Genomic DNA, 288,358 nt, shown 5'->3' on the forward strand with positions numbered 1-288,358 from the left:
GACCTTAAGAAGTTTATATATCCTAATAGGAGAGATGTATCTATCACTGAAATGACAAAGTAGTTTTCCTAAAATATAGGTTTGAATATATTCCCCCAGTGGCTCCCCTCCAAGATCAAATATAAAATCCTCAACTTGGCTTTTAAAATCTTGCATAAGCTTACCCCTTCCTACTTTTACAATCTTCTTCACACCTTATGAATGAATGGAATTGACCTTCTTGTTGTTTCACATAAGACACTTCATTTTCACTGACTGCCCCCATGTTCTTCCTTATTCTTGCTTTTCTGGCTTCCATGGCTTCATATAAGTCATAGCTAAAATTCTAAAATTTTATAAAATGTCTTTACAGGACCTCTTCATATTAATCTTTCTCTCTGAGATTGCCTCTAATTCATCCTGCATATATTTTGTTTTTACAAATAAGTTAATTTTTTCTTTTTTTCTCTTTTTTACATGTTGTCTCCCTCATTAGATTGTTACCTCCCTGAGGACAGAAACTATTTAACCTTGTTTTGTATCCCAGTGCTTATCATACTGCCTACCACAATGCTAACTGACTTGCCTTGAAAACTTGAGAGCTCTGAAATCAAGAATACCTCAGTTCAAATCCTGTTTCAAATATTTAGTAGCTATGTCACCCTGAGAAAATCATTTAAGTTCCATATGCCTCAGTTTTCTCATCTGTAAAAGGGACATAATAATAATAATACTATCTATTAGAATTGCTGAGAAGATTAAATTGGATTATTTTTATAAAATGTTATTTTTTGGCCTTCATTTTCAAAAGGACCAATGACATTATGAGGTGAAGTCTTGACTTATGAGTGATCAGGATTTAAGTGAGGTAGAGCTGCACAGTGATAGACCTCATTCTCTCGTCTAATCATCAAAGCCCAGTGGTAGGGCAGAAATCAAGATAACTGGCAATGGCCTATGGTGTAGCAGATGACCTTGACCTCTGTGATATCTGACCAAGCTCTAAGAAATCCACAGCACCTGCTTCAGCTTCTTTCATGGCTTTTGCAATAAATTGTTCTCATCTATGCATTCTAATCTATCCCACATGCTTGGGATAGGTATCTCCTAACTCATGAATGGGTTTGATGCCTATTGGTTATTCTTAACCTAGTTTAATCCCACCTGTCAAGATGGTTTACTGGGGTGGGGCTACTGCTCACATTACAGCTTCTTGAAGCCACAGGGATGAGGTGGATGAGAGGTACACATACCAAAGGTAAATAACCAGCCTTGAAAAGCAAGTTCCACACACCCAAAGTTCTAGTCTTTCTTAAACATCTCACACCCCGCTATGCTATGTAAGTGTTAGATATTATACATATATTTATATGAATAGCTATGTATATAAATATGTTTATTTGTTTAGAGAGAATAGCTATTTATATATATATACACATATATAGAATATACAGAGACATATCTATCAGCAAGACTGATATGTGCACATACATATAGAAACTCAAATATATACAAATGAATAATTATATCTATATCTTCATTTATTCCTGAATAACTACTTCCCTATAGAACCAATTTAATGACAAATATTTAAATATTTAGCAGATGTATTTTTTAAGTAAGAAAGTATAGCAGAGAGGAAGCTCTGGAGTTTGGACAAATTGGGTTCAAATACAATCTATGACACATTCTGATTGTGTGACCTTAAATACGACCTTTAACATCTCAATATCCAGTCACCTCTCTAAGACCAAGTGACGAAAGATTTGTTGATTCACATCAGCAGAGGGAGTTTCACTCACTAGCTCACTAGCTTTCTACCTACTAGATGAAATCATAGACCTAGACAACAGGGTAAGAGGTTTAGGGTTAGGTCATTTTTCATAGCTATTGTCAAAATGAATTGAGACCTTGCATCCATTTGTTACTGGTGTATTTGTATTACCCACATGTGGGAGAAGAGAATACAAGATGGTCTTGTAGTGTCACACTTCTTTTGGCCCAAGCCCCATCCCAAAAACTTAAAACATGTCTCCATTGGACCTCCCAGTAGTTTGGCATCAGTTTCTCTGCTTGTAAGTAGCTTGGCCTCATTACAGCAGAATGTTGTTAAAAGAATGGAAAAAAACAGGAAAGACAGGGGTGCTCAGTCCACAGGGTCCAATGAGAATTATTACTCTATGTCATAAAGGAGATGAGGGAGGAGGGAATTAATTACTTTTGCTCTGAATTGTACTGACAGGGTTTCAGCTGCTGTCTTGTGTATTCTCTCTGGAGTCATTTAAAGCTTTTTGCTGGGACTTCTAGATATGTTCAGGAGATTGCCTGTGAGGTTCCCTCCTCATCTTGGCTTTGCAAATAATGTGTCATATCAGGGATTTCCCTATTGGAAGTTTATCATCCCAATGTGTGATGGATAATTCGTCCAGTTCGGGTGACAAAGATTTCCCCAGGAATCAGTTCTTTGTGTCTCTTAAATAGTGACATAACCACTTACCTTCCACTTCATCAAGGACTTTGCTCAATAATCAGATGATCTAATCTTACCCCAAAGTCTGGTGTTCAAAGATCACAGTTCTATATTTGGAAGGGATCTCAGAGTCAGTATTGACCAATTTCTTCAGTTTGTATGAGGAACGTGAGACACTGAAAATGTGAGACTAGGAGGTGGCATTGTAGATAGACTCCTGTTAAGAAAACTCAGAGTTCGAATATTGCTTCTTACACTTAATATCTTTGTAAATCCTTAGCAAACCAATTAAGCTCCATTTGTAATAATTTTCTCATATGTAAAATGGGGGATAATAATAATACCTATCTGCCAAGGTTGTTGGAAAAAAAAATTTAGAAAACACTTGGAAACTGCTTTGCAAACCTTAAAGCACTAGATAAATGCTAGTTATCATCATCATCTATAATTCTATAGATAGGAATAACCAAATTCAAGGTTTGAACCTAAATCCTCTGCCTCTAGAATAAGTGCTTTTTTTTTTGCTCCAATAGCTTCTTTTTCTTTGGGATTCTACTTTTTTTTTCCCTTACTCAAGAGGATGAGATACTTCTTTTGACTAAATCACAGTGATGTAATTATTGGCTATCTGGAAGCAGACCTGTGTATGTTCTCTGACCATCTGGAGCCACTTAAGACCAGAAGCATTGTCAAAAATGGAGATGATGGCAACAGCGGAAAAGAGATTTAACACAATCCCCAAGCCCAGGAATTTTTTCTTTGCCCCTCTTTCCAGATGTGGTCTGTCTCTAACCTCTTTGGATTTCAGTTTCCTCATCTGTAAAATGAGGGGGTTGGGCTAGACTATCTCTAAAGCAGCTCCTAGTTCTAACATTCTGCAAGATTATAGAAATTTTAATAATGCCCAAATCCCTGATAATATTTTAAGTTTTACAAATAGCTTCCCCCCATTTCTCTAAGATTGAATCTATTATTTTATTGGTGTAGAGAATTCTCAATATAGAAACTTCCATTTATGATGCAGATCAGTACTTCTCTGCAATTTATAGACTTATATAATTGAGGGAGTGGGTGAATGTTTGAAAAGTTAAGTAAGGTGTCCAGGGTCATATAGTCATTAAATGTCAGAAGTAGAAATTAAACCCAGGTCTTCAGGACTCAAAACCTGGTCCTCATTTCACCATACAACACTGCTTCTCACCTCCATTTTTCAGATAAGGAAACTGAGGCTTAGAGGGGTTAAATAATTTGCCTGAACTCAAACACAGCTCTCTGAATTTCCCAACTCAACCTGCCTTCCTCCTCATCTTGCTAAAGAATTGAATGACTACATTCATTCAGTGGTTACCTATGACATCAGAAATGATATAGCATCATCTACCCAGACATTAATTGCAAAGCAAACAGTGTTTCTCGAGATGCAATCTTTTGTCTCTTAGTGAATACTTGAATTCATATTTATTTTCTGGCCACAATCCAAATCGTCAATAACCTAGTAAAGGAAATAAAAAAAAGCAAGAGAAGCTTGTAATGGCTCCGCAATAGGAAAGAAAATAAATAAAAACGCTGCCCCTTGACCCAATTTCACAATGGCTCTTTTGACTCGGGTTGCCTGTTGATTATTCTCTCCGCCCAGGAAGAGCGAGCCTTGCTCTCCCTGAAGGCATGACAGCGTGGTTAGGAATCCCACCAAACTCCTCTGGTGGCATCTAGATGTTTTTATTCATAGTCTAAAAGTCTCTGGCTTGTTTTAGAACAGTGCTATTGGCATGGGGCTCCCACTGCCTGGATCGGTCATTCTGAAGGAGGAAGAAAGAGATGCAACATTTTCATATTAAAATCTGCTTATCTCTAGCATAGCCAACAGGAGTTCACCCAGCAAATATACAGTTGGATGTTATTACATATCTATCCCACTGTAAAGCTGTTCTCTAAAGAATGGGCTCTTACATAAATGATCATAATGAAATGTTCTTTGCTACAAATAGTTTTATGGAGAGATTGATAAGAATGACACATTCCCGGGTCATGAGATATGTTAGCAAATGGATACCGAATTTGTTCTCATAGCATCGAAATTTTCAAATCCTCAACGTGGATTCTAATTATTTCTTTCTTCTCTATTTCTCCCTTAACTGCTCCCTGATATATCATTGGATGACTTAAGGAGATATTTTAGAACCCTCATCTTTAATTGTAAAAGACAGTTTTTGATAAAGCTTCAATTTTTTTTTAATATAGATCTCTTATAGAGGATACTCCGAGGACTCTCATAAGCTGACAATGAAAATTAAGATGCATCGAACTGAAAAGGTAGGCAAAATTATTTCAAGTGAAAATCAAAGGGAATGAGAAAATCAGTATTTAATTGATTAAAGGAAAATAAATAGGTCATTCTTGAAACTCTATTCTGAGAACATTGTTTTAAATGAGTTGTGTTTAAAAATTTTGTAGCAACATTATATGTAATTTTTTTGTGATAAAAAAATCATCAAGTGCCCATTATATCAGGTCCTATGCTAAGTGGTGGTGAAATGTACAACAAATTCTGGCACAATTATATGATAAAAATTATCAATATTTTTATAATTATAAATAATATTTCAAATTTTTAATTAGCATTTACATTTCTGAAGTTAATAAAGTTTAAAACTGCAGTAAACATTTTGGGACATCTGCATAAACAAAACCTTTGGAAGTAAGGCCTGGCACACACCCAAAATATTAATGCATGTCACAATGAAGGATTAAATTAGGGTTTGTGAAAAAGGAGAAGCAAGCAAAAAAGGAGGAAGAGGAAAAGAAAAAGAGGAGGAGAAATTTTATATTATTTAATATCCAGTGTTCAATATGTTAATTTAGTTATTTCAGTGACTTGAATCTTTGTGATCTCATTTGGAGTTTTCTTTGCAAAGATACTAGAATGGTTTATCGTTTCCTTCTCAAACTCATTTTGAAGATGAAAACACTGAGGGAAACAGGATTAAATGGCATGCCCAACTTCAAAGAGTCTGAAGACATTTGAACTCAGAAATATGCGTCTTCTGTCTCTAGGCCTAGCATTCTATTCATTAAGCCATCTGGCGGCCTCCTAATATTCAATGCCCATTTGTTAAGTTCCGACTGGGGCAATGTATGATGTTAGTTGCTAAAGACAAAAAGTACCATCCCTACATTTAAGAGCATTCTATTGCAGGGCTGTCCAACCTTACTTTTAAAAAGTTTTGATTGAAACAATAGACAATATAATTTTGCAGTAGGACGGCTTCCTTGACATTTAGTAAACTCACAGGTGGGTCACATAAAACCACACTATGTCCATGCAGGACACATTTCAGACAGCCCTGTTCTATTGGATGAATACATTCTATTGGAGAGGAAAAGAGGACTACTATTTGTCCTGTACATAAATAAATACAGTATGAGGTAAAAAAGTTCAGGGGCAATGGAGATTGAGGCAAAGCATTCTATATCAAGAACATTTGCTGTTGGAGGAAATCAAGGAAAGAATCTGGAATAGAAGAATGAAAAGATAAAAGACTGGCGTCAAGGAGACTGATTAATAACTAGACAGCAGTTAAAGCTGCAGTAGATAGTGTCTGGCCTAAAGTCAAGAAGACTCAGTTTCCTCATCTGTAAAATGTGTAAGAAGTGTGATAAGGGATTAGTTTTCATTTCTAATGAGAAACTGAGGAAAGGAGTTTATGGCTTACAGAGAAACAAGGAGGAAAAAGGAAAAGCTAAAAAGAGAATTGAAGGATAATCAGAGACCATGAAGTAAGGAATATAGGTTTAAAGACAAAAATAAACTGATTTACAACTAAGTATAGGGAATCTGAATTTACGGGATGTAAAGCAAGCTAATTAACATCTAACTGTACAAAATTTATACCTCTTTATAGAGAAGAAGTAGATAAACGTACAGCAGGAAAATAAGAAACCATAGAATTAGAATGTTGGGTGGATTAATGAATAAATGAAGACCAGTCTAGGTGTCAGATTCACATATCTGTATTATTAATTTTAAGATTACAAACCAAATTGTGGGGAAAGGAGATTTGATAAGGAATGAGCATTTACTGGGGAGAGAATTGGGCACTCCAGATAAGCCTTTGATTTCTGCAATACCAGACCAATTGGGGAATGGGGACTTGTGTTTCTAGACAAGGAATAAAAACTATGATTTTTTGTGCCCCGGGGGCCCCATTTCTTTTTGGGACACCTGATCTTAAGAATGCTTTCATAAAGGATGCTCTTTGATTCACTAATTACTATTCTGAGTTCTTGTAAGGTGCTTGTTTTGTACAGGAAGGAAATGACATATTACTCCATTATCTTTGCCAAGAAAATACCAAATGAGGTCACAAAGAGTAAGACATTACACATCAACAACAGAGCGTGAGCTAAGTTGAGTGGTGATGAAAACCTATACAAAGGTGGTAGAGGCATCACTAAATGTAGTATGGTAAAGTAGAAAATATGCTGGATCTAAACCAAAGACCTGGATACAAATCTCTGCTCTTCCCCTTAATAGTTGCATAACCTTGAACAAGTTCATTTAGCCACTGTGGACATTAGTATCCTCATCTGTGATATGAAATTTGATTAGATGGACTATAAAACCCTCTCAGAGATTTAGATCTCTGATCATATGAATTTCATTCTTAATTAGACTGGCCAAAGAATGAGACAGTTCAAAGCAGTATATAATTCCAAATTAGCAAAGAGATGAGTTAATTGGTACAATTCTCTCAGTTATGGGGGGGTGGGTGAAAAATGTAAATAGCATAAATATATCTAAAATTTGACCTTACAATTTCTTTCAGTCTGAATTTCCCAATTATATCTTCTTTAGTCTACATTTAATTTTTATTTCTTTATTGTACAGTGATAGTGAACAATACTCTAGATGACAAATTGGCATTAGAAGTTGAAATTATATACATAATTATTTAAATTCTATGTCATCCTTGTTTTCCTCTTCATTATCACATAACTTTCAACTGATTTATCTTCAAGATATTTCTAGCATTTAATTATTCTAATAATAATAACATAATATTTGTAATAATATCCAAGATAATTCTAATATTCATGTTTCATTGGATTCCATTCTGGATGAATTGGTGAAATACAGTACCAAAATGTTCCCCATTTTCAAGAATGATAGTATGTATATGAAAGAAATCATGGTCTTAGTCCCTATCATGTCTCCATTCTTTATAATTCTAGAACTTTTATTTTTTGTTACTTCCTTTGATAATTAATCTGATTCTACTTTACACTGTTGACTACTTTTAACTATATGTTATCAACTAGAATGTAGAATCTTGAATGGCAGGGATTATATTTTATGCTTATTTTTTCTAATTGATATTTTATTTTATTTTTCCAGTTACGTGTCATGAAAGTTTTTTCAATATTCATCCGCATACATATTTATGTTACATAATTTCCTTCCACTGTCCCTTCCCAACTCCCTCCCCTCGGCAGTGAACAGTCTAGTCCACATTGCATATGTATATTTATGTTTAACATATTTACATATTAGTCATTTCTGTAAGAGAAATTAAGATTAAGAAAAAAGAAAAAGAACTATGGGAAAGAAAGGAAAAGCAGATGAGAAATTTAAAAAAAAAAAGAAAACATAGTGTTTGTTCAGATTTTTTAGGATTTTCTTTTTGTTGTTTTGTTTCATTTTATTTCTTCATCTGGTCATGGATAGCAATTGTCCATAACAGATCTCCCAGGTTAGTCCCAGCTCTCTGAATTGTTGAAAGGAGCTGCATCCATCAACTCATAGTGTTATTGTTAATGTCTACAAAGTTCTCTCCCTAGAGAAATTTAGTATTCTATAACATTCATTTATGATAACTTGTTCAACTGTTCCCCAATCGATTCCCTCAATTTCAAATTCTTTGCCACTACAAAAAAAATTGCTATGAATATTTTGGAACATGTGAAACTTTTCCCATTTTTATGATTTATTCTGAATATAGACCTGATATTGGTATTGTTGAGTCAAAAGGTATGATTAGTTTTATTGCTCCTTGGACATAGATCCATATTGTTCTCCAAAATGGTTGGATTAGTTCACAACTCTGCCAACACAACTTCCACAACATTTGTTGTTTTCCTTTTTTGTCATATTAGCCAATCTGATAGATGTGAGGTGGTTCCTCATATTTATTTTAATTGGCATTTCTCTAATCAGTAAAGATTTGGAGCATTTATTTACATGATTATATATAGTCTTAATTTCTTCTTTGGAAAACTGCTTTTTGTTATACTTTGACCATACATCAATTGGGGAATGACATGAAATCATATAAATTTGATGCAATTTTCTATATCTATTCTAAGAATGAGACCTTTATCAGAACCCCTAGCTATGAAAATTCTTTCCCAGCTTTCTGTTTTCCTTCTAATCTTGGCAGTATTGGTTTCAGTAGTGTGAAAAAAGTGTTAATTTAATATAGTCAAAATCATCCATATTGCAATTTAAAATGCACTCTATTTCTTGTTGGATCATAAATTTCTCCCCTTTCCATAGATCTGATAGATAAAATATTGCTTGGTCTGTTAATTGGTCTATTGAATCTCCCCTTATATCTAAATCCTGTACCTATTTTGATCTTATTTTGGTATAGGGTGTGAGATGTGGGTCTATGTCTAGTTTTTGCCATACTAGTTTCCAGTTTTCCCAGCAATTCTTGTCAATTTTTGTTCTTATTGCAAAAGTTAATGTCTTTGGGTTTGTGAAACACTAGATTACTGTGGTCATTTCCTACTGTTTCCTTTAAATTTACCCTAATCCATTGATCTATTACTCTATTTCTTAACCAGAGCCAGGCAGTTTTGATGATTGTTTTTTGTAGTATAGTTTTAGATCTGGTAGAGATAGGCCACCTCACCTTCCTTTAGATTTTTTTTTAATCATTTCCCTTGATTGTCTTGACTTTTTGTTGCTCCAGATGAAATGTGTTACTATTTTTTCTAGCTCAGTAAAATAGTTTATTTTTGTCATATTCAGTTATTGATTGGTGTGGCACTGATTCAGTAATTTAATTAGGGTGGAATTGTCACTCATATTATTTAGACCTAACCATGAGCAACTGACATTTTTCCAATTGTTTAGATTTGACTTTATTTGCTTTATAATCGGGTTCATACAGTTTCTGGATTTGTCTTGGGCGGAAGAATCCCAAGTATTTTATTTAGTCTACAATTTCTTTAAATGAAACTTCTCTTTCTATCTCTTGCCCTATGGTTTTGTTACTCATAAATAGAAATGCAGATGATTTAGGTGAGTTTATCCTGTTACTTTATTGAGGATTTTCTTGGGTTCTCCAAGTGTACCATCATATGATCTTCAAAGAGTGAAAGTTTTGCTTCGTCATTGTCAATTTAAATTCTGTCATTTTCTTTTTCTTCTCTTATTGCTAAAGCTAACATTTCTGATACTATACTGGAAAGTAATGGTGATAATGGGCATCATTGTTTCACCCTTGATCTTATTAGAAATGTTCCTTGTTTATTTCCATTACAGATAATATTTGTTGATGGTTTCAGATGGATACTGCTTATTATTTTAAGGAATACTCCATTCATTTCTATACTCTCTAGTATTTTTAAAAGGAATAGATGTTGTATTTTGTCAAAGACTTTTTCAGCATCTGTTAAATAATCAAATGATTTCTGATGGATTTGTTATTGATATGTTCAATTATGTTGAGTGTTTTCTTGATATTGAACCACTCCTGCCTATCTGGTATAAATTCTACCTGATCATGGCATAGTATCCTGGTAATTGGTAAAATTTTACTTAAGATTTTTGCACCAATGTTTATTAGGGAGTTTGGTCTATAATTTTTTGTCTCTTTTGACTCTTTCTGGTTTAGGTATCAACACCATATTGGTGTCATAAAAGGAATCTGATAGAAATTTTTCTCCTATTTTTTAAAAAAGTTTATGTAGAATTAGAATTATTTGTTCCCTAAATATTTGATACAATTCACTTGTAAATCCATCTGGACCTGGAGACTTTTTATTGGGGAATTTATTGATGGCTTCTTCAATTTTTTTTTTCTGAAATGGGATAATTTAAGTATTTTATTTCTTTTTCTGTTAATCGGGGTAATTTGTATTTTTGCAAATATTCCTGCACTTCACTCATTTATCAAATTTATTGGCATACCATTGGGAAAGTATTTCTAAATCTCTTCAATTTTCTCCCCATTGATGGTGAATTCACCCTATTTCATTTCTGATACTGATAATTTGGTATTCTTTATTTTTTAAAATCAGATTAACCAAATGTCATCTATTTTATTGACTTTTTCATAAAACTAACTCTTGGTTTTTACTTTCCATTTTATTAATCTCTCCTTTAATTTTCATAATTTCTAATTTAGTATTTAATTAAGGATCTTTAATTTGTTCTTTGTCTAGGTTTTTCCAGTTGAATGCTCTAATTCATTGATCCCTTTCTCTATTTTATGCATATTAGCATTTAGAGATATAAAATTTCCCCTAAAAACTGCTTTGCTTTAACCACATCCCATAAATTTTGGTATGATGGCTCATTGTTATCAATTTTCTTGGATGAAATTAATGATTGTTTCTATTATTTGTTGTTTGATCCCCTCACTCTTTAAAATTAAATTATTTAGTTTCCAATCAATTTTTCATTGTAATTTTTATTGTATCATGAACCGAAAAGTATGCATTTATTATATAGGATCAATTTTGGAATAGGTGCCATGCACTACATAAAAAAAAAAGGTATATTCTTTTCTATCCTCATTCTGTTTTCTCCAGAGGTCTATCATATCTAAGATTTCTAAGATTTTATTCACCTTCCTAACTTTCTTCTTGTTAATTTTGGTGGTTAGAGTTAACTAGTCCTGAGACAGGGACTTGAGATCCTCCACTATTATAATTTCACAATCTATGCCTCCTTATAATTTATTCAGCTTCTCCTCTAAGAATTTGGGCATTATGCCACTAGGTTCATATAGGATTAATAATAATATAACTTCATTGCTTATGGTGACTTTTAAGAATATGCAGTTGTCTTTCTTTTCCCTTTCAATGTGATCAATTTTTGAGATCAAGATCACTACACCTGCTTTTTTTTTACTTCTGCTGAAGCATAATATATTTTGCTCTAATCTTTTACCTTTAAATAGTTTAGAGCATTTCATTACTTTATCGTTTTCCCTGAAGACTGATAGGATCAATTTCAGAATTTTACCTGGCAATTAGTTTATTTCTCTTCCTATAAACTCTTTGGTATTGAATATTTCTATCTTTAATCATCTTTGTCAATTTGAGATAAGTGAGCCAATACTTCAGAGATATTTTAATATGGATTTCTCTTGTCACTAATGATTAAAAGCACAAGGTCATTAACTATATAAAGTAATTATTTATGATTCTTTTAAGAATTGTTCACATCATTTTACCAGGTGATTACTGGGAAATGGTTCTTTTACATTTCCCTTCATTGCTTCTATATCCTGAACATTATACTTTTGTTATAGATACTTGATTTAAATAATTGTTATTGGTTGTTTTTTATTTTATTCCCAAGATCAAATATAAAGTCTTCTTGGCATTTTTATACATTGTCCCTTTTCTACCTTCCCAGTCTTCTTATACCTTACACCCTTCCCCCTACTCTGTGACACTGACCTATTTATTGTTACTTGAGTTGCATATCCACTGGTTGTCCCTTGTGCCTAGAATTCATTCTTCATTTCCAGGTATCTGCTTCTTATGCAAGAAATCTTTCTTGAGACTTTCAGCCAAGATTGTGGAGAGAAGCCAGGCACTGTTTTAAGCTCTCCTGGCTTTCCCTCCAAACTAACATGAACCAAGCCTCGTAACAGATTTTGTATCCACAGAACCCAGGGAAAAACCAAAGAGAACATCTGCCAACAAGGTCTGTCACAGGGGAGGGTGGTGAGGCAGGGTAGAGAATAGAGAGCCAGCTCAGGAGCAGTGGGATGAAGAAAGGGGACTAACCTGAGAACAGGGAAGCATTTGCTGTGTATATGGCTGGACGGGAGTGCTCCAGAGCAGTGACCCAGATATCCATCAGGTCAGCTCGCTGTTCTGGAAGATTGAGGTGCAAGCCCCATGTTTTCAGCTGTTTTCAGCCAAATCTCCATGTTTTCAGCTCTTCCCCTCCCAACCCCCATTCTTATGGGAGGGTGTGATTCTCTCCAAAAGAAGCACAAGAACAACCCCCTGGTGTTTACACCTCCTCCAGACCCCTGGGCTGCAGATTTCCCCAGCTGATAGTAGATTAAGTTAATTAGCTGTCTAGCCTGAGGACCCAGCCACTTTACTCCCCAAGCATAGAGAAAGGGCCACTAATTAAAATCACAGACAATCCAGAGAAAGAATTTGGCATTCCCTTCTGTCCAACCCATAAGCCCAGGGAGTAAGGCCTTTACAGATCTTAATAATACCAAAGGTCTGTGAACCAGCCCCAACCCCAATATAAGACCCTAAGAAAGGCCAGTGGAAAGCAGGATCATTGAATGTTACCTTGAATATAATATCACAGGGGAGTGTGGGAGCTCAGAGTGGAATATGAATAGGTCTCCAGCCCAGAAAGACTTCTTAAAAGAGATCAGAAAGGAATTTAAAAATCAAATGGAAAAAAAATGGGGATAAGAAGCACAGGAGAAAATTAACACTATGCAAAAGAAAATTAATATAATGAAACAAGAAAACAAATTATTTGAAAATACAATTGGGTAAAAAAGAAAATAATTCTCTCAAAAATGCAAATGGAAAAAGACAATAACTCCATCAAAAATAGAACTGACCATTTGGAAAAGGAAATGCAAAAGGTAAATGAAGAAAACTCTTCTCTAAAAAAAAGATTGAAATCTGAGAAACCAATGACTTTATGAGACAACAAGAATCTGTTCAACAAAATCAAAGAAATGAAAAATTAAAAAAAATGCAAAATACCTCACTGGCACAACAACAGACCTGGAAAATAGATTCAGGAGAGACAATAGAAGAATCATAGGACTTACTGAAAACCTTGAAGAGGAAAAAAAGTCTAGACTCCATACTTCAGGATATAGTGAAGAATTGTCCTGATATCCTGGAACCAAAGGGCAAAATAGTGATTGAAAGAATATATCAATCTACTCAAAGGGATTCAAAAATCAAAACCTCAAGGAATATTGTGGTCAAACTCCTGAAGGAACAAGAAGGTCAAACTCTGGAATTTGTTGGCGAAAACCCTACAAGGGACCACAAAGAAATAGTTCAAATACCAAGAATTGCACAAGAGCTGCCTGCATCAAAATTAAGGTATCAAAGAGCCTGGAATATGATGTTCTGGAGAGTAAGAGAGTTTGGAATGCAGTCAAGAATTCACTATCTGACAAAACTAAGCCTTTTCTTCCAGGAGGAAAAAGATAAACATTTACCAAAATAAGAAACTTTCAATTTTTCTTGCTGAAAAGACCAAAGTTTAACATAAAATTTGGTCTTCAAACAGGAGTCATAAGAGACATATGAAAAGGTAAAAAAGGAGAAAAGAAAAAAACAGTTATCCAATAAGATATAACTGGCTATATCCCCACCTGGGAGAAAGATTCTCATAACTCTTGAGAATATTAACTCTATAAGACGGAATATACTTAACCAGAAGTAATGAAAACTCATGACTTGTCCATGACTCTGATGGAATGACTTAAAAATAATATCTCCTTAAAAGGGGGGGGCAGTAAAAAGACAAGTAGAAAAATGAGAATGAATGGGGTAAATTCACATGAAAAGGTGCAAAGGACCTATTGCAATAGAAGGAAAGAAGGGAGAAAGTGAAAACCACCTGAATCTTACTCTCATCTGATTTGACTCAAAGAGGAATTACCACCCTGCCACCCTGCCACCCTGACACACACACACACACACACACACACACACAATCAATTGCGTTTAGAAATTTATCTTACCTTTCAAGTATTGAGAGGGGAAAGGGTGAAGGGAGAGAAAAAGAATGGATAGAAGGAAGGGAAAGAAGAAGGGGCAAAAAGAAAGGAGAAAAAGGGGAAAGGGTTTGGATGAAAGAGGGCAAACATACTGAAGCAGGTGGTATTCTGAAACAAAAGAATGGGGAATAGGGATAAAGGGGAAAAACATATATGGGGAGAAAACAGCATGGAGGGCAATAAAGAGTTAGCAATTAAAGTTTTGGAAGTAAATGGGATGAACTCTCCCATAAAATCTAAATGTAAAACATAATGAATTAAAAACCAGAATCCTACAATATGCTGTTTACAAGAAATGCATTTGAAGGAGAGAGATATACATACAGAATAAAGACAAAGCATTGGAAAAGAACATATTGTGCTTCAGCTAAAGTGAAAAAGGCAGGGGTAGCAATTTTTATCTCAGACAAAGCACCTGCAAAAATAGATCTCATTAAAAGAAATAAGGAAGAAAACTATTTCCTCCTGAAACGTACCAGAGACAATGAAGCAATCTTCATACCAAATATGTATGCAACAAGCAAAATAGCATCCAAATTCATAGAGGTGAAGCTGAATGGGATACAGGAAAACAAAGACAACAAAATTCTACTGGTGGGAGACCTCAACCTACCTCTCTCTCAGAATTAGATAAATCTAACCATAAAATAAAAGAAGGAAATTAAGGAGGTAAATACAATGTTCAAAAATTTAGACATGAAAGAACTTTGGAGAAAACTGAACAGGAATAGAAAGAAATGCACCATTTTTGCTGCAGTTCATGACACCTACAAAAAAATTACCCAAGTACTAGGGCATAAAAACCTTATAATCAAATGCAGAAAGGTAGAAATAGTGAATACTTCCTTTATCAGACCATAATGCAATAAAAATCACATGCAATAATGGGATACGAAGAGATCGACCTAAAACAAATTAGAAATTAAATAACCATATTTAAAAGAATGAGTGGATCAAACAACAAATTATAGAAAGAATTAATGATTTCATCATAAAATAATAACAATGATGAGTCAAAATACCAAAATTTGGGGGATACAGTCAAAGCAGTTATTAGGGTATAGATTATATCTCTAAATGCTTACAAGAATAAAATAGAGAAAGACAAAATCAATGAATTAAGTATGCATCTAAAAATTAGAGAATGAACAAATTTAAAAAGTCCAATTAAATACTAAATAAAAAATTCTAAAAATTAAAGGAAAAATTAATAAAATTGAAAGCAAGAAAACTATTGAACTAATAAATAAAACTATGAGTTGGTTTTATGAAAAAATCAAAAAATGATAAACCTTTATTCAATTTGATTTAAAAAAAGAAAACCAAATTACTAGTATGAAAAATGTGAACTCACTATGAATAAGGAGAAAATTAAAGTAAAAATTCAGGACTAGTTTGCCCAACTGAATGCTAATAAATTTGAAAATCTATGAGAAATGGATGAATATCTTAAAAAAATAGAAATTTACCAGGTTAAATGAAGAGCTAGTGCAAAAGGAAAATAATTCTCTCAAAAACACAATTGGGCAAATGGAAAACTCCTTCAAAAATAGAATTGACCAATTAGAAAAGAGGTTGCAAAAAGATAAACGAAGAAAATTCTTCTCTAAAGAAGAGATTGGAATCTATCCAAACTACTTCATGAGAAGACAAGAATCTGTTAAACAAAATAAAAAAAAATGAAAAAATAGAAGAAAATGTAAAATACCTGAACAGCAAAACAACTTAGCCCAGGAAAGAAAATTTAAGAATCATAGGATTTCTTGAAAACTTTGAGGAGAAAAAAAACCTGGGCTATAGGATATACTGAAGGAGAATTGCCCTGATATCATGTAACCAGAGGACAAAATAGTTATTGAAAGAATATATCAATCCCCCTCCAGAAAGGGATTGCAAAATGAAAACACCAAGAAATATTGTGGCCAAACTACAGAAAAATCAGATAAAGGAGAAAAACCTGCAGGCAGCCAGAAAGAAACAATTCAAATACCAAGGAGCCACAGTAAGGATTACACAGGACCTGGCTACTTCAACATTAAGGAATTGAAGAACCTGGAATATGATATTCTGAAGAGCAAGAGAGCTTGGAATGTAGCCAAGAATTCACTATCCAGCCTTCTCTTCCATGGCAAAAGGCATTTAACAAAATAGGGGAAAGAAATTGGAGGGGTGGGATATAAGGGAACAAATACACTGAAGAAAGTGGTATTCAGAAGCAAAATACTGGAAAATAGGGATAAGGTGAAAAAAGGAGAAAAATACAAATGGAGGGAAGATAGCATGGAGGGCAATAAACAGTTAGTAATTATAACTTTGAGTGTGAATGGGCTGAACTCTACCATTAAACTTAAGTGGATAGCAGAGTAGATTAAAAACCAGAATCCTAAAATATGCTACTTACAATAAACTCTTTTGAAGCAGAGTAAAGGTAAAGGTTTGGAGCAAAATATATTATGCTTCAGCTGAAGTGAAAAAAACAAAGCAGTTGCAAAAATAGATCTCATTAAAAGAGATAAGGACGGAAAGTATACCCTCCTTAAAGGTACCATAGACAATGAAGCAATTTCAATACTAAATATGTATTCACCAAGCAGTATGGCACCCAAATACTTAGAGGAGAAGCTGAATGAGTTACAGGAAGATACAGACAGCAAAACTCTACTGGTGGGAGAACTCAAACTCCCCCTCTCAGAATAAGGTAAATCTAACCATAAAATAAATGAGAAGGAAGTTAAGGAGGTAAATAGAAATTTTTCCTTTGGAGAAAATTGAATGGGGATTGAAAGGAATATACCATTTTTTCCTGCAGGACATGGTTCCTATCTACATACATACATACATACATACATACAACCATGTACTAGGGCATGAAAATCTCATAATCAAATGGAGAAAGGTAAATATAATGAATACTTCCTTTTCAAACCATAATGCAATAAAAATCATGTGTATTAATGGGTCATAGAGAGCTAGACCTAAAACTAATTGGAAATTAAATAACCTCATTTTAAAGAATGAGTGCATCAAACAACAAATTATAGATAGAATTAATGATTTCATCCCAGAGAATAATAATAACGAGTCAACATATGAAAATATATGGGTTGAAATCAAAGCAGTTAGTTATAAGGGGATATATTATATCTCCAAATACATGAATAAAATAGAGAAAGAGGAAATCAATGAATTAATCATATAACTAAAAAGTTAGAGAAAGAACAAATTTAAAACCCCCAATTAAGTACTAAATTAGAAATTCTAAAAATTAAAAGGGAAATTAATAAAATCAAAAGCAAGTAAATTATTGAATGAATAAATAAACCAAGAGTTGGTTTTATGAAAAAAAACTAAAAAATAGATAACCTTTTGGCTAATTTGATTTAAAAAAAAGAAAGAATAAAAGGAAATTACTAGTTTCAAAAATGAAAAAGTTTAACTCACCACCAAGGAGGAAATTAAAGGAATAATTTCTTACTATTTTGCCCAACTGTATGCCAATAAATTTAATAATCTAGGTGAAATGGATGAATATTTACAAAACTATAAATTGCCCATTTTAAATGAAGAGGAAATTAAATACCCAAATTTCCCTATCTCAGAAAAAATATTCACCAAGACATCAATGAACTCCCTAGGGAAAAAAATCTCGAGGGTGAGATGGATTACAAGTGAATTCTATCAAATATTTAAGGAACAATTGATTCCAATCCTATATAAACAATCTGGAAAAATAGGTGAAGACAGAACTCTACCTAATTCCTTCCATGACACCAATATGGTGCTAATACCTAGACCAGGAAGAGTCAAAATAGAGAAAGAAAATTATAGAACTATTTTCCTAATGAATATGGATGCAAAAATCTTAAATAAAATATTAATAAAGCAATGACAGCAAGTTATCACTAGGATAATACACTATGACCAAGGCTAATACACTATGCCAGGAATGAGGGTTGGTCCAACATTAGGAAAACTGTCAGCATAAATGACTATATCAATAACAAACCTAACAGAAATCATATGATTATCTCATTAGATGTTGAAAAAACCTTTGACAACATACAGAACTCATTCTTACTAAAAACCACTAGAGAGAGTAGAAATAAAAGGATTGTTCCTTAGAATGACAAACAGTATCCATCTAAAACCATGAACAAGCATTATATGCAACAAGCGTTAAAGGCTAGAGGTATTCCCAATAAGATTGGGGTGAAATAAGGATGTGTGTTTTCACCACTACTATTCAATATTGTATTTGAAATGTTAGCTTCTGCAATAAGAGAAGAAAAAGGAATTGAAGGAACTAGAATTGTGAAGTAAGAAACAAAAACTCTCATTCTTTGCAGATGACATGATGATATACCTACAGAATCATAAAAAAATCATCTAAAAAACTACTGAAAGCAAATAGCAACTCTAGGAAAGTTTCAGGATATAAACTCATAAATCCTCAGCATTTCTAAATATCACTAGCAAGATACAGCAGCAAAAGCTAGAAAGAGAAATCCCATTTAAAATAACTTCAGACAACATAAAATACCTAGCAGTCTACTTGCCAAAGCAGACTCAGAAACTCTATGAAAAAAACTATAAAAGACTTTTCACACAAATAAAATTAGATCTAAATAACTGGCAAATATCAACTGCTAATGGTTAGACCAAGGTAATATAATAAAAATGGCAATTCTACCTAAATTAACCTACTTATTTAGTGTCACGCCAATTGGCTACTTTAATGAGTTAGAAAGAATTGTAAGTAAATTCATATGGAAAAACAAAAATCGACAAGATCAAGATAGTTAATGAAAAAAATGCAAAGGAAGGCAGCTTAGCTTTACCAGATCTAAAAGTAAATTATAAAGCATCAGTCATCAAAACTGTCTGATATTGACTAAGAAATAGAGTGGTGGACCAGTGGAATAGACTAGGTGCAAAGAGACAGTAGGCAATGATTATGATAATCTGCTGTTTGATAAACCCAAAGATTCCAACTTCTGGGATAAGAACTCATTCTTTGATAAAATCTGGTGGGAAAATTGGAAATTAGTAGCAGAAATTTGGATTAGACAAGCATCTCATACGCCATACCAAGACAAGATTAAAATGGGTGCAGGATTTAGACATAAAAAGACAATATTATAAGCAAACTAGGAAAACAAGGAATAGTTTACCTGTCAGATCTATGGAAAGGGAAGCAATTTATGACCAAGGAAGATATGGAGAACTTCATTCAAAACAAACTGGATAAGCTTGATTACATTAAATTAAAAAGCCTATGTACTATACCATGGAAACAATGTAAAGACTAACAGACTGTCTTCCATGGTGGGGTGGAGGGAGAGAAACAAGATTGGGGGGCGGAAATTGTAAAATTCAAAATAAATAAAACCATTCTTTTATAAACAAAAAGAGAAGAAAAATCCTTTGCACAAACAAAACCACTCTAAGATCAAAAGACATGTAAATTGGGAAGCAAATTTTACACCTAAAGTTTCTGACAAAAGACTCATTTCTAAAAATATATGGGGGGGGGGGGCAGAGCCAAGATGGCAACAAGAGAGGAATTCTCCTAGGTGTTCTCTCATAAAAACTATAAACTAAGGACTCTAACTAAATTTTTGAGAGATAGAACCCACAGAGGGACCCAGTGAGGCAGTTCTCCTATTCGAGGTAACCTGGAAAAGAGCAGAAATGTTCTGCAGCCCGGGGTTGGGGTCAGGGTCAGAGGGGCAGCCCACCAGAGGGGTGGCCTGCCAGAGAGAAAGAACTTCAGTCTCCTGGAGGCAGCCCAGGGAGCTGGGAGCCAAGGCTCACAGCAGCAGTGTGTGTGTGTGTGTGTGTGTGTGTGTGTATGTGGGGGGGGGATTCCTGAGCTACGCCCCTGGGAGCACTGGGCACAAATTGGAGGAACAGCAGGGGGACCTCTGCCAGAGGGAGCACGTGAGCCTAGCCCTCAGGGCACACAGCAAGAAGAGAGCAGCAGCATGGCCAAGGCAGACCAGGAAACAGAAGCAGACAGAGCAGGTAAGCAGGAGCCCCCAGGGCATGAGCCCATTGAACCCAGGGAGGGGAGTGAAGAAATAGAGACTGCAGAGCTCTGCCCCTGGAACAGGACTCTGGGGCTCTGACCACATTCAAATCCTGATTGCAGTCTAGGCCCCCCCATAGAACAGCAGGGCCCCCCCACCTCAGCCCCATGGCAGAGGGGGGCACATATGGTCATTCACAGACTAGGAGGGAGGAGGGAGCCTCACACACTGAGATCCTTGTGGGAGTGTCCCCAAAGCTCAGGAAGCACCCCAAAACCAGGCTCAGGCTGGGAAAATGAGCAAGCAGAGAAAAAAGAGGAACACCATTGAGAAATATTTTGCATATGAGCCCAAGAAGGATCAAAATACTCAGTCTGGAGATGAGGAAGCACAAGCTCCTGCATCTAAAGGCTTCAAGAAAAACAGAAATTGAGCTCATGTTATGACAGAGCTCAAAAAAGACTTTGAAAATCAAATGAGGGAGTTAGAAGAAAAACTGGGGAAAGAAATGAGAGAGATGCAGGGAAAAACATGAAAATGAAGTCAGCAGCTTAGTCAAGGAAACCCAAAAAAATGCTGAAGAAAATAGCATGCTAAAAACCAGCTTAGGTCAAATGGATAAAATAGTTCAAAAAGTTATTGAGGAGAAGAATGCTTTAAAAAGCAAAATTGGCCAGAGGGAAAAAGAGATAAGAAAGCTCTCTGAGCTAAACAAATCCTTCAGACAAAGAATAGAACTCAGGGAGTTTGATGAATTCACGAGAAACCAGGACTCATTACTTCAAAACCAAAAAAATGAAAAAATTAGAACAAAATGTGAAACATCTCATTGAAAAAACAACTGATATGGAAAACAGACTTAGGAAAGATAATTTAAAAATTATTGGAATACCTGGAAGTCATGATCAGGAAAAGAGCCTTGACATCATTTTCAAACAATTACTAAAGGAAAATTGCCCTGATATCCTAGAAGCAGAGGGCAAAATAGAAATGGAGAGAATCCACCTATCCCCCTGAGAAAGAGATCCCAAAAAACCAACCCCTAAGAATATTATAGCCAAGTTCTAGAACTCCCAAATCAAAGAGAAAATATTACAAGCAGCCAGAAGGACACAATTCAAATATCATGGAGCTGCAGTCAGGATCACATAGGACTTAGCAGCAACTACATTAAACACTCGTAGGGCTTGGAATATAATATACTGGAAGGCAAAAGAGCTTAGAATGCGAATGAGAATCAACTACCCAACAAAACTGAATGTCCTCTTCCAAGGGAAAAAGATGGACTTTCAATGAACCAGGGGAATTTCAAATGTTCCTGTTGGAATAGCCAGAACTGAACAGAAGGTTTGATCTTCAGATACAGGACTCAGGTGAAGCATGAAGTTGGAGGAGAAGGGAAAATATGAGGGACTTAATGATAATGAACTGCATGTATTCTTGCATAGAAAAATGACACTGATAATACTCATATGAACCTTCTCAGTTAATAGAGCAGGTAGAGGGAGCATTTATAGTTGAAGCACAGGAGAAAGCTGAATTTGAAGATAAAATATGATGTAAAAATGAAGTCAATAGAAAAAAAAGGGAAATGTAATGGGAAAAAGAAAAGGGAGAGGGGAGTAGGTCAAGATATTTTATATAATAAGATTTTTCTTTATTACAATGAGCTATTGCAATGATATGGAAGGGGGGAAGGCAAAGGGAAATGAGGGAATCTTCATTCTCATCAGAGGGGGCTAGGAGAGGAAAGAGCATATATACTTAATGGGGTATAGGCATCTGGAGTAAGAAGGAGAGGTGGGGGACAGGGGGAAGGGGAGGGATGTGAGTGATGGAGGAGAGGATGGACCATGGGGGGAGAGTGGTCAGATATAACACGTTTTCTTTTTTACTTCTTGCAAGGGGCTGGGATTGGATGGCCTGTCTGGGACCATAGGGCCAGGTGGATGCTGGGCCTAAGGGGTGGTATGGGGGCTCGGGTCCTCATGGCCCCAGGGCCAGGGATCTGTCTGCTGCACCACTCAGCTACCCTACAGCAGAGTCAGAGTGAAAGGAGAGAGAAAATATAAAACATGGTAGTAGAGAAATACAAAAGGAGGGAGTTGTGATCAGCAATGACAACAGTGGAAAAATAGGGAAGTAACTTTTGCGATGGACTTATCATAAAGAATGTGATCCACCTGCAACAGAGTAGTTGGTGTCGGAACAAAGACTGAAGCACATTTTTCATCATTATTATTATTATTATTATTATTATTATTATTATTATTATTTGGGGGGGGGTGCAGAGCAAATGGGGCTGGGTGGTCTGCTTGGGGCCGCATAGCAGGGTGATTGTTGGGTGTCTTGAGGCCAGATTTGGACACAGGTGCTCCTGGCTCATGGGCCAATACTCTGTCCACCACCCAGCCACCCCTACTATTATCACTATTTTATTATATTTTGGGTCTTTTTTATTCTTTATTTGGTTTCTGCAGGGCAGTGGGGTTGGGATGGCATGCATGTCACACAGCTGGGTGATTGCTGGGTGTATGGGGCTGGATATGGGCTCGGGTGCTCCTGGCTCCAGGTCTGGTGCTCGGTCCATTGCACCGCCTGGCCATATCTACAATTATTACTATTTTTTTCTTTTTAATTTCAATTTTTTTCTCTCCCCTTTACTTTATCACTCAAGCGAGTCTATATTTTTTGGGGGGAGGGGGTATTTAGTTCACTCTTAAACAAGAATATCTTATTAATGTATAAAAAAATTATTTGTACAAAATGAGAATAAATAAATATTAAATATAAAAAAATTTTAAAAAATAAAAATATATGGAGAACTGAGTCAAAATTCTAGAAAAAAATCAAGCCATTCTCCAATTGACAAATGGTCAAAAAAATAAGCAAAGGCAATTTGCAGACAAGGAAATCAAAGCTATCTAGAGTTATATGATAAATTTCTCTAAAACATTACTGATTAGAAAAATGCCAATTAAAGCATCCCTGAAGTACCTGACACCTCTCAGATTGGCCAATATGACCATAAAGGACAATGGTCAATGTTGGAAGGGGTATGGGAAACCTGGGACACTAATACATTGTTGATAGAGTTCTGAAGTGACCCAAACTTTCAGGAGAGCAATTTGGAATTATGTCCAGAGGGCAATAAAAATGTGTATACCCGTTGATCCAGCTATACCACTACTGGGTCTATATCTTGAAGAGTATGAAAAATGGTAAAAACATCACTTTTACAAAAATATTCACAACAGCTCTGTTTGTAGAGGCAAAGAATTGGAAATCAAGAGGATGTCCATCAATTGGAGAATGGCTAAATAGATTGTGGTATATGTGTACGATCTAAATTTATTGTTCTATTAGAAATAAGAAAGGATGGAATTTTCAGAAAAGTTTGGAAAAACTTGGCATGAATTGATGCTGAGTGAACTGAGCACAACCATTAGAACACTGTACATCCAGCAACATGGAGGTGATGATCAAACTTAATATACTTGCTCACTCCATCAGTGCAATAATCAGGGACAATTGTAGGGTTTCTGTGATGGAGAATCCCATCTGGATCCAGAGGAAGAACTGTGGAGTTTAAACAAAAACCAAAGGTTATTATCTTCAAGTTTTTAAAAACTTGTCTTATGTACTATATAATTTTGCCATCTCTCATGTTTTATTTCTTCCTCAAGTGTATGTTTTTCTCTCAACATATTTATTTTTGATCAAAGCATATCATGAAAACAGTGTAAATATTGTTTGCTTTCTGTTGGCAGGAGTGGGGAGGGATGGGAGGGTGGGAGGGAATTGTAAAATTAAAAACCTTACAAAAGTGATTGGTGGAATCTATTATTGTATATAATTGGAAAACAAATAAAATATTTATATAATTGAAAATATAATAAAGAAAAAGGAATATTTTGCAGAAGTGATTAAAGAAGAAGCACATGTATGTACATATATATGTGCATATATGTATATATATACATGTTTTTACTTCATGACATCTAAATCTGTAATTTAGTTATGTAGGTACTCATGTTTTCAACCCTGCAACCTCTCCATATCACAGGAGATGACCTGTAAGTTTTGTGGACAGAGATATTCAGAAGAGAAAAACTTCATGGAGAGGCAACTAATCTTGCATCAATACCATTAAAGACACTTAAGATATAGAGATTGCTAGATGATAGCTAAATGGAAGATAGAGACAGTAAGAAAGACAGATGATTGTCTTCTAACCAAATGGACCTCCTTATTCCTCCTTTTCTATGACCAACACCTTAAAGTTTATAGTTCCAGGAATTCATAGTCACATAGTTAGGAAGAGGACAGAGACATTGGCAAACATTTATGCCAATTAACTACCTCATTTTGCAAATGAAGAAAATAAGGCTAGAAGAGGTGGAACAATTTCTCCAAGGCTATTTTGTGGAAGGCCTATATTAAAGAACAGTCTTCTAATTTTGAGACCAAAGTATTTTCCTCTACACCTGATTTCTTCTTTTCCTTATCCTCCTTTTCCTTTTCCAGATCTACTTTTTCCTTTTCTTCTCCTTTCCTCCTCCTCCTCCTCTTTATATTACTACATGGAAAAATTCAATGTTTCTCCATAATTCTCTTCTCCTTATTTGTCTTTTAATGTGATAACAGTAATGTCTTTCAAATCAATTCAATTTATCAGAATATAAAGAAAACATAGTTTCTACATATTTTTCAAAATGATAACAACTGATAACAAAAATAACAAAATGATCAACTAAGAAACAATAATTATGTGTGGGAAAGAATATTGAATTTGAAATCCCAAGACCTAAGTTTGAATCCTAGTTGGGCTACTTGCTACATGAGTGCTCTTGGTCAAGATCCCTTAATTCCTCTAGGGTTTGGTTTCCTCTACTTGTAAAATGAGAGATTTTAAAATGACCTCTAAAGTTCCTTTTAGCTCCAAATTGTCCTATAAACTAATTAGTGTGATTAAAGGTAAGTAAAGTCTTCTTCATAAAAATTGAAAAATTGAAACTCACTCAACCTCCCAGCAGTCTCTCCACTCTATTAAGACCTTTTCATCCATTCTCTCCCTCTCACATTCAAGTTGTGGATATGATCTATAAAAGACTGACAAATAAGGACTAAATATGAATCTACTACACCTGCCTTCATTTAGAAATCTAAGGTTCTCTTCCAAAAGTATTTCCTTGAAATGTTTTATTAATATACTTTACCAAAAGTCACTCCTATGTTGTTTCTTTTAAGCATGGATGATACCTTTCAATTCAAATTTCTTTTTAAATTAAAGTCCTTTACTAGTTGATTCATAGAGGAATAAAAGGATTTAACTTAAAATTTAGTTTCCACACAATGGTAACACTTTACTTTAAAAGTAATATTAATACATTTTTGAGGAAGAGAAGTAAATTTCTTTTAAGAACAACTTGATTTAGCAGAATGGTTGGTTGGTTGGTTCTTGTCCTTCATTATCAAACAAGACCAAAATGGTATCACTATGTTTGAGACAAATTACAGTATATCCAACTGGGGTCCAAGAGATCAATATGAGCTCAGAATGCTCTACCACAGGTCAGGCACAAATTGTCCGTGTGAAGACTTGGGGTATTTAATCTAAATTTATTCCTCTTACATTTTCCCTGAGCTGCTTCAATTCTGCCTTCCTCAGAGTGCAGCATGCCATGCTGGGTGGTACTGGGGCAGTGTTTCCCATGCCATATAATCAATTCCAAAGTTCTTGGGTGAGAACTTCACAGTTTTGCAATATTGCTTCTTTTGACTCCTTTGTGAGTGTTTTCCCTGTGTGAGTTCTCCATAAAATAGTCTGTGGCAAGCATACTTCTGGCATTCTAACAATATGTCCAGACCATTGCAGTGCATTCTTTGTAGTAATGTTGGAATGCTTGGCAGCTTAGATTGAGAAAGGATCTCAGTGTCTGATATCATCTCTTGCCGGTGATCTTCAGAATTTTCCTGAGACAATTTAAATGAATGCCATTTAGTTTCCAGGCATGGTGCTGGTAGACTGACCAGGTTTAACAGGCTTACAGCAGAGATGAGCAAAACAGCTCTGTGGACCTTAAGTTTGGTTGTTAATCAAATACCTCTTCTCCCCCACACTTACTTTCTGAGTCTCCCAAATACTGAACTAACTCTGGCAATGTGTGTGTCAACCTCATTGTCAATATGTACCTCCCTGGAAAGGGCACTGCCAAGGTAAGTGAACTTGCCCACAGTACTCAAAACTTCTCCATCTGCGGTAATGATTCCTCATATGGATGCTGTACTGCTGACTGATGGAGCATCTGTGTTTTCTTGGTGTTAATTGTTAGAACAAAATTAGTACAAGTAACAGAGAATAGATTCATACTTTGTTGCATCTCAACTTTAGAGGCTACATTGAGTGCACAATCATCTGCAAGCATTAGATCATGCACCAACACTGTCCACTTTGGTCTTGACTTGTAGTCTTTTCAAGTTGAAGAATTTGCCATCAGTGTGGTAGCTGATCGTGATCCCATGTTTATCCTCAGTGAAGATGTTGATAACATGACTGAAAACATCATGCTAAAAATTATGAGAGCAAGTACACTTTCTTGTTTCTTTCCATTGGTGACCAGGAAACATTGAGAGGATTGTCAACTGTCTAAAACCTGGGCAAACACACTGTCATGAAATTGATGTACAATACAGATGAATTTCTATGGGCAACCAATTTTTGACATAATATTCCATAAACCTTCATGACTGACAGTATCAAAAGCCTTGATCAGATCTACATATGTAGATCCTCTTCTCTGTTCCTGGCATTTTTCCTGGAGTTGCCAGGCAGCAAACTCCATATCAACTGTTCTTCAAACCTTTCAGAAGTCACATTGACTTACAGGGAAGTCTACTAGGTGAAGGATCAGCCTATTGAGAAATGCTCTGGCAAAAATCTTAATAGCAATGACTAAAAGAGAAATACCCCTGTGATTGTACCAGGACAGTCTATTCCTTTTACCTTTATAGAGATGGATGATGGAGGCATCCTTGAGTTCTTGGGAAATAACTTCTTCATGCCATATAGCCTAGAAAATTTCTATCAGCTTTTAGATGAGTAATGGACACCCCCCACATACACACACACACACACACACACACACCTTATAGATCTCAACTGGAATAGAATCAGCACCAGATGCTTTGCCACTTCACAGAACCTTAATGGCATTCAAATCTCTTCTTCAGTTGGAACTTCAGCTAGGGAGTGATTGATTTCAACTTGAAGTAAACAGTCAATGACTTCTGCATAGAGTGATGATGGGAGCGGCTAGGTGGCACAATGGATAAAGCACTGGCCCTAGAATCAGGAGTACCTGGGTTCAAATCTGGTCTCAGATACTTAAGAATTACCTAGCTGTGTGGCCTTGGGCAAGCCACTTAACCCCAGTTGCTTTGCAAAAACCTAAAAAAACAAGCAAACAAACAATATAGAGTGATGATGGTTTGTTAAGAACACTATGAAAATATTCAGTTTATTTCTCTAGGATCATGTCCCTAATGTTAATCAATGTGGAGTAGTAGAGATACACTATAGGTCTTTGACCCATAAATAGCCTTCAGGGCATTTCTATCTGCATAAAACTAAATTTCTTCTGTCTTCTTACTGAAGCAAGAGTCTTGAATCTCTCTAAGCTTCACTTATACTTTACTTTTGATGGAATTAAATGCTGCCTTCCTGTGGAGTTTTTTTTTTTTCATTTAGCAGCTTCTGTATTTCCTCATCATTTTCATCAAGCCAGTCTTGATGTTTGCAAGTGCTGTTTACCAGATCTCTGAAAGCTTCCCACTCTTTTTCTGCTCCACTGTTGTCAACTGTACGTTGGCTCAGTTTTCCCTCCAAGTTAGCAACAAACTGTTCCCACTCAGAGAGACCCACTAATCTCTTGACATTAATTCTTCTAGTAGTCATTTTGCCTTGAAGCCATTTTTGCAGTCACAAGTGAGAGTTAGGTGACTCAGATGGACATTAAAGTGGAAAGCAGCCCTAAAAAGGGCTTAGCAGCTCTCACATCAGAGGTATTAGTCTTCTTTGAACATACCCTATACCCCATTTAGTAGAAAACTGAACTTAACAGAATAATATGAAATTTAATGAATATTTTGAGGTTTTTTTTATTTTTAGGTTCAAAAAAGCAACTTTCCAAGAAGATAACAATCAGTAAGCATTTATTAAGCACTTACTATCTGTCAAGCAGTATGATAATCATCAAGGAACACAAAGTAAAGAAACAGTCCCAACTCTGAATATGCTCATAGTCAAATGGGAGAGACAACATGCAAATACACAGGATAGGGAATACACATTTATATAAACCTACTATGTGCTAGGAACTTTTGAAAAGATCAACTCCTTTGAGTCCTACAATATCTTATAAGTTAGGTTAACCTTGTCTCTACATTTAAAGAAACTGAGGTTAGAACTTTCCTAGGGTCAAACAGCTAGTAAGTGTCTAAGATTAGATTTAAAGTCAGGTCTTTCTGATTCCAGTCTTAGTACTCTACCCACTATATATGGCTTCTCTTTATAAATGTGTACAAACAAGATACATACATACAAATATGTGTGTGTGTGTGTGTATAAAATTTGTAAATAATCAACAAAGGAAAAGTACTACATTAAAAAGAATAGAAAAAGCTTTTTGTAGAAAGTGATGTCTTAGTTGATATTTGAAGGAAGTCAAGGAGGCCAGGAGATAGAAATGGCAAAGTAGAAAATTTTAGGCATGGGAACAGTCAGCAAAAATGCCTGAAGTTGAAAGATGGATTGTCTTGTGCTAGGAATAGATAGAAGGGCACTGTTACTGAATCACAGAAGACTTGGAGGTGCTCATCTGAGAAAAAAAATGATACTGTGGTTTCAGGTTTTGCAAACTTAATAGGAGTTAACAGTGAAATATGGTAGTCAAAAAAGCTAATATGTGTCTTAGTCTGCATTAAAAAAGACATAATGCTCAGTACTAAAGAACTGATCATTTCACTATACTCTATCTTAATTTACCCAAATGTTAGTATTGATATTCATTTATAGACACTATGATTTAAGGGTATTGTTCCATAGGAGCATTGACTAAAGGAACAGAGTGATATTTAGCCTACAGAAAGGAAGATGAAAAGAGTTGTAAGATAGGAAGAATAACCATTGCCAAACATTTAAAGGCATGTTATATTTAAGTTTGACATTAGTTATTCTGCTTGGTTTCCAGAAAACAGAACTGGAAGTAATGGTTTGAAATTAAAAAGACATTATATAAGATAAAAATGTCTTAACTATGGACTGGTTCTTGTTTTGTATGCCTGATAAATTCTGAAATATGCAATACATAGGAAACACACAAACATGAGCATGTATATTACACATATATGTATATAGGAGAAAAGTCATTCCCCATCATACAAGTCAAAGATATGAGTAAGATATTTTCTAAAGAAGAGAAGCAAACTATCTAGGATGCCCCAAATGATTAATTATAAGATAAATGTCTATCAAAACAACTCCAATGTTAAAGACTGAAAGAGTGGTTTATATTTTATCCTTAGAGGTAATGGGTAACCCACTGAAACTTTTTCAGTAGAAGAATAACTTGTTTACATTTATATTTTGGGAAGATAAATTTGGCATCTCTGTAGAAAATAGGGGAAGACTCGACACATAGAGACCAAATAACAAACCAGTAATACAATGGTTTAAACATGTAGTAAAGAGGTCTTGAATTAGTTTGGTGCCATGAGATTGAAGATAATGGACTGGAAATAAGACATATACTGAAGGTAGATCTGGCAGGACTTGGCAATTGATTGAATACAATAGATATGGTATAAGGAAAAGCCAAAGATGTTTCTGATACTATGAACCTGAGAAATTTACATTCTGGTTTTAAATTTATTCCATAATCTAGTTCCTTACCCACCTAATTTATGAATATCCACCTTTTTTACATAAGAACTAGAAGATTCTGTGACCAGTATATGACCCTATGCAATAGCAAGGACCAGGTGCTGTCAGTGAAGCATTCATCACTACCTGCCATGAATACCATACTAAACAAGGAGATGCTGAAGAGTAACCATCAAAAACTTGCTAGTTCTTGTAGAGCTATCTAGCATCTCATCTTAATTTTATCCATCTTTGTATGATATTATCTTCCTCTCTACAGAGAGGTTAGGGTTTAAAAATGGATAATTATATAAGTTCATAGCTCAATGTATAATCCTTCTGTCCCAGATCCTACCAGCCTTAGACTTAATCTCTTTTATTCTCAATTACTCAAACTCTATACATAGTTAAAATTCATACACAATCAAAAACATAGTAAAATGAAAATATTGATGTGAACCAGAATTAACTTTCATAGATCATAAAATTAGAGGTTAGAAAAATGGAGACCACAGAAATTAAAGGATTTTCCCAAGTTCACATAGCTAGTAAGTGGCAAAGCCAGAATGTAAACGGAAGTCAAAAATATAATGAGCCCTTCCACTAAGCAGCTGCAGGCTATAGTCTCAAACCCAGGTTCCAAAACCTCATTCTGTCCATTTCTCCAATCTTAAATAGAAAAGGAATAGGCATGGCAGCATGGCTAGGGCTTAAAACCCACTTGCTTCCTCACCACAAAAAAAAATATTCTGGGAAATGTACATGTTCTAAGAATTTCCTTTCTTCCATCTAGGAACACTCATATCAATATCTTGTCTATCGAAGTCAATGGGGTCCCAGAACCCTAATTCAACTCCTAATTTATTTCTACTCCTGACTGGTGCACCTAAACATGGCTTATATCCCAAAGGGCAACTCTTCTCCTTATTAAAGGAAAGCAACTGAAAAGTACATTTTGTTTATCATTTATGTTCCTCTTCTTCATTCACCTTCAAAAGTCACCTTATTCTTTTCTGAAGCATCATAGTCATCCCTCTCTGCTAACTGATGGCCAGGAGCCAGACAAGAGAAATTTAAATCAACTCTCCAGGCTCATTGGCAGGGCTATTATACCTCCTAATTCAAATATACCAGAGAGAAGAGTAGATTAAAAAAGCATCAGAGTGGCACTGAACTAGATGCTAGTAAAATTAGAGTACTCCACCTCTTCCTAACTAGTTATGACCTAGAATAAGAATATGCTGACCTTTTTCACATGCCATGAAATCCCTTTGGTAGCAAAGGGAAACTTATGCTTAGAATGTAAATGCATTACATTATATTGAAATATAGTTACCCAAATATTTTTTAAGTTCATTGACCCAAAATTAAGAATTCCTGACTTTGAGAAAGTAACTTAAATCCTGTGAACCTTGGCTTCCTGATCCATAAATTCATCTGAACTACTTACCTCATTTAGTTATGAGGAACAAATGAGATAAGGCATAGGATAGTTTTTTAAAAGTTTAAAGTATCAATTAACACAAGTTATTGTTAGACTAGGAGAGACCTATGTCTCTTTATAAAGAATAATCATAATACTTTTTCCATGATTTTCAGTGTTCTGTTTTTATGTCAGTTTCCTCATATTGGTTAAGACCTTTGAATTGACTCATTTCAGAGACCAGGTAAAGGGAGAAAATGATTTATTTTAATTATTTATTTGAAATATATCTTTCGTCAGTGTGATGTGATTAAAAAGGCACTGGATCAAAAATCCTGAGACCTCAGTCTCATCCCAACTCTACTTACCATCTAGACGTAGGTCTTGGAAGATATAAGAGAAGTCATCTACCCTCTATGGGTCTCAGTCATGTGCAAATGAGTAGATTAGGTTAAATGATCTTTTCTCTCTATTAGTTTGTTTATAATTTATCCCTGAGACCAAAAATAACATGATAACCTAATCTATTTTATGTCTTGGATCTCTTTTTCAGTCTGGTGAAACCTAATGACCCCTTCTCAGAATAATGTTTTTAAATTCATTAAATAAAATTTATAAGATTATAAAGGAAACCAATTATTTTTAAATAAAGATGCAATTTTTCCCACATAAGTTCATAAGTCACAGGTTAAGAACTTCTTCTATAGACCCCATATAATCTATGAAAGGGCTTCCAACTGTTTGCCCCTAACTCTAGGTGGAAAGGAAGCACATAAAAGTGAGACATAAGACTTTCTCAATATCAAAGTTTAGCTTAATACCAAAAGTAGAATGGGACTCCTGAAAATTTCAGCAGACAGATATCCCAGGTTTAAGTTACTTTGTGGTTTTTACATTCCCTAGTTTATGAATGTCTCCTAATGTATTTATTTTTAATGGTCAACTAGAAAACAGAATTAGTCCAAGGCAAAATGATTTAATGAAATAGTACATTAAGAAAAAATTAAAATATTTCCTCTATAAACCTGGAACACACTTCTAAAAATACATGCAGCATTAATGGGAAGAGTAGAAAGACATAAGGGACATATTTGAAAAATGTGCAAATTCAAAGAACATGGGTGATCATTGTACATATTTGGAGGGACAGCTCATAGCCCCATGTTATAATGTCACTACTTTCTTCTAGTGCTATACAGTTCCTAATCAGGTCTTTTTACTTTTCTTTGTTAAATGAGTTTATTCCCAACCCCACTCACTTTCAAAAGCCCCTATATTCTTCTCTGTGAACCTTGCAATCCTTGTACCCAATTTTGTCTATTAACCAGGCAAATGAAATTTTCACCAGTTCCTCAGGAGAACAGGCAAGGCATTGATGGGAAGTATAGAGATTATACTGGTTTTGCAATCTTTTCACTCAGGTAACTATGCTGAACATATAAACTCTCCCAGACACTGTTTGGCTATAATTTCTCCCTTTTCTAGCCTCTGACTTGACTGAAATCATTAGCTCTTCTTTCTTTTTTGGAATAATGGATGCCATAATGCTCTTTTAACTTAAAACCTATAGAAAGGGTTATTTTTCTTTTATTTTTGGAAAAGGCAGAAAAATCCTTTTCCAGGATTAGCAAAAAACTTCCTCATAGAGTCTTGGCTACTAAAGGCTCATTGTGAGTAATTTAGTGACTACATTTTTCATTTCTGAATGCTAAATTGTAATTCTGATAGTGATTATTTGCTCCAAAATTAGCAAATAACTCTGGAATTAGCGCTACCCAATTTTTCAAATGCTATGTCTCTTCTACTCTGATACTGTTTCAAAGAGGAAGGAAAAAGAAAGACAATGCCAATCAATGGAGAAGGGCATTTTTGCTATCTGATCACATTCCTGACCCCCTTTAATACACATAGTCAATCAAAATCTAAAAGAGACTTGATCTCCACATCATTTGCCCCAATTCATATTGACAGGACTCTTTCTATGTTTTGAATCCTGTTGGTCAGAGTAAAATTGTCTGCTTGTTTGTATTCTTACTACTAGCCTTTTTTCCCTGGATTTTACATCTTAAAACTCATCAAGTTTTGGGGAGGCTAGGTGGTGCAGTGGATAGAGCACCAGCCCTGGAGTCAGGAGTACCTGAGTTCAAATCTGGCCTCAGACAATAATTACCTAGCTGTGTGGCCTTGGGCAAGTCACTTAACCCCATTGCCTTGCAAAAAAAACCTAAAAAAAATAATTCATCAAGTTTTAAAATAACTTGGTAGGGAACCCAGTTAAAGTATCCCAAAAAACATCTATAGATAAAACTGAACAACTAGATATATGAAAAATGAGAAAAGATCTAACCATGTTTCTTTAACAAAGTATTTTCTCAGTGAGTAAGAATGGAGCTATTGGATTTGAAATCTAGCATGATAATTCTGATGCATGAAGAAGTAGAAATTGCATTATATTGACAAAAACTAGAAATATGACCAAAAAGAAAAGAATCAATATTGTCAGTTTCACTTTCTAACGTTTGGTTCTTACTCAATCCAATCCTTCTAACTCTCCTTCAGAAGAAAATATTCATAATATAGAAGCTAAAGATTTCTACATAATCCATACAGTCTTCTTCAATATCTTAATCATGAACCATATTTTCAACATATTTTTACCATTATACCTTTAGCCTGATTTCATCTGAAATCATTCCCTATACACTGTCTTAATTTGAAAGAACTTATCAAATACTTCATCAGTTGTTTTTATTTCTCCATCTTCTATAAAACTTGTTGAATAAATGATAATCATTTTTATGGTTGCCCCATTTAATTAGGTATATCATGATTTTCAGAAAATAAAATGACAAAGCAATTCATAATGAAATATTTTTTTCTTTCTTTGGAATTCACAAGAAATACATGATGAGAAGAAATACTATTATCTTTAAAGGCAGCATAGTGTAGTGGATGTGAAACTAACTATGCAGTCAGGAAGACCTAGGTTCTATTGTATTAGCTGTGTGACCTTGGGCAAGTCAGTTAACTTTTGTCTGCTTCAGTATCCCCAACTGTAAAATGGTGATGATAATAAATACTTCCTAGGCTTTTTGTAAGGATCAAATGAGATATTATTACACATTTCACTTAATACCTAGCACATGTTGTTCCTTAAATGTTAGATATTATTATTACTATTATTATTATTATTATTATTTACTAACTTTGTGATCTTGGCAAGTCTTTAAACTTTCTGTCCCTATGAAATGAGAATACTGGACTCAATAACCTCTAAAATACTTTTCAACTTTAAACTGATTATCTATGATCTATATGAAGTGAATGGTTTAGCCTTCCTCTCAACTAGCTATATTTTCTCTTTTAATTTATTAATCAATTAGGGTTTCAGTTTCCCAGTCCTCCCTCTATTCTTCAGGCAATTTCATTTTCAAGCAAGAAGTCTGAGGCAAGCTCAGGTGCCCATGATTTATGTAACTTATACTAGACAAAAGCCATTCTTCAAAGTTTTTGTTAATATTCACTCTGGAGAGTAGTACAATCTGGGTCCATACCTCTATACCCCTGGGAGGAAAGAAGCAGAACCATATCTAGGAATTGTTTTACCTGGAATCAAAAATCAGTCCTGAAATGCAGGAAAGTATAATGGGAAGTTGTATAAAGGACAATCTAACCATCTGTATAATTAAGCCAGGAAAAAGAAAAGTCCATCTTTAGCCCACAGGACTTGAAGAAGAAGGTAGTCTAGACAGACAGATGCCCACCACATATGTGGTGGGACCCTGTGGTAGTGACTTTGCCATATAGATGTGACCAGTAGAGACTCTCGATGGTGAGACATGTCACTGTAGAAAGGAAGCCCCAAGTTTCAGAGCAAATCAACTCCCTTGAATGTCAACAACCTGGGACAAAGCCCTTCTTTTCCTTTAATGGTTAAGGATATGGGGAAGAGATCCATGACAAACCATGGAACTTTAAATGCTTTCAGCTTTTATATCTATTCATACCATGCCCTGTCAGGTCACTCCCACATATGACATTTATTCCACTCTGAACTCAGTTTCTTTCACTCAGAACACATACCAAAGATATCTCCTAACTGCAAGACAAGTTTTTCCTTTGGAAACTAACAACGGGGCCTACCTAGAGATCCCCAAAATAACATCATATCACTGACTTCTTCCCCATTCCTTTAAAGAACCATCTTTATTGGAATTGTGATCACTTAGTTTTCTTTGGAGTCACAAGCATAATGGCATGACATTCTTAGAAGCGGCCAATCTTTTAGTGATATATATCTCTGTATTTTACGAGATTGGTCCTTCACAACAATCACTAATACTATTTTTCTATCACTAGTACCATTTTTTTTTCCTGTTTGGTGATCCCAGGATACTCTCTTCATAATGATTTAAAAATGCTTTAAGATTTTTTGGGAAAAAAAATGAAATGTTTTAACAGAGCTTAGATCAGGACAATCCCTGTTACTTTGGGGACTTTTCCTAAACAACCTAATAATGTAATACAGACTAAAGCCATTGTTCTGATTAAATTTTTTAATCACTTATCAAATTGAAAATAGAATATAAAAACTTAAATCTTTAGAATCTAAAGTTTTGGTCATTAAATAAAAAGAATTAGCTGTGTGGCCTTGGGCAAGCCACTTAACCCCATTGCCTTGCAAATAAATAAAAAAATAAAAAAAATTAATGTGATTCAGATAACCTCTAGTGGTTAACTGGGTAATGATAAACCATGTCCACCAGCCTTTAAAAAATGAGTTAGTCCATTATATGAACACTCAGCTCCTGAGAAAGGAGATTCACCTCTTTAAGTGAATTCTAAACTCACATTTTCCACTGGTGCCTCTTGCAGACTTCAATAAAAGGTGTCTTAGTAGTAGGAATACATGAACAAAAATGTGTGTTTATAGCCAGCCTGGTAGGGAAATACAAGAAAATTGTTTCCTGAATCCTGGCTTTCGGAGGAGAAGGGGGATTCTGAATTCTCTACATAGCATTAATTTGGAATCTAGCATTCCAGTAGATAAAGGGGATTTGGCAGCAACCCCTTGGGCAGTTCCAGGATCTGTGCTTACTGAATTTGAAAATTCCAAGCATTAGGGTTTTCTAGAGAGAAAACAATTCATTATACATTCTACTCCCTGGAGCACAAAGAAGACAATCCATGTGGTTCCTGCTTGCCTTCCTGGAACAATACCTGATGAAATCCTTTGGGGATAACTTCCCTCAGAATAGCCTCAGGAGAAGTAGAGACCAAGGTCTCAGATCCTGTAGTATCAGAGGCTTGAAATGCCTCTCTTGGCATATACTCCCTGGCCAGGAACACTGTGCTTTGGCATGTTTGACCACACATGCTTCTCCTCAATGTGCCTTTCCCACATATATTCTGACTTTGCATTGTCCCTCTACTGTGACTCTCCATAACCATGTTGCATATCCCCACTTTCTGGGGCTGGGCATACTTGTTTAAAGCTTCTGGAGAAGATTTTTTTTTGTTATTTTATAATATCATTTCACCAAGTGACTTTGCTTTGAACTAACTGCACCCTCTGATTGACCACTGAATATGCTGAAGACATGTGAATTATAATAACTGTGGGAGGGCAGAGGCACAGAGCATTGTGAACAAGGGATTCCTATTCCTTGAGGGAATATGATCTGTATATTAAGGGTGCCCTCTGGAGCACTACCTTGTCAAGGGAAAAAAAAATAGAGCAACAGGACATAAAAGTGTTGATTGATCCTATCTCTTTAGGCTATGAGTTCCTTAAAAGGAAGTGCTGTATAATCTCTAAATTTCTATGCTTTGCCTGATGTCCAGCCCTCTGAGTAATCTAAATTCTGGAACAATAAGGATCATGGGATAAATAATGAGCTCATAGAACTGACATTGCTTTAGACACATTAAGGATGGCACTGTTGTGTTTCCTGGGGAGCTTAAGTGTGTTATTCTGTTGAGCGCTTAACTGAGGGAGGATTGAGGGCCTTTCAAGAACTGCTCTAATTAATGTCATCCATATCTTCCTTCAGATGTAAATCTGAGGAATAAGGGAGAGAGTTAGTCAATTAAATCATCCACTGACCCCTCAACCAATGCAAATAAAAATGTGTCTAATTTGTTTTGTTTGGATGAAATCCACAGGGCTTTAATACATTCCCTTCAGTCTTGTCTAAAAAATAGTAAGCTCTCTCACCTTGCATATCAATTTAGTAGCTGGTTATATAAAGTTCTTCATTAATGCTGTTGATTATTCCTTGGGGCATCCCTGAGAGACAAGTCAGTAATTTCTGTCACTGGTTCACAGGCAAGAAAATTAGGATTTCATGACTTGGCCAAGGTTCCACCAGAAGACATTAATTAGAAGCAGAGGGCCTGGATCCCAAGGCAATCCAGGATATTTTAACAAATGGGTCTTACTCCATAGACAGCTTTGATAACTAAATCTTAAGGGGACAAGAGAGGGGAGTGGTGATTGATCTACAACAGGCTTCCTGGTGCCCTAGTCAACAAAGACTTTTCTGATTCCCTTTCCTTGAATTTACCCCCAAAGAACTTTTATCACTTGTAACTTGAGAATTGTATTTCTCTTACAAAAGTTAAAGTGTTGAATATAGTTGAAAAGACTGGATTTAGAGGATATGGGTCCTCCATTGAGAAGGACCAAGATGTCATCATTTTGTTTGAGCTAAACAGCCCAGATGAAAGGTTGGGGGTGTTTACTTTAAACTTAGGTGTCCTTTGATCTATTTTGATTCTGTCTTGCTCATAGAGCTTTGCCCTTTCTCTGATGAGAGCATCAGATGCTGGGCTGTCCTGAGCTAGTGTCTCCTTTACCTTGCAATCAATTATATAGTTAAGAGAGACCTTCAGAGTGTTCCAGAACCTAGAGAACTTAGAAACTCCTTAGTTAATTAATTCAGGAGTGACTTTAGGAAGAGAGGGTGGAAACCTACTTAGAAGAGTTGGACATAAAGAGATTAGGAAGAGATCTTATCTTAATCCATACTTCATTTAACAAGGATTTAAGTACCATAGTGGGGAGCTAAAGGGGGGGAGAGTGTGGCAAAGAGTATGTTTGGGGTGGGGGGGACGGTTACAAATGGTTTATGAAATAACAAGGCATCTACCTAGCTGTGTGGCCTTGGGCAAGTCACTTAACCCCATTACCTTGCAAAACAAAAACAAAACAAAACAAACAAGCATAAAAAGAAATAACAAGGCATCACATGATGATGAGGATTATAAGTCTATGGAGGATACTTGAAAAGGGGGTAAGGTATGAAGTGATTATAATTTGATGTGATTCCTGACTCTTGCAAAGAGTATTTTTCGAATGAGATAGAAGATGGGAGAGTATTTAGTGATTAAGAGGCAATACTGCTTATCAATCAATCAACCTGTGATTGTATCTTGATTGATAATACTTTGAGTTTATCACGCAATCAAGCAAACAATCAACCTTTGATTGATAGTACTTGACTGACAGAAGTTCTATTTATAAATAACACCAGATGAAGAGGCACAAAGATTCTTTATAGTAGAGGGAAAGAAGGGAGGGTACAAATAGAGAATAATTCCTATTCAATAGATCTGACCCAGAGAGGGAATAACATACATTCCCATTTGGGTTTAAAAATCTATCCTACGCTACAAAGAATGGGGGAGGGGAGGGAGGGAAAGAAAAGGGAAGAAGGGATTAATAAAAGGTAAGGCAAAGTCATAAGTGAAAATAAGCTGAAAGTTAAAATTTAAAGGAAAAATTAAAGGGGAAAGGGAATAAAAGTTTGGTGAGGAGGAATAAGAAGAAAGGGAAGAGAAAAGTATAAATGGGAAAAGATAGCATGGAAGGAAATATAGAATTAGTAATCTTAAAATGTAAATGTAAATGGGATGAACTCTCCCATAAAACAGAAGTAGATAGCAGAATGGATTAAAATCCAGAATCCTACAATATATTGTTTACAGGAAACATAATTGAAGCAGAGAAATACACACAGAGTAAAGGTAAAAGGCTACAGTATAATATATTATGCTTCAGTTAAAGTAAAAAAAAAATCAGGGGTAGTGATACTGATCTCAGACAAGGCAAAAACAAAAATAATTCTCATTAAAAGGGATAAGGAAGGAAACTATATCTTCTTAAAAGTCACCATAGGCAATAAATCTATATCAATGATAAACATGTATTAAAACACTAGGTGTTCTAGCATCCAGATTCCTAGAGGAAAAGTTGAATGAATTACAAGAAGACATAGACAGCAAAATTATAATAATGAGGGACCTCAGCCTCCCTCTCTCAGGACTAGATGAATCTAATCACAAAATAAACAAGAAGGAATTTATGAAGGTGAATAAAATCTTGGAAAATTTAGATATGAGAGACTTGTGGAGAAAAATGAATGGAGAAAAGAATATACTTTTTTCTCTGCAGTACATGGCAGCTATACCAAAATTGACCATGATCTAGGGCATAAAAAGCTCACAATCAAATGCAGAAAAGCAGAAATAATAAATGCTTACTTTTCAGATCATGATGCAATAAAAATTCCATGAAATAAATGGTCATGGAAAGATAAACCGAAAATTAATTGGAAACTAAATAAATTGATTTCAAAAAATGAGTAAATCAAAGAACAAATCATAGAGATAATCAATCATTTCATCTAAGAAAAAGATAAAAATGAGACAACCTACCAAAATTTATGCTAAGGCAGCTTTTAGGAGAAATTTTATGTCTCTAAATGCTCATATGATTAAAATAAAGAAAAAAGAGATCAATGAATTGGTCAAACAACTAAAAAAGCTAGGAAAAAAGTACAAATTAAAGATCCCCAATTAAATACCAAATTAGAAATTCTGAAAATCAAAGGAGAGATTAATAAAATTGAAAACAAGAAAATCATTGGCCTAATAAATAAAACTAAAAGTTGGTTTTATTTAAAAAAAACAATAAAATAGATAAACCTTTGGCTAATCTGATTTTAAGAAAAAGAAAGAATATAACCAAAGTATGGATATCAATAATGAAAAGGATGAATTAACCAGTAATGAGGAGGAAAATAAAGAGATGATTAGGAGCTATTTTCCTCAACTGTAAACCAAAACCTGAGTGAAATGGATGAATATTTACCAAAATAAGAAATGCTCAGATTAATGGAAGAGGAAATAAAACACTTTAATAGCAACATTTCAGGGGAAAAAAACTGAAGAAACCTTCAATGAACTTCCTAAGAAAAAGTCTCTGGGTCCAGATGGATTTACAAGTGAATTCTACCAAATAATTAAGGAACAATTAATTCCTATTCTACATAGACTATTTTTTAAAATCCCTTTTATGATATCTCCATGGTACTGATACCCAACCCAGGAAGAGCCAAAGCAGCCAAAGAAAATCATAGACCAATCTCCCTAATAAACCTTAATGCAAAGATGTTAATTAAAATTTTGGCAAATTGATTGTAGAAAGTTATTACTAGGATAATGTAACATGATAAGATAGGGCTTATATATAGGCAGGGATGTTTCAATATTAAGAAAACACTCAATACAATTGAACATATCAATAACAAAACCAACAGAAATCATATGTTCATCTCAATAATGCTGAAAAAACCTTTTACAAAATATAACATCCATTCCTATTAAAAACACTAGAAAGTAAATAATAAGTGGTATCTATCTAAAACCACCAACAAATATTACATATAATAGGGATAAACTAGGAGCATTTCCAATAAGATCAGTATTAGAAAATGTTAGCTTTAGCATTAAGAGGAGAAAAAGAAATGGAAGGAATCAATCATTTACTCTTTGCAGGTGATATGATGGTATACTTAAAGAACCTGAGAAAAATCATCTAAAAAGATACTTGAAACAACATATTTCAGTAAAGTAGCAGGATACAGAATAAAGCCACATAAATTATCAGTATTTCTATATATGAACAACAAAGCCCAAGGGCAAGAAGATAAAAAGAGAATGCCATTTAAAGTAACTGCAGACAACATTAAATATTTGGGACTCTACCTCCCAAAAGAAACCCAAAAACTGTATGAACACAGATATAAAACACATCTCAGACAAATAAAGTCAGCTCTAAAAAATTGAAAAATGTGAATTGCTTGTGGTTAGATTGAGCTAATATAATAAAAATGATAATTCTACCTAAATTAAATTACTTATTCAGTAGCCAATCAAACTATCAAATAACTTTTTTTACTGAGCTAGGAAAAAATAGTAACAAAATTCATCCAGAGCAACAAAAGGCCAAGAATATTAAGGAAAATAATAAAAAAAAATGTAAAGGAAGTTGGTCTAACTCTACCAGAACTAAGACTATTCTATAAAGCAGCACATATCAAAACTGCCTGGTATTGATTAAGAAATAGAGTAATGGATCAGTGCATTAGAATAGATTCAAAAAAAACAGTAGTAAATGACTACAGTAATCTACTGTTTGCCAAACCCAAAAATATTAGTTTCTGGGATAAGAACTAACTATTTGGCAAAAATTGTTGGGAAAATTGGAAAATAGTATGGCAAAAACTAGGCATTAACCCACATCTCACACCATATACCAAATCCCATCAAAATGGGAACAGGATTTGGACATAAAGAGAGATACCATAGACTAATTAACATACCAAGAAATACTTCTTCTGTCAGATCTATAGAAAAGAAAGAAATTTATGACTAAGCAAGAAATAGAGTACATTATAGATTTCCAAATGGATGATTTCGACTATATTAATTTAAAAGGTGTTGCACTAATCAAACCAATGCTGCCAAAATTAAAAGAAAAACACAAAGCTGGGATACAATTTTTATGGCTAGGAGTTCTGATAAAGGTCTCATTTCTAAAATATATGGAGAATTACATCAAATTTATAAGCTTACAAGTCATTTCCCAATCTATAAATGGTCAAAGAATATGAACAAGTCAGCTTTCAAATGAAGAAATTAAAGCTATATATAATCATATGAAAAAATGCTCCAAATCATTACTTGTTAGAGAAATGCAAATTAAAAGAACTATGAGGTATCACTTCACACCTATCAGATTGACTAAGATGACAAAAAGTGGAAAATGATCAATGTAGGAGAGATTGTGGGAGGATTGGTATATTAATGCACTGTTGGTGGAGATGTTAACTGATTCAACCATTCTGGAGAGAGCATTATGAAACTATGCCCAAACTTATCTTACCCTTTGACCCAGCGCTACCAATAAATACTAAGCCTATATCCAGAAGAATTCATTAAAAAAAAATGGGAAAACCCCCACATGTTCCAAAATATTCATAGCAGTTCTTTTTGTAGTGCAAAGAATTGAAAATTGAGGGGACTTCCATCAATTGGAGAATGATGAACAAGTTCTATGGGGTATTATTCTTCAATAAGAAACCATGAATGTTTGGACTCTAGAGAACCATGGGAATGAATTACAGGGAAACATTGTACACATTAACAATAACATTGCGAGTTGGGGCAGCTAGGTGGCGCAGTGGATAGAGCATTGGCCCTGAAGTCAGGAGTACCTGAGTTCAAGAAGGCCTCAGACACTTAATAATTACCAAGCTGTGTGGCCTTGGGCAAGCCACTTAACCCCATTACCTTGAGGGGGAAAAAAAAACAACTAAAAAAAATAAAGTAAAATAACATTGTGAGTTGATCAACCTTGAGGATGCAACTCCTCTCAGGGGTTCAGAGAGTTAGGACAGCCCTAGGGGACTTGCTATATAAAATGTTATCCCTACCCAGAGAAGACAAACAAAACAAAACAAAAAACCCTACAGAATCTGAATAAACACTTCATTCACTTTTTTAAAAATTTCTCTGTGTATTTCTTTCCTATCTCATGATTTTCTTTCTTTTCCTTTAATTCTAATTCCTAATACCAAAAATGACTGATCTGCAAATATGTTAAAAACAAATGTGTACCTCCCTGTTCACCACTGGGGGTGGGGGGGGAGGGTAAAAGAAAATTATGCAACTTAAAAATATGTATATGTATGTAGATGAATGTTGAAAAACTTTTATAGCATGTAATTGGAAAAATAAAATAACAATTATAAAATAACACCCCATATGCCCCATCACACAAAGAAACCCTTGAGGGTAAGAAGACTAGAACACAACCAGCCATTGGCCACAGGCATCTGAACTCTCTTGACCAAGCTTGGCCTGAAGATATCACAAGATGGAGGTAGCAAGACAAGAAGGCAGGAGCAGAGCAACATAAAAGGGCATTCAGAACTCCACTGTCACTATGGAGGGCTCTGGGCCAGGACCTGTGTATACCAATTAGGACTGAAACCATCACTCCCCACCTCAGCTGGTGAAAATACCAGTCAGAATGCAATAGCCTTTTAGTTGCTGCCTGTCTGAGAGAATGAAATAACTACCTTTTCTGTTTTGATCAAGTCTGTGATTCTGTTGCTGTAGGAAAATTCTCCCTACAATGAGATCAGCAACTTGTCTTAGACATTTCCCTAGGGCACCAACTTGCCTGGAATCACAAGGCTAGTAGGTCTCAGAGGCAAGACCTAAACCAATAACTCCCAAGGCAGCCTTTATCCACTGAAGAGCTCCTCAAAATAGGCACTAAGACAGAAAAAGCACTTTGGTATTTACCATATAGTCACTGTTGAAGATCTTTCTTAAGGGACTTTCATATAATAAACTCAAAATAGAAGAAAGGGGGAATTCTCTTCCCAGAAATTCATTGCTTTTAAAGCAAGAAGATAGGCTCAGTTCTAATCTCTTTCACTCTCTAGGATATAAAAAGACCAAAAAAATGTTCTTTTGAGTTCCATAAGACAAAATTATGAACTCACCAAGAAAATTAGCAGATACTGCTATCAGGATAGTTATATGCTGATAATGTTGATATTTTCCCAGTCAAGTAGAAATGTCACAGATTTCTAATATAAGAGGAAAAGGGACAGACTGGGATTTTGCTTTTCCTTTCCTGCCCTGCCTGTTCTGCTAAATAAGGCATTTAAATCATTTTTATTGACTGCTCTTATTTACAGAATCCACAGGTATGGAGACAATGTCTGGGGGTGAATGTGGAGTAGAGATTTCTTATTATACTGATTTCCATTAATATGTGTTACAGAACCATCTGGTCAAAGCAGCCCTTTCATTTTTCAGGTCTGAAATAACACACTCCCTAACCTGAATATAAAATACATCTGCTCCCTCCAGGTCTAAGCTATAGAGCACATCCTGTTCCTAAGAATAGGCCTACAGGCACACCTTCTCTAGTCCTCTTTAGATTTTTTAAAAATCTCTTTTCTATGAGAGCCTTCTAAAGAGTATCCATTCCAAAGTAAAGATAAGGCATCTCATTTTTGAAAAAACAAAACAAAAAGCACAACAAACAAAAACAAACAAAAATATAATTTAAGGCTATTTATTGTTGAACTTTATTTTTAAATATATGTATATATGCATACTTCCTATATATGCTTCCTACAATAATTATTATTATATTATTATTATCAATAGTAAAAGTCACAATTATTTTGCACTTTAAAATTAACTAAGTGCTCTAAATGCATTATATCATTTGATACTTATAACTCTATTGGCTATTATTATCATCACTATTCCATAAATAAGAAAACTTAGATTGAAAATTTTTAAGTGACATATACAAGGTCCCACAACTGGCAAGGTGGAATCAGAACTCATGTTTTATCTATTTCAAATCCAGAGCTCTAACAATTATACTATCTAGCAGGTAAAATCACTAGCCAGGAATCCACAATTTTCTGTACAAAGATTTACTCTATTACTATATAAAGGTCCAAAGTACTGATAAGAAAGAACCTTTACTTTGCCTCATATAAATGAAAAGAATACTGAGCAAAAAGCCCAAAGAATTAAGATAAAGTTTCACTTATGCTACATATTAACTGTATGACCTTAGACAAGTCTTTTTCTTCTCTGAACTTCAATATCCTCATCTCTTAAATGAGAAAAATGACTATTTAATTCACAAAATCTTAGTAAGTACAGAATTTTCCCTTGTTTCTATTCTGTGAAAAATAAACACAACCTCTCCTTCTCCAACTTCCAGAACAACTGAGAATTGATAAGGGAACTGTGAACCTCCTTCTGAACCATTATTTCTCAGATTGTGTTTCCAATAAATTTGCCCATTCATTTGTTCCTCCATATAAACTTCAAACCCTTGGGTTTCCATTTTCACAGTTGTATGCTGATGAGTTCAGGTAACACATTGCTTCTAAGACCCTCAGATTCTCAATTCTATTACTCTATTCTTTTCAATATTTAACAACCCTACCCAGAAACTAAGACCATGGAATATCTCTAATTATATAAACAACTGATTATTCTAATCTTAAACCAAGTCTAAACTGCAAACTCATATTCAATGCTGTGTGTGTATATGTAAATACTTCTACTTGTTTAATCAGCCTCAATCCCCCTTTCCCATTTAGTTTTAAATAATTTCCATTGTAAGATAATCAAAGTCATCTATCACATTCTCATAGTGTTTATGGAAAATGCATTCATTTATGCTTTATTTCCTGGGTTTGGTATACGTCACTGATTCGAACCTGCATTTTTCCCACACAAAACTAATTGACCATAGGAATTTTCAGTTTTTGCATTTTGTGCAGTAGGGTTCTTGAAGATCACTTAGAAATCTCTAGACAACTTTAAGGCATGAAAGGGTAGAGAGGCCATTTTGGGGACATTCTTTGGAAGGAATACTATTTCAAGATGCAGTTTCTTTATTTAGCCAGTTATATAATCTGCTTAACTCTCAGATTTTCTCATTGCAAAATGTGATTAAATAGCAATATTTCCACCACTGCCACAATTACCTATTTATTTAATAAAGTTATCTTAAGTGTAACAAAGATCTCATGAAGTCTCTCTTGAGAATTTTTATTGTGAAATTTCTAATTTTCCTGGGTGCAGTAGTGAGCACTGGTTTAAAATAAATTTTTAAGCAAACTTCCTTAAGAAGATCTATTAAGGGGCAGCTAGGTGGCACAGTGAATAAAGCACTGGCCCTGGACTCAGGAGTACCTGGGTTCAAATCCCATCTCAGACACTTGATAATTACCTAGCTGTGTGGTCTTGGGCAAGCCACCTAAATTCATTGCTTTAATAAATAAATAAAATTTAAAAGGAAGATGTATTAAAGTTTCTCAGCGCAAATTGGAGATCTGAGAATTCTCTTGGTTTGGTCACAGGGTTAGGAATATCTTGGCAGTTCTGTTCCAGGAGTTCTTCTCTTTTCTCTTTTTATGGCCCATAGATGATCTTTATACCTTTACTCACCACTTCTTCCTAAAGTCTTGTATTTTAATCTCCAGATTACCAGAAGTGTGCTGAGTAGGTCATTGTATCATTCTGTGACCAGACCTCCCCCTGGCAATGGGGTCTATGAATTTCTTCTGACAAAGAATCAGAATCTTCAGAAACTTAAGCATCATGGGAAATGGGATCTTTGGTCATTTTCCTCCTTGATCATACTCACTATAAAGGAAATAAAGTATATTAAAGTACTTTATAAGTTTAAATATATGCAAATGTGTTTTTGCATAATCCAAGTTTGCTTTGTTATTTTGTCTTCTTAGTATTTGAGTGAAGGCTAAGTCAGAGAGCTTGAATTTCAACTCAGGTCCTCCTGACTCCAGGACCCGTACTCTATACACTGTGCTACCACAGTGAACAGAGCACTGACCTTGGAGTCAGGAGGACCTGAGTTCAACTCCAGTCTCAGACACCTGACACTAAGCTGTGTGACCCTGGGCAAGTTAGTCACTTAACCCTTATTGCCTTGCATCTGGAGTCATCTCCAGTTGTCCTATTTCATATCTGGCCACTGGACCCAGATGGTTCTAGAGGAGAAAGTGAGATTGGTGATTTAGCACAGCCTCCCCTCACTCAAATCCAATTCATGGGCTTGTCATGGCATTACCTCCCTAATGTCATAGTCTTCTTTGAGAATCAAGAATAAATATCATTGTCAGAAACACAGAATACTAGTGAAAGGTTATAGATTTTATGTGCAGCAGTAAATGGTTAAAAGAATTAACTCAGAGTCAGGAAGATCTGGATTCAAATCCTTCTTAACATATTTAATAGTTCTGTAACTCTGGGAGAGCAAATTAACCTCTCTGAATCTCAGTTTTGACCTCGTATGTGGAATTGATAAGCATAGCACACATGTGTCTAAAATGCACTAGATGCTGTAGTTCATGCAGTGGAGATGAAGACAAAAATATAGTCCTTAACCTCAAGATGATGAGATTCTATCAGGAGACACAAATAGAAGTAAATACATAATATATACAACATAAATATAAAGTGATTTTATAAAGACATGACTAATGTTCTTTCAAAGGAGATTTAAAAAGAACAAGCTGGAAGAACCAAGACAAAAGACAGCAATATCAAGACTATCCAGGGAGCAGCCCAACCAAGGAGCTGGTCAATATCAGACTACTTGAGAGATTAAAGAAGTTTATCCATTCTTCTGTGTGAATCATATGTCAAGAAGTTCAGAAAACAAAAAAAAAGTAAGATATTGGGAATGATCTCTCCTTAAAGCCCACACTGCTATAGATAGCTAAAATCCATGGTTCTTTCTAAAATGCCATTTTAAAAAGAGAAAAAATTGCTTATTATTCCTGATAACCATTCCAAGATTCCACTAAGCAAGACCTACAAATACTTTATAACACCCTTTGCTTTTCCCTTGGGTTGACATATTCTTTTTCATATAAACTTTTACCTTTGTCTCAAGCCATTGTTCCTACTCTTTCTGGGCTTAAAAATCCAAATAAATCACACCTAATCTTTTCTTTTAAAAAAAAAAAAACCCAGCACAGCTGCAAGTTGTTACTGACTGTAGCAGGAGCAAGGGAGTATGTTTTTCTGGCAGCATTAAACTTCCCCACAAGTCATATCCAGATTCTGATATCCAGAAGCCTGTAAAGTACCCTGACAGTTGTAGAGCCATCCCATTCTTGTCATTTTCTCTAGGGTAAGATAAATTTCTATACTCTATTAAATGTGTATGTTATTTCCTCTCTGAGCCATTTCTGATGAGAATGAAGGCTCACTCATTCCCCCTTGCTTCCCCCCATTCCATTTAATTGAAAAAGCTTTTTCTTGAATCTTATGTGAAATATCTTAGCCCCTTCTTCCTCTCCTTTCTCTTCCTCCCAGTACTTCCCTTTATCACACATTGACTCCATCTTCTTACTCTATTATACCATTATATTCAGCTCTTTCCTGTGCCCTGTCTCTATATGATCCTTCAAACAGCTCTTGTAAATGAGAAAGTTCATATGAGTTATCAGTATCTTCTTCCCATGCAGGAATTCAAACAGTTCAACATCATTAAGTTAGTCCTTCTTGTCCACTCCCTCTATTGTTCACCAGAGTCCTTTACTTGAAGATCAAACTTTCTGTTAAGCTCTGGTTATTTCAATAGGAAAGTTTGAACGAACCCTGTTTCATTGACAATCCATCTTTTCCCCTGAAAGAGGATGTTCACTTTTGCTGGGTAGTTGATTCTCAGTTGTAAATCAAGATCTTCTGCCTTCTGGAATATCATATTCCAATGCCTATGAGCCCTTAATGTAGATGCTGCCAGATCCTATATAATCCTGACTATAGAGTCACAGTAGTTGAATTGTTTGTTTCTGGTAGCTTTTAGTATTTTCTCTTTGACTTGGGAGTTTTGGAATTTGGCTATAATATTCCAGGAAGTTTTTCTTTTGGGATCTCTTTTGGGAAGTGACTGGTAAATTCCCTCAATTTCTATTTTACTCTCTGCTTCTAGGATCTCAGGGCAATTTTGCTGTATTATTTCTTGAAAAATGATGTCTAAGTTCTTTTCCTGGTCATGACTTTCAGGTAGCCCAATAATTTTTAAATTATTTCTTCTCTATCTGTTTTTGAGGTTGGTTGTTTTTCCAAAGAGATATTTCACATTTTCTTTTACTTTTTGGCTTTTTTGGAAGAGTTTTATTTATTCCTGATTTCTCATAAAGTCATGAACTTCCTTTAGTTCCATTCTGCATTTGAAGGAGATATTTGCTTTGTTTTTTTTTTTTTGCAAGGCAGTGGAGTTAAGTGGCTTACCCAAGGCCACACAGCTAGGTAATTATTAAATGTCTGAGGCTGAATTTGAACTCAGGTACTCCTGACTCCAAGGCCAATGCTCTATCCACTGTGCCACCTAGCCACACCAGAAGCTATTTTTTTCAGAGAGCTTTTTTAATCTCCTTTTCCAGATTTCCAGTTCTGCTTTTTTAAGGTACTCTTCTCCTCATTTACCTTTTGTTTTGCTTTTTTTTCCATTTGGCCTAAACTGGTTTTTAATGTGTTATTTTCTTCAGTATATTTTTGTATTTCTTTGGCCAAGCTGCTGATTTGGTTTTCATTATTTATCTGCATTACTCTTGTTTCTCCCAATTTTTCCTCCACCTCCCTTAATTGCTTTTCAAAGTCTTTTTTGAGCTTATCCATAGCCTGATTCCATTTTCTATTTCTCTTAGACACTTTGGATACAGAAGTTTCAAATTTTTCATCTTCTGAATCTTCCATGGGACCACAGTAATTCTCTATGGTTAGACTCTTCTTTTTCTCGCGTTTTTTTTTTCATTTCCTCAGGTCTTATGCTCTCTTACCTGTGTTTTGATATGTAGATGACTACAGGTGCTCCTCTGCCCTGGAGTTGTGAGGAGGGTCCCTATTTGGCTATCTTAGTATGGAAGCCCAAACTGCAATGTGGATCTGAGTGTGGGCAAACAGCAGAGTCCTACCCCACGGAGAGCAGAGAGATTTCTGCAGTCTTGCCTGACCCCCTTTGCATCTATGGGCTGTGCTCTGGAGGTACAGGCTGGCTTCCCTCATTCCCACTGCAAATTATCCCCACAGGGCTGTTCTGAGGCCAGGGCTCCTCACACCACACTCATTCTGGTGTAGCAGAGTTTTCTTACCACCCCTTCAAGCTGCTCCATGTGATCCCTGGGCTATTGCTGGGCTGCACTGCAGCCCCAGCTTTTTTTCCAACCCCAGGTCCTGGTGAAACACACACCTTTCCCACAGAACTTTAAAGTTGTCTTAGACTGGGAAATTGTATCACTCAGTCTTTCTGTGGGTTCTGCCCTTCTAAATTTTGGCTAGAGTCATAATTTGATCGCTTTTGGAGCTTTATGGGAAGGGAATTTCTGGGAAACCCTGCCTTCAAGCTGCCTTCTTGGCTCTGCCCCCTTAGGTGATCATTTTTAAGATTGGTGGGTAGATCAATGTTCATTATAAAAAAGTTATTAGGTACTTTTTTATGAACTAATGTATGGGGAGGAGCTTTATATCTTGCTATAAGGACAAGGTTAAGTGAATATATATATATATATATATTTAAGCATAATTTTAAAATTAAGAAATAAAACCAAACATAAAAGAGATGGGGTCACATTCTACTGAGGGGAGAGTTATAAAACATGTCCATAGAACTGGAAATATGAAGTAATTTGAGAAGGGAAGGAATGACTACAACTGAGACATAGCATGGAAGGTTTTCAACTGGAAATGGAATCTGAGTCAAACTTTGAAGGATGATGAGGAATTTGAAAAGTTTAGATGATAAATGAGAGTATTTCAGGAATGGGGAAAATGCATGTTCAAAATGCCCAGAAGTAAAAAATGGAGGATTCTAGTTAGAGCTAATTTGGCTAAAATAGCAGTTTCTTAAAGGAAAATAATAAGAAATAATTTGGTAAAGGTAAATTTGTGTGAGATTGGTTAAAATACCAGGTTTATCTATATCTTTTAACCTGATATACCATTGCTAGGCTTTATCCAAGTAGGTGAAAGTTGAAAACTATAAGAAGATATTTTTAATAGTACTTTTGGTGGTAGCAAAGAATTGGAAATAAAATAGATTGCCCATCAGTTAAGGAATGATTAAACAAAAAATGGTACATGAATTAAATGGAATATTATTACATCATAAGAGATTATAAATATGAAGAATACAGAGAAGCGTGATGGGACTTTATGTTCTGATGATGCAAAGTAAAAATAATTAAGAGACTAATAGTATCACAATCATATAAATGAAACAAAAGAAAAAATTTGGCCTAAAAAAGGATAGGAAAATCCATCTCCTTCCCTTATTTGCAGAGATGAGTACTGAACACTACATATTAAATTTTAGTCTTAGTTTTACCAGACTTTTTTATATTTCTTTTAATGAATGACTCTCTTGATTAGGAAAGTAATGGGACATACTGATAAATTACATTTATATAAAAGCAGAATTTAACTGGTTTTTTTTTTAAATATCACCTGAGGAATTTGTACTTCAGTCTTCTACATCTTGAATCATTCTTGCAGTTGTTGAAATCTCTTACCCTGAACAAAATTTTACTAGCCTGATTTAAAACAATAGTTATGTTGATGCTGAGCAAGATGAGCAGAACCAGAAGAACATTGTACATGAGGTTGATCATCAAGCTTAATAGATTTGCTCATTTCATAAGTGCAACAATTAGGAACAATTTGGGGGCATTTGCGATGGAGAATACCATCTGTATCCAGAGAAAGAATCATGGAGTTCAAACAAAGACCAAAGACTATTACCTTTAATTTTTACAAATAATTATCATATTATATAATCTTATGTCTCTTATATTTTATTTTTTTCATAAGGACATGATTTCTCTCTCAACATATTCAATTTAGATCAATGTATAGCACGGAAACAATGTAAAGACTACCAGACTGCCTTCTGTGGGGGTGGGGAGGGAAGCAAGATTTTGGGGAAAATTGTAAAATTCAAAAAAATAAACTTTTAAAAAAATTAGTTATTATTAATGAAAATATTATTCCAATACCTCTTATAATCCTGGGTCTTTAAGAGATCTTCCGGATAGTCCCCATTCTTCCCACTTCTTGTCAGAGACAAAGATAGTATATATGTATTTTTGTAAAAGGTCCATTACCAAATGACTCAAATTTCATGTTTGTTTATACCAAGATTCCAATCATGAAAATAGTGGTAGATAATTTATATATACATATATATATATATATATATATATGTGTGTGTATATATATATATATATATATATATATATATATATTTACATATTACTTCTGTCACTTTAATATCTTGAGACCATAATATTATAATCACTTACTATCTTTGTCAGCAAACAGCCTCTTATGATGGACCTTTATTATATATAATCACTGGAGTGACCTTTTATCCTTTCCTTTCTGTTTCCAATTTGAGTAACTAGGAAAATTAAAATGTTTCTACCCAAGGTATGCATGATAATAGATGAGCTTAATAACTAGGTGGGACTGAAAAAGAAAGGAAGAGAAATGGTCCTATGACGATAGTGGTTGCAATTAGAAGAGGGGATGTTTGGAGCATTTTGCCTTCATCTTGCACTGGTAAAGTAAAATCACAAAGATAAACCTAAAAATTTGCTTTTATTTGATTGGAGAAGCTGATACATTAGGTGACTGTGCTTTGAACATATAAGGAAAGCAGGAAACTTAAAGGGAAAAGGAAGACAGAATGGAAGGACAGAAGGAAGTAAAGAGGCAAGGAAGAAAGGAAAGAAAGAAGCAAGGAAGAAAGGAAAGAAAGAAAGAAGGAAGGAAGGAAGGAAGGAAGGAAGGAAGGAAGGAAGGAAGGAAGGAAGGAAGGAAGGGAGGGAGGGAGGGAGGGAGGGAGGGAAGGGAAGGGAGAGGAGAAAAAGAAGAATGACATTTCATATCCTCATCTTTGAAGGACAAGAAGAAATATCCTGATATAACTTTCATGGGTAGGGGGCTTACTCTACCAGTTTGGGCATAAATAGCCTTGAGAATTTTTAAACATATATTAAAAACATTTCTAATATCATTAATAATGTTCTTGCAAGTAGAGAAATCATAGGATCATAGATTTAGAGCTAGAAGGGATTTTAGGAACTGTTTAATCCAGCTCCCTAGTTGAGATTATATGAGATTATATATGATTCAGAGAGGCTAGATGATTTGATCCAAGAATGAACCACTTCTTTGAAGAGTAAACAAGAAACTTACCTTCAGAACTGGTTTAGTTTTGCAAATTGCCAAGGTGGAAGGTATGTCCATATCTTCTTAGTTTTCTTAGGTGGATACCCTGAGCCAAGACAATGATGATGATGATGATAATGTATTTCCTTTTTCATCTGGTCAATTCTGCTTTTTTAAGGCATTCTTCACTTCGTTGCTCTATTTTTTTTTTGTATTTTTTTTTGCAAGTGTTAAGTAATGCCTATGGTCACACAGCTAAATAAGTATTAATTATCTGAGGCTGAATTTGAACTCAGTCCTCTTGACTCCAGGGAGGAGGACACACTTAAAAACTTTTAAGGGTTTTGCTGCTCTTGTCAGGGATAACACCCCCCCCCCCCGAAAGTTCTCAATTCCTCCAGGGTCTTATGAGAGGCTATGACTGCTCTCCTGGCCTATGTTCTGATCTGTGGATGACCACAAGCACTCCCCTCTGCCATGGAACTGGGAGGAGAGAACCTACTCAGCTGTAGGTAGTAAGCTCTGCTACTTTTCCTAAGACTGCAGACTGCAACCTGAATCTGAGTATAGTCAAAGCAACAGAGACCTGCCTTAGAGATAGCAAAGAGACTTCTGCAATCTCCCCCAACCCCCTTACCATCCTTGGACTGAGCATTCTGGAAGTAGTGGCCAAGCAGATCCCTGATAGGTGGCCCACAAAGCCTGTACTGAAGCCTACCGGGACTGGGCTCTACTCTCACTCCTGTGTGGCAGTTTTCCTTCTGACCTTCCCAATTGTCCTTGGCAATCCCTGGGCTGAGAGATCTGGAAAAAGTTACCACTTCCATAGACCCAAGCACTCCCAGGGGCCCATGCACCTTCTGGTTTGTTCCTGAATAGCTAGAGCCAGTTTGCCTCAGCATGACTGGGATTTCCAAGGCAACAGACCTTTCCCCTCACATCTTCCAAATTGTCTTGAGTTGGAAAATTGTTTCACTCAGTCTTTTTGTGGATTCTACCACTCTAGAATTTGGTTAGAAACATTATTGGTCTTTGGAGTAGTTTGGGGGAGAACTAAGAGGAGTCCCTATCTTTACAATGCCATCTTGGCTCTTAGCAAAACTTATAATAGTGGGGTATTTCAACCTCCCTCTCTAAGAATTAAATAAATTTAACCATAAAATAAACAAGAAGGATGCTAAGGAGGAAAAAAGATATGACAAACCAACAGAGAAAATTGAATAGTGATAGAAAGTAATATATTTCATTCTCTGTCATACTTGGCCCCTACACAAATATTGATGACATAGATATGCAAAGATATTTAATAGTAGGGGAAAAAGTCAGCATAATTGACCATATCATTAATAAAATTAACAGAAATCATATGATTATCCCAAGAGAAACTGAAAAAGCCTTTGGCAAATACAGCACCCATTCCTATTAAAAACACTAAAGAACTTAAGAATAAATTGAAGTTTCTTTAAAATGATAAACATAGATTTATATAGATTGTAAAACCATCAGCAAATATTATATGTAATGGGAATAAACCAGCAGCATTCCCAATAAGATCAGGGATGAAACAAGGATGCCCATTATTACCACTTATTCAAAATTGTATTAGAAATGTTAACTTTATCAATAAGAAAAGAAAAAGAAATCGAAGGAACTAGAATAGACAGTGAGGAACCAAAACTCAGTCTTTGCAGATGACATGCTTAGAGGATCCTAGAAAATCAATAAACAACTACTTGAAACAATTAACAACTGTAGCAAAGTAACAGGTTATAAAACAGATCCACATAAATCTTTTCCATTTCTATATATGAGCAACAAATTCCAATAGCAAGTGATAGAAAAAGAAATTCTAATTAAAGTAATGGTAGACAAAATAAAATACTTGGGAATCTGTTTCCCAAGTCAAAGAAATTATATTTACACAATTACAAAACACATTTTACACAAATAAAGTCAGATCTAAGCAAGTAGAAAAATGTCAATTGCTCATGGGTAGGCACACTGATATAAATGACAATTCTACCTAAATAAAATTACTTATTCAGTGCCTTACCAATTAGACTACCAAAAAACTATTTTAGAGAGCTAGAAAAAATAGCAGCAAAATTCATCTGGAAGAACAAAAGGTCAGGGGAATTAATGAAAAAATGCAAAAGAAGGTGGCCTAGCTCTACCAGATCTAAAACTATATTATATAGAAGTAGTCATCAAAACTGTTACTGGATAAGAAATAGAGTGAGAATCAGTGGAATAGCTTAGATACAAAATAAACAGTAGTAAATGACTACAGTAATCTACCGTTTGATAAAGTCAAAGACTTCTGCTTCTGGAATAAGAACTCACTATTTTTATTGATACAATTAAAGTTATCTATAGTCATATTAAAAATGCTCTAAATTATTAGTGATTAGAAAAATGCCAATTAAAACAATTTTGAGATATCATCTTACATCTATCAGATTGATTAAAATGAACACAAAGGAAAGTGATCAATGTTGGAGAGGATGTGGAAAAACTGAGACACTAAGGCACTGTTGATGGAGTTATGAGCTGATCCAAACATTCTGGAAAGCAATTTGGAACTATGCCCAAAAGGGCAATAAAACCATGTATACCTTTGATCTACCATTACCATTACTAGGTCGATATCCCAATGAGATTATAAAAATACCCATATGTTCAAAAATATTTATTGCAACTCATTTTGAATTGCAAAGAATTGGAAATTGAGGGGATGTCTATCAATTGGAACACCTTGAACAAGTTATGGTATATGAACGTTATGTTCTGCAAACAATTATAGGCAGGCAAACTTTAGAAAAACCTGGAAAGGCTTGAATGAACTGATGCTGAGTGAAGTGAGCAGAACCTGGACAACACTGTCCTTATTAAGTCAACATTGTGAGATTGATCAACTATGAAGGCCTTCATTCCTCTCCATGGTACAGTGATCAAAGGCAATACTGACAAAGAAAATGCTATCCATAGACAGAAAAAACCAAATGAACTATGGTTTCTGAATGCAGAACAAAGAACACTTTGCTCACTTTTTCAGACTTCTTTTATGCTATTCATTTCTCTCTCTCATGATCTTCTCCCCCTCCCCTTAGTGAAACTTGATTGTACATATATAACCTATATCAGAGTGTGGGAAGGGAGAGTGTTAGAAAAGTTTGGAACTCAAAAACTTGAATATTTAAAGTTACTTCTTTGCATGTAATTGGAAAAATAAATCAATATTTTTTTTAAAAAAGAAAACATCAGCTGTCATGTAGCTAGAGATTTGAGCTGTGCCATCTAGCCTCATCTATGTTAATATCACTCACATGTATATTCTGGTCACATAAGTTCCTGGTGTGTTCATTCATCTTCTCTGGTCACAAATACTCTCAAAATTCTCTAACCTATCCAACTATTGGTGTGGAATGATAACCTGTGAGAGAATTTATAAGCATATGTTCATAAGCACAATCTTTTTTTTATCACTTTATTTGTTAAGTTCATGGATTTTATTTCTTTTGTATTATAGTAATGCATCTTCTAGATGACTAGGAAAAAATAGATGCATTAGTAATTCCTTATGAATTATGAATATAAATGGATGCTGACTCACTAAACACTTCAATCCCAGGGTAACTAACTTTTCTGGAATTCCCACTGACAAAGAGGGATGCTCAAAGTGTTAGACACTGATAATTAAAATGAGTCATAATTTCATTAATTGACTTACTGAATATCACATGACAAATCATCAATTAAAATAACATTTTTAATTAATTCTAAATTGCTCTGCAGAAAATGTTAATTGAAAAAATTTCCAAGAGATAGAAAACTAAGCAAAATACAATTAAATTTCCTTACTGCCTGTTGTTCAGAAGAAATTAACTTTTCACACATTGCTGTAGAAGTTCCACTGAATGGTTAAGAAAGCATATTTGTATTTTTATCGATGTTTTGGCTAGTTTATTTTTTTCATTTTTTAGGAAAATTTAGTTTTAAGATGCATAATTAACTTATGCAATAAAGTTGTCTTTTGATGGCAATGAATGAATTGCAGATGTCTTGGAATAAGATCTCCTGTCCAAATTAGAGAGCATTTGCTAATATTATTTTTGTCCTTCAAAAATATTTTATATTGCAAAACATAATTCTTTATGTTGTATGAAATCTATCCCAATGGGAAATATAGGTGATTTACATAATTTTCAGCATCATTGAAACTGATACAGTTTTCCTTATATGTTCAACTTTAAACCATTAAAAAATTTAAAAATACAAACTGCCTTAGAAATTCATTAATGTTTTAGTGAGTTTGAAAAAGTAGTGCATTTTTAAAAGGATATATTTCTTATTGAATGTCTTGGTCTCATTTGGATAGCAAATAGAAAAGTATATTTCTTGAAGAAGTTTTCATTGCTGTATTGAATTTTCCTTGTCAAAAAGTCAGATTAACCTTTGAGAAATAATTTCTCTTTCAGACTCTAAGAAATATAGAGATATCAATGAATCATAGAATCACAGATCTAAAGCTTGGTGGATCCTTGGAGAATATCTATTTCAATCTTCTTATTTCCAAACAAGAAAACTGAGGCCCAAGGTGTTAGTGATTTTTCTAAGCTCACAGAGATAATGGCATCATTGCAATTCAGGTCATATATTATAAATTCAGTGCTATTTTCACTGTCCTATACGAGATTATTGTCAATATGCCACTGAGTATGATAGATACTAAATTATTTTACAGTTATGACTTTTTTGCATGAGTCAATTTAAGGAGACTGTATGTTGATACACATTTAAGTTTGGTGCTGCCATTTATGAAAATATTCATTACATCACATGTATTTTAACACAACACCAAGAAAATGTTTACCTCATTTAATGAGACCTTTTTTTACATTCAGGAATTGGTGTGTGATAAGTAAATTCTACATGACTATCTTGCAGGAACCTGGAGAAAATTGAAATTCATTCACCTGTTGAGCCAATGTGAATTTGAAATGCAGGAAGAAGCTGTTATCCTTATGCTGAAGAAAGGGTACTTAAAGGGGTAGGGAAAGGGTGACATTTCAGATAATTCTATAGGAAATGCAGAAGATGAGAATGGAGAAAGACTGGTAATGTTCCAAATGTATTAAAATGGTAGTACATAAATGAATGAACTTTCCTCACTAAAACATTTGGAAAGAAATTCACTTTAAAATAGTTTTCTTATTAAAAGAAACCTCTCCTCTCCTCTACTTTCCTCTCCACTTGACTCTCCCCTTTCCTTAATGTTTAGTTATTTTTTTTTCGTTTTTTTTTTTTGTAAGGCAATGGAGTTAAGTGGCTTGCCCAAGGCCACACAGCTAGGTAATTATTAAGTGTCTGAGGCCAGATTTGAACTCAGGTACTCCTGACTCTAGGGCCAGTGCTCTATCCACTGTGCCACCTAGCCACCCCTAGTTATTTTTCTTTAAACTTCATTGTTATTTCTCTATGCTCTCACCCCAAATACAGATAATCTGTAGAGAGGGATGGAAGGTTCAGACACTTCTCTTTCTTTAAACCATTATCTCTGAGGTCTTATGAGCTGATTTATGAAGCCAATGGCATTTCCTAGACACTTAGAAGAGTGCAAACCAAGAAAGATTGAGTAATTTTTTTGTCTTGTTTTGGGGTATGCATCTTATTAACTATCACATGACTGTCAATAATACTAAGTATCATGTTGAATCACAACCTATTAGAAACAATATTCTTCCATTTTATAGTGCAAATTGTCACAAAGATTAGTTGTCAGTCACCCCCTCTCACTCTTCTCCAGCCATGAAATGAGTGGAAAGAATACATTAAAATATCAGAAGTAATATGAAACTTTGTAGTGATGTTCAGCTTGTATGATTTTCTTATGGTGATAAGGTTGCTTTTAAAAGGTCTCAGACAAAGCTCATAAAGTAAGCTCAAGACAAATACTAGTTCCTTTGCTGCTAAAGAACATCTTATGATGTTTAAAAATAGAATTTTAAAGTAAAAGAGAAGATTAGAAATAAAGACTTGGCAAAAAAAGAAAAAGTCAACATGAAAGTCAGATCATTAAGTCCTATATTCAGTTATTACAGAGAAGAAAAAAGATCCCTATCTTGACATAGGTAAAAAAATTACCAAAACAATCCATTAGCTAGATGATAAAATAATCTTCCATTTTTTTGGTCCAGTTACCATGATGTAGGTAAAGACTCTATGAAATGAAAGACTGTATGACTCTATGAACTTCAGCTATGATTTTCTATATGCATATTTGCACTGTAGTCAAAGAATAGTGGTCACTCATGCCATCTGAACATCTTACCTTATCACTATTTCTACTTCTTTATGGTGGGGAAGGAGGATAAGTTGTAATTGTCATTTAACACGAGTCTGCTCTGCATTAGTAGCAAGGTAATAAAACAAGTTCTACAGGTTGTTTACATACAGGAACAGCTTAGGGGAAAGAATATGAGTTTCAGTTCAGATATGTTGTTACTAATTGCTTTCAAAATAGCAGTAGTTTATTATATTTAACATTTTTTTAACTTGCTTGTGAATATTCACACAACTGTCATTGATTAGAAAGATCAAAAAATTAATTAGCATAAATGGAAACTTGAATGGCTGGCAAGGAAATTTAGAACTGCTTTGAGCCCTAGGAATACCAAAGTGCAGCTATTTGATGCTTCAACTCCCCGTGTTCCCTAAACCTAGTAAACCTCTGTGGTATCTTGGGTGTGAACATGATAATCTGGTTATAGATAAATGTAGGTGTGTGTATGTGGTGAAAGGTATAGCTAATAGCAAGAAAAAAACAGGGAGTCTAGGTGAAGGGGGAAAGTATTTTAATCTTTGTATTTAAAGACTCTCCTATAGCACCAAGTTTCCTTAAAGACTTAGTTCAAGTATTATCTGGTGCATAAACCTTTTCCTGGGCCCACTCAGTTTCTATTCACTTAACTGCCCAAGGTTACCTAGAATGTATTTGACTGAATAAGTGCATATTCTTTCTCCTAATAGAACACAAGCTCCTGGGGGGAGGGAGAGGTAAGAATTATTTTGTTATTGCTTTTGTATTCCCATTGTCTTGGTATATCTTGAGTATATATTGAGAGAATTATCTTTCTTGGTGCAGATAGGTGGTGCAGTGGATAGAGCATCAGCCCTGGAGTCAGGGTGACCTGAGTTCAAATGTGACTTCAGACTCTTGACACTTATTAACTGTGTGATCTTGGGCAAGTCACCTATCCCTGATTGCCTTCCAGGGCCATCTCTAGTAATCTTGATTCTTATTTGACCACTAGACTCAGATGACAGGTGACAGCACAACACCCCCCTCACTTAAATCCAAGTCCATTGCTTGTCAAGGCTTCACCTCCCTGATGTCATGGTCTTCTCTGAGAACAAAGGATAATAACAAGCTCTCTGAATAAAATAATTCCTTCAAATGTAGAATGGAGCTAAGGGAAGTTAATGACTGTGAGAATTCAAAAAATAATAAAACAGAAACAAAAGAATGAAAACCCAGAAGAAAATGTGAACTATCTCATTGGAAAAACAACTGATCTGGAAAAAAAAAGACTAGAAGAGATAATTTAAAAATTATTGTACTACCCAAAAAGAGAGCCTAACATCATTTTTCAAGAAATTATCCAGGAGAACTACCCTGATATCCTAGAAACAGAGAGTAAAATAGAAATTGAAGGAATCCATCAAACACATCCTGAAAGAGATCCCAAAATGAAAACTTCCAGGATTATAGCCAAATTTCAGAACTCCCAAGTCAAGGAGAAAATATTACAGGCAGCCAGAATGATACAATTCAAATATTGTGGATCTACAGTCAGGGTAACAAAAGATTTAGTAATTTCTGCTTAAGGGCTCATAGGGCTTAAACTATGTTAATCCAGAAGGCAAAAGAGATTGGATTATAACCAAGAATCAACTACCCAGTAAAATTGAAAATACTCTTCCAGGGGAAAAGATGGACATTCATTGAAATAGGGGACTTTCGAACTTTCCTGATGAAATGTCCAGAGCTGAACAGAAAATTTGTTCTTCAAGTGCAGGACTCAGATGAAGCTTAGAGAGTGTGGATGGGAAGGGCAAATCATGAAGTACTTTAATAATGTTGAACTGCTTACATCCTTACATGGCAAGATGATACTGATAACTCATGAACTTTCTCATTTATTAGAGCAGTTAGAAGAGCATATATAGACAAGGCACAGGAAGGAGTTGAATTTGAAGGTAGAATATTAAAAAGATGAAGTTAAGGGGGAGAAAGGAATTCACTGGCAGAAAAGGAAAGGAATGGGGAAAGTTATTTCACATAAAAGAGGGAAGAAAAAGCTTTTTCAGCAAAGTGGAAGAGATGTAAGGTGAGGGGGAATGAATAAGCCTTACTCTCATTGGAATTGATTTAATTGGGTATAGAAGTCTAGAGAAAAAGAGGAGAGAGAAAAAGGGATGGGAAAGGGGGACAGGGAGAGGAAAAGGGGGATTTATAGGTGATAGAAGAAAAGGAAGATCATTTGAGAGGGACAGAATGAAAGATGAGAGAGAAATTGTGTGTTTGTGGGGGGGGGGGGATAGGATGAAGGAGTCAGATGCAACCCCCTTAAGAGGGACAGGGTGAAAAGAGAGAAGGGAATAGGACAGAGAGAAATACAGCTAGCAACAATAACTATGGGGAAAATATTAATTGACTTATAATAATAAAGAATACTATCCATTTCAAAAACAGAACTGAAGGTATCTGAAACATACTTTCTTTTTATTAATTTTTATCTTTCTTGAGATTTCTCTTTCTTTGTGGAGGGGAGATTATGTTTACTTTTACAACATGACTATTGTAGTAATATTTTTCAGGGTTACACATTTTAACCTACACCAAATAACTTGCTTTCCTCAATGAAGGGGAATGGGATGAGAGGAGGGGAAAGAATCTGGTACTCAAGGTTCTGGAAGTAAATGTTGAAACTTATGTAGAGCCTATATCAGATTGTTTTCTGTCCGGAGGTGGGGAGGGAAGGCGGGGAGAAAATGTAAAACCCAAAACCTTGCAAAAAGAGAGATTGGGGGGGACAGCTAGGTGGTGCAGTGGATAAAGCACTGGCCCTGGAGTCTGGAGTACCTGAGTTCAAATCCGACCTCAGACACTTAATAGTTATCTAGCTGTGTGGCTTTGGGCAAGCCACTTAACCCCATTTGCCTTTCAAAAATATAAAGAGAGAGAGAGAGAGAGAGAGAGAGAGAGAGAGAGAGAGAGAGAAATTGGTAAAAACTACTATTGCATGTAGTTGGAAAAACATAAATCACATGTATGTATATGTGTGTACATATATAATATATATACATATATATGCATACATATGCATGTATAAAATCTTGTCTATGCCTTCCTGTAACTGATTAAGCTTCTCCTCTAAGGATTTGGACCTTGGTGCATCTATGTTTAAAATTTTTTAATGTTGATATTATTTCATGGTCTATGGCTATTTTAGGAAAATATAGTTTCCTTCCATATCCCTTTTAATAAGATTTATTTTACTTTTGTTTTGTCTGAGATCAGAATTGCTACCTCTGCTTTTTATTAGCCTCAGTTGAAGTCTAATATATCCTACTACAGTCTTTTACCTTTAGTCTGTGTGAATCTATCTGTTTCAAATGTGTTTCTTGTAAACTTCACATTGTAGGATTCAGTTTTTAATTCACCCTGTTATTCATTTCCATTTCATAAAAGAATTCATTCCATTCACATTCAACATTATGATTACTAACTCTATTTCCCTCCATTTTATTTTCCCTGTTGGTATTTTTCTGCCTCCTTTCCTCTTATCTCTCCTCATCATTGTTTTGTTTCTGATTGGTACCTACCTCAATCTGCCCTCCTCTCCATTAGCCCCCTTCTCTTTTTTCTCCTTTTTCCCTTTTATTTTTCTTTACTTTTACTTTCCCCCTTTTTTTTCAGCCCCTCCTTCCTTCTTCTTTCCCATTTCCCCTCCTACATCTCTGTAGGATAGGATAAATATTTTAACCCAATGGGGAAAGTATATCATTCTCTCTTTGAGTCAAATCCTTTAAGAATAAAATTTACTCTCCCTTCTTTCCCACTTCTATAACAGGTCATCTGGGCCTCTTACTATGGTGTTATTGATCATCTAATGCCCCTGCCTTCTTCTCCCAGTAGAATCCTTTTTTATTTTAATTGTTTTATATCTGTCTTAAACTCACACCCTCTGTCAAAGTATACAGAAGTACGATTCTCAAATGTTAACGATATCATCACAACATGATTATTTCTTACCAACAACCTCTGTCCAAGTACAATCTTTCTAACTCTCCCAATAGAAAAACAACCTCATATACTAAAATATCATCACATTATATTTAACCTCTTTCTAAATACGCTCTTTTCAACTGTCTTAAGAGACATATAATTCTCAAGACTTACAAGTATTAAGTTCCCATATAGGACTATAGACAGTTCAGTCTTACTGAATTACATGTTTTTTCCTTTTTATGCATTTTTTGAGTCTTGTGTTTGAATCAAATTTTCTGTTCCGTTCTGTTGTTTTTATTCTGGAAGTTTGAAATTTCTCTATTTTGCTTAAAACCCATCTCTTTCCATTAAAGAATATGCTGAATTTTGTAAGGTAGTTGATTCTTGGTTGTATACTACTCCTTTACTCTCTGGAATATCATATACTAGGCTCACAGATCAGGACTCTGATAAGTACTGCCTAATTCTGACTATAGCTGCCTAGTGTTTAAATTGCTTCTTTGTGGTTTCTAGAAGTATTTTCTCCTTTAGCTGAGAATTATGAAATTTGGCTACAATATTTCTTGAAGTATTTATTTTGGAATTTCTTCCTGGGATTATGGATGGATTATTTCAAGGATTTCTTGTTTTAAGATTTTAGGGCAGGTTCTTTTTCAGAATGTGACTTTCAGGTAGAACAATAACTCATAAGCTATCTCTCCTGTATCTATTTTCCATATTGTTCATTTTCCCTAAGATGTATTTTACATTTTCCTCTATATTTTTAGTCTTTTGATTTTGTTTGATGGACTACTGGTGTTTCATAGTTTCCTTTGTCCAATTCTAATTTTTAGGGTTTTATTTTCTTAAGTTAGTTTTCATGTTACCTTTTCCATTTGGTCAATTTTACTTTTGAAGTAGTTTTCCTTTCCTAGCTGGTCAATTTTACTCTTAACTGCATTGATTTCTTTTTTTATAAGGTAACTTTTACTTTTAAAATATTGTTTTATTCAGTCAATTTTCATAATTTACTTCCATTACTCTTGTTTGTTTTGTCAGTTTTTCTCATCTTTGGTTTTGAAAATCCTTTCTGAGTTATTCCAAGAGTTCTTTTTGAATTTGAGATCAAATCATAATTCACTTTGACTCTTCACATGTAGGCATTTTGTCACTGCTTTCCTCTTCTGAAATTTCTTATCAGAAGGATAGTTTTCTATGATTAGAACTGTTTCTTTTTTGCTCATTTTGTTAGTTGGGTTCTACTCCTGAGACACAGAGGGTAGAGTACCAAGTTTTTTGTGCTTGGGATCAGGGTCTGTTTCCTGCCTTACTGTTCTACTGTATCATGGTTTATGGTCAGTTCCCTGTGTATTCAGGTAACCTAATATTGCACCAGTGTTCTGGACTTGAACTTTGCCTTCCAAGCTGGGATTAGGACCCTCACTGATGGTCTGCTGTACTCCTGTCTACTGTGTCAGGACCTGAGCTACACTGTAGCTAAGAGTCTCCTGCTGACTTAGTTTTCCCACCTATACTGGTCTACACATCCCTTTTACCCATGTAAGACAGACTTTTTCTGAAGTTCTTCAATGATATCTTGAGTTGAGAAATTAATGCATTCAGTTTTTTTTTTTGTGGGTTCTGTCATTTTAGAGTCTGTTTAGAGGCATCCTTTAAAGTTGTTTTGGGAAAAACTCTGGGAGCTTCCTAGCTTCACTTCACCATCTTGGTTTTTTCCCCAGGAAGAGTGATATCTTCTAGTAATGGATTTCCAATGTTTTATGCTTTTCTTTCCAGAGTTTCCTTTTTCTAGACTCCACTGAATACTATATATTGTTACATTACCCCACTGCCACCATCTCTGCTGATTTCATATTTGCTTCTAGGTTCTTCTTGTAGACATTAAACTATTTTTTGACACAAATTTTTAGACTTCATCTCATTAGAAATACTTAATGACCATCTTGGCTCTACTCTACCAAGGTTAAATGACTTGAAAAATCAACCTCTATAAAGGACTGGCTGAAAACTTTTATATTCCATAGATGTATCTATGAACTGCAGTGACAGGTTATGAACTAAAAAAGCAAGTTAATATATCCCGAGGTTAAAATTGTAACTATTCTTTTGATGATCTATATCTGATACTGATTTATGGTTTATTGTCCCAAACAATTCTCTTACTTAAGTTTTAAAATTCCTTGTAACTCCGATTTAGTCCCTTATGGTGATATGATGCCTTTTTCCAAACCCTTAAGAAACCCCAAAGGAGATTGGTGGGATGAGGCTGTGAAAATTTTCACTTCTAAAATTCTATCTGGATTGGCAGGCAAATAAATCTAAATAAAAAGTTAAATGAAAAACCAAAGTCTTTACCTTCTATCCTCTTGATTCACATTCTTGCCTTTCTTATGTGTCTCCACTAATGATCATGCCCTCTCCTTGTATCTCTCTCTTACCCCACCTCAAAAAATAACACTTGTGCTTTATTTTGACCAACACAAAACTTAATTGTATTCCTATATGTAAAAGAGGCATTATGTTCAGTACCTATATCATGGGAAACCTTTAAGGATTAGTGGATTAGGAAAAATACATTTTTTTTTAAAAATAAATTTTTATTGATAGTTCATATCTTTACATTGACTTGATTCTCCTTGCATCCATTTGGCTTCCCAGATAAACATATATATAAAATAAAGAATATGTTTAAAGAAAAAAGGCAGAGAAAAATTCAGAAAAATCAATTTATACACAAAACTTGACACAGCCTGCATGCCCACGGACCTTTTGCCATTGTTTATGTGGAGGGAAGTTATCTTCTCAAAACTCTTCACTGGGGCCAAATTCTTTATAGTCCTTTATAATTCTGTAACATTCCTTTTCATTTGGTAGTAGTTGTTTTTTCCATCTACTTTCTTGTAATCACTGTGAATATTATTTTCCTGACTCTTGCTATTTCATTCTGCATCAGTTTACATCTTTCCATACTTGCCTATATTCATCATGCTCATTATTTTTAATAGCTCAGTAACATTTCATTGTAAAGAAGTTCCCTTCCCCTTCCATTTCATATATAACATTTGGCAATGGAATTTGCTTTGTACTCTCTCATCACTCTCCCACTCTCCCTTTTGCTTAAAGTTCATGTAATCACCTATTTATTGATTTATAGGCCATGCTATCTGTACATTCATCATAGTAATTAAACTCTCATGTGATAAAATATATTTAGTCATAACCTGTCATTGGGTATCCATTTTGTTTCCTCTTCTTTGCTACTATAATTATTTAAATAAGGTAAATATGTGTGTATATTTATAGGCATGTAAACATTAAAAAATATACAAATATATCATAGGTAGCTTAGTGTAAAAAGGACTATTTTATTTCACTTCATTTTTCTCATATATGCATATCAGTGGAATTTCTAAAAAAAGGCAATGTATATTTAGCTGTTTTATTTGCATAATTCCAAACTGTCTTCTCAAACAGTTGTACTAATATATGGTTTCACTAGCAATGAATTGATGTTCCTATCTTTCTACAGCCTAGCCAACATTCTCCTTTTAAGAATTGTCCTTTGGTGCAATAGCAGGAAATGATTATAGTAATCTGTTGTTGGTTAAACACAAAGAGTCCAGTTATTGGGATAAAAACTCTCTCTTTGATAAATACTTTTGGGGAAATTGAAAGATGGTATGGAAGAAATAAGTTAGACCAACACCTCATACCCTTTATCAAGATAAGATCAAAATGGATAAAGTATTTAGACATTAAAAAAACAACATTATAAGCAAACTAGAAGATCAAGGAATAGTTTACCTCTCAAATCTATGGACAGGGAAGTAGTTTATGACCAAGGAAGAGATGTAGAACATCACTAAAAACAAACTAGATAATTTGGATTACATTAAATTAAAAAGCTTTTGCACAGATAAAACCACTGTAACCAAGATCAAAAGAAATGTATTAAATTGGGAAATAATTTTCACAACTAGTATTTCTGACAAAGCACTCATTTGTAAAATATATAGAGAACTGAGTCAAATTTATAAAAAAAAAACCAAGCCATTCCCCAATTGACAAATGGTCAAAGGATATGCAGAGGCAATTTACAAGATGGGGAAATCAAAGTGATCCATACTCATATGAAAAATTGCTCTAAATCATTACTTATTAGAGAAAAGCAAATTAAAGCATCTCTGAGGTATATCTCACATCTCTCGGACTGACCAATATGAACAGAAAGGACCATACTTATTGTTGGAAGGGTTGTGGGAAATCTGGGACACTAATGCCTTGTTGGTGGAGCTGGGAGCTCATCCAACCTTTCTGGAGAGCAATTTGGAATTACCACCAAAGGGCAACAAAAATGTGCATACTCTTTGATCTAGTAATATCACTACTTGGTCTATACCCTGAAGAGATTATGAAAAAGGGTAAAAATATCACTGGTACAAAAATAGTCATAGCAGCCCTATATGTGGTGGCAAAGAATTGGAGATCAAGCAAATGTCCTTCAATTGGGGGATGGCTTAACAAACTATGATATATGTATGTTATGGAACAGTATGTTCTATTAGAAATCAGGAGGGATGGGAATTCAGGGAAGCCTGGAGGGATTTCCATGAACCGATGCTGAGTGACGTGAGCAGAACCAAACAAACATTGTATACCCTAACAGCAACATGGGGGTGATGATCAACCTTGATGGACTTGCTCATTCCATCAGTGCAACAATCGGGGACAATTGTAGGGTATATGTGATGGAGAATACCAACTGTATCCAGAGAAAATTTGTGGAATTTGAACAAAGATCAAAGACTATTACCCTTTAATTTAGAAAAAAAATCCATTAATTTATTATATAATTTTGCTATCTCTTATACTTAATTTTTCTTCCTTAGGGATCTGAATTCTTTCTCATCATATTCAACTTAGGTCAATGTATACCACAGAAACAATGCAGACTAACAGACTTGCCTTCTGTGGGGGCTGCAGGGAGGGAAGCAAGATTTGGGGGGAAATTGTAAAATTCAAAATAAATAAAATCTTTCTTAAAAAAAGAAAAAAAATGAGCAGGAAAACAAATTGTCCTATGTATCCTTTGATTCCTTGTCTTTTGGGAAATGACTTTTGGGATTATATATTTTTCTTAATTGTCTGTATATTGGACAATAAACTTTAATCTGAAATATTTGTTCCTAAATTTTTTTTTAGTTGACCATTTCTATGCTTAGTTAAAATACTTTAATTTTGGATTTTACAGGCAAGATGGTGGAGAGAAGCCAGGCACCCTGCTGAGGTCTCCTGGTTTCCCCTCAGATATAATATGAAAGAAACTTCTTAACAGAAATTTGATTGACAAAACCCAGAAAAAGAAGCTAGGAGAATAACATCTTCAAAAAGCTCTGTCTCAGGGGACTGTGGGTGAGCCAGGGACAAAGAACAGAGAGCCAGCTCAGGGGCAATGGTAAGTGAAATCAGAGGACTGGCCTTAGCTGCATAGGCTTTGGCTATGGGAGCAGTAGTCTGTGGAGCCCCAGCAGGGTTGGAGGGCAAGTCACAACACAGAGAGTTTTCAGAGTGTGACTGGACATTGACTCACTCAGCTCAGGGCCAAGAGTTCCATACTTTCAGCACAGCCCTCTTCCCAGAACAAGCACAGTAACAGCCTTTTCAACTCCCCAGGCTCAGGTGTGGGCAGGCAGAGCTCCCTCAGAAGAATAGGGAGATTAACTACCTTGCCCCAGGACCCAGCTCACATTGTTCAAGGATAGCAGTATCCAGCTGTGCTCCCCACCCCTTCCAGGCCTAGGGAGAGGGGCTTAAATCAAGGTCACAGATCCTCCAGAGAAAGCCTCTACCACCACATACTGGCAGGCCCATTTGAAATTACTGAACCCAGTGAACAAAGCCTCCAGGGAAATAAAGAAAGGCCAGTGAAACGGGGGTGGGGGGGTGGGGGGTGGCATTGAGAACTACTTTGAAAAAGAAAGGTCCTAACCCAGAGAGAGATCCAGAACTTCTGAGGAGCACATGAATTGGTCTCCATCCCAGAAAGACTTTCTAGAAAAAGAATGGACTCTGTGGAAACTATGACTTCATGAGACAAGAATCTGTTTAACAAAACCAAAAAAAATTTAAAAATACCTCATCAGCAAAAGCACTGATCTTGAGAATAGATCCAGGAGAGACAACTTAAGAATCATTGGGCTTCTTGAAAATATTGAAGAGTAAAAAAAGCCCGGACTTAATATTACAGGATTTTGTGATAGAAAAATGCCCTGACATCATGGAACCAGAGGGCAAAATAGTTATTGAAAGGATACATTTATCCCCTCTGGAAAGGAATCCTAAAATGAAAAAACCAAGGAATGCTGTGGGACAATTTCAGAACTATCAGATAAAAGAGAAAATCCTCCATGCAGTCAGAAAGAAACTATTTATATGCCAAGGAGTCACAATAAGGATTACACAGGACCTGGCTGTATCAACATTAAGGGATCTAAGGGGTTGGAATGTGATATTCTGAAGAGCAAGGAAGCTTGGAATGTAGCCAAGAATTCATTATCAAGCAAAACTGAGCCTTATCTTTCAGGGAAAAGATGGACATTTAACAAAATAAGAGACTTCCAAATTTTCTTGATGAAAAGTCCAGAGCTAAATAGAAAATTTGAACATAAAGAGGAGACTCAAGAGACACATGATAAGGAAAAAAAAGGAGTAAAAACAACCTGCTTTCCAATAAGATGAAACTGTCTATATCCCCACCTGGGAGAAAGATTCTCATAATTCTTGAGAACTATAACTCTATTAGAAAGAATATACTTAGCCAGAAGTGATGGACACTCATGATTTATCCATGACTCTTATAGAATTATTTTAAAACAATATCTCCTTAAGAAGGGGAGACAGTAAAGAGACAGGAAGATGGAGAAGATTGAATGGGACAAATTGCATTACATAAAGAGGTACAGGTCAGCTAGGTTGCGCAGTGGATAAAGCACCAGCCCTGGAGTCAGGAGTAACTGAGTTCAAATGTGGACTCAAACACTTAATAATTACCTAGCTGTGTGGCCTTGGGCAAGCCACTTAACCCCATTTGCCTTGCAAAAATCTAAAAACAAACAAAAAAAAACATAAAGAGGTACAAAGGACCTATTGCAATAGAGAGGAAGAAAGGAAGAAATGAGAACCATCTGAATCTTACTGTCATCAGATTAGGTCTAAAGTTAACATACATACACTACATTAAGTTGAGAAACTTATCTTACCTTTCAAGTATTAAAAGTGGAAAAGCAGAGGGGGAGGAAAAGGATAACTAAGAGAAGAAAAAATGTGCAAAGGAAAAGGGGAAAGAAAGGGGAAGGGGGTTGGATACAAGGGGGTATACACACTGAAATTGTTGATATTCAGAAAAAAATACTGGGGAATATGGATAAAGTGAAAAAAGGGGGAATATAAACAGAGGGAAGATAACATGGAAGGCAATGAAGATTTAATAATTATAACTTTGAATGTGAATGGGATGAACTCTCCCATAAAACATAAGGGAATGGCAGAGTGGATTATGCTGCTTAAAAGAAACCCATTTGAAGCAGAGAGATACATACGGAGTAAAGGTAAAACGTTGGAGCAAAATATATTTGTTTCAGCTAAAGTGAAAAAAAAACAGGGGTAGCAATCCTTATCTCAGACAAAGCAGTTGCAAAAATAGATTTCATTAAGAGATAAGGAAGGAAACTATATCTTCCAAAAAGGAATTAATGGATTCTTCCTTAGAATGATAAGTGGCATCTATCTGAAACCATCAACAAACATTATATGCAATGGAGATAAGTTAGAGGCATTCCCAATAAAATCAGGGGTGAAATGAGGATGCCTGTTAGCACCACTACTATTCGATATTGTGTTAGAAATGATAGCTTCAACAATAAGAGAAGAAAAAGAAATTGAAGGAATTAGACTTGGGAAGGAAGAGACAAAACTCTAACTCTTTATAGATGACATGATGGTATACCTAGAGAATCCTTAAAAATCATCTAAAATGCTACTAGAAACAATTAGTTGAAGAACATAAAATAAACCTTGATAAAGGGAAACCCTATTCAAAGTAACTTCAGACAATATATAATACTTGGGAGTCTATCTGCCATATTCAGAAACTATGAAAACAACTACAAAACACTACTCTCACAGATTTAAAAAACTGGGCAAATATCAATTTCTCATGGATAGGCCAAGCCAATATGATAAAAATGACAATTATACCTAAATTAAACTATATATTTAGTGCCCTACCAATCAAAATTCTAAAAGAATCACTTTAATGAGTAAAAAACATTGTAAGAAAATTCATAGGGAGTATTAAAAAGCCAAGAATTTCCCAGGATTTAATGGAGAAAAATGTGCAAGAAGGTGTCTTAGCCATACCAGATCTAAAAATTATACTATAAAGCATCAGTCATGAAGACTGTCTGGTATTGGTTAAGAAACAGAGTGTTGGATCAGTGAGATAAACTAGGTACAAAAGAGATAGCAGGAAATTATTATAGTAAGCTTCTGTTTGATAAACCCCAAGAGTTCAGCTTCTTGGATAAAACACTTTGATAAAAACTGTTGGGAAAATTGGAAGTTAGTATGACAGAAACTTGGATTAGACTAACATCTCACACCCTATACTAAGATAAGGTCAAAATGAGTACAGGATTTAGACATAAAAGATAATATTATGAGAAAACTAGTAGATCAATGAATAATTTACCTGTCAGATCTATGGAAAGGGAAGCAGTTTGTGACCAAGGAAGAGGTGGCGAACATTACTAAAAACAAACTAGATAATTTGGATTACATTAAATTAAAAAGCTTTTGCACAGACAAAACCACTTTAACCAAGATGAAAAGAAATGTATTAAATTGGGAAACAATTTTCACTAGTATTTCTGACAAAGGACTTATTTCTAAAATATATAGAGAACTGAGTCAAATTTATAAAAAAAAAAAAAACAAGCCATTCTCCAATTGACAAATGGTCAAAGAATGTGTAGAGGCAATTTACAGATGAGGAAATCAAAGCAATCCATAATCATATGAAAAATTGATTCAAATCATTATTGATTAGAGAAATGCAAATTAAAGCATTTCTGATGTACCACCTCATACCTTTCAGACTGGCCAATATGACCAGAAAGGACAATGATCAATGTTGGGAGAGATATGGGAAATCTAGGACACTAATGTATGGCTAGTGGAGCTGTGAACTCATCCAACCTTTCTGGAGAGCAATTTGGAATTAGGCCCAAAGGGCAATAAAGATGTGTATATCATTTGATCCAGCAATACCACTACTGGGTCTATACCCTGGAGAGATCATGAAGAAGGGTAAAAACATCACTTGGACAAAAACATTCATAGCAGCCCTGTTTGTGGTGGCAAAGAATTAAAAATTGAGTGAATGTCCATCAATTGGGGAATGACTCAACAAATTGTGGTATATGTATGTTATGGAACACTATTGTTCTATTAGAAATGAGGAGGGATGGGAATTCAGTGAAGCCTGGAAGGATTTGCATAAACTGATGCTGAGTGAGATGAACAGAATTAGAAGAACATTTTACACCCTAACAGCAACATGGGGTTGATGATCAACCTTAATGGACTTATTTCATCTATGCAACAATTGGGGACAATTTTAAGATATCTGCAATGGAGAGTACCATCCACATTCAAAGGAAGAATTGTGGAGTTTAAACAAAGACCAAAGACTATTACTTTTAATTCAGAAAGAAAAAGGGTATCTTATTATGTAATTTTTCTATCTCTTATATTTTGTTTTTTCCTTAAGGATATGGTCTCTCTCTTAACACATTCAATATTGATCAATGTATAGCATGGAAATGATGTAAAGACTATCAGAATGACTTCTGTGGGGGGTGGTCCTTTACTATGAGGGAAGCAAGATTGGCAGAAAAATTGTAAAATTCAAAATACAATCATATTTTAATTTCATGTAATCAAAAGTATCTGTTGTGTCTTTCATAACTGTCTCTGTCCCTTGCATGGTTAAGAATTTATTTCTTGTTCACATCTGTGAAAGTTATATGAAGTGTTGCTTTTCCATTTTAAAGGTATAATTTCAATATTCAGATTAGTTATCTATTTTAAATTTATTGTGAAATATGATTTTAATCTACTACAGAGTTCCTAATTAATAATATAGAGTTCATCAATCATTTAGTTATTGAGTTTCAATTTTTTTCCTGATGCTTTCTTATTTAATCTATCTATCAAATCACTTCTGTTTTTTAACCAATACCAAATGGGCTTGAAAAATGCTGCTTTGTAATATAGCTTGTGTTCTGAAAATACTATTTCATCTTCATTCTCACTACTTTTTTTATTTCCCTTAATATTCTAGATCTTTTATTTCCTCCATATGAATTATATTATTATTTTAGCTATCTTTCTCTGGAAAGTATCCATTTTTGTTGTTTTATTGATATTACACTGAATCTTAAAATGAACTTTCATTGTGGTGTCTTTTTCATTATATTAACATGAGAACTCAATATGCTAATAGTTGCTTATACTGTTAACTATTTCTTTAAGGAATAATATGTAAGTGAAGCTATAAAATTATTTAGGGTGTTTGTCTTGATTAACTGACAAAAGAATGAGAATTTTAGAATATGAAATAAATCCCTGAAAATCAATAGTACTTCTATAAAATATAAAACAATTCCAAGAAACCCTTCTGTAATTATTTTGAATTTTCTCTTGGTTTTCTTGGATATTTTTATGTTTTATAGAAGTACTATTGATTTTCAGGGATTTATTTCACATCCTAAAATTCTCATTTCTTTGTTCATTCATTCTATATGCATTATTAAGCAATTATTATGTTATAAACTTTGGAAATACAAATACAAAGAAAATAACATGAGAATTGCTGTTCTCAAGGAACTTATATTCTTTTTTTTTAAGGTTTTTGCAAGGCAAATGGGGTTAAGTGGCTTTCGCAAGGCCACACAGGTAGGTAATTATTGTGTCTGAGACCAGATTTGAACCCAGGTACTCTTGACTCCAGAGCCAGTGCCTTATCCACTACACCATCTAGCCACCCCAGGAGCTTATATTCTAATGGAAGAAAACAATACATAAAAAGAAGCTCATGAAGTCATCAGCTTTCCTTAGCTCCATCCTACATTTGAAGGAATTATTTTCTACAGAATTATTTTCTTTTGCACTTCTTTTTCCATCAGGCCAGTTGTACCTTTTAAGGCATTCTTTTCCTCATTGGCCTTTTGATTTGCTTTTTCCATTTTACTCCTTCACCAAACCCTTAACTCAGTTTTCATGATTTTCCCACATCACTCTCATTTCTCTTTCCAATTTTTCCTCTACCTCCCTTACTTTATTTGCAAAATCTTTTTTTTGAGTTCTTCCATGGCTTGAGACCAATCCATATTTTTCTTAGAGGTTTTAGATGTAGATGCTTTGACTTGGTTATTTTCTTAATGTGTATTTTGACCCTCCATATGACCAAAACAATTGTCTGTGGTCAGATTTTTTTCTTCTGTTTGCTCATTTCCGCAGCCTATGATATGGTTTTAACTCTTTCTTAAGTTGGGGTTCTGATTTTTAGGGTGGATGCTCACTCCCTACTTTTGAGGGGTTTTGCAGCTGTTTTCAGGGATACCCCCCCCCCCAGGGACAAGCAAGTTCACAATTCCTCCAAGGTCTTATGACAGGCTATGACTGCTCTCCTGATCTGTACTCTAGTCTGTGGATGTCCAGAAACATTCTTTTTAGTCCTGGAACTGTGAGGAGAGTCCCTGTTTTACTACAGGCAGGAAGTTCTTTTGTGCTTCTGCTCCTTTTCCTGAGCCTGGGGCCCCAGACTGTGCCTGAATTTGAGTATGGGCAAAGTCACAGTGCCCTGCCTCAGGGATAGCAAAGAGAAAAAGAGAATCCCTTACTATCCTTGGACTAAGTGCTCTGGAAGCCACTGCCAGTTTGCTACCCAGATCTGATTCTCGTCCCCTGGGGCTGGGGCTTTCCTGAGGCCTGCACTGGACTGGGCTCTGCTCTCATTCTGTTGTAGCATAAGTTCCAATTTATTTTCAATTAGTTTTCACTAATATTTCAATATGACATTTTCTGCAGATCTTCCCAATTGTCCTTGGTTATCCTTGGGCTGAGAGGTCTGGAAACCACCATGATTTCCACAGATCCAACCCTGCCCCAGGGAACTAGGCACACTGAGGTTTGTTCCTGGATGATTGGAGGCAGTGCTTCATGTCCTTTCTAATGCCAGTGTGACAGACCCTTCCCACCAATCTTCCAAGTTGTATTGGACTGGAAAATTATTTCACTCACTCTTTTTGTGGGTTTAGCCACTCTAGAATTTGGTTAGAGTCATTATTTAAAGGTATTGATCCCACAGGAATCCCTGCCTTTACTCTGCCATCTTGACTCTGCCCCTAGATTATTCTTATAAAAAAAATTTTGTACAGGTGGAAAATAGACATATGAAGCTATAATTATTGATATCTTCTCCAAGACCTTCTTGTCTCTGTAAGGTGAAATTCAAAATTTTTCCTCTAGTCTTCAACCCTTCTATTTTCTAGATTTTTGAGAATAGATCCTATAATGCCTTCATAATTATATCACTGCCAGAACTGACATTCTTAAGCCAATCCACCTATTCTTCCCATTTTTCTTTTTTTTTCTTTTCAACTTCTTTATATAGCAGGCAAATTGGGGCTGCAATTTCAAGTGAAAATATGTATGCTTTACTGTTAGTAATGGAGACATGAGTTTATTATAGTAAACATTACAATTTTTTTCCATATTTCGACATCTGATTGTTTCCCTTCCAGTGTCATCCTTAAATGACCTAAGGGTGATTTTGCTTCATTGTAACTCTTGCCAAGCTTTCTGTAAAATTATTTTCTTCTGACATTTCTTACTATTTGATTAAGTTATACTATGCTTCTGCCATTCTTTTCTGTGAGATTTTACCAATGATTTATATTCTAAATTGGCATTGTTTTTGTCTACCATATCTTTTATTTGGGCAAGGGAAAAAAACTATTTTCTGACCAATGTGGTTTTAGGTCTCTTTTGTTTTAATCATAATAATAAATTTAGTTAAACTTAATTAAACTTATTAAAGAACTTGTGAAATTGTGTGAATGTCTATTCTTTTATCATTTTCTATCATTTGGAATCAAGGGCTTATTTAAAATAGGTCAGTCAATGGCATTCTAACAAAATGTTACTCTCATAGATTCACATAAGGAATCACTTATTTCCTAACTTGTAATAGATTTCACTTTTTGATATGTTACTTGTTATTTATAATATATGATGCCTTTACATCCCTTCTCACTGTAAGAAGCTATAAAATCAATGCACACAAGTTTTTATGATTTATTATTTCTAAATAATGTCTTCTAAGATGCCACCACTTTGATACTGACACCTATAAAAGCTAGTATCCATTTAATTTCGAGGATCTTAGCAAGTCTTTTTATAATTTTTCAAACCTATTCAAACCTATGCCATCATGTGTTGGAATAGAAGTTCCAATTTATTTTCAAATAGTTATCACTAATATTTCAATATAAAAAAAATCTAAGACCTCATGAAACAATGTTTCCAGTTGCATTGGATATGCATGAAAAAACCCAACTCATCAATTCCTTTATTTTCCTCTCCAAGGAAAGCCTATGAGTCATTCTTCCATTTAGCTAAAATTTCCTTTTCTCCCGCTGGTTCTATTCATAACAAGGATGTCAAAGTTGATATGATTCATCTTCTCCAGTAATATATGCACTCATTTCACATATTTTGCAAATATCTCATGTTTAGAGTACTAACAACTAAATTATTGTGCACAGACTGTGTAATTCTTAACACCCTCTGCTCCTTTCTTCCACTATCCTGTTACTATCACTGTCTCACAAGTCCATTTTTTTATTTTTCTTTGTTTCATAGATTGCCATGAATAAGAAGCCATGTGATAAGGTAATATATAATTAACTAACCTCTTGTCAGAAAGCTAATAAAGTCTATTTCTAAAGTGGTCCTAAAATCTTTCCAGAATTATGTCCTCCATAATGCCTGTTTAATAGTTAACAAACTTGCTTAAACATTTTTCTTCCTCATTTCTTCTTTTTTTTCACTGAGAACTGGTTTCCTTGAGTCACTGGCCACTCTTCCCAGAGCTAATTTCATTTCCACTCATATAAGGTCTCATGAAGCAATGAACAAGAAATAAACTGTGAATAATGAATGCGAAATACAACTCACTGGACATGGTAGACAAGTAAGAATACTTCTTGCTCCACATTATCACTTCCAGAATCTCCCAATACCAGCATCATTCAGTTTCTTCTACTCCTCTGAAGTTTCTATTTGTCAAATTAATTATGAAATCCAGTTCCTGGTAACTCTATCAATTCCTCCAGGGCACTCTGCTTCCTCAGCTGATTCACAGGCTTTCTTCATTTCCTACCTTCTGCCTTCATGTTAGGATACTTCTACAAACATACTAATGCTCTGTCAAATAACTTTGTTTTTAAATATTCAACCTCTTCACTTCCTTTTCATGCTTCTCTATTATACCTCAACTCAACACACAGATATTAATAACCTTAATCTTGTAATCACCTGCAAGTATTGCATTTCCTAGCTAATGAACTCTAAATCTTTATTTGATCATATGCTATTCTATCTTTATTTCTACCACAATCATGAATCATTGTTCCATTCCTTCTTATCTTTTCTAATTCTCTTTTACCAATCCCACCCTCTAATCTTCAGTCACTCTCTAACTTTATCTTCTTCCCTGATGCCTACAGACAGCTCAAAATATCTTCTCAATGTTGGAAAAAAGAAAAGAAAAAATCCTTCACTTTATCCTACTATCCTTGCTATCAAACTACCCTAAAGAACTTTTTATAGAAAATAATAATCTATATCTAGCTCTATAATCTAGCTTCTGACTCAGTTATTTGATGGACACTGTGCTACCAAAAGTTATCAATGATTTCTTAATTGCCAAATTCAATGGGTTTTTTTATTTCTCATCCTTCTTTAGTTTTCTTCATCCTTTTTTGTTGTTAATCATCTTCCTCTTCTACCTCTCAGTGTTTCTGATGCTTCTTTCCTCCTAGTTCTCATCCTACCTGTCATATCATACTTTTGCAGTCTCCTTTGCTGGTCTTCTTCCAGTTAATACTGGAAGTGTATTTGGTTCCCCAATACTACACCATGATATTTCTTTCTTCTCTTATCTGCTAATTCTGTGTTAATCTCATCATGTCTTCAATTATCATTTCCTTATAAATCATTTCCTTATAAACATATCATTTCCCAAATCTTTATATCAAGCCCCTAATCTCTCTTAGAAATTGCAGTTCCACATCAACATGTGCCTTTTAAACATCTCAAACTAGGTGTCACATGGGCATTTCAAATTCAAAATAGAGTCATTATCTTACCATCCAAGGCCTTTCTTCTTTCATATACCTACTACTGTCTTTTTTTTTAATTTAGCAAAGGCAGTGGGGTTAAGTGACTTGCCCAAGGTCACACACCTAGTGTCTGAGGAGGGATTTGAACTCAGGTCTTCTTGACTCCAGGGCTGGTGCTATATCCACTGCACCACTTAGCTGCACCTACCTACTACTGTCAAGAACACCATTCTCCTCCCAGTCACCCAGGATTACCACCTGAGTGCTATCCTTGAACTCATTACATATATAATCAGTAATGAAGTCTTGTCACAGCAATCTTCACATTTCTTGTATGTGTCTTCTTTTCTCCATTTACACAAGTCAGTCACCATGGGATTGACTCTTAACAGCTTTCAGGAACAACTATAGTAATTAATTGCCTTTTGATTGGTTTCCCTACGCAAAATCTCTTACCACTTCACTCCATCTTCCAATCAGGTGCAAAAGTTTGGAATTGATCTTATCTCTACCCCTACTTGATAACCTCTAGTGCCTTTCCATTGTCACCAAGGTCAAATATAAAATACTTTAGTTGTTTTGGCTTTTTTAAAGCCTATTACATCTTGTACCCTTTCTATCGTGCTACTTGAATTCTAATCACTTAATCTATGATCTAATGATTTTGACCTTCTTTTTGTTCCTCTCACAGGAAATTCCATCTTCCATCTTACTATGTGCCTTTTCACCCATGCCTAGAATGTTCAATCTCCTTAACTTTCGTTTTCCTTTATTTTCTTCAAGACTCCATTCAAATCTCACCTTCTGCAAGAGACTTTTACTGGTCCTTTAATTTTTCTTCCACCTTCAACCCTCTGCCCTCCTGCTAGTATTTTCCCTCTGAGTTTACTCCTACTTATCTGGTATATACTATGCGTATCTCTGAAACAGAGTTTTTTTGGTGAATTGTCCCTCCCATTAGAATGTAGGCTCCTTGGGCCAAGGACCCTAAGGACTCCTGATCTTACAATACCAGGCCACTGAAATCACATGGTATAGTGAGTGCACAATGCACCCTCACTTTAATCATTCTCATGTGCAATTCATGACATCACTTTCCTGATGTTTTCTTCGAAATGGAAAGCTACTAGCTTTCATTGTATACCTAGCATAGTACCTGTAACTGTCCTGTGTGTAACAATTATTTAATAAATGCTTGTTCAAATGATGATTGCATATGTATAACTACATCTAATGGTGGGGGGGTGAAGGAGAGAGAGAGAGGGAAACCTAGGATTTGGAACTCAAAATTTTAAAAAAAGCAAATATTTAAAAATTGTTTTAACATGTAATTGAGGGGCAGCTAGGTGGCGTAGTGGATAAAGCACCGGCCTTGGAGTCAGGAGTACCTGGGTTCAAATCTGGTCTCAGACACTTAATAATTACCTAGCTGTGTGGCCTTGGGCAAGCCACTTAACCCCATCTGCCTTGCAAAACAAAAAAAAACACAAAAAAACCCCTTAAAAAAACATGTAATTGAGGGGAAATAAAATATATTAAATCAAAAATGTATATATTGAATTTTGAAATTGTAGTAATGAAATAGACTTGTTCATAAAATAAATAAATAAATGATTGCTCATTTGTTTTTTATTAATTTTTACTTTTATTCTTGCAAAAAGTTCTCTTCAAAATTTTAATTCCTTTTTTTTTGCTATTTTATTTTTACTTTTTTCCAACTACATGTTATGAAACCTATTGAACATTCATATTCACCTGCATATTCATGTTGCACTTTTCTATCATCCTCCCTTTCCATGACTCCCTCTCAGTGGTGAACAGTATATAATAAGAATTGCACATGTTCAATGTGCTCAAATATTAGTCATTTTATGTATGAGGAAATAGGACCAAGAGAAAAGAAAGGAAACCATGGGATAGGAAGGGAAAACATAAGAGAAAGTTTTTGAAAAGTGAAAATAGTATCCATTCAGTTTCTGTGTTTTTGTTGTTGTTTTCTTCTGATTATGGATGGTGTTGTCCAAAACAGATTTCTCAGGGTTATTCTAGAACTCTGAGCAGCTGAAAGGAACTTAATCCATCATAGTTGATCAACTCACAATGTTGTTGGTGGGTACAATATTCTTTTGGTACTTCTCCCTTCACTCAGCATCAGTTTGTATAATTCTTTCCATTATTCTCTAAAGTCCAACATTCACATTTTCTTATAGAACATTGGAACTCTTTAGCCTTCATATACCATAATTTGCTCAACCATTCCCCAATTGAAAGGCATCCCCTCAATTTCCAAATCTTAAACACCACAAAAAGAGTTACTAAAAATATTTTTGAACTTGTGGGACTTTTCCTATTTTTTATTTCTTTTGGATATAGGCTTAGTATTAGTATTGTTGTCTCAAAGGATATGATCAGTTTAACTGTTCTTTGGGCATAATTCCATATTGCTCTCCAGAATGGTTGGATTAGTTCACAATTCCACCAACTATGCATTGATGTCCCAATCTTCACACAACTTCTCCAACATTGATCATTTTCCCTTTTAGTCATCTTAGCAAATCTGATAGGTATGAGGTAGTACTTTATAATTCTTTTAATTTGCATTCCTCTAATCAATGATTTGGAACTTTTTTAATATGGTTGTATATAGCTTTAATTTCTTCATTTGAAAACTGCCTGTTCATATTCTTTGATCATTTTTCAATTGGGGAATTGTAACCTTAAAAATTAGACACAATTCACTATATATTTTAGAAATGAGACCTTTATCAGAACCCCTAGTTGTGAAAATTGTTTCTCAGGTTTTCTGTTTTCTTTCTAATTTGACTGAACTGGTTTATTAGTGCAAAATTTTTTTTTAATTTAATATAGTCAAAATCATCCATTTAACAATTTAAAATGTACTCTATTTCATGTTTGGTCATAAATTTCTCTCCTTTCCATAGATATGACAGATGGAATATTTTTTCAATCGGTTAATTGGTCTATCACCCTTTCTGTCTAAATCCTGTGCCCATTTTGATCTTATTTTGGTATAGGATGTAAGATGTGGGTCTTTGCCTAGAGCTTATGCCATACTATTTTCCAGTTTTCCCAGCATTTTTAGTTGAATAGTGAGTTCTTATCCCAGAAGCTAATGTTTCTCAGTCATAACATTTTTATATTCATCTACTACTGTAAATTTTATAACTATTCTAATCCACTGGTCCACTATTCTATTTCTTTTTCTTTTCCTTTTTTTTTTGGCTTTTGCAAGGCAATGGGGTTAAATGACTTGCCCAAGGTCACACAGCTAAGTCATCATTAAGCATTTGAGGATGAATTTGCTCCTCCAGACTCCAGGGTCAGTGCTGTATTTAGTGTGCCACCTAGCTACCCCCCATTATTCTATTTCTTAACTAGTTGTAGGCAATTTAAATAACTATTATTTTATAGCATAGTTTTTTAGATCTGGTGCAGTTGATCATCTTCATTTGCATTTTTCATCAATTCCTTTGATATTTTTGAAATTTTGTGGCTCCAGATGACTTTTGGTATTATTTTTTCTAGCTCTGTTAAATAGTTTGGTAGTTTGATTGGTAAGGAACTGAATAAATAATTTAATTTGGGTAGAATTGATATTTTTATTATATATTAGCTCGGCCCACGCATGAGTAATTGACCTTTTTTCTGATTGTTTATATGTGACTTTATTTGTATGAAAAGTATTTTATAATTGTGTTCATATAGTTTCTGAGTTTCTCTTGGAAGGTAGATTCCCAGGTATTTTATATTCTCTAGTTACTTTAAATGGAATTTCCCTTTCTATCTCTTGCCATTGAACTTTGTTGATCAAATATAGAAAGGCTGATGATGTATATTATTTTAAATCCTGCTATTTGTTGAAGTTAATTGTTTCAAGTAGTTTTTTTAGTTGATTTTCTAGGGCTCTCTAAGTAAACTATCATAGCATCTACAAAAAGTGAGAGTTTTTCTTCCTCACTGTCTAATTCCATCAATTTCTTTCTCTTCTCTTATTGCTAAAGCTAACATTTCTTTTTTTTTTTTTAGGTTTTTGCAAGGCAAATGGGGTTAAATGGCTTGCCCAAGACCACACAACTAGGTAATTATTAAGTGTCTGAGACCAGATTTGAACCCAGGTACTCCTGACTCCAGGGCCAGTGCTTTATCCACTGCACCACCTAGCCACCCCTATAAAGCTAACATTTCTAATACCCTTTTGAATAGTAGTGATGATAATAGGTATCCTTGTTTCACCCCTGATTTTATTGTCAAGGCTCCTAGTTTATTCCCATTACATATAATGTTTGATGATGATTTTATATAAATACAGCTTAGTATTATTATTTTAAGGAAAATTCCATTTATTCCAAATTCTCTAGTGTTCTTAGGAGGAATGGATGTCAAAGGCTTTTTCATTATTTAATGTGCTAATCATATGATTTTGTTGGTTTTATTATTAATATGGTCATTACTGTTAATTGTTTTCCTATTATTGAATTATTCCTAGCTACCTGACATAGGTATTATCCTTGAAATAACTTGTTATAATCTCTGATAAAATTTTACTTAAGATTTTTGTATCAATGCTCATTAGAAAGATTGATCTATAATTTTCTTTGCCTGTTTTGACTCTTCCTGGTTTAGGTATCTGTACCATATTGCTTTCCAAAAAGGAATTTTGCAGAAATCCTTGTTCTAATTTTTTTACATAGAATTGGAATTAATTGTCCCATAAATGTTTCATAGAATTTACTTGTAAATCTATCTGGACCTGGAGATATTTTCTTAGGGCGTATATTGCTGGTTTCTTCAATTTCTATTAGTTAAATAGGATTATTTAAGCATTTTATTTCCTTTTCTGTTAAGCTAAATAGTTCATATGCTTGTAAATATTCATCCATTTCCCTCAGACTGACAAATTTGTTGGCAAACTGTTTCCATTTCCAAAATAATTTGGAATCAGCTCATTAATTTCCTCTAATATTTGTTATTCTTTCTTTTTTGTTAATAAGATTAACCAAAGATTTATCTATTTTATTTTTTCTGAAATCAATTGTTAGTTTTATTTACTAGATCAATGATTTTCTTATTTTGATTTTATTAATTTGTATTAATCCCTTGATTTCCAGAATTTTTAATTTGATATTTAATTGGGGATCTTTAATTTATTTTTTTCTAGCTTTTTTAGTTGGTTGGCCAATTCATTGATCTCCTTTATCTTTATTTTAATCATATGAGCATTTAAAGTTATAAAATTTCTCCTAAAAGCTACTTTGGCTGTATCCCATAAATTTTGTTATGTCTCAATGTTGTCATTTTCTTGGATGAAATAGTTGATTATTTCTATGATTTGTTGTTTTATCCACTCATTCTTTAAAATAGATTTAGTTTCTTCTTCTCTGTCTCTACTATAGTCCTACAAGTCAAAGTATTGGATACATTCTCATCTTCTGTACCTTTAGCACTTCAACCATGCCAATATAACCCTTGTTCACTAAAGTAGGGATTAATGCAAGATAATTCCTAATCTATTTTTGTCCAACCCTTCTAAGTATGTTCCCACCCCCTTTCCCTATTGTACTACAGCCTTCCTTAACTAAAGTATCTAGTAATATAAGGTCATTTCATGATTTAATTATGCATAAAGTCTCTAAGTATTCTCCCTCCCTCTTTCCATAGGAAATACCATCACCATAATCAAAATTGATTCATGTCTCATTTATACCCATATTCTCTAAAATGATCCCTTTAACTTTCCTAAGAGAAACATAATTTTCAAGAATTATAAGTGTTATCTTCTCTTGAAGGAATGTAAATGGTTTATTGTACTTGACTAATGTTTTTCCCCCCTTTCCATTTACCTTTTTATGCATCTTTTAAGTCTTGTATTTGAAGACTGAATTTTCTGTTCCATTCTCGTTCTTTTATCAGGCAATTGTGGAAGTTCTCTATTTCATTGAAAATACATCTTTTCCCCTGACAGAATATGCTGAATTTTGCAGAGTAGTACATTCTTGATTGTAATCCAAGATCCTTTGCCCTCCAAAATAGTATATTCCAAGTTACCAATCCTTTAATTTTGAAGCTGATAAATCCTGTGTAATTTGGATTGTGCTTCCTTTGTATTTAAATTGATCCTTTTTTTCTGGCTGTTAGAATAAAGAAACATCAACGCTAAATGTTACCATTAAGTTGAGAATTCTGGAATTTGATTAGTCCTTGGATTTTTTATTCTGGAGTCTCTGGAGGTGTTCTATATATTCTTTCAAGGACTATTTTGTCTTCTTGATCTAATATATTAGAACAATTTTCCATGATAATTTCCTAAAAGATAATTTCCAGTATCTTTTTTTTGATCTAGGTTTTCTAGTAGGCCAATACTTCATAAATTATCTCTTCAGGATCTATTTTCCAGGTTATTTGTTTTTCCTAAACAGTACTTTATGTTTTCTTCAATATTTGATGGATGCTTGGTATCTCGTAGATTTATTACTATTTATCCAATTCTAATTATTAGGGTTTTATTATCTTCAGTTAACTTTTGTTTCCTTTTCCAGTTGGTTACTTTTAAATGAATTGTTTTCCTTTTCCATTTGGTAAATTCTAGATTTTGATGAATTTCTTTCCTTTTCCAATTGGTCAATTTAACTTTTAGATGAGTTGCATTCCATTTCTAGTAGCTCAGTTTTATTTTTTAATGAGTTACATCCTTTTACTAGTTGGTTATTTTTACTTTTAAATGAGATGATTTCTTTGATCAATTTTTTTCTTTATTTTCCTGCAAGGATTTCATTTCTTTTTTTCCATTTTTTTTCTTTCTCTTTTGTTTGTTTGTTTTTTTTTTTTAGGTTTTTGCAAGGCAAATGGGGTTAAGTGGCTTGCCCGAGGCCACACAGCTAGGTAATTATTAAGTGTCTTGAGACCCAATTTGAACTCAGGTACTCACTCCAGCCCCTCTTTTGTTTGATTTTTAAAACCCTTTTTAACCTCTTCCTTTGGATTTGAGTCCAAGTCAAAAATTCCTTTGAGACTTCCCATGTAGGTAATTTGTCACTGCTATCTTCTGAGATAGCATTTTAATCATCTCTATCTGAATAGTAAGTGCTCTTCCCCCACCCCACACCCCACCCTGCTTAGTTGCCCCAGTGTTTTCTGGGCTCAGATTGTGTCAGAGGTAAGGTCACTCCCAGCCTCCCTGCTGGTCTACTGTCTGAGTTGGGACCTGGATTACTCTCTAACTGCTGGGACCTGAGCTGCACTGTGACTTGAAGCCTCCTATTGACTTTCCCATTCTCCTGCCTAACTGTATTCTATTTCCTTTTTTCCCCTAAAGAGACAGACATTCACTGAAAATACTCTATAATGTCCATTGTTGAGAATTTGTTCTGCAATTTTTTTTAATTGGGAGGAGTGTGTGGAGGCTTCATTTAACATTGTGCAAGGTAAAGCTCTGGGAGAATGTTAGCTTCACATCATCATGATGGTTCCTCCCTAGAGGTCAAGGCTCATTTGTTGATTGATTGGTAAAACCTACCAGAGCTTGTAAACATTGACCCAGTCTTTTAGAATCCACGGTCATAGTCCTGCCATGATGAAGCATCAGAATAGGACCCACCAACTGATTGCATCTTAGATCTATTAATTAATGATTGCAATAAAACTTCAAATTCTCCATGCACTAAGGAAATGAGTTACTATGACAGTCAAGTTTCCCAGATCCTTCAGGATCAGTCCTTTAAGTGCCAGAATGTGAATATTTTAGCTTGTTGGAAGTCTTTGTAAAACATAATATTTTCCCCATCTTCTAAAACCAAGCATGCTATTTATAATTTGAACTTTTTCTTAATGATTCAGGACAATCATTATCAATATCAATTACTGTGATACATAGTAGGAGTAGATTAGATGGTATGGAGCACTGGGTTAAATAAATATTGACCCAAATGTTACATAGATGTGCTCTTTTTAAAAGTGTCAATTTGCTTTTGGCCTTCTACTTCTCTTTTTAAATGTGGCATGAAGCTTGAATCAGCAGAGATTCCTTGGAATGTACACGCACACACACAAACACAGACACACACACACAGACACACACACACACACACACAAATACATCATAGAAACATCTATACCTTTAAGCAATATTAATACCCAAGTGACAACTTTCCTACCACCCAGATTGCAGAGCTTTTCCACATTCTTTTTATAGCCTGCCCTTCTCTACTTTGTGCTGCTGGCCACCTTCCTTTATTGTTTCTTATACAGCACCACTGTCACCAATACTATGCCATTATTCTCTTTTTTTCAACTTAGCACTTTTTATCTTATTGTCGCTATTTCTTGTATCTAATTGGAGTGACTAATTTTCTAATAAAAATTAATTTTATTAATAGTTCTAAATAACCACATATAACAAATGTCACTTTCTTTTCCACAAGGGGAACTGGCAAATCACAGTGCCATAATCATAATTTTCAAGTCTTTGGCTCATTTCAGATTTTTGTAGTTTTTACTACCTGTTCCTGATGATGGATATCTCTTCACTAGCATTGAGTTTGCCATGTTTAGAGTTCTTGTAGTGGTAGTAAAAGGATTTTATTTGTTTGTTCTTTGTAAATTCAAAGTCAAGCAACCTTACCCATCATCTAGTCTAGCCTCTTCATTTTATTGGCTAGAGAATTAAGGTGAGGGAAGATAAGGTGAAGTATTTTGTCCAAGATCACACAGAAAGTAAAAGAAAAAAAACAACAGGGAAAATATGAACCCAAATCTTTATTTAGGCAGTTAGTAGACCATCTGTTAAAGACTCACATTCTTTCTTGTAGAAAAGATGGAGAATTGTGAGCTAAATGATTATACAATTAGGTAGATTTTCTGGCCCAAAGTGTTTGGAATCAATTGAGAAAATGTAAATTTTGTGATTGGCTTCTTTTTTTTTTCTGTCATGTATCCCTCTGGCAGTCTAGCAGTGCCTATGAACCCTTTTTCAAAAAAAAAATATTCAGAATAACACAAAATACATAGAATTGCAAAGGGAACCAAAAATTACTTTAATGAGCTATTAGAAATTCTAACTAAATTCATATGGAGAAACAAAAGGTCAAGAATATCAAGGGATTAAATGAAAAAAAGTGCAAAAGAAGGAGGCTTAGTCTTACCAAATCTAAAATTATATTACACTATAAAGAATCATCCATCAACACTATCTGGTACTGGCTAAGAAATAGAGTGGTGGATCAGTGGAAAAGACTGGCTGCAAAAGAGACAGCAGGAAATGATTATAGTAATCTGCTTTTTGATAAACCCAAAGAGCCCAGTTTCTGGGATACGAACTCACTTTTCAATAAAATTTGCTGGGAAAATTGGAAGTTAGCATGGCAGAAACTTGGACTGGAACAACATCTCACACCCTATACCATAAGATCCAAATGGGTGCAGGATTTAGATAAAAAAGACAATATTATATCCAAACTCGAACAAAGAATAGTTCACCTGTCAGAGGAGAACACCATAAAAAACTAATTGGACAATTTTGACAACATTACATTAAAAAACTTTTACACCAAAAAATTCCACTATAACCAAGATCAAAAGAAATGTAGTAAATTGGGAAACCATTTTTACAACTAGTCTTTCTGAAAAAGACTCATTTCTTCTTTTTAATTTTTAAAATTTGCTTAAATTTTATTTATCCATTTGTATATGCATATTATCCATTAAATTTTATTTATCCATTTGTATATGCATATTACCAAACTACAAAGTTTCCCTCCACCCTCCCTTCCCACCCTCCTCCCCTCAGTTGGGAACAGTCAGCTTAGCAATTTACATACATATTTTGTTAAACATATTTACAAATTAGTCATTTTTGGCATAGGGAAATAGAATTAAGGGAAAGAGAAACATGAGAGATAATTTTTATAAAGTGTTCATCAGATTTGGTAGGGGTGGTTTTTTTTCTGTATTTTGTTTTGTTTTGTTTCCTTCTGGTTGGGGATAATATAGTTCATAATCTGTCAAATATGGTTGTCCTAGCAGTCTGAATTGCCAAGAGGGGTTGTTTCCATCAAACTTGTTCATTTCATAATGTTGATGTATAAACAGTTCTCTTTGCTCTACTCCCTTCATTCAGCATCAGTCATTCCATGCTTCTCCATTTATTGTTTCTTATAGAACAATAATATTCCATAGTATTCATGAACCATAACTTGTTTAGTCAGTTAGTTGATGGGCATCCCCTCAATTTCCAATTCTTTGCTGTTATGAATATTTTGAAACATGTAGAATTTTTTCCATTTTTGGAATCGGAATTGCTGGGTCAAACAGTTTTATTGCTCTTTGGGCATAGTTCCATATTGCTCTCCAGAAAGGTTGGATCCATTCACAACTCCACCAACAATACATCAATGTCCCAATCTTCCCACAAACTCTCCAACATTGATTATCTTCCCTTTTTCTCATCTGAGCTAATCTAATAGGTGTGAGATGATACCCCATTGTTTTTTTAATTTGCATCTCTCTAATTTTTTCATATGATTATATATAGCTTTAATTTCTTCATTTTAATACTGTCTGTTCATATCCTTTGATCATTTAACAATTGCAGAAAGACTTGTGACCTTATAAATTTGATGCAATTCTCTATATATTTTAGAAATAAAACCATTATCAGAGCTCCTGGTTGTGATGATTATTTTCCAGCTTACCTCTAATTTGGGCAGCATTGATTTTATTAGTGCAAAGACTTTTTTAATTTAATATAATCAAAATCATTATTTTGCATTTTATAATATGCTCTAATTCTACTTTGCTTATAAATTTATCCATTGTTCAAAGATCAGATAAAGAGAATAGTTTTGGGTCTATTAATTTATCTATGGTATTGCTTTTTAATGTCTAAATCCTTGACCTTATTTTTGTATAGGGTGTGAGATGTGAATCTATGCCCAGGTTGTGCCATATTATTTTCCAGTTTTCCCAACAATTTTTTTCAGATGGTGAGTTCTTATTCCAGAAGCTGATGTCTTTAGGTTTGTCAAATAGTAGATTGCTGTGGCAGTTTACTGCATTTTCTTTTGTAGCTATCCTAATCCACTGATCCATTACTCTATTTTTTAACCAGTACCAGGCAGTTTTAATAATGGCTGCTTTATAGTATAGTTTTAGATCTAGTAGAGCTAGGTTACCTTCCTTTACATTTGTTTTTCATCAGTTCCCTTGCTATTCTATCCTTTTGTTACTCCAGATGAATTCTGTTACCATTTTTTTTCTAGCTTAGTAAAGTATTTATTTAGTACTTTGATTGGTGTGGCACTGAATAAGTAATTTAATTTGGGTAGAATTGCCATTTTTATTATATTAGCTCTACATAACCATGAGCATTTGTCATTTTTCCAATTATTTAGAACTGATCTTATTTAGGTGAGGAAAGCTTTGTAATTGCATTCATACAATTCTGAGTTTGTCTTGGGAGGTAGCTTCCCAAGTATTTAATGTTATCTATAGTTATTTTAAACAGAAATTCTCCTTCTTGGGCTTTGTTGATCATATATAGAAATGCTGATGATTTATGTGGATTTATTTTATATTCTGCTACTTTTCTGAATTTGTTAATTGTTTCAAGGAGTTTTTTAGAAGATTTTCTTGGGTTCTCTAGGTATACCATCATATCATCTGCAAAGAATGAAAGTTTTGTTTCCTCATTACCTATTCTGATTTCTTCAATGTCTTTTTCTACTCTTATTGCTAATGCTAGCATTTCTAATACTATATTGAATAGTAATGGTCATAATGGGCATCCTTGTTTCACCCCTGAATTTATTGGAAGTGCTCCAAATTTATTCCCATTACATATATTTGTTGATGGTTTAGATAGATACTGCTTGTTATTTCAAGGAAAATTCCATTTATTCCTATACCCTCTAGTGTTTTAATAGGAATGGATGTTATGTTTTATCAAAGATTTTTTCAGCATCTATTGAGACAATAGCTTTCTGTTGCTTTTACTGTTGGTATATTTAATTCTATTGAGTGTTTTCCTAATGTTGAACCACCTCTGTCTGCCTGGTATAAATCCAACCTGATCATGATGTATTATCCTGATAATAACATGCTGTAGTCTCATTGCTAAAATTTTATTTAAGATTTTTGCATTAATATTCAATTAGGGAGATTGATCTATAATTTTCTTTGTCTGTTTTGGTTCTTCCCGGTTTAGGTATCAGCACCATGTTGGTGTCATAAAAGGAGTTTGGTAGGACTCTTTCCTGTCTTATTTTTTAAAATGGTTTATGTAGAATAGGAATTAATTGTTCCTTAAATGTTTGGTAGAATTCACTTGTAAATCCATCTGGACTTGGAGACTTATTCTTAAGGAGTTTATTGATGGTTTCTTCAATTTCTTTTTCTGAAATGGGGTTATTTAAGTATTTTATTTCCTCTTCTGTTAATCTGGGCAGTTTGTATTTTTGTAAATATTCATCCATACAGTTTGGCAAAGTAGCTCCAAATTATCTCTTTAATTTCCTCCTCATTGGTGGTTAGTTCAACCTTTTCATTTTTGATACTTGTTATGTGGTTATCTTCTCTCATTTTTTTTAAATCAGATTAAGCAGAGATTTGTCTGTTTTATTGACTTTTTCATAAAATCAACTCTTAGATTTATTTAGGAGATCAATGGCTTTTTTCTTTCTATTTTATTAATGTCTTCCTTGATTTTCAGAATTTCTAATTTGGTATTTAATTGGGGATGTTTAATTTGTTCTTTTTCTAGCTTTTTTAGTTGCATACCCAATTCATTGATCTCCTCTTTCTCTATTTTATTCACATAGGCAGTGAGAAATATAGCTTCCCCTCAAAATTGCCTTGACTGAATCCCATAAATTTTGGGATGATGTCTCATTACTGTCATTTTCTTTTATATAATTATTGATTATTTCTATTATCTGCTGTTTGATCCACTCATTATTTAAAAATCAAGTTATTTAATTTCCAAATAGCTCTTGGTTTATCTTTCCCTGACCCTTCATTACATTTAATTTTTATTGCATCATGATCTGAGAAGTATATATTTATTATTTTTGCCTTTCTGCATTTGTACATGGTCAATTTTGATGAAGGTGCCATGTACTGCCAAGAAAAAGGCATTTTTTTTCTGTCCCCATTAAGTTTTCTCCAGAGGTCTATCATACATAAGTTTTCTAAGATTTCATTCACCTTCTTAACTTCCTTCTTTTGTATTTTATTGTTAGATTTATCTAGTTCTGAAAGAGGGAGGTTGGGGTCTCCCATTATTAAAGTTTTGCTCTCTATTTCTCCTTGTAATTCACTCAGCTTTTCCTCTAAGATTCTGGAAGCTATCCCACTATGTGTATACATGTTTAGTAATAATATAGCTGTCATTTCCAATGGTGTCTTTTAAGAAGATGGATTTTTGCTTTTACTTTGATATTAGAGTTGCTACACAAGATTTTTTTTTTACTTCAGCAGAGGCATAATATAGCTTGTTCCAACCTTTTACCTTTATCCTATGTGTATCTTTCTGTTTCAAATGTGTTTCTTGTAAATATTTTATAGGATTTTGGTTTTTAATAGATTCTGCTATCCATTTCCATTTTATGAGAAAATTCATTCCATTCACTTTTACAGTTAAGATTACTAATTCTATATTTCCCTCTATGCTATCTTTCTTCATTTATATTTATCTCTTTCCTTTTCTCTTATTCCTCCTCACCAAAATTTTATTTTTCCCCTTTGATTTATCTTTTAAAATTTTTAATTTCAGTTTATTTTCACTTATATCAGTCCCTTCTTCCCTTATCTTCCCCTTTCCTAGTCCCCCCCTTCCTATAGATTAAGTTTCACTTTTAAACTCAAATGGGAATGTATCTTATTTGCTAAATCTATTGAATAGAATTTACACAGCATTTACATTCCCCCTTCTTTCGCTCAAAAATTATAAATCTTTGTGCTTCTTCCCTTGGTACTCTAATATCATTAGTCAGATATCAGTCACAGTTCTTGATAAGATCCTATTGTTATCAAGATATCATCACAGATTGTTTGATAAGCAGCACTGACTCAAATTGTATCAAATTATAATTATAATCATTTTTACCTTACCCCCTTTTTCAAGTATCTTTCAAGTACACACAATCCTCTTCACTAGCCAAAGTAACCTCTAAAGTCATATGATTTCTTGAACTATTTGTGCCCCATCCCTTTCCTATTTTCTTCTCCACTTTACCTCCCTACCTCCCACTCAAGGTTCTTAATACCTTGTTAAGTGAACCAAGGCCTTTTGTCTCTCCCACTTTATCTCCCCACCCCACCCAAGTGAAGCATCCTGATCTAATTAATTGAAAGTATCTTGAAGATTTCTAAGTCCTGAGAGGCTCTGGACATCTCACTGAGAACTTAAAAATGATTTTAAGTAATAGAGACACTGTCTCAGGTCCTTGCAGCTCATTAGACAAGGTGCTTAGTACTCTTATATCTCCTGTTTTAGGGACCAACATTTGTTTAAAAGTTTTGTTTTGTCACTCCCCTTTTCCATTTACCTTTTTTATGTAACTCTTCAGTGTATTTGGCAATTGAATTCTCTCTTCAGTTCTGGTCTTTGTGTCAGGAAATTCTGGGAGTCCTGTATTTCATTGAACAACCATCTTTACCCCTAACAATCAAAATGCTGAATTTTGCAGTGTAGTACATTCTGGGTTGTAATCTCAGGTCTTTCTCCAAAATGTTATTCCACTTGTTCTGACCCTTCAGTGTTGAGGCTGATAGGTCCTGTGTTAGTCTGATTGTGTTCCCTTTGTATTTGAATTGGTTTTGTTTGTTTGTTTTTTTTTGCTGCTTGCAATTTTCTTTTATTTGAGGGTTCTGGAATTTGGCTATTTACAGTCCTTGGAGTTTTTATCCTGGGGTCTCCTTCTGGAGGGTTTCTATGGATTCTTTCAATTGTCATACTGTAATCTTGTTCTAGTAGATTGGGGCAGTTTTCCCTTATAATTTCCTGCATGATGTTTTCCAGGTTCTTCTGTTGATCTAGGCTTTCTAGTAGTCCAAAGATTTGTAGATTGTTTCTTCTGGGTCTATTTTCCAGGTTATTTGTTTTCCCTAGAAGGTACTTTATATTTTCTTCAATTTTTTTCAGCCTTTTTATTTTGTTTAATGGAATCTTGTGGTCTTATAGATTCATTGGTTTCTAACTGTTCAATTTTTAGGATTTTATTTTCTTCAATTACCTTTTGTGTTTCCTATTTAAAGGTGTTGAATTCTCTGGTCAACCTTTCATGATTTTCTGGCATGACTTTTATTTTTTTCCATTTTTCTTCTTCCTTTCTTCCTTGGTTTTAAATTGTTTTTAAGCTCTTCAATGAGCTTTTGTATTTGAGTCCAATTTACAGATTGTTTTGATACTTCTCCTGTGAGTGATGTTTCACAGGTTTCTTCTTCAGACATGGCATTGCTACTATATTTATCTGTAATTTTTTTATACTGAGCACTCTTTTAGCTTTTTTGCTCATCTTTGTTGTTATAATTTTGCTCCTGAGATATATGGAGAACAGATCCAAGCTTTTATTTTGCTGGGACTGGCGTCTGATCCTTGGCTTATTATTGACCAAGGTGTTGCCTATACAGTCCAGGCCTTGCCTTTGCAGAGTTTTTCTTTCCCTCCCCTCCTTTATGTCGAGGTTCTGAATTAACAGAGGATTGTTCCTAACCAAGCCCTGTCTTTTACTCCAGGTTCAGATTTTGTTTGGAGTTGGGATTCTCCCTGCTGTCTTGCTATCCAGCTGCCCAGACCTCTGTTATTATTAAGCTGTCAGGACCTGGATTGTACTGTGGCTAAAAGCCTCTTGCTGGTTTTCCCTGCTTCCCCTCCTGGACTTTTCTTCCCCTTTTCCCCCAAAGAGACAAACCTTCAGTGAATATCCTCCAAAATGTCTGCAGTTGAAAACTTCTTTGAATCTTCTTTGTTTCTTGGTGAGATCTGTAGTGTGAATGTCAGAGTAAAGGCTTCATGTATCTTTGGTAGGGAAAGACTCTGCACGCAGGTTAGCTTCATGCCACCATCTTGGTTCCTAAAGGACTCATTTCTAAAATATAGAGAGAATTGAGTCAAATTTATAAAAAAAAAACCTAGCCATTCCCCAATTGACAAATGGTCAAAAGAAATGCAAAGGCTATCTTCAGATGAGGAAATCAAAACTATCTATAGTCACATGAAAAATTGCTCTAGATAATTATTAGAGAAATGTAAATTAAATTATCACTAAGGTATCACCTCAAACCTTTCAGATTGGCTAATATGACCAGAAAGGACAATAATAAATGTTGGAAGGGATGTGGGGAAATCTGGGACACTAATGCATTGCTGGTGGAGCTGGGAACTCATCCAACCTTTCCGGAGAGCTAGTTTGGAATTATGCCCAAAGGGCAATAAAAATGTGCATACCCTTTGATCCAGCAACACCACTACTGGGTCTATACCCTGAAGAGATCATGAAAAAGGGTAAAAACATCACTTGTACAAAAAATATTCATAGCAGTTCTATTTGTAGTGGCAAAGAATTGGAAATTGATGGGATGTCCATCAATTAGGGGAATGACTGAACAAACAAATCGTGGTATATTTATCTTATGGAACACTATTGTTCTACTGGAAACCAAGAGTGATGGGATTTTAGAGAAACCTGGAAAGACTTACATGAACTGATGCTAAGCAAGATGAGCAGAACCAGAAGAACAATGTACCCTAACAGCAACATGGGGGTGATGAGCAACCTTAATGATTTATTCATTCCATCAGTGCAATAATCAGAGACAATTTTAAGGTATCTGTGATGGAGAATACCATCTATAAAGAGAGAAAAAACTGTGGAGTTTAAACAAAGACCAAAGGTTATCAGCTTAAATTAAAAAAAAAAGTTGCCTTATGTACTATATAATTTTTCTATCTCTAATATTTTATTTCTTCCTCAAGGAAATTTTTTTTCTCTCAACACATTCAATTTTAATCAATGGAAATAATGTAAAGATTATTAGATTGCCTTCTGGAGGGGAGTGAGGGTGGAGGGAAAATTGCAAAATTCAAAACTTTACAAAAATTATAAGTAGAAACTATTATTGTATATAATTGGAAAACAAATAAAATATTAATAAAAAAATAACATCAGACTTGTTTTGAACTCAAGTATTCCTGATTCCAGGTACAATTGCTCTATTCACTATAGTATTTTGCCATCTGGTAGAGATAAAAAAAAATAATAAAAATAAATAATTATAATAAGATATGAAGTCTTCCAGGGAGAAAAAATGACTTGGAACCCCTTAGGAGGTTCTAAATTTCTTTTCTCTAGGAGTCTTCCATTTAATTTAACATTAAGTGTCTTAATATATAAGATATTGATCTAAGTTCCTTTTTTAAAAAGAGATTACTGGTAACTTTATTCATTAATTCATTTGTTAGTTGGTTGATTTATCTGTGGTAGCAAAGTAATCTTTAATTTTATCTTGGTCAGCTCAATGAGCTGACCCTCACCAAATCAAAATTTTCTTTTCTTTTTTAAAAAATTATTATTTTTAACTTTTTAAAAAATCTCAAGTGCAAATTTTCTTATTTTTAACTCTTTTCAAATTTTGAGTCCAAAATTCTCTTCTATGAAAACCATTTCTATATTATTGATATCATGTAACAAAAAACTATACTTCAATGTCTACTCAGAGTTCTTCAGTTCTTTCTCTGAAGACATGTAGCATTTTTTTATCATGTGTTCCTTGGACTTTTCTTGGATCATTGTATTGATCAGAATATTGCTCTTGATTCTAGAGCTAATAGGATAAAATATGAAAGAGACCCTTACTGGAACAAGATGAATGCCAAAAACTATCTTCACAAGTAATTGAAAAAATAGAATAAAATAATGTTAAAATAAAATTTGTAAATAGATATATAGTTGGTTGGTTGAGCTTTTGTCCTTTGTTCTTGAAGAGGATCAAAAAGACATCATTATATTAGAGTCAAGATAAAGTGTGTCCAACTGTGATTGATAAAACCAATTTGAATACAAAGATTCTACCACAGGTTGAGCACAAATAGTCCATTTGAATATTTGGAGTGGAGATGTCTATAGATTTGTGCATCTCACCTTTCTTTTAAGCTACTGGAAAGTCCTTTTCTAGTATCTCCCATGTCACAGAAAATTCTTCAGAAATACCTTCAGAGTATCCTTGACAGTCTTTCTTTGGGAAGCCATCCTGCTCCTAGGGAGTTTGATCCCCCCCAAAAAATTCTCTTGCCTTTCCTTATTGCTTATCTCTTCATGAGGGGCAATTAGGTGGCATAGTGGATAGACTGCTGGCCTTGAGTCAGGAAGACCTGAGTTCAAATTCGGTCTCAGACACTTTGATATTTACTTATCTGTGTGACCTCAGGCAAGTCACCTTCCTCCCATTCAGGGCCATCTCCAGTTGTCCTGGTTTATATCATGCAACTGGAATCAGATGGTTCTGGAGGAGAAAGTAAGACTGATGACTTAGCACAGAACACCCTCAAGTAAATCAATTCATGGGCTTATTATGGCATCACTTTCCTGACATCAGGGTCTTCTTCAAGAATGAAGGATAAATAACATCTCCTCATGGCACCTGCTATTGCTGCTGTTGCTAATACCCTATTCTTTCTCTGCTAATTATAGCTATACATAAATTTTCTTTGTCTTGAAATTAAAAAAAATAATAAAAGTGTATCCTTGTATCATTTTTTCTGCTCTCCATGTAAGCACTTACCTTGTGTATTTCTCTGTAAAATAATCTTTTAGGTAAACATACATTTGGCATTTGAACAATGTGGCCAGCCCATAGGAATTGTGCTCTGGTGCAGAAGTGTTTGAAAGGTTGGCAGTTCAGCTTGATAAAGTACCTCAGCGGCCTAGTACCTAATCTTACCAGGTAATCTTCAGAATCTTCCTAAGGTAATTTAATAGGAAGCAATGTAGTTTCTTGTCATGGTTGGTAGGCTATCCAGGTTTCATATATGTATATATATATATATATATATGTATATATATATATATACATATATATATATATATATAAAATCAGTGAAGTCAGCCCAACAGTTCTGTGGACCTTCAGTTTGCTAGGCAATCTAATATCTCATCTGTCCCTCACTTTACTTTGGACATCATCTATGTGGACATCCCTAGAAAGTATACCAGCAAGGTAGATGAATTTATCCATAGCACTCAGAATTTCTCCATATACTATAAGCTATGGTTCAAAAACCTGTGTTTTCTTGATATTAATTATTAGGCTAAAATTAGCACATGCCGCAGAAAATTTGTACATTCTTTGTTGTATTTCAGTTTCAGAGGTGGCATTAATGGAATGCACAATCGTCTACAAACACTAACTAACTAACTCTCTAGCTAACTCTCCCTCCACTTTAGTTTTGCTTTGCAGACTTTTCAAATTAAATATCATAGTAGAAAACATTGCAACACCACCCTTCTTCACTCCTTTGGTGAAGGGGAAAGACCAAAACATCCTCCATTGTCCTAGCGCCCCTCATGAAATTGACATATGATACTGATGAATTTCTCCAGGTACTCAAATTTTGACATAATTTTCCAGATACATAAAATAGAATTTGAAAATGGAGAGAGCACCAAAAACCAGAGGGTCATGAAAGGCCTAGGAATTGGCACTTGGGTTGGGCTTTGAATGAGCCTGAGAATTTAAAAGTTAGAACTAACTACCTTCCAGGAATTCAAGATCAAATCACAGAGGTAGGAGATAGACTCAGTTTGGTTGAAACAGAATACAGAAACAGGAGAAGAATGAGATGTTTGGAAAAGGAAGGGTGGACTGAGAAGGACATTAAATGAAAGAAAAGTTCAAGGGAAGAAGGAACAACCACTTTCCAGGTATGTTATGGAGATTCTCCATCAGGTGCTAGATGGATTACAAAGTCCCTAAAGTCTCAGCCAGCTCTGTGCTTCTGTGGTTCTATTATTCTATCAAACTGGATTAGAACAAAGGCATTTGGGCTTAGTTTTCTTCCTTTTCCTGATTGCTGATTCTGACTGATGATGATCTTGGCTCCATGCAGCTTTCATCTCATCTCATTTACAGTCAATTAGAAGGTCCTGTTTTATACCCCTGAATCATATTTATGGCTCACTTACTCCTTTAAGATAAAGATGACCTCATATGCCAACATGGGCCTAAAGAAATGGAAATTTCTAAAGTCACCTGATTGCACTTTTATAATACAAAGTCTTTAAGAATATACACTTACTAACAAAGGATGAACAAATAGTCTCCCAAAGGCTTTAGGAGAGAATATTTCTGTTTAAAATCGCACACCTGCACTGCCAATTCACCTGAGTAAAATTCAATTGGTTCCTGCTCTAGAAATCTGATATAGTTTTAACTTTAGATCTCACTCTCTTCCATGTATCTTTAAAAGTTCTATTAATCCTGTTCTTTTTTTTTTTGTTTGTTTGTTTGGTAGTACTAAACAATTCTGAATGATCCAGCTTCTTGTCTTCACATATACTATTTTCCTTAGTCTTCCTATTTCTTTCTTTGCTTTTTCACAGGCTTTGTACCTTACCCACCTGCTTTCTTTCCACATATAAGAATATATTCTCTTCCTTATCCTAAGGAGACAGCTCAACTCACATATTTCAGTTTTCACCTGATTCTACTCTATATCCCTGGAAACTCATTATTGGGATAATCTCATCCTCCTGTATGATCTCATCTCCTCTAGTGCCTACACAGCATCCCTGCCTCCTCTGATGAGATCCCTTAATTCTAAGCCTCCACTTAAGAGGAGAACTCAACTCAGACATCTGCTCATTTATTCTTGGGCTTCACTACCTTGGGTTAATTGACTTCATCATGGTACCAAGGTTAATTTCTCCTACTCCAAAGCCACTTCTTTTCAGCTTCTTTTTTTGAGGTGTCTTTCTTCTTTAGATTGTAAGCATCTTAGGGCAAGAATTGCCTTTTATCATAACTGTAAGTGCAGAGCTTTGCACAATGCCTGGCACATAGTAAGTACTTAGTTAATAATTATTGATTATTGATTATTGACCTATCCTATTCTCACTTTAATCTGCAAGTCTCTTAAGTCTTCACTACTCATTTTCTGATGTGATCCCAAAGTATACCTACATTTTTAGAGATTAAGGAATGCTTTTCTCTCTAGTTAAAAGCTAGAAAATAGTTCACTGAGTAAGGTGAGCAGTCTCTTCCTCTGGGGAACTAAAATTCCAAGGTTACAAAAGTAATACATGCATTCCTTTACCCAGAAACAATTGAATTTAGCAATAATTACCAAAAATAAATAGGTAAAATTTTGAGCTCCTAGATTTCAGAGTAGAATAATGAAAGAATACTAGTCTTAGTATCAGGAAGACCTGTGTTAGAATCTTGCCTCAGGGATATGCTAGACTTTAAGAAAGTCATGGAAACTCTGTTTTATCCTCTTTAAAATGTTAATAATAATAATTACTAACCTCACAGGGATGTTGGGAGGATCATGCATGTTTCAAAGTGCCTCATAAGTTTTTGTTATTCCACATATTGTTAATTAGACTTAATTTCTGAGCTGATTTAGTTGTTACTCATCTCACTCAACTGAATTTAACTTTTTCTAGTTTTTTTTAATCTAGGAAAGTTGATATGGGAGCATGTTTCTTTCTGTTTGCCTGACATGCCAACCTTGATGGTTATGACTTTCTAAGTTGATTTTTTTGGTCATATAATAATCCAAAGAATGAGGTATTATGGCAAGTTTATGAAAAATTAATCATGTGAAGCAACCCTTAATTCATTAAAGCAATGAGTAGCAAAGTGAGACCTGTTCCAATATATTCCCCAATAAAACTGTGAAAAAATAAAAGAGAAAAAGAAGAAAGGAGGAGAAAGGGAGGGGAGAAGAAGGAAGGAAGGAAAATAGAGAAAGGAGGGAAGAAAAGGAGGCAAATATTTACAAAGCTAGCAGGAAAAAAAAAAAGAATAGTCTTTAGATCTCAGGCCTGGATGTTTTAAAGTGGAGAAAAACAACTAAAATTTCCTCAACCTGATCCCCTAAAATAACTGAACTCTTTGATTGTTTGAATAAAATGTTAAAGAGGGAAGGGAAGAGAGGGAGGGAAGGAAGGAAGGAATGAAGGTAGAGAATGAGGAAGGGAGGGAGGGAGGAAAGGAGAAAGGGAGAAATGAAGACTACTTTAATTTGACCTTTGACTATTAGAGCACCCGGAATACTTAGGAAGGCTATTGTTGATCTAATGGAAATTCAGTGTTCTTAGGGCAACTTCACTTTGATAACCTAATGAAGAGTTAATAATATCTAATAAGTTTAATTGGATACATGTCAAAATGACTCACATTAGCACAAACTAATAAATTCCTCTTATTTTTAACCTATTCATGCATAACATCTGGCACACCCCATTACTTTTAAAAGAACTCTGCTTTTTTGAAAATATTCACAAGACTAGCAGGAAAAAAAAAAAGATTAAAAACCTTTCTCAAGTCTATAGGCCCAGATAATTTTAAAGTGAAAAAGTACCTAAAATTTCCCCCTATGTCACCCCCTAAAACAATTGTGCTCTTTGGTTGTTTAAATAAATGGATTCTTGAAAATAAATATGGAGGGAGGGTGTGATCATACAAGTGAAATGTAGGCACATTGTCATACTAGGCCTCTTTCCATGTATAAGCAAACCTCAAATTGTGAATAGATTGTGTTTTAGAAGTTGGTATGTTTGGAATTCAGAACACATTTTCCCAAAGTAACAGTGTTTTATGGGTTGTTCTACTTCATGGACCAAAGCACAAAAGCCCATTTGACTGATAATGTGTTTAGAATTATAGTAATAATCTCAAAGTACCTAACCAGGAAACTGCATCCAGAGATCCAAATGGAGAAATCAATCCTATACCTAAGAGTTGGAAGGAACCTCAGAGGTCATCTTTCTGGTTCACGTCTCTCAGTTTACACATGAGCAAATTGAATTCCAGGGACCTGAGTGATAGAAGGCAAAGTTGAATTTGATTCTAGATCTTTTCACTCTGGAAACTCTGAGATGTCAACATTTCTTCCCCTTACATTTTATCCCTAACAAACAATGAATTTATGGTTGTTGTTATTCAGTCAAGTCTAACACTTTGTGACCCCATTTGGGTTTTTCTTGGCATAGACACTGGAATGACTTGCCATTTCTTTTTCCAGCTCATTTTACAGGTGAGAAAATTGACGCAGAATTAAGTAACTTGTCTAGGTGTAACACAGCTGTTAGTGTCTTAGTCTTCCTGATTTCAGGCCCAACACTCTATCCAATGTGCCCCATAACTGCTCAATATGGAGACAAACTCAGCTTCAAGTAGGTATCTCAATGTTCTGGGGCAGGTGGTTGGAGCAATAAGGTGAAGATTTAGGACAGGTCTCTGATGTGAGGAATAATAAGAAAACCAGAAGAGTTTTCTGCCTTCAAGCTCCCAAGGATCACTTCTTGGTTTCAGACAGACAATTAACCATGTGGATGCAAAATATAGAAGTAAAGCTGTCCTCAAAAAGCTTACATACTATTGGGGCAGCTAGGTGGCACAGTGGATAAAGCACCAGCCCTGGAGTCAGGAGTACCTGGGTTCAAATCTGGTCTCAGACAATAATTACCTAGCCATGTGGCCTTGGGCAAACCACTTAACCCCATTGCCTTGCAAAAAAAAAAACCTTAAAAAAAAGCTTACATACTATTAAAGCAGAAAACAAAGGTTTAAGACAGAGAGAGAATGGGTAGGAGGTAGTTACAAAGGGGAAGACATTAACAACTGGGAGAGCCTGAAAGACCACTTGCAAAAAGTGAGCTTTGAGGTTCTTGAAGGAAACCTGGAATTTAAGAGATAGAAATGAGGAGGAAAGAGCCCTCCAGGAATGAGGGTCAGTCAGTTAAAAGATTCAGAGATAGGAAATAAAATTCCATGGGTAAATACCCAAGTAGGCCAAAGTCTTAAAGAAGGCCAAAGTCTAAGAAGACTGGAGATGCTGGAATAGCTCAATTTGTGAAGACCTTGAAGCAATGAACAACAGAATTTTACATGTGATGCTGATGGTAATGGAAGTCTCTAGAATTTGCTGAATAGGGAGATAAAATGTATACACTTAAACTTAAAGAAAATTAAAAAGGATTGCAATGGAAAGAGACTTGAAACTGATTTTAAAAAAAAGTATCACAGTGTTTTCCCTGAGAGATGATGAGAGCTTGAACTATTGAGATGGCCATATGAGAGAAAAGGAATCTTAGAGAAGAGATGGTGTGAAGGTAAACATCAGATTTGACAAAGAATTGGCCATTCAGGAAAAGAATGAGTAGGATCCACTAGTGTTTATCCTGGGTAACTGAGTGGATGATGGCTGCCCCCTGATAGAATATGTCATTTGTAAAAAGGGAGGACTTGGGAAGTCAAGGAAAAGTTTCCTTTTGGATATGTTGAATCCAAGATGCTTTTGTGACATAATAGTTGAAATTTATGAAGTAATCTGAATCTCCAATAGACATAGCTATTTAATCCATAGAAGTTGATGACCTAACCAAATTTAAAAAAAAAATAGAGATGAAAGTCTAAGGAATAATGCTGTAGGATACCCAAAGGTAGTGAGTATAACAAAGTTTAAGATCTGGCCCCTGTTGGTGCTGTCATTGCTCGTTCATAGCTAATTTTGTAATCCCATGGACTATAGGACTTTCTTGGCAAAGATGTGGTTTGTCATTTCCTTTTCTAGTGTGTTCCCAATTTATAGATGAGGAACTGAGACAAGTAGATATTAAATTACTTGTCCAGGGTCAGAAAGCTAGAGGCTGAGACTCTATTTGAAGTCAGATCTTCCTGACCTTGGGTCCAGTAATCTACCCACTATATCACTTAACAGCCTTAGATTATACCTTCTCCAATTTTACTTACACTGTTGGTAGGATATTCTTAATTACATCTTAAGCCGGAGGTCTTTGAACCAGAATTAACTCAAGCAAGTTTTAGCCATGTTCAGAAGGAAAGAAAAATAATACTTGTCACTCCAACCAGAGAATGGAGAATAAAGAATAAAGAGTCACATGTGGAATGGAGGTACACCTCCGGAAAAATGTCCATGGGCCTAGCATGAGGCATAAAAGGACAAGAGATTTTCTTCCTCTTCTGACCATTGGCAATACCACCACTTCTGCCACATTGCCAGGGAAAGTGAGGAAATGTTCAATAACTTTGTGAGAAAGGGTGCAGGGAGATCAAGATACTGAGGAAAGAAAAATACCAAGAAATCAATCAAATGAGCATTTTAAATACCTACCATATGCTTTGTGATGGAGTTAGAAAGACAGAAATTGCAAAGGCCCTTAACTTCTAGAGGAGAGGATTAAGAGATGGTGGTCTTGCGGCTCCTGAGCCCCAGCCAGGACATTCCCTTGGGGTAGCTCTTTGCATTTAAAAGAGATGGATGCCATGAGATGGTTCAGTAGGAAGCTGTCTATTCAACTCGGAGAAAGTCCAGTGGTGAGTGTAGAAGGGATGCTCACTCAGGCTGGACACTAAAAAGGGGCCTGGCCCAAGCCAGAGTTGCAATGCAGCCAAAGTTTGATCTCAGAACTCGCCCTCCTATTTCTCAGCTCCTCCCTCCAGTGTTTCTCATGATGTCACCTGAGGGTCCAGGGCGGGGAGGGGCCGAGCCCCCAGACGGCAGCGGGAGATCCTTCCTTACACGGAATGAATGCTGGATAGTCTCTGAAAATCGAGGAAACCCCAAGAAAGCCAGACGAGCTTTGGGCATGGTTTCCCGGCACCACCAGACAGAAAAGGCGGCCCCGGAAATATGGACTGAAGGTGCAGAACGAGCTGCAGAGACAAGACTGAGTTCTCTGAGGCCGGCCTCCAGGACGATGGGCAGGGGGTGAAGCGGCGAGACTAGCCCCTCAAGTCTGGCCCAGCCCTTCTTGAACACAAGCCAGAGTGTTGGAACAGAATGGAGGGCTTTGGGGCAATCCCATTCCTAACCAAGAAACTGCCCTTGGGCAAGGAGATCCGCTATGAGGAGACCAGCCAAAAGCCGGACTTTACAGTTTGAAACCTTGATTGAAAAGAGGAAGAAAGAAGGGGGGGAACCATTGGAGAAGCCAGGAGCCGAGGGTCGGGAGAGCCAAGGAAGGCCGAAGGAATCCCCTTAGGATGTGGGCTTGACTTTGCTAGTTTCCCGTCTTATTCCCACTTCTTCCCGGCCAAGACGCTGTCCCAAAAGTGGGGTGGGAATGTGTGTGTGTGTGGGGGGGGTGCATAGGGGAAGTTTGCCAACAGGAGGCCAAATCTCCCTGCGGAGGCCAGAAGAGATAAGGGGATGTCACCTTCAGAAAACCCCCGCCTGGATGGGGGGGCTTCTGGCCAGTCTCTTCATCCCTGACCTCCCCCTCACCCCAACTCCAGTTACTTCTCGCCTCTCTGGATAATCAGGAAGAAGCGAGATCTCCAGCAAGCCCGGGCCCCGGCGGAGGCACGGAGGTCCCGGGGGTGCTCCCCCCACGGCCCCACCTCGCTTCTTCCTCCTCTCCCCCTTCTTCCTGGGGGAGAAGGAGGGGGCAGCTCGCAGTTGTGTGATTCACGCTTGTGAGGGGCGGGGGGAAGGGGCGGAGGGAAGGGCCCGAAAGTGCCAATAAATAGGGCTTGGCCACCGAGCGCAGGCAGCTCCCGCCAGCTCCGGGCTGCGGGGGTCGCCAGGTGGCGGGGTGGGGGCAACCCTGATTTGGCCGTCTCCCCACTCTGGCCAGGGCAGCCCCGGGCTGGGGCCGCCGGCTCTCGGGAGAGACCCACGGGGCAGCTGGAGCAGGGGGTGGAGGGAAGGAGAGAGAAAAGTCAGAAGTAGACCCCCCGCGCCCCGCGCCCCCGGCGAGGAGAAGCAGCGAACAGCGCAGCCCCGGCGCAGCCCAGCCGCGGTCCTCTCGGAACTCCTGAGCGTCCCTTATCCGCTGACGGGACTTGCTGGCACTATGGGCAGAGGGGCCGAAGCGGGGGCAGCTAATGCTCTAGGCTCTGCACTCTTGGGGAGGCGGCACGGGGCTGGGGATACTGCCTGACCCCCGGTGAAGGATCTGGACCCTGGCGCCCAAAAAGAAATGTTCCAGCTTGTTTCTAACTTGCACGACTCTCTCCTGTCCCCCCTTTTGAGGGAGGGGTGTGAGATTTGGGGGGCAGGTGCTGTTCTCACTTTGGGGGCGGTTGTTGGCAGGAAAAGAAGCAGTGGGGGAGAGAGAACAGCCTGCTCCCCCGTTGCCCCCCATTTTCAGTCCGCCCATGTATCACTTGAGGAAGGAGTTGCTGTCAGCCCGAACAAGCCCCAGCTCTCCATGGGGGTCCAGCCGGTGACCCGCTGATCTCCAGGCTGCATGTGTTGGCTCGGGGTGGCGCGGAGGGCACCACGTGCGCTCGGCTGTCTCGGCTCAGGACGGGGTGCATGGCCCCCAGGGGCTTCACGGGGCCTCAGCCTCTCCAGTCGCAGCCACCACCGCCACCGGCCTCCGGGATCGGGCAAGGGAAAATGTTAGCCATGGGGGCGTTGACAGGTTTCTCGGTGCTCAGCCTCCTCACCTATGGCTACCTGTCCTGGGGCCAGGGCCTGGAGGAGGAAGAGGAAGGGCCAGCATCCAGAGCCCCCCAGGCCAGAGAGGGGCCAGAATCCGCCACCTCTCAGCCGCATATCGTGTTCATTCTAGCCGATGACCAGGGATTCCGAGATGTGGGGTACCATGGATCAGAAATCAAGACCCCCACTCTGGACAGGCTCGCCGCCCAAGGAGTTAAACTGGAAAACTACTACGTCCAGCCTATTTGCACACCGTCCAGAAGTCAATTTATCACTGGAAAGTAAGTTGTACTGTTTTTGTTTCTTTTTTACACTCCAGCCAGCTTAAATATGAGATACTGAGACCTCCAAAAGGAGCAATGAAACCAGGCAAATGATGGAAACAATGATTTGTAAAGAAACACTGTCATTTTGGGTAACTAAAGGGACCCCTTGATTGCTTTGGAAGTGTACTCACCTGATTCCATTCGGGTTTTTTTAATCCTATGCCCTAAATAAAGGTCTTCACAATATAAATGAAGTTACCATTCTATCATTCTTAGCTACAAGCCAGAGAATGCTAGAAGGTACAATTTAAGCATTCAAAATTCTGCCTTAATTGCTGACCTTGCCCAAGCTTTGCTTTTATTGTCATTTAGAAGTAGCTTGAAGAGCACTGAATTTTTTCTGGAGTGAAACCTAAATCAGAGGAGAAAGGGTCCAAGAGGAAAAGTGCTACAAACGCATGATTAACTCTGAGTGTGTCTGCTAGAATGGAAGCTACATTGTGGAAAAGTCTTACATGTAGGACCAACTGTAAAAATTCCTGTAGATGCAGTAAATGGTACATATTTCAGAAAAGTCAAACTTTGTTCTCAGGTTTTCAGCTGTTCCTCGACTGTCTGGCATTTGTGTGACCTATCCCAAAGTATTAGGCATTAGCTTGTTTGGGTGCTAAAATTAAGCCTTAAAAATGTTGATGTCATTCTCCTAAATAGTAAAGACTGCTTTTCAAGTACTTTCTAAATCACTGCTCATTTAGCCATGTAAATGTTAGAGGATTGTTAGAGGACCTCTTTAGAATTCTGTTACCCCATGCTGCAGGATAAATGCAACAGTCACAAAAATTTTGGATGCCACAGTTTGGGTAGTGAAACAAAACTAAACTGAAAGGAAGCACAGAATTAAGCACAGAATTAAGTACCTAATCTATTTTGAGAATTGCAGAATAAAATCCTCTTTTGGTTTGAGTCTATTTGCTTTGTGATTTCAGTTGCAGTGAACCTTTGATTCATAGTGAAATTGTTTTTGGATTTGGATCCTATGAGAGTAGCCAGTATCCACTGGAAAAATAAAGCCTATTTTGCAGGAATCTATGTCCTGCACTCTTTCTGCTTACAACATGATTTCCACTGCTTAGGAAACTGTCAGAAACTTACCTCTGCCAGAAAAAAAGAAAATAACATGAAAATGATGCTCATCCTTATTCTAGAGAGAGGGAGGGAGGGAGGGGGAGAGAGAGAGAGAGAGAGAGAGAGAGAGAGAGGTGTGAAAGTTTTACTTGCACTTTGTGGTCATTTTAAAAGTTAACATCATGTGAAAGGAGGATAAATGCAATAGTTACAAAAAATTTGCAGAGAGTTGGCTGGAAAACAAAAAGTTCATCTACTCTTCTAGCTGTAAAATTTGGTAGATCAGCTCCTAATCTATTCCCTCTCACTAACCTTTCTTTTTTAGTTTTTGAAATGAGTGGAACATGAACTATACTTGAATAGTGATTGTGATTTCTTTGGATAATTGAAGGAATTCAAATCTATCTAGATGTCAGTAGTCCTTAGTATTGAACTGTGAAATGGTATTTTTTAAAGGGCTTATATGTTAAAAGTTCTTGAGGGGGGTAGAGGAAAGAATGCTGGATTTGGAGTCAAGTAAAATGTTTATGAAATGAGAAAGTTAGATTGGCTGACTTCCAAGGTCCCTATCCAACCCTAATCAATGAGCTGAAGCAAGAAAAGGAAATGAGGGGTGGCTAGGTGGGAGAAATGAGGGGCGGCTAGGTGGCGCAGTGGATAAAGCACCGGCCCTGGAGTCAGGAGTAGCTGAGTTCAAATCCAGCATCAGACACTTAATAATTACCTAGCTGTGTGGCCTTGGGCAGGCCACTTAACCCCACTGCCTTGCAAAAAAAAAAAAGGAAATGAAACAAAATACATCTATATGGGATTATATATAAACATATATGCACACACATGTAAATAAATGCAGACACATAAATACATATACAATGTAAATTAATGATCTAAATTAGAAAAGGAAAATGTGTAAATAAACATATGTACAAATATAAATCAATTGTCAATAAGAAAATGTATATATAAAGTTTGGATATATATATTTACAAATTTTATTTCATATTTAAAATTCAGATATGAAATTTTAAAGAAATCCTTTACTTAAGTCCATCAGACCTCAAGCTCCTGAAGAGCACACACTATTTTTTGCCTTTCTTTATATTTCTAAATATGCTATGTCTGGCACATAGTAGGTACAAGTTGACTGATTGATCACTTATATCATAGATCAAAAGAAAAGATCAATTCAGAGCTGGTAAAAAATCTCTATATTGAAAACAAGGTAACTGAAGACTAGGGAGGATTGACTTTCCAGAGTTTACATAGCCAGAAATTAAGAATATTCAATTATAAGAAAAATTAAACTGAAATAATTATCAAATCATTCTTATGGAATTAAGTTTTGGTTATACCACCATCAAAGAATGGTTATATAAATATATTATCCAGTTGAAAATTTCAGTTCTATGAAATGTAGCCACATACTGGTATTGAGAATGGAATGCCCCAAACTGATCATCCTCAGCTGAGTTTTACTTTCCTGGAGTCTTTGACAAATAGTTGAAGGCATTTTTTTTTTCACTTGCAGTTTATTTTTTAAATGCAATTTGCTGGAAGTGGGTAAAAGTTTCCTTTGCATAGGGAATAAAGAAAGGAAGTGGTTTTGGGAACCTAGTTCTGGACAGCATATTACTAAAGGGAATTCAGACAAATATTGTCATTTGCCCTTTCCATAAGAATGAGTGGCAGGGTGGTTTTATGCTTCCTGACTCCTATAAAAGGAAGTTGAAGGGCAAGCCTAACGGTTAAATCTGAATTATGCTTATGATTAGTTAGGAAGGTAAAGGAACAGAAGATCCAAATGCCTTTGAGTCCTATAAAGAAACAGTATATGTAAATTATTCAAGTTTCAGCTCAGCCTGCTCCTATATTTAATTTAGGCTTATCAAAAGCTTCTTTGTTACAGGATGGTCTTACAGTTTCACCATCCAGTACATAGCAAAGCCTTTCTGAACACTACCAGGCTTTAAAAAATAGAAGCTGCTCTTTTCTATTGCAAAAAATCTGTAACTGATTCCAGATCCCTATAACAATTCAGAACTTTTCTGCTTGCTAGTAAGACCTTGGGAGTGAGTCAGTTAGTCTGTCAGCGACTATTCATTGTGAGCAGAACACTGTACTTCAGGGAAAGGGAATAGTGAGAAAATAAAGGATAAGGTACTTGTCCTTCAGGCCCTGTTATTCTATTTGTGAGATAAAGAGTGTAATAAGAAAGTAGTAGTTACATTGAATGGGACTTTCCTTCCTGGTATTTCCTTATGGGTTTTATTATGACTGGGATATTAAGAAAGCAATAGTTTCTGAATTGTGCTCTCACCATGATCTTTATCTGCAATATCTTAATAAAGAAGTGACGAAATCACATTAAAAAAAATCTAGGGTGGGTAGGTGGCGTAGTGGATAAAACACCGGCCTTGGAGCCAGGAGTACCTGGGTTCAAATCCGGTCTCAGACACTTAATAATTACCTAGCAGTGTGGCCTTGGGCAAGCCATTTAACCCCGTTTGTCTTGAAAAACCTAAAAAAAAATCTAACCCTCCCTTCTATTTTAAGGAATGAAAGTAATAAATGGGAAAGATTTATGTTAAATAATCTTTAATCCCTTGTCTTTCATAGATAATGAAAATCTGTTGTATTTGAAAATTTGTTGAATTATCAAGTAGGAGAATTAAAGACTTGAATTTTCAACCCTGATAGTAACCTAAAAATATACATTTTATTGAAGTTTTTTTATCTTTTCAACATATTTCCTTCCAATATGAAAAGTTTCTTATGACACAGGGGAAGAACGGAGAAAACAAGTGACTATAATGTGCCAGACAGGCATTGTGCTAAGCATTTTATAAATATTATCTCATTACATAAATTGATAGGAAGAAAAACAATTAAGCAAAACTATCACATATCTGATGTTTCCAATATTTTCCCCTGACAGTAACCCCTCTCTCTGACAGGTACAAAGAGGTATGCTTCCTTGATATTCAATTTCCCTTTAGTGATCTTTTCACTTACATCATTGAGGTCACTGTTATTAATTTTTTTGTTCTTCATCTTTTTAATTGAAAAATATGACATGATATTTCTAAGTCATTTTTTTCTGTTAAGTTCAGAGAAGATGACAGTTGATTTATTCAACTCCCAGGCAATTCACAGACTTTTAAGTTCCAGAGGATCTGCTGATCTTCAATGGAGGGCATTTCCACACCCAGAACTCCTAGGATCAAAGAAATCACAATCTAGACACTACCGCACACAAAAACAAACAAAAAACCATGTTAAAGATACTCCAAGTAATAAGGATCTGGAATTGTTCAAGTTACTTGGCTTCTTCTAGAAGAATCTTTTTAGATTAATTTTATTTGGAGACAAAAAATAATGTAATTCATTTTATCTCTGAAATGAAAAATCAAGGGACTAAAAGAAAATAACAATTCCAACAAATAAAAAAATAAAATTCAGTTAATTAAAAACAATAGCTTAAAATATCAGACAATCATGAAATAATTTTAAAAATTAGATTATCAAATTTTATTTTTATCAGTATTACTGAAAGGCAGAGGGAAAGAACTAAATTCTATACCATTCATGTAAATATATAGACCTGGTTAAAAGAAAAATTGACTATCATATAATATTCTATAAGATATCTTCCCACTTCACTGTGCTTCCTATTATATTTCAGTATCCAAATCTAAAAGTCTAAAATGATATTCTTAGTGTAACAGATGACCAAAAAAATAATACTTAAACAAGCTAACCTATTTCATAAACTTAGACCATAAAAATTAAGTAAAACAAACTATGTGTATGTGGGTCCCTTAGCCTAATTTCTTTAAAAAGCTAGGCTGGCTAGAAGTTTGAAAGTCTCAATGTATCTGGGAGAGAATGGCCTTTTAGTTAACTTCAAAGATTTGCAGACAGCTCAAAAGGAACAATTAGATCATCAATTATGCATAGGAAACTACTGTCTATTCCTAATTGATCAGGGATGTTGCCACATCCTTTGAATTATGATCAAATAAGTCATTGGCAGACAATTAGGATCAAAGTCATTGGTTTGAAATAAATCTTCTTGAAAAAGTGACCCTTTGAAGTGAATCCCCATTCAGGCAATTCTGTCCAGTTTCCTGAATAGGTATTCTGGAAGGTGGGTGTTTATCCAGGTGCTAGGGGATAAGAAGGTTCCTTGTTTCTTACAAACAATATGTCCCAAAAGATCAAAGCTGAGGAAGGTAAGCTCTAAGAGCTCAGGTTGAAAGATTATTTTCAGTTAAAATTGTGTTCATACTTTGCATTTGATAAGGTCTGGTGAATTATTGGATCCAATTTTGATTTATTCTTGCATTTCAAACTAATTTAATTTTATATAGTTTTAGTTTCTAGGCATGTTTTGATATAATTCTTGTTGAAGTACATATTATTCATATTATAAAAATTCCCATAAACTTTACTTCCAAAATCATTTTTTAAAATTCCTTCCAGCCTTCCTCCTCTGTGTATATAAATATTTTTCTTGTTCTCTCCTAACAATAAATTTCTAGTTAGCAGTAAACTCAGTATAATTTTAAGATTAATATATTTTATCAATCAAGACATGTCCAATGATTGTGTATGTTTCAAATAGGGATGAGGGAAGAAAAGAAGAATATGTTCAATTTTCCCAACTTTGGAGAATGATTTGTGTTCATAGTTTTAAAATTTTGCCAAAACCCTGTCAAATTATAACAGAATGGAAGCAGGCACAAGAAATAAGGGCAAGAGGTGTAGGTAAGAGCAGTGGGACCAAAGTACAATGGAGTTAAATATCATGACAAAATTATTAGAACTAAATGTATATACATCTGAGTACATAATATATATTCTTATACTGTGTTGTCTAAAGCTATCTCTGTATAATCATGGCAGGATCAGACTCACTGGAAGTCAAAAAGATTAATTCACTGAGACTTCATGAAGAAAGAAGCATGAGCCACAGACAGTTGAATCACGCCCATTGAATTTGAGACCTTCTCTCTATTTTGATGATCTCATCTATTTTCTGATCCATGCAGAAGTCTTTAGAATCTCTCCTTCTAGCCCAGGTTTCTTCAAAACTTTCTTTTGCACATACCATTTGTTTATTATCTGTCACATCAACACCTACAAAAACAGAACTCATTAACTTCTCTAATAAATGTGTACCACCTCTAAATTTCTCTAGGCACCCAGGTTTGTGTTTTTAAGGTCACAACATCCCTCATAGTAACTGCTTTTTGCCATGGCATCATCACCTCAGGGGTCAAATTTTGCCTTATCTCTCATGGAACTAAACTGCTTTCTCTGTTTTTTCCTCAAACACCATTTAATTTTATCAAACCATGTAAGCTTAGAGGAGCTCCCCTCCCTGTTTTTCCCATTAGACTATGAGATCCTTGAGAGCAGGGATTGTTTTTGCTTTTCTTTGTATTTCAAAGCATAATACAATGCCTGCCACATGTTGTGGTTCAGTCATTTGTCATTTGTGTCCAACTCTGTGACCCCATTTTGAGTTTTATTGGTGGAAATACTGGAATGGTTTGCCATTTCCTTCTCCAGCTCATTTTACAGAAAAGAAAATTGAGGCAAACAGGGTTAAATGACTTGCTCACTGTTTAAGAATCTGAGGCTGGGTTCGAACTCAAGGAGATGAGTTTTCCTGGCTTCAGACCAAGCCCTTTTGGTGCCATCTAGTAATCCTGCCTGGCACTACATGTCTGGCACTGCACAGCCTGGTATACAGTGATTAATACAGGCTTCTTGACTCTATTTGGAAGGGGAATTTCAAAGCTTCACAAATATAATTCAAAAACTTCACAAAAGCAATTTAGCCTTCAATATTCAACATAGTGCCTTAGCACATAGGGAATACTTGAGCTCTAATGAATTTTGTTTCCTCTGCTTTTCTTTTTTTCCTTCATTCCTTTCTCTTTTCCTTTCCTTGTTTCCTTTCTTCCTCCCTCTCTCTCTCTCTTCCTCTTCCTCTCTCTTTTTCTCTTCTCTCTTTCTTACTTTCCTTTGTCTCTTTCCCTCCTTCCAACTAAGTCTTACCTGGATTATTGTAATGACTTCTTAAATGGTCTCCCAGGTTCAGTTTTCAATCCTTTCTGGCCCATTATCCTCATAGTTATCAACATAACTTCCTGAGGAACCAGGAAAATCATGCTATTCCTGTACTCAAAAATTTTCAATGACTCCCTATTGCCTCCAGGTTAAAGTATAAAATATCCAGTCTGGCACTCATACTCTTGCACCTACCCGCCTTTCCAGATTTATTACAGAGTACTTCATTACACATAGGTTGTGTTCCCATCTAAGATTTAAAATCAGTATTCCATCCACAGACCGAGCATATTCATTGGCATATTCACTGCTTGGAATGCTCTCCCTTCTTCACAGGTCCTACTAAAATCGGTATCTCCATTTTGATGGAGGACTCAACTAAAGCTCTTCAGTGTTTTCTCTCTCCTCAAATTTTCTTAGCTGGGTAAAAATGGATTCTCTCAGTAGTAAGTAAGGTCCTTGAGAATTTGTTGATCAACAAACACTTATTTAAGCACCTATGATGTGTCAGACTTTGTGGGAAGTGTTAGGGATACAAAGAAAGGCAAAAGTCAGTCCCTGTTTTCAAGAAGCTCACCCTGTTTAAAGGAGAAGATAACATGCAAATAATTATGTACAAAAAAGGTACAAACAGGATACCTTAGTAGTAATTGGCAGAGGGAAGGCACCAGATGTAAAGAGGAACTAATAGACTTCCTCCAGGAGGTGGAATTTAATTGGGTTTTGATGGAAGTCAGAGATTTCAGGAGAAAGGGAAGAAAGTCAGCATTCTAAGTATTGGGTGCAACCAATGAAAATTCTCAGAGCAAAGAGATGAGTATCTGGTCTGTAGAAACAGGAAATGGACCAGAGTCAGTGGAAGATGTAAGACTAAAAAAGATGAAGTTGTAGGAAAGTCATGAAGGACTTAAAAATGGCAAGAATTTAAATTGGATCCTAGAGGTATTAGACATTGAAGACTATTGATGAAAGGTGATTTGGTCAAACCAGTTCTCTAGAAAGATCACTTTAACAGTTGGAAGGTAGTTTAGACTAGAGTAAGGAAAAATTTGAGGCAAGGATTCATCAACAGATTACTGCAGTAGACCAAGTGTGAGGTGATAAGGGCATGCACCAGGGTGGTGATAATGTCAGAGAAGATAAGGAGAGATATTCAAGAGATTTTATGAAGGTGGAATTGACAGGACTTGGAAGAAAATTAGATATGGGGTAGTAGTAATGAAATAGAGTGAGAAATCAATTATGACACCTAGATTGACTTGTAGCCTGCATAACTTGGAAAATAGTGCTTCCCTCAACTAAAAATGAGAAGTTAGGAAGAACAGCAGGTTAATTCTTTTTTATATTATATCATTAGTAAAATAACAATAAATTTTGTTTAATATTTTAATATTTCCAAAGTTGTATACTAATCTTTTTTCTTCATCCAGCAAAGTATAGCTGCTATTATTATCCCTATTTTACAGAGAAGGGATCTCAGGCTGCCAAAAGTTAAATTATCATCAAACTAATTAGCAACTAAGACAGAATTCCATCTCGATCTTCCAGATTCCAAGTCTAGCCACTCTATTCTAGCCCAGTCGAGGTTGAAAAAGAATTTTAAAGCGTATACCCAATTCTATAGTAGCTTAGATAGATCTAACCAGAATTTTACCTCATTTTTCTATCCAAAAGGAGATATTATAATCAATTCTGTCTTTATAACAGCTTTTAATTGTGCTCCCTTCTCTTCTCTGAGGTTGCCACCACTCTGGTGCAAGCCCTTATCATTTCCCATTTTGACTATTTTATAGCCTACTGATGGGTCTGCCTACTTCAAGCCTTTTCACTATAGATTATTCTTCATTCACCTGTCAAAGTGATCTTCCTAGAGTATGTGCCTGAACATATCACCCTTTCTTCATTAGACTCCAGTGCAGGATCAAATATATAATTTAAATTCCCTTTTTTATGATGAGCATCTTCCATTTTGTGAAAAATCTTATGAGAATCAAAGGAATAATGAATGAAGCTCTATGTTTTTAGGAATGCTTTGAATGAAGACATTAATTCCATTATATGTTATGAGCTACTATCCCATTCATTATCTGAAATAACTCCTATTTAGATATGCACATATAAATATGAGTCAGTCTCCAATTATTGATCATATTGTTTTTTACATTTTTCATTTGAAGAATAAATTGATTAATTTATTAATGAAGGTACTTGTAATCCTAAAGGGATAGGAATGGGAGTAATTTCCCTCATTAATATTCTCAAATGGTTCAAGGCACAGGAATCCCATTAATTTGGCTCATATTGAAATTTTAAGAGAGTTGGCTAAAAATTACACAATTATAGAACTTTTAAAATTTATGAACCTAGAAGGGATCTTGAAGATAATCTGCCTGATGCACTTTTTATAAGTAAGAATATAAGTATAAATTAACACAATGAAGTGAAAAACTACTGGTGAAGGGGAAAACAATAAATCACTTCTCTTTTCCTCTCAAGCAGATCTTCACCTTATGCTACCTTTTATACCTTATTAATCAGAGTATATCAAATGCCTTTATTATAAAGTGAGTTTCAAGCTCCATTAGAAAAGGCATAATTTCATTGAAATTATTCAATTTGGGGGTGGCTAGGTGGCGCAGTGGATAAAGCAACGGCCCTGGAGTCAGGAGTACCTGTGTTCAAATCCAGTCTCAGACACTTAATAATTACCTAGCTGTGTGGCCTTGGGCAAGCCACTTAATCCCATTTGCCTTGCAAAAACCTAAAAAAAATTATTCAATTCAAACAGGTGAAGTCTAAGAATCAAAGAATCTTAATGTTGCAAAAATCATCAAAAGACATATGCTCTAATCCCTTGACCAAATTATCATGACTTTGGCAAGTCCTTACCCACCTTTCACTTGAGCATTGCCCCTAAGAAATAACCAAATAATTCTAATTTGATTTTGGATATCTTTAATGATGAGAAAGAACTTTATGTGAAATCTATCCACCACCTCATGACTTTTAATTATGGTTACATTTGTCACCACAGAATATGTTTTCAGAAGTCAGCCCTTCAAATACTTGGAAGACAACTATCTCAAAAACCTCCCTAAGACTTTTCATCCCCAGGTCAAATGTTCTAAATTCTTTCAGTCAATCAAGTCTACTCATTGTCATGTCTACCTATCTAGTCACCTCCAATTATCTACTCTGTACCCTTTTAAAAGTGGAGCTCAAGACTAAAGGCACTATTTTTGGTGTGATCTGACCAGTCCATATTTCCTTGGTTCTATCCACTTTTTGTTGCTGTGATTGTTGTTGAGTCATTTCAGTTGATATCCAACCCCTCTTTGATCCCATTTGGAGTTTCCTTGGCAAAGATACTGGAGTGATTGGCCATTTTCTTCTCCAGCTCATTTTATAGGTGAGGAAACTGAGGCAAATGATATTAAATATCTTGCCAAAAGTCATACAACTAGTAAATATCTGAGATCAGATGTGAATTTAGAAAGATAAGTCTTTTTAACTTCAGATCTAGTGTTCCTATCCACTGTACCATGGCAGTTAGATGGTGCAGTGGATAGAGCACTGGTCTTGGAGTTTGGAGGACAGGAGTTCAAATCCAGCCTCAGATTTTACTGGCTGATGTCCTTGGACAAGTCACTTAGCCCTGTTTGCCTCACATCTAATGCCATCTTCAGTTGTCCTGATTCATATCTGACCACTGGACCTAGATGACTCTTGGAGGAAAAAAATGAGTCTGGTAACTTATCACATCACTCCCTCACCCAAATCTAATTCACATGCTTGTCATGCCATCACCTCCCTGATGTCATGGTCTTCTTCAAGAATGAAGGACAAACATTATTATTTTATCCACTGTACCAACCCCACTGCCATTAGGCTTCCACTAATGCAGTGGCTGAATAATTCTACTTTCTCTCTTTGATGTTTAACCTTATTTCATCTATTCTAAGCAATAAGTTTCATCTATTCCTTTGCTTCTTCTTCTTGCTCTGAGCATATCTCCAAAACATTTTAACATTTTTTTTCTGAGCCCTTAAGTCATTCTGTTAGCCTTCCTAGTTGGGTAAAGAAATCTCTTTGCATATCCACCAGCATTTTCTGATAATTTCTCATTTGTTCAGCACAAACTATTTGTAATTGTATTGTAGGAATATATTTTATCAATAATGACAAGAATTTCAAATTCATCAACCAATGCAAAATTTCTATAGGAAAGATCATTGTTTTCTTTGAGCTTCTTGAAATTGCTTTCTACATCTCAGATACAAATCATTCTTACCATTTCCCTTTTTGACTATTACAAGCTCTGTTTGTACTCAGAAAGGTCTTTAGACATTTTCTTCCAAATTTCCAAATTTCAATCAGTACTTCCTCTTTAGTCAGAATCTGTAACAAAATAATGGAGCGACTAGTTGCCATATATTCATAAAGAAATGTAATATAAATTAAATATAAACCAATAAGTTCAAGAATTTGTTAGATGCTTTGTTTTTATGACAGTGATATTTCTAGCAGATGTATGGATGATTCAAGTGACTCATCAATATTACATGTAAAGGTGTTCTCCCTTCTGATTCTGAGTAACCCTAATTTATAGAAACTGAGCCTAGATGAATAGGCAATTTCTCCCTTTCTTTCCTTTTTTTCATTTAAATGCCTCTCAATCAAATGACTCTGAGTCTGTCTCTTCATCTATAAAATTGGTATGCTAGATGGTTTCTCTTTTTCTTTACTGGTAACTAATCTGATTTTTGGTGCTGACTTTTAGGGTTTTTTCTCTTCTTGATTCTCTGTTATATATTCCACTCATCTTTCATCTTCCAAAATCTTTTATCTAAAAGTCTTTAATATTTTTTAAAAAATGCTTTAGAGTAGACAGCAAGAGCTTGGGGGAGGGGGAAGAAGGAGGAAGGAAAAAAGAAAAAAAAAATTAAAAATTAAGCTTATTTATTGTGACTATCTAATACAAAAAAGGAAGTTTTTATGATTTCTAGCAAATATACTTTGTTTATATTTTGTTGTCAGTATAACTATTTTAAAGACTTGATTTTCATAATAACTAAAATATTTTTCAAATGTATACCGCATTTTGGGATTTTTTATTTACTTTTATTTGGTTTAATTCAATGGTATGAAATTTCTTCAATTAAGTATAGTGAAGGCCTATTGGTGACTATGACATTGTTTTCCTTGACCCCAGGCAGGCTGTTACTGAGCACTTTCTAGAGAAAGATAGTGATGCCTACTAAGAGGCCTAGTTTGGTGGCCCATCTGTAGGGTTTATTGGAGTGTTAGGCATCCAGATAAAAGCAGAAAGTCAAATGAGATCAGTTACCACATTCAGTGCAGAGCAGAAAGAAAAGAGACCTGTCCAAGGCCTGGAAATAGAGGATGACAGTAAAGTATAGAGCTTCAAAGACTAAAATAAGGTCAAAAAGAACTCTAGGGTATCTAAAATGAGCTTGTATATATAATTATGATTGATATAGGAACATCTTTTTAACACTTTGGGGGACTAACCTCATTTTCTTCAATTGTCTGTATGAGTTTCAGGTGGGATATATACCTGCCTTTGCTGACATTTCCCAAATGGGAAAGAAGTAGGACTTAAAGGATAGTAATATACATTTATATATATATATATATATATATATATATATATATATATATATACATATATATATATATACACATACACATACATTATCTATATCAGGATGGCTCTGTGTGTATGTATGTATATATATATATATATATGCATATCCATAGAAATACTCACATATATATATATATAATATGATTTTATTATATATGTCTATATTATATAGACACATATAATATGGAGAAAAATTTTTGGTAATGTAGTTCTTGTTTTATGCAATAGTTACGTATTAGTAAAAGAGAATTTAAAATTAATTTGTTCCAAATAAATATCTTTACTAATATTTGAACTCATATAATTTTAATTATATCCTTGGAATTAGAAATGTGGCAGATTAAACTATTAAAGCAAATTAACATTCACAGAAAAGGGGGTTAAGATAATCTTCCTTTTTCTAGTTTTAAGATAAATAATAACAACACTGTGCTAAATGTTTTATAAATATTATCTCATCTGTTCTTCATAACAACCATGAGACTATTATTATCCCAATTTAAAATAAAAAAAAATTGAAGTAGGTAGAGATTAAGTGACTTATCTAAAGTCTCACACCTATTAACTATCTAAGGCTGAATTTGAATTCAGGTCTTCCTGGGTCCAGACCCAACACTCTATCCACTGAGGTGCCTAGCTACCTTTCATGAAACCATCTTTTCTCTCTTGTTTGAGATTAACTGGCATTAAATTTTTAATTCTTGGGACTTAGCTGTTATTCCAATAGATCTGCATTCTTGTGATGAAATGTTAGGCTACTTGTTTTCACAGTCATTTACACTATCATTATCCAAAGCCTTGATTATTTCTTCTTAGGGGCCTGACTTCCCTGATACTTTCCATATGCATCCTTAGCAACAAGGCATCAACAGCATACTCCCAGGCCTGTTTCCTTGGGTCTGGACTAGTATATGCATTTGCTGCTTTCTCCATTAAATTGTAAGGTCTTTGTGTGTAGAGATCACTTCATTCTTTATTCCTATATCCCCAGATCCTTTAATAAATGCTTTTTTTTTAATTGAACTTAATGAAGGTTGTCATATCAAAGGAGGTTTGATTTTTCAGGATACCAATTCATATTGAATATAAAGCATTATAACACTTAACTTTGAGATTCTTAGTTCTGGATGACAATATCTAGGCATTTGAATCCTGTTCTTTCCTATGCTTTATCTATCTGATAAATGACAAGAATATTACTTTATGCCTCTATGTAACTGAATTCCATTCTTTATTCTACAACCAAGTAGCTATGAAACTCTGACAAATAATGTAATCTTTCTAGGCCTCAGTTTCCTTACCTGTAAAATGAGAATTGAATTAGATTAGCAATAAATTCCCTTTCACTTTATAATTTATGATCTATGTTTAGCTTTTCTTCTTAAGCCCCCTTATTTTTACCTAAGGATATTTATCTTGCTGTTTTTCATGTGAACTATACCCTCACACCATAACAAAATGCAGCTATTATTCTCTGCTCTAATCCTGACTTTTTTCAGAAGTCTTTGGTCATCAAACTCACAAATTCCTGTTTTGTAGTTTCTGTTCTTTGAGAAACTTAGATGTCACCAATTGTTCACTTGGTTCCTTTTATTAAAACTGTTTTCCTTCTACCTAGGGCAGCTAGGTGGCACAGTGAATTGAACACTGGGCCTGCAATCAGGAAGACCTGAGTTCAGATCAGTCTCAGCCATTTACTAGCTGTGTTGATTCTGAACAAGTTACTATAATCCTGTTTTCCTCAGTTCCTCCTCTATAAAATGAACTAGAGAAGAAAATTACAAATCACCTCAGTGTCTCTGCCAAGAAAACCCCAATTGGAGTCACTAAGCATCTCAGACACTACTGAAAAACATCTAAGCAAAAATATTTCCTTCTCTAAATCAGAACATACACATTTACAAAGAGGGACATCTTGTCTAGAGGACACCGCAAAAGATATGCAAGGTAGGCAATGTCGTATAAAGAGAAAATGGTGTTTTTGGAACAAAATGAGACCTGAAAACAGTATTCCAAATTTTGTTAAAGACACAATACAAAGAAACTGTCAACTCCTCAATCTGAACACTATGACACTTCTCCTAATGTGGAAAGCAATATATCTCAACAAATCACTGAAAAAGTAACCAAGTCAGTCAGAGATATACCTATAATATTCAGCAGTCACACCCTAGATTTTTGTTAGAATAGCCTGTTACCAAGAACAATAGAATAAAAAGTGACAGGTAAATCACAGCCTCTCAGAGGTAGGAATGGAAATCTGGTTTACTTTATTCCTTTCCACATATTCTAAATTCCAGAGAATGGGACTTTCTTACTGCTTTCAAACACAATACTCCCAACTCCCAATTCTGGATAATTTTACTGATGGTTGCCCATGTCTGAAATGTTCTCCTTCCTCACTTCTTACTTCCTAACTTCTCCAGTATCCTTCAAGATTCAACTCAAACACAATCTTCCACTTTCCCAATCCTACATTTCCTCTTCCACTTTCTGAAGTTATTTTCTATCTGTACATCTTTAAATAAAGTTTGAATGACTTGTCAGCATTATTATATGGGAAAGTCTCAGTCAGAAGTGGGTTCAACTAGGTGTCCACAAAGATCTCATTCCAACTCAAACAATTCATGTTTATAAATATATTTCATTACTGTGGCTTTAAAGTTTTTATTTTATACTTTATTGATATTACACGCAAGTTTATTCTCATTTTTGTCATTTTTTCACAAATCCAATCACTTTATTATATGGAAGACATATTATTAAACAAACCACCAACCAATTGAAAGAAGAATACAAGAAAGTCTTGGAGCATGGGGAAAATGTATTCCCTTTCTGAATCTCTTTCCCTCTCCCATCTCTCTCCCCTTTCCCTCTCCCTGTCCCTTCTCTCCCTCTCCTCCTTCTCCCTGTAAATGTCCCTTTCCCACTCCCCTGCCCCACTCCTAGAAGAACACGGAATTTTACCCATTTTGGTAAAATGGGTAGCCTGGGTTTTATTTGATATATATTGAACTTTATTATGGTGAAGATTTAAACACACTATTCCTCATTCTAGAAATATGTTTCAGTCTTAACATGGAGGATTTAGTTTTGGAGTTGGATGAATAATAATATTGATAATAATAGCACCAACTGCTAATTGTGTAAATTGCAACTATGCCAGCAATCATCTTAGTCCCAAAGGCATTTGAAAGGATGTTTTTATCTTTGGCTCCATAAAACATGAATTAATTAAACATTGATTACCATTACTCTAGATATAGTTAGATCAGTCTACTGAATTTTACATGTTATGAAAATTATGTTCAACTGGACATCTGGTTATTAGCAAGGAGCCCCCAACTATGATTTGAGGAAATTAGATAAATTAAGATGGATTTAGAAGGCATTATTTGTACCTAAGATGTATTTAGAAACTTTTTCCCCCTAGGGGTTTTTGAAAAATAATATTATTTCATAACTTTCATGTTATGTACAGTACATTTTTGGTGAATATCTTAATGAATAAATATCTCATTCACATTACTAAATCATACTACCTAAATGTAAAGTCGATAGTTAGAAATTGATTTTTTTTGCTTTCTACAAGTGAGTAAACTGAGGCATGGAATTTAGTAGATTTCCTCACACCTATGAACAGAGAAACCTTACATCCAGAGCCAGGTGTTCTTTTTATGACAGACATCATATAGCACCAAGCAAAGATTGCAGATGATTCGAGATAAATTCTAATCACTCTCTTGCTTGTTTGGTTTGGCCTTACCTCAAATTAGAGGGCATGGGGTAGCTAGGTGATATAGTGGATAGAGCCCTGATCCTGGAGGCAGGAGGACCTGAGTTCAAATCGAGATTCAGACACTCAATAATTGCATAGCTATGTGACCTTGGGCAAGTCACTTAACCACATTGCTTTAAATGAATAAAAGTAAACAAAAGAAAAGGTAGGCTAATCGTAAGAATAATAGCTAGCCTTAATGTAGCATTTTAAGATATTCAAAATACTTTTAAGTATGTTTTTTCATTTGATCTCTTGACAACCCTGAATGGTTACAAATGAGAAAACTGAAGCTAAGAGGTAAGTGACTTGTGAAGTATCATGTTATCATCAGCATTTGAACTCAGATCTTCTTGACTCTAAATCTAGCACTCTATGCACCTACCTTTAAACTAGATGACCTCAAAATTCATTCCCATGTGCTATTTCACTTCAGTTCATAGTTAATGCTACACTTTTGTAGAATAGCCAGGTGTTTCAATGGATAGAGTGCTGGACTTGTAATTAAGAAGACATCTTCCAGAGTTTAACACGTGGCCTCAGAAACTTACTAGTTGTGTGACCATGAACAAGAAACTTAGTGTGGTTTGCCTCAGTTTTCTGATCTGTAAAATGAGCTGGAGGAGGAAATGGCCAATCACTCCAATGTCTCTGCCAAGAAAACCCGAAATGGGATCAGGTAGAATCACAACCATAAAGCTACACTATTAGCTTAACAAAGAAAAAAATGAAATGGAAAAGAGAATTTTCTAGGTTAACTCAGTCTTGTTCAAAATAGCAAATCATAAAATAAAACCAATAAGATACTTTCTAAAAATTTCCCCAACCCCAAATCAGGGGTTCTGAGGGGAGAACAGATGTTTGGTTAAAGCCTTTGGCATCCTAGCCTCAAAAGCCTCCAAACAAGAAATTGATCTGCTGGATTTGGCTCTGCCAGCACTACTGGTGTTCCATTCAAAAGAGGAGCTTGGCAAAGGAAATTTAGGGAACTACTCAGACAATTGGCCATTCAGAAGAATTAGTTTCCATCACAGATGCTATACCTGTGCCATCCTCCTGCTTTCATAAGATTTCCATAAAGCTACAATCATGAACATAAGAAAAGACAACAGTAGGTCAATACCAATTTCCTATAAATTTAAGGTTCTTTTTTGTATTTATATTAAAAACAAACATTATCCTCATATCTTCATGATACTTCATTTTAATTTAACCCTTGAACAACTTGTAAGAAATATTTCATCTAAGGTTTCATATTGGAAACATTTTAAGTACATGTCCTGGATCAAATCACTTAACCTTCATTTGCCTCAGTTTCCTTATCTATAAAATGGAGATGATAATAATGAAACCCTGTTTCCCAGGGTTATCATGAGGAACAAATGAGTACATAAAGCACATTTTAGTACATAAAATGTTTCCAGACTTGAGAGTATTTTTTTTAATTTTCTGAAAAAACATACTGTACTTCAACTCTCCATTACTTTATTATCTCTTTTCTCTGACTGGTCCTGAAATCACTCCAAATCCAAAACAATTGCCAGAAAGTTGTCCTGGGATATTTTAAAGACTAGGAGAGAGGGAGTCATAAGAAATTATAAAGTATAGCATTTTTAATATTCTTCCTCTTGCCTCCATAATTACACATTCTTTGACACAGGTTTCTCATCAGTCAAATGCATAATTAATATGCACTTCTTTGATTACATATTCTTTAACAGACTAACATTCAAGCATCATCACCACCTTGCTGTTCCCTAAACTGGTAATCTCATCTCCCATCTCCTTAGTTTTACAGATTTTTCCATGCACCTTGAATGCTCTTTCTCTTCATCTTTATCCCACAGTTTCCCTTGTTTGTCTTGATCTCTCTACGCCTCCCATTTACTAATGCTTCCATCCTGGTCTAGATTTCATATTTACATGCTTATGTACTTTCTCCACAATATAATGTAAGCTCCTTGAGGACAGCATCTGTTGTGTTTTTTCCCCCTTCTGTCTTCCAGACCTGGCACATGGCAAGCAATTCAAAAATTAATAATTAATTGAATTAAGAATAGTTAGATAGATAAATATAGAGCAAAATATAGATCTAATGAGAATGTGGAGAAGCATTTCAATTTCTCTAGACTATATTCTAAATATGACAACAAATTCTTGCAGATTTCTAGTGAGGAAAATGTTCTTTCAATAATAAAATTATGAAATTCTTAGAACCAAAAGAGACCTTAGATATAACTTAGCACAGTCATCTGACTCCCTAAGACAGTTAAATGGTATGCCTAAATTCACTAATATCCCAGGGATCAGAGGGATGGATGGAATTTTAGAGAACATATAGTTCAATCCCTCAATTTAAAGATGGATAAACTGAGTGAGACTAAGTGATTTGTTCACACAGCTAGCCAATAAGGGAACAAGGTCCTTAGACTCCAGCTATTATGCTCGTGCAACTGTAGCAACTCTCTATGAAACAATAAGAGGAAACAACTACCATTGACCAGCTTTTCCGATTTCCCTTTAAACTTCAAATGTTTCCATGGCCTCTTTGCTGATCTTCAGATTAGAGAATACCACTGCTTGTCTGTATCTTACTGTAATTAGAAGAAAAATCTTGACTCTTCAGTTGATTAATTTAGTTATAAGTAACCAGCTTGGACACAGGGTGAAGTATCAAGGAATGATTCCAGGAGCAGGTGGAAGATGAGTTAAAATTTGGAGGAAGCTAAGGATTCTGAGAGGTCCAGAAAGATGTCCTATGTAATTGTTTTTTGTAAAAATTGTTTCTTAATTTATATTTCTTTTGATCTTGATTACAGTGGTTTTGTCTGTGCAAAAGCTTTTTAATTTAATATATTCAAAATTATCCAGTTTATTTTTTTAATTTTAGAAAGGTTTTTATTTATTTTGAGTTTTAGAATTTTTCTCCCAATCTTGCTTCCTTCCCCCCAGCCCCTCCAGAAGGCAATCTCTTAGTCTTTACATCATTCCCATAGTATGCATTGATCTAAGTTGAATGTGATGAGAGAGAAATCATATCCTTAAAGAAGAAACATATAGTATGTGATACAGCAGGATTTCATAGAACAGCTAAAAGTAACAGTCCATCCAGTTTGACTGGAACATGACAACATGAAGGGGAGAACTGTGAAATTAATTGAATATATGGGAACCAGATTTTGAAGGCCTGAAGTGCCAGGCTAATTTTTATTTTATTTTTATTCTATCTTAGAGAAACAATATGGAATCTTGATTTGTTTTTAAGAAGGAGAATTACTTGATTAGAGTTTTCTCATCATAGAGGATGGCGGGTCCTGGATTATCCTGGGAAGAGATGATGAGGACTAGATGGTGGTTGTTAGAGTGGCAAGAAGGGGAAAGTTGTAAGAGACATTCAGGCTGAAACAATAAAACTGGATAATGATAAAAATTATTTCCATGACAATGAAAATCCCAGTGACCTGGAAAATGAAATTTCTCAAGAGAAAGAAGTATTTCTGAGTTCTCATTTTGTCATAACTGCTCCTTTTCCACTCAGTAATGAACAATTACTCTTTTTCCCTCTATCTTATTACCTATTCAATAGAACAGAAGTTCTGAAGAGCAAAGACAGTGCTTAGCATTTTGTCATAACAAATACACAATAAATGCTTGTTTGTTATTATTTACAAAAAAAGAGGGGCAACATAAATGACCTGGAAGCCAGAAAGCCCTGAGTTTAATTTCCACCTTAAGTCATTTAATCTTTCCATGCTCTAAGTAGCTCTCAAAAATACATCTCTACATTGGTAGAGTTCCCTAATTTGAGCATAAGAAATAGCTCCTATGCTTACAAAAAAAAATGACCAGTTTGAACAACTCTTCAGTTCCTTGATTCATCAAAATATTTTCAGTTAAAATGAATTGAAATTTGAGAAGATCAATTTGGTATCAATTTATTTAGGGTTTTTACCTCCTATTTTGTGACTTCTGCATTCCCACTTCTATCCCTCAGAAATCTAGCAAAGTGGGGTTATTGATTTTGTGATTCCTTTCAAAATGATTTGCCAGAGATTCAAGACTGAGAACGAAACCGAGGCTGGATTTCTCATGCAATTTCAAAGCTTACTCATTGATATTCAGAGAATCTTTCACAATCCTTGACCCAGGTAACCCAAGTAGAATCAATTGTCTACTGTTCCCAATTATGGATATTGTGTTATTTGTTCACTTTACTTTGTTCATTGTTAGAAAAATATAAAGACTATCTCAATCATATTACTAAGAAAACCCATCTCTGAAAAATGAATGAATTTAAAAAGCTTGTATTAAATACATGTAATATACACAATACAGAACTAAGACATTAATGATACTATGGGGGAAAAAAAGACAGTTCCTACTTTCAAATATTTTACTTTTTGATTTAGGAGAAACAAAATAAATAGGGGGATTCAGCTTTAGGGAACATAAAATGCCTTAGAGACCATAAGTGTACAATATGATGGCAAGATGACAAGTCCTGGAGATCCATAGTATACATCAACAAATGAGATGGTAATGCCCTGGTTCCTGGAATGTATAGCACAGGCATTATGTTAAGTCACAATAACCACAATGAACTTTGTTATCCCTACATGAAATGCAGGGTGGAAAAGAAATCAACTCAGAAATATTTACTCACAGTTCAGAACATCTAGGCTTGACCAATCATGGAAGGGTTTAATGTAGAAGTGGAGCATGAAGGTTTTTGGAGCTAAGTAATTCTCAAAGGAATGGATAATGGGAAAAGGGACCCTTCTGGAGGAGGAAGGTTAATTTGGAATGAGATAGAACTGATGTCTAGCTGACTCTACCTGGGAAACTTGATCATCCAAATACTTTCTGATTTCTTCCCCAAATGCAATCTTTCCTAAAAGAGCAGCATATCTCAGCAGAAGAGTCTAAATATTTTCCTGTGTTTTCTGTACTTGACATAGATGAGATTGTTTGAGCACTGGGGGTGGGGGTGGGGAGAAAGGGAAAGAGGAAGAGGAGTTATATGCCTGAATGGCAATGGGCATGATGGAAATTGCAATGAAATTAAATGGACTGTTAGGCAAATTATTAAATTAGGGAAAAGAAAAGGAAAGGAAAAGTGAAAAAAAGAAGTACTGAAGCAGTAACATGAAGACAGGCAATAATATAATGTTGATTGAATCGTGAATTTATCTAATTATTCTAAAAAGCAATTTAAAATTATGCTTTAAAAAGGGACTAAAATGTCTTTTACTGTTTGACTAAAAGATCTCAACACCAGTCATCTATCCCAAGGATATCAGAGACAGAATAGATGGGTCCCATATAGGCCCAAGTATTCATAATAACACTTTTTGGGCAACAAACAACTGAAAACAAAGTAGATGCCTTTCCCTTGGGGATTGCCAAAATGATTATGGAATATGGAAGTAATAGAGTATTACTCTGCTAATGGAACTAATGAATAAAAGTTCAGAGATATGAGAAGAGAGATTTGAGTTGATATAGACTTCATTAAGCAGAAGCACACACAATGATCATACCAAATTTGGTCCCAAAGAATAGTAGAGTAAATGCATCTTCCTTTCTTCATTAGAGAGATGGGGGATTGTGACTGTGAAATAATACATTTACCAGCAGACATTAGTTTGCTAAACTGTTTACTCTTTCTAAATCTCTTTTATTTGTTACAAGAGAGGCTTTGCTTGGAGGGGAAAATACATAAATGTCTAAAAGAATGTGATATAACAAACAAATGTCATAAAAGTATAATTATTAATAATGCCTGACCAGTCATGGCATAAAGATTAAGTTCCAAAAATTAAAATACTATAATTGTATGACTTTGGAGTTACTGTGATCCTAGGCCAGGAATACTTTCATCAAAATGGCAAAGAAAGCCTAGGAGAGTCACCCTGACTTCACATCCTTTCACTGAACTGGAGCTATTCAAGTCCTATGTGTATCTATATTTTTACCAGAAAGAGGCTGATAACATTCCAAGCTGAACAGGCATTGGCATGTCTTTTTTTCTGAAGAGAAACAAATCTCTAAATCAGTTGATACAAAATACCTGAATTTTAATGATGATTATTTGTTATTGGACTTTTTTGAAGGAGACTAATCTCATCATGAAGTGGTGTCTTGACTTGTGCATAAATTAGGCTTAAGTGAAGAATTGTACAAAGACCTCAGCCTGAGGATCTCTTCTAGAGTCAGTGAAGCATGGTGACAAAAGAAAAGTCAAGACAATGGTGACAAAAGAAAAGTCAAGACAACTGGCATTGTTAGATAAACATACATGTGTATTTTTCTGTGTGGGGTTTGTATGAATATGTATATGTGTCAATCAGTCAACAAATATTTATTAAACAAGATCAAGAATGAAATGATTTCTACTAACAAGGACTATCTATCAGAGTAGACAAAGCAGCAAGTACATGTATATGTGTATATACATATATACATATACATATATATATATATATATAGCTCTATATCATAAAGTGAGGCAGCTAGGTAGTGCAGTGGCTTGAGCACTGGGCTCAAGAAGACTCATCTTCATGAATTCATAATCTGACCTCAGATATTTACTAGCTATGTGAACTTAGATGACTCACTTAACCCTGTTCGCCTCAGTTTCCTCATCTGTAAAATGAGCTTGGAGATGGAAAAGCAAACTATTCCAGTATCTCAACCAAGGAAAACCCCAAAGAGGGTCATGAGGTGTTAGATGCAACTGGAAAACAACTGAATAACAAAAGTATAAAATGAATGACTATAAATACAATGTGTCTTAAAAGTATTACATAGTTTTAAGCTATTAGAACACCTTGGATATACAAAATGAGTATTTTGTAGATTTATATTTACATTGCAGTTACTTAGGAGCAATCAGAAAAGGCTTTAAACAGATGATATATTTTATAGGGAAGAGAGAGACTATTAGGCAGAGATAAATACAGTGTCTTTCAGCCTTGTGTTGTAGCCAGCACAGAAGGACAAATTTGGGAGATGGAGTGCCCTGGTAGATATGGAGGAATAGAGAAAAAGTCAGTTTGATTCATTCCCAGAGAGTGTGAGTATTTATAGGGAAGTAAAGTCCAATAAGACTGGAAAGATTAAAAGATAAATGTAGCAGCTATCCTAGACATAATAGGAAGTCACTGGGTTGATCAATTCGATGTGGTCATATCTGTATAAAAGGAAATTGGTTTTTTTTTTGTTTGTATTTTTCCCCCTAATATGTATCATGGACCTGGAAAGGTAAGAGACTTAAGGTAAGGGGAACAGTGATCTAGGCAAGAGTTGATTAAGCCTAAACTTAAATAATAGCCATATGAGTGGAGAGAAAGAGCCAAATGTAAAAAGATATAAAGTACAAATGGCAAATTTTTGCATATAATTGGATAAATGGGGTGAGGGAGAATGAGTACCAAATAATGCCAAAGTTACAAACCTGGAGACTGGAGGTTTAGTGACAGAAAGAGGGGTATTTGGAAGAGGGGAGGTTGGAGGTCAGGCAAGATAATGAGTTTTACTTGTCCATGTTAAGTTTTAAATATCTGAGTCATCCAGTTTGAAATACCTTGGTAGGAAGAAAACTGAAGAAAAGGAGAGCTACTGGGGTGAGCCTGCTATCCCCATATTTTATAAAGTGGCATCAGTCACTCTACAAAAAAACCCTCTGTTAGAGGTATTGTTCTTCCTCCAAAGAGCATGTTACTGAAGAAATCTCCCTTAGAAAGCTAGTATTCTACTTTTAAAATTAGAAATTTTCCAATTCTTGGGAAATCTAGTCAATGAGCTGAACTCAAACAAAGCAAAAGTAAAGCAGAAGGCAGCCAGGAGTTGGAGGTCCAGGCAGGCCCCTTGAGTCTAAATTTGGTCAAGAACAATCCTTTCAACAAATGCTTATTCTGCAAATTGCCAGTTTTCTTCTCCTGGAATGGTAAGGGCAAGAGCAGAAGAAATCCTCTAAAAGAAAGGGACAGCTTCCTCTGGTAATCTGTGAGTGGCTCTTTTAGCTAGAGTTCATCCCCCTTACTTTCTTTTACCCAAGAAAAAATATAGGAGGCAGCCCAAGTTACTGAGGAATAAATCAGAGAAGTTCTTTTTGTCTTCTTACTAAAGAAGAAAGTCACACATACTGTGTGCCAGTCACATTACTTAAGCATTTGAAACATGAAAATTGTTCTTTTAGACCAAAGATATCTCAACCAAACCCTTTTTTTTAAACCTAGGCTTTTTTCTGGTTTTTTTTAAATAATCTAATCACATGATTGTGGGGGATGGTTTCAGGGAAATTTATTAGGGATTCAGGTTATCAGTTTAAAAAAATCTTTCCATTTCTTTTGACTTAATTAGAAGATAGGAGAAGATTTATAGTTTTCAAGTGATAACCTACACCATCTTTATTAGGGATATTTAAGGGAATTCCTATTCAAGTACAAGTTAAACTAGATAACCTCTGAGCTTCTTTATAATGCTTATTTTGTGATGCTGATAGTTTATGGAAGCCCTTGGAAAATGAATTTTTCTGAATTCTTCCCCATGTTGTTAATACCCCATCAACAGTGTCTTGGAGAAGGAAAGTCCTGGACCCAAGTCCTCTCCTGGCACATACTAGCTACCTGACACTTTCTCAGCAATTCAAGACAATAAGCTCCCACTCAGTAGAAGGGCTTGTCACTTCTATAATTCCCACCATCAATGAAATCAGTTCCCAAGAAAACAAGTTCAATGTATTTTACACTAAAGTAGATCTCTGATGGTTTCAGTAAAACCAGTATATTTCTCTGTTAACAATAATAACTGCAAATTGGACAATTGCTTTTATTTTAAGAAACTAACCAATTTTTAAAGCCTTCCATATTATAGTCATCTTCATGTTTCCCTAAAAATGGAACTCACTAAAAAAGTTTATGAGAAAGCTTGTGGAGATCAGAACCTCATTGGTCTCTGCTATTGGGTTCAGTGTCAAAATGCTAACAGCTGCAGAAACATTAAGGAAAGCTTCTTTGAGATCCAGGTTTTTTGAATGTGTCCACCTTAGTTACCACTCTTAGTACTGAATATGTGGCTCAGCATCTGTGGACTAGAACATACTCAGCAGAATCCCTTTTTCCCAGGCTTTTAAAAGATCAAACATTACCCCACTTTGGCCAATTACCTACTAATTCAAATTAAGTTTTATACAAAGGTTATTGATTCTTTTAGAATATTCCTATATTCAAACATTTACTATTAACCTAATTAATCTTCCTTTCCTCAGGCTTCCTTTACCTTCTTAGGAAACTGATCAGGTTAACTATTCTTGGCCATCATTGCCAATTCTTGAAGGTTTAATATCTCTGTCCTGTCTCCTATTTTCTATACACAAGTATCATTTCTCCTAGTCACTCTCCACAGAAAGCACATTGAGTTTCTAAGTCCCATGACTCAGTGTCTGACTTAGAAGACCTTGCCAGCTAACAGCTGTTTGCCTCTAGTAGGCAGAAGGATTGATTTGATGGACCTGAAGCTCAGTTTAACTGAGTAATTTTCCACTTCTGTCTGAACATTTGGGATCTTGTTAAAATGGAGATAAATTTAGAGGATTACAAGTCTGTTTTCTTTTCTCACCTTTTCAGCAAACCTTTATTAAGGTCCTGGTTTGTGTAAGACACTGTACTGGTTGGAAATGATTTCTTAAAACCTATTTTCTCCCTTCAAGGAATTTATAGAGATCTAGAATGGTAGTGTGGTATCATGGATAGAGACAGCCTCTGTGGCAGGTGAAGACAAAATGGTATGGAGGAAAGAATGCTCACTATAGTATTAGGACCTAAGTGGAAGTAATAGTGAATAGTACTGTGAATATTACTTGGGCTTAGAGGCAGGAAGATCTGAATTCAAATATGGGTTTCAAACCCTTATTAACTTGTGACCTTGGACAAATCACTTAACCTCTGCCATCATTACTTTCCTTGACTATAAAATGGAAATGATAATAGCATCTAACTCAAGGTTGTTGTGAGGATCAAATAAAATATTTTTAAAACAAGTGTTTATCACAATGTCTCTTAGATAGCACTATTATTGCAGTTTGGTTAGAAAGACATGTATTCTAATATTACCTCAGACATCAATTAGTTGCATGACCCTGAGTAAGTAGCTTAGATTCCTTTCAGGGCCCCAGTTTCTTCATCTGCAAAAATGAGTGGATTGTTGGACTAAAATTTGTTACTATTGCTGTTCAGACATCTCAGCCCTATTCAATTCTTCGCCCTCCCATTTGGGTTTTCTTGGCAAAAATGATTTTCCATTCCCTTCTCCAGCTCATTTTACAGATGAGGAAACTTAAGTCAAACTAACTTAAGTGACTTGTCTAGGGTCACATAGCTGGTAAGTGTTTGAGGCTAGAAGAACTCAGACAAGTTCCTAACTCCAGTACTCTATGCACCATGGTGACAGCTGGCTGCCCCTAGACAACTTGGACTAGATAATTTTATTTAAAGCATGAACTCAAGCCCTGCTTCTGGCACATTCTGACTAAATGACCTGGGACAAGTCACTTAGTCACTGTGTCCAGAGATCATAGATTATAGAACAAATGTTGATCTAAACTGATTAGAGGGAGTTTCCTAGAGCAAAGGTCTACCTTCCCCACAAATGCAGTGTATATATATATATATATTGAGGTAATAGTAAGTATTAATATAGCACCTACTATTATGTGCCAGGCATCTAGATAAGATTCATATAAATTTTAAAATAGAAATTACATAAAATTATAAATTCATATAAATGAGATTCAACACTTGTCTATTATGGGCAGGGGATTAGGCCATGGGAAAAGGAACACATAGATGAAAATCTGAGCATTATAAGCGCATGAGAATAAATAAGAAGACATCAAATGAACAAGAAATCATTTCCAACTTGGGGTATCAGAAAAGGTAGAATTTAAACTGAACCTTGAATGGCAAGATTGTGGACATTCCAAGCGTAAGGCAAAGATTGAACAAAGGTAGGATATCTTCAGTCTTTCTCAGTTTGGCTGGAATGCAGAATTCATGAAGGAGCCTGGGGTGAGATTAGAAGTCAGGTCCATCCTTAATGGGTTTCCTCTATTCCACAGTGACAGACATCCAAAAAGAAAGCATTAGCTAATCAATATTTAATAAAAAAATAAATGTCAAAGATTTTCTGAAAAATTTCTTTTCATATAGAAGTTTATATATCATTGCTTTTTCTCGCCTGTTTTCCTGGAAATGATTGTGGTGACTTAAAAGCAGATGAAACTAAGCTAATATACATGAGAACATCATAATACTATGTACAGGATAATTCATATTATACACTGCTTAGGAATTTTTGTGTCATACTTTCTCCCCCTCACAGTTTCTGCATGTTGAGCCATTCATGATGTCACCTTAATACTTTATATGATCCCCAAATAAGAATTAATCCTTGGCATTACCACTAGGATATTGAAAATCATTCATCAACTTTGTGGGGGGGGGAACTCTGGCACTCAGCTGAGCCATTGGACTTTATGCTTGAACATCATTCTCCTGAAACAAAGTATTGCTTAATGACATGCAACTAATTAAATGAAGAAATGTCTACTTTAGTGCTTAGAATAAAATCCCAGCAAAAAACATTCCATTTTTTTTGCCCTTGCTTTATCATTGATTTTTTTTAGTAAATTCATTACTAATTCTGTGCTTCAAGATTGTCATTAACTTTTGTGACTTTTTAATAGCTCATAATTGGTAAACTCTCCATTTTCTGTACATTGTTTACATCCTTTGTAAATTTCATATATATATATATATATATATATATATATATATTTATTATGAATTTAAGCCAAGACCATTCCTTCTTTTTTTGATCAGCTTATTTCAGAAGCATTGGAAAGAAACGTTCTACTTCTCTAGTCTTGCTCCTTCATGCAAGGAGAATGCTGGTACATGGTAAATGGAGAAGGCCCCAGATATGGAGTCCAGGAGTTCAAATCTTGATTCAGATATTTCCTAGATGTTTCACTATTACACAAATCATGATCTCTCTCAGACTGTTTCCTTATGTATAAAATGGGGATAATATAGTACATTCTTCCCAGGGTTGTTGAAAATAACTTAAAATTATATATATAAATATTAGTTATTATCATTATTTCTGGCAAGGAAACTTGGGTAAGAGACTTTCATAAAAGTTACTAAGTGATGAGTCCAGAGCTAAAACTTAAATCTTCTGACTTTTATACTATTCTGCCTACCCAGGTAGTGTTATGTTTTTGAAAAGTAAATTAAACTTAAAATTAACTAAAGGTAAGACATAAATAGGAAGGGAACTCTCCTCGAAGAAAGAAGTCACATAAATACTATCTATTTAATTACTAATGATTGTGCATTATATTTTCCTCAGGTTTGTTTCTATCTCCATTCCTATAAATAATAGAGTTCACTGTATTTTGTAGAATAGTCTAAAAGTAATGCCAAGTGAAATAAAAGCATTATTACAAAGAAACATTTCAAGTTGATTTCAAATTATCTTATTTTGTAAAAATAATATAGAAAACAGTCATTGATCATAAATGAATACTAAATGATAGCATAGTGAATGCTGAGCAATGAGTTTTAATAATAACAATAGTTAACATTTATAGAGTGTGTCTCCTAGGCATTGTTTACACATATTATCTTGTTTGATCCTCTCAACATTCCTGGGAAGTGGGTCCTGTTATTATCTACATTTTGCAAATAAAGAACAGAGGCAGGCAGAGGTTCAATGACTCAGGGTTGCCTAGGTAACTCTTTCTGTCTCCAGTTTCAGCACTGTCCACTGCACCACACGGCTGCCCCTCTTCCATTTTACAAAATGAGAAAAGGTAAACTATGCAAAAGGGAGGCCCTGTGGGCCCTGGGCCTGCATGCCAGGAAGATCTAGGTGCAGGCCCAGCTTGTGATGCGCATTGGCTACTTTATCTTGATGAGTCTCAGGGATCTCAGACAAGGTCCTAAAATTTAAAAAGTATATATTTGTGTGAGTAGAAGCTCCTCATGCAAAACAAACAAACAAGCCCTCTTACACAGATGAAATCTGGAGGGTGAGGAGGGAATCATTAAAAAGATAAAATGGGATTTCTAGGAGTCAAAATGGTGGAAGAAGCAGGATGTTGCCATAACTCTCCCATGTTCACCTCCAACAACCCTATAATAGGACCACAAAATAAATCCTGGAACAGCAAAATAATCAAAAAGACAGGGTGAATTAATACTTGAGTCCAAGAAACTCAGAAAGATCTGTCTCACTCGAGTAAAGAGAGAGACACGGTCCAGGTTAGTAAGCACCCCAGCAAATCAGCAGCAAGCCCCCTCCCCAAACCAGCAGTAGAACTTGAGCCCCAGTGCAGAAAAGCAGGGAAATGCCAACCCCAGGACCTTCCACATGCCACAGCCTAGCTGGGCGAGTGGACACCTCTAGTGCCAAGAACCATCACATGTTTCAGTATGGCTCAGGGCAGACAGGTAACCACCACCAGCCAGACTGCAGCCCTGGGGAAATACAAAAACACTCCACTGGCCTCAGCACAAGCCATTCACCTGCACTAGGACCCTGGCTCAGGTAAGCTGCCAGACCCCAGACCTTTAAGTCACTTGCCCCATGGACCTTAGAGCAACATCAGTGAAATATTAGTTAACAAGCAGGGCCTGCTGCCCTGACACAAGAAGCCTGAAAGACTACCCCTTCCACCATGGGAGCAGAGATCAAATTTAAAAAAAAAAAAAAAAGATGAGCAAAATACAAATAAACAAACAAATGCTGTTTTTCTTTTATTCATAATTTCACCTCTACACTTTTTTAGATCAGCTTAGTATCTTTGTTTTCCCTTTTTGAAAGTTTCATATGTAGCCTTTTTATTTCTGATTATACTTCTTTTGTTTCTCCTCATTGATCCCCACCTCACTCTTTATCCCCAAACCTCCCTTTAGAAAGAATAATAATTTTATTTGTTTTTGCAAGGCAATAGGGTTAAGTTACTTGCTCAAGGTCACACAGCTGGGTAATTATTAAGTGTCAGAGGCAATATTTGAACTCAGGTCCTCCTGACTCCAGGACTGGTACTCTATTCACCGTGCCACCTAGCTAACCCAAAAGAATAATACTTTAGTAAAACTAACTAATATGGAAATCTTATTAGATGGTATATACAACATTCCACATGCATTCAAGCAAATTTCTGCTGAAACTGGGAAACTATTTTTGCTGGTGCCTCAGAGGATGAGTTGTCCCATGTTTGTAAGAAGGTTCACCTCTTCACTCGTACATTGCATCACATCCCTGCTCACCTTGTCCAGCACATTGCTTCATTCATTTCCCATTCTTTCTCATCTTCATTCTCTGTCTCTACTGACTCCTTCTCTCTCCCTCAAGTAACTCCTGTCTTTAAAATGAAGAGAAAACAAACAAATGAGCAAACAAAAACCTCCTGTCCTCCCTTGGATTGTTAAATTTCCAAAAATTGAATCTGCCTTCATCTCCACCCTCTAACTTCTCACCAGTCTACAACTGATAAATAGCAGTGTGTAGTGATTAGGCAGTTAGATTGTGAATTCTTTGAAAACAATGACCCCCTTTTTCCTCTTCTTATATCCCCAGGTCTTTCCCCTGTAGGGTAAGACATATAATAGGTGTTTAATAAGTAATTGACTGACTGACAGAGACAGAAAGACCAAATTCAAATGCTGCCTCAGATGCTTGCTAGTCTGACTGGGGTCCAAAGGGTTAAAGGTTGAAGTTGACTGAAGTTTCTAGTTCTCTACTCATGAGAAACAATGACTTCATTGGCAACTCATGCTGTGTCCAGAGTCCAGAAGATGGAATTCAAATGTAGCCTCAGACATGTTCTAACTGTATAATCCTGGACAAGTCACTTAACCCTATTTGTCTCAGTTTCTTTGTCTGTAAAATAAACTGGAGAAGGAAAATGCAAATCACTCCAATATCTTTGCCAAGAAAACCCCTAGTGGGGTCACTCAGACACACCTGAAAATTGACTACACATTGTGATCTGACCTCCACATCCAGAACTCCAGCAATGGGGATTTTGAGACAGCTCTAATCATTAAGAATTTTTCTTTCATTTTATTGAACTAAATTCCCTGTAACTTCCATCTATAGTTTTTGATGCCAAACAAAATAAATCATAATGTAACAATCAGAAAGTCAAAGAGAGGCAATGTTTCTTTTGTCCTGGTTAAATATACCAATTTTATGCAACTGATCTATTTTATGTATAGTATATACATGATATGTCTTATGGACTTCTCACCATTCTGTTGTTCTCTGATCAGAATCTCATTTGTCAATGTTCCTAATATATAGCCTCCCCAAACTCAAAATGAAACTCTAGATGATGTAAAGCAGAGATCCAAAGGACCTGAGAAACAAAACAGGAAAAAAAAATATGGAAGAAGGACATATCCTGAGCTATCAGGTTTAAGGTCATTTGTTTTTGGAATAGTGTGATTTCATGATTGTTGAAAGATCCCAGTAAGGCATTTCCTCATCAGGTACATCATCATGTACATTCTCTTCAACTTACACTCTCAGAAAGTTGTTTACAACAGTAATGTCCAACTCCATGGAAATGGAGGCACTAAACCATACAGAAGAATTCCTGCAGGCCACATATTGTCTTAGAAAAATCACATATTAATATCGATTTTGTATTATATTTGCATTAATTTTGTTAATTATTTCCTACAACATTTTAATCTGGTTTAGACTATTTGGGAGTACTGCAGGCTGTGTCTTTGACTCCTTTGGTCCTTAGCACCAAAAGTGTTTCCTGAGACACAAAAACCAATATGGGTCATAGACTGGCTCTGAATCCAAATTTATTCTCAAGCTCTATATCTACTTCTCCTTTAGGGTCTCTTTTTTCCCATCAAATTCCATTATACTTAGGTATTTTGATTAGCAATTAAACTTCTCTTCTTTATAAAACTTCATTTATAAAATGAAAGGATTGGAGTACAGAATTGGTCTAGATAGTTCTTAGGTCACAAAACCACCAGAGAATCAAATAATAGAGAGAATAAGAATTATACTTAAGGGAACTGCCAAATTAAGTGGGAAAAGGGCAGAAAGAGAAGGGAATAAGCATTTATATTTTATTCATGTTTTATTCATTTATTTATTATTTATGCTTATTCTCTTCCCTTCCTCCCCTCTTCCCACTTTCCCCACTACCATGTGTTAGATATTGAACTAAGCACTTCAGGAGTATCATCTCCTGCAGTAGGTACAATTATTGCCCACATTTTACAGTTAAAGAAGCTAAGTCATATAAAGGTTGTAACTTGTCCCAGGGTCAAAAAATTAATAAGTAGCTGACACTGGATTTGAATTCAGTTTTTTCTGACTACAAGCTTAATGTTGTATCCAATACATTTCCCAGATCCCTCGTTGGAGGGTTCATCCACACCCAGGTTTTGGTAAACCTTTGTATATTTAAAGATGTGCCAAGGAACCATGAAGAAAGAAAATGAAGATGCTATCTTATTACTGTCCTCCACGGATTAGAAATAGACTAACCTCTGTCCCTCAAAAATGACTAACTATACTTTCTCATTCACTACAGCAATAATCATCAAAATTGGAGCTGGGGGGGTTCATGGGGGCAGATGGGAAAGGGCATGACTCGATCCCAAGGAGGCCACAGTTTTCCACAAGTAATATGTAATCAATAAATTGAAAGGTAAGAAGATGAGTCATATACTGCTTTCCCCAAGCAGACATTCATGAGGCTTGTCTCAACCAATACTTTCTTTCTCCATTATCTCCACTGCTACAAAAACTGCTAAAGCAATATCTAGCCCTCACTTTCAGGAGTGTTTAACATCCAGATTTATTTTTAGGAATATAGTTTTAAGCTTTTTAAGTTTAATATGTATTATAAACATTTTCTCCACCCCTTTTTTAAAGTTTAGACTAAAAAATAATAAATATAATCCACATTTGTGTTTTTTGATGATTTCTGAGGGGTAAATAATCACTGTGGAATTTTAACAGTTGGTTATATAAATATTATACAAATATTTTCAGTCAGCCCCAGCATGGTCTTCTGTACTAAGCACCCGGAGCTGTAGTTGGACATGCAACATTGGGAAAATACTTTATATCCTAGTGTGCCCACTAGGAAAAGCAATTACTGAGATAGATTATACAATCAAAGAATTTAATGACGATTGCACTTAAGAATCAGTAAGAATTTAAGAAATTGTCAGACAGCAGCAAGTGCCCAGTATGCAATATGAATTTGCTGTGGGATGGTTTGCCTGGTTCTGTATTATAAGGGTATCACTGAAATGGAGTGCAAAGTGAACAGTGATACATGACTAAGAATCTGCTTAAGGTTCTGGGATGCCTCCCCGTGGTGGTCCAAACTCTAAAACTTGACCTTTAAAGCCTTCCATCGTTGACCTCACCTCATCTATTCAACTTAAAATCCAAGGTTCTGGAAAGCATACTATCTTCTGTAATAAGGTCACTCTCCTTATTTTCCTCTACTTCTTTTTTCTTCTGCTAACTCATATTCTTTTGCCTTTGCCCATTTGGCTCTTCCCGTGGCCTTCCCTATCTTCAAAAATTCTAAAGCCAAACTAGTTTCACTTTTATTCACAAAGTCCTTCTTGATTAAATTTGTTGAATAATGGTGAAAGTATTCTTCACTATTTACCATCTAGAGTAGAGGATCCTATCTTTTCTGAAAGCTTCCACAACAAAATCTAGAAAATTGACCATTCCAAATTCTCTAATTACTAAGTGCCAATCTAGCTAAGGATAAAACACTAGCTCCAAGTTCATAAAATGTGAGAACAAGGAGCAAATTTCTGAATCAGAGATCTCTGTGTATATGTCCATAATGAAGTCTAAATCAGAACTTTTTTCTTTGTGAGTTGAGTTGTTCTCATGTAATTCAAATACACCTATAAAACAAAAAGAAACAATGAGCATTTTTAAGATTATAATAATAATAATAATAATAATAATAATTTACTGTTGTTTAGTATTTAAGTTGCGTCCATTTTTTTTTGAGAATCCATTTGAGGTTTCTTTTGGTGGAGATATCAGTGTAGTTTGTCAATTCCTTCTCCAACTCATTTTATAGATGAGGAAATTGAGGCAAATAGGGTTAAATGGTTTGCCCAGGGTTGTAAGTGACTGAGGCTGGATTTGAACTCATGTTCCTAACTTCAGGCTCTATCTACTGTGCCACCTAACTGCCTTCATATAAGTTGATAAAAACAGTTAATGTATTCAATTGAGTGTTCTTCCATATCTATATTCTGTCTTTATAGATCAAGAGATGAAAGGAACCTCAGAGGCAATCTAGTACAATTCGCTCACTTTCCAATGAGGCCCAAGGAACTCAAATAACTTACTCACAGTAAGTGAGTACTGCTGCACTTTGAGCCAGAAAAGACATGGGTGATGATAGGGAAATCACAAAAAACACAAGTAACTCACACAAACTAACAAATTAATTTATGAAAAAACATTATTCTGCACTCACTAATGCAACTCTAGGAATATGTAACCAAAATTAGATAATCCCTTCTTTCTAGGAACTCACATTCCTGACTCCATAAATTATAGTGATTTATCATCTATATAGCACAAATCATTTATTATTGATACCCCACTGCTATTAGTTAAAACATTAGCTTATTTATTTATATCTCTCATTAGATTACACTTCTTCAAAGACCACAATTGTGCCTATTATATTTGCAAGTCCCTGAGCAATGAGGGTGATGCCCCATACATAGTGACAGCCCCATAAACATTGTTGACTTAACATCTCTAGTTAACCATCCTCATACAATCTCTCAGTCAAAGTTGCATCTGTAGAGCTTTGTTTCAACTTTTTATTCGTGGAATGTTTGGAAGGAGAGACTAAGGAAATGGTGGCTCCAGCAGTGGCAACAGCTGGAAGGCATCTCTAATTAGATTCCTGGCTGACTTGGGCTGAATTTATAACTTTCCATGTGTTGGCTGGGAAATGATTCCCAAAACAGTGTGCAGATTTAAAAAGATTTGTCGCTTAAATGTGTCACTCAATGGAAGTTTTCTTAAGCCCCCTTGTAAGAAAACAGAGGAAGCACCATATTCTGATGAAGAAGATGCTATCCCAAAAGATTATTTTCAAGGCTAGATCAGTTTAACAGGCTTCACTGTTTCCTTACTCATACATGTTTTATCACTGCTTTTGCATCATCACATTAAAAGGTATCCTTAAATATTATAGATGAAATTCCATCTGATTGTTAGGTTGTTTTTTTTAAAGAATTTGGAAACTTTTTGCAAGTAATATTTTAGATTTCTTCAAACAAACAAAAAAGAGCTAAACTGAGTGTTTTTCAATCCAAAAAACAAATCAGTGGAGGTCAACTATGACAACAGATGTTGTGAATTTATGATTTGGGTTTTCTGTTTATAGGGAAGGTTTCAGTATTGTTGGTTTTGTTTCTTCATTTTCTGACTTGGAAAGACTGATTTAAAACTCTCCTAACAGAATTAAAGACATAATTCTTTACCAAAAAAAGTCTTTAAAAGTCCAATGTCACATTTCATACAAATAACCACCATTTTGAATGTAATTAATCTTTGATAAAACTGGTGAAAAAGATAACACCAGAATTTACCATTGTAATTGGTTTCTGATTAGAAGTTTCAGGTGAACTCTTTTGAACATAACATCTTTCTAAATATTTATAAGTAAACAAGAGTTTTGAAAGGGATGAGACAGAGTTGATTAAAGCATTAAAAAAATATTTGTAGAAAATTGTTAGGACAAACCACCTACTGAACTACCTCTGCTGGTTGGATGCTATTGATTTGCTGTGCTGCATAACCTTATTCTGAATGCAGGAATTTTACAGAAACAAGCCCCAGAAATTGTTATGGAATGCATTAAAATCTTCATTTTGTAAGATGGAGATGGGGGTGGGGTAGGTTTTCCAGCTGGGGTCCTGATGTTCATTTCTAAGTAGAACACCCTACCCCAGCCCCCAGCCAGTGCCTTAGTATGGTTACAAGTTAGACTTGTGGCCATCAAAAATCAGATATCCTTTGCATGCAATAATACAAAATAGGACTTATTAATACAAATTATTTTGTGCATTATTTAATGTCCCTTATAAAAATATAAAGAACCATTTCATGGATAAAAGTTGCTTTGCAATAGATGGGCTTCTGAAAGGTTCTGTATTTCATTAATTTTCATTAGATCAACAAAGGCACCTAATATTTTCATTCTTAATTTTCTCCATCCTCTATCTCATTTTAGTAATACATAATCTGCAATCAAATGCTTAAATGTGCTAGGGAAATGTGTGTATGTATGTACATGTGAGTTTGTGGATATGTATGTATGTATCCTGTGATATAGGAATAGGAAATAGGAAAAATACTTGTTCATAAAAATAAATTCAATACTTATTTGTTTTAATTCTAATTTCTGAATGTATGTATGTGTGTGTGTGTGTGTGTATTTAATTATATATTTTATTTGATGAAATACGGAAGCTCCAATCTATATTGCATTTCTTCAGAACACTCATTTAGCATCTATAATTATCTTGTGTATCATCTTGGTGTTGGGGGCAAGAGTTGATCTTATATTTTGAGAATCTCGATTTAAATCTCCTTTTCACTATTATCCATTAGATAGTAAACTTCTTAAGATCAAGGAACATTTTTTGCCTTTTTTTTGAACCCCCATTATAATAGTGCTTAGTCCATTTGTTGTTCAGTTGTGTCCAACTCTTCATGACCCCATTTGTTCAGGTTGGTTCTTAAATATTGGTTGATGGACTATGGGATGCTCTTGACTTTTAGTTTCTATATCTAACACAAGAGAACTATGGACTAAATGGAGTTTCCCTTTAAATTTTAAAACAATGCTCCCTCTTTTTATTTTATAAGGAAGGAAGATAAGTTAATTCTCTCTAACTTGATACCATATATAAATCACTTTCTCTCTTACTAATAGAAAATTCCTAAAAACACTGTCTTGACAGTTTCTCCACTCTTTTATTTCTTGTCCTAGGCACTACCTAGCTAGTGCTAGTCCAGAAATGGGGTCAAATTGATACTTGTATAACCAAACCATATTTCCACTTAATCACAGATCAACTAAATGCTAGTAATTTGACATTTAAAGACAAGGAAGAAAAAGAATATCATCAGACTGTAACCATAAACAACAACCATTTTGTTATGGTTTTAATGGTAATAGGATATTTTAAAATGAATTTTTCATTTCAAAGAAATTTGGCTTAATGATCCAGCTATCCTATGGAAAGATACACTCATCATATTTCTGAATCTTCTGTAAAATAATTGAAACTTTTTGCTATCAGTAAAATAGTTTCTTTCCTTTCTGAATCAAGCCCCATCATTTCACTAATTAATCTGGAATAATCTTTTCATCTGCTGTGTTTCATGCTTGTATAACATTTGTAGAATCAAAGAATCTTATTTACTCTCTCAAAAAATCTAACATATGTTGTCATTCTAGGACAAAGCAGAAGTAATATTAATTTCCTTTTTGTGAAAGTGTATCTAAGGTTTGTCTATGCAACATTTTAAAGAAGGCATGGAAGAAATATGTGAGTCTTTTGTTGTCTAACCCCAAACTGAGCCTGGGAGTGATTACAGAACAACCTGACACCAATCACTTTGAACAAAAGCAATGATTCCCAATGAGGTTCAATGGTATAGCAGAAAAACCCTTGCCTCTGAAATTTCTGAGTTCAATTCCCACTTCTCAGAGCACTTTACAGTTAGCAAAGAACGAAGGGACTGTTAAGGAACAAGAAGGAAGGGGAAGTTGAAGGAGTATTTTATATAAATGTGCTCAGTACTTTTTGAAAATTTTATCTCATTTGATGATCTCAACAATTCTGAAAGAAGGTGCACTTATTATCTCCATTTTTCAGTAGATATCCTAGGAGAGATCTGAATTTAGATCTTCCTGACTTCAAACTCAGTACCATATATATTTACCATATATATTTGTACCACCATGTTGCCAGACTGGTACTTCACTGGGAAGCAGGTTTTGGGGAAGGATCAGCAGCCTTTTGAGAATGAATAACAGAACAATATGGGAAGGAAAGTGATATAATGCATAGAGTAATGAAGTAATTAAGACCTAAGTTCAGATTTGACCTTTAGCTGTGTGACCTCAGACATGTCACTTAACCCTGCTTGCATCAATCCCTCATCTTTAAAAGGAACTGAGGAGGATAATGGTAAACCACTCCAGTATCTTTGCCAAGAAAACTCCAAATGGGATCATGAAGAATTGGACATGGCTGAACAAGAACAACAAACAGAAAAATGAATTCCCTCATTTGATTTGATTTTATTATGTGGTGATGTTGTTTCAGTTAAGTTCTACTTTTCATGACCCCCCATTGGGGGAAGAGGTATACATCTATCTATCATCTATCTATCTATCTATCTATCTATCTATCTATCTATCTATCTATCTATCTGCATGTGTTTGTGAAGTAACTCCCAAGTCCTTAGGGTTTACTTTTTGATCCTATAATCATTTTCTTGACTTTACCTAAAATAATTGGACCAGAAAAATAGTATGTATACACATTCATTGTGAAATAGATACTAAAGTAATCTTTGCATACAAATTATATTATGGGGAGTTATTTTTCCTCAATAAATTTTTTGTATATATTTTCCCATTTTCATGATTCTCTTGAATTACTTTAATTTCCTTTCCCAATTTTTCTTCTACTTCTCTCATTTGGGTTTTTTTTCATCCTTTTTAAGTTCTTCCAGGAATTATTTTTGACCCTGAGGCCAAATTACATTTTTCTTGGAGACTTCACATGAAACCCTTTGACTCTATTGTCCTCTTCTAAGCTTATGTCTCTGTCCTCCCTATCACCATAGTAACTTTAGTTATAGTCAAACTGTCACTATCTCTCTTTTTGTTTTTTGTTCATTTTTCTGCTTTTGTGTGGTTTGATGCTATGTGAGTGTTGGACTCTGGTCATTCACTGGCCCAAGCTTTTTGTGCTAGGACTCTGGGTCTTATTGCTGGCTTCAGGACCTAGTCATTTACTTTCTCTGGAGGGTGGGCTTTCCTTCTGGTTTATACTGGGGCATGAACCCTTCCTGTTGATGTCCCTTGGGTGTGGGAATTAGCTGTTGGTCTGCTTTAGGGGTGAGGTCCTGCTTTGGAAACAAGGTCTTTTTGTTGGTAGGCCCCAGGGGCAGGGTCTTGCTGAGGGTTGACTCTGAGGCTTCTTCACCACTGGTCAGCAATGGGGGCAAGGCCTTGCTCTCAGCTTGTGCTGGGGATGGGGTTGCTGGGGTAGGGCTGCTCCCTTGCTGCTGGTTTGCAGGAGGGCAGCCTCACTGATGGATAGCCCCAGGCTTGTAGCCTTGCTGAAGGCCAGTAAGGCTGGCTGCTACCACTGCTGCTAGTTTTCCACAAATATGAATAAAAGAACTTTAGTACGAACTTTCAGGGACCAATGTGGATTTTGGGGATGGGACAGTCTTTGTTTTACCCCATAGGAAATGCAAAAATCACAGTCACAGGAGTACCCTGAAGAAAAGCACATGAAGCACCCAAATGACTCAATGACTTCCCTCAGACAGGAACTGAATTTAGGGTTGTCATTTTGCCATTTTAGTTTTAACACGGTCTTCTTCAAATTCCAGTACTACTCTATGGTTTAGGCTGTCACAAAATATCAATTTAGGGTCTTTACTAACTAGACAACTCCTCTTCCAGCTGGCATAAAGGCAGCTAGCTGGCTTCATGGTCTGAGCACAGGAGCACTGGACCTATATTAAAGAAGATCCCAATTCAAATGTGGCCTCACACTCTTGCTAGCCATATGACTTTGGGAATATCACTTAACCTCTATCTGCCTGAGATTTGTAAAACATTTAAATCAGTGTCTGACACCTAGTAAATATTTAATAAAGACAGGGAAGCTAGGTGGTACAATGGATGGAGAGCACTGGCATTGAATTCAGGAGGACAGGAGTTTGAATCTGGCCTCAGACACTTGACTCTAACTGTGGACCCTGGGCAAGTCACTCAACCCCTATTGCCTTGCATCCAGAGCCACCTCTGGTCATCCTGATTCATATCTGGCCACTGGACCCAGATGGCTGTGGAGGAGAAAGTGAAGCTGGTGACTTAACCCCATCAAATCCAATTCATGTATTTGTCATGGCATCACCTCCCTGATGTCATGGTCTTTGAAAATGAAGGACCATAAGCACATTTCCTTTCTTCTAGTAAATTTGTTTTGTCCAGGTGATTCGCTGGATTTGCTTTCTATGGAGTACTCTAGTTCTCTAGGTAGTACTCTAGTTCTCCAAGCATCATGCTGTTTCAAGAATTCCCTTATCTATCTAGAAGGTCCAGTTCTTCAGCTTGGGAATTAATTAATTTGCATTTACCAAGAAGGTGTTTCCCAAGAACTCTCCACTCTTAGGGCACCTTCAAAAATTTATGCAAGATTTTAGTCATGTGTTTCTCTCAAGTCATTATCTGATTTTGGGGGACAGAAAAAAAGAGAAGAAAAAAACTATTCATGGGTACAGGTTTCTTCTTGGGTCTGAGTGCCAACTCATGTCTATTTCTACCATGTGCTACTTCTAAAGGAAGAAAGTACATATGGGTCCAGGTTTGCCCCTGTCTCCCTTACCTTCCACCCAGCAAGCCCACTACTCTGTCTTCAAAAGGCTGACTACAGAGATCAAACCCTAAACCCTTAAAAGTCTTTTTTTTTTTTTTTTTTGCAAAGCAGAAAGCCAGAAAAAGCATAGCTCTCTCTCTAGTCTCTGAGAGGCTATATTCTACTATATAGAATTCAAACAAAGTTATCAGCGGGTAAGTAGTTTGAGATGTGTATTCAGCAGGTAAAAATAAATGTTCAATGAAATTTGGGCAAAGTCAAAAACCCTTCGGTGGGCCTAAGACAAGACTTGAGTAAGATGTAAGCATTCTTTGCAACTTTCTGGCTTCTGTGGAACATTTCTAAGATCAGTCAAACATCTTCATTAAGCTTTGGTTAGACAATTTCTAGTCATATAAAGCTAGGTTGAAGCAATATTATTAAATAATAAACTAATTCCCCTTCAAAGTTTAAGAGGGAAAGAGAGAATAAAGAGCAGAATTGATTTCATAGTTTGCTTTTATATACCATAAGGAGAAAAATCACTTTGCTCCAAAAATCTGTCCCCTCTGAGTCTCAAATAACCCAATGGTCCTGATTTTCCTATATCTTATCAAGTTTCTGAGGTCTTGGGCACACTTCTTAGGGAGGCGCTGATTAGCTGCCTCCATAATAGTCACATCTTATCACATCGAGTAGTAAATTTATCCAGTTGAGTAATTTCCCCCCATATACACTCCTTCCCCTTCCTTTCCAGATGGTTGCTATGATTAGATTAAATTAGTTTAGGTTAGATTCAATTAAATTAGTTTAGGTTAGATTTGATTAAATTAGATTAGATTACATAAAGTATTTATTTAAGACTTATTTTGTTCCAGGAATTGTGCTTTGTGCTGAAAATTCAAATATAAGTAAAAAAGAGAGATTGCTCCTAACCTCAAGGGGTTTACATTCTATCAGGGAAGAACTGAATAGGGAGGGAGAAGACTTCAGGGACAGAGAGTCAGGAGTGGAGATAGTTAGAAGTCAGTATGGTTGGCTGAGGGCACATCCTCAAATGATGGAGGAATGATAAAAATGTGTGTACATACACAATACGTATACATACACCAATAAATGGCTTCAAAATATTCCTTATCTCCTATCAACCTATAGAAAATGAGTCTGGATATTTCTTTATATTCCATGAGTACATTATTTTTGTTCTTCTGGAATGGATTCAGAGTTTGTAGACATATTGAGTCATCTTAAGGATTGTTTTCCTAAAGAAATGGAATGAGAATAAGATCCAAGGATGAGAGACAACATAGGAGTAGGAAGTAAATGGAAAGTCATCACTGTCCTGGGAATAATAATAGAAAACCATTTCTTTGAGAATACAGGCAGTTATAATTTAGCAACCAGGACATATTTATTCAGTTTTCCAGATACCTTTTTAGAAGCAACTAAACTTTTGAAGGAAATGAATACATTCTCTGAAGATATATATATAATAAAGCACCATTGATGATGCTGGAACATCAGTGTTTGTAAGGTCTGCTGAAAGTTGTCTTCATGGGTGATAAGAATATTACAATGATGATTACTGGATATAGACACGGAACTTTCAAAGTTCATTCCTAAGACCAATCTTTCATCAAAAAGAGAAGGATTTTTCAGACTCCTGCAATAGATTTTTTTCAGGTGTTTTCCCTGGATCAATACTGCAAACAATTGGTTATTTTTAAAGGACAAAATCTCAACTTTTTTGAAACAGCTTCTGTATATACAATCTTTGTCGTTCTCTGTTTTCAATGAAGTAAACTTTTGGTCCCATAAATGAAAATATATATATATTGAAAATAACTGTTAACAGTTAGGTATTGCAGTGGATAGATAGATAGAGCCCTGACCCTGGAGTCAGGAGGACCTGAGTTCAAATCCAGCCTCAGAGTTAAGAAGTACCTAACTGTGTGACCTTGGGCAAGTAATTTAACCCCATTGCCTTGCAGGGAAAAAAACCTGTTATTTTGAAATGTTCAATTAATTATGAATTTAAACATCAACTAACGTGAAGATTTATATCACCTATAAAAGGAAAAGAAAAAGAGGATTCTACATGAAACCATGAACTCATATATATATATATATATATATATATATATATATGTATATATGTTTCACTTTTTAAATATATAAATGAAATTTAATTTAATTTGTCAATAGTTGTTACAGAATTGCCTTATTTTTGTTCCCTTCTGAACTATTTTGCTTCTTAATGCATATTTCTAAAGTTTCATTGATGTTCTATTAGGGGAATGGGGATACCTCTATCACTACTACTTAGACTACAAGTTGGCACAGTAAATGAAATGATGAATAGTCCTAACCTCATACATTTATTAGCTGTGTGGCCCTGGGAAAGTCACTTAACTTTAGTTTCCTCATCTGTAAAATGAGCTGGAGAAGGAAATGGTAAACCACTCCAAGAGCATTGCAAAAGGGATCATGGAGAGTTGGACATGAATGAACAACAATCATCACTACCCACCCACTCACAGAAGTTTCACCTTATAACAAATGAATGTAATCAAGCAAAACAATTCACCATATTGTATGTAATGTATGTTTTATTCTCATTTAGGGTTTTGTTTTTGTTTTTTTGCAAACAAATGGGGTTAAGTGGCTTGCCCTAGGCCACGCAGATAGGTAATTATTAAGTATCTGAGATTGGATTTGAGCCCAGGTACTCCTGACTCCAGGGCTGATGCTTTATCCACTGAGCCACCTAGCCACCACCATTCTCATTATTTTTAAAGTCCCTTTTTATCTCTTCAAGAAATATCTATCCAGTTGGTCAGTCATCAACATTAATCAAATGACTAATATATTAAGAAAATAAATATGATGCATATATGTACATCTACAGGTATAATTTTATATGTGTAAATACACCTAAATATATTCATTCATACATATTTATGTATGTATGTGTAATGTTCCCCAGAATTGAAGAAGCAGTAGTAAGTAGTAAGAATATAATAATATTTATTATTAAATTTTCTAGAGATATTTATACTCTAGGAAATGAATTAAGATGAAGCAGAAAATGTTATAAATGAAAAGAGTAGAAACTTCTATTAGATTTTGCCATATTGTTTAATTTTTTGTTATTGTTACAGAATATGTCCATAATTCTTTATCTATATTTTGTCAACAGACCCTTCCAACTCAAGCTTGATCTGGGATCCCCTGTTCCTATTTAATAACAGGTATTTAAGGCTTCAGAGAACTTTATAAATATTAACTAAATTTATTATCACAGTACCCTTGGGAGATAGGTGCTGTTATTATTCTCATATTTTAACTGACAAAACAAACTAAGGCAGCCAAAGGTTAAGAGACTTGTCCAAAGTCATAAAGCTAGCATTTGAAGATGTATTAGAACTCAGATCTTATTGATTTCAGATCCAATGCTCAATCTACTGTTTCACTTAGTTGTCTACCTTTATAAAGGCAGGGTTTCCTGGACTGAAGGCATTTTTCTTTCTTTAAAGTATATGTACAGATAAATTCTTTGTAATGAACACAAACTAATTCTTAATAATGAAGATTATAATTTCTATGTCACATTTTTCCTTGAACTTTCCTTGATCTTTATTCTGACATCACTTTTATTTTTCTAGTACAATTTAGTCATTTTTATGTTTTTAATTTTTGCTAATTAATATTTTAGTCCTCTACTCAACTGGAACATCCTCATAAAGATCTTCACTTCATTTCTTGCCACTTTACTTGTGACACTTGTCATTTACACTGATTCAAACCCTCCCCCCAAATCCCCAACACAACCTATTAAGCCAGATGGCATAAAGTCTATGCCTGAAAGCTATTTTCCAATATTTTAGAAACAGTCATAGTGGAAAAAGAATCAGACAAATTCAGGTTGGCCCTGAGGATCAGTAGATTCAAGCAGCAGATATTTAGATTTAGGCCTGATGTAAGGAAAAATCTTGTAACAGTTAAAAGCTGTCCTTAAGGGAAATGAACTACCTCGAAAGGAGGTACATTCACCTTAACCAGCAAGTGAACTCCTTGGAAGGGACACTAGAGAGGATTGCTCCTCACAAACATAAGGGGTATGAGCTATCAGGTCCCTTCCAACTCAAAGATACTACAAAAACATGTATTAGTTTAGCATATCTAACAAATCTTTAACTATTTTGATTCCTCTTCATTTATTTTCCCTTTCTGGCTTAAAAAATAGATATATACATACGTGTGTGTGTGTGTGTGTGTGTGTGTGTATGTATTGTGTGTATTGTTGTTCAGTCATTTTTTCAGTCATGTCTGACTATCTGTGACCTCATTTGGGGTTTTCTTGGCAAAGATCCTGGAGGGGTTTAGTATTTCCTTCTCTAGCTCTTTTTTACACATGAGGAAACTGAGAAAAACAGAGATAAGTGGAAAAGTCACTAAGTGTGTGAGACCAGATACAAACTCATCCAGGTCTTATCCATTGGACTACCTAGCTGCCCTACATACAATTGAGATATCTAGTAGATAATATTCATATTTGTACTTGCTTCCTTCTTTCCTGCCTCTTCCTTTCTACCTTCCTCTTCCTCTTTTATTAATTATTTTAAAATCATTTAGGTAGAAAGGGGTCCTTGGGTTTCAACAGACTTTTAAAGAAGTCCATAAAGCACACATACAAATGTTCTACATAACCATTGCCCTAGCAAACTAATACATCAATCTTTGACCCGACTTCCTAATATCTGTATTACTCATTCTTACCAATTGCCTAACATTAATCATTTTTTACAGCCCATAGATACCATTTTTTAAAGTTGTTTCCTCAACTTAGAAATCTTTATATTAAACAGTGGTTACAGAAAAAAAAAGAGAACTTAGAGATATTTTAACATAAACCTAATGATTTGGTATGAAATATTTTGACATTTTTATTTTTGCAACCAGAGTCAGCTAAATAAATGATTTTCTTGCCTTAAAAAAGTTTCATTTTTGTTGCACAATGTTTCTCAGCAAAAATGATTCCATGTCCCATTCCTCTGCTTCTGCTGAAATGTTTTCTTATTACCAAACCACACCAACTGCCAGTTTTGAAAACTAGCCTGGCTGGCGCTTCCTACATCTGCTGTGTTAGGCACAGAAGGCAAGCTTTCCACTCACCAGCTGGCAATAAAGCCAAGCTTTGAGCTGGGGAGAACAGGGAGATGGGGGCTGGAGGGAGTATGTATCAAGTGGGAAGAAGGTAGACTAGAAATTTCCTTTCTTCCCAGGTGATGGATTTCCTTTGCAAGAGCTCTGGACAGCTGAAATCACATCAAAGGAAGGAAAAGCAAAGAACTACTCTTTCAGAGGCAAGTTTTATTTTTCCTTCCAGCAGCCTGGTACAACTAGTCCTATGTAATCACTTTTTCAATGAATTTTATTCAAATTTCTTTCCATTTCCTGAGAGCCCACATAATTCTCATCTATCTCCTGTGTGTTTCTGTGGTACCAGAAACTTGGTATCTAAGGTCTCTGAGAAAAATCCTAGACTAAAAGAAAGCACAAGTAAACCAGGACTATAGGAAGGCATAGTGAGAAATCTCTCCTTGATTCCATAAGGACCTTTTAAAGTTGAGGAAATTTAGAGACTGGCTCAAGCAATGACACTAACCTACTCCAATGAGACCTAAAGAGGATCCAAAGCCTCTAAAACTGATTTTGAGTACCCGGTAGATTTAAAGAGTTATAAGTTAAGGGCTTAAAAATTATCCTTGATGAGGTCACCAAAGCAGCAGACCACTCTACCATACTAAATGAGTTGAGTGTGGCTGGGGGAAAAATAGTGAAATCATTTTCCATAATGGCTCTAAGGTCATTTTATTTAAAATGGAGGGAATAGGCTATTACATTAATAGAGTTTAGTCAGTAGAGAAGAATTTCCAGACAATGAGTACTAATAGACTAATCCTGTGGTGTCAAACTCAAATTCTTATTTTATTGCATTTTTATTTATTTTGTTAAATATTGCCCAATTGCATTTTAATCTGGTTCAGGCCATACTTGAGAGTGTTGTGGATATTTGACTAATTGGATATTTGACATCACTGTTATAATCCCTTGGTCTGACCTGGAGAAAACATAGAATCTTTTTCTAAGAAATATCAATCTGATCATCAAGCAAAAAGTACCTAAAATGTTATGAATAAGAAGAGTACAAGATTTACAGTCAAAGACCTGGGTTCAAATTTGAAACTTGTTACTCAATCTACAACATGTAACTGTTGAACTAGACCACTGGTTTTCAAAGTGTGGTATGGAGACCTCTGAGGGTTCTTGAGATCAAAACTACTAATACATTTTGAATTCTAATATCATATCACTTGAACCTTGTGCACTTGAACCTTTTGCCAAGACAAAGAGTTAGTGAAATCATCTCCATAATGGTTTCTAGGTTATTTTATTAAAATTGGAGAGAATGGACTAAGGTAAATACCAAAGATAAAAGATAAAAAATTAATAGATCACAATAGTAGAGATCTGTAATACATCAGAAATTATGAAAAGTTATAAATTAGGTCTGTATTCATTATTTAGTTGATAGAATGGGACAGCTAGGTGGCACAGTGGATAGAGCACCCGCCCTGGAGTCAGGAGTACCTGAGGTCAAATGGGCCTCAGACACTTAATTTACCTGCCTGTGTGGCCTTGGGCAAGCCACATAACCCCATTGCCTTGCAAAAAAAAAAAGGTGATTGAAAAGTTAAAAATGCAAATTAAACTTAAAAGTGTGCCATTCATCTGACTGTTAAATATTTACCATCACACTCTTTGATAAATAAAATGAAAGGTCCTCAACAATTTTTAATAGAGTAAAGGGGTCTTGAGACTAAAAAGTTGAGATTTGCTATCCTTGAAGTTTCCTCTAACTCTAAGACCACAAGCTTCCTTATGATAGTGTGGAGTCCCCATGTCAAAACGTCAACAATCATCTTAGTGGCTTCTATGCACTAGACACTGCTTCAGCTGCTAAGGATACAGAGATCGGAAAGAAACAACTCCTACCCTCAAGAATCTTATATTCTAACGAGGCAGAGAACAGTTGCCTATATAGTTTTAAATAGAACATATGCAGAATAGAAACAAAGAAAGTATGGTAAATAAAGCCCCAGAAATTCCAATGACTAGGAAAAACCTGATGTAGATGTGACAGTTGAACTGAATCTTGTTAAAAAACAGGTATTGCAAGGGGAGGGGGGAGGTGAAGAGAGTCAGTATTCCAAACCTGCCAAAATACAAAGGTGAGAAACTGAATGTTGTGTGAAAATGAGGTCACTTAAGAAGAAAGAATATGTCATTTTTTAGAATGAAAACTCAGTTTGAGAGTATTCTAAAGACTAGTCCATTTTTGTTTTCAAATTAGGATTCTTGAAAACTTTGTTTTGTGTACATGGTGCCCTGATATTGGCTGTCATCACCTTATGTTTCGAATGCTGCAGGAGCCTGCTGGTGGGTCTGCCTACAAGTCTCTCCCTGTTCTGATTCATCTCCCATTCAGTCACTAAATAACTTCCCTACAGCACAAGTCTGACCAGTCATACCCCTGACTCCAGAGGCTCACTGTCTTCAGGATTGAATCTAGAATCTTGTGTGACTTTGAAAACCCTTCCCACTGACCTGACCCCTTCTACCCTTCTGGACTTCCTATACCTTATTCCCCCCACACATCTCTGATCCAGTGACATCTTTCCACCTACTCAGCTACTGACATACTGATTTCCTTTATCCCAACTAAAATTCTATATTCTATAGGAAACCTCCCCCAAGCCCTTTTAATTTCTTTTTTTTTTGTATTAAAGATTTTATTTGAGTTTTTCCCCAATCTTACTTCCCTCTCCCCACCCCACACCCCACAGAAAGCAATCTGTCAGTCTTTACTTTGTTTCCATGTTGTACATTGATCCAAATTGAGTGAGATGAGAGAGAAATCATATCCTTAAGGAAGGAACAAAAAGTTTACGAGATAACAAGATCAGACGATAAGATATCTGTTTTTTTCCTTAAATTAAAGGGAATAGTCCTTGAACTTTGTTCAAACTCCACAGCTCTTTATCTGGATACAGATGGTATTCTCCATTGCAGACAGCCCCACATTGTCCCTGATTATTGCACTGATGGGACGAGCAAATCCATCAAGGTTGAACATCACCCCCATGTTGCTGTTAGGGTGTACAGTGTTTTTCTGGGTTCTTCTCAGCTCACTCAGCATCAGTTCATGCAAATCCCTCCAGGCTTCCCTGAATTTCTGTCCCTTCTGGTTTCTAATAGAACAATAGTGTTCTATGACATACATATACCAGTTTGCTAAGTCATCCCCCAATTGAAGGACATTTACTTGATTTCCAATTCTTGGCCACCACAAACAGGGCTGCTATGAATATTTTTGTACAAGTGATGTTTTTACCCTTTTTCATCATCTCTTCAGGGTATAGACCCAGTAGTGGTATTGCTGGATCAAAGGGTATGCTCATTTTTGTTGCCCTTTGGGAGTAGTTCCAAATTTCTCTACAGAAAGGTTGGATGAGTTCATAGCTCCACCAACAGTGTAATAGTGTCCCAGATTTCCCACAACCCTTCCAATAATGATCATTATCCTTTCTGGTAATATTGGCCAGTCTGAGAGGTGTGAGGTAGTACCTCAGAGAAGCTCTGATTTGCATCTCTCTAATGATTAATGATTTAGAGCAATTTTTCATTGATCTCCTCATCTGTAAATTGCCTTTGCAATATCCTTTGACCATTTGTCAATTGGGAAATGGAATGGCCTTTTTTTTAATTATGACACAGTTCTCTGTATAGTTTAGAAATGAGTCCTTTGTCAGAATCATTAGTTGTAAAGATTGTTTCCCTATTTAATACATTTCTTTTGATCTTGGTTACAGTGGTTTTATCTGTGCAAAAGCTTTTTAATTTAATGTAATCGAAGTCATCTAGTTTGTTTTTGGTGATGTTCTCCATCTCTTCCTTAGTCATAAACTGCTCCCCTTTCCATAGATTTGACAGGTAAACTAGGCCTTGATCTTCTAATTTGCTTATAGTGTTTTTTTTTTATGTCTAAATCCTGTAACCATTTGGATCTTATCTTGGTAGCAGGTGTGAGGTGTTGGTCTAATCTAAGTTTCTTCCATACTAATTTCCAATTTTCCCAGCAGTTTTTTATCAAAGAGAGAGCTTTTAGCCCAATAGCTGGACTCTTTGGGTTTATCAAACAGCAGATTACTATAATCATTTCCTGCTATTGCACCTAGTCTATTCCACTGGTCCACCACTTTATTTCTTAGCCAATAACAAACAGTTTTGATGACTGATTAATATAATTTTAGATCAGGTAGGGCTAAGCCCCACCTCTTTTGAACTTTTTTCCATTAAATCCATGAAAATTCTTGACGTTTTATTTCTCCATATGAATTTACTTACAACTTTTTCTAACTCATTTAAGTAAATTTTTTGGAATTTTGATTGGTAGGGCACTAAACAGGTAGTTTAGTTTTGATTGAATTGTCACTTTTATTATATTAGCTCTACCTATCCATGAGCAGTTGATATTTGCCCAGTTATTTAAATCTGATTTAATTTGTATGAGAAGTGTTTTATAATTGTTTTCAAAAAGTTTCTGAGTCTGCCTTGGCAGGTAGACTTCCAGGTATTTTATATTGTCTGAGGTTACTTTGAATGGAATTTCTCTTTCTAGCTCTTCCTACTGTATCTTGCTAGACATATATAGAAAAATTGAGGATTTTCATCTGACAGGGTTCTGGGAATACTACAGGACTCCTTTAAGAAATGCCATCATCACTCTAAAAAAAATGCCATCATCGCATCTGAACCATTCCTTCTGACCAGCAGGTTAGAAGGAATGATTGAGGACCAGAGGAATATGAGACTCCAACTTCTATAAGATCTCACAAGTTTTCTGAAATGATTTCACACTTAACTCTCCCTGTCAGGAGCTTAAACCTCTGTTAAAGTCCCTGCTTTGGGAGAGACAGTCTCTAGTTACCCTTGTTCCAGGTGGCGTTGCTGGGAATATGCAGAACAGATAACAAGGGTTTCATATCCTTTGAAAGCAAGGGAAAATCTCATCCTAGAAGTGAATTTGATAGACCTTTCCAACAGGACATGACACAACCCTTAAATATCTATTCAGACTCCATGCTGTAATACAACTATGGGGCCTCCCAATTTGTCCTTTGGGAATTTAGTGTTTTAATGATGTCACTCATTTTATTTGGAGAAATCTGTGAAAGATATTTTAGGGAATTCAACTCTTGCAAGCAAAAAACTTCAACAATAAATTAGGAAATAGCCCAGATCACTAATCTGCTTGTAGCTATTGTCATAGCATTGATGATTTTATTTTGTTTTTTTAACAAATCAAACTGTTCCTATATTATAGGCAATAACAGTTCACATAACCTCATAGCTCCATGGGAGTACTCAAAACTGTGTCAGCTGTAAAAATGTTTCCAGGAAAAAGAAAGCATGTTTTAAAGCACTATTCAGTTGTAAATTTCTTAGGGATTTCAGTGCACCATTTGGAAATACAGACAGCCTATGTAGTTGTGATGAAGAGGAAAATCCAAACTTCACAGTAATATGGGTTTGTGCAGCCATGAGAAACTTAGATGTGTATTACACCAGAATGCATTGAGGCAAATGTATAATTGAACCATACAAAACAACTTCATTTATTTCCAAAGTAAAAAATAAATTTATATTCATATCAAAATTATTATAATATATCACAAATATTCTACATATACTATATATAACATATATTAGATTATTAAATATATAGAAAAGGTATATACATTATTATAATTATATTTTGATAGATAATATACTGTATATTATATATAATGATTATTTCTTCCAAAGAAATAATAAAAGATAAACATATATTTGGCATTAATTTAGGCTTATACTCATCTCTAGGTAAATTTTTTCCCCTAGAGTACAAGGAGGATTCAAGTAGAGCCAATTTGAACCACAGAGTCAATTATTAAGTTTCTAGTGTGAACATTTACATCTTAGAAATCAAATGTTCCAAATCAGGACTTGATTTATTGTTTTGTTGATTGTCCAGATTTAAGAAAGTGATGGAGAAAATGTTAACACTGTTAAAGTGTGCCATGAATACATTATGCACCCCACCTTCACCCAACATTTACTAGAACATTCCACAACTTTGAAATCTCCAAAAAATTTTGTTATTATTTTGTATAGTTCTATTAACTATTCTCTTAGCACTTTGGGTGATCTAGCACCAATTTCATAAATTAATTTATCTCATGTTGCCATTTTGATTATACTGATGTTTTTCCAATGCAGCACAGAGCATCCAATTCAAATCCTATTTCCTGTCACTTTCTACCCTTAGAAATGGATGAATTATTTATTTAATTAGTGTTCATAATTAGTATATATAATGCTGGTTAAATATTTTGTCCAAGGCTCTTCATTTCATTTCATACACATGAGTATGGGCATGTAAATGTATATGTATATAAAATGTGTCATATTTACTCATAAAAATTTGTCTTCTTATTTTAACTGGAGTTAGAAAAATATATAAACTTCTGGATACTGATCCACAGCCCTTATCAAATGGGCTTAATCTTTGAGATTTTTAAATCTATATTTGTATCAGCATTGATTCACCCAAGTAACCCTCGAGATATATGAATTAATTAGACTTCAGGGAACTTACCATCTCTCTCTACCACTTTTGATTTTATACTTTCCTCCAAAGGGAACTTGTTCTCAAGTTTTATTTGAGAGGTTTCACAGAGGTGTCAGGAGAAAGTATCAGTATTTGCTTATCTATTTGCTTGATTGACTCTGACAAATTTTAGAATTCATTATGAAATTGTCACTAAGACAATTGTTTTGAATAGTTACATGTTTCTTTTCTTTTTCAGTTTTGGGGAATATGGTGAGAAGGAAGAAAATAAATACTTGCTAATTGAAAAAATATTAAAAAAAATTAAAAATAAATGGTTTTTTTTCAGACTCAAGCCACATTTTAGCTACACAATTCACTAATGAGTTTTCCCTGATTTGACTATCTCACCTAACTATATCGCCTATTTCTCAATTTCATCCCATAAAAAATGAGTATCACAAAATCTCCTACCATTACTCGCTGGAAAATCTAGAAAATTATCTTCAGAGTACTTTGAGAATTTTAAACAAAATAGATTTTTATAATTGGAAATTGTTTATTTTGACTTAGAAGATAAATTTCTCAGTGTTAGAAATTGTAAGAAGTGATTCCATGTAGTTTCAAAATTTGTTACTATATTATTTCTTAGTACATTTGCAGGATTAAATCTTTTTCTAAGTCAAATATGAAGGAAAAATATGTTGAACATTTTAGTCATTCTGAGAAATGCTACTTATTGGCAATGTTAGGTGATGTGATACTGTCCATTTCCAAATCTTTGTACAATGCCTCAAAAACAATTATAGATCTTCTTGTTTACATTTTCCTCCAGTGATAGATGGGTCCATTAGTTGTTTAAACTTCCATAATCATCTTGATAGCTAAGTTTTTTTGTTTTTTAAAAAGATGGAGTCTATTTTCTTCACAATTTTATGACTTTACATTTTTGGTCAAAGTCCTAAACTTCCAGAAACACTTCTGGGCAGACTATTACCAATTTGAATTATAAGACTAAAAAGGACACCCATTCCCAAGTCATGCCCGGCATTAAAAGCAACATAATCTGTCAGTTTGTCTCATCTACTAAAGTCATTGTTCATGCTAAAGCATTAGATAACTCTTAAATAATGTGTATACTTAATGAAGCAAAACTAATAAAGATAAGGTTATTTAACCAAGAATTACCTTTATAGGTCAGAATATCCTCTTACATCAATTCATAAAGAAATCAATTAATTTCTGAAAACAAAAAAGAATGTTTACTCCCTGACCACCACCTGTAACCAATTCCTTCATTTGTTTGGTATTATCACAATCAAATAGTAGTTCAAATTGCATTTCCTATTGACTTTGTTTGTAGCATCCTGAGTTCAAATTCAGCCTCAGTCATTCACTAGATATGAGATACTGGGCAAGTCACTTTACCTATTCCTTCCTTGATTTCTTCATCTGAGTATAAATTCTGTCTCAGACACTGAAAGTTCTGTTATAGGTTACTTAATCTCCAGCTGTCTGAGTTTCCTCAACTATAAAATGAGTATGACATACCTCCCAGGGTAGCCATGAGGATCAAATAAGATATATGTGAAGCATTTTGCCATCCTTAAAGGATTATATAAATACTAGATAGTAGTAGTTGCTGTACCAGTAGTGATAGTAGTTGTAGTAGTAGTAGTAGTAGTAGTAGTAGTAGTAGTAGTAGTAGTAGTAGTAAGTAGTTGAAGATGAAAAAGTAAATCATATTTTTTCCCCATTCTACATGGAAATGTCTAGACTAGGGAACCAAGAAAATTAATGCTTAATTTCTTTCTAGAGTCTATGATGTTATATAAATAGATTTAACTTTATTCTCTTCAATAAATATTCTAACTTGCCTGAATTACAGTTCATAAGAAATTATCCTTCTACTCTTCACTCCCTCTTCCCCATTCTCATGGTTTTACCATTTATAGAATGCCAGACAAAGTTTATGAGATAAAATCACACTGCCTTATTGGATGTAATTGAGTTTCTTCTTTAACCTAGAGAGAAAACATGAGACATTCATCCATCTTGGTAAACAAGGAACCCTTTTCTTAACCATCTCAGACTTGGAACTAATAAAACCAGGTTAAAGAAGGAATTTATATGATCTAACAAAATTGGAAAGCTAGCCCTAAAAGTCAGTCTGCTCTTTTTCTCTCTTGATATGTTGAAAACGATTCATTTGACCAGCTATCTTTTTTTTTCATTGCCTCTGGGAAGCTATCACAGAAAAGGGAGGAATGAGAGGTTTACACTTTTAGGACAAGTTATTGAGATGATTATATAGACAAAAGGAGAAAGATTGAACCTAGAGCCTGTACACAAGACACAAGAGAAATGTGTCTTTGGTCTAAAATCCCTTAGACAAGATACATGATATTTACTAGGGACAAAGTTTTTTACTTCCTTTTAAAAAGCACATTATGTTCAATTATAAAATGTTTAAACCTCATAAATTTGTAATCAAATTAATTCTTTTCCACTTCTGATAGCATATAAAATACATAAAATATTATAAGGTTAGTGTTTTTTGGTCCTAACTTTCTCTTCCTAGACTGAATAAAGACAAGATTCACACTTGCCATTTATTTGAATTTCCTGAGTTTTTTTCTAATTCCTTGGGAAAGAATGGGCACAAATTTGGGAGACAGGGACAGTTGATCTTTGGCAGACCTACCTTCCTTTTGTATGTTCCTTTCAGAAAAGCAGGTCTAGAAGTAGGTGCTAAGCAGTTGCCTAGGGGTGTATAGGCCTCGAAGGCAGCTTGCCAAGAGACGCTATGGAACACAAATATTACTTTTTTATGAATGAACATTTTTAATGCTAGAAAGGTCAGCTTTCCAGGCAATTTGGATGTTTATTTTGTAACCAGTCAAGCTGCATATGTTAGAGCGAAATCTCTGGGGACCAATAACACACAGGGAACATAAGTTTCAAGGAGAAGGGGGTAAGGTGGACAAGTAATTTTCCAACTTTGCTAGACCACACAAATGACTTGTCTGAGCTCAGACCTTTCTTCCTTTACAGTAGCCACCCTGCAACTTCCTCTTAGTGTTTTTAGGTTGTTCTCTTCTTGAGGTGACCTTTACAACCAATTCAAACTTAGCAATAAGCTAGATGCTTAATAAATATTTGTGGAATTTAACTCATTTGCAAGCAAGGAAGGAGAAATTGAACTCAATTGTTAGGAAGAAATTGACATCAAAGAAATCATGGATCCATTGTCTGTAGTAAAGTGAACTACAGAAAAAACCAAAGCTTAATACAAATGGTAAAATGTGGGGAACACAGAACTTTCTCATTCATGGTCTTTTGAATCAGACTGCATACAATTGTTCTCTTCTTGCACCTTAAATCACAATATTTAAATTCTTTTTCGATGGAACTTTACATTAGTGAGTGATGATTTACATACACACACATATACACTCATGTATACATCTACTCATATACATACACATATGAAATTTTTATTTAGGCAAACAATGATATTGAGGAAATAATTACATGCAGTTATTTATACATATATACATGTATGTGTGTTGTTATTCTAGCACATTTTTAACCAGATTTGAACTCATGAAAATGAGTCTTCCTGCCTGAATTCCTGACCTCAGCTATTTAGTAACTGTATGATCCTGGGCAAGGTTAAAACCCTGTTTGTGTCAGTTTCTTCTTCTTTAAAATGAACTAGAGAAGAAAATAAGAAACCAGAATCTTTGCCAAGAATACCCCAAACAGGGATCGCACAACTAAACAATGACATGACTAAATGGCAGAGATAGATAGATAGATAGATAGAGATGAATATATATAAATATAAATACATACACACACAAGTACATATGATTAGTGATGATTTACTGCTGGTTTTAGAGATGTGGAAACTTATTATAAATCTGATTCTGATTCAAACCAGAACTCTTATAGGATTTTAAATAGAATATCTTATCCAATAGTTACAATTTTTCAAGTTTTTTTTTAGTACATAAGTTTGAGAAAGAGTAAATGCTCAATTTTGAAAAATATAGATTATCTTTTGGAATCAGAATATGTTTTGGGGCCTTAGAGGCTATCTAGTACAACCTCCTTATTTTGCAGATGAGAAACTGAGGTTCTGGAAGGTTGTGACTTGCCCAGACTTAATAAGTTACACATTAGGGATTTGAGTCCCAGCTTTTCCTAGCTCGACTCTATTACGTCAAGAAGATATTTACATTGGAAAACTTTTTATTTAAAAGAAAAAAATTCATAAAAATTAACTTCTAAATGCTTTACATGTCATGAAAAGGGCAGAATTTTTCCATTTTTGCAAAACAGAAGAGGCCCAATGATTAGCCACAAAACAAATTTCTTGAGAAATCTCCACATTTTGCATATCTCCTATGATGTTTCAAGAAGAATTAATTTTATCATGCCCATCACAGCTTATGTCTTTCTTTGATCACTTCTGCCATATTGCTAGTCTTCTCTAAGACCTCTCAACACTGCCATATTCATACTCTCAATATGGTGGGGTAGTCATATTAGACCATTTAGCACTACCAAATATTGGACTCTGAAGCTTCCTTTTTGTCATTTCATTCTAGTGTTCCCAACATGAAGTCAAAGATCATGTCTTCTATTTTGTTGTTGTTGTTGTTCCAGGCTAACCCCACATTCACATGTACACACACAGAACAATGAATTCAATCCTTAGTAGAAAGTTGCACAATAAAAGTTGACTCTGCAAGTCTGAAAGGGTGTGTTGTGTCAGTAGGACTACAGTTAATTATAATATGCTCCTGATTATCTGTGGTTTCCTTATTTATGTCATATTAGTAACATTACACCTTATTAGGAGAGAATATTATTACCTACCCTTGGTTTACTCCAAGAACATTCTAGCTTATGCTGACAACATCTGCTTAATTATTGACGAGGGAGAAGGGGGATATCATTTCTCAATTTGCTGCTTGCTTATTGACCTACATTTCTGCAAGAAAATGTTAGAAAATTCAAAATTTGGAAGTTCCTTCTTTGGGGGACATTTTGAGAGCCCAGGTTGATCTGTCCTGGATTGGAGAACAGGGATTAGAGCAGGGGGTCATGATGAGGAAACCAGGCTGCTTCCTTAGTAACTCCTGAATCAATTTTTCACAAGCTGATTTCATTATTTTGGGTAAAGTGACTTTCCAGACAACCCCATTTCAAAGTGTAGTACAAAAACAAAGCCTAAAGCCAAATACATATCATTTGTTATTTTGGACTACTCATAATTTTATGTTCTTTTATTTGTAGGGGTAAGAGTTGATTGTTTAAGGTGCAAATAATGAAACAATATTGTTGACTGTAATTATCTGTCAAAATAGCTATTGTGAGAATGGTGACTATGGAGTGGACCAGAAGATATAAGAAATAAGAATCATGTTTTAAACCTCTAGCATTTTATTACTTCAGGCTGCCAATAAGTTATATGAATTTGATGCAAAGGAACACCATTGCTATACAGTAAAAGCATAAGACAATTACTTATTTTGTAAATGATTTTCCTGAATAACTAAATAATATTCCAATCATTAAACAAGGGTCCAAAAGAGGGATTCTTAACCTTTTCTTGTGTCATTGACTCTTTTGAAGCTTATTAAAGCACATCTCAGAACAGTAATTTTAAATGCATAAAATGCATGCATAGTACAAATAAACCCAAATAGGATCCATTAAGTTGAGAAATTCTGTATCGCAATAGGGATAAACCAAATTAGCTGTACACCCTTGTCTAGCATCAACATAGTGAACCCCAAAGATCAGAGGGCTATGAAGCTATCTAAGGAAGAGCAAACCAGGCCATGTTGGAAAAACTAAAGAACTTAAAACAACTGTGTAGATATAATTGTTAGTGAACACTACAATTCAAGTCTCAGGTAGAGTGACCAGTTTGCCACAGTAAAATAGGAAGATTTTCCAAAAATAAAAAGGTAAGAGCTAACTATAGTGAAATACGTACACATAAAGTTACATAACTTCTGTCAGGCTCATTTCCTCATATTTAAAATAGGAATAATAATAGCACTTACTTCCTAAGGAGTTATAAGTATATGATGAGATAATCTTTGTTAAAGCCCTATGTAAAGAGTAGTAGCTATTATTATTCTATGACTATGTTCTACACTCTGTAGCTTGTGTTTTTGATATCTCACTTATTCCCTTGTTTTCTGTAAATTCTAAGACATTCTGAGCATGACTACATTTATTTCTGCATAATTATAACATCAACAGCACTTTTTGGTTAAATCCATTCTCTGACTTATAAACCAGAGTTATTTGAAGAATGTCTTCTTTCCACATAGAGACAATAATGTGCAATAAGCATACAGTATCAACAACCATCCTGCAATTTCTAATTATTTCAGTTTCTCATTCATGACTTTCTCCTTCTTTTCTAGAATGAGAGCTGAAAGGAACCTGAAAGGTCATCTTTTTAGGAATGAGTTAACTGAATGCCAGAGTGATTAATTGATTTACCTGATGTTGCCACACCAACAGTAAGGAACAGAGATGAGATTTGAACTCAGATTCCATAACTTTATGTTTAGTGCCAAGTTCAGGAAACTTTGTACTTCTCAGTATTGCTTATGACCAGAGATATATTTCAGGATGTAATTCTAAATTTTAAATATTTCAATTTTGTTACCACTTACAATGATACTGATATTAGCTTAAATTGATATCAATCAACAATCAATAAATGTTCATTGGGGCGGCTAGGTGGCACAATGGATAGAGCACCAGCCCTGGGGTCAGGAGTATCTGAGTTCAAATCCAGGCCTCAGACACTTAATAATGGCCTAGCTGTGTGGCCTTGGGCAAGCCACCTAACACCCATCACCTTGCAAAAACTAACTAACTAAATAGATAAATATATAAATGTTTATTAAATGCCTTCTATATGATAAAGCACTGAGGAGATCAAGAAGGGCCCTTGAGGGACTCCACACTACCATTTTATGCTTGTGTGTGTGTGTGTCTGTGTGTGTGTGTGCATGCGCGCACGTTATCCTTTTTATATAATGAACCCATGAGATGGCAGCATAAGGCATGATGGTCCACCTTCAGCTCTGGGTGCTGAAGCCAGCTCCTACTAGATTTTTAAGATCCAAATGTTAAATTTTTAGCATGAGCACATATATCTTATAAATCAACAAGCACTGTAAATCAGGACGTGATTTATTTTGCTATCTAGATTTAAGAAAGTGATGGAGAAAATGTGTAGATTAACCTTAAAAGATATGTCATGAATATATACATAGGAGATGTGCAAGTCTAGTTCAAGATCACTATAATAAAACGAGTTAGGTGATTTTTTAAATTTCCCAATCCAATAAGAAGTTATGTTTATATAATGCTATGATCTATTACAGGCAAAATAGCCTTATATCTAAAAAAAAACCAATGTGCACACCTTAATTAAAAAGTACTTTCTTGCTAAAAATGCTAACCATCATTTGAGCCTCTGGCAAGTTGTAATCTTTTTGGTAGTGGAGAGTCTCGCTTCATTGTTTTTGGCTGCTGACTGATCAGGGTGGTAGTTGCTAAAGATTGGGGAGGCTGGGGCAATTTGATAAAATAAGACAATGATAAGGTTTGTCTCATCAATTGACTCTTCCTTTCACTTGAACGGTTGTTATTAATTGACTTAGTATATTGTTGTTTCTCGGGGAAGAGAGAGGCCCAAGGAGAAAACAGGAGACAGAGATAGGAAACAGCATATGAGTGGAAGAGTCAGAACATGCACAGCATTTATCAATTAAGTTCATCTTATATAGACATCTTATGTGGCACCTTAAAACAATTACAATAGTAGCACCAAATATCACTGATCACAGATCACCTTAATAAATATAAAGATAATGAAAAAAGTTTAAAATATAGGAATTAACAAAATGCAATACATATGAGCACATGCTGTTGAAAAATGACATCAATGTACTTGCTTGACACAGGATTACCACAAATCTTCAATTTGTGAAAAATTCAATATCTGTGAAGTGCAATAAAGTGAAATACAGTAAAATGAGGTATGCCTGTAGCAATCTCGTTGTTAACGTTTACTAGCAAATGATTAAATCTAAATCACAGGCCCAACATCATACAAATCGGATATGTCAGAGATAGGAATGGTATGATCCTAAATTTAGTACAACTTCTACTTCATTTGACTTTTTGACAACAAATGATGTCATTTTCTCTCTCTGTTGTCTCTATTTGGAGATAGATATGAAGTATCAGATTCCTTCCTTTGCTCCTGTCAGGGTGATAAGATCACAGCTGCAAGGGACCCTTATTTTAGATATTAAGAAACTTAGGTCCATAAAGCTGCTCCAAAGTCACACAACTAGTGAGTGTCTAGGGTAGCTTTGGAGCCCAGGTCTTACTGAGTCCAAGTCCAACATTCTATTCACTACACCATACTTCCTCACTTTACTTTCATCTTGCAAATGATTTGTAAACACTTTTCAGCATCCTTCCATCTGTGGTTGCCTCTCTTTTAACATACTGGAAGGTCTTTTTTTTATTTTCAAATATTTTTAAAAGTATTGGATTAAGACAACTTTTAAGGAGAAGTGTATATTAAAGCAGATTTTTTTAAAATAATCATTGGGATAGTAGGAGCACTAGGAAAAGAGATGGTGGGTTGCAGGCTAAGGAAATAAGGTGTTCAATTTCCTTTTTGGCTGCTTTTAATTTCACTGGACTCCAAGGCAGCTGACTAGATTGCCTCCATAGATTCTCATACCCTCCCCCATTTGGCTGCTTCTGTTTTTCTTCTCTTTCTTCATGACATCTACTTTTGTTTCTCTCATGAAAGACCTTTAAGAATTTCTTCCCATCAAGTAGGCATTTCTTTCCTGAATGTAGGCAGCTTCATTGGAAGAAACTAGCTCAGTATCACATACATACAGCTCTCCTTTTCAACAGAATTGCCAGAAGCAACCTGGACCAATTTGCTTAACGTAGTGTAATTGCCATGGAGGAAGGAGGTAGGTGGAAAAGCAAATAAAGACTATTAAATGTGCCAAAAGACCAAATGAAAGGTGCCAGCTGAATTAGAGACCTGCCCAAATTCAGGGACTGAGAAAAGGAGGAAGATTACCCTGGGGCTCCATTATAATGTCTTCAGAGTCCCATTGCTCAAAAGGTTCTATTGCCTCTGTCCTCCATTCTAGGCAGCTCCGTGGAGGTCTTCTCCCTCAGCATGACCCTTTTTATTTATATCTTTACTACTTTTGTTTGTTGTTTCTCCTCCCTATTGGATGGTGCTGGTTCTCATTTATTAAATGATCTTCTAGCCTGGTTCAGAATTACAAGAAGAGAAAATTCACCGATTTGGAAGGCTGAAAGCATGAAGGACACTACTACTACCAAGTACATTTTGGGATGTGATTAAAGGGTCTCCAAGCTGACTCTAACAGATCTGATACATGGAAACAATCTTCTCATTTTATCAATTGCTAATCTGTTACAAATATAAATAAGCATGATACTCCGTATTCTCAAAGTGTTTAGGTTTTACATGCCCTACAGAATATAAGCTTTTTGAAGAATTTCTTTTTTTTTTTTTATTTTTGTCTTTCTATATCCCAATGCCTGTCACAATTGTTTGGGCATAGTAGGTGCTAATAAAATTATAGCAGGTGATTAATAAAATTAACTAGATTGAATGCCCATGTTTCCTTCTGCTGCATACCTTCCTTAGAAGCAGCTGGGCCAGGTTACACAAATTGGACTGGGCTGCTTCTCACAATTCTTCCAAAGGGAGTTGTAGAGGACAGCCACTTTCTCCCAGCATCTGAACCTACGTTGGAAGCAGATATGTCTTCCCTAAGGAAGGAGGTTCTTGTAGGTGCTACTATGTCAGGAAGTGAAGACTCAGGTTAGATAGTGAATGAAGTTTAAAAAAAAAAGATTAAGAAGAAAATTAGTTTGATAATTTATTTTCCATCTCTTCTTGGATTTGAGACATAGAGCAGGTAGATTTAGCTAGCAAGCAAATTTTTAAGTCAATACTTATTTACATTTATCTTTTTAATGACTTGAATTTTCATTGTGGTAAATGAACTAGAAACCTCTAATTCTGATCAATTAAAAATCAAGTTTTTCGATGGAGTCCTGGACCTACCTCAATTCTCATCTATAAAGTGGGAATAACAGCACCTTCCTCCCAGGATTGTTATGTAAGGATTGAAATGAGATAATTGTAAAGTGTTTAACACAACGAATGACACATAGGAGGCACAATATAAATGTTACACATTTTATTATTAAATGAACAAGAACATCAGCTGTGAATTTGGGGTTGGTTAGTACATCTGTCTGGAAGCTTTGCTTATAAGCTCTAGTTGGTAGTCAAGGCAGAGGCATGTCGTAGATGTTTGAAGTCTGCTTTGGATAACCTCCTGCTTCTGGTACTTGTGTCCTTTTCGCCCCCTTCCTCCCAGGACTCCAAGGACTCAGTAGTTTCTAGTGTTTGTTATCCTGCTGCCTAGGTCTTTCTTCTTAGGCAGTAAATAACTAGTCCCCCTCCCTCTTCAGCCCTAGTTAAGTCCTCCAGTCTGCTTCTGAGACCATCCCATGAGGTTCTCAGCCTGTGACCATTTGGATATTGATTGAAAATGTCATACAACTCACTTGTCAAAAGACCATAATTTCAAAAAGCTCTGAAATCAACAGTGACAACTTCTAAGCTCAAGAACTCACTCTGTATTTGCTGTGGAAAATCACACGGTCTTCTTTCCTCCTCCACGTATTCAAGCAGTCAGACTCTCAGGAGTGCCATCACCACATAAAGAGAAATATACATGGTTTTAGTGAAGAAATTATATTTTGAAAATTAGAGCAGAATGCTAATGTCTTTTTCTCATACTAAATTCTTATGTCTCTCCACTTGGAGTTTCATCATAACTTTGGTATGTATTTGCTAGATCAAGGATGCTGTTTTTTTCTCCTGATTTCTTTGTTATAGGACATACAGAAATAGGATATGGGAGTCACATGAATTAACAAATACAGAAAGAAAAATATTTGAATTGGTGAACAAATAAAATTCACATTTCCATTATGTTTGAGGGGGAGAAATATAGAACATAAAGAAAAAGAACATCTAATTGCTCTCTAGTGGAGTCTTGGAGATTTATTCCTTCTACAGAAATCATATCCCCATCTTGTCCACTGAGAAATATATATTTTTGAATGCTGTCTTCACTTGCCACTTTTTCTTTGGTCCTTATTTTATTTCTTTTTGTATAGGAAACCCATTGCATTTTACTATGCTCTAAGAAAGACTAATTTCAGAAGCTGTTTTCTTCAAAGGTTAAATTCTACACTGGATTACAAGATCCTAAATTTAAAACTTGAAGGACCTTGGAGATCATCAAGGCATAGAATTTATAAGATAATAGACAAGGATGTTCCAGAGTCACATTGAACCAGCTTGCAAGAATCAGTTATTAAATTTTCACTGTAGCATTTGTGCTCAAAATACTACATACAAATACTACATATCAGGGTTTGATTTATTGTATTGCTGATTGTATATATTTAAGAAAGTGATAGAGAAAATATTAATACTATAGATTAAATTCTAAAATATGTGCTGTGTGCATTTCTTGCTTTCTGATGAATTGATTATTAAATATCTAATAGTACTTTCCTGATCACAGTAATCATATATAAAGCTAAAAAGGATTGTTTATATGGCCATCACTCAAAGGAATCAGAATATAGATCATAGATCTAGAGTTTTAAGGGTCCTCAGTGACCATCCAGACAAAATCTCTCATTGTTCAGATAAGGAAACTAATGCCTAGAGAGACTTGACCAGGGTCACATAGCTAAGAAATTTTAGGATTGAAATCCAAACTTGTCATAAAGATTACAGTCCTTCCTTTCCCCCTCCCCCACCTATACCACCCTGTCTGTCTAATAATAAATTTTTATTTTATAGTCGGTCATAAAGATCACAAATTTGTACCCTCAGGGACCATCTCTTGCAACCTTTTCATTTTACAGATGTGGAACTAAGACTGAAGAAAGTTAAACGACTTTCCCAAAGTCCCATATTCTGTTCCACCTTGCCTTGAATACTCTGCTCTTCACCTTTCTCAGTCCTCTTTCATCTAAGTGCTTTTCCACTAAATTTTTCCATTAACTTATTTGTTGCTTGTCCATATTTATTTGCTTATTGTCACCCTGAGACAAGATTATGAGCCCCTTGAGAGCATGGACTACATTGTTGCTGTTGGTTCTTTTATATTCCTTTCTAGTATCCACATCCTAGTATCTGGCATTCCTAACTCATCATTACCTCCCATCTTTACCATCATCTTACACTGTTCCTTGAACAAGACATTCCATTTCTCAATTCTATGCCCGGAATACTCTCCCTCCTTCTTCACTCTGAACACTGATCTCTCCTGTCTTCCTTTAAGAACCAGTTAAAATCCCAGCTTTTTCAAGAAGCTTTCCCCAATCCCTCTTTATTCTGGTGCCTTTGGTTCTCCAAAGTTTTTCCTGTCTCATTTTTTTCATACATAATATACATGAAATAAATAACATGATATAATATTATGGTAATGTAGAATATTTTTATTATGTACATGCTTAACAAATGTTTTTCTTGCTTTGTACATATTTGTTTTCAGGTTATCTCCTCAATTATATTTATAAACTCCTTGAGGACAGGGACTTTATTTTGCCTTTTTGTATCCCCAGTACTTAGCACATTGTCTGACATATATTAGACACTTTTAAGTTCATTGACTGATGGATGGCTTTAGCCCTCATTTTTAGAAATGTTGAAATTTCTCAAATTCATGGAATGTTTCACATTCACTTACTTTGACTTGACTGTTTTATCAGTTTCATCAGTATAATGAAGCTGTCCATATTGGTCCTACAATCTATCAGCCTCCTTCAGGACCTGCTATTTTTGTATTTTTGTATTTTTGTTTTCTGCAAAGAGATAAAATTCATGAATTTCTCTATGTGCATGTCAAAGATGATATTTTCATAGAGTCATTTTTAGTTATTTTATATCTGAAGAAGTGACTATGATCTTCCACATAATTGAGGAAATAATGATGTTTGATCTTAAACATAATTATGACCCTTCTGGCAAAAAAAGTCATCTTCACCCTTGTCACTTTGCTCCAGGACAGCAAATTTAGACATTGAAAAGAGAGATTTGTTTTGTCTTTGTCTGGCAGAAGGGGGAAGAATTTTTAAGACTACAAATTGCCTTTTGGGCTCCAAGTTTACAATTCAATAAATATTTGAATCCCAAAGTGTTTTTGTATTTTTCTGTTTCTACCAAAACTTAAAGGGATGATTTATAAAGAGTGACTGGTCTTAAGGCCACAATAAACCATTTGTAGCATGGTTTTCATGATGTTTTCTAAAAAATAGTTCATTCTTCAGATGCAGTGATGTGTGTGTGTGGAATATGGAAAAGTCTCATTGACCTGAGTCTCTTTCTAATTATTTGTCAGCTATATAATAGTATTTCATTAAATAATTTTTCCTAAGCTCTCTTATTTATGATGTTCTTCTCAGAATGATTATCACTGCAAAAGAGATCAGTCTGAAGCAATCAATCAACATTTCACTAGAAGGAATAGATACAATTGAATAGAGGACTGGGGTCTGAAGTCAGGAAGATCAGAGTTCAAATCCAGCTGTGTAACCATGGACAAGTCACTGTTTGCCTTACTTTCATCATCTGTAAAATGTTGATAATAAGAACATCTACCTCCAGATTCATATGAATAAAATGAGGTAATGATTGTAAAGCACCTAGCACAGTGTTTTTCATCTAGTAAGAGCTATTGCAAATATATTTTAAATACAAATAATTGTAAAAAGTTATTCTAATTTTACTTTAAAATAAAATTTTCATCCTTCTATCTATTTTCTTTATCTCATTGCTTTAAAAAATACACCAAATCAGTTCTGGGCTTTCTTAAGTAGATACCATGGGCTAGAAGGCTAGCCACTTGCCTTTATGGAATTTAGATTCCAAGAAAAGTTATATCAGTATCTACTCCAAAAGAGTATGAATTAAGGAATTTTAGGATTAGAAGAGGAAGCTTAAGAAGTTAACTAATTCAATCACTCAACCAGTTAGGAGTCTTTTTTCCCCCCAGTGACTAATGGGGAAAGAGTTGGTTTAAAGGAAAAAAAGGACTGGAATTCTAATTCTAATAGAATCCTAATTGAGTCTATTTCTAATCTTCTATTACTTACTAGTCGTGTGAGCATGAGAAAATGCTATCATTTCTCTGGTTCTCATTTCCTCATTTCTTCATTTGTAAAATAAGGGAGTTAATAGATCAGGCCATCTTAGCTTTTTCTCTTTTTGGTGCAGAACCCTGCTCAGAAAGTTTTTAAATATATGAAATATATTTAATATATATATATTTCATATATATAAATATATGAAATAAAATATATAGAATCACAAAAGAAATACTATTGTTTCAATCATTACAAAAACTAATTAAATTGAAATATTTGTTTGTGGAAAATTGACAGACTAAACTGATAAGTAAATAATAAATTCACAGAGTTATTTGTTGCCCCTTTACTTTCTTCCTCTCTACAAACCTGATGTATATCTAAGCAAAGCATACTTCTCCCTCTTCTTTACTCTCTTCAATCTTGGTCCAATCCTGGTATCCTTTTCAGAGCAATTAAAATATAAGTATTTATTTTTATTTTTCCTAGTTAACAGGCAAAGGTGGTTTTCAACATTCATCCTATCCCAAAATTTTTCCCCTACCCCCATGGCAGAGAGAAATCTGATATAGGTTGTACATATACAATCATGTTTAACATATTTACATATTAGTCATATTGTGAAAGAAGAATTAGAACTAAAGGGGGAAAAGCCATGAGACAAAAAGAAAAAAAATAAAAGTTTTTAAAAATGAATATAGTATGTATGGGTTTGCATTAAGGTTCCACAGTTTTTCCTCTGGATATGGATGGTATTTTCTTTAACAGGTCTCTCAGGACTCCTCTTGATCACTGAACTGCTTGTGAGGAGCCTTGTCTATCATATTTGATCATTTCAATGCTGTTAATATGTGTAACATTTTCCTGATTTTGCTCACTTAACTCAGCATCAATTCATGCAAATCTTTCCAGACTTTTCTCTTACTCTTACTCTTACTCTTACTCTCTTACTCCATTACATTCATATATTACAACTTGTTTAGCCATTCCTAATTGATGGACATTCCCTCAATTCCATTCTTTGCCACTAGAAAAAGATCAGCTATGAATATTTTTGTACATGTCGGGGTAAAGACTTAGTAGTGGTATTGCTGAATCAAAGGGTATACATAGTTTTATTGCCCTTTGGCAATAGTTCCAAGTTGCTTCCAGAATGATTGGATCAGTTCAAACTCTACCAACAGTACATTAGTGTCCCAATTTCCTAGGACATTCTTTCCAACACTGTCATTTTAGTCAATCTGATAGGTGTGAGGTGAATTGTTCTAATTTTACATTTCTCTTCTTAATATTACCTTGGAGAATTTTCTAGGACTATAAATAGCTTTAATTTCTTCATCTGAAACCTGCCTATCCATATTCTTTGACAATTTATCAGTTGGAGAAAGACATATATTCTTGTAGGTTTGATTCAGTTTTCTGAATGGTTTAGAAATGAATTCTTTGTCAAAACACTAGTTGTGAAAATTCTTTCCCAGATTTCAGCATTATTTCTAATCTTGGTTTCATTGGTTTTATTTATGAAAAAAATTAACTTCAAGTAGTAGAAATTTTCCACTTTGCAATTTATAATGTTTTCGATCTCTTGTTTTGTCATAAACTCCTCCCCTCTCCATAGATCTGACAGAGAACTATTCCCTCTCCTAAATATGTTAGGTATCACTATTTCTAAATCCTGTATCTATTTCAAACTTATAGGGTGTGAGATGTTGGTCTATGCCTAGTTTTCACCATACTATTTTCTAGTTTTTCCAGAAGTTTTTATCAAATAGTGAGTTCTTATCCCAGAAGCTGGAGTCTTTGGGTTTATCAAACAGTAGATTAACATAATTATTTACTACTGTTTCTTTTGTGCTTATCTATTCCACTGATCTATTTCTCTGTTTCTTAGCCAGAACAAGAAAGTTTTGATGACTACCACTTTATAATACAGTTTTAGATCTGGTATGGCTAACTACCTTCCTTTGCACTTTTTCATTAATTCTCTTGATATTCTTGATCTTTCAATCTTCCAAATTGTTGCTATTTTTTCTAGTCCTGTAAAATAATTTTTTGGGACTTTTATTGATAAGACACTAAATAATTTAATTTAAGTAGAATTGTCACTTTTCTTATATTAACTTGGCCTACCCATGAGTAATTTATATTTTTCCAATTGTTCAGGTATAACTTTATTCAAAATGCAAGCATTTTTAAAGGTTTTTAGATTATTTGTAAATTCTTCTGCTCCACTCTCTATTTCTACTTCCACCAACTTAATATGACCTTCATAACCTCCCTTCTGAATTGTTGAAATAGACACTTAAAAGTTTCCCCTAATTTCTTTGGAGTTCTTTTATACTTTTGCCAGAATAATCTTTCTTTCAGAAATTAGGTCATTGAAGCCTTTTGCTCAAAATTTTTCAGTGAATCCTTATTGATTGTATTAAAAAATTCAAATTCCTTAGTTTAGAATTTGAAGTTCTCCATAATCTGAATCATAACTTTGAAATCTGTTCTCTTTATTGCTACCCACTATGTATTCCAGTGAAAGTTCTTCAGTGTTTTAAGGATCTTTCTATATCCATGTCTCAGTTCATACTTCTAATATGGAGAATGTCATCCCACTTATTCTATTAAATTCCTACACATTCTTTAAAATCCCATTCAAAATATTAAATTCCCCCTATGAATCTATCCCTTATCTTCCTGACCTTTCTCTTCAAACCTCAAATTATACTTTTTATAACTCTATATAAAAGCAGTACTTCCAGATTTCTATTTTTATCTCCTTACAAGGTTTTATATTGCCCATGAAGGCAATGATGGTGGCTTATACAGAATTTGTATATCCCCCCATGAAGAATAAACTTAATATTTATTTAAGAGTTATCCAATAATTAGGAGTTTTTCAAAAAAACTACTTTAAGTTAACTGATCATATTGATCATTGATCTATAATGACCTCCTGATCAAAAAATAATCTAGGGAATTAGTCAGTTCAAAAGACAGTGTAATTGAATCCATTCAGTTCAAACTAACCCAATCAATTACATCTTCACAAAATTAAATAAAATAAACTGAGTCCAGTCAATTCAAGGGAAAACGAAAGCAATCATCATCAATCCAGCTTGTTTTCTGGATTAGGATGAATAAATTCCTTTCAGTTCCCATCATATTCCCAGTTTATAAATTCTAGGATTACTCTGAGCATTACTTAAGACACACTGGAAGACTAGGGTAGAACTGGCAACCTTTTGCATTCCTACAGGTGTACTCAAATTGTTTGTTTTCTCTGTATTATAAAAAGGGGGAGTGATTTCCCACATAAGTACTTTTATTGGTTGTATGTCAATTGTGCATTGTATTGTATACTGAGAAATGGACATTTATCTCTAGAGATTTAGCAATTATCAACTTAATTTGAGTAACATAGAGAAGTAAGGTTGAAAAAATCCAGTTCCACAAAATCCTCTTTCAGCCTGCATTGTCAAGATAAACTACTTATACTTGTCAAATAAATTTGTCAAAGCTTGTATCCCCTCTTAAATGACTCATACTGTGAAGCATTTAAAATTCAAAAGTCCCCTGTATTTCTCAATATTACTTATCAGATGGAACAGGAAATATCAGAGTAGACACCAAAAGCTCAGGTGGGATTCCCAATTTTAGGTTTTCTGATTTTTATAATGTGACATTTTTTTTGCCCCGCTTCAAAACAAATCTCATCAATATTTCATGTAGTTTTCAATTATCAGAAAATTAAAGATATGTATATTATATTATAAAGCATTTGTGATTCTTGCATAAAATGGATTCTGTAACTACAATCTTGATTCATTTATATAGTTTAAAAAAGGAAAACTTTTCAAATTTTCCATTGCCAGCATATCATATTATATGTCAATTGGCTATTTATTTCACTATTCCTTCAAACTTGTATATTTGAAAAATAGTAATTTCTTTTCCCTATTTTGAGCAAAAAATATTAAAGGAGAGGGAGTATTATAGGAGAGAGAGTGTATAATGATGGTGTGGTACCTCAGAAAGTGTACCTATAATGCATTAATAGGTCATGTCAATAACAGATCTACCACTGAATTGTAGTTTAGAGAGAAATTTATATTCTGTTTCAATACTGAATCAATAGAGTAGGTTCTTTTTTCATTGTTCTTCTTGAAATAAAAATGTAAAGTATCAGGAGCTGAGATTATTGATTTCTATAAATCTCACTTCAATTTTTACTTTTAGGGTTAATATCCCTTTCTAACTCAGATACAGTCCTGTCTCATTCCAGAAGTTCTGAAAAGAAAGCATTTCTCTACTTTTGAATGAGTAGCTTAGCAACTTTTTGTGACTACTTTGGAAGCTGGCTTTCATATTATTCTTTAAAAATTTTCTATCTGCAATGTGCATAGTCTTGACATGAGAAAATTGAGCATGAAGGTGAATATATAACTACTGCAAGAACTTCCCACAGATAATTCAAGATGAAAAAAAGTCATAGTTTTCTAGACAGCTGCAAATAATAAAAACCAAGGAATTTCTTTTTCCCCCTAGAAAACTAAATTATGCTTGCACCTAATACCTAGCACAATGTTCTTACAGCCAATGGCACTTAAGTATATAAAATAAATTTTCATTTTCTGGTCCTGACACCATGACCAAACAAAAGCACCTCAACAAAGGGACATAGATTTAGCTTCGAACAAAGCAGAACCACAATTACTGAATTCTGTGTATGCATGTGCACGTGTCCATGTGTGTGCACATATGCACATGAGCATTTGTATTTGGAGTATCAGATAGCCCATGAAGATTTCTGTTATTAAAGCCATATGCTAAGCTCTATAAGTGATAGCCAAGAGAGGTAATAATAAAACACAAAGAATCAATCATTCATAAAATGAGCTTTTGGTATTTTTAAAATGAGATTCATATGCTAGAGTAATACATGACAAGGGAATAAAGGGATTGCTTTGTGTGCTGATTGCCATATTCTAGAAACATACACTCAAAAAACATGAAAAAATACTTGAACCAATCTGCAGAATGAGAGTCATGCTGTTTACTACCCAGAAAACATGATTCATGCTTCCATCTCACATCAGAAAGGCCTCTGGCATTTTAGAATTTTCTCATGAGATGCAAAGTTTCTATTGTCACTGTCAACATGTCCCTCTTCCCTTTATGTTAGAGAGGGTATTTGTTAAGGAACATAACTGGAGAAATATTCACAGGAAGAGGTGCAATAGAAAAAAATATGAGTCAATCTGATATAGATTTTCCCCTTTCCTCTTACTTGTTGTGAGATGATAGGTTTAAAGCTAAAAGTGATAATAGCCTTAGAATGGAACCCAAAGTCAATTTTTTCCAACCTTCTCCTTTTATAGATGAAAAAATTAAGACCTGTAAAGGTTGTCATTCCCCCAAGATCACATAGGTAGTAAGCGACAAAACTGGAATTTGAATCTAATATTTTTGACTCAGAATCAACTCCTTTCCAAGTGTAACAAGTGATCTCCTCTAGGCAAAGCTTTTCACTTTGCAAATAGAGGAACAGAGATGATATCCCCATGGGTCTCCCTTTCTTACCTGTATCATTTTTAGCCAGAAATCCTATTTTCACTTCATAATTTGAACAGTATGGGAGTACCTTCCACCAATACAAGATTACAAACTCTCTAAACCTCAGTAGATTGTCCTTATGACCTCCTAGCAACATTCTGGTGGGTCTCCCTTATCTTATCCAGACTGTTTCTTGGACAAAAGAACACATTTTCTGGCATGGGGACTTGGTTTAAAGTCTTTCTTACTTGGTAGGACCTGTAGGTCCTATTTCAATAGCACAGCTTTTGAGAAATAAGAATTAACTTTCAATATTAAATAATAATTTGGGTGATAGAATTAGAAAACCATTAATTTATTTATTCACTTAACAAATATGTAGTGAATACCTCTTGTATTTATAGAATCATTTTAAGCCCTGGGAGAGATTGAAAGTTAAGTCCACACATGTACTTTACAATCCATTAAGGAGAAATTGGGAGAGTGAATATAGGGTTTAGATATGTTATTTAATTAATGGAGAGATAGCTCAAAGATGAAGAAAATCCCTTTCTCAATGGAGTCATCTTCTTTGTAATTTATACTCTTAGATACTTTGAGCATAGGAATAAAATGACATGATTAATATATTAAAGTAATAAATTAAAGTAATATATTCCATAAGGGTCATGAGGATCTGGTTAGAGGCAAGAGACCATAGAGGCCTGAAGATATGCTAGGAGGCTATAATGATAGTCAAAGCAATTATGTAAGGTATTTTGTCAGGGAAGTCATAGGAGAAAAAGACACAGGAGAAGTTGTAAAGGTGGAAATCACAGATCTTAGAAGAAGAGATGAGAGAAAGGGTCATGGAGAGTATCAACTATTTTTTTGAGTTAATAGACATACTGCAGAGAAAATTTTAAAAAAAAGATACAGTAAGAAGAGTTGAGCAGGGAAGAAATGAGCTCTATTTTGAACTTTTTGAGTTTGAAATGCTGGTGGAAGTATACTAAAGGCAGTTAAAGAGTAAATGTTTCGTTCAGAATAGAAGTCCAGGGTGGAGATGGAGACTCCATTGAATAGAGGTGATGCTCAACATTATGAGAGTGAATGAAAATGTCAAAGAAGAGGAGGAAGTTGAGATAGAATGAAAAAGGGCCAAGGACAGGTCCTTAGAGACATTTTCCCCTCCCCCACTTTCAACAATCAGAAAAAGGCTAAGGACAGATGAATTCTTAGATAATTTTTATGAAATCAAAGTAGGAGAAAAACTCCTGTAGCCAACCAAGTCAAAGGCAACAGAAAAGTCAAGGAAGATGAGAAAAGCCATTAGTGAGTTGGAAATTCATAGATAAATAATCTTCTGTAAATTAATTGCTGTAGAGGAGGGGTGGGGAACCTTGTTTCTGCCAATGGACATTTGACTATTTAGAACAATTCGTTATTTTTAGTCAAACATTCAATTAATTTACCCTTAAAAAATTTCTAGATCATTTGAATTTTGAGTCTCATCTGTTGTTTTCTTGGCAACATCAGACTAATATGGACTGCTGTAGAGTGATGGACCGGAAGTCCACTTTTGAAAAAAAATATTCTAAATGAAAAGGAGATGAGAAGAGTTTGGATGATCAAGAAAAAATATTTTTTAGTATTGTGGTTGTATGAACATATTCATAGGCAGATAGGAAGAAAATTAGGAAACTAATTGATACAGTGGACAGAATACTGCATGTGGAGTCAGGAAAACCTGAATTCAATTCTGGCCTCAGTCACTTATCAGTTAATGTGATCTCCTTTAAGGAACTTTTTTTTAATGGGAGAGAGAACACATAAAATCACATCGAAATCAGGGAACCATGAAAGGCAAGGTGATTGGTGAAGAAGTAGAAATGAAGTCCAGAGAAGGAGTAGAGTAAGGAGTGAAGTACCTTCCTGAAGGAGTAGAGTAAGGCATGGGTATCTTCCTGAAAAAGTCCTCTGAGCAAGAGTGTAAATACCTTAGGGTAGAGGCTTCTCCAAGGTGAGTAGTAAATGGGCATGGCATTAGAAATAAAGCCTTTTGAGGTCAGAAATATGGATTGATTTCTCCTTCATCGGATAGTGAAATTACAGAAGATAAAAGGGTAAGCAATAAAAACAATTTGATAATAATGTCTTAAAATATAATGGAAGGCTTTCTCTTTGCTTCCCCAAAACAGTGCAAAGAATTTCTATTTGTTGGAATTCAATCTCCATTGGGGCTAAGAATTAGCCACATCTCTGGCTAAATCATCAAATAGGCAATAGAGTGAAAGCATAATGGATAGAGTACTTGACTTGGAAGTCAAGAAAATCTGAATTTGAGCTGTGTGACCCTAAGCAATTTCTTGAAATTTTCTGGATCTATTTTCTCATATGTAAAATGATTTACTTGGACTGCTTGGTCACTTCAAGATCTAATTTTATGCTGTGGTGCTCCTTTTACTTTTCTGAGTCTTATAAAGAATCAGTCCTGACTATTGAAGAATTATACTCTGAAGAAGAACATGTTAAGGTAGATCTGTTACTCATGAGAGAGTGTATGCCCTGAGGGCAGGTACAATTGCATATATTACCCTCTTTCTACTGTCCTCTTTTCTCATTCTCTCTTTTTAAAAATTGTAAAATTCAAATAAAATCTTTAAAAAAAAAGAAAAAGAAAAACCCTCCCACAAGAAAGCAGGATACTTGACTAGCATACTGGCATGGCCATCCTAGAAGCATCGGAACCATACTGAACATCATTTCTCTGCCATGACTGAGTAACTAACAGATAGTCTAGGAGTGTTTTGTCTTTTTCTTTCCTATTCTAAACTCAAAACATCATATCATCCTGGGTTAGGCTGGTCTACAACACCAGCAATATTTAAACTTTGGAAATTCAACTTTTAGCCTATATCTTTGTGCTAATCCAGTCATTGAAACTTCTTTTTAGAAGCAAACAAACAAGGAAAAAAGCATAAAACTGAGACTGACCCATAAAAGCAATGTTGTTAAAATTGACTCTGGCCACAAAAGACTTAAGGAAAGTTATATTATTTAAGTTGGCAGAATTTTATGTATCTCTAAAGACAAATTCATTTCTTGACTTGCTTTGGCTCAGGATAAATTCCAGGAAAATTCTTCACTAGGCACCATTTGAAAATGACAAAATGAAAGGACAATATCAGCCAATTAATAGGAATTTTGGTCGAATTTAAAGCCTTGAAACTAAAAAACAGAGAAGATGTTGACATCAAGAATACATAGTATGAGTGTGCTCTTCTTGGCTGTACTGGTCTTTCTATATACATTAGAGGATTGAAGAAAACTAATGAGATGATCAAAAGATTGGTTTTCTATAGTATAATTATGTTTTTGATTGCAACAACTGTCAACATGGCATCTATTAAGATGTAGTATAATAGAGGAACAACCACACCAAACAAACAAATAAACAAGCAGACCCTTGAAGTATATATATGACTGAAATAAAAAATACCTTGAGTAAAACTGACAGTCCAACACAAATGTAATTTGTCTATACTATTCAAGGAGTGAAAAATGAGCTAATAAAATTTGGGCAAGTGAGAAATGTTGAAAGATATATCAAATTACCAACAAGCTCTGTGAGAAATTTGTTAATATGTGAAGAGAGAAGTGGACTTCACTGATAATCAGAAAGCCTGTTTTTTCTTTAAATTTACTATATAAATTATGACATTCAGAAGAAACACTTGATTACAATGCAGTATTTTATTAAAATTCTCTTCATTTATCTTCAAAACCCAAATTTCTTAGCAAATATTATGGTGGATGATATTTTTTTTTATACTTCAAGTAAGGCTTATAAAGATTTACTCTATTAAAAAATCTCTTACCCTAACCAAATGCTGGAAGAAGGAACAATAACAAAATGGATGGAATGTTTCTCCAGAAAGGGAGCAGAAATTTATTTGGACAAGGATATTTCTCTTATACTTCAAGTGTAAGTGTACATGTGTGAATGTTTGAAAGTGAATTTGTGACAGTGAGAGATTGTTTTGGATGAAAATGAGAGTGCCTTGGTGGATTAAGGCTAGGAAACTGAATTCAGTTGAAGCATTCAGGGTCTTTGTTATGTGGCAAAAACCAGAAAGTATCCTTTCCTGTCTTTTTTACTTACAGAGGATGGATGCTCTAACCTCAGCTTGAATTTACTTCGGTCATTTAAATTTGGCCCATGTGGCTCATATGTTTTTAGTCTCTAAATGTGACTATGTCAAATTTTAACTAAAACTTAAGATCCAAGAAGAATAAAAAATTCCATTTCTACTTATTTGCCTCCTTTATCCAGGGTCAATTTTGACAAAATCTAAATCATCAATTGATTATGACATGTATAAAATGATGTGTTTACTCCATAAACTGGAAACTGAACCCCTAGTATTAGTATAGTCTGGGTAACAAATCTAAATGCCCTTGCTTGTTGGAGACTTGGATTTATATATTTCTTTGAAAGGACATGGCAAATCTTAAACCATTTTGTAAATTTGAGCTATTTCTGGTAAATTTCAAAAGAAACAGGAGGCCCACAGTTTTGGGGTGGAGTGAGAATGGCCAGGGAAAGGAACTTACTTTACAAGTTCAGATGCAATGTGCTTGGGGGTTAGGGAGGTACCTCTCTTATCTTTATGTTTCTATTTCTTTATCTTTATACTGTATTAAGTGGTTACCCTTTTTAGTCTGAAAAATGATTAAAGTTATTAGAATATAAAAATCTATTCTGCATTTCTTGCAGAGAATATTGGTTTGAGTTTTAGTGGAGCAGATTGTAATAATTACTTTATTTTACATACTTGGAATGAAGCATCTTGAAGTCAATATGACAACAATATGGCAAAACACTCAAATTAGTTGTATCCCTACTTTTTATGAAAACACTCTGGTTTCTTTAAACTATAGAGCCTATATTGTAAAGAATAAAATCAACCCTCTTGACCACTCATTCTCCATTAGCATTCTAGTTATTCACTGGAAGTAAATAAGTTTCTCATCCCAACTTCCTCAAATTATGTGTCATACTGGTGCCATTTTCTCATTTAAAATAAATCTGAATCATATGCATCATGCTGAATTCCAATTCATACCATCTTCAAAAATGTGTAATAATAGAATAAAAGTAAGAAAATGGGGACAGCCAGGTGGCACAGTGGAAAAAGTACCAATGCTGGAGTCAGGAGGACCTGAGTTCAAATCCAACTTCAAACAATTATCTAACTAGGTGAACTCAGACAAGTAACTTAACCCCATTATCTTGCAAAACCAAACAAAAAAGTGAGAAAATGAATTATTCTCTTGCAAAGAAAAGTAATTCAAAGAATATGGATCAATTTCTTTCTGATTCATTAGCTCATTTTCAAGACTGACAACATAGTTGAGTTTCTAATATTGTTGTAATGAATTATTTAAGTTGGCAGAATTTTATCTATCTCTAAAGACAAATTCATTTCTTGACTTGCTTAAAGAATCATTTTAAGCCCTGGGAGAGATTGAAAGTTAAGTCCACACATGTACTTTACAAACCATTAAGGAGAAATTGGAGGAGTGAATATAGGGATTAGATATGTTATTTAATTAATGGAGAGATAGCTCAAAGATGAAGAAAATATTTGGGAGATATTTAGGAGAATTTTTAACCCTGGTTCTGGAGAATCATTTTAATCATATGCAAAATTAGGATGGAAACAATCCCTTGGGTTTAAAAAATCCAGAAAGGTAAATTTCAATCTGTGATAAGATCTGAGATCTTATCAATGTGGTTCTCCCGTCAAAGATAGTGATTTCAAACCTACCCATGCCTTCTCACAAATATCTCTTCTTTTCCCTGCTTACTCATAAATGCTCTCCAAGTAACCCACTTGAAACGCAGGAGATATTTCTCTAGGTTTCTTGACAATATGTACATATCTACTGGACATGCAAACTATCTATCCATTACATTCCTCACTCTTGCTATTTTTCAGACCTACTTCCTTTATTAGATGTACATATTCATCTGTGATAAAATCCCTTCTGCAAGACTCTGCCTTGGTAATATGTTATAACTTACTCACATAACCACATGGTCTTTCATTTCTTTTGGGATAACTCCAGATGATATGCACTATCACAGAGATAGATTCAATATAGTTATGCAGCATCACCAAAATAATTATTAACCCAGAAGATAGGACATTGTTTTAATAAATTTAAGGTCATTAAAAGCATTAAATAATACAGTCTGCTTTCCTTCTCATGTTTAATTCTGAGCAAAGATCAGTGTCCATTATAAATTTCCTATCAAAGACTGGTTGATAAACCAGCTTTATAGGTTTTCCATATAACTGTATAATATTTAGAAAATGGACATTTCTCTGCTTTATTGTTTTTTTTTTGAGAATAGTTAAACAAGATTGTCAAGTAATTTTTCTTATTTGCAAACTCCTCAATTGTCCTGGGGGTAAGGAGAGAGGAGAAGACTGGACAGTTAGATGGTGCAGCAGATAAAGTACCAGGCCTGGAGGCAGGAAGACTTGAGTTTGAAATCAAGAGTCAGACATTTACCTGGACTAATCACTTAGGTTCCTCATCTGTAAAAGAAGTTGGAGAAGAAAATGGAAAATCACTCCAATATCTTTTCCAAGAAAATGCCAAATGAGATCACAGAATCGGACACAACTGCTATGACTGAACAACAACAATGTTCTTGGGCTTGATCTAATTGGAACATCAAATGTAAACAATAGCATATTGAGGATCTTATTATCTACAGACAATGCATCTTCCATTTGTATGCTATTTCATAGATTATAATGGTGGCAAATTCTTTTGGCAAGTATATATCTTACTGTTTTATGTCTTGATACATTATTATATGTTTAATACATTATTAGCAATAATGAGATTCATAAAACATTATCTCTATTGCTCTACCTTTCAAGGAATTTTATGTGATTTGGGAATACTCATGGGAACTATCTAAGCCATGAACTATCTAAGGTATCTAACTATGAATGGCCTGTGTATTAGGGGAGAGTTTAGCAAGGAGATCAAATATTTGCTGAGACAGTTTCTACTGAATTCATTGTAACATTTGACATCATTTTAATTTCCCTAATTAATGCTAATAGACCTTACTAATGTATATTTATTAATCAATTTGTCATTTTTTGTTATCAACATTATATTTAAATATATCAGATTGTGTTGCTTCAATGCATGTGGTACTTGGCAACTTTGACTTCTAGTTTGGTTTCAGTTTTTGTTTTTGCTCTAAAAAGATCTTAAACAGCTGAATCAGAAAGGATTCTCAAATTGGTATTATCATTCCCCAAGTGAATATAATCAATTTCATTCTTTTCAAAGTTGCTTTGTACCTATCTGGTACAATATTTTATGCTCTTTTCTTGGGACACAATAGTTATGCGGTGTGTGTGTGTGTGTGTGTGTGTGTGTGTGTGTGTGTGTGTGTGTGTACAAATCCTCTGTGTAATCTGCAAGTCTTTTTGCTGAATTTTGTTTCATACTCCTTAACCTTATTTTTCATATATGTACTGATTTAATTTGGAGGGTATATGATATTGCTAGGAGAATTTCTCTATCTCCTATCTCCCACAACACAAGTTGAAGTATAAGATGCAATTCATTTCTCTTAATTTTCTTTTCATTTTCAGTTCTCTATTCCCTTTCCCTCTATCCCTTCTCCAATCCATTGAAAAGGCAAGAAATAAAATATTCACTTTACATATTATTTTGTTGTTCAGTCATGTCTGATTCTTCATGACCCCATTTGAGTTATCTTGGCAAAAATATTGAAGTAATTTGCCATTTCTTCCTACAATTCATTTTATAGATGAGGAAATTGAAGCAAATAGGCTTGTGACTTGCCCAGTATTATACAATTAGTAAGTTTCTGAGGCCAGATTTGAACTCATAAATATGAATCTTCTGAGTTTAGGTCCATTATTCTAACCACTGTACCATCTAGCTGCCCCATTATACATTTTCAGTCTTGCAAAATATAATTGCATATTAGTCATGTTCCAAAAAAACTCAAGAAAATAAAGGAAACATACTTCAATCTGCACTGAATCCATCAGTTTTCTATTATAGATAGACTAGAGAGATAGATGAATAGATAGATAGGTGGACTTTATATGGGCTATATATAACCTATATAATGTTATAGACTATATATAGGTGGACTATGCATATATACATATATGTGTGTATTATACAATATTTTATATGATGAGTCCTTTGGAGTTGCAGTGGATCATTTTATAGATCAGAGTCTTTCATAGTTGATTTTCCTTATAATATTACTTTTCTCTTTGGATCATTCTCCTAGTTCTCTTAACTTCACTTTGAAGATGTAATTATTTTGGTAGTGATTTTTTTGTAAATGTTTATCAATGAACAGTGCTGGCCAAGTTTCATGAAATGATGTTGTTCTGTATTACCTTGGAAGCAGCATAAAGCTAACTCAGTCATTTCTTTTACTTACTTCTCCAAGGACAACCAAAGATCCAGCCTTTCATTTTGTTGAAGCTTCTATAAATCTTCAAGTTGTATTTCTATCATGAATGTCAAAAGCAATAAGAATAAGATTTCCAATAGTACATTTATTTATTGATTGATGGACAGGAACTTCAGATTTAGGATACCAATTTCTAAGTTAATATTTATAGCTCATCCAAAAACAAGTGATTCTTATAAACCCCTTTAGTGCCATTTTTCTAATACCACTAAAATAACTGAATGGTGCTTCACTTTTTATGAGGCCGAGGGACATTATAGACATTATATATTTTTCTTTGTTTTATTAGTTGATCATGAATTTCTTAGCAAATGACCAGTCAGCCACTCATAATAATAAAACACTCTATACTTCTATATAGTTTACCCCTTAGCAGCCTATAGAATCTGTTACTTCACCCACATTCAGAGTTTTTCCATAGTGGTAAAATTTGCCAATACCTTAGACATGGTCTTTGAAAATAATACTACTAATTAACATTTAGTTTACTTTGGCCTACTTTATATATGTTATCTCACTGGATCTTCCCTACAATACTATGAAGTAAATGGTATTACTATTATTATTATTATTATTATTATTATTATTCCCATTTACAAATGAGGAAACTGTGGGAAACAAAGATTAGTGACTTGCATCATGCAAAGAGTATGTGTAAGGTGAGATCTGAATTCAGGTCTTCCTCATACCAAGTTAAATGCTTCAATACCCAATTTCAGATCCATACTCTAAGGAGACATTTTGTAGTTTAGTCATTTTTCAGTTAGGTCTGACTCTTTGTGAACCCATTTTGGGTTTTCTTGGAAAAGATACTGACTTGGCATGTTCTTTTTCCACTCATTTTTACTGATGAGGAAACTAAAGCAAACAGGTAAAGGGAATTGCCCAGTTACATTAATGACACATTAAAATTGTACGTAATAAAAGAATGAAAAATTATTAATGATTTCTAATATGCAAAATATTGTTTTTGAAAAATGAGAAATGACAAGCAAACAAACATCAAAATTGATTCAAACTACATTTGCTTTTATGTGTGGGTCTATTTCCTCATCTGTAAACTCAGAATAATAAGAACACTTACCGCATAGGGTTGTTTTAAGGATTACAATCAAAATAAGGTTTGGAAACTTTAAAATACTATGTAAATATGTTTACTATTATTTTCAATGAATTAATATTTAAAATACATGGAATTATATAAATCTTTAGAAACTACTATCAATACACAGTAGCTAATAATCAGGATAATCAATATAATCAGAAAATTGTAAATTTATCAGTTCTTCCATTTAAATGGGAGTTGTATAACAAAAACCTCAGTTACCAATACCCATGTTTATCACAAATATCAATTTTTATTAAAAAGAAGCACATGCTCCATGCAAAATTGATAGTCTTACATTTTAAAATCCTTAGACACAAATTTTGCTGTGATGATAAGGATATAAAATAGGTATCAAGAATTTTTTTTACAAATTCTAAATGTGCATGTCATCTTTTAAGATTTATTTCCTGTTTTGAATTGAATATCTCTCTCAGAAAAACATTATGAACTTAAATTATTTAAGTCATTGAACATTCCACAGATCATAGCAGTTAGAAGCTTCCTTTTCCATTCGGCTGAAGATGACAACTAATTTCTAAACTCCATCAATTCTTTTTTTTATTTAAAGTTCAATGGAACTGTAGCAAGCAAATAAAATCTCTAAAATTTTATCACATAAAAAAACCATTCATATGCCAAGGTTTAGTGCAAGTGGGAAAGAAAAATATTAAGTTTCTATGAAGTATTTAAGTCATTTTTGAAGTCACAAAACCACTCTGGGCTTATTTTTTAAGTCAGTTACTTCATTTTTAAATATACTTTTGTTTGTTTGTTTTTTAGCACTCATCTCAGCCATAGCTTAGGACAACTGTTTCCTCAATTATCCAGTTGTGATCAAGATGAGTTTCCAAGTATGCCAAAAAAGTGGCAAGGGATCCTGAAGTCTTAGGCAGAACGAGCCAGTCCTCTTTGGTTCTTAAGGTCTTTCAAATCTCCATTGCAGAGAAAGGAAATGAAACAGCATGTATTCTTTTGGCTGCCAGCAACCCCAAGGCCAACAAGAAACATATCACATTTAGGAAACATGATGGTCCCCTTGAAACTACTAGTCACCAGCCTTTGCAATTCACACCTATTCTTAATACAGTAAAGTCATATGCTTATATAGTAAGAGTTCAATTTGTAATTTATTGACTATATTATATTACATTACCTTTCAAAGTTGACTTGTTTCCATATCCTCTCATTCTTCTCCATTACCATTCCTTTCTCTCTGACATTTCTTCTCACATGCTACTTAAACCACCTATAGTGTTTTTATAGAGATGCCCTTAAATTACATTCATAATAAGACAAAATCATTGTCTAAAATAAAACAAACCACAAACATATCTTTCACCCTTAAATTACATTCATAATAAGACAAAATCATTGTCTAAAATAAAACAAACCACAAACATATCTTTCACCCTTCTTTGTATCCTAATATACAATTATTTCAAATTATTCACTTTCATTGTCTTAAGATTATGTTTGAATATTGATATTGGTGACGTGAATTGAGATTGGACCTAAGAGTTCATTAGTATTGGGAACTCTAAGGCAAGACAATTCCTACTTTAATCATGCAAATTGGAACCTTCTCTAAAAATTTTCATTCTGAAAAAATTGCCCAGTGCACTGAGAGGTTAAATGACTTGCTCTTGTATACAGGGCCAGAATGTTTATGAGATGGGACCTGAAGCCTTGTCTTTCTGGTTTTAAAGGAAGCTTAAGATCCATTACACCATCTGGACTTTCTCTTTAAACAGAAAGGGCTTATTACTGACATTCTTAGGCTAAAGTAGATAGAAATAAAGCAGTACTTTTCTTGAAAAAAAGATCATTTGATGTTATGTAGCAATCTAGGCTGATCAATTATGGAGAATAGTTATTTTAACTTGCCTAGATGTGGACATATTGTGTCCAATAGACCTGATTAGGAGTTAAATACATGGTGAAAGCCATAGAGAACTTAGAGCAATGATTGCTTTGAAATCTCTTTTTTTGTTTAAGATTTTTATGCCACCTCCTTCTAAAAAGACAAAATTAAATGCAATATAAAGCAGGGGAATTAAAATTTAAAAACAGGAATAAAAGACATTTCAAATTCTCAGAAATTGAGTTCATTGTAAGAATTCCAGTATTGCCATATGAATTATAATTTTTCTTCATTTTTCAGACAAATTTTATTTCACTAAAAATGAAAAAAAATGTTCAAAGAGAAGAAAAACAAACCAAGTTAGTCTTTTTAATCTGACCACATTAAAAATGTGTTCTCTATTTTTTTTTAAAAAGTACTTCCACAACTGGCACAGGTATTAATATATCAATTAACATTTACTAAGCATCTACTTTATACCAGACCATGCAGTGAGGACTAGGGGTACAAAGATAAAGAATGACACCATTTCCGTCCTCCTTGGAACTTGCATCTCTTTGGAGGGGGCAGGATATGAAACACTTAGAGAAGCAGACATTGTAAGGCCCCTTCAAATGGAGGAAGCTTGAACTGAGTTCTGCAGAAAGCCAGGCTAGAATCAAAGAGGACAAAGACCCTAAAGGGCAATAGAAGATGACATTGTTCCCTTGGATGAGTTGAGACACAAGTAAGTTCCTAACACAGAAAATAATGATTGCAACCCAGACACTTTGTCAGAAACATTGGCCTAAGATCTGACAACAAAAATGATCAGATATGAAGATTTCTCTTCCAGAAAGTATGAAGGAAAGGGGGAAATCTGTAGTTGAATGACAGAGACTTTAAAAAGCATACAATGCCTATGTGTATGTTCAGAACAGGAGCTGCTCTCTATTCAAGAAAGGAAGATGAAAAGCCTAAAGGACTACTACTACTACTACTACTACTACTACTACTACTACTACTACTACTACTACTACTCCTCTCCAATGTTCTTAGGAAGTCTTGAAAGAATCAAAGCACTTTAAGGAAAGTAGGGGGGGAAGAAGATACATTAAAAATATTGATTCTAACCTATATTTGAAGTTAAAGGATAAAAAACTAGAAAGGGGGAAAAATGAGGTCGTGGACCATTTGTGGCTAAGTAAGAGATATAATGCTCTTGTCAAACTGGCAGAATCCAGTCCTTTAAGGAGGAAGCAGTTTCTTGGGCTCTAAGAAATGAGGACATGGCTCCACAGTTGTGAAAGTTCCTCAGTGAGGATCAGACAAAGGAGATCAATGGAAGCATTGATTAGTGTCTCCCTGCTGAGAAATGCAGAGAGATCCATTTTTTCAAGCAATCAACAAATATTCATTAATGCTTTACTTATGTCAGTTTTGTGCTTGTGGGGATACAGAACTGTAAGTGAATATTCCCTGGGGAGCTAACAAATACATATAAAAATACGTACATAACATCATAGTTATTGTTTGGTTGATTAGTCATTTCATCTGAGGTTTTCTTGGCAAAGATACTTGGAGTAGTTTGCCATCTTCTCCAACTCATTTTACAGATGAGGAAACTCGGGGTTAAGTGACTTTCCCAAGGGTCATCTGAGGTGGATATAAACTCAAGACTCCAGGGTTGCACTCTATCCACTGTGCCACCTAGCTATGCTATCATAATACCTACAGAACAAACAAATGAGAAAAGAGTGCAAACAAAAGTGAAGAATGAGTGTGTCCTAGCTGAAAAGGAAAGGTGAAGAAGCATACATCCCTGTTTGACTGGCCCATAGACCTTTGGGTTTTAATCCGGAGGTGTCAGAAGAGTTACCACAGGAATAACTGGCTTGTCAAAAGCTTATTGCTGTGAAATGAAGACCATTGAGAGATAGTTTAGTTTTACCACACTATCAAAAGTTTGTCATCGTAAAATTACTGTACTGATGATTAGAACCTCTAGAGACTAATTAGCTTTACCCTACCGTCAAGTTTGTTACCACAAAATTAGACCTTTGAGAGTAATTGGTTCTCTTCAAAATTTCGCTCAGGATAGCTGAGATGCTCTCTCCCAGTCTGCCATGAAGTTTTATCTGGTTGATCTCAACCTATTCTCAAACTTTAAATGACTAGGAAGCCTGGCTGGCTAACTTGGAGCCAGGGTGGATTGGGAGCATCTTGTGAGTCACTTCTGGTGAGCAGAACTGGTGCTACCAGGTGAACCCAATACCAGGCTAAAGCACCAATTGACTCAGAAAAGGTGTTGCTTGATACAAAGACAGCAGAATGGAAGTCAGAATCTGCAAAGGAGTGCATAACAACTCACCTGCCAAATCAACTGGCACTAATAATAGATGGTACTAGACAAACTGCCCAGAAGCAGATGAAAGCATTGACCTTCAAGTCTCTTTGGGGGGCAGGCTGAGACAGGTAGGAAGACTACCACACTGGGCCTGGAGGCCTAGGGCAGGGGCTGGATGGAGCTGCCTCAGGCGCCCTGGTCTTTGTGGAGTAGCAAATATTCAGTTGAAGAAGGTTCCAGGAAACCTCAAAGGTGTTTTCTTTTGTTTTTTCCTTACATCTAAGCATCAATTAGATTAGTGGTTGAACAAATTGTATTACATGAATGTAATAAAATGGTCACAGGGATGGTTTCAGAAAAAAAAAACAGTGAAAATTTGAGATAGTCAAGTGGGAACTCAGTAACTATTCATTTCCAGGATTTATAGAAGAGGCTGTCAATCAAGGGCAACTTGGACTCAGTAGCCTCAAAAGTCACATTCATATTGCATTTTGCATCAAAAAGTATGGTATTCTACCATACTTATAGCACAATAAGAACACAGAGAAAACTAGTGGATAGAGAACTGACTCTGTGACTTCTTAACCATATGACCTTATGGAATTCATATACCTCTGTCTGCCTCAGTTTTCTCAACTATAAAATTAGGAGCATAGTTGCACCTAACTTCCAGGATTAATTGGACTCCAGTCAATGCTGCATGAATATCAACAGAAGGAATAGAGAGGGCATAGTAACCCTCTCCAAGGATTCAGTCAGATGCCATGTGGAAAAGAAATGAGAATAGTTCTGTTTGACCTTAGTTCTGGGATTCTTATACTTAGGGAGATCTGTGAATTTAAATGGGGCAAAAGACTGACTTTTTTATTTTCACAACTTTTTTTCTTTTTGTAATCCTGTATATTTTATTTTATGCATTTGAAAACATTATTCTGAGAAAGCTTCACCAGACTGCTAAAGGATCTCATAAAAAAAATTAAAAATCCATCCCCTAGAATTAAAAACATGACACAGGAGGTGAAAGTTTCGGAGGCAAATTGAAGTTTCATTGTAAAGAAAAACAATTAGAGCATTGCTGTCCAAAAGTTAAGTGGGCAAAGTCCAGTCTTCCTCACTGGAGGCATTCAAGAAAAGTTGAGCTAACTGCCTGTTAGAGATGTAACAAAATGGACAGTTAGTCAAGAACAGGGTGGATGAAGTGGCTTCATTTACAGTCTAAAGAGAATTCAATGGTCCACCCAATTCACAGTGGTCAGATGGCTTCTCAGAGGCACCAGAAATAGTAATGACAGCCTATATTTAAAATCAAGTTCTCTTAAACCAGAATCAGTCCACTAACCTGGATATTAATGACTCATTTTTTTTTCTACTCCTATTTTCTGGTTCTAAAGAACCAGGTACATATAATTTTTTATAATACCACCTTGCATGAGTGCCATAGAAATTTATTAATTTTGCAAATTCGCTGCAATATTGATGAGTCTAATTGACCATATTTGACCAATTTACTGTTAAGTCCTCAACATCATGTTTTTTCCAAGCATTAAAATTGCAAATCAAAATAATTTTAATGAGGGGTAGTCATTATTAAATAAAAATTCATTTTCCATATACATGTGCTATCCAATGTGATAGTAACTCTTCCCTATAGAGAATCAGTAATTTTTTCCTTTAAATTCACTAAATTATTCCATCTTCCATTGGCCTACAGGTAGCTACATTAGAAAAAATAAATAATTTTAATAAGTACTCCCTCTAACTGTAATTTCTTTTATTGAAGTATTATAAAGTATCACTCAAAAAATATTGAGTTTCTGTATTTTACTAATTCTGATAAAAGCCTAACCTGATAGATTGTCTTTAAGATTTGGTCATTCTTAGGATGTGTACATATTCAAAGATGTTGTTTGTCCTTCATTCCTTTTTTAATTTTTAATTTTTTAAGATTTTTTTTTTTTAGATTTTTGCAAGGCATTGGGGTTAAGTGGCTTGCCCAAGGCCACACAGCTAAGTAATTATTAAGTGTCTGAGGCCGGATTTGAACTCAGGTATTCCTGACTCCAGGACTGGTGGCTCTATCCACTGCGCCACATAGCCACCCCGTCCTTCATTCTTAAAGAAGTCAATGATATCAGGGAAGGGCTGTGGTGACATGGAAGTGAATTGGATTTAAGTGAGGGGGATGATGCATAGTTACCAGCCTCACTTTCTCCTCTGGAGTTATTTTGGTCAAGTGAATGAGATCCATAGATAAAGATGTCCCTGGATGTAATGGGAGCCCTTGCCCTTTTCAAGCAAAGGACTTTTCCAGATGTCAGTTTGACTGATGCAATGATCATTCCAATGATTAAAGCTAAATAAGAGAGAGAGATGAGACAAAGAGACCAAGAATAACCACTTTACCTAATCAAAAGCAATCCAACTGGAAGGGAAAGACCTTCATGGTTTCTCAGTGATTAAGGCAGACAGACACATAGGTGAAGCAGTCTAGACTTGTGGTCTATGAATGTGTCAAGAGACTTCACTGATCTTTCAAATTCTTCATAGTACCCTACAGATTGGGTGTACAGCAGGATGGTGCTGTGGATTGAGCATTAGGCCTAGTGCTTATCTTCCTAAATTCAGTAAATCTGTTCTCAGACACTCCCTAGCTGTGTGAACCCTGTTTGTCTCAGTTTCCTGATTGGTAAAATGAACAGGAGAAGGAAATGGTGAACCCCTCCAGTATCTTTGCCAAGAAAATCTCAAATGGGGGGACAAAGTCAGATCTAATTGAAAATGACTGAACAACAACAACAACACTACAGTTTGGAGATCAGCTCAGTGTTCCATGAACAATTGATTATGTAATCTTGTGATTACACCATCTAAGACAGCATTTATAGTGGACTCAGAATTAGGGGATCTGGGTTTGAATATAATTTGGGGATCCACTTGGATACAAAAATGTAGGAAAATTATTTCACTTCTCTTAGATTATTTTCTTCATCTGTAAAATCATAGAATAATGTCCTTGGAATGGAGACAACTTCAAAGTCATTTAGTTCATATACCCTTTCTTTTTATATATATATAAAGAAACTGAGACTCAAGAGAATTTGATCAACTTGTCTAGGGTCACATAGTATCTGAAGATTTGAATTCATGTGTTCCAGTGTCTATACACATATATGTATTATATAGATGTAGATGTAGATGATATAGAGATAGAGATAGAGATAAATGATATAGAGATAGAGATAGAGATGATATAGAGATAGAGATAGATGATATAGATGATATAGATATAGATATAGATATAGATATAGATGTAGATGTAGATGATATAGAGATAGAGATAGATGATATAGATGTAGATGTAAATGTAGATATAGAATAGATAGAGATAGAGATACACATTGAGACATAAAATAAGAGATATATATTCACTTGCATGTCACCGCAGCCCTTCCCTCCTGATATTATTGACTTCTTTAAGAATGAAAGACAAGGGGTGGCTAGGTGGCACAGTGGATAAAGTACCATCCCTGGAGTCAGGAGTACCTGGGTTCAAATCCAGTCCCAGACACTTAATAATTATCTAGCTGTGTGGCCTTGGGCAAGCCACTTAACCCTCATTTGCCTTGCAAAAAACCTAAAAAAAGAATGAAGGAGAAAGGGGCAACTAGGTGGTGCATTGGACAGAGCACTAGCCCTGGAGTCAGGAGTACCTGAGTTCAAATCAGGCCTCAGATACTTAATAATTACCTAGTTGTGTGGCCTTGGGCAAGCCACTTTGGACATGTACACATCTTAATTACCTCACCCCATGATATAAGTAAATATATATATATATATATATAGATAGATAGATAGATAGATAGATATGAAAACCTTTACATATTTATATGTCACAGGATGAGGTTATGAAGACAGTTTTTTGTAAACTTCTAAGTGCTATAGCAATATATTATTATAATATGCTATCATCTATAGTAAAAATGAGATGAATTACAATACTTAATGAATGGGAGAAACACAGGACTCCTTATAGCATTCTTACACTTTTCAGAACAATTATATATTATACAATAAAAACTCTCTGTAGTGGAAAAAGCTCTCTTCCATCAGTCAAGCCTAGGAATGTAGAGTTGACTTGAGCAGTCTATTGCAAAGAGAAACAACAGAAGCCCCTGAAAAGGACTGCCTTTCATGCTCTGACTTTTGTCAGCTTGTCATAAATTCTCATTGACTAGCTCCCAGGGTCTTTTTTTCCTTTTTCACATTTGCAAAACTAGTCTATTTTATAAATGAACCCTCAAAAAAGCTGATCAATTAATATTTTTCAGTAAATAGGAAATTTCCATTATGTTTTCAAAGTTTCAAAAGCTATATTAAGTTCCTAAGGTCTTCATTACCGAATTTAAATATCTCTTACAAAATTAATAGAAATTTCACTTTGAAAAATATCACTACTAACACATGCCACTTCAAGTAGGGTCCCCTTGAGCCCCTTTATCTCTGATCTTTAGAGGGTGTTCTTAGGTAATAGGTACTTCTGTGCAACATTAAGGAAGAATAAAAAAATGTTTGAGTTTAAAACTGATCATCCATCATATAATGAATTAAAACATAAATAATAATAATAAGACATCCCACTAGTTCAATTTAATTTAACATTTATGATTCTATTACTATGTATGAACTACGTGCAAGGGGTTCAAAAATAATGACTAAAAACAAGAACCAAAAATAAAGTATGACCTCAAAGAACTTTTAGGAAAAAATGTACACACACACACACACGCACACACATACACACACACACACACACACACACACACACACACACACACACGTAAATAAATGTATATACAGGAAGGGGTGAGAAGCATAAGGGAGAGGTCCAGACAAAGTACTCTGAGAAAATTATGGAGGGAGAAATGACTTTTAACATTTGGTAGAATGGGTACTGTCAAAGACCTCATGGCATTCCAATTAAACAATCAATGAATGAATTCCTTAAGCAAAATTAGATTTGTGAGTTTAAGACCCTGATGGAACATTGGGGTATAGATGTCCAGGACACAGATGAAAATGCAAAATTATAGCTCTAGAAAGAATGGGGGGGGGCAATTTGACTTTAATTTCCTCCAGTGCTCAGTACATTGACAGCACATAGTAATTGCTTAATATATGGTTATTGACTGAATAGAGTGAAGATATTGATTGAGGATAAAGACAATTATTGATGTTATGGGAGCAAATTAGCTTTCCAAAAATTAAGGAGAAAAAAAGTCAAAAGGGTCTTGGAAATATCCCTTTAGGAACATCTACATTTTGGTTTACACTTTAGTTTGTAGTGGTGAAGCCAAGATGGCAGATTAAAGACAGTAACTCCCACAAGCTTTCCCCTCCACTTCTCCAAATACCTTTAAATTATGATTCAAATAAAATTCCAGAGTAGAACACAAAAAAAAGACTGAGTGAAACAATGATCAAGTCCAAGTCAGCTTGGAAGATCTGTGGGAAGGGTTTATTATGCTGGGTCCCTCAGGACATTTAAGACAGAGTGGCAGGGAAGTTTCCAAACCTCTTAGCCCAGGGATTGCCAACGACAACTTGGGAGGTCAGTGGGAAGACTCAGCCACAAGAGAATGAGAGCAAAGCCCAGGCCAACACAGGTCTCAGTGCAGACTCCTCCCTGGGGAGCAGGAGAAGGTCTGGGAGCCACCCAGCAGTAGACCCCTCTGAAGGGAGCCACATGGCAGGAGCCCCCCAGCAGAGAGCCACCTGGCAGCTGCTTCTGAAGCATTCAGCCCACAAATGTTAAGGGGGTCTGGGGAGACTGCAGAGTTCTCTGTGCTATCTCTGAGGTAGGACTCTGTGGCTTTGCCCATACTTGGATCCAGGTCTCAGTTTGGGGCCCCAGTGTCAGGAAAAGAAACTTTACTGCCTTACATAGCTCCAGGATAAAGGGGAGGGCTTATGGTCATTCAGAGCACAAGCTGGGAAAGTGGTCAGAGCATTCCATAAGACCTTGGAGGAATTGAGGCTCCTAGGGGGGTGTCCCTAAAAACAGCTGCAAAAACCCTCAAAAGTTTGGAACAGTGCATCCTTTACCATGGAAGTAGAGCCCCCACCATTAACAAAGAGTTAAAATCAATTCATTGACTGAGGGAAATGTGGAAACAATAGAGGAACTTGGGTCCCATGGAGGATCAAAATGCCTACTTAGAAGATAACAAAGTCAAAGTTTCTGCATCAAAAGCCTCCAAGAAAAATATGAATTGGACTCAGGCTATTGAAGAACTCAAAAAAGATTTTGAAAATCAAGAAAGGGAGATAAGGAAAAATTGGGAAGAGAAATGAGAGTGAGGCAAGAAATCAAGAAACCAAATCAGAAGTTTGGTAAAAGAATTATAAAAAAATACTGAAGAAAAGAATATCTTAAAAACCAGTTCGAGTCAAATGGGAAAAAACAGTCCAAAAGGCCAATGAGGAGAAGAATGCTTTAAAAAGCAGAAATGGGGGTGGCTAGGTGCTGTAGTGGATAAAGCACCAGCCTTGGAGTCAGGAGTACCTGGATTCAAATCTGGTCTCAGACACTTTACCTAGCTGTGTGGCCTTGGGCAAGTCACTTAATCCCATTTGCCTTGCAAAAACCAAAAAAATAAAAATAAAAATAAAAAAGCAGAAATGACCAGATAGAAAAGGAAATAATAAAAGCTCTGAAAAATATAATTCCTTCAAATATAGAATGAAGCTAAGGGAAGCTGATGACTGTGAGAAATCAATAAACAATAAAACAAAATAAAAAGAATGAAAAACTAGGGGCAGCTAGGTAGCACAGTGGATAGAGCACCAGCCCTGGAGTCAGGAGTACCTGAGTTCAAATCCAGCCTTAGACACTTAATAATTACCTAGCTCTGTGGCCTTGGGCAAGCCACTTAACCCCAATGCCTTGCAATAACCTAAAAAAAAAAGAATGAAAAATGTGAAATATCTTATTGGAAAAACAACTCACCTGGAAAACAGATTCCAGAAGAGATAATTTAAAAATTATTGAACTCCCTGAAAAGTAGTGAGCAGGAAAAAAACACCATACTTCATTCTTCAGGAAAATTGCCCTGATATCCTAGAAGTAGATGGTAAAATAGAAATTGAAAGAATTCAATGATCCCCCTCCTGAAAGAAATAAAAACTCCCAGGAATATTATACCCAAATTTCAGAACTCCCAAGTCAAAGAGAAAATATTACAAACAGCAAGAAAGAGACAATTCAAATATTGTGGAGCTACAGTCAAGATTACAAAAAACTTAGCAGCTTCTACATGGAGGGCTCACAGGACTTGGCATATGATATTCTAAAGGCAAAAGAGCTTTAATTACAACCAAGAATCATCTGCAAAACTGACCATCCTCTTTCAGGGGAAAAAAGATAGACATTCAGTGTAACAGGGAACTTTCAGATTTTCCTGATAAAACAACCAGAGCTGAACAGAAAGTTTGATCTTCATATACAGGACTCAGATGAAGCATAGAGAGGGTGGACCGGAAGGGCAAATAATGAGGGACTTAATGATGTTGAACTGCATGGATTCCTTCATGGGAAGATGATATTGATAACTCATAGGAACTTTCTTATTTATTAGGGCAAGGTACAGAGGGAGTTTGAAGGAGTAATACATTAAAAAGGTAAAGTTAATAGGCAAGAAAGGAATGTACTGAGAGAAAGGGAAAGGAAAGATAGAATGGCATGTTATTTCATACAAAAGAGGCAAGAAACTTTTGCAATGCAGTGGAAGAGGGGGGAACTAAGGGTGAGTGAGCCTTCACTCTCATCAGACATGGCTCAGAGAGGAATATAACATATATACTCAATAGGGTACAGACATATAACTTACCCAGAGGAAAATAGGATTAAAAGAAGAGAGGGAAGATGTGAGAGGGTGGTCCGATACAACATACTTTTGAGGAGGGACAGGGTGAAAGGAGAGAGAGAATAGAATAAATGAAGGTGGTGGAATAGAATTGATGGAAATACAGCTAGCAATAGCAACTCTGGGAAAAGAATATTGAAGTGATTTCTCTGATGAAGTTATAAAAAAAAATGCTATCCATACCAAAGAAAGAACTTATAGTGTCTGAATATAGACTGAAGCACTTTATTTTTCTTGAGGTTTCTCTTTCTTTGTGGGGAGGAGGTGGGTGTTAGGTTTACTTTTACAACATGACTATTATAGTAATGTGTTTCATGTATACACATTTATAACACCAATTAGCTTGCTTTCTCAATGGGGGGAATGGGATGGGAGGAGGGGAGGAGAATTTGGAACTCAAGGTTTTGGAAGTAAATGTTGAAACTTATTCTTTCATGTAACTGGGGTAAAAGCAAATTAAAAATAAAATTAAAAATGATAAGAATAAAAAAGATGAGGATGAAGCTGAATCTTAAAGGAAACCAAACAAAGATGTGAATGGAAGGAAGGAAAGTCTTCAAGATATGAGGAAAAGTCAGTGCTAAGATTCCAAGTCTAGAGATCAAGTATTGTGTGAGAAGAACAGCAATAAACCAGGAAAGCTTGTCTGGACAGTGTGTCAATGAGACCAAAATAGAAGAAAACTGAAAAATTACAAAGATCCCAGGTCATAGAGGTTTTTACATGGCAAAGAAGGGACTTCCTATTTGATCATAGAAAAAGCAAGGCTCCCTGGTATGCATTGAGTTGTGAGATTACATAAGAAAACTCAGCTTTTGCAAAATCAAGTCAGCATGTGGATGATGAACTAGAGGCAGGACCTTTAAGCAGTGAGGTCAACAAGAAAGCTTGTGAACTTGTGCAGGTGAAAGGTAATTAGACTGAATAGGGGTGAGAGTTTCATGAGTGGAGAGAAGGGACCATATTCAGGGTTTTTGTGAAGGTAGAAGTGACATCAGACAAGTGGTTCAATATGTTGGGTGACTGAAACTGAAGAGAAGTTTGTCGCTCTTTAAACATAGAAGCTGTTGAGATCACCAAATGAGAAAGTACAAAGACAAAAAAAGACAAGAAAGATGGGCAATTCATTTGAAAGATAGAATTTGCTTGGGACTAAGATTAAATGATTTCTCCTTTGTTGTACAGTTATTGTGAATTCAAATGAAGACTGCAATCTAGAACTTTCTGGATCAATTATCTTTCAATCCACTATTCCATGCTACCTTTCCTGGAGCATTCTACTTCATGGAACTAAATAAATGTGTACTGAACTGGGAAAAAATACTTTAGTTAGCATGTAAGATACCTTTGAAAAAAATAATATTTGCTTTTTGAATGAGTCATCATGGAAATTACCTGAATAAAATTAAATTAAAGGAGAAATAATTAAATGACACCTAAAATCATATGATTCCTTAAATGTTGAACTCAAGTCTTCTGACCCGATGTCCAAAGTCCTTTCTTTAACATGCTACCATTTAACAGAAAAAGAGCAAATTTTTGGTCCTAATAGAATTGAGTCTTTTAGTGTATCAGAAAAATAACAATGTTTAATATCAGTTATCATTTATGTGCATCAAGAGAGATATTAAAAGACAAAAACAGGAAAAGAATTAAGTTACTATCGAGGTTTGTCTGCTATAATAAATGTGGGTACATCCTCCACTGATACCAGATGCTTTACAAATATTATCTCATTTGATCCTCCCAACCCTGGAACATAGATGCCATTATCTCCATTTTACAAAGGAGAAAATTGAGGTAGACAGACTAAATGACCTTCTCAGGGTCACATAACTAGTAAGCATCTTAGGCTGGATTTGGATTCAATTCTTTCAGACTCCAAATATTCTATCAATTCTTCCACCTAGCAATCCTTACAGTTTAATAAATAGTTTTTAAAGAATGATTGATGGCAAAAAATGTCAGCATCCTAGAGCCTATCTGGTTATAAGACTTCCAGATTTAGGTGATATTGGCCCACATTTTTGTGGGTCCTTGCCTTTCTAGCTTATGTTATTCATTAAAGCTTGCATTCTCCCAACATAGCCTTCAGGAACATCTGCTTGATACCATGTCAAACTTGGGTAAGGTTCAGTGGAACAACAAAACAAAATCTAATCTAAGCATATTTTCTCTTAGACTTTTGAATGGGGATCCATGTACCTACAAATATTCATTCCCTTTTGTGACCTTGACCCAATATTTCTTTCCTGTACCTCATAATGGTGATTTAAGATTTGGTATGATGGGTGGGGAAAATACATGCTAGATAATGAACAGCATGGACAATTTTCTTTCATATAATCAAGAGTTTATATTATTATTGGTATAGTAGTAGTAGTAGTAGTAGTAGTAGTAGTAGAAGCAGCAGCAGCAGTAGTAGCAGCAGTAGTAATAGCATTGAAATGTTAAACCCCCAAATATTACTGAGATAACTGTCAATTTTGTTTAGATGTGTACGGTTTTTAGTAGAGCTGGTCATAAAGACTCAGTGCTTTGGTTTAATTTTACTCATCCCACCCCCTTCTACTTGCACTCACACACACACACACACACACACACACAATCAGAGATAAACACACACATACATACTTTGGCTTATCAGATTCCAATCTTCAAAGGGTAGGCCTAAAAGGAAAATACTTCAGTGTAACTTCCATAGTAAAACAAGAGGCATACCACTTAGCCCTGCCTCCCCCAAATCATTTCCCTCATGGTCTTGCCACGATACCTGAAACTCCTGCCACTAAAGTCAGTTATTTAGGTTAAAGTAGTGTCTCATTTCTAATTGGAAGAATCATAATTGAGAACAGTTCACTAACCATCTTAAAACAATGAAAGAATGCAAAAAAAACTGGTCTTGGTAATTTCAGTGTTGGCCTGAAAGAAATGTCAAGAAGTACACATGAAACTAATCTTGAGAGGACTGACTCAAACCAATGTGAGAAATGTTTTCTGGAATGAGTCATCACCATTAAAGATGCAGTACTTATCCCTCTGGGATTCTGCACCAATGTTCCACTTTGTAGGACAGCCCATTTGAAGGATTCATTATACTGCAAATTAAGAATCAATGCATAATCAATAAATAACCAGATAATCACTGTTCAACTGAGTCAGTTATTTTATTGTTTTACCACCCCATCAAAGCCCATGCATGTCTCTTCCTCTTCCTGTAGGATTTATATATAGCAGAGTGCTGAGAAAGGTGGAGATGCAGTTATTGCCTCAGTTCCCTTCTTTTATGAGTTTACAAATTAGAAGGAGAGGAAATAGAAGCAAATAAGTATAATAAAAATGTTCTTTGAGGTTAGGAAGAGGAAGAGACATGCATGGGCTTAAATTCATCAGAATAGGCTTCAGTGATCAAGTAACATATTTGAGCTGGACTTTAAAGGATTTGGGGAGATAAAAATTAGGCAAGTATATTTTAAATAATCAAGAGGATCAAGGAAAGGCTGGGTATTCTTGTTTTTCTTTGCTTTTATTAGAGAAGACAGTATGGTCTTCCCTCCCACCCCCTCCCCCAAAAAGGTTCTTTCTGTATGCTTTATCTGGACCTGATGATTAAACTATTATATCAATAACAAGCATGCTCTGACAGATTCTACTAAAATGAGAAAGCTTTAAATATGAACACTTTTTAAAGAAGTGATAAATATGGGGAACACAGAATAAAAATTTCAATGACTATTTAACAGATAAGAAACAAATGGCTCCAATTCATAATCACTTATCTTTATATGTTTTTGCTTTCATTTACTGGTTAAAACAAAGGCCAAAATCAACACCAAATGGGAAAAAAGGAAAATAAATGAGAAGTCATTTCATGTCATTAAAGCAGCTCAAATTTGAGCTCTAATATGTAGGAATGGACAGAAATTAAGGTGATAGATTTTTTTTAGAGAACTTCTAACTAATGTAAAAATATTTGATGTTGAAAGTGGACAGAGTACCAGGAAAAAAACCTCTGTGAGTAAATCCTTTATCTTTTTTTGCCAAATGGAAAGGCATGAGTGATATTCTAATATAAATTTAGATTATGGTTTTATTCGAAAGTACTATGGATGATGGTATTACTTCACATATCAAATTTTTATAGCCCTGGAAGATGTCTTAGAATATAATGTGAAATCAAACCAAGAATATATGTAGTTAAATTGAGAAGAGGGACAATGAAAAAATGTGAAATGGAGTAGAACTGCTAACATGTTATTCCCATCCACAGTAGAACTCGATATACTACATTTGAGCAAATCATATCCATTCATCATTATCTGATTATTCTACTAAGAAATATCAGTGGTTTCTAAAAAGATGAGGTTGAAAAGGTTAGGTTGACCTAATATATAGAAATGTATGGAGATGATACTCAACTGTTAATAGTTGAGAAAAGAAAGTTCAAAGAATGAAAAAGATGACTGAAAACTCTTAAAAGTATCACCAAGAAGACTTCAGCAACTCTGACTTGAATACCTACATTTTCTCATATAAAATCAGAGGAAATATCTATGTATATATTAAGGGCACCTTTAATGAAATAAAAGAGATAGCTGGTTTTCTCATTTTAAGAGACTACATCTTTAAAATTGATTGAGAGGTATAGAGGATATAAGATCTTTTTGTTTCTGTCAATTGCAGAAAAGGACTAGACTTAAAGCAAAATTCAACCACTCTCTTAGGTAACTGGATAGTATTATTCAAAGCATATACAATTACTTACAATCTTTTCTGCTTACCACTCCTGGCTAAGGAAAAGAAAGAGACTATCCAAATTTCCAGGTATTCATTATTTCAGGGATTATCACTAATTTAGGGAAGTAGGTTAAGTTAGAAAGATCCTAGCATTTGGGTACAAAAGGGTGCTCATGAAAAAGAATATAAACAAATACAAGGACTTATAAGAGGACTATAAAAGAATGGGGGACAGAAATTGGGCTAGTTTGGCTGGAATTGAGAGACCATGAAGAAAGCAGTATTAGATAGCATTGGAAAAATTCCCCTAAGGCCAAGTACCTCTTAAGTAAAATTACCAGAATTAGTAAAGCATTTACATTCCACTCATAAACTCCACTTCCTAAAGAAGGATACACTTACCCTCATAGGCTACCAAACAAATGTCATGTTATCCCAGCTGTAGCCTGGTCCTGGTCAAAAAAACTTACTCAATTTTGGACACAAAGGGGACTACAGTGAACCAAATGGTGAGTTTTCCACTAAATTTTAACTACATTGCATAGTCTGATTTCCATCTGAGATCATCTTCAATTTACGCTATATTAGTTTTAGACTGTGAGCTCCTTGAGGAATAGGGAAAGATTTTGACCTTTATTGCTTTTCCTCTGACTCATAGTAGGTGTTTAATATTTGCACATTGCCTTAATAGAAGAATAAAGCCACTACATGAAAATTAATTTTCATTTACTGCTAATTTGAGATAACTAATTTTAATACAAAAATTAGACTAATTGTGAAATGTGAAATATCTTTAAGTAAGCTTAGGGTTCTTATTGAGCAAAAAGAACAGCTGTTTTCCATTTTCTATGATGACAGAACAAGAGGAAACAGAACTACACTGTAGCATGAGAAATGTAGGTTAGAAGAAAGAGAGAATTCCCTGACTTTTAACTGAACTCTGAGATGGGTTGCTATGTGAAATCTTCATAAGTATATGTATATTATATATACATATATATAATATGCATATATGTATATTATATATATTTGTAGAAATTTGTGTATATTTATGTATATATTTGTATATTTATATGTATGTGTGTATTTGTATAAATATATAGATTTGAAAATGGACTATAGAGTCCCCTCTATTAGAAAGATTCTAATATTTATATTTATACTTTTATTTATATTTTATAGTACTTTATATACATTTATATGGTATTCTAAAGTTTGTAAAACAATATACAAATTATCTCATTTGTTTCTCAAATCAGTCTTATGAGAATTAGCGTTATTATCACCACTTAATATGTGACAGAACTGAGACAGAGAGAGGTTAACCAACTTGCCTAGGTTCACACAACTAGTAAGTATCTAAGGATAGATTTGAATCTTCAGGATACTATGCCAAGAATTCTATCCACTGTACCACTTTGCTCCCCAGAACCCAATATCACTTCCAACTCAGGATGAAGTTTTGGAATAGAGATTGATTACAAGTAAACTCAAAGAAATAATATTATTGTCTGATTGACTAATCCAAGCCAAAGAAGCATTTTTCCCAGGAGTTTCGGGGGGGGGGGGGGAGTATGTCCATTTCCCCACCTAGTACCTTAAATTAAATCCATAGGATTCTTAACTATTAAACTCAGTGCATACCCCAGAGGACAGACAGGGACCTCTGCCATGTATGACTTGCCAGAGGTTCACAGATACTGTTTTATGGGAAATATTTCCAAGCCACTTTTATATTACTATAGATGAGAAACATTTGTGCATAGACATAAAGACTAATTGAGCTTTTTTGAGAGGTTAACTTGTTCAGTTATTTCAGTTGTGGTAGATGCCATTTTGGGTTTTTCTTGGCAAAGATACTGAAATGGTTTGCCATTTTCTTCTCCAGCTCCTTTTACAGATGAGGAAATTAAAGAAAATAGGGTTAAGTGACTTGCCTAGGGTAATACAACTAGTGTCTCAGTTTAAACTTGAATAAATGACCATGGATTGATTTCTTGTGCCATTCAAAATGAATATGACTATAAACAATCAGTCAAATAAATTTCTTTGGGTCTTTGGAAAAAAGAAAGATTCAGGAGAATAAAAAGTAAAGGGAGATATCAGAATAACTTCTTTTATTATTATTTTTTTAGTTTTTTTTTTCAAGGCAGTGGGGTTTAAGTGGCTTGCCCAAGGCCACACAGCTAGGTAATTATAAAGTATCTGAGGCCAGATTTGAAGTCAGGTACTCCTGACTCCAGGGCCAGTGGCTCTATCCATTGCACCACCTAGCTACCCCCAGAATAACATTTAAAAAAAATAGATACTTAGGTAGAGCCAAGATGATGACATGAGAGCAGAAATTCCTGGAAACTAAACTTCCAAAACTTCAAAAGTCATCAAATTATGAATCTAGCCAAAATTTCAAGGAGCAGAACCCACAGAAAGACTGATCCAGTGCTGGCCTCAGAGCAGCCCTGTGGTGGGAAACTGCAGAACTACCCAGCACTTCCAGAGCACACAGTCCACAGATAGTAAGAGGGCTCAGGGAGACTTCAGAGGTCTCTTCACTCTTCCTGGGGCAGGACTCTGCTGTTTGCCCACACTCAGATCCAGGGCCCAGTCTGGGTCACCACACTATCATAGTGAAGCAGGGATCCTCCTCACAGTTCCAGGACACAGGGGAGGGCTTGTGGTCATCCACAGACCAGCACACAGGCAAGAGACATTGGAGGAATTAAGCTCCCTGGGGGAGTGTCCCAAACCCCCCAAAGCCTTGGATATTCGGTAAATTAGTCAAAGACTGAGGAAACGAGCAAACAACAGAAAAAGAAGAATCTGACAATAGCAAATTACTTTGGTCCCATGGAGGATCAAAATATACATTCAGAAAATGACAAAGTTGAAACTTCTGTACCTGAAGCCTTTAAGAGAAATAGGAAATGGGCTCAGAAAAGACTTTGAAAAGCAAGTAAAGGAGGTAGAGGGAAAATTGGGTAGAAGAAATGAGAGCAATGCAAGAAAATCATGAAAACCAAGTCAGCAACTTAGTCAAGGGGATCCAAAAAATATGGAAGAAAATAACATTTTAAAAAGCAGTTTAGGCCTTTCTGTCGGTCATCTTAGCTCGGAGGTGGTTGCAATAAGAGTTCCTGAAGCCTCGCCATGCCACCCAAGGACAACAAGAAGAAGAAAGATGCCAGCAAGTCAGCCAAGAAGGACAAAGATCCCATGAACAAGTCTGGGGGCAAAGCCAAGAAGAAGAAGTGGTCCAAGGGAAAAGTCCGAGACAAGCTCAACAATTTGGTTCTGTTTGACAAAGCAACGTATGACAAACTCTGCAAGGAGGTCCCCAATTATAAACTTATCACCCCTACAGTAGTCTCAGAGAGACTGAAGATTCAGGGTTCTTTGGCCAGAGCAGCCCTCCAAAGGTCTGATCAAGCTGGTTTCCAAGCACAGAGCTCAAGTGATATATACTAGGAACACCAAGGGTGGAAATGCTCCAGCTGCTGAGGATGCATGAAATGGTTCAACATTTTTGTGTACATTTTCAAAAATAAACTTATTGGACTAAAAAAAAAAAGCAGTTTAGGCCAATGGAAAAAAAGAACCCAAGAGGAAAATGAGCAGATTTGGGCAGTTGGAAAAGGAGGTAAAAAAGCTCTCTGTAGAAAATTACTCCTTCAAATGTAAAATGAAACTAAAGGAACTGATGACTTTTCAAGAAATCAAGAAACAATAAAACAATCCCAAAAGAATGGAAAATTAGAAGAAAATGTGAAATATCTCATTAAAAAACAACTTGACCTAGAAAATAGATCCAGAAGAAATAATTTTAAAATTATTGGGCTACCTGAAAGTCATGACCAGGAAAAGAGCCTAGGCTTCATCTTTCAAGAAACAACGCAACAAAATGGCCCTGAGATGCAAGAAGCAGAGGGTAAAATAGAAATTGAAAGAATCCACCGATCCCCTCCTCAAAGAGATCCCAAAAGAAAAACTCCCAGGATATTATAACCAATTCCAAAACTCCCAAGTCAAAGAGAAAATATTCCAAGCTGCCAGAAAGAATCATTTCAACTATTTAACCATGGCTCTACAGTCAGGATTACACAGGATTTGGTAGCATCTACATTTAGGGTTCATAACACTTGGAATATGATATTCCAGAAGGCAAAAGAGCTTGGATTACAACTGAGAATCAGCTATTCAACAAATGTGAACATCCTTTTCCAGGGGGAAAAATGGACTTTCAATAAACAGGGGACTTTCAAACTTTTCTGTTGAAGCAATCAGAACTGAACAGAAAGTTCACTCAGATGAAGCATAGAGAGGGTGGATGGGAAGGACTATTTATGAGGGATTTAATAATGTTGAACTGTATGTTTTCCTGCATGGGAAGAAGCTACTGATAACTCATATGAACCTTCTCATAAGAACAGTTAGAAGGAGCATATATAAGACACAAGAGGGAGTTGAATATAATGGTATGATATGGTATAAATATGGAACCAATGCATGTTAAAGGAAAGTACTGGGAGGAAAGGAAAGGACAGGAAGAAGGGGATAAGATATTTCACATAGGAATCAAGAGAAAGCTTTCACAATGGAGTGGAACAAGGGAAGGTGAGGGGGAATAAGTGAGCCTTTATTCTCATCAGAAATGGCTCAGAAAGAAAATAACATGCACCCTTAGTAGGGTACAGAAATCTATCTTATCCTAGAGAAAAATGAGAGGAAAAAGATGGAATAATGGGGACAGGGGGAGGAGAGGAGGGTGTAGGTGATAGAAGAGAAGGAAGATCATGGGAGAGAGTAGTCAGATACAGTCCACTTCTGAGCAGGGCCAAGGAAAAAGGAGAGAAAAAATAGAATAAATAGGAGTGGGGAGGAATATAATGGAGGGAAATACAGCTAGTAATAGTGACTGTGGGGAAATATATTGAAGCAACTTCTCTGATGGACTTAGAATAAAGAAAGCAACTCATCCCAAAGACAGAGTTGATGCAATCTGAACACAGACTGAAGTGCATTTTTCTTTTCTCTCACTTCATTTCCCTTTTGGTTTCTACTATCTTTTTTTTGGGGGGGGGGGAGATTCACAAAACTATTGTAATATGAAAATAAATAAATCATAGAACACAAAAATAGATACTTAATTGGAAATTTAATATTGAATATCAATACAAATGACTTTGCTTGGTTACTATTTACATTCAAATTAATTGCAGTATATGATGTGCCATAATGCTTTTCAGTCATTCCTTCTAAAGTCTTATCACAATTCCTTTGGTCATTCATTCTGATTCATTTCAGGTGATCTTTGATTCTTATGGTTCTGTTTATTTTTTTTTGCATTTTTCCAGAAAAGGCTATGATTTCTTTGTATTCTTCATATTTTCTCATATTACAGCTGCCTTTAGATATTTTGCAAATATATGCAAAACAGTAACACTTATTTTTTTTGGAAATATATTTTATTAAATGTTATTCATGTAAATATGTGATAGTTTTATTATTTTTAAACAAATAGATAAATATGCCAGAAACAGCAGTTTACATTTGTAAATAACAATAGAATCACAAAAATAAAAACTGCTTAATGGAAGGCAGCTGGATTCTCTCATTTCTGTATTCAATCTGGTATGTTATGTTGTTTTGGTTGAAGGAAATCTAGCCCCATATAGATATACAGTGGGAAAAGGGAAATGTTTTAACAGGCAAATAGCATTATCATGAAAATAATTTTGACCTCACAGATCCCCTAAAAGGGACTTGCCCCAATGATCAAGAATACACTTTGATAGTGGCTGATCTAGACTATTAAGACTGTAGCTCAGACACATTAAATGACTAGCTTAAAATTACATGGATGTTAAATGGCAAAGTGACTCTAACTTCAAATCCAGCATCCTTTCCTTTGCACCATACTCCTTCCCTGATATATGTTTATGTTATTTCCTCCTACTATAGGGAGATAGGGCGTATTTCATTTATCTGTTTATCTTTCTTAGTACCCAAATCTTTATTTTTATCCATATCAAAAAAACATACAGTTTTCTTATGGGTAAGAGGGTTGGTAAAGTTGTCCTCTAAGTCCTCTTTTTTTTAGGTTTTTGCAAGGCAAATGGGGTTAAGTGGCTTGCCCAAGGCCACACAGCTAGGTAATTATTAAGTGTCTGAGACCAGATTTGAACCCAGGTACTCCTGACTCCAGGGTTGGTGCTTTATCCACTATGCCACCTAGCTGCCCCTCTCTAAGTCCTCTTATTGTTTTCAGTCAGGTCCAGATCTGTGGATTTCTTATTAAAGATACGTGAACAGTTTGCCATTTCCTTCTCCAACTTGTTTTTACTATATGAGGAAACTGAGACAAACTGGGTTAAGTGACTTGTGTGGTAGTACACAGTCTCTGAGGCCAGATTTGAACTCAGGAAGATGACTTTTCCCTGACAATAGAACCAACACCCGGTCACTTCACCTGACTGCTCCCTACCATTCTACAATTCTGAAGACAAAGCCTAGAATAGAAGTCAAATTTCCTAACTCTTTCTCCAGGCCTCTTCCATTTACACATTTAAAAATGTAAGCATAATTTCTTCTAGAATGCCATATCTATGTTTCACCAGCTACCTGATATTCATATGATAATCTGAAGACCCAATGGGAAAATAAACACAAATGAAATTTTTTGAAGAGTATAACACAATATATTCAAATAAACTTAATTAAACTTATGAAAAAATTACAGAATTTTCTTGAGTTTAATCTCAATATTACCTAGTTCCACAAAGTTAAGATGTCTTATGTCTTTCCCACTCACCTGGCTGTGGGATTTAATCTCTCTATATCTCTGTTTTTCTTATATATAAAATGTATAAAAGATAGTCATACTTTCCACTTCACCAGGATATTGAAAGAATTAGATGTACAAAATACTGAAATTGCCTTAGCTAATAAAGCATTTGTTCAAAAACTGCAATGCTTTATGAAAGTACATTTCTGGAGATCTAAACAGTACCAGGTGTGATAGGGTAATTTGTGCACTTCTAATCTCAAAATGGCAAGACCTAGTTAACTTTAAATGAATAGGTAGTTTTTTTTAAAAGCTAAAGAGAAATGAGAATGATGGCTGTTGATTTTAACAGTGTTGGTATCAATTATAGGGCTTACTATTATTCATATGGAATTTATTTCTTTTCATGTGGTTACCAGATGGTGAGAAAATTCCAATGCATTTCAAAATTCATTTACTGTTTTTGAATTAAATAATGCATTTGTTCAAAAGATATTATATGAAAATGCAGGGTTTTTTTTAGTTAATTTGTGATTATGCAAAAATAAAGTTAAATCTAAATAAACCTATCACTTAGCCTGTAGCATCATTTGACTTAAAAAGCCTAGAGGAAATATAACTGTGGAATTTTAGAGATGGAAAGTATCCTAGAGTTGACTTTCCTTCCATACAAGCATTTATTTTTCAACACTTGACAGATAGCCATCCAATTTAGGTGTGTTTTTTCCATGTCCAAAAATGCATTTCTTATCCATCATCTCCCTGTCCTCTTCTTTATCAGTCTTAAGAAATCATGGTTGACCTTTCTTTTGATTGAGGTTTTTAAAGACTTCCAAAATTCTTTATTTTTATAATACTGATATCATAGTATAAATTGTTCTGATTCTATTTATTTTTCACTACATCATTACATATAAATTTTTCCATGTCTCACTGAAACTACCTTTTTCTTCATTTCTTACAGCACAATAGTATTATATTATTTCCATATAACACAATTTCTTTAACCATTCCTCTGTTTTAATACCTTGAGTGTCATAAAGGCCATAGCCTAATGTGGTAGATCACTGTATTATTGACTTGTTCTAGTTCTTAGGAAGTCATTTTTTATGTAGAATTGAAAAAATGTCTCCCACAAATTTGTTCCATTTTTGACATAACTTGCTTGCAAGAGGAAAATGTAGTGTAATAGAAAGTCACTGACTTTACAATCAAAAGATTCAGAATGCCTGGGTTTTTTAGAAATCTTTACTCAACTATTTAGCAGTCATGAAATGTTAGCTTAAAACTGCTATCAACCAGTTTCAGTTCTTCTGGATTTTTTTAAAACTTAATTAAATCCTCTGAACTTTTTATAACTTAGTATTTTTTAACTTCAAATTTCATTTTGTGAATTCTAGTCTATTGTTTCAGATGATGAAGATATTTTTGAATGCTAACTCTTCCATCTATCTATAAGATTTATGCCCATGGATAAAGGCATAGAACAGGATATAGCCAAGAACCAAAAAGGAAAAAATGGCAGTCCACTGCAGGTAAAAGTTGAATCAGAACCTACTGTTATATCTGGATCATGGATTTCCAAAGTGACCCTTGCCACCACATTCCTATTTTTTCCACTTGATCCTCTTTTCCACTGTTTCCAAGGAATCCTAATTGGGGGTGGGGGTGGGGGAGAAAAGCAAGATGCACAACTAGTGAAATTCAAACAAAGGTGGGTAAACTATGGCAATATAAATCGTCAAAAGGATTTATGTTCGTTTAGGGACTAGATTGCTTATCAAGTCCCTTTGAACTCTGAGATTCTCTAGTTTCTTGCCCTTTTTGTCATTTATCATCTGGAATTTATAGTCAAAAGAGACTTGCCTGAAGCACCAAGAAGTTAAGCAATATTGTCATTGGCTCCAAGGTGGCATAGGTCAGGGCAAGATTTGAATCTAGATCTTTCATACCCTAAAGTCTACTTTTCATAATCTACTATCCTTTTGTTAAGAATGCCCATTAAAAGATAATAAATAAATGACTTATTATCACAGCCCCAACAATAAAGTATACTCCAATGCTCCACGTGAAGTTGACTCTAGCTAAGTAAGGAGTTCTTAGCCTAGAGTCTATGCACTTCTTTTGCTTAATTTTGATATCTGAATATAAATCTAATTTCTTTTTGTTATCTGATTTATTTTGTTTTATTAATTTAATTATAATATCTTACTCCTAAAAGGAGTCCAGGCTTCATCAGACTTTGAAAGGGTCCAGGACACAATGAAAGATTCCCTGGAATTTCACCTCATAGAATGATCTGGTAGAACACAAATTACAGCAGACTCTTCCAAGCTAGAAATGCTTTAAAGACCAAAGACAGTGATGTTGATCATCTATGGTCAGACCAGATATAGTTCTGTAAAGATACTCATCAGCAGGTTGACTCTAGGGCAGCCATTTGTCATTATGTGTTCCAAGCTTATAAATATTAGTATACAAAGGCCCTGTGCTTACACAATTATAAATCCTGTCCTTAGTGAAGTGGCTTAACTGGAAGTACAGCAGCTTCCAAAGAGTTAAAAGATTTACAAAGTGGTGTCCATTCATGGCAGACAGAGCCAAAACTCAAATGTGTGACTTCTGTCTCCAAAGTCCATTTCTAGCATTCTTCACCAACTTCATTTTCTTTGTATTTAGTGATATCTCAAGTATTGGGTATGGAAATGAAGAATCTAATTTTTAAAAGAAGGAAATCAGGTGGAAAATTATTGAAACAAAAGCTGGAATTAATGAAATAGATGATTTGGTGATGTACATATTTTTCAGGAGATGACAGGTTAAATTAAGTATTTTCTCTTTCTGAAATATCCTTCTCTGTCTTCTCTGACAATGCCAACTCATACTTCATTCAAATCTCACTCCAAGCCCTTTATGATGTACAGTAATAATAGCCCTAATGAGCACTGCTTCAAAGTGATATCATTAATACATTGCAACCACACCTCACCCAAATAACTTCATGAACCATTGCTTGGTGATTTCTCAATATACAAGACAGATGATGAATAAGCCTCAGCTAGTTCTTGAGCCTCATTGACTTTATCTTTGCTGACTGTCAAGCTGTCTCATGCTTATTGTGTGTAAATAAACATGATTCTTCTGAAACTTTACTGCCCTTGGTGATATTTTGCCTAGGTATTTTTTTAAAGACCTAAGCATCAACCATGCCAACAGGTTAAGCCACATTATCATATATTTGTTCACATATTATTTGCACCTGGTGGTTAATGTTTTACCTGGGTATGCCTAAGTTGCCTAACTTGATTCCTCAAGGGGAGAAACCTTTCATCACATTTCTGTGTATATTTTATTATGCTTTACATGAAGCAAATGCTTCTTAATTAAGGCAGATTGGGAGTCAAGGAGACCTGGATTCAGATATTACCTCATATTCTTTCTGTGGAGCACTTCACCATAATAGTATATTGTGTGGCCCAGAAGTTTTTCAGTTTCTTAGGGCAAAGTAGAAACTAAATTAACATGTTGATCTTTGTTGAAAATTCGTTAATTTGGAGGAATTCTATGACTAGAACTGAAAGGGACTCTGGAGATAATCTACTCAATCTACTACTAACTGAGAAATGTTCATGATGTCTGTTTTGCCCTAAAAAACTTGGAATTATGCATTTTAAGCCATACTACTTCATTCCTAGACACTTATCTTTGCTTCAGTTCATTCACCTAGAAAATGAAGGATCTGTGTTCAATAACACCTAAAGTCTCTTGGAGCTCTAAATCCAGAATCCTATTTTTAGATCTATTTAACATTGAGGAATGATCAATGTAGTTTGTCCTTTGTTTTAACTTGTGTGTGAATTGGATTTAAGTGAGGCAGAGTTGCACAAAGTTGTCAGCTTCAGTTTCTCTTTCAGAGACATCAAAGTCCAGTGACAAATTGAAACCACTGGTCATGACCTGGGATGAAGTGGATGACCTTGACATCTTCAATGTCTGACCAAGTTCTAAGTGCTCCACAGGGCACTTTCTTTGAAACTAAAGGCAAAGTAGAAACTAAATTGGTGTAGCTATGTGGAAACATGAATAGAAGGCTGGCCCAAAAGTCATGAAGATCATTTTCCTAAGTTCAAATCTGACGTCATGTTGTGTGATCCTTGGAAAGTCACTTAACCCTGTTTTTCTTAGTTTCCTCATCTGTAAAATGAGCTGGAGAAGGAAGTAGAAATCCGCTATAGTATCTTTGTCATGAACAGTCAGACAAAATTTAAACTAAACAAAAGAAACTAAACTAACATGCAATTCTCTATTCCATATTTGGAAGGAATTGGAAGGAATTGGAAATCTAGAGCTAGAAGAGACTTCAAGGGCCACCCAACCCAACCCCACATTTGTGGAATGAAGAAACTGAGGCCCAAATAAATTAAGTGACTTGCTCAAAATCATGTAGCAATGTAGCAGAGACAAGCCCTCTAACTCACAACCACCCTGGAAAATAAATTAATTTTATAATTGGGGAAATTGAGGCAGGCAGAGGTTAAGTGATTTGCCCATATTAAGCCCACATCTATAGATGCATTATGTAATACTATTATATTAAAATTATCTTTTTAAATTTCTTAACTTTTTATTCTCATTTCCAGGCATGGTCAGAACACTAACTTGAAAGATAAGTCATTCTAATAACAAGAGAAGAAGTGACTAAATCTCCTATATAATATAATTTCCAGAATGTGTTTTTGAGATTTATTGGTCATACCTATAAAGTTCCTTTTTACTTAGGGTTTCTAGAGAATTTTCTCAAAAAAATCAATCATCATTTTGTATCTCAATAACTAGTAATCTACAATGTTTGTATGATTCAATTAGCATTCCATTGTCTATTATGTGCCAGCAGGCACTCTAAGTGCTTTACCAATATTGACTCATTTGATTCTCCCAACAACCTGAGGTATAAGTACTATTATATTTCCCATTTTACATATGAGTAACTGAGGCAATCAGTACTTAAGTGACTTGTCCAAAGTCTCAGAGGTAGTAAGTGTCTGAGGGATAATTTAGACTCATATCTTCTTTATCTGAGCCCAGCCCTCTATCCACTGTGCCACTCTAGCTACCTTGAACATATATTCAAACATACTCCACCAAACACAGATAAACACACAAAATACATACATAAACTTGCATTCCAGAGAAATATATATTTTATGTCTGTATATTTACATCATATGTATATGTATATATATATATATACATATACATATGATGTATGTGTGTGTAGTGACCTAATGTTCACATCTTGGACTCATAGAAAACCCATAGGTTTATGTATTAATCACAATTCCTGGAAAGAATATAATCTTTACATCCAAGAAATATCTTGTTGTTTTAGATCCTATTTACAAGGGGTTTTAATGAAAAATAAATCAAAAGCTAAAAACAAAAAACTGAAAATATCGTTGAGGAAAATGTGTAAGACCTAATTTTCTTTATTTCTTTGGGAAAGGAGTTCTTAACACTTAACATTTAATCAGTGTTAATCTAGCACAGTTTTCCTGCAATTATGTATTGTGAAGATCAAAGATATTTTTTGTTGTTGATGTTTTCTTTTGGTTTTTCCCTAACCTGATTGCTGTAGTTAATGAAAAGTTCTGTGGCTAGCCTCAACTCAGTAGTCTTTTGAATGAAAAACATGTCAGCACAGCTGCAAGTATCTAATGACTGTAATGTAAATTGAACCTTGGAAAGGGAATTTCTTCATTTCCCTTTCTTTAATAGTTATTTGCCCTACTAATGAAATAGAAATTGTATATATAAAAAAGAAATTGAACCTTGTTTAGAACACTATAGAATCTCCCACCCTAACAAGATTGAGTTCTGAGTGGGAATAAAATAAATTCCAAGTATAAAATATCTTTGCAATCTTATGCATTTATAATGTCAGAATACAATATCTCTTTTGTTAATTAATTTTTTGATGAGAAAAAAACTTGAGGAATTTTTAACCCCAATTCTGGTTTCAATAGATTTCCTTATCTATTCAAACTTTTCAGTCATCATTCTTTCTTTCTCTTTCCCTTAATAATCATATTTGCCTTTCCACTAAAGATAACCCATCCAAGTAGTCATTCATTCTGTTCTCCTCAATTCACAGGCCTAATTCTCATTTTCTGCCATCGCTCCTATACTATTTCCTCATAAGCAGTTTGTGACTTTTTTCTTTAATTCTCCAACAATCAATTTATTTTGCTAATCTTAAACCTAACTCTCCCCATCTTTGTTGCTGACATTTGCTTACCTCCAAATGTTTCTTTCAAAAAATTAAGACACTACTTCTTGGCATTCAGAGTTTTCTAATATGACATCATCCTACTTCCAGTTGTAGATGTTATCATTACTCTCACTGTAAATTCTATGCTGGAGCTTAACAACAACACCTTGTTAATACTGTTATCTGGAATTCTCTGTTGGAAATGTCTTTCCATTCACTTTTTACTTGAATTTCTACTGAGCCTTTAAAGTCCAAGTAGTATATAATGTAAATTACATGTATTTCCTGGATTATGGTAGTGTGGCTATCTCCTAGAGTATACAATAGATGCTACATAGTATTTTGCATTCAGGAAGCACTTAATACATATTGTATTTATAATTACATCCTGTCCATAAAATTCCCTAGTCTTTAAAATCTTCTAAGATGTATTTTTAAAAATATAATTTTAATGATATCTTTGATTTTTTTATCCCCTTCATTATCCAATATACCCCTCCTCTTTGCCCTTATAACAACCTCTTATAAGAAAAAAAAAACACACTAAAAACAAAGAAACTATTCAGCAAAGTTAACCATGGATCCAAAAATCCTGATGTGACATGCAGCATTCCACCCCAGTAGTCCCACATCTCTATGAATAACTGAAGTTGCTGACAAGGTAAAGCACCTTCTTATATCTTTTCTTTGAGGTCATTCTTGGTCACTATAAATCCTCAGCAATTAGCTGTCATTGTTTTGTTGTTACTGTTCTTGTGTTGACATCATTTTACTTAATATTTGTTATTTTCATTTAAATCTTCTCTTCTCTTATTTTCATCATATTCAGCCTTTCCTTAGTGATATTCCATTATATTATTTTACACAATTGACACAGTCATTCCCTAATTGATGGGCATCTATTTTGTTTCTAGCTCTTTGCTAAAAGGGGGGGGAAAAGCATTTGTTTCATGAAGTCAATTATGTTTCAAAAATATAAAATGGAATGTAAGATTCTTGAAGATAAGTAATATTTTTTGAAAAAAACTTTGTTTTTAATAGTATAATAGTATAATATTTGAATAGCTTAATAGTAGATTTTTAATAAATGTTTGTTAAATTGAATTAAATTACATTGATAATTTCATACAAAACATGAGATCACTGGAGAAATCCATGAGTTAGGGAACAATGATTGAGGCACATTTCAGATATTAACTAAATGTTAATAAGTATTTCTAAAAGGTGTTATTTTCTATAGTAACAATAGAACTATAGTGTATGTGTATGTGTATATATATATATATATATATACATATATATATATATATATTACTTTCTGCAAAGACTACTGAAGAAATTTGTTTAATCCATGTAAAATATACCTGTCCTCTATTTACAGCTTGCATTTTCTTTATTTTTTAAAGGTATCAGATACACACAGGACTTCAGCACTCCATCATAAGACCTACTCAGCCCAACTGCTTACCTCTGGATAATGCCACCCTACCTCAGAAACTAAAGGAAGTTGGCTATTCGACTCATATGGTTGGAAAATGGCATTTGGGGTTTTATAGGAAAGAATGCATGCCAACCAAAAGAGGATTTGATACTTTTTTTGGTTCCCTCCTGGGAAGTGGTGATTACTATACACACTATAAATGTGACAGTCCAGGAATGTGTGGGTATGACTTGTATGAGAATGACAATGCTGCTTGGGACCACGATAATGGTATATATTCAACACAGATGTATACTCAGAAAGTGCAGCAGATTTTGGCTTCTCACAATCCCAGGAAACCTATATTTTTGTATATCGCATACCAGGCTGTTCACTCGCCACTTCAGGCACCAGGAAAGTACTTTGAACATTACCGATCCATTATCAACATTAACCGGAGGAGATACGCGGCCATGCTGTCCTGTTTAGATGAAGCCATCCACAACGTGACCCTAGCTTTAAAGAGGTATGGTTTCTATGACAACAGCATTATCATCTACTCTTCAGACAATGGAGGACAGCCCATGGCAGGAGGAAGCAACTGGCCTCTCAGGGGAAGCAAGGGCACCTATTGGGAGGGAGGGATCCGAGCAGTGGGCTTTGTTCACAGCCCTCTCCTGAAAAATAAAGGAACCATATGTAAAGAGTTGGTGCATATCACAGATTGGTATCCGACCCTAATCACACTGGCCGAAGGCTGGATTGACGAGGACACACAGCTCGATGGGTATGACATCTGGGAGACCATAAGTGAAGGCCGGCGCTCTCCACGAGTGGACATTTTGCACAACATTGACCCCATTTACACAAAAGCCAAAAATGGTTCTTTGGCAGCAGGCTTTGGGATCTGGAACACAGCCATCCAGTCGGCAATAAGAGTACAACACTGGAAACTCTTGACGGGGAATCCGGGCTACAGCGACTGGGTTCCCCCGCAGTCTTTTAGTAACGCTGGGCCCAATCGCTGGCACAACGAGAGGATCTCCTGGTCGGCCGGCAAAAGCGTTTGGCTTTTCAACATCACGGCCGACCCCTACGAGCGAGTGGACCTCTCCAGTAGGTATCCAGGGATTGTGAAGAAGCTCTTACGGAGACTGTCCCAGTTTAATAAAACAGCAGTCCCAGTCAGGTATCCCCCCAAAGACCCAAGGAGTAACCCCAGACTCAATGGAGGAGTCTGGGGGCCCTGGTACAAAGAAGATGAGAAGAAAAGGAAACCAGGCAAGACCAAGGCTGAAAAAAAGCAGAAAAAAGCTAAGACCAAGAAGAAAAAACATCGGAAAAAGGGGCAGTTTCCAAATTGCCAAACAGGCCTTACTCGGGGGTAATCATAACTGGCGTTTGATGAGTGAGACTCAAATCCATCCAGGCTTTGCCCTGTCCTTTCCCTAGGTGAGCTGGCAAAGGCAGCCCCACAGCAAGATGCCTTGGGAAGCCCGGATCTGCTCTCCAACCCAGCCAGTGCCCAGGGGCTCAACTCGCCTCCCAGGCTTCCATCTGGGGACTAGGCGGTCCGGATCTGGATTCTTCCCCGGCCTGGGAGTCAGACACCCCGCAGCCTCAGCACAAAGCTGCGACCTGGGCCCTCTCTGGCCCCTTTCATAAAGGGCCCGGGCACCCCCGCTTCTTGCACTTCAGCAAGTAAACAAGTAAAGAAGGGACCCTGACTCAGACTGAAAGCCCTGCTAGTGGAGAACAAACCTAACACTGATTACCAGAATGCACAACACAAAGCCAAATAGGTGACCTTGGAAAAGATCTAATTTCTTACTGAATTTGTGCGTATGTAAGTGTATTGTATGTGAGTGTGTGTGTGTGTGTGTGTGTGTTATACATCGAAGAAGATGTTTTGCTATTAGGTTTTTGTTTTTATTTTTGTTTTTCCTGGCTGAAATTTTTCTTCCAGCAAAAATAAGTGGTGAGCCTCATATGGGAAACAGCTTGTATCTCATATGATTTTACATGTTACAAGAAGGGCAAGAAAAAGCCTTTGAGAACACTGCCAAAAATGGACTATAATTATTGTTTAATTACTTTAATAAAAAATGATGCTTCTGCATAAAAAGCATAATTTATTTTTTACAGAAACATAATAATTATTTTGCTAACATCAATGGAATGTAAATAATGCTTTTATTGCTTTATTTTTATTTTCCAAGTAACAGTAGAAGTTTAAAATTTTACCCTCCTAAATGACAAAGCACTGTAAAAGTCTGAGTTACTGTAAACACTGCTGGGATGAGGAGAGTACTGAGGTGAAGAATCTGAATGGACCTCATTCAGCCATTATTTTGAATGTAATGAAATGAGGACTTTGCTTAAAAGGTTACCTGGAATATTTCAGTGTGGTTTCTATGCAGAAGCTAGACAACCTTATTGTTTCTATGATCATCATTTAATTTATGTGCCTATTAAAATAGTTTATTTTTATGGTCTTCACAAAGTTAGTCTGGCTTTTCTGTAACTTCTTGGTCACAAAGCAGTTCACCTCAGCAAAATAAAATTTATGAGTGGAGGGATGATGGGGCTTGAGGGTGACTATGAGAAGAGACATTTAGGATGCTTAAATTGGAGGTGCTTCCTTTTATCTTAGAAATTTAGATCATGACAAAAAAGAAAATGAATTGCTATTGTCAGTCAGTATCATTGAGAAATTGTCTTTCCTTTCCATGATCCATCCACCTCTCAAGCTTCAGACTGATTGGGTTAGATAGTGATGCAGGAAGCCATCACCACCTCCTCCTGTATTTGGTCATGCTACCCAGCTTAAAGAGCTCAAACTTTGCCTTGATTGGTGCATGCCCTGAGCCTAAGTCAGCTGAACTAAGGCTCCAAAGCCTCCCCATAGGCAGGTTCTGAGGACCTTGTTTATGATGGCGAGGAGCATCTTCTGCCTCCAGCAGGGAAGCTTGAGGAAGAGAGGGCATTGGAGGAGCATGGCCAAAGGAAGAGTCAATGGGACATTAACGTGAGGCAGACTTTCTAGAGAAGTGAAAGGAGAAAGGAGTTCTGGATAGACAGGTAACAGATGAGGCTGAATGATATCTTAGTTTAGGAAAAGAATGTCTTTAGGCAGTACTTAATATATTGCCAATGACATGACTAACCAATGGATGAATGATGCCTATGTCCTAGCGAGTATGAAACAATTTCCTGCAGTCATATGGAAAGAGGCCAAAACACACACATATACACACACACACCACACATGTGTACCACACACCACACATGTACACCCACCCACATGCACATACCACACATACATACACCACACACATCACACATTTCTTCCCTCCTCATAGACATATATACCACACATATATCCCACACCACATATACCACACACATCAGACATACATTCAGACATACCACATACATGTACACATACACACAACACACACAAACACAATGCACATGCATCACAAACACACCACACATCACACACACATACCCACAGAAGACACCCCACACACACACAGCACACACACATCACAAACACACCCATGCAGGCATACCACACACATGCATACAACATACATATCACACACATCACCCATGGACAGGCACCACACACAGAACACATATATCACACACACAGACATACCACACACACCACACACCCATGCACAGACACTACACACACCACACACCACCATGCATACACATACATCACTCACAGAGACATAGACACTCCATACACACATCACACACACACACACACACACACATACATATACATACACATGCACACATATCCCTCCCAGAGCAAAGGAAGTAGGAAGAGAGGTTGAAAATAGTGGGATAGTTTAAAGATGGTTATTAGAGAAGTTCTTATTCCCTTGGGTGTAGATAGCAACTAACCTGGGCTGTACCAAGGAAAAGGTAGCTCCATAATCTGGCTGTGCTTCATACTGTTGCAGTGATACACAGGGGTGATTTTCTCAGGATATTTAAAGAGGAGAGGGATAGTTAAACAGTTGCTGGTAGACTTAATCAGATTAGCTAACTTTTACACATTTTAGTAGCATGGATGCTTTTTGCAAGGAGCCCATCTTAGGATTCCCTCAGGCAGCTTGGAAAAAGTTAAGTCATGTTATCAGTGGTTTCTACAAGTGAAATTTTCCTAATAGATCTGGAATTGCCTCATGGACCAGACAACATGGAAAAAACTGGGGGGGGGGGGAGTGCAAACCTCTCCTCTTACCTCTCATATTTGGCAATGTTTCATTAGAATAATAACTCTTTTGATTACTCTACAAGTCCTCACAGCAACCCAGTAAAATAAATAATTCAGGTATTGTTGAGCTTTAATTATTTATTTATTCATTCATTAACTCAGCTATCTATCCATCTACCTATTTATTTATTTTACCAGGGCTGTTATTTGATTGATATGGAGAACTCCTCCTTAGTTCCTTGGGGAAAATTCCCTCTATGACTTGGTATCTACTCTGCAACTTACAATCTTTACAAATAAATATATAATATATATATTTAGCCCTCCTTTTAAAAAATTTTTCACTCCAAATTTTTTTCTCTCCATCTAATTATTCCCTCACCCATTGAGAAGGCAAGTAATATGATACTCATTGTACAAATGAAGTCATGAAAAAAATATTTACATATTAGCTATGTTAAAAAAAAAGGAAAAAAGTGAAAAAATATGCTTGAATTTGCATTCAGTATATAGCAGTTTTCATGATGTGTCCCTTTAGAATAGTCTTGAATCAATGTATTCATTAGAGTAATTAAGACTTTCACAGTTCTATTTCTGTCACAATATCCAAAAAGTACCAATCTTAAAAGTATTTTCTATGTCATGTGTTAGAGTGACTTGCTCACAGAGTATGAGTAAAGATTGTATCTAGTTTAGAAGTCAGATTGCCAGGTCTTGAAAAATGAGTGAAAGGAAAAAAAAATTTTCCCCTACAAATTTAGCAGAGAAGGAGAGGAGAGATACAGGATGGTAGCTTAAGAGGTAAACTTGGGAAAAGTTTTTGAATTAGTAATTAGTTTTAGAAAATAAATATTAAGAACCTTGAGTTCCAAGCTCAGCATAGATGCTAAACAGCTTCTAAACCAACTGTATCCCTCTGGACTTCAGTTTCCTTACGTGTAAACTGATAGAATTGAACTTAATCAAAGTCATCTACTCCATTATGTAAAAGAAAAATATGAATAAAGGTATAAAGAATGTATTACACTAGTATCAAGTGAAAGTTTTCATAGGAATGGAATGATTGTAGATAGCATGAAATAAAATGAAAAATACAGCAATGGGAAAATTTGATTAAAGGGATAAACTATTACCGAAAACAGGAATGGATGGAATCAAGGGCAGAAGTATTTATGCCTTCCATTTATGACATTTTGTTCATATTTTTATTCATTACTTATAAGTTTTTTGTGCTCATATTCCTTTGCATATTTCTCCATGTCAACTTCTTTTTAATTTATTAGGTTTATTAAAAATTAGATCTAGGACTTATTTTGACCCATTCCACTGGTTCAGGTATGGATTTAGTGGTAGAGGAAGAGGAGGGAAGAAAAAGATATTGATCATGATCATGATGATTTGATCATGTACAACTATTCCCAGTCAGTAAAAGATAAGAATAAGTCACTTTAAAAAAATCTGTATTCCATTTAAACTCACATAGTTATTTTGGAGATACTTCAAAATTTCAAAACAATCATAAGTATTAGAAGACTCTTTTGGCAAACCACAAAACTTGGACTGATTAGACTAAGCTGAAAAAACAAAAAGCCAAATAAGCAAGTCTTTAATAATAAATCATTCAAAAAACAATAATAAAGATAAAGTCTAAATTCAAGAACCTTACATTCCAAAGGGGAAGAGGGTATTCACAGCTAAGAGTATAAGGAAAGGGGAAAAACTCATCTGGCAGTCATCTCTGGGATAATGAGCCACTCTAAAGGTTGTCCCGAATGCTGTTAGTCAGTAGAAATTGTATTGGGATCTCTTATCAGACTTTTGATTGGGCTTTACAATTTCTTTGGACTGCCAAAATTAGGGGTCCACTGTCATAATGAACCTCCACTTATCAACATGCCTTGGTGCAGCATCGGATAAACATTTTTTCCCTAATGAATTATTTTGCTTTGAAGGGCACAATAAAAGCATTCTTTAACTTTTTAATTTAATTTACCTCCTATCTCCCTTCCTTGAGAAGGCAAACAATTCAATATAGGTTATATATGTGTAATCATGCAAAACATATTTCAAGATTAGTCATGTTGTTGAAAGACAGAACAGATCAAAAAGAAAAGAAAAGAAAAAAAGTTTTTAAAAAGTATGCATCCAGACTCCAACAATTCTTTCTCTGGAGATGGATAGCATTTACATGATAAATTCTATGGAATTATCTTAGATTTCTGTATTTAGAATAAGTTGATCATTCAAGCCATCATTCAATGGATACTATTGTCTACAAAGTTCTTCTGGTTCTGCTCACTTCATTTTGAATCAGTTCATGTAACTCTTTCCAGGTTTTCCCAAAAGCATCATACTCATCATTTTTTATAATACATAGTATTTATATCACAATCATACACAGTTTGTTAAAACATTTCCCAACTGATGAACATCCCTCAGTTTCTAATATCTTGCCACCACAAAAAGGACTGCTACATAGATTTGTGCATAGCTATTTCTCTTTATCAAGAACTCCGAGATAGAGGCCTGATATTGGTATTGTTAGATTAAAGGACATGCACAATATTATTGCTCTCTGAGCATAGTCCCAAATTGTAGGATCAATTCACAATACCATCAACAATCCACAATTCCAGAATTCCACCAAATTTTCTACAACCTCTCATAAGTAGTCAATCTCATAAGTAGAAGTTGGTCCCTCAGAGTTGTTTTATTATGCATTTTGGGACAGCTAGATGGTAGTGGGTAAAGCACTGGCCCTAAAATCAGGAGAACCTGATTTCAAATCCAACCTCAGACACTTATTATTTGAGTGACCTTGAGCAAGTCACTTAGCTCTGATTACCTTGCATCTAGAGTCATCTCCAGTGTTTCTGGTTCATATCTGACCACTGGACCCAGTTGACTCTGGAGGAGAAAGTGAGGCTGATGACTTAGCACTGCAGCCCCTTAATCAAGTTCAATTCAAATTCTTGTCATGGCATCACCTCCCTGATGTCATGGTCTTCTTCGAGAATGAAGGACAGGGGCAGCTAGGTGGTACAGTGGATAGAGCACTGGCCCTGGAGTCAGGAGTACCAGAGTTCAAATCCAGCCTCAGACATTTAATAATTACATAGCTGTGTGGCCTTGGGCGAGTCACTTTACCCCATTGCCTTACAAACATCTAAGAAAAAAATAATGAAGGACAAATATGATCAGCAGCAGCAGCATGCATTTCTCTAATCAATAATGATTTAGATCATTTTTCATATGATTTTATATAGCTTTTATTTCATCCTCTAAAAGCTGCCTTTCCTATCTTTTGACCATTTATCAACTGGGGACTTTATCAGTTTGGCTCTGCTCCCCAAATATTTAAGAAAGGAAGCCTTTATCAGAAAAATCATTGTAAAATTTTTTTCTCAGGAATGATTATTGTGTATTTCCCTCCATCCTATTTCCCCCCATCTTTCTCTCACCCTGTTGCTTCTCAAAATTGTTTTGCTTGTGACCATCATCTTTCCCAATATTCCCCCCCTTCTATCAGGCCCCTTCCCTTCTCTTTTCTTCTTCCTCTCCCATTTCATAGTACACTCATCAATTTTTTAACCCAACTGAATGTGTATATATTACTTCCTTTTTGAGCCAATTCCATTGAAAATAAGGTTAAAGCATTGCCCAGAACATGCTTCTCCATTTTTCCCTCCCTTTGTGTTTTGTACCTCCTTTATATGAGATAATTTGCTCCATTTTACCTCTTCTTTCACCCTTCTCCAGTGCATCCATCTTTCTGACCCCTTAATTTTATTCTTTTATGTATCATCCCATCATAGTCAATTCACACCTGTGTTTTTTGTCTATGGATACTCTTCTTAATTGCTCTAATAATGACAAAGTTCTTAGGAGTTACAAGTATCATCTTCCCATGGAAAATGTAACTTACTTAGTTTTGTATCATTTCTCTTACCTGATTATTTTTTTGTTCCTCTAAAAAGTCAAATTTTCTATTAAACTCTGTTCTTTTCTCAGGAATCCTTTATTTCATTACATGGAGTCCTTTATTTCATTACATGACAATTACTTAGTTTTCTAAGTAGAGAAATCTTGGATATTATCCTAGCTCCTTTGCCCTGCAGAATATCACCTTCCAAGCCCTCTGATCTTTCAGTGTAGAAGCTATTAAATCTTGTATCATTCTGACTGTGCTTCTAAGATTTTTGAATTATTTCTTTTTTTCTGCTTGTGATATTTTTTCCTTGATCTAGGAACTCTGGAACTTCACAAAAAAAGCAAACTCCTAGGAGTTTAAATATTGGGAACTCAGGTAGTAATCATGGATTCCTTTAATTTATATGTTACTCTCACAATCTAGAATATCAGGACAGGTTTCATTGATGTCTTGAAACATAATATCTAAGCTCTTTTTTCTGTTCTTGACTTTCATGTAGTCTAATAATTCTTAAATTATCACCCCTGGATCTATTTTCCAGACCAGTAGTTTTTAAGGTAGAATATTTAACATTTCTTCTATTTTTTTTTCATTTTTTGATTTTGTTTGTTTCTTGATCTCTCATGGAATCACTAGCTTCCATTTACCCAATTCTAATTTTTAAAGGAAGTATTTTTCTTCAGTGAGTTTTTGTATCTCCTTTTTCATTTGGCCAATTCTACTTTTTAAGAAGTTCTTTTCTTCAGTGAATTTTATGCATTTTTTCCATTTGATCAATTCTTTTTTATCAAGAATTATTTTCTCCAATATTTTTTGTACTTCCTATATCAAGTTATTGACTCTCTTTTCATGAATTTCTTATATCACTCTCCTTTATTTTCAAAGTGTTTTCTCCACCATTTTATTTAACTTTCAAAATGTTTTTTGAGCTCTTCTAGAAATTCCTTTGGTCCTGAGACTAATTCACATTTTCCTTTGACACTTTTCATGCATGCAGCTGTTTTTACTTTGTTGTTTTCTGAGTTTATATTTTGACCTTCTTATTCACCATAATAACTTCCTATGGTCCTGTTTTTTGCAGTTGTGGTTGGTGATGATTGTGATTGTGGTTGTTTCCTCAGTTTTTCTAATCTATTCTTTGACTTTTAACTTTATGTTAAATTTGAACTCTGATCTCAGTGTGAAGAAAGCACCAAGCTTTAGGGTATTTTGTTAGTTTGTTTCTTGTGCTGCTACTCTCAGAGCTAGTTAAGCATCTGTATACTTTCAGTTCTTCCAAGATGATATTATTTAAGGAGAGATGTGCTCACTGCTCTCCTGGTCTATACCTTTGTCTGTGAGAAATCACAAGCATCATTTTTCTGCCCTGAAATTTGACCACTGTCCCTGTTCTCCCTGGGATTGCAACAAAGAAGTACGTATGGGCAATGCAACAAAGTCCTCTACCCAATGCCAGCAAAGAGACCTCTAAAATCTCCTTCTAATCAATTGTTTAACCTAATTACCATCTGTGGGTGGAGAGCTCTGGAAGTTACCACATTTTAGTCCCAAGGTCCCACTGTTAACCTTGCCAAAACGGACTCCTTATCAGATTATTTTCCACTATCACCTTAGGGACAGTTTCCTTCTGAATTTCTCGGTGGTTTGGGGATGAAAAATAGTTTCATTCCATCCTTTTTTGTTGTTTCTCACTCAGAATTTGTCTTGAGGTATTATTTTAAAGTTTTTAGAGGGAAATTTGGAGAGTTCAGGCAAGTCAGTTCTTCACTGTTTATGCAAAACTTTTCTTGTCAGTTTGAATTTGTTGGATTTTTTTTCCCCTTGTTGCAGAGCCTTAAAAAAAAGTCATGTTTCCAGGGGTGTGTTGGTAAATGTTTAACTTCTGACTCTAAAAAAGTCTGACCTACTTTTAACTTTAATTTGCACTAACATAATCTCCATCACTTTCTTGAGCCTAGATGATCCAAAAAATAATAAATCAGGCCCTAATCTGTAGTATCTGATGATTTCCAAAGTGGAAATGAGCAACCTGAAAATTTAACAGTTGGCTCTCCACATATGAACTGGTTCCAACCCACCTCTGCCTGCACTATTATGGGTCATCAAGGATTCTCATGGGATCATATATGTAGAAACTGAGAGATCTGAAGGTCCCTATGCTCTTCTTCACCTTGGTCTCCTCCCCTACTTCTCCTCCCACAGAGGCTTAAACAGACACAGATGTTAGTCATCAGTAAGCATTGATGAAGTCCTTCATATATTAAGTCCTTCATATATTCCAATACTGGAGTTATAAAGAAAGGCAAATGAGGGTCATCAACTCCCTGGGAGGCCAGAGGAGCTGTAGGGCTTGTCCTGATCCAAACTAAACCACCCAAGGTCTTTGCAGGCTGCAGGTGGGAATGAGGAATGGGAAACATACCATTATGGCAAGAATGCTGTGGCTGTCAGTCTACTTGGCGATACTGTGGGAAAAGAAAACCTGAATTGGAGGAGGGGGAGGAGTAGCAAGGGAGGAAATAGAGGAGAGTGGGGAGGAGGGGGAGAAGAAGAAACATGTTTCTGAATAATTGTATTTTGTATGTTATTGGATCAGGCATAGGATTATTCCCATTTTATTCAAAATGTCTGCTTTCAAGTTAGACAATATTGAACCTACTTATTCTGTAGTACAAATAACTTAGGATCCCTCTGGAGGGTTTCACTGAATGATTCCACCATATTTATTTTTGAGCCAATCTATTTGTTATTCATTCGAATGAAAATGGTTTAATATTTCCCAAAGCACAAAAACAAAAAACAGACAATAAAAATTTTAATTGATCAGAATCATTTCTAAAGGAACAGTAAAGTTGAGATGTCTTGAGCACTGGGTGCTGGCATTCATTCAATTTGTCAGTAGAGTTAGGGATTCTCATTTTATAAAAGCAATAATTAATATTTTAGATTATTGAAAAGTGAAATTTTCCTCCACAGGATATATACAAAAGGCACATCTCCAATCGGTCAACAAAAAGAGCCCTAATACCACAGTAAGATTAAAACTTTTAAATTCTGCTTTTTCCCATTTATTACACACACACATTCATACACACACAAACACACACACACACATATTACTTTGAGAACCCCCAATGTTTTATATAAGGTTGATAACAAAGCATTTTAATCACAGTGAAATGAGGTACAAGAATAAGCAAAAACAAGTATGCTCTGGTTCCCTTTCTCCCCATCTAGGATGTAACATCTACCCCTCAGGGTTTGGAGATACTCTGAAAGTTTATGGGTATCTTTGCTACTAACATTTGAACCCCCATCAGCTGTATTCCTCTCTATTTTTAGGGACTAGTAATTACTAGTTTCATTACTAGTACTAATTACTAGTTTCATTAAAACACTTAACAAAAAGAAATTTACTTTGAAGCTCTGAGATGAAAGAAGGCATTTTTCTCCAAGGAGAAAGAATTCATCTCCCTATACCACCTTTGTAGCCAGTGGAGTAGATTCAAAATTTATCTCAATTCTTAAATAGCATTGATTCTACCAAGTTCCCATCCTAAGGTAGCATCTGTGCCAGATTCACCCATCTCTGAGCTAATCCCTTTACTGGGACCCAGGAGGTCACTCCTGAGAGATACTCTGTTACTCAGAGCATCATTACTACATTGCTCTGGAATCCAAATCCTAGAAGGATCTGGAATCCAAATCCTGGAAGGCCATGTCACCAAAATATCCCCCTTGATCTTCTGAGCTTAAGGTTGCAGTGGTACCACTCTTTTTATATAGAATGGAAAAGAAACATAAACCAATAACCAGTATCCTTTTATGGCAGAGCAGGAGAAGGCCTCAAGCCTTCACTCATGATTTGAGTAAAAGTCATTAATGTCATGAGAATTTTTATTTCCTTTTATTAATTTTTATTGTTTGAGGTACAGGGCTATTCCTCCTACAACTGGTCAACTGAAAACTTGTCTTCTGTTAATATTGATCTCACTTGACTAAAATCTGACTCTTGGAAGTGTTCCTATTAAAGTATTCCTATTACTTTCTTTTTTAAAATTTTAATTAATTTTTACTTTATGAAACAACATATACATTTATATAATGGTAGATTAAATTTGCTATCCCTTTTAAATATATAAATAAAGTTATCGTGTAGCTTTCTCATTTTCCTTTTATTTTCCTTTATTTCTCTTCTCCCCCAACCTTAGAATGGCTACCATTACAAACACACATATAGATGTGTATGCAAGTATGTATGAATGTATATATATATATATATATATATGTATATAGAATTATTCTATACATACTTCTATTTTTCAGTTCTCTGGACATAGATACATCATCCTTCCTAGGTTCTTTGTAGCTAATTTGGGTATTTATAATAGTGAAAATGACTTGGGAAAAACTGGACATTCCTAAGATAAGAAAGCAAATGAGAGGAAGACATAGCATTTTTATAACTTCCCCAAATATATTTCATTTTTGGAAATTTTTCCTTGATTTCAAGTCTTCATGACATGAAAATTCCTTCCTCTCAATTAGCCCATTGTGACATCTTTAAAAGGTAGCCTTGTAGTTTTGTAAATATAAGATTTTGCAAAGTCAGTGCTTAATGAGTAACTTGACTTGGCTTACCCAGAGAGTATATTTAACAGGATTTGTTTCTTTAGAGTTTGGATAACATTAAGACTCCATTTAAATAACTTTTATGTCATTGAAGATAATATAGGATTATAAATCTGTCTTTAAAAAATCATTAATCTATAAGATTGTAATACGCAACGCAAAAGCATTAGATCTTTGTCATGTAATTTTCTCTATTAAAAACTTGTTAGGGGGTGGCTAGGTGGCACAGTGGATAAAGCACCAGCCCTGGAGTCAGAAGTACTTAGAGTTCAAATCCAACCTCAGACACTTAATAACTACCTAGCTGTGTGGCCTTGGGCAAGTCACTTAGCCCCATTTGCCTTGCAAAAAAACCCCAAAAACAATGTAAAAAAAAAAACTTGTTAGAAAAATCCTAATGTCTGATCAGGAGTTATTTTTCTACCCCTGAATCTGGGATTAACAAAGCTTAATAAAATCCAGGTATTTACCTCTATAACAACTGTTTGCATTGTGGCAAATCTATTTCAGCAGTAGTTACCTACCACATGAATTAAAAAAGAAAATATTTTCCCTTAAACACTAATATTCCCTCAAAAGTGAATGGGCCAAAATAAAAAAAAAATAATTGGTGTTTCCAGGGTTTTTTAAATGCATCCATAGTCAGTTATGGTTACAAATTGTCTATGAATGCTCCTCAATATCTCCGAGGAATGACAATTCTAGGTTATCTCAACTCTTTTGGAAGGAACAGCCTTAGTATCCTCTATGTGAAAAAGGTCAAAACATCTGAATGTGCTGATGGAACATGCTTCATAAGTAGGACAGAAACATGACCTTAAGAGATATATTGCTTTGGGGATGGGAAGAAGGGAATAGGCTAGGCAAATTAGTCTTTTGAGCAACTATCAAAAACAAAAAATGCTGTAGGGTGTGTGTGTGTGTGTGTGTGTGTGTGTGTGTGTGTGTGGTATCTGTGGTATGTTGTATATGTAATGTGTGTGTAGTATGTTTGTTGTATGCAGCGTGTGTCATCACCAAATGCTGGAGGTGAAAGTTTTCTTAGAGACCATATTGTCCAACCCAGGTCTCCTCCCTTTATCAAAGAGGAAACTGAGGCCCCTGGAGGAGAGTTGATTTGTCTAAGGTCACCTGGCAGAAAGGATCAAAAGTAAGATTTGAATCCAGATCTTATGATTCCAAAGACAGTGTTCTTTTAATTATACCCTACTAAGTCTTATTCTTCCTGGTTAAGCTACTGCTATTTGCAGCCCTGAATTTCAGTATGTTGCCTCTGAGCATTAAGACTAACCAGATGAGGAGCTACAAAGTGATTGGGACAGATTACTGACTTTTATTTAGGTATTTTTGCTATAAAAGGCTCATCTTCACATCCCAGAAGTCCTTATTAGGAACTTGAATACATATATATATATATATATATATATATATATATATATATATATAATGTGAAGATAGATAGATAAATAGATAGATGATAGTGGATAGTGGATGGATGGATGGATAGATGACTGTATAGATGGTTAGATACATAAATATATAGGCATATAGATAGCTGATAGATAATATACACAAACAACTAGATAGATATATTGATAATTGGATTCATAGAGTGAATCAAGAAATGTATCACTCAGCTGCTGTTGGCTCACAGTAAAGCAATTTGTATTTTATGCTTTGAGAAGGCAGTAATGGTGGCAAAATGAATTACAGTAGAATAATGATACTTTTGCCTGTAGTACTATAAGTCAGTTACTGTCCCATCTAAGCTGCAAGTTTTTCTTCCATGGCTCTTTCCTATAGAATCTGTGTAATCATTTCAGATTCAGCTTGCTTATCTCTGGATGGTCAGAATTCAAAACCAGAAATTAAACTAGTTGGCAAGTGATGCCTGAGAAGTTTCATCTCATTGTTGCAGAGATGTTATTGCTTTTTTAAAATAGTTTTCCTTAAGGTCATGGAAATATATAATTCTCTTCAAATAGTTCCATTATCCGGGGGTCAGTTGTTGGAACTAAATTGGATATCAAAGGAATCAGATGAACCAGTCAAGGGTGAAAACTCCTGGAATTTTTATTTAACAAGTCTAATGGAACACCTTAAGGTTTATGTGGAATTTCCTAGGAAGTATCAAAGAGTAGGCAGAGGAAATAAGGGGGAGGTATCCAGTCTCCTCTCCAAACTGAGGCAGCTCCTGACAGCCCCACAACTCAGACATTTATCAATCTGACATCTCCAAAGAAGGAGAAAGAGAACTTGGGGAAGGAAAATATCAGGGATGTCATCAAAAAGTCTTCGGGTCTTCGAGTCCTTCAAGATTTTGTTAGAGACTACCTTCAACTTGCTGTATCCTTCCACCAGATTCTCTTCAGTTGAATGCGCAGGACTCCTGAATCTGTTATCACTCCATACATAGAGGTAGTTCAAAGCACCTTGGGGGAGTCAAAGAAGCTCAGATGCTTTATAGGAAAGAATGGAGTCTGGTTCAGTCAGGTTTGGTTGAGTTCCTATATGTGGTATAATAGGCAAGAGACAACAATTGACTGGGAAGTTTCTAGGCATGGAAGATACCAAACCAGGAAGTCCTAGAAAAGAGACAGAATAAAGGACGTGAGGGTTATGGTGAGATCTGAAACAGCCCACAGAACATACAAATACCAGGCTCAAGGAGTTCCAGAAAAATGAGAGTTTTACCCACTTGCTGACACAAGTGTCCTTGACTGTCCTAGACTCTTCTTGGGTTTGATTAGCCATTGCTCCCTATTCTGGTACGTGCATTCTCCTGGGGTGTCAGGAAGGAAGGAGAGGAAGGAAAAGCAAGGATGGTCATGCCCATGAATCTCAAAAGCAATCATGAGCATGAACTGATACACCGTTGTGGAAAAAACAGCTCAGCTCTGCAGCAGTGAAAAGAGGTTTTGCAGTCATCACTTCCCAACTAGTTTGATTTCTGTCAGTTCCTTGTAAACTAGGATTATTTAATTTTTTTACCTGTCTCCTCAGGGCCAGGTTGCCTGGCAAATTGAGGCTGCTTAATTAATATGTGTTTATTAAATGGGTCAGTTGAATGAATTTCTGGATAGTATCATCTCCTGTCTATCAGTGGCAGGAAATGGAAAGTAAGAATGGGAGATATCCTAATGAAATTCTTTCCTCAGTCAAATTGAGTCTCTGAACATTGTGAAAATTACAACAGTAGTATGCATATGATAAGCATTAGAATTAAAACTTTTAGTTTTCCTTTCCAATGCAGTAATCGGGCAGTTTACACTTCAAATGAAGTTATAACTGCTACAATTTCAATGCCAACAACAAAATATAATATACTTCTGAACCTGCTGAACTGCTTCTTCATATGTCTCTCCCCTTCACTCTGTGCTTATCTCTCTATTTCTTTCTCTCTCCAATCCTGTTCTGTCAGTTTATATGTCTTCTTGTACCCCACCCCTCTTTTTTTCTATCTCTTCCAATTCCAATTTACCTTTATTTCCTTCTCTTCTGTCCCCCTTTAAATGATGATAATAGATAATATAAAATGACCTTTAAGAACCAAAGTTCAAATTCTAGGTGTGTAACTTAACATCTGTCTAATTTTGGACAAGTTACTTGACATCCCTAGACCATAGTATTCTCATCCATAAAATTAATGGGTTAGACTAAATGAACTATGATGTCTCTTTTATCTCTAATTCTGTGATCCTCATGAATGCTTTTGAGATTCATGGTTATAACTTTTCATTACTTTGAATTCAAAAAATAGTTAAAAGTTAATGAACTGAACATTAGGGCTCACAGTTGCAGATAGTAGTACTTCTCATAGTAGCTAAAATCATTAATAAAAGGACAAACCATATATGTTCAATATAAAAGGGAGTTATAGTTCTAGAATTGTCCTTTCCTGATACTTTCCCATATATTATAATGAACTACCAATAAAACTACTCATATCTATTAAACAATAAATTTATTATCTATGTGTTTCCTGGATTAAAAACTGATAAAGGGAATCTGATAAATGAAAAAAAAAGAATCAGAAGCAAGCTAAGCTGAAAATAAGCCAGAGAGGTAATATCATAATAGATCTTATGTAACTGATTTCATTAACCTTTGCTCCCCTGATTCTGGTATATACTGTCAGTCTATCTATCAAGGAGAGGGGAAGGAAGGAAGGAAGGAAGGAAGGAAGGAAGGAAGGAAGGAAGGAAGGAAGGAAGGAAGGAAGGAAGGAAGGAAGGAAGGAAGGAAGGAAGGAAAGAGGGAGGGAGGAAGGAAAGAAGGAGGGAGGAAGGAAGGAAGGAAGAAAGGAGGGAGGGAGGAAGGAAGGAAGAAAGGAGGGAGGGAGAGAAGGAGGAGGGAAGAAGGGAAGAAAGAAGGGAAAGAAGGAAGGAGAGGAAAGGAAGAAGGAAGGCAGGAAGGAAGAAAGGATGGAAGGGAAAGAAAGAATTTATTAAGTATTTTATAAATGTTTTATCATTTGAATAGAACTTGCTTGTTCTTTTATTTTATCATCCCCATTTTAAAGACAAGGAAATTTAAGTAGCAGGTTTAAGTCACACAGTTAGTAAATATCTGAAGCAGATTTCAACTCAAAAAGAGGAGGTTTAGCCCTCTAAACATTACACTTGCTCAGAAGAGAGGAAGCTCAATATTTGTATGAAGCTTAAATGAACATTTCTATTTTTAAAAAATTACAGTAGAAATGTGGGTGATCCAAGGCCCAATACCAATAGCATATGTCTTTTGTTTGCCCTACAAGAACTCCAAATTTTTGTTAAAACATGTTTTTCTTTTGCTTATCTTTGTATATTTGGCATGATATCTGGGATAGAAGTGCATAATAAAAGTTTCCTTTTATCTATCTGTCTATCTATCTATCTATCTACATGTATGACTATGTTGCAAAGAAGGTGCCAATCTTCATAGATAGATGAAACATCCTCACCTGAGAGTTCCCTATATTAATTAAATCATAAATACAACTCCTATTGTAGGAGCTGAAATGATTTATAGATCTGTAGATAAATAAAATACAGAATAAAGTATCACATGTAGAAAAATATTTTAGTACCTCTTTTTAGTGGCAAACATTGTACTCAATATAAAAATGAAACCACTAATCTTTAAGAAGAAATTATATATAATTTTAGGTTAATGATGAATTAATCATTCATTACACCTGAATTCTTTGATCTGTATATTCTATTTCATAACAATTTTTAGATGGGTACCATCTATTAGGGAGGTTTTATCAATATACAGACTTCTGTATTTTCTGATAACCTGTTATTATTTAATACCAATTTCATTTGTGATATTTTTGCTCCTTCAGTTACTTTTCTCTTCCCAGTATCTATCACTCCAACTCCTTTATGGACAAAGGCAAAAAGCTCAATTATATTTATTGCCTTGTCATACTTACTATTCATTTAATGTGCATTGGTGCACATTGAAATTGTCTAAGGCTGAGCTGTAACTCCAAAGTATGAATGATGTTTTCATACAGTGAATAATTAAAACAAATCTTGACAAATTCCTCTATCATTGTTTATAGACCTTTGTAACTCATATACTCATTGGCTCAAAAATGTAGACTTCTGAAATGTGTTTTATCAGAAGATATGAACAGGCAGTTTTCATATGAAGAAATAAAAGATATCTATTATCATATGAAAAATGTTCTAAATCCCTATTGATTAGATAAATACAAATTAAAAAACTATGATCATTTTATCTTATTAGATTGGTTAGTGATTGGAATTGGAAATTGGATTTGGAAAATGATAAATGTTGGAGAAGATGTGGGAAAATTGAAACAAAAATACATTGCTGGTGGAGTTGTGAACTGATCCAACCATTCTAGAGAGCTATTTAGAACTATATTGAAATGTTGTATGCCTTGATCTAGCAATACTACTAGGTCTCTATTTCAAATAGACCATAAAGGGCCACAGATACAAAAATATTTAAAGCAGTTTGTGGTGGCAAAGAATTGGAAATTGAGGGGATGCCCATCAAAAGATGAATGGCTGAACAAGTGGTATATTAATGTGATGGAATATTCTTGTTCTACAAGAAAAGATGGACAGAACCAGAGAACACTGTACACAGCAAGTCACATTGCACAATGATAATCAGTTTTTCCAGTTCTTAACTGTACCACTAGACCATGGTGCATCAATCCTTTCCACTTTCCTATCATTAGTAACAATCTCCACCAACCAGAATTAGAACCAGGATTACTGGACAAACCGTGAAAAAAACATGCATGATGATAAATAAATCATGATGTAGGGGGAAGAAAGCACAGGATTTAAAGCCAGAAGACCTGGGTTCCATGCATAGCTCTTCTACTAAATTATATTTGGGACTTTGGATCAATCATTTCTCCTTTCTGAATTTCATTTTCTTCTGTAAAATGAGGAGATGGACTTGATGATCCCTGGGCACTTTCCAACTCTAGATCCTAAACTGACTCAAATAAGTCAGCTATTACAGAACAACATTGAGGGTTGCTTTTCATGCAGTGTAATATATTTTTCTGAGCCCTCCAGACAACCATTATTAGATATAAGGGGAAAAGAAATTGGTACCTAGAAATTAGGAGCTGTTTATGTATTTTCTCTGTTCAGAAAAAAAAAGAAAAATAAGAAAAAGTTATTTGTTGATATTTTTTTCCATCTGGAAGGACTGGAAAATTTGGTGAGGCTATAGGTTAAATCTTAGACTTTAATGGACCTTGAGTTGCCTGTGGCAGAAGCAGCTAAAACAATGAAAGGGGAATGCTATTCAATTACTGTTAAATATCACTTCTTTCCTTTACTGCTTTCCTTCAATTATTAGGGAAAGCATTTTTCATACAAATTGTGTTTATGAGAATATGGGCAGCTAGTTGATGCAGTAGATAGAGTACCAAGTCTGAAATCAGGAAGACATAGGAGCCATGGCTAAGGATCTTTTCTCTGAGCTCTAATGGACCCTGAGCTCAATCTTGGGAGAATTTTTCTTAATGATATTCATGACCAAACCTCCTCTCAGGTAAAGTCCTTGTGAATATAATTTATTCCATAACTGTACTATTCCCCTGCAGGCACCATGACTAACAAAAAAGAATAAATGAAGAATAGATAAGAACATATCCTCACTCCAAGTTCCATTACTGGCCCTATAAACTCAAAACCTATTGAATAGACTAGAGGGCCTTTCATGACGGGGTCACATCTCCTTGTCTCTTGCCTGCTTCCTTCTACTTCTTGCTGCTGTGAATACCATTGCTAGACCAGAATCTCCTTTAGTCTGTGTGCTTTATACTTGTGGCTCCCTCTCCATTCACACAGAAGCCTGGTGTTCCAACTGCTCCTGAGCTCCCAGTAGCTACCTGCAAGCATCATGGTGGCTTGACCCCAGCTAGGCTGTTGCCCAGGCAACTAGAGGATGCCTCTGACTCCACCCACATTTATTTTGGGCTGATTTATACAAAGGGAAGGGGAAGGAGATACTTGGGTGAATTGCTTTGATCATTTCAAGATCACCTCTTGCTTAGATCTATTGGACAATGAGTAACGCATGCAAAAAGGACCAAATGTTATTCAGTAGTCACGGCAGAGAAGAACAATTAAAAAATTTATTCATTCAGGTCCTATCAAGCATCAGGCATTTACTGCAGAGTTTCTTTGTATCAGGCACTGTGCTCAATTCTGGGATCAGAAAAAAAGATCATTCTCTGTTCTCAAAGAGCTCATAATCTGGAGGAAAAGACAACAGGTAAATAATTAGATAAGTGGTTATTCTCATCTTTAAATATTACTTGTGAGATGTTCTGCCCTATATAAGATCATCTTCTCCAAAAGAGATAAAATATATTTCAGAAGTTTCCGTAGACAGGCTTAGAATTTCACCTTGAATTTCTTAGCAAGGATCCAGAATCAGACAAAATTCTCTGGTGCTGTAATTAACAAGCAAAAATCACTATTTAAACTAATGATTTTCTTTCACAATAGATTGTAAATTCAGTCCTGATTCATAAATCTGTCCATTGTTCTGTGCTTACAAGCTTTTAGCCATTACCTATATAAAAGAGGGGGGAAACCCATTTTATGGTATATTGTAGTCTTTTTTAAATTAGTTTTTTTAATCTCTTAAGGGTTTTTTCAGAAGATTCTACTTTTAAAGTATATCACTACTTACAATTAATGGGCTCATTAGTGTTGGAAAGCATCAGCTGTGCAGCTATTAGAGCCCAAGATCACAGTTCTTGATGATTGGCTGCTAGTCCCAGGCTAAGCTGTGCAAAAACCCTTATAGACAAAACAGAGTAGATTCTTAGAATCCAAAAGCCAGTTCAGACAGAATTAAAGAAAGCTTTCTCTTTAACAGCTTGTATCAGCATTTTATAATCCTGTAAACATACAGAACACTTGAATAGAGGCTTAGTTCACAAGTACACTAACAGTATCCTGGATCAGATATTTTATTGTTTTTCCCCATAATAAAAGAGATGCTAAATGGGTAAAAAATAGTTTGTAAGGGTAAGAATTAAACAATATAAATGCTTCTGAGAATTTGGATGTGGATTGTGAGCAGCTGCTGAAATTTCCTGGGAAAGAACAACAGAACCCAAGAGCCAATGGAATCCGACTGTATTTTCTTCATAAGTTCACAGTTAAGGACTACAATTCACACGAGCCTTGATTGGGACTACTTATATTTCAAAGGTAAATGAAAATCTTTGTTTTAACCACTAGGTGGTTGGGGGGAGAGGTACTTTTAAAAAAGAAATTTTCCTACATATTTTACTCAATTCCTTTTGAAAAAATAAACAAGGCCAGTAAATGAGGAAACATAACTCATTTTCCAGATGACAATTTTAAGTTAGGAGCCTGCTGTTCAGAAAACTTGCAACTGCTTCTTAAAAAAAAAAAAAAAAAATCAGCCAAGGCAGGGCAGTAAAAGCTCTGTGCTTCCTGCCCCCCCTGCTGGTTGACTCCAAAATCTCCATTTGGAAATTAGGTGTCCAGCCTTTTGGCTCTTCTGGGGTACATCGCCCAGCAAAAGCTTTTCAAGGGCCAATGAGGGAGCCTTCAGTCTCATCAAAAATGGCTCAGAGAGGAAATAAGATACACACTCAACTGGGTATAGAAATCTATCTTATCTTAGAGGAAAATGAGAGGAAAGGGATGGGATAAGGGGGAAAGGGGAAGGAGAGGAGGGGTGTAGGTGATAGAGGAGAAGGAAAATTGTGGGAGAGGGTAGTCAGGTACAACACACTTGTGAGCAGGCACAAGGAAAAAGGAGCAAGAATAGAATAAATGGGGGTAGGAAGGAATAGGGTGGAGGGAAATACAGCTAGTAATAGCAACTGTGGGAAAAATATTGAACCAACTTCTCTGTTGGCTATGATGGGGAAGGCAACTCATTCCTCTGGAATCTGAACACAGACTGAAGTACACTTTCTCTCTCACTATTCTTAAAGTTTCTCTTTTGGGGGGTGGTATGTTCACTCTCACAGCAAGACTATTGTGATAATATAAAATAAATAAACCTAAAAAACAAAAAAACTTGTCAAGGACTGCATGTAGAATACAATGTTTATTTATGACTACAATGAACTACATATTACCTATCAGTATCATAATAAAATATAATATTGTAATAAATTATGATAAAATGTAATAAAATATAATAAAAATGAGTATAATAAATTATTTACTTAAACAAGAAATAAGAACTTGCTGTTTATAATGTGAACATTGAGCCTACTTTTTTGATACTGGGGAATCTATATCTGATTTTATAGATGTTGTAGTATAGAAAATATTTGAAAGATGGACATCTTGAAATTTTTTTGTTTTTGTTTTTTTATGCTTCATGCAGGAAATATGTATTCTCACAAAATATGTATTCCCAAAAAAGAAATGCCAGGGCATGTTTGTAAAATGCCAGATATTTTTCTTTAGACAGGTATAACTCATAAAAGACCAATAAAAATACTTGAATAAACTTTTTTTAAAGTCACATATCTGATTGCAACTCTATGTTCTATTTGCAAGTTAGCAATTGAGAATGGAGTAGCAAATATACTAAAATGCAGTTGCTTTCTAAAATCTTGAAATCTAGTCTCATCTTAGACAAAACAGCAATTAATACTGCATACAATAAACTGCTGTTTCAATTATAAGTCATTTAACATTTTAAAATAAAGATCCTAATTCTTATATTCATAACTTTTGTGCTTTTTTATTTTTTAATTTTACATTTTTTTCCCAAACCTCACTTCCCTCCCCCCACCCCAACAGAAGGCAATCTGGTAGTCTTTACATTATTTCCATTGATCAAAATTGGTTGTGTTGAGATAAAAATCCTATCCTTAAGGAAAAAATAAGAGATAGCAAAATTACATAATACATAAGATAACTTTTTTCAAATTGAAGATAATAATCTTTGGTCTTTGTTCAAAGTCCACAATTCTTTCTCTGGATACAGATAGTATTCTCCATTGCAGACACCCAAAAATTGTTCCTGATTGTTACACTAATAGAATGAGCAAGTTTATTAAGGTTCATCATCACCCCCATATTGCTGTTAGGGTGTACAATGTTCTTCTGGTTCTGCTCATCTCACTCAGCATCAGTTCATGCAAATCCTCCCAGGCTTCCCTGAATTCCCATCCCTCCTGATTTCTAATAGAACAATAGTGTTCCATAACATACATATACCATAATTTGTTCAGTATTCATATCTTTTGTAACAAAACAAACAAAATCAAAAGCTGCCCAAGGAGACTGAGAGACTGCCCAATGTTATGAAAAAAAATCAAGCCATGTTAGTCAAGGATTAAGCTACTTTGGTATCCCAAAGTATTGCATCATTGGGACAGGTGTTCACTTCTTCCTTCATTTTCTGGTCATACAACCCAGGCCTCATGAATGGGTCATATGTAGTCATGTGGATTGGACACACTTGATTAAGGAGATCAGCTAGGAAGACCTGGTGAAAAGAGTCTTCATAGTAATTTTAAAGGAAAGTCACAGCATTTTGAAAGTTTTAGAATCCTTAATTTTAGGAAATATTACTGTAACTCAGGTTTGAGAATTTGCAATGCATACATAGCTAACTTTTATAAACTAATGATTCACAAAGATTTTTTTATTTGTGTCCAACTCTTCATGATCCCATTTGGGGTTTTCTTGGTAGAGAAGTGGTTTTGTCATTTCCTTTTCCAGCTCAGTTTACAGATTGGAAAACTGAGGCAAATAGTATTAAGTGACTTTTCCAAGATCACATAGTTTCAAAGTGTCTGAGGCCAGATCTCAAATCTTTCTGTTTCAAAGACTAGCACTTTAACCACTATAATTACATTGTATTTCAGTACAAAAAAAATATTTTAAAAATTCAATATTGCTCTTTTCAGAGACTAATAATGTGGAATAATAATAATTTCCATGTGGAAATTCCAGGGACATATAAATGTGTTCATAAACATATATAACATTAGAAAAGAACCATGTTTCTCTTTTCTCTATCTCTGTCCTTGTTTCTCTCTCTCTCTCTCTCTCTCTCTCTCTCTCTCTCTCTCTCTCTCTCATCTTGGGACTGGAATCATTTCATCTGACTGTTGTCTGCATTCTCTCACTGCCTGGTGTTGACTTCCTGGGTTCCCATCTTTTAAAGTATTTGTATGTCCAAAGTTCATGTTTCCTTGAAAATAGGGCGGGGGGGGAGAGTGAGAGGAGAGATTAGTCCAGAGACATTAATCCTGAGGCACAAAGGTTCAAAATGAACTGTTGAAGCCTGTAAAATTCAATGGATCGAGGGGATTTAGAAGCTTTCATCAAGAATAGTGAATTTTGGTCCTTTAAGGATAGTACTATCACCTAATCTATTTACCTAGTTCATTAATTCTTAGTATTCTTGTTGTACCTCTGAGTTCATTGAGAAATAAAAGTGTTTTGCTCTGGAACTTTATTCCAGAAGCAAAGCTCTGTCTGGGTTTTTTTTTTCAAAGTGCCAAAGGTATAATTTATTAACTTTAATTTTTTTATTTATTTTATAATATTACAATAATCTTGTGAGAGTAAACATAACCCCCCCCTCCATCCCAGAAAGAGGAGAAACTTCAAGAATAGTGAGAGAGAGAAAAAAGTGTACTTCAGTCTGTGTTCAGATTCCAACAGTTCAGATTCCAAGGTAACTCTGGGATGAGTTGCCTTCTTTATCATAACCACCAGGGAAGTTGTTTCAATATTTTTCCCACAGTTGCTATTACTAGCTGTATTTCCCTCTACTCTATTCCTCCCCACTCTCATTCTTTTCTCGCTCTCCTTTCAACCTGTCCTTGTTCAGAAGTGCATTGTATCTGAGTACCCTCTCCCATGATCTCCCCTCTCTTCTATCACCTATTCCCTCTTCCTTCCCCCCATTTCCCCTTATGCCATCCCTTTCTTCTCATTTTTTTCTCTAGGGTAAGATAGATTTCTATACTCTATTAAATGTGTATGTTATTTCCTCTCTGATTCATTTCTAATGAGAATGAAGGCTCACTCATTTCCACTCACCTTTCCCCATCCCACTCCGTTGTAAAAGCTTTTTCTTGAATCTTATGTAAAATAACTTAGCCCCTTCTTCCTCTCCTTTCTCTTCCACCCAGTACTTCCCTTTATCACCCATTGACTCCATCTTTTTACTATATTATACATTATATTCAGCTCCTTCCTGTGCCCTGTCTATATATGCTCCTTCTAACAGCTCTTATAAATGAGAAAGTTCATATGAGCACTTCCCATGCAGGAATGCTAACCAGTTCAACATCATTAAGTTCCTCATAGTTAGTCTTTCTCATCCATGTCCTCTATGGTTCACCTGAGTCCTGTACTTGGAGATCAAGCTTTCTGTTCATCTCTGGTTGTTTCAATAGGAAAGTCTGAAAGTTCCCCATTTCATTGAAAGTCTATCTTTTCCCCTGAAAGAGGATGTTCACTTTTGCTGGGTAGTTGATTCTCAGTTGTAAACCAAGATCTTTTGCCTTCCAAAATATCATATTCCAAGCCCTACAAGTCCTTAATGTAGATTCTGCCTGACTTGAGAGTTTTGGGATTTGACTATAATATTCCTGGAAGTTTTTCTTTGGGGATCTCTTTCAGGAGGTGACTGGTGAATTTCCTGAATTTCTATTTTTACCCTGTGCTTCAGGATCTCAGGGCAGTTTTGCTGTATTATTTCTTGAAAAATGAAGTCTAGCCTATTTTCCTGGTTGGGACTTTCAGGTAGCCCAATAATTTTTAAATTATCTCTTCTGTATCTGTTTTCGAGGTTAGTTGTTCTTCCAATGAGATATTTCACATTTTCTTCTAATTTTTGTTTTTTTTTTCAGTGTAGTTTTATTTCTTCCTGATTTGTTGCAAACTCATTTGAAAGAGTTATTTTCCTTCAGAGAGCTTTTTTAATCTCCTTTTCCAGCTGGCCAATTCTACTTTTTAAGGCATTCTTCTCATTGTGTTGCTTTTTCCATTTGGCCTAAACTGGTTTTTAACATATTATTTTCTTTAGTATTTTGCTGACTTGGTTTTCATGATTTATCTACATTATTCTCATTTCTCCTCTCAATTTTTCCTCTACCTTCCTTAATTGCTTTTCAAAGTCTTTCTTGAGCTCATTCATTAGCCTGAGTCCATTTTCTATTTCTCTTGGAGGTTTGGGGTACAGAAGCTTCAACTTAGTCATCTTCTGAGTATGTATTTTGATCTTCCATGGGACCAAAAGTAATTGATTCATCAGGTTCTTCCTTTTCTGTTGTTTGCTCATTTCCTCAGCCATGACTGATTTACCACACTTCCAAGGCTTTGAGGGGTTTGGGGGACAATCTACTGGGACCTTAATTCTTCCAAAGTCTTATGAGAGGCTCTGACTACTCTCTTGCCTATGTTCAGACCTTCCTCTCTGCCATGGAGCTATGAGAATGGTCCCTGGGCTATGGTGGTATGGGGGCCCAGACTGCAACCTGGACCTGAGGGAGGGCAAACAGCTGAGTCTTGCCCCAGGGAGAGCAGAGACCTCTGCTGTCTCTCCGACCCTCTTACTGTCTGTGGGATGACATCTCTAGATGTGCTGGGTGGCTCTGCTGATTCCTGTTGCAGGTTCTCACCACAGGACTGCTCTGAGGCTGGTGGTCCACTCTGGTGCGACAGAGTTCTCTCACCACCCCTTTCACCTGCCCCCAGTGATCCCTGGGGCAAGAGGTCTGGAAACCACCCCCTCTGCCACAGACTTAGGGACCCCCAGGGACCCAGGCACCCAGCCTGGCTATAGCAGAGGTGCTGTGCTACAGTTGTAGCTTTTTCCAACTCCCGGTCCTCATGAAACAGACCTTTCCTGCCAAATGTCTTGAACTGGGTTCTGTCGCTCTAAATTTTGGCTAGAGTCATAATTTGACAGCTTTTGGAGTTGGGGGAAGGGAGAATGAGTTTCTGGGAATTCTTGCCTTCATGCAGCCATCTTCCTTTAATTTCTCTGCTGGATTTTTTACATGACCTAGGTTGAATCTTGGAGGTGTCTCACAAATCACTCTATTCGGTCCATGGCCTACCCAAGGTTTCTCTTACAACAACAGAATTTAGCTTATATCTAGGTCTCTATATAAAAAATAAAGGTTCATCTCTTCCATGTGAGCACTTAGACTATACGTCAAATATTAGAATAGACTTTATTTAATGCTACAAAAAATTGCAAAAGAGACCTTTCACTCAAACTCAAATAGTCAAGATAATTCTCCTTCCTGCTCTGGTGAGTTCCACCTTCCCTGGGGAGTTAAATATTGCTTGTGACCTAGGGTACTATCATATATTTGAGAAGAAATCACTTGGAGTTATTAAAGAGAGGAAATCTTTCCCCAACTGAATTTGACTCCCCGGTCAAATCCTTAAGACTTATAGATACCTATATAATCCCAATGTGGTTCTCAGGAAATATATTTTTAAATTTTTCATTTGAGGATAAGATGTAATAGAGACATTCACAATTTCACTTAATGGAGTTCTGATTTTTAGTTGTAATAATAGTGAGTAGGGGAATATGTTATTCATTTAAAGAAACTAAGATGTCAGAACTCTCTGAAGCCCATCCCTTAAGTCAGGGTTAATGGAAGTGAAAAAAAAAATAGGAAAGACTGCCTTTCATGCAAAGAGTAGTCTTGTACTATTGTGAATCTTGCATGAATGCAGAATCAAATTGGAATAGTGTAAAGTGACAGGATGTGAACTTCTGAGCAGGTTGCATCTTCACTGAAACATGGACTTTGTATATACAAAGATTCTAAAGTATGAGAACCCAGTAAGTCAACACCATACAGTGGGAGCCTCTACCCAGGTAAACCAAAAATAGAATATGGGATGGGAGGGTGACTGACAGTTTCGTAGAAAAGATAGACTTGAATGAATTTTTCCCAGTAGGTTTTTGGGGGGGGGTTGTTTCTTTCTTTGTTTTTTCCCAGCCATTAGCTACAGAAGTAGAGAAAACTGTAACTATTTGCATCCTAGGGCAGAGATTGAGGTTCCTATTCAATTATTTGCTTGAGACAATATGATACAATACATAGAGAGCTAGTTTTGAAGTTCCAAGTTCAAGTTCTGACATATACTGACTGTGTGATTACAGGCAAGTCACTAAATTTCTCAGTGTTTCAGACAATTTTCTATAATTATAAAGTGAAGAGGAGGTGCTGAACCATATGAAATTATATGCATGAAATATATCCCTTTATAGTAATAAACTAATCATATTATCTTCATATACTTGCATTGCTTTGTGATTTAGTCAAATATTTACAATTAGATTTACAGTTTTTATGAGGTCTCTAAACAGAGTGTGGTACAACCCAACTGAGCCTAATGAAGGTAGAAAGAAGCTTCAGAACCAAGGTTCTCAGTGAAAAATCAGAGGACTCTTACTAATAAAAGCTAACATTCATGTAGTGTTTGATGTGTGCCAGGAAATATCCTAAACATTTTATAATTATTATCTCATTTGTTCCTCACAGTGACTTGTGTGTTATAGGTATGATTATTATTCCCATTTTACAGTTGAGGAAACTGAGGTACAGAGATTAAGTGACTTAACCAAATTCATTACACAGAGGCTAGATTTGAACTCAGCTTCTTCTGACTCAGGTTCAGTGTTTTATTTACTGAATCTTGTGGTTGTCTCTAAATACCCCATAGAAGAATAGATTTCACCATTAACATTTTTCTAAGTACAATAGTAATGATATTTACAGGTATATGAGAAAAGAGAACACTCTGGTCATTTAGACTTGATATTCAAATTTAGATTTTTTTGTATTTTTTTTAGGTTTTTGCAAGGCAAATGGGGTTAAGTGGCTTGCCCAAGGCCTCACAGCTAGGTAATTATTAAGTGTCTAAGACTGGATTTGAACCCAGGTACTCCTGACTCCAAGGCCAGTGCTTTATCCACTATGCCACCTAGCTGCCCCCCAAATTTAGATTTAAACAAAATTAAAGAGAGAGAGAGAGAGAGAGAGAGAGAGAGAGAGAGAGAGAGAGAGAGGAGACAGAGAAAGAGAGAGAGAGAGAGAGAGAGAGAGAGAGAGAGAGAGAGAGAGAGAGAGAGAGAGAGATTTTCATAGCCAAGTTACTGGTTCTTTGAACCTGAGAGGACCACATGGACCAACCGAGTGATTGGTAGCATGAGTTGTACAAACATATTTATTATAGTGAGGGGTATTTCTGTGCATCCTTCTCCCTTGCCTTTACCAGAACCATTCCACCCTTGGTCCTATTGATAGGAAACAGGACTCCTGGAGATGCTCGGCTCCTATGGGAGATTCTTGACTTTGAGTTAGTCTCACTTCCCCCTCCTCTCAGCGAGGCACCTTGACACACCATCATTGCTGTGATATCTGATATCATTTTTGCATGTGATATTTGGTGACAGAATTCAACAACCCGATAAATACCAACCTGACTCTTGATGGACTAATCTTCGGCTTGGCCTTTCCTCTCAGCTCTTGGTGGCTTAGAGCTATCAAGAGCATGAGACAATGGGCAACAGCTTTAACCCTGGGACTATGTAAGCTTCTGTGCTGTTAATACTCTCCCTAGAGTTCCATTCAGCCTAATGCCACCAGAACTCTTTCCAAGGCTGGTCCCTCTCTCAGGACAAAGTCCTGCCCTTCACAAAGAAGTGAGAACTCTCCCTGGAACTTTGGCTGGCTTCTGCTCCTATTATTGCTCTTGGGATGAAGGGATCTGAACCTGACTCCATTTCAATCTGCCAAGGTCATTGCCTGTCCCTTAGGAAGGGCACTTACCTATCTCTCAGGACCAAATGACCTGTGTTCATCTATGTTCACATGGAACCCTTCTCCACCTCCCTTCAAAGTTGAACAGCCTTTAGAACATCTAGAGCTGATCAGTGGATCATATATTTCCATTTCCTGAGTTCCCTCTTATGATGACATCAAAGTCTCTTTTCAGACTCCTTGGGGCTGTTTTATACTTAGGTGATGACTGGGAAATGAACTTAAAAGTAAGAGCCTTGCATCATCCAAGTCTCAAGTCTCACTACCTTTTAAGAAAAAACTAGCCTAAATAGCATGGTGGAAGAGGTTAGGAGAATCCTTCCTACCATAAACACCAAGTCTTTAAAATTATGACGGGATATAAACTTGACAGATAACTTAAAGGCTAATCTTCTCATCTTATAGATGAGAAAACTGAAGACCAGATAAATGAAATGTTTTGGTCAACTTTCATATCACTGTCACATACAGTCTATAGAAAGGTCCCTAGAATTTTGAATGATTAGCTTAGATGTAGATTTATTTGCCTGGTCTGATTTTTTAAGAAACAATTTGATTGAAAATTTTTCTTGAACACCTAAAACAAAAGTAAAAAGAAGTTTTTTTAAATTCTATATTGGATTTATATAAATCTTTCTGATATAATTTATATATTTGGAAATTATTGGTCAATTTTAAGGTCCTTGGGTTCTAACAGTTGTGTAGTAACATTTAATTTTTCTAGTTATCTTTCCTACCCAGGAGTTTTAAGTCTGTGAACTGTAGTTTTAGATGCCACAATTTAAAATTTTTTAAATGTAAGAAGTCTGTCTTTTCTTGTCAGTGTCAAAATTGTTTCTGTCTTGTGGGGAAAATTCTCTCTATTCACAGAACATATTTTCTGCCTCGTTTATTCTCTGAAAACATAAAAGCTATGGTCACGTATCTGAATAATCTTCAAATCAAATGCATAGTAAAACAAGGAATTATGAGTTACAAAAGACAGATATTAACAAGAATTAGACAACAGTAAGTCCTGGGTATTTTTTAAGAATTCCTATATATAACCTGAATATGTTTATTGGAATGCTCTCAGAACATTTATTTACTATTGGGTTGTTCAATCATTTCAGTCAAGTTTGACTCTTTATGATTTCAGTTAGGGTGTTTTTTGGCAAAGATACTGAAGTGATTTGCCATTTCCTTCTTCAGGTTCTTATACAGATGAGGTAAACTAAAGCAAACAGGGTTAAGTGACTTACTCAGGGTCACACAAATAGTATCTGAAGCCAGATTAAACTCAGGAAGAAAGTGGGTCTTCCTAATTCCAGGTGCATCACTCTATCCAATGTGTCACCTGGTTTCCCTACTTATTTATTATAGTTAAAATATTTACTTCACAATATGACCTTTCTAGGCCATGTTACTACAATTTCTAAATTCTATGGACTAGTCATGAGCACTGCATCTTCTATCTTCAAGCTTTTGTACTAGCCTTCTCCTATGTCTGGAGTGCACTATTTTCTCATTTCCACCTCACATTATCCCTTCCACAATGCAACTTTCCCCATATAGGTCAGCATAAGAAATTAAATGCAAATTTTAGGGGAGTTTTGCAGAAATCAAAGATAACACACAAAAGCCAGAAGATGACACAGAAAAATTTTAGAAATCCAGACATGCATAAAATATGTGTATAGAATTCCACCCAGTTTTACAATATGGTACATATAATACATAAAAGAAAAAGAAAAAATCAGATGCCCTCTGGTTCAAAAAGAGGTTCAAACATATTATGTAGATTTTTCATATGTTATATACAATAAACATCTTGAATAACATTATATGTAACACACATGTGTGTTTTTATATTTAGGACAAAATATTTCCCCAAACAAAGATAAGGAATTTCTTTTTTTTGTATTACCAGCTCTTAGCATGATGTCTGATACATAAAAGTTGCTTTATAAATGCTTATTAATTTATACTACCAAATATTGTGTTTATTTTTCATTTAAAGTCCTCCTAACCTTCACAAGAGGCAACAAGGTGGCACAGTGGATATAGTGATAGACCTGGGTCAGAAAGACTTGTTTTTTTCTAAATTCAAATGTGGACTCAGATACATCCTAGCTGTGTGACCCTGGACAAGTCATTTAACCCTCTCTGCATAAGTTTCCTCATCTTTAAAGTGAGATAGATACAAATGGCAAACCACTCTAGTATCTCTGACAAGAAAACCCCAAATGGGGTCACAAAAATCAGATATGACTGAAACAACCAAACAATACCAACAAAACTCTCATAACGTCCTGCTCTGGTTTCTCATCATGGAGTGCAGACAATCATGAGTCATTGACAGCAAAGGAAATGGAACAGAAACTCTGGCATGTTCTACTATATTGGAAAGTCTTGTTACCAACAAGTCCAAAGAGGTTTGCCAGCAATCACTGGCTACTAGGCAATATGTTCTTCGGCCACAGTTTCATGTAAAACAAACAAAAAAAAATGTCTACTTGCCCTTAATTCAATGAGGCTGCTTTTCATTCTTTCATTGATAGTGTCAAGATGACAGAAAAGAGAGGAAAAGAAACTAAGCTGAAAATAACACATAGCACTATCCATAAACATAACTGTTGGTGCTATACATGTGAAAGCATTTGATTGGTGGATAGGTTTAATTCTTGAGAAATTTAATTACATCATTATTATAAATAAAAGATGACAAAGGAAAATTACAGGTATACTGAAGTAAAGTTTTCAGATTCTTTTTGGAGGGAGAGATAAAGGCATTGGATAGGTGTAGTTTGCTGTGTGTCTACATATAAGAAATAACTTTTTATGAAAGAGTTTGTTATCTTTCAGTTCAGTGCTCATAATAAATATTTGTAAAAAAAGACTCTGATGAAGAAAAATGTGATTTATATTCCAATGTCTCTTGCAAAGGAGCATTTAAAAAAATTTTGTGAAGAACTCAATGAGACCATACAAATGAATATGTATGTATATTGTTAATGTGTAACATTTTCATATTCAGGAATTTCATTAGAAGAGAAGAGAAAACTAAGGATACTAAAAAAAGCTGTGGAAAATATAGCTCATGTTCAAGAAATGAAAGAACCCAAAGTTTGTTGAGTTAAAAAAAACAAATTAAAACCTCTTAAATCATGAATACTTTCCTCAAAAGTGATTCAGGAGGCAATGGATATAATAAGTACCAAAAATTTTCAAACAAGATGAAATTTATTACATTTTGATTTATGATAAATGCATGGTTACCTATGTGAGAATCATTTCCTAACCAGATATCAGTTCACAGAGCATCAATTTTTTAGAAAAAATATCAAATTAGAAGAAAATATGAAAATATGCTAATTTCAAACTAAAACAACTCTAATAAAAAAGAAGCCTTGACAGATATTTTTCCTCACTCTGGAAGTTATATTTTTTTAATCTTTCCAATTATTTTCTTCCTTTATTTCTGTAAAGACTAATATGTCTTGAGTATATCTTTTTATCTTATTTTTAGTATCTTATTTCCCCCAATTACACGTAAAAACAATTTTTAACATTCATTTTAATTCCAAATGCTCTCCTATCCTCTCCCTTACACTTCCCATTTAGAAGACACTCAATTTGATATAGATTATATATAAAAACATTTCCATAAGTCATCTTTTGAAAGAAAATATAAACCAAAAAAAGACTCAAGAAAAATAAAAGAAAGTAAAATAAATATCATTCGATCTGTATTCTGATACCATCGGGGGGTTTTTTTTCTGGGGATGGATAGCATTTTTTCATTATAAGTCAGAGTTTTCTTGGATCTTTATATTTCTAAGAATAACTAAGTCATTCACAGCTGCTCATTCATCTTACATTATCTTTTATTTTGTACAGAGTAAATTTCACTTTGCATCTGCTCATATAAGTTTTCTGAGGTTTTTCTAAGAGCATGCTGCTCATCATTTGATATAGGGTTTTTTTGCCTTTTTTCACTAATTATCTTTGAAAATAGACCAAGTAGAAGTGAGTCAATGAGTATAGGTAGTTTAATATCTCTTTCTTTTCTTTTTTTTTTTGCAAAGCAATGGGGTTAAGTGGCTTGCCCAAGGCCACACAGCTAGGTAATTATTAAGTGTCTGAGGCCAGATTTGAACTCAGGTACTCCTAACTCCAGGGCTGGTGCTCTATCCACTGCACCACCTAGCTGCCCCTTTAACATATCTTTGGGCATAATTCCAGATTGCTCTCCAAAATGCTTAGATCAGTTCACAATTGTGCCAACATTGAATTGTGTCCTAATTTTTCCACATCTCTTCCAATGCCTCTTCAATCACTTTTGAGGAAATTATTCATGATGTAGAGTTATCAAATTTGCTTTTATTGAAGAAATCTTTTGATACACATTTCTTGATCTATCAGTTCCATATTGTAAGTAAATATGTTCCTTTGACTATTATAAATACTTTTGACTAATATAAATACTCCAATTAACTGCAAAGGATATAGAAAGGAAGATGCTATCTGTATCCAGAAAAAGAACTGATATACAGAAGTATGGTATAGAATGATTTTTTTTTTACAAATAAATAGAAACCTCCTATGTGTTTCTCCTACTTCTATCCTTCAAAACCAAGCAGAATACTCTCTTCCTTCTTCCTCATGCTTCTTCCTAAGTCTGAGCACTTTTTTCCACCTGAAGGGCAGCCCTGTGTCTTTCATTTTGAATAAGCAGAGTGATATGACTCCAGATTGACTGAGAAAACACTGAGAATTTGGTACCTGTGAGAAGGGAAAAGAAATTTCTTCAAAGATTGTTGCAGGACTTTCAAAGAAGCAGACACAAGAGACAAGTGTGGATTTTCAAATGGCTACTGGGAACCCTCAGAGACCAGACATGTAGGGAGCTAGGCCCCAGTGTGTCTCTTGGTGTCCAGTGCTTGCAAGCCAATAAAGTGCTAAAAGAGAGCATCAATAAGATTCTTCTCTGCCTTATCCCCAACTCAGATCTTACTTTGCTTTCAGCTAAAATGTTTCCTTATTCTTTAATATCTTTGGGAGATTTCAATCTGTATAACTTTTCTGATCAAAAAACTTAATTAGCAATTCTCAAGAGTCTTCTCTGCAACCAGTGTTTGGTGAGAAGGCTCTAAACTGGAAAATCCAAGCTAAGTGGTACCATTCCCTCCACAGTGATCAGAGGAAGAAGCAAGAATCATTTTTCTCCCATCCAAAATATTGAGTCCATAGACTATAAATATTCAAGGTGTGGTAGACTACTTTTAGTCTATACCAATACTCCTCTTGCAGATAAGAGACTAAAGGACAGAAGACTCAGATTTGGAGCCCCCTGGATCTTGTCTATTCCTTCCCAATTAAGTACTGAAATGTTAGTAAAGTTCTCCTCCTACCCGACCTCACCCCTGACAAAGGAAGAAATTTAAATCTCCCTTGGAGAACCATAGGCTGAGGCATTCTTAGTTAGATAACAATTGAACATATAAATTTTACAGTATTATCATGTTTCCCCTTCATCTTCTCTTTTTTCAGGCTAAATGGTGCCTAGATTCTTTACCCTCACACAGCCTAATCTTGAAACCCTTCACCATCTAATTCAGTCTCTTCAGTTTACTATTTTATTATTAATTAATTAATCCTAAAATATTATGTTCACCCATATATGATCTGACCAAAGTGGAGTACAACAGGACTATCACTTCCATAGTTTTGGACATTATTGTCTCTCAAAGCAGATTTAATTTGCATTAGCTTTTTGGACTTCCATTTCACACTGTTGTTGCATGGTGAGGTCACAGTTCATTTCTTTTCTAACTGCTATTTAATCACATTTTCCCCCATACTGTATTTGTGAAGTTATTTCGATCCATAATACAAAGTTTATGATTATCCCTTTTACACTGTTTATTTTCCTTTTCTTTGTGTTAAAAGAAAATTAGTCATAAGTAAACCATACAAGCTTTAATCCAATAAATTGATAAATACAAACATATATCCATACATTTATGTGTGTATGTATTTTTCTATTATATGTACATGTGTATTATATAATATATAACAGATTCTTAAGTCTCTCCATTTAACCATTTCTTTATCCACCCAATTGAGTTATTAAATAGCTGCCATCTTGTCCAAAATAATAAATAACATTTGCCTTTCTCAAACTATGTGCTCATATCTATACTTTTCTTATGATCTACTCATCTAGCAAAATCTTAATTTTAAAAAAGGCTAAAAATTCAAAAAATATCAAAGGATAAATCAAACTGGATTTAAAAATGCTTTAAAAGCTTTGAAAAAATCTTCCATTCTGAAATAAAATAACAATTAATAAGATGTCATGCAATATAAAACAAAAACATAAATGGAAGCAGTCAATACTATAAAAAATATTGTCAAGCTAAAGATCAATTAACCAGACATACACACATACACACACACACACACACACACACACACACACACACACACACACAAGAATAAATCCAGAATGTAATAGAACTTAAGAAACAAGTTCATGGATAAGCAGAACAAAGTAATATATTTAGAAAATAGAGCAACTTCAAATAATTGGGATTTAAGAAGATCATAACACTCTCCAACACAGTAAACTCTACTGGCTCACAATTGCTGCTGCTAGGATCAAATGTATTTTGTGTTCAAAGCTTTTTTATACCCTCATCCTAACCTACTTTCCAAACTTGTTTTACATTATTGAGTTTATCACAATATATAGCCCATTGAAATGTGTTCACACATGTTAACTCTAACCTCTTTACTTTTTCAATGACTGCCCCATACCTTCCTCCTTAGCTCCATCTCCTAAAATATCTTTGTTTATTCAAAATTTGATTCTAGCCCTCAATGTAATGATGTCCTTAGTCTCCCTAATTACCAATGCCTTCCAATTACTAATGCTTTCATTTGTTTTATATATAAATATATATAATATGTTTGTGTCTCACCCAATAGAATGTAAACTCCCTGAGAGCATGGATTATTTTATTGTTGTCTTTATATCTTGATTACTTATCATAGTGTCTGACTCTTAAGAGAATTAATAATATTTGTTGATTCATTAATCAATTGACCAAGTGGGAGGTATTCTAGGTCAAAATAAAGATAAATTCGGGTTTTTTAGGTTTTTGCAGGGCAATGGGGTTAAGTGACTTACCCAAGGCCACACAGCTAGATAACTATTGTCTGAGGACAAATTTGAACTCAGATCTTCCCAACTCCAGGGCCAGTGCTCTATTCACCGCACTATCTAGCTGCCCCCAAGATAAGTTCTTAAAAGCAATAAATAAATGTAAATCTTGCTAAGGCTGGTAAACAATAGAGTAAAATTTTAGAAATATAATTGATTAATTTTAATTGATTTTTATATATATATAGTAAATATTAGTAAATATATTTTCTATAATATATAAGTATAATTGATTAATTTTAAATTGTTTATTATGATTAATAATAACAGTTAAATATATTCATGTTCATAAAAAAAGATGTTTTTTATGACTAAGGGATGACCAGTCTTCTAAAGATATATTTTTATTTTTTATTGATGTTTTACTTTTCCAAATACAAGCTAGGAAAGTGTTTTTTTTAACATTAATCCATATGCCTATGCATATTTCTATGTTACAAAATTTTCTTTCACCCTCCCTTTCCAGCCCCCTCCCCTCAGTGGTGAACAGTCAGGTTAATATTGTTCTTACACATTTGTGCTTAATATGGTTATAGATTAGTTATTTTCAGCATGACAAATTAGGATTAAGGGAAAGAAATATATAAAAGCTATTTTTTTTAAAGTAAATGTAGTGTTCCTCAGATTCTGAAGGATTTTTTCCCATTTTGTTTTGTTTTTCTTCCTCTGGATGGGGATAGCATTGTCTTTAGCCAGCCTAATAGGATTGTCCTAGCTCTCTGGACTGCTGAGAGGAGCTATATCCATCAGAATTGATCAACTCAAAATCTTGTTGTTAATGTATGTGTACATTGTTCTCTTGGTTTTCCTTTCTTCACTTGACATCAGCTCCTGTAAATTCCTTCCAAGATTCTCTACATTTATATTCCATTATGTTCATGTACCATAATTTGTTTAACCATTCCCCAATTGATGAACTTCCCTTCAAATTTCATTTCTTTGCCACTACAAAAAGAACTGCTATGAATATTTTGGAACATGTGGGACTTTTGCCACTTAGAATTGCTGGATCAAAGGGTTAAGATGGTGTTTAAAACAAATACATGAAAATAACCCAAAAGTTATTGGCGAGGGGGAGACAACGAATGACTTAGAGCAAAAGTCTTAATTCTATCCAAAATATGTTAGTGTCAAGAAAGATAAGGAGAATGAAAAACATAAATTTAATTCAATTCATGAAATAGAGTTAGTAGTGGAAATAATAATTAAAAAACAAGATAACTTTTACTTCTTCCCAACAGTACATCACACAAAAATTGGGAAGAAAAATATCAAGGGATAAATCAAAATGATGAAATACTTTTTCCTATTAAAAGAAAAAGTTATCGAATGGAACTACCAAACATTATCTACCAGTTTTGTTTCTACAAAAAATGGTAGCAATAACATCACAATAGCAGAAATAAAGTTGAATTTGAGTCCAATAAAAGCAAGAACAGAGCCAAGTATGGTAGAGGGGACAATAAATGATTATGAATAAATAAATAATTTATACACAGCAAATATTTTGATAGTAAATTTCCCAGGACTAGGTTAAATAAACCATGTGTATTCCTTACTTATTATGTTTCAGGCACTGTTCTAAGGACCAAGAACATAAAATAATTTTTAATAGGCAGTCCCTGTCCTCAAAGAACTTACATTCTCACAGGAGAAGACAAAATACACACAAAAGGGAACTTTATAGCAGAAGTAAGAGGGAGAAAGTACCCTCAAAATAACAAAGTAGAAAAGTAATTCAGAGACTAAGAGATTAATTTCATTTTGTTTATGTATTTATTATTGTCTAGTGCTAATCATATCCAGTGACTTCTAACCTACTTTTTGATAAACAATTTTGATCATTTAAAAACCCTCTGACAACTTCCTTCTTGAATCCTGAACCCATATCTTATACATATTTTTAATTTTCTTTTGAGCCTCTGTCCTTCACAATGAAGCAAAAAATATCAGATTGTCGATTTAGTATTCTTAGTTCCTAAAATAGTGTTGTTATAGATAGATAATGTTTAATAAATGCATATTGAAGATCACTGCAGCTTATGGGCTCTTCTTTGAAAAAGGTAAAGAAATTCTATAGATAATTTAGTGAGTCCAATTAATGAATCAATCAATATTTATTAAACAATTACTATTCTTAGCATTGAAGATACAAATACAAATACAAGACTATTCCTTTTCTTAAGGAGCTTGAATGTTAAATCATTCTGATATTTGTTTATCTTTATTGTGAGCACTTAAAGGAACCAAGGAAACCAACTGTCCTGTAAGATTTAGTTTCTCATTGATTTGTAGAGTTCAGTGAAAACAACTTTTGTTTGTCTTCCTTTTTGACTTATTTCTTTACTCCAAGAGGATCAATGTTGATGTGGGTTCAGTCCCAATGCAGATTCATTGGACACTGGAAAAGGAACCCATATTTGAAAATATGTATTACCATGAAGAACAGTGAAGCTTAGCCCATCACACCCTTCTAACATTATTCCTAAGAGTCACTAGGACAAAGGTGTTGCACAAAATTGATAACATTAAAAATATTTTCTCTAATTTATTAGTTTTCAAGGTTAAAGAATTCATCACTTGGTTCAATATACTGAGGATGAGTTATACTGTGCTTAGCTAAGTTGATCCTCAGAGAGCAGACTGAGGTCTATCCAAAACCCCTCCAACATGGAAGAACCTGATAGAGTTTCACAAGAATTCAAAATAATTTCCTTACTATAATAAGGACTCAGAATGGAAAGCAAGACCTAATAATAATTTCAGATTCACAAAACACAGTGAATGTTTGCTCACAAGACAATAATCGACAATTTATCTATACCTGTTTGCTGGTGTAAGAAACTGGTGCTAGAGACATTTTGCAATAAGATCAAGAAAATGAGAATACATTAAATGAGATTTAATTCCAAATCAAGAAACATTTATTAAATACTTATCATATGATAGACACTCGACTAGATCTAGAAAAACAAAGTCAGAAATAGCCCATAGGGAAATTTCATGCTGTTGGGTGACATAGTGGATAGTATGTTAGACTGGGAGATAGGAGGATCTAAGATCACCTTGAAGAAGTTAATCACAATCAGCTTCATTTTCCTCATCTAGGAAATAGGGATAATAAACAAACCTACCTACTGAGAGTATTGGGAAAAAATCAAATGAGAAAACATATATAGTGTTTCACAAAACTTGTGGTGCTACATTTATAATATATTATACATATGTTAATTATTGCACTTTTTTATCCTAACTACTACTCCATCATGAGGTTTTCTAACATAGTTATATGGAAAAGAATAAATGCAACTGATGCTTTTCATAATAGATTAGACAAGGGTCTGTTTGTTTTGACCTACAAGATGCCCTGGTAGCCAGGTAGCACAGTGGATAGAACACCAGGCTAGGAATCAGGAAGACTCATCTTCATCAGTTCAAATCTGTTCTCAGACACGTACTAGCTATGCGATTCTGAGTAAATAATGCAACTCTGCCTCAGTTTACTCTTCTGAAAATGAGCTGGAGAAGGACATGGAAAACCATTCCAGTATCTTTTCCAGGAAAATCTCAAATGGGACCATAAAGAATTGGACACAAATGAAACATGATGCCTTCACTAACTTCTTTGATCATCACCAAAACCAAGTTTTGGTTCATTAATTTAGAGACTTTTAAGTACATTTCTTAAGGCATCAAGGTAGACAGAGTTATGTCTTAAAATATATGTGTCTGTTTGTATTGTGAATCTGAAGATAATCAAACAGATTAAAGGATATAATTGTAATAGGAGAGGTCTATGCCGAAGCTAACTATGATAATGGGAAGGAAATAGATTATCATTCTGCAAAAGGATTATTAGTTTTGTCACAGAAACACAATCTAGAAGTCAATTTGATTGGTACCTTGGCAAAGAGTGAGGGCCTTTTTATAGTCAGAAAAATCAGGGTTCAAGTCTGATACACTCTAGTTGTATAAACAGGGACAAGCCACTTTAAAAAGTGACCTTCTTGAATCTTCACAAATCTGCACTTTTGGTAAAGGGAGCTAGCTCCCCAGATATAAAATACACACACCACACACACACACACACACACACACACACACACACGGACATGAACTCTTTTCTTTCTTGTTCCCAAAGACTAAATTATGATGTAAAAGTTCAGTTTGTACTAGAATCTAGAACTCCAGAGAGAAATCCTAAATCTGAAACTGGTTCTCCATTAGATAATGTTCCTTCTTAAGAATATTCTTTTTTCTTAAATTAACTATTTCAAGTCAATGTAAGGAGTAAAAGGGGGCATCACATGAGTAGTGAGGGTCACCTGTGACAAAGGTCCTGTCCTTGTGTTGACTCATAGGAAGGCAGAATGTACACCTCTAATCTCTTTTCTCCCCCTACCATTCTCCAACAGAAGCTTTCATTCCTGCCAGGACAGGAAGCTAAAGGGTTCGGGCTAGAGGTCACCACTTTGCTCTCCTCAAGGAGAGGGGGTACTGGGTCAGTAATATATCTAGATGTTCCTTTAAATATTGCTCATGTAGGGAATGTGATCAGGTCTCATCTAAATTCTGATTGCTTTGTCATTTCTTGGGGGGAAGGTATTGCCCAAGCTCTATATCCAAAGCTTGACCTTTTCCCCCCCACAAAATACCAGTTCCACGATGAACACACATAGAGAATAGCAAAGAAGGCCATTTATCCAAATAACAGCAAAACAGAAACCAAATAAAGACATACATAACAGAGTATATATAGATGGAGTCTGTTCCTCTAAGATCTTTCCAGAACAACCTGAAGTGGGGTTGGCCTCTTATAACTTCTCTCTCAAAGCTGACTGACATCAAAACCTGAAGCTTGTTCAGACCCAAAGGCAAAATGCTCAGAACAGAACTCTCAACTCTCATAAAAGACTTTTTACTACCTCCTCATGGAGGAAAGGGCTTCATCTCTACCAATAAGGAAAGAATCTCCTACCAATGGGCTTTAAGACAAGGGTTACATCAGGGTTTCCTATTTAATACTGAAGTAGGTAATTTAATTAACCTAGTCAAGAAGGTGGAAGTCTTGAAGTTTCTACCTAAACCAGGTTATGTTTAGTATTGAAAAATACCTGCAACATAATCACATTCCATCTTTGCTGGGGAATAAGGAGTGCTGCTACACAGCCACAGCTCAGTAAAACATAATCCAAATAGTTCTGCTATAACATTTGTTAGGAAAAAAACATATTTGTTCCAGGTTGAATGACTTTTAGGGAACAATTTAAGCATAAGACTATTTGCTTATACACCATTTGTTCCTTAAAATTTAGCAAGAACACAGAAAAAATGAACCCAGCTGAAGTAAGCTTTATAGAATTGCAAAAAAGAGGAATTTAGGCACACAATTCAAACAGCTTCAGTGCAACATACGTGCCATCCCACAAGACTGGATAACAGTCCTTCATAATTACTTCAACCGGGGCAGCTAGGTGGCGCAGTAGATAGAGCACCAGCCCTGGAGTCAGGAGTACCTGAATTCAAATCTGACCTCAGACACTTAATAATTACCTAGCTATGTGGCCTTGGCAAGCCACTTAACCCCATTTGCCTTGATAAAAAACCTAAACAAAAGAAAAAAGTAAATTGAAATAAATATGTTAAAAAAAAAACATAATTACTTCAACCCTTCCAGTCTATGAACAAACTTCCAGTCCCTTTAAAGATAAATAGCTGTGTTATCAAACATCTTCTAGTGGCAGGGACTATGAATCAAGACAGACTGGATCTCCACCCAAGTTCTCCAATGCCCTCTCCCCAACCTTTCTCCGTGCGCAGCTCCAGACCCCAAGTACCAGAACTGTAGGTTTGCCAGACCTCCCTCTAGCCTTGGCCAGTCTGGTCTGGGGGAACTAAGGTTCAGGCTAAGCAGAAGCCCAAGGCATATTCCTCAGTAATTTAATATGTTCAAAATTGTGCTCCTGTATTTATTAGGTTCCTACCTATTTTTAATGTGTCACTGACAAAGTTTTTGAGTATTATGTATCTAATCTTATTTTTCCCATAAGCCTTGTGATGTTTATTATGTGATTGTGCATAGTAAAGTGATTTTTAGGAATTCATATCTTGCCTTATAGTAGAATTCACTGTAATAGCTATGGCAGCTTATTTTAAATGTCTGGTGAAATAGCTACTTCTGTTTTAAGATTGTTTGTTTGTATTTTAGTAGCAGATCTGATACTATAATAAAAGTAGGACATTTGAAAAATACTCCTAAAATGGAAATTTTCATGTTTGGAGAATAGAGACTGTTCTTGGACATTTCCTTAGTGAGTAATTCATGCAATTAGTTAAGATGCTACTCGTTTATAACTGCTCAATGTCCTTTAGACCCTTTCATTGGACAAATGAGATTTAGTTGTTTAGTACTGCATGAGGAAAGCAGCAAATAGGCAAAATGTTTGTATCTATTTTCAATTTCCTTTTCTTTATGACTCCCCAATTTCTGGTATTTCCTTTAAAAAAAGGATCAGTGCTAAGAGCAATTCTTTACACCTATCAAAAATTTAATAAATGTGGACTGATTAAAATCTAAGTTCTCTAAAATATAATGGGTTAAGATTTAAGATTTACCTCTCAGACTGGCCAATAGGACCAGAAAGGAAAATGATCAATGCTAGAAGGTATGCAGGAAATCTGGGACACTAATACATTGTTGGTGGAGCTGTGAACTCATCCAGCCTTTCTGGAGAGCAATTTGGGATTATGCCCAAAGGGCAACAAAACTGTGCATACCCTTTGACCCAGCAATACCACTACTGGGTCTATACCCTGAAGAAATGATAAAAAGAGTAAAAAAATATCACTTGTACAAAAATATTTATAGCAGCCCTTTTTGTGGTGGAAAAAAATTGAAAATTAAGTGAATGTCCTTCAGTTGGGGAATGGCTTAACAAACTGTGGTATATGTATGTCATGGAACACTATTGTTCTATTAGAAACCAGGAGGGATGAGAATTCAGGGAAGCCTGGAGAGATTTGCCTGAACTGATGCTGAGCTAGATGAGCAGAACCAGAAAACCATTGTACACTCTAACGGCAACATGGGGGTGATGATCAATCCTGATGGACTTGCTCATCCCTTCGGTGCAACAACCAGGGACAATTTTGAGTATCTGCAGTGGAGAATACCATCTATATCCAGAAAAAGAATTATGGACTTTGAACAAAGACCAAAGACTTTTGCCATCAAATTAGAAAAAAAAAAGCATTACATTATAATGTAATTTTATTATATCATACTTAATATTTCTTCCTTAAGGATATTATTTCTCTGTTATCGCATTCATCTGAGATCAATGTATAACATGGAACCAATATAAACACTAACAGAACACCTTCTGTGGAGGGGGGGGGAGGGAAGCAAGAATGGCAGAAAAATTGTAAAACTCAAAATAAATAAAATCTTTCTTTAAAAAAAGAAAGTAAAAAGTGACAGGGATAATAAAAGGAGGACTAATGAAAGGGAAAGTATATTGGGAAAGTGGTAAGCAATAGTAAAACATTTGTGAGGAAGGAAAGGATGGACAATAAACATGTAAAAAATAGCATGGAAGAAAATATACAGTTTACATAGCTATAAATGTGACTGGGATAAACCCATCTATAAAATGGAAGCAGATAATAAAATGGTTTAAAAATCAGAATCCTACAATATGTTATTTACAAGAAACAGATTTGAAACAGAGAGGTATTCATAGAATAAAGAAAAGGGGATGGAGCAGAATCTATTATGCATAGAAAATGAAGTCATATCTATATTAAACAGATATGCATCAACATATAGCATCTAAATTTTTGAAGAAGTTGAATAACATAGAGGAGGAAATAGAAAATTAAACTATTCTAGTTAAGGACCTCAACTTTTCCCTCTCAGAAATGAAAATGAAAATGAAAAAATAAACAATGAAGAAATTAAGGAGATGAATAATATTCTAGAAAAGTAAGATAAGATCTCTGGAGAAAATTGAATGAGAATAGAAAGAAATAAACCTTTTCTCAGCAGTACATAGTATCTACCAAAAAATCAACCATGTATTAGGACATAAAAGCTCACAATCAACTGCAGAAAAGCAGAAATAGTGAATGAATCCTTTTCAAATCATAATGCAGTGATATAGTGATAATAATGAATGATATAAAGGCAACATTTTAAAATTGATTGAAAAATAATCTAATGCTAAAAACAAATGGATCAAAGAACAATTTAAAGAAACAATTGAAAATATCATTAAAGAAAATGACAACAACAACATAGGAAAATTTAAGGATACAATCAAAGTGGTACTTATATAAAATATACATACACACACACACACACACACATATATATATATATATATATATATATATAACTGCTTGCATCAGTAAAATAAAGAAAAGAGCAGATCAGTGAATTGGACATATAACTAAAAATAATAGAAAAAACAAATTTTTTAAATTCCAATTAAATAACAATTTGGAAATCCTGAAAATCAAGAGAAAGATTAATAAAATTGGGTCAGCTAGGTGGCACAGTGGATAGAGCAGAAGCCCTGGAGTCAGGAGTACCTGAGTTCAAATCCGGTCTCAGACACTTAATAATTACCTAGCTGTGTGGCCTTGGGCAAGCCACTTAACCCCCGGTTGACTTGCAAAAAAAAAAAACCTAAAAAAAATTAATAAAATTGAAAGTAAGAAAAATATTGAACTAATAGATCTAGAAGCTGATTTTATGAAAAAGCACATATAATCAATGAACTCATTGGTTAATTTGATTTAAAAAAGGAAAGAAGTATAAAAAATGAAAGAGGTGACCTCTCCACCAATGAAGAGAATTAGGCCAATTCTTAGGAGACATTTTGCCTTATTATATGACAATAAATTTGACAAAATAAGTAGACTATAAATATGATTATTTATAAAAATATAAATTACTACAAAAATATGAAAATATAAAGATTAACAGAAGAAATTGAATACTTAAATAACTCAATCTTATAAAAAGGCATTGAAGAAACCATCAGTGAACTTCCTAAGAAAAAAATTTCCAGATAGAGATGAATTCACAAGCAAATTCTACCAAACGTTTGAAGAACAATTAACTCCAATACTATATAAGCTATTTCAAATAATAGACAAAGTTCTGCCAAATCCCTTTTAAAATGCAAATATGGTGCTGATAGCCAAACCAGAAGGAATAAAAAAACAGAGAAAGAAATTATAGACCTATTTGTAATTTCTCTAATGAATATTGATACAAAAATTTAAATAAAATACTAGCAAAGAGAATACAGCAATATATCACAGAGAAAAGATGAGATTTATAACAGGAATGCAGCACTGTATCAATATTAATAAAACTATCTGCTTAATTAACAATATCAATAACCAACCCAACAGAAATCATATGATTATTTCCATAAATGCAGAAAAAACCTTGGATAGAATGTAACATTGTTCATATTGAAGAAACTAGAGGTGATAAGTATAAATGAAGTTTACTTTAAAATAAATGATATTAAACTAAAACCATCAGTAAGCATTATCTTTTATGGAGATAAAACAGAAGATTTCTCAGGATAATCAGGGGTGAGGTGAGGATGCCTATTATCACCTCTATTATTTAATATTGTACTAGAACCAAGAGAACAATGCATGCATTAACAACAACATTGTGAGATGATCAACCTTGATGGAAAAAGCTCCTCTCAGCAGTTCAGAGAGCTAAGACAACTGTATTAGGCCAGTTATGGACAAAACTATCTACATCCAGAGGAAGAAAAACAAAACAAAACAAAACAAACAAAATACAATCCTTCAGAATCTGATGAGCACTTTACAAAAATTTATCTTTTCCCCTTAATCCTAATTTCTCACACTGAAAATCACTAATCTATTAACATGTTTATCAAAATATATGTATGTATAATGCTGACTGTTCACCACTGTGATGGAAGGGGGAAGGAAGGGAGGGTGGAAGGAAATTTTGTAACTTAAAAATATACATGTGTGTATATGGATGAAAAAATAATTATTTTTTTAAATAAAGAAGATTCAATCAGTAAACTAAACTGGAACAAGAAAAAATATTGTACTAGAAATATTATCTATAGCAATAAGAGAAGAAAAATAAATTAATGGTATTAGAATAGACAATGAAGAAATAAAACTATCACTCTTTGTAGATATGATGATATACTCAGAAAATCCTAGAAAATCAACTGAAAAACTAATTGAAATAACTAACAACTTTGGCAAAGTTGCAAGATACAAAATAAAACTACATAAATCATCAGTATATAGATTTTTACCAAAAAGTCCAGCAGCAAGAATTTTAAAAAAAGAAATCTCATTTAAAATAGCTGTAGACAATATAAAATACTTGATAGTCTGCTTGCCAAGACAAACACAGGAACTAAATGAAAATAATTAAAAACACTTCACACAAATAAAGTCAGATACAAAAAATTGGAAAAATATTAATTGCTCATGGGTAGACTGAGCTACTGAAATAAAAATGAAAATTTTTCCTAAATTAATCTATTTATTCAGTGCCATACAAGTCAAAATATCAAAATATATTATATAGAGCCAGAAAAAAATATCAAAATTAATCTGGAAAAACTAAAGTTCAGAAACATAAAGGGATTAAGTACCAAAAAAGTATGGAAGAAGATAGTCTAGCCATAACAAATCTCAAACTGTATTATAAAGCTAAAATTATCAAAATAATCTGCTACAGACTAAGAAATAGAGGGATGGATCAGTGGAATAAAATAGATACAAATTATACTATAGTAAATGACCATAATAATCCAGTATATGATAGACCCAATAATTCAAGCTTTAAGATCAAAATCTCATTCTTTGACCAAAACTGATAGGAAAACTAGAAAACAGTATGACAAAAAATAGCTGTAGTTCAACATCTCATACTGTATTCCAAGATCAGGTTCAAATTGGCACATAATTTACACGTAAAAAGTGATATCATAAGCAAATTAAGAGATCATGGAATAATTTATCTGTCAGATTTATAGATAAGGGAAGAATGTATGACTAAAGAGGATACAAAGGGCATTATAGCATGTAAAGTAAATAAAAGATTTTGCACAAACAAGATCAATGCAACCCAAAAGTATGATGAAAGTGGAAAGCTAGGGGGAAAAAATTTGCAACAAGTATCTGATAACACTCTAATTTCTCAAACTTATAGAAAACTGAGCCAAAATTTTTAAAATGCAAATGAGCAAAAGGGGAGTGTTGCCTGGCATGGACAGGAGAATGAAAAACCAGAGAGAGGCTCTTAGCCACAGTGCAGCCCAGGTTCCATCTTGGCAGACCAGAAGTTCAGCAGGACAATAAAGAAATGCAGACCCTAGCTCAGAGAGCAACATTTGAGCCCCAGTACTGGTGTACCATTGGGCTACCCTGGAGTAGAGAGAAAATGGTGAGTTCCAGAGACACCAGGCAGAGAGCCAGGGCTAACAAGCCCAGCCCTCAACACAAACACACACACACACACACACACACACACACACACACACACACACACACACGTAAACTATATACCCTGTGACATAGGAGCAGAGCTCAACTAGCAAAAAGCAGAAATAAAAACCCAAAACAAAAGCAAAGTGTGCTAACCATAGAAAATGACTATGCTAATAGGAGTCTTAAAAATATCATCTTAGAAGAGGAAAGTAAGTGCCTACTTGTACAGCTTCAAAAGGGTTTATGAATTGATCTCAAATACAAAGAGTTGTGAAAGAGTTCAAAAAAGATTTTAAAAGCCAAAGAAGAAAGGAAGAAGAAATGAATCATGTAAGAGAATTATGAAAAATTAACTAATACTTTTAAATACCTTTAAAAGTAAAATTGACCAACTGGAAAAGGAAACACAAATGCTAACTGAAGAAAATAAAACCTGAAAAACTAGAATTGGATAAATGGAAACTAATTACTATGAGATTTCAGCAAAAAAAAAAAACACAAAAGGTTGGAAAAAATAGAAAGAAAATGTAAAGTATTTCTTGGAAAAATGATCCAAGTGCAAAATAGATCCAGGAAAGATAATTTATAAATTATTGGTGTGCCTGAAAGTCTCAGTCAGAAAAAAAATGAAATGAACAGAACCAAGAGCATGTTGAACACAGTAACAGTATTGTTGTTCGATGAAGAATTGTGAATGACTTAGCTATCCTCAGAAATACAATAGGAAAATTCCAATGAACTAATGATGAAGCATAAAATACACTTTCAGAAAAAGAACTGATATTGATTGAACCCAATCTGAAGCGTAATTTTTCTCTTTCTTTTTTCATTTTTCCCTTTTGTTTGAATATTCTTGTACAAAATGACTAACATGGAAATATCTTATATAAATTGCATATATATATATATATATATATATATATATATATATATATATATATATATATATAACCTAAATATACTTACCATCTCAGGGAGGGTAAATGTTAGACAATGAGAAATAGATGAGAGAGAGAGAGAGAGAGAGAAGAATGAGACAGAGATAGAGACAGAGACAGAGGCAGAGCCAGAACCAGAGAGAGACTAGCATGGTGCCTTTGCTTCTCATATGGCAGGGGGTTAGTAGAACTGGATCTTAAAGCTTCCTCTACCACTGAAGTTAGCCATCTTTCTTTGCAGCATAGGATCTTAGAAATTTGCTTTGCACCTTAACAGATTAGGTGACTTGCCTAGATCTCCCAGGCAACATATGTCAGAGTTTGAAATGCCTACATAGCATCAGTTCTTGCAAATTCTTCCAGGTTTCCCTGAATTCATTCCCATCCCTCCTAATTTCTAATAGAAGAATAGTGTTCTATCACATACATATACCACAGTTTATTAAGCCATTCCCCAATTGAAGGATATTCACTTAATTTCCAATTCTTTGCCACTATAAACAGGGCTGCTATGAATAATTTTGTACAGGTGATGTTTTTACCCTTTTTCATAATCCTTTCAAGATATAGACCCAGTAATGGTATTGCTAGATCAAAAGGTATGCACATTTTTGTTGCCCTTTGAGCATAATTCCAAATTGCTCTCCACAAAGTTTGGATGAGTTTCCAGGTCCACTAACAATGTATTAGTGTCCCAGATTTCCCGCATCCCTTCCAACAATGATCATTATCCTTTCTGGTCATATTGGCCAGTCTGAGAGGTGTGAAGTGGTACCTCAGAGAAGCTTTAATTTGGATTTCTCTAATAGTTACTTTATTTTCTAATTATACATATTTTTTAGACATTAATAAGGTGTAGGTAAACTTGTGTAAGCTGTGACTGCCAAGTTGCTTAAGTGTCCTAGAAAGGAGAGATTCTGGTAACAGCCCAACAAAAAGGAAATGGCACTAAAATGAAGTGCAATAAAGTCAAGGGACAGCTTCTATGGACAAACAGTTTAGCAGTAGCATATTTTTTTCAAGTTTAAATTGAGATTGAGTTGTTTTAGTTTAGTTTTTTTTAATTGTGGGTCAAGGAGAAAGGACTGGAAAATGTCCTCTTGAACACAATTTTTTTTTATGAAAGTCTTACATTCAATGGAGTTCTCAACACCTTTGAATTAAAACTACATTCCTGTGTATCAGTGGAGGAAAAAATTCTTATTTAGATGTCTTGTAAATCTGCGTGTAAGCCTAGAAAAAAGCTATTATTATTATAAATTATTGATAACACACACAATTGCTTAGTACCCTAGGGCCTTGTTTAAACAGCTGACTGTCATTCATTTATCTACTTCCTGGAAGGCTAATATTGAAGTCCTGCATCCCAACCCCACTATGGAAACATCAAGATGGTAGGATGAACTATTCAAGCATACCCATCACAATTAAAGTCAAGCTTGGCAATATTGCTTTGAGCCAAATAGGGCCTAGGGGAAGTGAATGAGAAAATTAAAAAAAAAATTTAATATCATATTATCCACCAGAGGGAGCCCACAGACTCATAGGAATGTAAATAGCAATAGTGAGAGTGCCCAAAAAAACAATTAGTTCTTTTATACCTTCTCAAATGACTTTAAAAATTCAAATAAAGAATATTTATCAAGTATACCAACCCTCTATTCAAAACAAATAAAATGATATAAAAACCAGATTGCCCTTTTTTGACATCAGTTTTATGGTATTTTCAATAGGCCTTTCATCATAACAAAATATAAATAAAATATGAAAACTTTGACCCACATAATAGCTAACAAATGCCTACATAATAAATGACTAACGGATTTTCTCCTGTACAAAATGGATCCAGGCTTAATAGAGAAGGAGATGCATATCAGTTAATAACTTTATATTCTCTTCTACTGCTATTGGAGAAAAGTAGTGGCCAAAAAAGTTTCACCCAGCCAATGACATTTTAAAACTTCCCTCAATGAACAGAGCCAGGGAATCCATCTACTGAGAGAGCCTCTTAAGACTTTAAGTTTATTGAGTGGCCACAAGAGTGGTGGAATAGTACTGTGTTCAGGGAGAAAAGAAACCACAGATGAGTTTGAAGGGTCAAGAATTAAAAAATCTTTCCCTTTCCTGGTGAACATAGTTATTTTTCCAGCCCTATCTTTGCTTTCTTCATTATTTAGAGATTTCTGAGAGCCAAGAATATTACATCATGTTAAAGTGTCCCAATGTTTTCTTTTCAACAGGGCCTACTTTGGTGATGGGAGAAAACTGGAAACAGAATTGGAGTCCTTTAGTTGGGGAATGGCTGAACAAAATGGGCAATATGAATGTAATGGAATGCTCAAGCAGAAAGAAATGAAGACTGTGGGGAAATCAAAAGAGCATGGAAATACTTGTATGAACTCATGAAAAGCAAAAGAAACAAAACTATAAGTATACAGGACACAACAAGCAAAATAAAGAAAATAAAGACAATTGAAGCAATGTACAAGCTTGCCCCAATGAGGAAAAAAGCCAATGAGGCAATGAATCTTTCTCCTTTCAAAGAAAGGAGACCATATGTATGGACTGTTGGACAGGAAAACTTTTTACTTAACCATTTCCATTTGTTCAAAAACAGGATTCAGTGACAAGATATAAAATCAAGAAATTACTACAATGTAAATAACAAAAAAAATGTATTAAACTTGAGAAAGAGAATACAGTATTTGTCATGCTGTGGAAGCTCAGTTAGTTTTTAACAATTTCTTTATTATTTAATTATGTTATTATTTCAAGGATTTCCTAACATACTTGTAAATATTCCCTTCACAGATGCAGATCACAACTCCTACTTTTTCTATTAGATAGTTTCATTAGTGCTTTAATCAAAATCACATCAGGGAAAGAAGGAATGTGGCATGACCCTCTGCTATCCGAACTATCTGAATTTACTGAGCTTGGTTCTAAGCAAGTTGTATATAATTAGATCATCAGAGTGATCTATCTTTCAAAATTGTTCTCTACAGGCATCAGGTCTCTGGGGCCACAGTATAGCATCAGACTACAATTTTAATAGAGGAGTGTTGCCATTGTGGTTGTTGCTACTGTTATTACTAGAAAATATTCATTAACATCCACAGTGTGCTGGACCCTTAAAGGCAATGTGGGAAAGACCTTTGAGCTCTCCATGGTGCTGGTTGTCCTTGTAAAAGTCATTTCACCCAGTTTACAAAGCATCCATTTCTTTATTGGAACACAATAGTTCAAAGACAGTGCAATACCTCACACTAATTAAAAAAGCAAAATAGTAAGTAGAGTCAGTTACCATGGAAACAACAAAAGGAGCTTGGGAAAAATAGACTTGAACTTGTATTCAACAATTGGAAGTCAATGAGTTGACTTAAAGTATAAACTTCTTTTAAAATATTCTTTTTTTGTTCTTTTGATGCAGATCTTTGATTTTATTAGTAGAGGGAATTTCTTGGTTTGGATACTTCCTTCAGTAAGGCAATTCAACCACTCCTTGCAAAATGTACTTATGGGAGCATTTTGTTAGCATATGGTAAATATCCTCCCCCCCATGAAAATTTGATTCCAGTAAGGAAGTGTTGTGCCTAAACATCTTAAGTAGAAGTACTGTAGGAATGAATACAAATCTAGATGGTATTGGAAGGAAAATATTCAGTTGAACCAACAAAAATATCATAAAATTATTTGGAGGCAGATAGAATTGTGAAGAATTTCTGTGTCAGTCATTCCCTCCATGGGAAAAGTCTTGCTCTTTGTTTTCCATCTATCTACCTTCCTACCAGGCCTAACTCACCTTTCTGCCATTGCATACTGAAATGCCAGCTCAAAGCTATTGCTTGTTGACTGCCAATGTGCTCTCTCCCTCCTCTGCTGCCTCTACCCTTTAACATGTCCCAATATCTTCACTGTCCTAGGACAATTTTCCACTTCTTGTCTTCAATATTAATTTCAATCAGATAATCAGACAATAAGCATCAATTAAGGGCCATTTGGGGCCAGGTACAATACTAAAGATACAAAGAACTTCTAAAGTCATTCCTAGCTTTCAGGGTGCTCATATTGTATGGGAGAGATAACTTGAAAACAATATATCACAATGACAAGATGAAATTTATAACAAGAATGCAGGAATGTATTAATATCGAGAACAAAATCAAGTGCATACCCAATATCCATATCATACATTACAAATTTGTGAAGGAGTCAGAGGTTCTCTTACTAATATATTGGTAAGTTTATAGATGAGCTATATTTAAGCTTTATTTGTGGGATTTTCTTGGAGAACTCCAGATAGATGAAGTGAGTTAAAGTCCTCTGGATCAGACTCTCAGGAATGAAATTGGTCTAGAACTCAGAGCCCTTAGGAAAAACTCTCAAGTCTCAGGGCACAAACTGGAGGGTTATCTGGAAAATTTTGTGTCTGAAATCTCAGTGATTCTAATTCCAATGGTAAATAAAAATGTTCTACAATTAAAAGTTTGCAGTTTAATCTTGAAATTAAGTTGTTATTATTTCACTCTCCTGCCTTACCCCTTATATTCTGAGTAGGTCACAAACCCAAAAAATTTACTTTGACAAAATGGGATTGTTCAAAGCAAGTTCAAGTCACCTGGATGAACAAGCTTAGAATCACAGAATGTCCAGGTAGCAGCAATAATCCATTTAAAGCCTTGCCTAAGAACTTTTCTGTAGCTCTTGTGACTACCATGGCAACTGCAGGCAAAAGCAAGATAATTGGTGACTAAGATTTAGTTTCATTAAGGTATAAAATTGGGGCCTGAATCTCTCTTGCTCTCTAGGATGGAATCTTTGCCTTTGGTGTGGAAGTGGGATGGTGGGGAAAAGGGTGGCAACGGAGAGGAAGAAGGGAAGTTTTTGGTGATAGAGCAGAAAAAATGGAATTGCTACACTAATAATCCTGACTTCCACCACCTGAAGGCTAGGTATATTACATTTCACTCCTCTCTTAGGGTGATCCCATAGAGTCTTAATTCTTAAGGGGATATCTTGACTCTGTATATGATGACAGCCCCCACCAACAGAGTCTCCCCAAGTATTCAGAGTACATTTAGTACTCCATTTAACCACAATATAATTACAAAGGACTATTTACTTCATAGGTATAATCAGAAATATGCAACCCTACTCCTTTTTCCCTCTTGTACTCCCTGGGTCTCTGGGAAGTGGATTAAGTATAGTTTAGCTGAGCTTCACATCCCATTTTCCAAGTCAAAGACTCCCTTCAGGCTAGAGTCCTGACCTCCCCCGGAATTCCTGGCTTCCCTACTTGGCTGTTTGGCTGCATTATTCCACCAGGAATCCTGACTCTAAATGGTCATAGCTCCAATTCCCAGGTCTGGATCTCCACTGGCACCTGAACCTGAGATGGATAACTCAAACAGAACAGATTGCTCTGTCCCAAGTCTATTTCTCAGGGTAAAAGAGAGGGGCAGTGAAGGCATTCATTCCTTCTTGTGGCTTAAGTCTGTGGCCCCCAAGCTGTAGCTGGCCTGTGATCTCCACCCTCTGAGAGCAGTAGAGAGGCTGATTGTCCAGTGTCACTGGTTTGAAAGACAAAGACCTCATTGTGAAGCCAGTCAGACCCTCCCACCCACAGGACAGCAGAGCCCATCAGGGCACCTCTGTGTCAGGCAACTGGGTGTGCGCCAAAGGCCATTACATGATGAAAACAGAAACAATAATCCCACATCAAAAAAGGAAGAGGAGTGAAAAGGGTGGCACAGATATTCAAGAGGCTGAAGACATTTTCAATCACTGTGGCATCTAACATGGGTTTAGAATGAAGAATATTATATAGAATTAACTCCAAACCCTATTATCCCTCTCCCTTGGGAAAAAAATCACCTAGCTAGCTTACTGCTTCCCTTTCCACACCTATAGTATTTTGCTTATAACACTCACGAAGCACACTTATTTTCATATGTTCATATATCTTTCTCTATGGATTATAAACTCATGCACATTACTACATCCAGAAATATATCTTGCACATAGTAAGTGATCATTAAATAATTACTGCATTAAATGAATGAAGGAATTAATGAATGAGAAATCTTTGGGACCAAGGTGACCATTAAGTAGGACAGATTTGAAAAGATACCCTATAAGGTCCTCCCTCCCCAGGGCAAACCAATAGGATTGCTTACAGACTGATTTTACTCCCTCACAGCAACAAATGTGATAATGGTAACAATACATGGGAAAATCAGTAAAAAGAATTGATCTTCTGTTTATAGCCACAGTTTCATGCTGGTGTCTCATTCTTGGTGCCAGTGGTTAATTCTGGAAATTTTTAAAAGGGCAGAAGGAGAAGGTAAAGTGGTGATGATACTTGCCTCTCACTTATCATAGAAAGAATTGGCTGCTAGCTCCCTTGCTTGTTGACAAGAATCTGCTATTTTTGAGACAGTGGTTCACCTGGGTATGCTAGAAAAATACACTTCAATTCAATTCAGCCAGCATTTATAGTGGGAACACTAAGTGCCAACTCCCTTATTAGGCTCTGAGAATAAAAAGGCAACCATAAAAACAATTATTATTCAAAAGGAACCTTCAGGACGTTGCAACTTTCTGCTCAACTCCATAATTCTGTTTGAGTCTATCAGCTCGGTATCCTCACATTCAAAAAGAAAGTACAAAACAAAGCTGGGGGGAAGGGGGAAGGGGGGAGGGGGATTTTGCTTTTGTGATCAGCAGCAGCAGCAGCAGCAGTAGCAACAAAACATGGAAGGATGCTGACTACAACAGCATCTGATTCCTCTGCTCTGAGAGACTATAATCTAAGAGACAAAACCAATGCTCAAGCATAAAGAATAACAAAGGAACACGCATCTAATAAGTGTGTATGTATGTGTGTGTATATATATATATATATATATATATATGCATACACATATTCACTTGTATGTACAGGTTGAGTGGGAGAGGTGATGACAACATGATTCTATAGGACAGGATAGTATAAAGTTCTAGAACAGAGATTCTTAGCCTGAATGCCAATGATCCCCACTATGGATTCAAATTAATGTGAAAGGGGAAAAAAATTACATTTTTTGATTTTGGTGATCTCTGCCCAAAATTTAACATTCCCTCCAATTTATTTTATGCATTTAAAATTATTATTCTGGGGGTGGAGCCCAGAGGGCAGAGGGAAGGCAGGAAATCCCAGAAGCTCTCCCCAAGAGCACTCTAAATGCCTTTAAATTATAAATTCTAGAGTAGTGGAACCCATAAAAAGACTGAGTGAAACTTTTTCCCAGCCCAAGACAACTTGGTTAGAAAGAGCTGCATCCTTGTTGGGTGGGGCACACCAGCTTCAGCCATCCAGGAACAACCTGAGGGTGTCCTGGGTCCCTGGGGGCACCTGGGTCCAAGGCAGCAGGAGCGGGGTCCAGACCTCTCAGGCAAGTGATTGCCAAGGACAACTTGCAATGTCAGCGGGAAGACTGCCACAACAGAGTGAGATCAGAGGCCTCAGCAGAGCCTGGCTGGGAACCCCAGGGACTTCCACACTTTCCTGATAAAATGACCAGAGTGAACAGAAGTTTGATCTACAAGTTCAGGACTCAGATGAAGCAAAAAGAGGGTGGACAGGAAGGGCAAATTACGAGGGACTTCATGGTAATGAACTGCATGTATTCCTGCATAGGAAGATTATATTGTTAATACGCATATAAACCTTCTCATTAAATAGAGCAGGTAGGAGATTTTATAGATGAGGCACAGGAGGGAGCTGAATTTGAAGATATAATATATTGTAAAAATGGAGTCAATGGGTGAAAGGGAAATGTACTGAGAGAAAGGGAAAGGAGAGGTAGAATGGGGTGAGATATTTCTATAAAAGAGTCAAGAAATAACTTTTGCAATAGAGTGGGGAGAGGGGACTTTGAGGGAGAAAGAGTGAGCCTTCATTCTCATGGGAAGTGGCTCAGAGAGGAAACAACATACACATTCAATTGAGTAGAGAAACCTATCTTATCCTAGAGGAAAATAGAAGAGGAAGGGATGGGAGAAAGAGGACTGGGGGAGAGATGGGGGGAGTAGGTGATAGAAGAGAGGAAAGATCCTAGAAGCAGTTACTCAGATACAACACACTTCTGAGGAGGGAGAGGGGATAGGAGAGAGAGAATAGAATAAATGAAGGTGGGGAGGAATTGAATGGAATAGAATACAGCTAGCAATAGTAACTGTGGGAAAAGATTTTGAAGCAGTTTCTCTGATAAGATTTATGATAAAAAATGTGATCCATCCCAAAGACAGAACTGATAGTATCTGAAAACAGACTGAAGCACACTTTTTTTCTCTCACTTTATTTTTCTTGAGGTTTCTCTGTTTTTTTTTGTGGGGGGAAGGGTGATTATATTTACTTCTACAACAAGACTATTGTAGTAATGTGAAAAAATAAATAAATAAAAATTAAAACTCAAAAAATATTGTTCTGATTATCAAAGGGATCCATCATTAGAAATAGTTATGAATCCCAAGTTTAGAATAACAAAAGTGGAGAGATTATGTGGAATAATCATGCCTATCTATAAGTTACCAAGTCTGTCCTTGCCCATCTTCTCGTAAGTAAAATTCAAGGAACTAAAATTCTGTAATACCATGATTTAAGTGGTACAGTAGTGGTGAACCCAAATTAAAAACTATACAAAAAGTACCCAGCTGGCACATTTTGGCTTAGTTTATTACCATTATCGGTACTTTATTTTACTAAGTATTCCCCCATTACATTTTTTATCTGATTTAGGCTGCACATGCACGTGTTATGTAACCCCAGCAGAGTGTTTGACATCTCTGGCTTAAGGGATAAAGTTTTCCTCAATCAGGAAGACCTGGAATCAAGCAAATCAATTTTGAGTACCCATCAATTCTCTGTGACTACAGAGCTTAGATAAGGTGTTGAGTTACAGTAGGAGAAAGAGTTTTTGACTGGTAGCTCCCTGTTTAAATCTTATAAAGCAAATGACCCAATGAATAACCCATTACTCTGTCATAGCAAGGAGATTTGAAGGTATTGGCAGGTATTTTTAAGGACTAGGTATAGAGGAAATGTGTTTATTCTGTACCTATTTAAGGCAAATGCTGAACAAATAGGAAGTATTGTAATAACTTAGTAGCCTATAACCATAGCCTATAACTAGTTATCATTCCTACCTTTACCAACAAAGACTAGCTTGAATAGACATGAGTCTAAGGGGAAAAAGTTAAGGAAGGATTTTTTTTTCTTCCAGGGTGACTCAGTTAAGAATTGTTAACTAACTAAAATTAATTTGGAGGAAAAGAATGAGAATTCACTTGACAATACAATATCATACCAAAAAATGTTTTTTTAGCTAAAATAAAACTAGATTATGTACCTCATAATAGACTCAGATGGAAGATTTCCTTTAGGCTGTATAATGGAACAAAAAAGCACAAGAAACAGTGCCATAAAAGAGACAAAATCTTCTGAATGTAGTCTTGACCAGTAAGAGTAAAACAGATAAATTCTAGAAAAGTATCCAATAACTATGCCCAAAGGGCAACAAAAATGTGCATACCCTTTGACCCAGCAATACCACTACTGGGTCTATACCCTGAAGAGATGAGGGAAAAGGGTAAAAACATTACTTGTACAAAAATATTTATAGCAGCCCTGTTTGTGGTGTCAAAGAATTGGAAATACAGTAAATGTCCTTCAATTGGGGAATGGCTTAGCAAACTGTGGTATATGTATGTCATGGAACACTATTGTTCTATTGGAAACCAGGAGGGATGGGATTTCAGGGAAACCTGAAGGGATTTGCATGAACTGATGCTGAGCGAGATGAGCAGAACCAGAAAAACACCGTACACCCTAACAGCAACATGGGAGTGATGCTCAACCTTGAAGGACTTGCTCATTCCATCAGGATGACAATCGGGAACAATTTTGGGCTGTCTGCAAAGGAGAGTGCCATCTGTATCCAGATAAGGAGCTGTGGAGTTTGAACAAAGTGCAAGGACTATTCCCTTTAATTTAGAAAAAAAACAGATAGCTTATTGTCTGATCTTGTTACCTCTTAGACTTCTCTTTAAGGATATGATTTCTCTCTCATCACACCCAATTTGGATCAAGATACAACATGGAAACAAAGTAAAGACTGACAGAGTGCTCTCTCTGGTGGGGAGGGGGGAGGGAAGCAAGATTGGGGGAAAATGTAAAACTCAAATAATATCTTTAATAAAAATAAATTTAAAGAAAAAAAGAAAAGTATCCATTAAAGCTAGTCAGTTAGCTTTGATTGCTCACCTATTTCTGGGGAATTTCATATTGAATCCATGAGATGGGTGAGAGAAGGGGCATATTCCACCTACCAGCAGTGATAGCTATCAATCAGTTATTTAGTTATAGACTCAAAGCCCAAGGCAATAAAACAAATAAGATCTGCTTTCTTAGCATTCCCTTTATTATTATAATTCCATAATGGATTTTTCTCATATTCATATATTATTGTTTATCTCAACATACTGGATAAAAATCGCAAGTAAAAAAAGCATAAGAAGTAATGTTTAATATTTAAAGATGCTTAAATATTTATTGGTTTATATACAAAAATGTTTTGACTTGAACCAAGTACTTTAATAATTTATGATTAGATATATTCCATTAAAGGTCATAACCATAAAGATTTAAATATACCATTAGATTTCTGAATAAAAAAATGGTTGACTTGTGAATACATCTGAATGAGCATTGATGATGGTTTTCTGTCTCTTTCACATTTTAGATTGGAAGGAGGATAACTGGTCCTTATTTTTAGGTCTTAGATTCATATGTCAAATGACCTGATGTAACAGACAAAGTAAAGAAAAAGCTATTTTTAAATCTATATTTTGAAACATCTTGTTGCTTTTATAACTATATGCACACATGCACACAGATATAAGACACACATCTATATGTACATAGACACACACATATACATACATGGAACTTTGAATATAGACAATATTTATTTCCTCCCAACTCATTTATTCCTTAATTTCTTGAAATCTAGCTCTACTAAAACCATTCTCTCCACCACCAATCAGCAATAATAACAATAATGATAATAAAAACAATAATAATGTTGATAATTGGAGAAGAAAATGGCAAACCCCTCGAGTATCTTTGTCAATAAAAAACCAAATAGGGCCCCAAAGAGTAAGACGTGAGTGAACAACAATAACAATGATAATAATGTACATTTTTATAATTATTTAAGAGTTTACAACTAGGAGCAGGTGATGCCAGTTTTCCTGTGTAAAAATCTGGCCTCAAGTATTTATTAGTAGCTAGCTGTATGATCTTGGACAAGTCACATAATACTGTTTGTCTCAGTTTCCTCATCTGTATAATCAATTGAAGAAGGAAATGGCAAACTGCTCTAGTATCTTTGCCAAGAAAACCTCAAATGTGGTCATGAAAAGTGAGGCATGACTGAACAACTAAACAACAGCAAGGTTTGCTTCTCAAATTCCTTAGAATCCATTACATGGTGCTACTTTTCAAGACACACAGTCTGACATACACACACACACACACACACACACACACATACATACCCAGTCTGATACATACACACACATGTACCAGGCTAACTGAGAAATCTAAAGTGTCTAATGATGTAGATATTATTATTCAAATTTTACAAATAAGTAAACTAAGGCTAGAGGCAAGTAAGTAGTTTGTCCATAACTAGTAACCTTTGTAATCTACATAGCTGGCAAGTGTCTGACTTAATATTTGAAATCAAGTCTTCTGCACTCCAAGTCCTGCACTCTTAACTATCCTCCCTAGCTAACAACCTGTTTCCAGCCTTTGTCTTCCTTATCTTCTCTGTGACATATCTGCCATGGCCATCAATAATCAAACAGTGGTTGAGATCATTGTCTTACTCACTAGACACTTTAGATTTCTCAGTCAGTGTGTGTGTGTGTGTGTGTGTGTGTGTGTATCAGATTTAGGAGCTGAATTTTTTTTCCACAAGTCAAACAATGGTCAGACATCCTTCCTCTCCCACTACAGAATAAGGCTTTAACTTTGCATATAGCCAAGGCTGCCCCCTCCCTCTAGTGAGAACATAGAAAAGGCATATAGCATCAAGCTTCATAGTTCTGCTCTAGGATCTCCTCACTGATCTGTCCCCCTCTTCTTTAGTTCATTCTAAACTTCCCTATGTTCAAAATCAATTCATAAATGAGGCAACAGAATCAAGAGAAGAGTGGCTACAGCAGCTCATCAATTCTCTAGGAATAGCCAAGTGAAAATGAAGGCAAGTTGAAGAAAACGAGAGGGGAGCACAATTTCATCTTTGACCAAACATGAAATTCTCACCTGAATTTTCTTCTAGAATACATTAATCCAAAGATTGTTCAGTGTAAACTTTCAAATCTTATCTGAAAATAACATTCAGTTCTCAATTCCAGTGCTTTCTTTGAATACTGCTTTACTGATTTTCATAGACTCATAGAAAGAATGTTAGGAGTCAGCCAGTATCTTTCCCTTATTTTATAGATGGGAAAACAGATCTCAGGCAATGAATCTATCACTTAATACCCCAAATTTAGTTTGTAACAAATGGGGGGAAGGTAAATTAGTGTCTCATGAGAACTAATTCTGATACATCATTACAATATATAAATAATTGATTAAATTTTATAACTTTCAGCATCAAATTCATAAGGAAAAACTTCCATTAGTTTCTGTCTGACAAATTGGATGTGAATGTAAAAAAATCCTGGATATGTGGTAACTCCTAACTATTGACAATAGGAATTGACATTGACAATTCTCATTGACAATGAGAAATAGTAGGAGATCACAAAATTCATTTCTCTCATTAAAACCCATAAGGAACCAAAGAGCTTTTGAAATAAATTGCATTTGGTACAAATAGCAAAAGTATAAATCTCTAAAGGAAAGAAGTTTGGGATGTTTAGATGATGAAAGAATATATTTTCTGGATTTTCTGGTGGGGCCCACAAATTTTCAAGAGTCCATTATGGTCTGTGGTCACTGGGTAGCCAGCAAGTACATTGTAAATATGACACCTTAATGACAAGGGAAGCTTAAATTTTAAGTCTACTTTCTTCTACCAACTTTGGACATGTTGGTATCATCCATTTGAACCCATCCTTGGAGGCTACAGACAGGCCTAGAACCTAAGTGATTCAATCAAACTTTGTTGAGAAACTTTCTGTTAGGGGAGGGGAAATGCCTATTAGCCAGAGAAGATTTCCTAGAATATCTATAATATCAGAAGTCATATAAAAATGAGTCTGTGATTGGTTTTTGACTTAGAATGTAAATATGGAATTTTGATTTGATTTGATTGGTTTGGTTTAGCACTACAATTTCATTGTTACAGGAAACTTCCAAGTCCAATGCAAACTAACACTAGTCTGTAATTTATACTCTAAGGAAGTTATATTTCCTAGAGCAGAGGTGTCCCTTGTGATCCACAACTCTCCCAATTATGTTCAAACCAGATTATAGTTTCTTTCTGATCTAATGTTAATGTACTTATTTTTTAAAACATAAATATATAAACATGTAATTTTCCAAACTGATAGCCCACCAGGCTCCTTATGCACACTTTCATGGTCACTTTTCTATTTGGGTGTACCATTACTGACCTAGAATGCTATGCAGTTAAGAGTCACATGCCAGGACATATCAGAGGTACTATCCAGACTCCCTGTCAGAGACACTATGCAGATTCCCTGGCCCGGAGGGCAGTGGTCTGCTCATCTTCTCCTGCTACCTACCTGGCTTCTAATCATCAACTCCTCTTTCAGTTTTCCTAGTGGCCAAGAGGAGCCAGGAAGTCGCTGGAGCTCCCTTCACTTTCCCTTAGAAACAGTGCTAATCAACCAGTCTATACAGACTCTGGAGCCGCAGTTTTTCAACTTAAAATATCTTGAAAGAACTTCAGAAAAGGCCAGTCTCACTCAGGCAGAGAGCAGAGGCAGGGACAGGGAAGTAAGCAGGAGTTTCTCAGCCACAGCAAAATTCAGCAGCAGAGTCCTCTCCATCCCAGATCATAAGAGAAGCTGGACAAGCTCCAGGCCCCAAAGCAGGGGCAGCCCCAGGAGCCCCTGGGAAGCCAGTGCTGGGCAACTCCAACCCGGGGAGCAAGGCTCACTGAGGCCCAACATGGGTAGGCAGGGAGAAGGCCCCTCCCCCAGCCCAAAAAAGCTGGAAACAATGACCCCTCTGCCCCAACAGCAGAACTCAACTTTTAAAAACCAGGGACTAGGCTAAAAATGAGTAAGCAACAAATGAGTAAGAAAAGAGTGATCCTAGGAAGCTCCTATGGCAGCAAGGAAGATCAAAACACTAACTCAGGAGAGGACATTGGAAAAGGTTTAAATGCAAAGCTACAGAGAAGATAAATTGGTCTCAAGCCCAAAAAGTCCTCTTGCAAGTGCTCAAAAAGGATTTTAAAAACCAAGCTGAAAAATTCAGAAAAGAAATGAGAAACATGCAAGAGATAGTCAGTAGCTTGGAAAAGGAAGCAGAAAAATTGACTGAATAAAGAAAATCCTTAAAAAATAAAATTGATTAAATAGAAAAGGATATATAAAAGCTAACTGAAAAAATAGTTCCTTAAAAATTAGAACTGGACAAGTGAAAACTGATGACTCTAATGAGATGTCAAGAACCAGTCAAACAAAAGAAATGAAAAAATAGGGGAAAAAATATTACCTCGTTTGAAAAACACCTGACCTGGCAAATAGATGCAGAAGAGTTAATTTAAGAATTTATGGATTACATGAAAGCTATGATAAAATAGATGAACTCTTTCAAAAATTATTAAGAAAAACTGTCCTGATATCCTAGATTGAGAGGGTAAAATAGTCACTAAAATAATCCTCCCATCACCTCCTGAAAGAGACCCCCAAAATGAAAACTCCAAGGAATATTGCAGCCAAATTCCAAAATTATCAGGTCAGGGAGAAAATACAGCAGGCAGCCAGAAAGAAACAATTTGAATAACAAGGAGTGGCACTCAGGAATACACAGGATTTAACAGCTTTAAGAAGATTAAAGGACCTGGGCAGTTAGGTGGTGCTGTGGATAGAGAACCAGGCCAAGAGGCAGGAGGACCTGAGTTCAAATTCAGTCTCAGATACTTAATACTTCCTTAACTGTGTGAGCTTGGACACCAACCGACAAACAAACAACCCAGCAACGTCAAAAGAACATTAAAGGACTAGAGGGTCTAGCATACGATATTCTGCAGAGCAAAGGAACTTGGATTACAACCAAAGTAAAAAGAGGGATATTCAATGAAATTGGTGGCTTTCAAATTATCCTGATGAAAAGACCAGAGCTGAACAGAAATTTAGATCTTCAAATACAAGACTGGAGAGATGAATAAAAAGGGAAACAGGAAAGAAAAAAAATTATTCAATAAGATTAAACTGTTTACATCCCTATATATTGTACCTGTTGAGAACTGTATCTTTGTTAGAAGGGGCATACTTGGACAGAGGATGTTAGCATAAGTTGATTTTAATGTGACGATTTTAAAAAAAATCAATTCTTTGCTACTTCAAAAAAAGCTGCTATGAATATTTTGGAACATGTGGGATTTTTTTCTATTTTTTATGATTTCTCCTGGAAATGGTTCTAGAAATGGAATTGTTGGGTCAAACGATTCTATTGCTTTTTGGGCATAGTTCCATATTGTTCTCCGGAATGGCTGGATCAGTTCAGAGCTCCACCTGCAATGCATTCATGTCCCAATCCTCCCACAACCTCTTAAACATTGATCATTTTCCCTTTTTCTCATCTTAGTCAATCTTTGAGGGTGATACCTCAAAGTTTTTTTTAATTTGCATCTCTCTAATCAATAATGATTTGAAACATTTTTATATGATTATATATAGCTTTAATTTCTTCATTTGAAAGCCATCTTTTCATATCCTTTGCCTACAGAGAATTTGGAGAGGAGACATGAGGTTTATAGAAGGGAGGACAGAAGTAGGAGGGGAAAGGAAGAAAAGTATATTTTGCTAAAAGATAGCAAAGACAATGAAGTAATATTGGCTCTAAATAAATATATACCAAGTGGTATGGCACTCAGATTCTTAGAGGAGAAGTTAAGTGAATTACAGGGAGACATAAAAAAGCAAAAAGATACTGGAGTGGGACCTCAGTTAGATAAATCTAACTATACAATAAGTTAGAAAGATGTTAAGGAAATGAACAAAAGTTGGATATGATAGATCTCTGGAGAAAATTGAATGGGAATGGAAAGGAATACATCTTTTGTCAGTGGTACATAGCATTTACACAAAAATTTACCATGTATTAGAACATAAAAACCTCACAATCAAATACAGAAAGACAAAAATATTAAATGCATCTTTCTCAAGTCATGATGTGATGAAGATTATATGCAATAAAAGACCATGGAGAAATTAGACTAAAAATCAACTGAAAACTAAATAAGCTAAATTTAACAATTCAAACAAACAATCATAATTTCATCCAAGATAATGGCCAAAATGAGAGAACATACCAAAACTTTTAGGATGCAACCAAAGCAGTTCTTACAGGAAAATTTTATCTATGATTGTCTACAAGAATAAAATAGAGAAAGCAGGTGATCCTTACTCAAATCCAATTCATGTGCTTGTCATGGCATCACCTCTCTGATGCCATAATCTTCTTCAAAAACTAAGGACAAACATTATTATTATTATTATTATTATCATTATTAAATATTGTACTAGAAATGTTGTTTTAGCAATAAGAAGAAAAAAATTGAAGGAATTAGAATAGGCAATGAGGAAACAAAACTCACTCTTTGCAGATAACATATTTGTATACTTAGGGAGCCCTAGAAAATCAACTGCTTGAAACAATTAACAACTTTAACAAAGTTGCAAGATATAAAACAAACCCACAAAAGTCATCAGCATTCCTTTATACGACCAAGAACAAGAGAAATTCCATTTAAAGTAAATGTAGACAACATAAAATACCTTGGGAGTCTACCTGCCAAGACAAACTCAGGAACTA

General features: G+C 35.2%; 1 protein-coding gene and 1 pseudogene across 1 annotated transcript; both read left to right on the plus strand.

Moving 5' to 3' along the window:
* Window positions 1-106,723: 106,723 nt before the first annotated feature.
* Window positions 106,724-223,602, plus strand: ARSJ (arylsulfatase family member J). Its single transcript, XM_074228623.1, has 2 exons — window positions 106,724-107,635; window positions 221,507-223,602. The coding sequence occupies exons 1-2, from the start codon at window positions 107,226-107,228 to the stop codon at window positions 222,906-222,908; spliced, it is 1,812 nt and encodes a 603-aa protein (XP_074084724.1). The 5' UTR covers window positions 106,724-107,225; the 3' UTR covers window positions 222,909-223,602.
* Window positions 210,148-210,627, plus strand: LOC141517544 (small ribosomal subunit protein eS25 pseudogene; annotated as a pseudogene).
* Window positions 223,603-288,358: the final 64,756 nt, after the last annotated feature.

Source organism: Macrotis lagotis, chromosome 3, assembly GCF_037893015.1.
Source record: "Macrotis lagotis isolate mMagLag1 chromosome 3, bilby.v1.9.chrom.fasta, whole genome shotgun sequence".
NCBI classification, from domain to species: Eukaryota; Metazoa; Chordata; class Mammalia; order Peramelemorphia; family Peramelidae; genus Macrotis; species Macrotis lagotis.

What these genes read in the sequence shown, in the direction of transcription:
- ARSJ (XM_074228623.1), top strand. Translation starts at nt 107,226, where the DNA reads ATGGCCCCCAGGGGCTTCACGGGGCCTCAGCCTCTCCAGTCGCAGCCA. An exon ending in AGTCAATTTATCACTGGAAA is followed by an intron (nt 107,636 to 221,506) that starts GTAAGTTGTACT and finishes TATTTTTTAAAG; the next exon opens with GTATCAGATACACACAGGAC.